Consider the following 217,536-nt stretch of genomic DNA (forward strand, 5'->3'; position numbering starts at 1 on the left):
TAGGCTTCACTAGATTGTAAAAGAAGGTCAGAATACAAAAACAGTTAAGGAACCCTGGTAGATTAGATGTTCTCATGAATCAAAATAAACAATTTAATCCAACCTCTTCTCCTTCTAGATGGGAAAACTGAGACCCAGATTGTAATGAGTTGCCCAAGATCCCTCAGATACTAAGGGTCAAGGTCAGGATTCAAAGTCTGGTCTTCTGACATCAGGTCTAGGTGTCTTTTTTTTTCCCCTTTAGAGGCAATTGGAGTTAAGTGATTTGCCCAGGGTTATGTGGCTAGTGAGTGTCAAGTGCCTCTCAAGAGGATTTGAACTCAAGTCTTACTGATTTCTGGACTGGTTCTCTATCTACTGTGCCATCCATCTGCCTCCCACCCCAGCCTCTTTCCATGGTTTCATGATGCCTTTCATGTAGGACAGGAGAGGACCCAGCCCATGAGGGGACTCAAAGGATATTTTCCCTGGTCCTTGATACTGTGGGAGGTCAAGCTGGGATTGTGACCAGGGATCTCTGCCCAGAAAATGAATCCCTGAATAGAGAACAGGAGTACTGAGGATAGAGAGGAGGAGGGGATGACAGTGACAGCTGGGTGATAAATCAGCTTCCACCCAAATGGGGAATAACAGCTGAAAGGAAATACCAGCCCCACCCTACTCTAAACCACTTGGGTAGCCACCCCTGCCCTAGATATTAGGCAATAGGATGGTGCCTTTGGGCACAAGCAACATTAAAAAAAAAAAAAGTAAAAATAGTTGTCCCATGGGATCACCAAATATTGGAGGGGGAGGTAGAGTTCATAGATTCAAAGATGTAAAAAACTTAGAGTCACCCAGTCAAATCACTTCATTTACTGATAGAGAAACTGAGGCACACAAAGTAGAAGTGATTTATCAAACCTCACCAACCAGGTGAGCCAAGGACCAGAATGCAAACCTTAGCTTACTGCCAATTCTTTTCCACTTATCAGCAACCCAACTTGGAGCTTCATCCCACAATCCTTCAATTAAGAATCTTTTGCCCCTTTGACCTAAAGATCCCACAGTTAGGAAAAAACCTGAAAAGAAATCAAAGACAGAGAGAAGAGCCCCATAAGTGACAAAATATTCATGGCTGTGCTTTTTTGTGGTGGCTGAGAACTTGGAACAAAGTATATACCCATCCACTGAGGATGGTCTAAATAAATTGTGTTACATGAATGTAATGGAATGTCACTGAGTTAAAAGAAATGAAGAATAGGAAGAATTCAGGAAAGGGAAAGATATGTTCCTCAAAGGACTTCAATAGAACATTTTAAATACACATAAGACATAGTAGTACATAAAGGGACCCCCAAATAAAGCTATTTTGTTAATATTTTTCATATATATGTACACACATACATACATATATATGATGATGTTTATACTTTGTTCTTAAAGGGAGGCGATGGCATGGCATGCCCCTGAATTAGATTTGAGTCAGAGAGTGTTGTGCTAAGTCATCAGCTTCACCTTCTCTTCTGGACCCAGAATCAGCTGGGTCCAGTGATCAGATATGAATCAGGTTTCGAGGCAATCAGGGTTAAGTGCCCAAGGTCACACAATAAGTTTCAAGTGTCTGAGGCTGGACTTGAACTCAGGTTCTCCTGACTTCAGGGCTGGTACTCTATCCACTGCACCACCTAGCTGCCTATATACATATACATATACATATACATATACATATACATATACATATACATATACATATATATATAGTTCAGTTGTATCTAACTTTTTATGACCTCATGAACCATACCATGCCTGTACAATGCATGGGATTTTCTTGGCAAAGATATTAGAATGGTTTGCCATTTCCTTCTTCAGTGGATTAAAGTAAATGGGTTAAGTGCCTTGCCAGGATCACACAGTTTGTTAAGTGTTAAGTGTCTGAAGTTGGATTTGTACTCCCATATTCCTGACTTCAGTCCCAGTGTTCTATTCCTAATCTAGATGCCTCTATATGTGTATATATATATATATATATATATATATACATGGGTGCAAACATAAGTATGTATATATACATGTATGGGTATATAGATACATACAATATTGCATTATATTGCATTACATTATCATTTTATATTAGCTTCATTTTACTCCTCCATTCACCTCCCCTATAGCATTCTCCTCCACAACTGCCTTGCTCATGAACCCTTCCCAATCCACTCCAATTCTGGAACCATGAACCACAATTGAATCAAATCTGCAATCACTTTTCTTGAATGGGATGTCAACCTATGCTCCAAAGGCCTCATTCACCATCCCTATGATTTTGCAGACCATTGTAATTATTCCTCCCTGGTAAATATTGCCCTATTTGGGTTGTCTTCCCATATCAGAAGTAAACTCATTTAGGGTAAGGATAATCTTTGCTCTTTTTATTCTAATTCCAAGATAGTACAGTGCTTGGTAGAGGCTAAGTGCTTAGACAATGAATACTTTCCATATACTTCTTAAAACCATATATACCAGAAATTCTATTTCCTAAGAAGGCTTAAATGTTTGTATTTGGTGTCGATGGTAAATTTCCACAATAAAAAAGGAAAACTTAATTTAAAAATAATGGGGTGGGGGTCGGCTAGGTGGTGCAGTGGATAGAGCACCAGCCCTAGAGTCAGGAGTACCTGAATTCAAATCTGACCTCAGACACTTAATAATGACCTAGCTGTGTGGCCTTGGGCAAGTCACTTAACCCCATTGCCTTGCAAAAACTAAAAAAAATAATAATAATTGAGGAGAGTAAGAAGTTACATACAATATGAAATGACCAGATCTAGGAAAACGCTATTCCCACTGCAACCATCCAAATGGAAAGAACAGAGAAACTGAAATAAATGCCGGGTAATTATAACCTTCAATGATGGCCTCAGATAGGAGCAAGAAAAAAAATCTTCCTCCCTTCTTTGCAGAGGTGGGGGCCTATGGGTATGAAACAATGCAAACATTGTCAGACTTCATTGATGTTTAGTTATGCTGAGCTGTTTTTATCCTCTTTCTTGATTTATTATAAGGGATGGCTCAATGGATAGGGAATGGGGTAAATACATATGTTGGATGTGAGGTTGACCTGGAAAGAAAATATATCAGTTCTTTAAAATGTAAATCTTTTTCTCTGCTGTCTGAACTGAGTTCAGACTCCTTGCTGTAGAACCCAGCCTAGAGCTAACAGTCTAAGAATGTGGCTTCTACAGGTTCTCCCTTCTTGGAGTCTGATGCTCTCCAGGTTCAAAAATGGGTGGGTAGGGAAGAGAGGTGAAATATTGCTTGTTTGAAGGATGGAGGAGGGAGTTAGTATCCTGTCTCCTAGTTTTCAGGAGAGGTGGGAGGGGATAAGTCTGGTCCACACAGTAAGATGAGCACCTGATACTTTACCCCATTTCCCACTTGGAAATAAGAGATCTGAAGTAAGGGACATGAGCTTAGGAGACAGAGGCTACCATGCATAATATAATCCTGAAAAACCAGGTAGAAGTCAGTCTATATCTCTGGCCCACTCCCAACCATGGGGGGCGGGGGAGGAGCCAACTAGACAGTCTACCCCTGTCCCTTTAAGAGAGAAGAGAGCTCCAGTCCCTCCTGACTACTGTGTTCTCCCCCTTTTGCTGACCAAATCTCAATCGGAAAAGCAAAATGAAAGATTGAAAGAGAAAATGAAAGACCAGAAAGGTCCCTACCTTCCACTGGGCTCCTGCTGTCCACTCCTCTGATCTCCTTAGCCCAAGAAGCTACAGCTGCCCGGTAAGCAAGAGTGGGGCAAGTAGGGTAGAGAGTTAGGTGGGGGAGACACACTGGATGAAAGACCAGGAAAATTCAATCTGAAAGGATGGGATGAACCCAGGGAAGGATAGAGAGGTAGATGATCTAGGTCTCCCCGGGCAAGGTGTTGGAGGAGTTAAGCTGGAGTTGTGAGAATCTGCGGGACTGAGAGAACACAAGATAACAAGGGGAAAGATCGAGATGACTAGAAAAGGGGACAATTTGAAGAGTGACCTGGTGTTGATGTCACCATTCTTAAGGTCATTGCCTCTTAATCCCTCCCCGCCAACTTTGGGCTGGATTCTTGTTCTGCACAGTTAGGTTGGGGAAAGGGAATAGGAAGAAAAAGATGCAAACCATCAAGAGAAAGGGATTCTGGGACAGGCTGGTCCACAACTCTGAGCCTTTTGCTGATGTCTAAGCCTAGAAACACCTCTAGTCTTTCTAGGCTGCAAGGAGAGGGCAGTTTGTAGTCTGTGCGATGGGGGTTGGGGGGACTGAGGGGGCTGGCTCTCCAGGCACTCTAACCAGACTCTCCTTTGGCTCTTCAGGGGGCCCAGAAGTGCCATGGGGGAATGGGCCTTTCTGGGCTCCCTCCTGGACTCAGTGCAACTGCAGTCTCCTTTGGTGGGCCGCCTGTGGCTGGTGGTCATGCTGATTTTCCGAATCCTGGTGTTGGCCACAGTGGGAGGTGCCGTGTTCGAGGATGAGCAAGAGGAGTTCGTGTGTAATACCTTGCAGCCGGGGTGCCGCCAGGCCTGCTACGACAGCGCCTTCCCCATTTCCCATTACCGCTTCTGGCTCTTCCACATCCTGCTGCTCTCGGCTCCTCCTGTACTGTTTGTCATCTACTCGATGCATCAGGCCAGCAAGGGCCCGGGACCCCAAGGGGATGGGGAGAGGGAGCAGGAGGAGGGGGAAGGCAGCCACCGCCAGCACCTGGCAGGGCCCCGGGCTCGCCACTGCTACCTGCTGAGCGTGGCATTGCGTCTGCTGGCTGAGCTGGGCTTCCTGGCAGGGCAGACATTGCTGTATGGCTTCCAGGTGGCACCTCATTTTCTCTGCACCCAGACCCCATGCCCCCACACTGTGGACTGCTTTGTTAGCCGGCCTACAGAAAAGACAGTCTTTGTGGTCTTTTACTTTGCAGTGGGGCTTCTCTCTACCCTCCTCAGCGTGGCTGAGCTACTCCATCTCTTCTGGAAGGGGCGACGAAACCAGGACAAAGATTTCCTGTGGCCAGTCAAGGGGGGCACGGGTGAGAAAGACAACCACTGCAACCAGGAGCAGGAAGAGGCCCAGAAATTTCTCCTGCCTCTCTCCCAACCCAGAAGGGGCCCTCCCTTGGGTCCTGCTCTGGATACCCCACCTGCCTATGCCCACAAGCTACACCAGGGTGGCAGTGAGGGCAGCACAAACAGAAGCAAGTCCTCACTGTCCACAGTCAGAGAGGATCTATCCATCTAAAGAAACAACCTGCCCTTAGCTCTGAGATGGGGGAATCTGTGGGGTAGGGGAATGAAGATGGGGTAACAGGTCAACTTCTACCTTGGAAAGTTTGGGGAAAAGGATCTTGGGTACAAATTCAGGAAATCAGCATTTAATCCAGATCTTTTCTCTGATATGCAGTGTGACCCTGAGTCATTTGTTTGCCATCCTGGGTCTGGGGTTCCTTCACTATAAAATGATGGGGAGCGATATTTAAGGGTCCTTCTAGCTCTACCGGTCTATGCTTCATATTATCCATCTTCCATCCACAGAGGACCATCACTTTGGGGCTTAGAGGGAAATATTCACATTTCTCTGGGTCCCCAGGCAGCTCCAGGGGCAGAATGCAAGAACTCTAGTGCATTGTGGACCAGTTGGCTTTTTATGTGGATGTGAGGCAATCAGGGTTAACTCACCTGTCCAGGGTCACACAACTAGTGTCAAATGTCTGAAGCTGGATTTGAACTCAGGTCTCCTTGACTCCAGGGCCAGTGTTCTATATAGACTGTATTATGGAGTGTGGGGTGGCTATAGGATATGGAAGTGTGGAGAAGGGGGAGAGACAGGGTGAACAGGCTGGTGTTATCTCGTAGACCACAGCCAACAATTGTGATTTGTGGTCAGTGTTACTCGATTCTGTATTTCATATTATGTGATCTTATTGTGTGGTCTTGGGTCTAGGATCTGAGATGACCGTATGCCTGTGTTTTTAATGTCACTCTCAGGGCCTCGAACAGAGCAAGAAGATATGACTGCTAGCTTTTGCTCAGCCCCAAAGACTCAAGGCTTTTATACATAAAATCATCCTTTCACTTTAATAAAATAGGTAAAGGCATGTCCCATCGCCAGCTGTATAGTGGCCTACTGACACTGCCCAAGAGGTTCATTATGACTCAGTTTCTCTGACATACTGGGGAAAAGAAACTCACGGTATGACTTTGCTTTGCAATCTGTCTACCCACTTGGTTCTCAGTGAAAATGCATTCATTGGTCTGTCTCTGTCTGGTTCTGTGTGTTTTCTTCTCCCTTCTGAATTATTGCAGTGAATGGAGTGCTATTATTTGGAGTCAGAGGTGTCTTCCGTCATATCTGACTCTTTGTGACCCCATTTGGGGTTTTTCTTGGCAGAAATGCTTAAGTGATTTGCCATTTCCTCTTCCAGTTCATTTGACAGATGAGGAAACTGAGACAAAGAGCAAGTGTCTGAGGCCACATTTGAACTCAGGAAAATGAGTCTATCTTCTTGTCTCTGGGCACTGTGGGGTCACTCAGCAGCCCACCAGCAGAGGACCTTGGTTCAAAGCTCAACTCTCCTCATTTTCTACCTATGTGAACCTGGACAAGTCACTTTAGGCATCAGGAAGGCAGGGTGGTATAATATGGGCACTAGACTGGGGAATCAGGAAAGCCTTATTAGCTGTATGACCCTTCACCTTTCTCACCCTCGAGTTTTCTTATATGCAAAATGAGGGTATGAAGGTGATGGTTTTTGAGATCTTTCCAGCTCTAAATCTATCTGTCTACACTTGCGTGTGTGTATGACATATGACCCAGATCCCAACCCCTCCTACCCATCCATGACCAAAATCAGGTTACCCAGTCACAGCAGGAAAGGGCTCCCTTGCCCGGCTGCCCTGTGCCGATAAGGGTCCAAACAGGAAGGGGAGGGGAGAGAAGGGGAGGAAGAATAACTGGGTGGGGGGGAGATGGGAGCGGGATGACTCTCCCTGGCTAACACTGACCTCAGGTGGGGAGGGTGAGCAACAGGAAATCATCTGTTCTCTCACCTTCTGGCCTAGTACAGTGGGCACAGAACCAAGCTCTTTCCTCTGAGTGAGGAGCAGTGGGAGGCAAGATGATAATAGGAACTGGTGGGAGAAAAAGCAGGGGACTCTGTTCTGGGGGCCTAGGTGGGGTCAGTGACTAGCTCAGGATAGCCATCACCTAGAGAGAGCAGGGAATAAACACTGGAGGCAAATCAGATGCTGGCTGGTTAACCATTGCTGCCATCCTGCGGCTAAGATAGGTAAAGGAGAGCCCCCATCCCAAGATCCTGCAGGCAGGCCTTGAACCCTAAAAGAAAGCCTGCCCTTCTCAACCCAGCCCCTATTCTATGGCAGTCTGGGAGTCACTGGGGTACCAGGTCACTCCGCCGCTGCTCGTTCCACTTTTCACCAGGAACCTATCAAACAGTGCACTTCCTTACCCCCCCCCCCCCAAGTCTGTCCCATACTGTCTCAAGTCCCATATGCCTCTAACCCATCCCTGATGCTGCAGTAAGGACAAACAACCTTTTTTTTAGTTGGGTTTTTTTTTTTTTTTGCAAGGCAATGGGGTTAAGTGGCTTGCCCAAGGCCACACAGCTAGGTAATTATTGTCTGAGGCCGCATTTGAACCCAGGTCCTCCTGACTCCAGGGCCGGTCCTCTATCCACTGCGCCACCTAGCCGCCCTGGACAAACAACCTTAAGGCCCCAAATCCCTAAGTGGTCTGGGTTACAATTCCTCCACTATTCACCTCTTATGACCTTGGACAAGTGACTTGGTCTTTTTTGACCTCAGTTTCCTCTGCAAAACGAGAGTAGACTTTGGTGGCTCCCAGTTCTAACATTCCAGGATCACACCCCCAATACATTCCCCAGAATGAATCCAGAAAATACTGCTTTAATAGACAGTAGTCCTTGTCTGAAACCTGCTGCTTCCCTCCACCGAACCCCTGGATGTCCCTATTCCCTAAAAACAACCCAAGGGACTGAATGAAGTTCAGACCTGGACCTTGGCCATCCAGGGTCAGGGCTGAAGGTGGAGGAAGATCAAAGGCTGGGAACAGGGCTACTTCTGCTGGGGGTGAGGAGGAGAAAGGCCATTCCTGCCTCTGAATCTCCCAATTGCGTTTCTTCCATCAGACCAAGCTTCATTTTTACCAGAACAGACTGAGTACCTATGAAAGGGAGAACAGCCTTCTTTTTGGGAGGTAATTCAGTGACCTGCCCAGGGTCACACAGCTAGTACTGGTGAAGAGGCTTAATCTGAACTCTGGTCCTCCTGACTCTGAAGCCTGTCTGCACTCTTTTTGTTACTCTATCCACTGTGCCACCCAGCTGCTCCTACTGAATCCTCCCTGTCCTTAGTTCAGGGTCTCAACCAAAGGGAAAAGTGGGGCAGGCTGAGAGGACCTATCTCTATCTCAGATTCTAGGCAAAGTACTTCCATCAGGACCTGGCTACATTGAATCAAAAACTCCCACAATCAGCCCAGAAACTTAATGGAAAACCAAGCATTCTGCACAGCCTGAACCAAAATTCTGGGGGCCCAGTCTCCAAAGAAACTTTGTGGATACAGGCTGGAGGGAGCAAGGCTCTGAGGCACGTATAGAATAAATATAATTTTATTCTTTATCCAGTAGATCTCAATGGAAAGTTCAACAGTAACAGCTGCACCAGGTTGGGCTCCCTAGGGGGAGAGGAGGGAGCCTGCCCGGAAGTGAGGGAAGCATTGGAGGGGTCCCCCTCCCCCCCAAACCATCCCCCAAACCCCTGTGGAGAGGCAGGCAGGGCCAGCTCCCCCAACCCTGGGAGGGAGAGGAAAGGACCCCCCAGCAGATGCCCGCCCTGCAGGGGGGACAGGAGAAAAGGAAGGAGATGCAAGTTGGAGGTGAGCAGAAGAGGCCAGGTTGTGAGAGTACTCGGGAACTTGGGTGTCTGTGTGGGTCTGCAGTGTGTGTGGGGGGTGTAAGGTGGCCACTGCCCCTGCCCATCAGTGGGATAAATGGAATTGCTGGTGACTGTGAGGCTGGAGTAGGAGGAACAGAGGTCTCTGAGTCCCTCACTCCCACTTTCCCCCAGTCACCACCCATTCACAGTGGGTACAGGACAAGATCCCCAAGGAAAAGAGTGGCCAGACCTGACAAGGTAGGCGAGGGGGAAGAAGGCCTCGACTCTGCCCTGTGGAGGAAGGGATGGAGACACTTACTTTGTAAGCCTGGGGGGGGTTGTGTGTGAAGAGGGCTCATCTTGCCCAGCTCCTCTCCCTTTCCTCCTAGTCTCTCAGACCAGAACCCTCCAACACTGGGTGGGAGAGGAAAGAGAGGAGCACCACACAACAGGAGCTAAGGGAGAGGAGAAACACTAAGACCCTTCCACTCCCCCTACCCCCTACCAAGAATCTCCTTTCTCCCCTGCTCTCTAGGAAAGCCCACCCCTCAGTGGTTAGGAGGAGAGAGAAGTGGTGGTGGGGGCCGGACCCCCTCTTCCCCAGTGATGGGGGTGTAGAGGGAGGGGTTGGCTTTAGAGCAGTATTTCACAGTTTTAGAGAGAAAACTGAGGAGAAAGGGGTTTGAGGGGGAGAGGAAGGAGTGGGTAAAGGAAATAAGAAGGGAGGGAGTGCCCCTGGGGTTAGGTATTCTTCTCTCCCCAGTTAATCTCCCCTCTCCCTCCTCCTCCTCCCCCTCCCCCAGGCTCTAAGCCCAGCTGCCCCCAGGGCAGCACCCCTCCCCCAATGCACAGCACAGATTCCTTCAGTACAAATGTGCTTAAAATGAAACTTCTTATTTAAAAAAATCAAAACAAAAAAATTAAAATAAAAACAAAACCAGCGGGGGAGGTGGTAATATCTGGGAGGAAAGGGAAGGGGGGCAGGGCGGGACTCAGCCGGAGTATGTACAGGGGAGAAGCCCTGCCCCCCCATCACCAACCTGAGGGGATTCCACAGCATGGGGGGACTCTCCCTCCCCAACCCCACCACAGCCCCCAGACTTTCCCCCAGCCCATGGAGGGGGCGGATGGCTTGCTAGTTTTGAGAATGGCGGGGCTGAAAGCCCCTGGAATTGCTGGTGATGAACATGAGGCTGGGGGTGCGGGCGGTGGAGTGGAGGGTAGGGGTGGTGAGCAAAGAGGCGCTTCCGAGAGCATGGCGGTCTCTCCACCCGCTCCCATGACATCCTGGCAGGGTCGCACTGCTCGGGTCCAGACCTGGGATCTGGGAAGAGGGTCCCCTTCAGCCCTTGGTCCCTCGGCCCGATCCCCACCATGTCACGGAGGTCCGTCATCCAGTTCAGGCTGCAGTTAAGTCCATTGAAGGGATGGAGGGGGCGCAGAATTGGCTCCTTCCTTCCCACCTCTTCCATCCTCCCGTCCAGGTCCCCATGAGATTCAAAGACCTCCTTCAATCCTGGGGTGGGAGGGTGAAGGGAGACGGGAGCCGTGTTTCATGGCGGTTTCTTTTTGAAGGCAGAGAAAGCCAGGCTGTGGGGTGAGGGCTGTGTCCGTGTTTCCGCAGGGGGACAGCTGGGGTTAGGTCAGGGAGAATGGGTGGCAGGGCTGCTTCTGTTGGAGCTGGGGGAGAGGCTGGGGCTGCAGCTGCCCGGTGGGGGGGCCAGGCTGCTCCCACCTCCTTCCCTCCCCCCACCCCCCGGTTGTCCACTCAGAGTATCCAGTCCCTCTGAATTCTCCAGCATCTCCTGGATGAGGGGTGGCATCGAGCCTGGGATCTCCATCTTCAGCGTGATCACTCGCTCGGCTCCTGGGAGTGGAGGAGAGAGGGAGGCAGGTCACCCATGGTGCCCCCCCCACCCCTGGCGTGAACGGAGTCTCCCTCCCCCCATTCTTGTTTGTATATCTGAATGTTTGTTTTGGTTGATGGTTACAATAAAATTTTTAAGGTTACAATAAATTTTTAAAAGGAGTCTCTCCACCTCCAGGGAACTCAGTGAGGGGGGAGGTGTCTGCCAGAATAGGAGGAGGAAACTTGTGGGGAGGTAGCAAGGCCCAGTCCTTCCTAGGTGCAGGCTAGGCAGGCACCTTCCCTTCTTGGGACCAAGGTCCAGGGCCCTGAGATTGTAGGGGGTCTCACCTGTGGTGAGGGCTCAGGTGAAGGGCTCTGGGCTCAGGTCCCCATGGGAGGGGGAAAGTCAGCTGCCCGACTTACCCTTGGCGCTAATGCTTCGAAGGTCTGTGATCTTCATCAGCATTTTGGGGAACATGTGAGGCCGACTGGGTCGCCGTTTTCTCACATAGACCTTGAGGGCCTCCAATAGTGGCTCCTGCAGCGTGTCCACTTTGTCTGGCTGCTCTAAGTCCTGACGGTCTAAGAAGGAAGAGGTGGAGGGGTCAGCAACCAGGATCCCTCCCCTCCCTTTTTCAGGTAAAAAGGAAAAAAAAAAAATTCTACCTGGTCATGCAGTTCTAGCCTTGACCACTGAGGGGCACTGCTGACCAGGTGTCTGAGCAGAGTCCGGGAGCAGGTGAGGAAAGAGGTCATCTCACCCATTGACAGTATCAGTTGTGTAAGCCACCTTATCTCTTGCTGCTTCAACTACAGCTTCCTCTCCCCTCTTTCTATATCCTTGACCTAGTATCTTCAGTTTTTTCTTCTGGACCTGTGACTTCACAGTGGGGACTCCAACAGACGGACAACTTTTCTGTGACTTAGCTTGGAGAGTGGCCTTGGGACACTGAGAATTGCTCATGGTCAGAGTTGAAGAGTTCTTTGGCTACATCCTGACTCCAAGGCTACACCAGTCCATCCTACCCTTAACAGGTGGACAGTGAAGTGGGAAGAGTAATGGTTTAGTGGAGGCAAAGACAGTAGAGGGGATATCCACCTCTCTTGGCTTAAATTTTTCCAGACCGGAGACTCCAGATCTTTTTTTGTGTCCTCTCTGGTACTCTAGTAAAGCCCATGGACTTCTTTGCAGAATAATGCATTGGTCTTACATTAGGGGTTCTCTCGACTTGGGTGGACAAACTTGTTTTCTTTAACATTCTGATTTTGATATAATTGGTTTCTTTTGGAAGACTATGTATTTTATGCATTTAAAAGCATTATTTTGAAAAAAGGGTCCATTAGATTCACCAGACTGCCAAGAAAGGGTCACAAAAAGGTTTAAGAACCCCTGAACTAGAGTGACCAAGAGGAAGTTACAAGGACCAAAGATCCACCCCTTCCTCTGGGAATCCCCAAGACTAGGAATTGAATGGCAGCATTCTACTAGAGTAGAAAGCTACATAAAAAAATCATCTTGTCTTCATCCAAAAAGCACAGGGTAGTAGTATCTCCCCTTCCTTGTTATCTTCTTCGTGATATTTTCCATTTTACAGTTTCACCTACTCCATCCTGATAGGAGACCCTAGGGGAGGACTTGGGGAGCTGTCACAAGACCTATCCACTCTGCTCTCGGCTCCGTGTCCATTCCACATTTCCCTCTGACTTTCTCAAACACACTCACCTCCACAGATGAGGCAGATGGCACTGAGGAGCCCGGTCTCAGCATCATCCATCTCCAATGGCAGCAGCTGGTTGGCGAAGGCAAAGACCAGGTCGGTGAGGGGTCCAAAACCAGCATTGTGCATCTGCGTCCGGTTCAGGGTCAGCCCATCTGAGAAGGTCATCGTGTCCTGTTCTGGAGTGTACCTTGTGCAAATCCGAAGAATCTGGGGGTGGTTCAAAGCAGGAAAAGGTCAGACTGGTTCAGTATCTTCCTAACATACCTAACCTATCATCAAGGGAGGTCATCTTGGTCATCCCCCTGTTTCCATATCAACCCAATCTCTCCAAGCTAAGTACTATTTCCCTGGGGAAGTTTCTGCCAGAGTCTAGGGTAATCTCTGCAAACAAAGTATTCTCTTTCAGTGGGAAAGGAGAACAAATGAAAAACTGCTTAGTGTTCTTCATCAACAACCTCTCTCCTTGTTGGGGAGCAGAGAAAATAGGTTTATGGCAAAGGTTGCAAATGGAAGACCAACAGGCAAGGAGGGAACACCAGGTTGAGCATTTCTAGGTCAGGCAGCACCCAGAACCCCTCACCAGGATGTCCAGGCAGGCAGCCTTGAGAAGAGTGATCTGATCAGCAATGGTAAGAGTGGTGAAGCCAGGAAGCTGCTTGGCAAACTCCACAGTCTTGATGATGCATTTGGTGGAGAGTTCACTGAACTTGTCCCAAAGGTCAATATCCAGGGAAACCCTCTGTTCCGAGCTGTTGTTCTATGGGAAGAGAAGGAAAGAATGCAGGCTTGTGACAGACATCAGCCAATTGTCCTCCACAGCTCACCTACTAATGACTATTCTCTTTCTGGCTTCAATCCCTCAATTTCCTTCAAGGTCCACCAACCCCTGCCCCTGCCCCAACACATATTACTGATGACTGCTGAGACTGGGGCAACAATGCGACATGGTCAGTGCCTGTATTATCATTCTAACAAAAATACTTTCCTCCAAATCCTTGAAGCAGGTAAGGTTCGTTAGCCATAAGAAATTTACTGATAGAAGTAGGAAAAATGTTGGACTTGGATTCAAAAAGACCCCAGTTTAAATCCTGTTTTAGATATAATATCAGTATGATCCTGAGTAATATCACTTAACCTTTCTCAGCCTCAGTTTCCTTATCTGTAAAATGGCGATAACAATAATCATCTCCCTCCCAGGGTTTGTGTGAGGATGAAATGAATTCCCATGTAATAAAGTGTTTTACAAACTTCAAATAAAGATGGAAATGTTTTTCCTATTATTATCACTACATGTGAGACTGAAGCTAAAAGTAAACATTTATTAAGTGTCAATGCTAAGTGATGGGGCTACAAAAAGAAGCAAAAGAGGGGGCGGCTAGGTGGTGCAGTGGATAAAGCACCAGCCCTGGAGTCAGGAGTACCTGGGTTCAAATCCGGTCTCAGACACTTAATAATTACCTAGCTGTGTGGCCTTGGGCAAGCCACTTAACCCCATTTGCCTTGCAAAAACCTAAAAAAACCAAAAGTATCCCTGCCTCAAAGAGCTTACAATCTAATGGGGGGGGGGGGAGAGACAATAAATAGATAAATATATACAAACAAGCTATATAAAAGAAAAATAGGAAATAATGAACAGAGGGAAAAGTATTAGAAATAATAATGTTTGTCCTTCATTCTTGTAGAAGACTGCGATATCAGGAGAGGTGATGACATGGAAAGCGCATAAATTGGATGAGTGAGGGGTTGCTGTGCTAAGTCACCAGCCTCACTTTCTCCCCCAGACCCATCTGGATCCAATGGCCAGATATGAATCAGGATGACTGGAGATGGCCCTGGATGCGAGGCAATCAGGGTTGTGTGACTTGCCCAAGGTCAGAAGCTGGATTCGGAACTCCTGTTCTCCTGATTCCCAGGCCAGCATTCTATGTCACTGAGCCATCTAGCTACCCTTACTAGAGGAGTTGGGAAAGATGTCCTGTAGTAGAAGGAAGCCAAGAGGCAGAGATGAGGAGAGTATCTGAGGAAAGGCAGACTGACACTCTGAGAAGTGCAGGTGACTTACCCAGGGTCTCAGAGCAGATGACAGCAATAACAGCCACATGGAGAAAGCATTCTAGGATTTGCAAAGGACTATAGATAGAGAAAGGAAGGGTGGTGCCTTGGGAAAAACAATGAATTTGGAAACAGGAGCTATCTGGGATTATAAAGCACCTTTGCCCCATCCTAACTAGATGACCTTGGACATGTCACTTAATACTGAGATGCCTGCTCCCCCCTCCCCTCAGACAGAATGCTGTAGATACTGTTAGATGTGGTCAGTGTGTCAGTTTAGCTTAACTGTTTTTCTTTACTACAAGGAAGGGCTCAGTGTTGGGAATGATATCACCAAATAACTGTAGTCAGGTACAAAGGTCATCAATCTTTAAAAATAATTTTAAATACCTCGAATACCAACTTCTCAGAGTTATCAAAAATCGAAGAAGATGATATCATGAGCAAAGTACTTTTCAGAATCTAAATAAATGTTATTCAGGGTATCCCTGAAATTTTAGTTCCAATTTGAAACAAGAACCAAAAGTTATAAAACCTCTGACCCAGTAATTCCATTGTTAGGTCTGTATTCCAAAGAGATCAAAGGATAAAGGAAGGACCTAACTGGACAAAAATATTTCTAGCAGCTCTTCTTGTGGTGGCAAAGAGCTGGAAACTGAGGAGGCACCCACCCATCAACAGGGGAATGGCTGAGCAAATTGTGGTCTATGATCGTAATGGAATACCATTGTGCTGTGGGAAATGAGGGGGGGGGATGGCTTTAGAAAAACATGGCAAAACCTACATGAACTGATGCAAAGTAAAGGGAGCAGAACAGGAGAATATATTACACAGGAACACCAATATTGTAACAATGATCAACTGTGAAAGACTGATTGATACAATGATCTACAACAATTCCAAAGGACCTGTGATGAAAAATGCTATCTACCTCCAGAGAGAACTGATCAACTGAGTGGATTAAAGGATATTTTTTCATTTTATTTTTCTTGCTTTTTTTTTTCAACATGGCTAATATGGAAATATGCTTTGCATGACTTCACATGTATAATTGATATCATATTGCTTGCCTTCTCACTGGGTGGGGGAAGGACTAGAGAGTGAGAAAGAATTTGGAACTCCAAAGTTTAAAAATGTTCAAAATTAATTTTGTGTGTGTGTGTGAAGTCTTAGTTCAATTTTATTAAAGTGACTAGGTGGAGCAGTTTTATTATAGCATAGGTGGAACACTGATAGCACTGGGCCTAGAATCAGGAAGATCTGAGTTCAAATACAGACTCAGACATTTTACTAGCTGTGTGACCCTGGCCAAGTTGCTTCACCTCCATCAACCTGTTTCCTTATTTGTAAAATAGGGATAATGATCTCATGCACCTCCCAAGATTGTAGGGATATCTATAAAGAGTTGAGTATTTAATAAAAGTTTGTTTGCTTTGGTTAAAGGTTAAAACTTCACTAAGATTTTTGGGACGCCCTATATGAATGTCAGTTTTTATTACTGGGTTTCTCCAGGCTTGCCTTGTGATTTCATCAACATAAAATTCTCCCAGAAAGAAAACTCCCTTCTGTCGATGCAGGTAAAACTTTGCTGTGGATGACCACATTTGATCTTCACCAGAAGTCTGTTACAGTTGAGGAAACTGAGGTTGACTACCTACATCCACACAAACTAGTAACAGTTGGGAGTGGGAATGTTTTGCCTCCAGGACCAGCACTCTTTGTTCTATGTCATCACCTCCAGAGGCATGGAAGGCAGGGGAGCAGAGAGAGAATTAGATCGATGCCTCATTCCTGAGCCTTGCCATGCCCCCCAAGTTGCCAACATCCAGTCCATTCACTTGCCCCTCTTCCCTAAATCCTTCCTGTCCAGTACTCCCAAAGTTTACATGCCACTATCTCTTCATGCTCCTCGCCCTGATCCCTAGGTTCCCATACCGTAGTGTATTTCCCAAGCTGGCAGAGTGCAGGGAAGGTTTCCTGATGGGCTTTTCGAACCTTCTCAATCAACTCCTCCACCTCAGGGGTCAGCGTGTAGCTCTCTGAACACTCTGCTTTGGGAGTCTCTTTCTTTTTCTTATTCCGATCGTTCCTCACAGCTGGAGGAGGGAGGGCAGAGGAGAGGGGAAATAGGGGAAGGGAGTCAGAAGCAATGTGATGGGTGAGGTCCTTTCATGAGGCCCTGGATCCCCACCCCAGGGGGCCCCTCATATCTTAAATGGGCGGGATTTCCTCCCTAGCCTAGCACATCTAGGCCAGGCAGAGCTGTTATCTCCATAGCAAAGTCATCTTTGTGAATACACACACACACACACACACACACACACACACACACAGACACCCATATCCCCCCATCTACAAAAGGTGAGAAAACTGGTTGTCTAGCCACAGTGCTCCCTCCCTCACCTGAGTCAGAAAGCAAGGTCCATATGTGCAAACACTGTATGTGGCAATGTTTTGACCAGTCTGTAGGTCCACAGCTCGTCTGGAAATAGGCCCCAGGCAATGCCAAGAGGTATGGGGATGTATGGGGTTTTGTGTCCCCATGATCTAGGTGTTTGGACACATTCATGCCACTTAAGTCTGTTCCCTCAAACTCATTTTCTTCCCCCAGGGCTCTCTTACTGAATGATGATGCAAAGGGTCTCTGTGGTACCAAATAAGATTAGAGAGCTCAGGAGAGCCTGGGAATATCGGGGAAAGCCTAAAGGAGTGGTGCTCTCAGGGTCCCCACAAAGGAAAGGGAGTTGGGTAGGAGGGTGGGAATGGGGGGGATCTCTCGGCCCATTAGCCAGGGAGCTGACAAATCACCGTGGGCGCTGAGCCGCACACACCACTCGCCTTTAAAGAAGCGATGGGGTCGTTACCAGCCGATTATCCCCGACACACAATCACTCACGGGGCAGGGACTCAGCCGAGGCTGGGTGGGGGAAGGGGGGGACGGCTGAGGAGGAGATCTTGGAGGGTGAGGGGGGATGGGGGTTGGCAGTAGAGGGGGGTAGGGAGAAGGGGAAGTGAGGAGGGAGGGAGGAAGGAGGGGAGAGAGAGGGAGAGAGAGAGAGAGAGAGAGAGAGAGAGAGAGAGAGAGAGAGAGAGAGAGAGGAGCTGGCATAATTTGGAGATCACTCATGTCGACTCTGCAAATTCAATAAAGTGCAGGAGAGAGAGAGAGAGAGGGCGAGGGTGAGGGAGAGGAAGAGAAAGCGGGGGGATAATTTGGGAAGAGAAAATTGCAGCTGTGACAAGACGTTTATCATTCGGAAGCTTTAATTCTATTGAAATGGCAGCTGCTCAGCTCGAGGGCACAGAGCTCTGGGAAGGCAGGGAGGGAGGGACAGGGGGAGGGGGTCCCCACGGCTGCCTGTCCCCAACCTACTCCTTTCTCTGAATACATATACACATGGAGGTGTAGTTGAGGAAATCTTGAAGGTGAGGCAGGATGGATTCAAAGGTGGATCCCTTTTAGGGGGTTCAAAGCTCCCTACTGCCTGGGAAAACTCTGTGTGTGTGTGTGTTTGTGTATGTGTGTGTGTGTGTGTGTGTGTGTGTGTATGGGGGTGGGAGGGGGCTAGATAATGAGAGCAAACCTCATCTTCTACCTCCATCAGTGATCTAGCACCAGCCCAGGCTGGGGGTGAAGGGGAGTGGGGGGGAGGGGGACAGGAGGGGTGGGGAGGGGAGACAGCGCATGCTCAGTCCCCGACAGAAGCCAACATAGTGTCTGTCACTAAGGCTGGGGCACATTGAAGCCTGGGAAACTCTGGGTTTCCCAAAGACTGTAGACTAAACCTGCTTATTCCCCCAGAATTCATGTACCTCCCACTAGGAATTGATGGGGCGCTCTATATTTGTGTGTCTCTATCTGCGTGTGTCTGAGGCTCTCTACACATGTGTACATGCATCTTTCTTCCACGCCCCCATGTTATATGGGGTTAGGGATTGGGGGCAGGGAAGGGGAGTCCTGCTGCCACTGCCCACCTCCCCCAAGTCTGAAGGTTCTGGCTCCATGACAACGGCCAACGCAGACGGAGGCTTCTGTCAGCGTCATTTATCTCTGACATCATCAATCATCGGTTGCCATAACAACACCCATGATTCAAACACAAGAGGGTCCCCCCCCCACCCCAGGCCCTGCCTCCTTTTAGCCTGCCCTCTGCTCAGCCCAAATTTTCAAAATACATGTTCATGACTCTGAAGAACAGATATGAGATGATGTGGAGTGGAGGGGGTGGGGGGAGTGAGGAACAGAAGAAATGGATTTTTCAATTCTCTTCCATTGCCCCCTCCCCTAGGAATTCCCCTAGAGCTCTTGATTCTCTGGGACCCCAAATCCTTGATATACCTACCTCTGAAGAGAACTGTGCTAAATGAAATTAGCCCCTCTCTCCCCCCACCACCACCAAGGACATAGGGAACCCAGGTGTCCCTCATCAGACACTAAACAGAGAATATAAACAAGTCACACACACACACACACACACACACACACACACCCACCCACCCACCCTTCCCCTTCACTGACAACTCCTTCACAGAAAACTGGACTTCTCACTCAGCTTCTCCCCATGTCCCCTCAGCCCTCACTTCCTCCTATTGCCCAAGGGCCAGAAGGAAAACCCAGGTCACAGATTTCCCATGCCCTCCCTGGTTTTGGTCACAGGATGGCCAGCTGTGGTGACTTAGGGTGGCAAGGGGTGGCACTCACACTCCTTGGACATGCCCACTTCAAAGCATTTCTGTAGCCGGCAGTACTGACAACGATTTCTCGTCACCTTATTGATGATACAGTTCTTATCCCGGTGACAGGTATACACCATGTTTTTCTGGATGCTTCGACGAAAGAAGCCCTAGAATTGGAAGAAGGGAGGGGAGGGGGTGTTTAGAGGTCAGAGATCAGCAACTACAGAGCAGAGTTGGGAAAGAGGGGCAGATCCCCATCTGTGGCCTAGGTGAAGACAAGACAGCATCTCTTCCCCACTCTGGGTTCTCATCACCTTCCTGGGCAGACAGGACCCAGGGTCAGGAGAATGTGATTCAGCAACAAGAAAGGGGACTCCCAGAGGAGAATCCCAATGGCTGCCTGCGAGGCTGCTGTTTCCGCCACTTCCCCTCCAGCCTCTGGCATCCTTAGTTTCTTTTCCTCTGAGGAACTAGCCCCAGGGCAACTAATGAGTCAAGGAGGGGTAAAGATGGGGGGAGAGGCAGAGCCCACAATCCCGGTGGCTAAGAACACACTGGCAAGCAGGCACAGGCACAGATTGACGCAGAGTAAGTAGATATACAGGCACAAAGGCCAGCAGGCAGAGACAAACCAGCAGGCTGGCAAGGAGACCAACAGAGGCAGACAGGAAGAGGGCCAGACGGGCAGAGGCAGGCAGGCAGAGAGATGGACGAAAGGAAAGAGAGATGGGCAGAGAGGTGGACAGAGAGGAGGGCAGATGGGCAGAATGGTGGACAGCCAGAGAGAAGGACAGATGAACAGAAAGATGGACAGATGGGCAGAGAGGTAGATAGTTGGGCAGAGGGGCAGAGAGATAGGCAGATGGGCAGAGAGATGGACAAATGGGCAGAGAAATGGGGAGATGGGCAGACAGGTGGGCAGGAGAAAAGAGGCAGACAGGAAGAGGAACAGACAAAGCAGAAAGATGGACAGTTGAAATATGGACTCAGGCAGGGATAACAGGCAGAGAGAGAGATGGGGGCAAAGAGAAAGGTGGGGACTAGAAGAGACTGGAAAGAAGGCAGAGAGGCCACACACACAAAGGAAATGGGCACACAAGTAGGACCCCCTCAACACGCACACACACGCACACTCGCTCTCACTCACGCACACCCACAAGCACAGGGAGGTCGTCTGAGGCCTTGGCCTTTGCCCTTGTTCTTTCTCCCCAAGTCCATAGACAACTTGCTCCAGGCCCAGAGTTAGAGAACTCAGCTATATAACTTCTCAGGTCTGACTCTTATGGGAGCTGGAGGCCCTGGGAAGTGGAAAACAGTAGAGAGGGTGTACCCTTCCATACTGGATATTGCTGACCTGTCCTCTCCCCATTCCAAGGGCCAAAACTAGAATAATGGGATAGGAACAGATCCTGTGTGAGTGGTTGGGAGGCTATAGGAAATCAAGATGTGCTGGCATTGGGGGAGGGGGATCCTGGGAAGCCACTAGCTTTGGCACTTTCTGAGAATGGGGCAGGCAACTCCCAAGGGGTAGCTCTACACCTCCTCTCACCGGGCACTCCTCCTGCCAGGTTATTCCAATAGGGTTCAGGCAGGGCTGCTGGGGGAGGCCTCTTGGGTCTCTTGCCAAGAGCAGGTCAGATGCCAGCTCACCATGGTAACCCCAGCAGCAGCAGTGGCGGGTTTTCAACCTGCCAGCCAGCGGCATCAGCCTTGGAAATGCAGCCTTTAGTAAGGAGAGAGACCCCCATACTTTGGACTCAGGAGTCCTTACACAGGGGAGGGCAGGAGGCAGTATAAGGAAGTGTTTGAGGGAAAGGGAAAACCCATAGACTCTCTGTAGTTTAACTATACATCCCTTCTCCTTAAAAATCAGAACACCCCTACTTGCTCCTCATCCCCTTATCCTCTCTCAAGAAATAATGACAGGACAAAGCCCAAAACAACCAACCCCCATCTCCTCACCTAAATTAAATTATTAAGGGCACAAACTGTGACCAAGAAGGAAGGGGGAAGTCTATTGCTATCTTCTGTATTTCAGTTATCTCTTCCCCTCATCTTTCAGCAGCAGAATGATACACCAACTCACCTTACAACCTTCACAGGCACTGACCCCATAGTGGTAGCCCGAGGACTTGTCCTGGCAGACAAAACACGGCTTGTAGATTCGGGGGAGAGGAGGTGGCGAGGGAGGACTGGGCACAATCTCCTCTGAGCTGCTGCTCTGAGTTTCAATGGCTGAAGAGTTTGGCAAGAGAAAATGAGAAAGCACAGGTAAGAAATCCTAGGTCTCAAACCTCATTCCACAACATCCAGATCATCTAAGACCCCACCACCATGACCACCATTTTCAAAAGCAATATGACAGACTAGAAAAAAGTATGGGGTTAGAAAGAAAAGGGTCAGAGTTCAAATCCTGATTCTTTCTCATATCTAGCTGAGACAAGTCTTTCCTACAGTGGGTCAGAACTTGTAGCTCAAAAATCTATAATTTATGAACCCCACCTTTCAAACTCTCCCTAGCCCCATCACACCTCGGTGACCATATAGTTCCAGGGGGCACGAGGCAGACCCTGAGCAGTCAAACAGACACTACCTTATATGATGTCATCACCGTTAGATAAAATTCTGTTTGTGGTAGGTTCTATCACTTATTGGGTCAGTGATCACCTGCTGCAACCCTTTCTCATTAATTCTTCTCTCCTTCCATAGAGCTAGGAAGGAGTTAAGGCAAGATGGGAAGAGGGGGAGGGCCTGAGTCTGGACCAGAGGAAACTGGGGTCAACAGGATGTTCAAAGGCAGTCCACTCCCCCTCCTTTCTCTGCTTCCGTTCTCTACCCCCCCAACCCTGAAGCAGTCATGGCCCCTCCCCCACCAAGCAATTCCCTCCCCCTCTTCTGGCCAGGAAACTAAGGGGTAGAGCAGGAGCTCAGAGACACTGCTAATCTTCCATCCTCTCTCTCAGCTCTTGGCTTGGACAGGGGTCCCTTCACATTGATTCTAGGAGGATCCCTTCCCAGGAGTCAAGAGATTTGGGACCCTGTTGGGTTCTCTACCAGTCGATCAGTCAGTAGTTCAGTCGTGTAGATTTGTGTTGCTGAAAAGATGTGTTAGGGTGTTGCCCCTAAGCCAAAGTGGGTGGTGGGGGGACAAAAAAGGCTTGTCTACTCAGCGGTCAGTCTCTCCTGGTCTTTTCACTGTTTAGGACTCATTCCATAACTCCTGCTAGCAAATGGGGAAGTGATGACCTGGTGGAAAGGTGGCCTGGTACACACAGAGGCTAGATTCTCTATAGTCTTATAGTGTGTTCTGAGGGGATGGGAAAGGGGAGAGAAAGAGTTTAAGAATATCTGAGGTTAGCTGATCCCTGGTGGAACTCTTGAAGTTGGGGGGAGGGGTTCAAACTACACCAGTGATAAAAAGGAAAAGGCACCGATCCCACCCTTTGGAATCACCTGCTCTCTAATCCAACATAGTTCTCAAACCACCACCATCCAATGGTCAGTGTCCAGCCTCCTTCCTCTGTGCCAATCCTGTCTCTGACCTTCCCCCCAGCCCCTCCCACCAAGTCAGACAGTAGAATAGAGGTGGTTTGCCAATATGATGATGTAAAGGGAATTCCAGCCCCTCAAAACTGATTCTTTAACACATCTAACCATTCCTCTATCTACCAAGGCACCCCCTTAACATGCTAACTGCCAAAAGTCTCTCTCTCTCTCTCTCTCTCACACACACACACACACACACACACACACACACACACACGGTCCTCCCTCCCATTCCCAAAGCTTTATACTTGATGACAAGGGAAGGGATTGGGTACTAGGAAACAGAAGACACTAGCCCATTCCCGTTCCCCTTCCCCCACCTCAACTTCATCAATGATAGACTGCTTTCTCTCTGGGGGCTAACAGAAGGATGGAAGAGAAGGGCATTGTGCCAGCCCAATTGGCTAGGGCCTACCATCATCTCAGAGAAAAGCATCAAGACCCCAGACACCATCCTACCCTAAACACCCCATTCTGGAATGTTAATGGTTGCAGAGTTCAGTCCCTTCATCTTGACCTCAGTTTCTCCAACAAATGAATTCAATGCAGAAAGCACACAAAACTTAGATTTCTTGGGGGCCCTCACCCCACAAAACTTTCCTACACCCTGCTTCCCTCATCATTTCCACTATCCCTTAGTTGTAGACAAGTAAATCAGACAGACTGGGAGGCCTGAGAACAGCTGCTGGGGGGGGGGGGAGTAACTAGAAAGGGGGGTGAGGGGCCAGGGGGAGGCTGGGGGGGAGGGGATCTGGACAAAGGAGTCCTTTGTTGTGCTAACTTTTTCCAAGACGCAAACCAGCAACAATAGACAATCCAGCCCAGAGAGGTTGGGGGGGGGAGAAGCGATATCAAGGACAAGGGGGTGTGGGTCCCCACTGTCTGACCAGGAGTCTACCATTCCAACAAGCTGGGGGACAAAGAAGATGACCCCTCCTCTACTACCCCACCTGGCCTTTGGCCTCCTAGCCCCACCTCCCCTAGGGGACCAGACCCCACCCCCAAGCCCCCAAGTGCCACTTTCTGTGGAGGATAGAAAACGGTTGCTTCTCTCCCGGGAGAAAAGGCAGAGAGAAAGAGAGAGAGAGAGAGAGAGAGACAGACAGACAGACAGACAGACAGACAGACAGACAGACAGACACCTTAGGGAGCAAAAGGAAGGAGATGGGAGATGGATGAAAGAGGATGATGTGACTGCAGGGAGAGTTGGAGGAAACGGAGAGGGAGGTGTAGGGATACAGAGGATGGGGAGGGAAACATGATGGGGGGGGAGAATGAGCAGAGGAAGAGAGACTTCAGAAGAGAAAAGTGATGGGGGGGAGGGGAAATGAGGAAAGCAAAGGCCAAACAGAAATATGCAGCAAAGGCAAAGTCCAGAGGGTGTTGGTGGAAAAGAAAAAATTGCTTTGGGGGAAGGAGGGGGAGGAGAGAAACAGACAGACTAGCAAGAGAAAGGGATAACTAAAGGGCCAAAGACTTGCTTCTACTTCATCCCACTTGCTGCTCCTCAATCTCTAGCAGTTTCTATACCCCTTAATTACCCTACTTCCCCATACACATAACACACATACACACACATATACACAGGACCTAGGGGAAGATATGTGGGTTGTGTAGGGAACTAAGGGGGCCCCTGCCTCTTCTCTCTCCAGTTGTATGAATGCAGGGAGAACCTGCATCCATCTGTCCTGATGGCCACTCTATTCTTAAATATACCTCCATCCACCCAGGAGACCACTTCCCTGCTAGAAACATCATAGAGCTGTCAGCCCCAGGGAAGAAACAGCTTACTATCTGACTCTCTCTCACTAAGCATCAAAGCTCGACCCCCCCCCCCCCCCAGAAGGGGAAGACAGAGATTAAAGGAGGAATAGAACCTAGATCAAAGTCCAGAACTCAACAGAGAACTAAGGTATCTTGATTCCTAGCCAAGAACAGGTTAGACTGTGGAGAAAGGGGGCATCTCCCCATTCAGGTTTGAAGGAAAGAATCTCCCTAGACTGGCCCCTCTTTCGACTACCTCCCTACCCACCCCTCCAAGGGGCCAGTTTCCTGAAGATCAGCAGGAAATCGGATGGGCCCTTGGCCAGGCCCTCTCTTTCGTTCTCCCACCCCAAGTCTGGCTCTCTCCTATTCTCCACCTTCAGCAATCCCCAAGGGGCAAGGAAGAGGGCTCCAGGGACCAGTTGCCTCCCCAGATTCCCTAGTCCAGTGACAGAGAGGGGAGTGGAGTGTGAAAATGTGCATTGGAGGGGAGCAAAGGGGGAGGAGGAGGACGGAAGAGGTCTGGCCTGGCTGGGCTAGGAGAGATAAGCATCTCTCCCCCCTCAACACTCTCCCCCTTCTCCCTGGGGCTCCCACGTGCTCCACATTCTTGGATGTCTGGGAGCAGGCAGAGGCATAAAACAGTCCTAAGTACTAAGGGAAGTGGGGGAGAAATATCCTGTCCCTCCAACATTTCTACCCATTTCTATCTCCATGCCATCTTTATCCCTCATCAAGGGTAAAATAAGTAAGGGGTCCCCAAGGGCTCTGACTACAACCAGCCCAATACACTTTGGCAAGGTAAAAATCCAGAAGTTTTCATCAGTCCCCCACCCCATTCTGAATAATTCCTCCCACTCCCCCATCTAAAGGAAAGGAGAACTCTCAGTTATCAAGGGGGAAGCAGGACAGTCTAATAACAGGAGTTACCCAGTCTTTTAAGCTTTGTGTCTGTTGTGGGCACAGCTTGTCCCCTTCCTTTGAAGGGCATCTGCCCCCATGTCCCTGGTCCTCTTGACTACAACTTTCTGCTCTTAGCTGACCACAGACATTCTTCCAACTGGGAAAGTGAAGGGGGAAGGGCACAGTGTGTCTAGGAAGACTAAGTTCAAGTCTCTTGTCCTCCTGATAACTGGCATACAACATGGGTCTGAAATCACAGGGACAGAGAATAACATTCTCAAGTTTGGGACAGCCAACAAATAAAGTTTTTCCATCCATTTGGGGACAATCTACCTCTATTTATGGGGTATGTCAAAGAGTAAGGAGAGAGAAGGAAACTGATATTGGGGTGGTCCAAGACCCAGCCTTAGCCAGGGGCTTTCAGTGAAGATGGATGACAATGAGAACACAGACACTCGGTCCCCAACAATTTTTTTTGGGGGGGAGGATACGATGGGAAAAGAGCCATTGGAGAAGAGTAACAATTTTAAACAGAGAACTCCAGTGATCACCTTCTTCTCTGAAGCTGGGATTGGGGGTGGTGAAGAAACTTCATCCTGAGTTCTCATTTCTTCCTCTGTGTGACCCCAGTCCCCACCCTACTACCATTAAACAGCTAAAGTCAATAAGCAATCTCCCCATCCCCAAAGCAAAGCCCTCTACTCCACTGGCCTCCTGGATAAGAATCAAAGGTCAGGGGCCTGAACAATGAGAAGAGATGGGTGGGGTGGGGGAGACCACAGTCTGGACCCAGAGATCAGGATGGCCAGTGTCAAGCCAAACTACATATCCAGACCTGGTAGGTCTCTAAGTCTGATATGGGTGGAAAGGACTTTCTCACTTCTTTCCAATTTGTATGGTCCTTCCCCCATCCAGGAATTTCTTCCTCCTGAGGAAGTCCATTCTCCAGACTAAAAAAGAAAGAAAGGAGGGGAGATGGGCAGGTAAGGCTGGAAGGGTGGATTGGAAGTGAGAGGCAGTCAGTCCTTCAGGGAAACCTAAGAAGCCCGAGGAGGGAGAAATCTGAACCCATCTAGCCAAAACCCCCAGGAGAGGTCCTTCACACCCAGGTACTCTGTACACAGAGACACACAGCTGGGCACAACACACACACACACACACACACACACACACACACACAGACAGGTGTATACATAATACACAGCCTGCACAGCACCCATCTCACCACCAAGAATGGTGGAAGACTTCCCCTCTAAATCAAGCTTTTGGTTGTTTTTTTGTGTCATATAGCCCCTTCAGCACTTGGGTGAAGCTTATGGACGTCCTCAGATTCTTTTCAAATGCACAAAACAAATACAATGGAAATAAGATCTATTGAAATAGTTATCAAAATGTTAAAAGTTCCAAGTTCATGTTGATCTGATAACTACCTGAGAATCCTAGATTAAGAACTCCTATTCTAAAGGGTCCCATAATATGGAAAAAATAGGGGGTTGGATGAGACGGCCTCTGAAGTCCAGGTCTAGACTACTTATGATCTTAAGAGAAAGGATAAATAACAGGTAGGAAGTGTTTTAGGCAGGAGATAATCAACCTTATAGTGTCACACTAACAAGCTGATTTTCCCCTTTGGAAAGAAAGGTAGAAGCACCACTCCCCCCAATGACAAAAGGATTAGTCATCTCCCTAACCTTCAAGACCTTCCCTAATCACTTTGCTTCCACATGCTGACCTGAGCCCCCCCCCACATTCCTGATATCCTGGGTGATTAGGGAGGTGGTCTAAGATAGAAGAGGGCCCTAAGAAAAATTCAAATTATTCCCCCAATTCTGTGCCTTACTCCCCTTCTGGGGTGAGGGGTTAGGGAAGAGATCCTCTCACCTTCCATTGGAAGGGAGGGAATAAGGATGCTCAAAAACAAAAAAAGGTAACAATCAAAGAAAAGGGGCTCCGTCTATCCCCACCAAGTCCAACTGGGTGCTGTGATTCATTGTGGATGTGGAAAGAGAAGAGAGGTTAAAATAAAGTTCTTTCTCATGCACACCCTCATCTTTCCAAACAATACATACACCAACATACTCCCCTGACACCCACATTAATGAAGTGTGAGCTATGAATTGGGAGCAGCAGCTGTCACCATGAAGGAGGAGGGGGTGCCAGTTTGGGGGTGGGGAGATCCTTCTCCTCTGGGCATGACAGCCCCCTGATAGTAAGCCTCTGCCCCCTCCCATGTTGATATCACCCTTTTAATTCTCGGCAAAATCATTGAAAGGCAATGTAAACCGGGAGGAGGGGAGGGTGCCTATACTCTCTCTGCAAGAGGCTGTACTGAGGAGGCAGGGGCAGAATTGTCCACTTAGGTGTCTAAGTTGAAGGAAAGGAAAGAAAAGACCAGAAAAGTGGAAGGTCCACCGCAAAGCTCAGCTTCCTATCCCAAGCCCCTAGAGGCAGCCGACAATAGGAAGAGGGAGGGCTGGTACCTACAGCGACTCGAGTTGTTCCAAATCGGAGTCCGGAGTGGGGTGGAGTAGGGGCCGGAGGCGGGAATCCCCTTCTCAGGGAGCAAACAGGCCCGGCTCTGATTATAAAAATCCACCACAAGGAAGGGGTTCGGGCTGGGGGTGAGCACCCCTACATCCACGCTCTCATACATCTTCCCCCCCCAGCGAGGAAAGAGAGAAGGAAGACCGAGGAGGCACTCCGAGGAGACCCCCCCCCCACTCACTCTCTTATTCCGCTGGCCAAGGCAGCATCGAGGACTGGGGCCAGGGAGCTGCCCTCCACCCCAAAGTCCCTGAGTTCAGATTCCACAGTGGCGGCGACAGCTACTCCAGTCCTGGGTGGGGAGCGGGAGTGGGGGGATCCCCAGCCAGGAGGGCCCCCCGTTCAGTCCAGCAATTTCACCTCAAGAGGGCCCCAGTCTCATGATGCCGAGTGGATTATTGGGGGGCAGTCGGAGCAGGGGCGGGGAGGGGGCCCTGGCGCTTCTTCCTGCTGGCTCGCGCCCTGCCCGGGGAGAGGGCAGGGTCCTCCTCCTCCTCCTCCTCCTCCTCCTCCTCCTCCTCCTCCCAGGCCGCTGCGCGGGCGGGCGGAGAGCCTGGCCCGGCTCCTCCCTCGGCAGGGCCCCAGTCCTCTCCTCGCAGCCGCTGGCCCGGGCTCCCCCTGGGCTTGTGGAGCCTCCTCGCAGGCCACCGGGGCCGGGCCCAGCCCGCCCCCTCCTCTCGGCCCGGCCCCGCCCCGTCCAGGTTCCGCCCCTTTAACCCCTTGGCTCTCAGGCGGGTGCCAGCGGGACCGAAGGGGAGCGGGAGGAGAGGGCAGGGCCCCGGGGCCGGGCCGGGGCTCCAGAGGGAGCGCGCTGGGAGAGAGGCCAGGGCCGGCAGAGTGGGGGCGCGGGTGCCGGAGGGCAGGGGGCACACGGCCCGCGGCCCTTTCCCATCGCCATCGGGGCCCGGGTCCCAGACTCATTTGCCTAATGCAATGCGGCTGAACTCTCCCTGAACTCGCCGGCGCTGGCTCCTCACGTCCCCGAGACCCGCCAGCCAGCACCCTAGTGATGCCCGAACACTACCCGACAAGCGTGCCCGGGCTGTCCCCATTCCCATCCTGGGGGGAGGGGGGGGAAGAGGAGGTGTACGGGAGGGGAGCGGCAGGTATGTGGCCTCCACGCAGGTGACACCGCACGCCCCTGTGACACGGCATGTGAAAATTGGTGGGTTGCTTTGACACCGTGAGACCTAAAAATATTTGTGGGAATGCTATTTGCATATGGGGAAAATGTCCCCTCCTCCCTACATGGTGATACCTGACAGAACAGAAATAAAGGACCCTTCCATTGTCCCCAGTCCTTCAGGCCCCTTGCTCTACCAGCTTCTCAGATAGGAAGCACCCTTCAGTATGGCAGAGGGGCACAGAACAGTTTCATTCTCCCCCTTCCCCTCCCCCTTCCCCACTCCCTTCATGGTCCTTAATCTTCTTAACCAAAATAAACGGGGTGATGAAAGGGAAACCTTGACCAATTTGGGTGACCCACCCCTCCCTCAAGAGGTTGACACTCCTCCCAGAGGACAAGGTTCTTCTGTGTCCTTATTCTATCCCTAGTCCCAATTCTGTCCCAAGAGACCACGGGCACAGGAAATCACATAAATACTATTCCAGATACCAAAAAGTCCTAGCACTGACTTGATATCTCAGGAGTCCTTGACCCAGCTCTATCCACCTATTGTATCCAATCAGACTCCCTCAAGAGTGCACTGGACATAGCTGACCATGGAACTGAATTTGGAGTTTGGATCAGAATTCATCCATTCCTCTCTTTCGACTTCCACTACCTCTGTTTGAACCCCATCACAAATCCCCTGGAATGAGGCCTAATTAGTTTCTTTACCCCCTGTCTCTTTTTAGTTGCTCCAATATAACTTTCATTAAACTCCAACCTAATCTTCCTAAATGTATCTTTAAGATGATTTAGCTTTTTTTTTTTTTTTTTTTTTTGCAAAGCATTGGGGTTAAGTGGCTTGCCCAAGGCCACACAGCTAGGTAATTATTAAGTGTCTGAGACCAGATTTGAAGCCAGGTACTCCTGACTCCAGGGCCAGTGCTTTATCCACTACGCCACCTAGCCACCCCTAGATGATTTACTCTTTTAGAAGAACTGGAAATTATTAAGAACAATTTGAATGAATGCTCCAGATCACTAATACAGAGAAATACAAATCCAAAATAGTATGAGATGTCACCTCAGATAGAAAATTGATAAAAATGGCAAAGATGATAATAATCAGTGGTTGGAGGGGTTATGGAAAGAAAGGCACACTTATACATTGTTGGTAAAACTGTGAATTAGTAATTTTAGAAAGCAACTTGGAATTATTTAAATAAAGACACTGAAGTGTCCATGCCCCTTGACCCAGAGATTTCACTGCTAGGCATACAGACCAAGCTTAACCACAAAAAGAAAGTTTCAGTGTACACCATAATACATATGGTAACACTTTCTGTAATAGCAAAAACTAGACACTCCCTACAACACAAATAATGCAGTATCACTGTTTTCTGAAATTAAGAATATGAAAGAGAAATTTGGGAAGAATTATATGAACTGATAAAAAGTCAGCAGAACTCAAAAAAACAATATGCTAAATGACTATTAAAATGTACACGGAAAGCATAACAAAACAATTAAAACTGAAAGCTATCAAAATATGTTGACCAATCTATCTCATACCCATTAGGCTGGCAAGATCAATAAAAAAAGAAAATGACAAATGCTGGAGGGACTATGGGAAAACAGCTACATTACTGTACTGTTGGTGGAGCTGTGAACTGGTCCAGCCACTCTGGAAAGCAAATTGGAACTCTGCCCAAACCGCTCTTAAACTGTACATACCCTTTGACCTAGCAATACTTCTATGAGGTCTATGATCCAAAGAGATCAAAGAAAGAGAAAAGGGTGCCATGTGTACATTTTAGCAACTCTTTTTGTTGACAAGTGGCAAAGAACTGGAAACTGAGGAGGTACTCACCCATCAGCTGAGTAATGCCTAAAAAATAATTATGATGGAATACTGCTGTGCTATAAGAAATAATGAAGAAATCTGGGAAGACTAGTATGAACTGATGCTGAGATGAGCAGAACAATTTATTAGACAACAATATTATAAAGATACACCACTCTGAAAGGCTTGTTGATTCTGATCAACACAATGACCAACCACAATTTCAAAAAACACATGACAAAACATGTCCACCTCTTGATAAAGAAGTGATCTCAAAGTGTATATTGAGATTTTTTTTGATGCAACCCAGAAATTTGTTTTGCTTGACTATATATATTTGTAACAAGGTTTTTTTTTTTTGCTTGTTTTCTTAGTGGGAGAGAGGAGAGGAGTCAAGGAGGAGGAGGACAAAGATAAAGCATCTTTTCACTTGAAAACAAAATTTACTTAGTGACTAAGTTTCACTCAAAAGGAAAAGAGCAGAGAAAGCACCTCCCCAGCCTCTTTGCTGAAGTGGCGGACCATGGTGCTGTATATTATATAGAATGTCAGAATATATTGATATGTTGGTTATTTTTGCTCAACTAAACTGTTATTTCTCTTTTTTAATTATTTCTTGTAAGGGATGGCTCTCTGGGAGGAACAAAATGACAGGATATATTGGGAAATGCAGATGATGTAAAAACAAAAGGCAGATGTTGTAAAAAAATGATTATGTGTTTCTTTATTCAAAAGGGGAGCTCCCAATACCCTAATATAAAAATTAAGATATCAATTATAAAGTTTATTTGAACAAAAAAAGATTACATATTTCTCTGGTCAATAGGGGCATCTCAAACACCTACTGAATAAAGTTCAAATTCCTTATCCTAGCATTTGAGGACACCCACACTCTGGCTTCATCCTAACTTTCCAATCTTGTTTTACATTCCTGCTCTACACTCCAGAACAGAAACTGGTTTCAAATCCCAATTCTAGCATTTGCTCCCTCAGAAAAGTAAATCTTGAGACCTCAGTTTTCATATCTGCAAAAAATAGGGAGAGGTTAGACTGGATAATCTCCAAGGTTGCTTCCGGCTCTAAAACCTATCCTGTAATTCTGAGACTCACTGTTCCATAGCTCATCCTGTCCCCTTGCCTAAAATAAGCTCTTTCCCCATATCCTTTGAAGTCCTTTCCCTCCCTGACCTTACAGATGGGTGCCTGATCCTTCCCCAAATCTCTCATACTCTCCACTTTCTCCTATGCATTTTAATCACAATCTCATTTGCATACAGAGCTCACACTGCTCCTGTAGAGTAAGGTCTTTGAAGGCAGGACTGTGTCAGAGATTGTGGTTTACTGAAAAGAGAACCGGATTTAGAAACAGAGGACAGGAGTTCAAGTCACAGAGCAAAATTGTGTGACCTTGGGCAAATCATTTAATGTCTCAGAGGTTCGATTTCCCCAGCTATAGAAAACCTACTTTACAAAGGGGCTGTGAAAACCATTTTTCTTCTTTGCATCTGCACCACTCCCACTGACACACAGTAGGAACTTACTAAATATCAATTTAAAAAAATAATGAATTTTAATCTAAGGATCTGCTTCAATTATACTCTGAGAAAATCCAGTTCTCACTAATTTCCAGTCTCAGAAAGTTTGAGAGAAGAGAAGGAAATGAAAAGATGTGGAGCAAACTGAGCATCCCCCCCACCTCCCAGAGAAACTTGAGGACGGAAAGTGAAGTTCTTCCTTTCCAGGAATGAGCTGGCTCCAGGTTTGGTTTCTCCCGCTCCTTAAGTGGCAGAGTAGGTCAGTTTTGCCCCCAGATGCAAGCTCCATTGACTTGGAGAGAACCTCAGAGTGGGAGCCATCCCAGCAGGGGAGTTTTCTTCTCCTCACACCACCCCCATTCCTCACCCCACTGGAGGGGGACCCTCCTCCCAACAGAGAAGGGGGGGAGGAAGGATGGGACCTAGATTCCAAGTCCCAACTCCCTTCCCTTCACTCCACCTAGGTTAATCAGTGCTAGGAAATGAAAGGTGAAGGGGTCTCCTCATTTAAAACCTTATTTTATAGCCTTCAGCTAACTTGGCGTTTTGGGCCCCAAGAATGGAAGGGCTCTCTAGGCCATCTTCCCTCTGTCCCCCCAAGCCTCAGTACTTACTCTCCTATTATCCTGGGAAAATGGAGAGAGGGTTAAGGGAGGACTGGGGAGGCAAGAAAAACGAATGTTGGAGGAATGGGGGGTGGGGGGTTAAGTCCAGCAGGGGCTGGTGAGGAGGAAGGAATGAGCAGACACACAATTTTAGTGTAACTGCTAATACTCAAGAGGCCTTCAAGTCATTCAAAACATTTTCTCCACAAACAGAAAGATACCCACCTATAAGGGGTATGGCAGAGAAAGACCTCAGACCTTGCCTCTCTAGTTCCTCTATACAGTCAATAAACATTTACTAAATAGCTACTTCCTTTCAGGCGCTATACTAAGTGTTGGGGATAAAAAGGCAACAAAAAAAGGGGTTTTCTCTGCCCTCAAGAAGCTTATACTCTACATTCTTGTTCATAATCTCATACTAGCACCACCACCCAAAGGAAAAGTCTATGATTTTCAAAGTCTTCTTCCTCTAAGGGGGTGGAAAGAGGGATGAGCTCCTCAATCTCCCAGTGGTGAAAAGGGGGCAGGTGTGGACAGATTTGGTGGCAGGGGAGTAGGTGTGGACAGATTTTATCTGCAGCTTTCAAAGCAGAAAGTAGATCTCCTCTCCTTCCCCTGGCCTCTTCAACTCTCCCTCCTGGGGTGGGGGCCTCCAGTCAAAAGAGAAGGGGGAGAGGGGTGGAGTCTGGGTTGTAAGTCCCCACTCCCTTCCCTTCTCCTTCACCTGGCAGAGAGGGGCCTCCCCTCCTCAGCATGCCAGGAGATCAAGGGAAGGGAGGAGCAGCAATCCATCAGAAAGAGGACCAGGACAATGGGAGAGGGTGGATGAATGTCTGAGTATTTCTTCCCCCTTGAATCTGAAGGGAAGAGAAAGGTAAATTCTCAACAATATTAATAATAATACTCTCTATCCAAAGGGTTAGCCCAGCAACAGATGTCCTAGACCCCTTGTTCACATTCACCTTAGCTACAGTCAGTTAACAAATGTCTTCTCCAATGGACAAAATGGGAAACTCGGGGCCTTGTCATTTTACATCTGAGGTTATTAGAGCACCAAGAGGTTAAATTGCTTGGCCATTTCATTTATATCAAAGACAGACTTGAACTCAGGTGCTCCTAAACTCGAGGTCAGTCTCTATCTACCTCCTAGACACAGCTAATATTTATAAAGTCACATTAAGATATACAAAGCTTTTTGCATAGATTATTTCATTTAATTCTCACAACAATCTTACAGAAAGGTACTAAATATATTAATCCCATTACATTGGTGAGACAACAAAGCCTTGAGTGGTCAAGTGAGGTGCCTAAACCTTTTCAGGTATGAACTAGAGGCATTATCCTTCATTTTTACATAAGATTAAACTAAGGCACAAAGAGAAGCAAAATGACTCACCTGTGGACACAAAACTGGTATGTGTAAGAGGTAGGATTTAAATCCAGGCCTCTCCTGATCACATATCCAGTTTTTTCTACACTAAACTATATGGCCTTTTTAGGGTCTAATAGAAGAAAAATGCTTTTTCTTCTCCTCCCAACACATATAAAAACTGGACAGGGGGTACAAGGATGTAACATGCTAACTCTTTCCCAAATACACAATCCACTGATATCTGTCCCCCTTCCCAATATTGAAATACCATGGAACCAGAGCAGACCTCAAAAAACAAAGCCCAAAATCCATTTGGCTGAGAAGTCTTGCACATCTAATTCCCCCTCCACCCTTTTGAGTTATCTCCTTTGGAAAATGACAAGGTAATCTCTAAAAATCCTTGATTCTCTGACCCAGTCCTGGATCTTCTACTCACTGTCCGTCCCCTGCTTCATCACTGGGGCATTGATTTGGAAAGAACACCTGCTTGAGCCCTTTGGAAGAAGCCAGTCCCAAGATGAAAGGAAGGCCACTCCTCTCCACCCCTTCCCCATCCCTACTTCCCCAACTCTTCCTTACAGAGGATCGGTCATGTTCAGGCTTTGTACATACCTGACCACTTCCTCTATCAGCTGTCCTCAACCCAATTCCACTCCTATCCTTTACCACTAAGAAAGAGAGAGAGTAAGAAAAATAAACAGATTGATCTACTTTCTGGAGTCTGCTCCACTCCAGGGGAAACTCTTGTCTAAAGAGGAGGCTAAACTGAGGACCACTCTGCTCTTGGGAAAGAGGGATTCTTATCTTATTCTCCAAAATCCCTATACCAGCAAGTGGCCAGAGGCTCAAGGGAAGGAGAGGTTGGCCTTATAGCTCCCCTAGGAAGTACCTGGCCTCCCAGGCCGAATAGGCAGGATCTGCTTGATTTGGAAAAGCTGCCTTCTAAGGAAGCATGAATCTTTTATCAGTCATGCTTGGATGCATCCAGCTAGAGAATTGCTATCACAATCACAAGGCAGGGTGGTGTGTGCGTGTGTGTGTGTGGTGTGAAGAGGAAAGGGTGCCATGTGGGGAGGAACAAGAAAGGTTGGCCCCTGCAAAGAAGATTCACACACCTCTCATCCAGGACCTTTACTCTGCTACCAGGGAGGAATCTACCTTTACAGTTCCCTGACAAAATACCACAAAATCCCCTCCCCATTACTGTGTGTGTGTGTGTGTGACAGAAATGCACAGCTGGGGGTTTGGGGGAATGAGAAGAGGAGAGAGGTTGGAAATGGTCATGGTATTATTGTTTATTGCAGAGGGAAGGGGAGGAAGAAAGCTCCTGGGGAAAAAAACAAGACCAGTTTGGGGGTGGGGGGTGGGGGGTAACAGGAAAAGGCATTGCCCAAGTATCGGTGAGGGGGCCCTACCAGGAAATTACGAACCCACACCTCTTTCTTCCCACTCATCCCCCTCCCCTGTACTGAGGAAATGGTTCCCAGGGTGGAGAGTAGATTGGGGATCCCGGAAGCTACCCCCCCAGTGCATATCAAGAAAGAGGAACCAGCTTGCAACATTCAAGGGTAAGGGGTGTATGAATTCCCAGGCTGGCATGAGAGTGTTCATGGGGTAAGGGAGGCAAAGGCTAGGCAGGATGCCCCTCTTAGCACCAGCTAAAGACCCACATTCCCTCATTGTGCAATGTCCAAGGGTTTGGGCCACTACTTTTCTGTCCACCCCAATCCAGAAAAAGGTGACACCCCCCCCAGACACTTGGGCACAGGTCCCACTGCCCAATGGAAGTGCCAATCTGGCAAGAAGGAAGAGTGTTACAACTTCAGTTCCTGGAATGGGGGCAGTGCCAACTTAAGGAAGGATCACTCTAGCTCCCCCTCCCAGCCTCACTTCCAAAGGTCCCAACTATTCAGGTCAGACATCAGATACCCAGATAACATATATGGGGTGCAGGGGTGTGGGTATGTAAAATAAAAGACCCCTCTCCCCAATAACCTCGGGCTTAAGGCAAGCTAGTCCTTTAAGCTTTAATAAGTGTACAAAGTGAGAAAAAGACAGGAAACATAGAGAACAGAGAAGGGACTGAAGCCAGGTGTTTGAGGGAAGACTTTAGCAGGAGGTCTGGGTGGTGGGGAGTTGTCCTGAATGACATTCAGGCAGTTCTGAAGGGTAGCACCCTCCTGAGCAGGGCTGGAATTATTACTCTGGATACCAAAAAGGGCACTAGAATGGCAGACACCTTTGTCCATTTCAATTTAAGTTAACAACAAACATTTATTAAATGCCTACTATGTAGATGTTACTTAAAAGTCCCCTGGCTGTGAGGGGCGGTCAGGCAGGAGGATGAGAGCGAGACAGAGGAGGAGCTCCAGGGAAGGTCAGATTCTGTGGGCAGCTGGCCAGAGTGAGTAGGGTGGCACCATTCCAGGGTCAACTCCAGGGACAATGAGACTCCCCTGGCCCTAGGAAAGAGGGTACTGCCCTGACCCAGGGCAGTGTTGCCAGGTGCTCCACTGGTGCCAGTAGGAGACACAGTGGGTGTCTGGGTGGTATTCATCCTGGGCAGGCCAGGGAAAGACATGGAAGATAGAGGGAGGAGGGAGAACAAGACATTTCCCAGGTCAACAGCTGCCCTGTCCATCCATCTCCCAGACTCTGTTCCTTCTTTTCCCCACCCGGCCAGGCCCCAGATCCCTCCTCCTCCTGACTTGGCACTGTGCCCAGCTCGGCCCTAGGGGCCAGAGTTACAGTAAGAGGCCTGGCAGGCCTCTGGTCTGAGCTATGCCAGCTGGCAACAACTACTGCCGCCTCCCACTACCTGGCTTCAGACAGACCAGGGTGGAAGGGACCCCCACCCAGCCGGTGCAAAACTCTCATGGGAAAGATACAGAGAAAGGGGAAAATGGGGGAAAAAATCAGAGACAGAGCAAAAGGGAAGAGGGAGGGGCCTCTGTCTTTTTCTTGCAGTCCAGCTCCCACCCATAACCAAGGCAGAATTTTTCTTCCCACCCCCTCTTGCCCCCAGAGTTCTTTCCCTCTGTTGCTGAGCTCACCCTAATTCTCATGAGGTTTACAGCAAGGCCTTCCTACCTTTACCTTCCACTCAAATAGGGGAATTAGCAGCAAGGTAAGTAGGTAGGGGGTGGGGGGTACAGTTGGTTTCCTCCACCCCCCTTTAGGCACCTGGTACAGGGGACCCGGAGGGTAAGGAGAAAGAAGGAAGAGGGCATGTGGTTGCCTCTCCAGGTCACGATGCTGTTCCCGCCAAATGTCGAGAGGTTTGTTTATCTACCAGGGGCCTTTGTCTGCTGCCAACCAAGCTATTTATAAGATCCTCAATGATGAGGTGGGGGGGGGAAGTGTGGGGGGGGGGGTCCAAGAATGCAACACAAATGTCCCTAACCTTTTTTCAGTCCTCTGGCCTAGCACACACTCAGGCAGAGTCTATCAACCCATAGCACAACAAGGGTTCCTATCACCCCCCCCAGGAGGTGGCCCTTGCAAACTACAAAGAGCGGGAACAAAGTAGCATTACCTGCAAAATAGATGATAATAATATTATTTATATAGTGCTTTAAGTTTGCAAAGCACTTTATCTTATCTCCTTAGAATCTCACAATAATCCAGTGAGGTAGATGCTATCCCCATTTTAAAAATGAAGAAACTGAGGCTGAGAGAAGCTACTTCCCTAGAGTCACACAGTTACTAAGTGCCTAAAGATGGATTTCAACTTGAGTTTTCCTGTAGTCAAATCCAGAACCCGATCCAGTATACCCTTTAGCCCCCTCAACAGCTGGGTACATTATTAACCACTCTTTCCTTGTCACCCCCTCATTGACTGACACCCTGCCTTTTCCAGTATTTATACATCACAAAGGCACCAAATACCATTCCCTCACAGAGCCCTGAGGATAGGTCACCAGATTCCCCTGTGATATCTGGGCCCTCAATCCCTATCCCCCCCATTCCCACTGTCCCCCAACTTACTGGCTGGTGATGGAGTGCTGTACCCACTGACAGGAAGCTGGTGCTGGATACTTGTCAAGGTGCCAGGTGGAGAAAGTCCGCCCAGCATGGGAGGGAAGAAGAAGGCATAGTGAGGCACCGGGTACCCGTTAAGGTGCCCACCCCCAGGCGTTGGGCATGAGCTGCTATTGCTGGCCATGCCCCGTTGAGAGTCAGAGATATAAACAGAGAGTCCAGCTGGGAGGGTTTGAGGGGCTTCTGGCTGCCCCTTCTCAGCTCATTGGGGCCTGATGTTGGGAGGGGATGTGGGTGATCAACCCACCCCCTCTTCCTGTCCTGCAGCTGAAGAGGGCAGTGCCCAACAGGGTGATCTTGGCCTTCTGGAGCCACCGCCCAAACCAGGGGCAAGGTGGGGAAGGGAGGGGGGGCGCTGCTCAGGTCGGCGGTGGCTATGATAAGCTGGAAGGAGGCTTGGAAAGCTCAGGCAGCTTCCTGAATGGCACCCACCACGGCTGGCTGCTGGGCAGAGTATCGAGTGAGGTATCCTCACCTAGATGAGCTCTAATGATGCTGGTGCTGCTGGGGAAGCCATGTCTTCTGAGGCTGAAAAGGAGAAGACAGACAGGTGAGTAGGCAGAGAGAAGAGGGCACAGGGGTTTTCTCCATGGGGCTCCCCCCACCTGGGCAGCTGGAGGTTTTCCCGTGACACTAGGCTAAGCAGACAGATGGCACAGTGCCTGCCTGGCACAGACAACTCGGGAGAAGGGCCCAGACGCTGCAGAGGAGGAGGAGGTGGGGGTGAGAATATTCCCACAAAGAGAAGAACCCAAGCCTTCAGGAGACACCTTTCACCCTAATGGAACCAAAGGGCCTATTGTGCCTCAAAGCAGGGGTCCCTGGAGATCAAGAGGGGAAACATGGAAACACAACCGGATCCAGAGATCTCTCCCAAGAAGGGTTACCTGAGGTCACAGATGCAGAGAAAGCTTGAGGATGGAGGAGGTATAAGGGAAGGAGGGGAAGGGGGAGACTGCTGCTTCCCTAAAGCATGGCACTTCTCAGAATCATGACGCAGCAACCCTGGAGGCCTCTTACACCACTTCCCGGCCCCCCAAATCCAAGGACCTAACACTCTGCATATTTATGTCCCAGGGGCCCTGGAGTGGAGGTGGGGATATTTAGCCAGGAGAAGAGGATGATTCAGGTGGGCCACAGAGTTGTGCTTAAGTCTAGGAAGGCTGGTGTGTGGCAGGGGTATGATAATTGTTCTCTCTTGCCCCAGAGGCCTGAACCAGGAGCAATGGATAGAAATTGCCAAGAAGCCAAAATAGATTTGATAAAAAAAAAAAATGCTAATAATTAGAGATGCCTAGAAGAATGGGCCACCTAGGGAATGGTAAGTATTTCTCACTGGAAGTCCTCAAGCAGGCTGGCTGAAGAGAACCAATTGATCTGACAGTATATTAAAGAAAGGATTCCTTTTGCATGGGGCTCTGGCTAAGGGACCACTGATATCCCTATGATTTTGGGATTGTTACCCATATTCCCTGCCCCAAACCTTGAGTATAATGAGAGCAGAGGATATCTGGGTCCTCAGCTGCACTCCTTCAGTTTACAGATGAGGAGACTGAAGTTTAAGGCTGGTAAATAACTTGCCCACAATCACACAACTTATAAATGGCAAAGCCAGAACTTGTACCCGGGTTTTCTGACTACAAGTCCAGTCTTTGCCCTTCTTCACACATTAGGGGCAGCTAGGAGGTGGAACAGAGCAGCAGAACTGGAGTCAGGAGGACTTGACTTTAAGTCCAGCCTCAGACACTTAGTAGCCATGTGACCCCAAGCAAGTCACTTATTCTAACTGCCTTCCCCACCAAAAAAAAATTAATAGTATGGCTATCAATTACCAATAAAAGGGGTCTTCAGCTCCTCAGTAAGCCAAAAAGCCCTGGGGGAGTTGGGATGGGAGGCAGAGGAGGGAAATGACTCTTGTACCCTCTACACCTCAAGGTAGTTTGCTTCCTTAGCCTATTAATTACCATGATTATGAATGTTGACTATAGAAACACACTTCCAGGTCTCCAGTAAAGGAGGGTGACATCAGAGGCACAGGGAGCCCCACCCAGGCAGCAGCCCATCTGCCACACCCAGGACCTTTATGGAACTTCTCCAGATGGGTAAACTTCAACAGTGACAAGAGACAGTGACCTAGAATCTCAGGCAGACAGACAGACAGTCATGGGTTTGGGTGGGAAAGATGAAATCATGTTCATACAGCCCCAATCACTGTTTTGTGTTCTTTTACTTAACTGTTTTCAGGGATTTTAGTTGTGGGGATTCAATTAGGAGAAAGCTGAATAAAATTTATACAAGGGATTGAGAGGGAGGGAGGAAGGAAGGGGGAAAGGGGGGAAAGAGGGAAAGAGAGAGAGATACACACACACACACACACACATACACACACGGAGATGTGTGTGTGTGTGTGTGTGTGTGTGTGTGTGTGTGTATGCACATGAGGGGGACAGGAGATAACTATCACTATGCCATACAATGAACACAATTCATTATTTTTTCCTATTATACCCATGAAATATAATCCTACATGGGCATGCATACACACACACACACATTTATTGCACTTCAAACTTCTAGATCTCCACCATCAGCTTAGCCTTTCCAACTGCCTCTTCTTCCAAGAGATGCTCTAAAAGCAGCACCCCCATAAGCTCAGCCATCCCACCCGACACATTCGTGATCAGCCAAACACAAGGCACTCATGCCCACCCTCCCCAAGGCATGGAAACTCTCACAACGCCTAAGCTCAGTCTCCACAGATAAGCTCAGGGTGAGACAGCTAAGGGAGTGGCTCTCTGACAAGGGGAACCCTAGTACACCCTGTCTTATCCAACTTAACTTATTTTAAGCTTATCACTTGCTGGCCGATCACCTGCCTGCCTACAGCCCCCCCCCATCCTAGTCCCCCATGTCTTAAGGGGACCAGCCTCCACTAAGTCCTAAGACCCAGGACACTCCAGAAACTAGGTACCACATGTATCCAACTAGACAGAGAGATCTCAGTTCTAGGGGCTCCCATTCAGAGATTCCACAACCCCCCCCCCAGAGTAGAGAAGCTGAGCCACTTGAACTTTACTATTAAGTACTGCCCAGATGCTAAGAAGCATCCCCCTTACTCTCACCTAGAAAGAATAGAGACTTTCTAGTCTACAGTTCCTCCCTCCCTCCAACCCAACCAACTCCATGATAGGGCTGAGGCTCTGTCTCCAATACAACTTGGCTAATGCTATAAAGTTTGGAGCAAAGTTACTTAAAGTTCTCAAGGGAGGGACTTCTAGCCAAGGGGAGGAGGAAGCAACAGAGGCAGGGGTAAAGGTCACAGAGATCCTGCCAAAGGCCTAGGCCATGCCAACTGAACAGGGCAGGGCAGAGGGGTGGAGATGGAGGTAGGAGGAATTGAAGAGGCATGGACACAGAGTCCTCTGAGAGCTCAGGATCTCTTATTTATTCCTCAAGAAAAGTTCTTCTCCAAAGGAAGGGCAAGAAAAATGTGTTCGCGCGTGTGTGTGTGTGTGTGTGTGTGTGTGTAAGAGAAAGGATCCAGGACCCTCCCTTGTATTCGCTACTTGGTCCTATAACTCCATCCCACCTCATCCTAGAAGCATGGCATCACCTCTTTTCTCATGGCTTATCCCAAGGGCACCTTCAGAGAATCAAGGCCCAACATAGGCAGAGAAGGGAAACAAGACACCCACATCCAACCCTCTCCTATACATCATGGGCTGCCCACAGGGTACCCTTCCCCCCCCCATGTGGGCAGCAGGGGCGGAAAAACCACAAGCCCACAGTGCCAGGATATCCTGAACCCTTCTTGTGCCCCACCTGGCAGTGGCAAATAAGAGGGAGGAGACACAAAGGGCAATGTCAAGGGGATTTCAGAGAAGGTAGCAAGCACAGACATAGTTTGCTATGTCATCTACTCCTGTAAAGTCTACCCCAAAGACTCTCCTTTTGACTTCCTTCTCATGCTTTAGCCCCATACTACCATACAACAGTTCCTTCACAGGATATTCATCTCCTCTAAGGGTGAGAGGAATGAACTGATTTGAACTGTATCCTTATTTCCACTCAAAAGTTCAGCTGACTCCTCTCTATACCACATCTTCCAAGACCCCCACCATTAGGTTTACTAGAATGATAGAAGCATTTTGTTCTCCAGCAGCTTCTCTCTCTCCCCCTGCTTCCCCAACATGAGGGGGATAAAAACAACAACAACAACAATAATAATAAAGATAAATTATAGAAACATCCCAAACCTAAACAAATACTCTTGGAATACGCCACCATCACTTTATTAAATAATACTGATGGCTGATAACAGGTACCTGCCATTGAATCAATTGAAAATAACCAAAAATGGTTTATCTCTGGACTAAGCCATTGAAATGACTAAGATACAAGAGTAGTATCAAAAGGTCTTCCATGGATAACAACTGTATCAACTGAGCAAAAAATATGCTGGAGATTCAAACAAATGGCTGAGTCATGTGGACTTGTTTGTGAAAATAGAAGGGTTTACGTAGCAATCGAGGACTGGGTCTTATCACCAGAAACAGCAGAAATTATATTATAAACTGATGTGTGTTCAGAGTAGCATGTAAGACATGCTACTCTGAACACACCTGAACTCAAAGGATCTGGAAAGTTATCCAGAACAAGATCTGGTTAGTTAGTTAGTTAAATGCTGGGTGCTGAAAGTTTAATTTTTTTTTTCCAATTCAATTGTTCCCATTTTCTAACCAGATGTCAAATTGATCTTCCTAAAGCACAGCTCTGACTCTGACAACCTGTCCCAATTCAATAAATCCCAGTGGTTCCCTATAACCTCCAAGATAAAATATAAAACGATCCATTTTGCTTTTAAAATCATTTATCACCTGGACCTTTCTACCTCTCTAGTCATTTTACCTTACCCTCCTACACATACTCTTATGATCTAGTGGTTCAGGTCTCTTTGTTGTTCTTCCCACACACCACTCCATCTCCAAACTGAGCATTCTCATTGGCTGTTGTCCATACCTAGAACTCTCTCCCTTCTCATCATCACCTTTCTACTCCCCTCACTTCCTAGAAGTCTCAGTTAAAGTCCCACCCTCTGCCAGAAGCCGTTCCCAGGTCTCCTTCATTTTGGAACCTTTCCACTGAGACTATCCCCAAATTACCTGAATGTGTGTGTGTGTGTGTATTTGTATTTTGTTTATACAAAGCTTTTGTGTGTTGTATCCTCCACTAGACTATGAGCTCGAGACCAGGGACTATTTTTTTTTTTTTTTGGTCTTTGTATTCACAGTGCTTAGCCCAAGGCCTGTTTAATAAATTCTAACTGACTGATTTAAGAAATCCAGATTTCGTGATCAGTTTAGACTATTCATAGAAACAGTGGACACTATATAACATAGTGCTGCAGGCTGTTACAGCAAAGTTTAACATCTACCAAATACCTAGCAAGATGCAGCCTGAATTAAACATCAGAAGCACTGGATTTTTCATGTTCTGACAAAACAATAAATCCCCAAACTATAAATATAGACTTGAAAATATCCTGAAAACTCAACCAATAAACTATTTGATCTAGAGAATTGACAGACTAAACTGTCACTTATCTCCTAGCTGTATCATTGTTTCATTAAAAACTTAAAAACAATGTTTTTAATAGATATTACGAGTCCAAAAACCCATCTCCCAAACTACATGGAATGAAAAATGTTCAAAGTATAGAGATCAGAAGTCAAAAGTTATATGGGAGCAAGATGAAGGGCATATCATCTCCAATATCCTGTCTGCTAATACATTTGAACCATGGTTGCTTTGAGTAAACCTACCAAGGATGGGTTTTTCCTAATCATTTTATCTGATTACATAAAGTATTTCAACAGTCATAGAATGATACATACAAGGAAATAATAACACGATAATGACTTGTGCTTGGACCATTTGTATCTGAACCCCTTTGAAAAAGAAAAGAATTTATCAATAGTAAAAAACAATAAGGATAGAACCTTGGGTTTCATTGGTATGGAAAACTTCTAGATGAAGAAACTCCCTCTACCTGCAGATTGTCATTGTCACTGTCTGTAACTTAAGGGACTTGCCATGGGTTGTACAGCCAGGATATAAAGGAGGTGGGACTTAAACCCAAGTCTTCCTGGCTTTGAAGTCAGCTGTCTAACCACTATACCATGCTGCCTCTATAATAATGACAACAGCAATAACAATTCATATTACTACAGAACTGGAAAAAAACATTTTCTTCAAAATAACCCAGTTAGTATAACTATTATTCCCCTAATTTTATACAACAGGAAACTGAAGTTGAGTGAAGTGGTCACATAACAAATCTCATAGCAGGGACTTGAGGCTAAATCTCCTGACTCCAAGTTGAAAATTCTTGCCATTATACCAGGTGTGGATAAGAGTGCTTGGGAGAATATACTATCTCTACCCCTCACATACTGACCTATGCCCCGCCCCCCAGTTCTATTTTCACAAACCAGAATAAACCTTTGGATTAGTAGCAGAGGGGTGTATGGAGAATAACCCTTCACCCTCCTACTCCAGTCCAGCTGAGGAAACCCTTAGGGAGAAGAGGAAATAAGACTCCTTTCCTTCTGCCTCTCTCTGCCTCTCTGCCTGTCTGTCTGTCTCTGTCTCTCTATCTCAAGAAAGGCTAGATGACCACTATGTAAGGACCACCGGTGAAAGAAATCCAGCTTAGATGAGAAGAACTATGATGGCTTTTGAGGTCCCCTCCAACTCCTGATATTCTATGACCCCTCCCAGGATTCCCTCTACCAGAAGTCTTGACCCTAGTCTTTCCCTTCATTTCTTCCTTCTTATCCACCAATTCTGATAATCTTTTAAAAAAGGAAAGCTGGTATTCAAGGGGTTAGAGAGAGGGAGACTCTAAAGGGGAAAAGTGGGGCCCCAATTCAGGGTCAGGGGATTCCCATGCATTTTGCCAATGATTCATAAACAAATGAGATACAAAACACAAATCTTGTTTGGGGAGGGGGAGGAAAGTAGCCTCAGTCACAGCCTAAGTGGGTGAAGTCAACAGCTGCCCCCCAGGATCCTGTCAGAGGAGCCAGGCTAAGCTGGGCTGGGTAGGGTGGGGCAGGCAGGGCAGATTTCAAACAAGGAATAGGGCTATTTATAAACTTTCCAAGAAAAAAAAAAGCCACAGCCTTTCTCTTCCCTTTACCCCATCAGCTTTAGAGAGTGGGGACTCTTTACTCCCTTCTACAATCAGCCTTGGCCACTGGACTCCAGAGAGAGAAACAGGGAGATAGAGTTAGCCTGGGCAACAGCTCCTTCCAGCTCCTTCCCACTCCAACCCCTCCACTAGGCAATCAGGCAGCCTCAGTCTCAGTATTTATCTTCCCTACTGCCAAGAGTTGGGTGGGCAGGAAGCCAGGCATCCAAGCCCAGGCCTTTGGCCAGCCCCCCCCCCCCAATTCAGGGGGGACAGGGCCTCACACTCCCTCAGGCCAGGGAGGATGGTTGGAGGGGGGGATATAGGAGGGCGGTGCTGAATAAAGTAAAAACAAGGGAGGGGGGTGGAGGAGAGGATGATAGGGTAACTAGAGACCCACAACTGGGCTTGGAAAAAACTGATTGATCCTCACTTCCAATTAATTTATGAGGAAACCCAAAATGCTCCCTTGTAGCCTCCTCTATGCTCAGGTGAAGTTATAACCCAGATTCTTTCCTCAAAAAAACTAAAATAAAACTAACTCCCACCATCATCATTAAATCCACTTTCTCAACATACCTGCCCCATCCTAGTCCAATTCAGGCTCAGAAATACTGGTCATAAGATCTAAAGCTTAAAGAGGCCTTAAAGATCAAGTCCAATCCCCTTAAGTTTCAGATATGGAAACAGAGGGCCAGCAAAGTCAAATGACTTGTTCAAAGTAACTCAGTTCTTAAGTAACAGACTCAGAATTCAAACCCAAGGTCTTTGGACAGACACTAAAATCAGAAAGTTCACCTTGTCAGTCCTTGTGGGAAAGAAAGAGCCCTAGTCTGTCAATCAATGGAGCTTCCCACTTCTGACTCCACACAAGGATCCAGGGACGTCTGCTATCTACCCTCCAATGCTCTGGTGGTAAATCTCGACAGATTCTGAGGAGGCCTTCAAGAACTTTACCACCTGGGGTCTCTTAAGTCCCTTTTCTTCCGTATTTCCAAAGGAATTGACTAGAGCCATCCCTATCAAGAGAGGCAAGAACAGACCTGCCCCAGATGTGAGGCCCAATTGGGTTATAGTGACCTGGATGCTCTTCCCCTTCCCCAAGGGGGGATAAAAACATGGAGTTCTGCCAGGGACAGCCTCTTCCCACTCACCTCAAACAGTCCCCATCCCCAGACTTTCCAGGACTGTACTACTCCAAACTTCAGACTGCTCTATGAGGGAATCAGGTTGGGAGAGGGGTGAGGGGGAAGAAGAGGATGGAAAATCTGCCCACAACTTGTCCCTAGGTTCCAGCTCTTTTCCCCTAAGACCACAGAGCAAAACCCAGGGTCTAAAGGATGCCAAATTGTCTTGTCTTTCAGAGTACATTATGGGTTAAAAAGTGTGGTAGTGGAATGAGGAGTAAAGACAGTGGAGAGTGGCAGTCCCTAAAGACTCAAGGAGAAGGACCAGGGAAGGTAGGGGAAGGAAGAAAACAGGAAGAGGAAGAGAAAGATGAAGCGGGCGAGGTCGGTGGCCTAGACCACAGGATTGTTTGGTCAATACAAAGGCAGCTTTGTCTGGGGGGGGGGGGGAGAGGGTATGTTGGGGCAATGCCCCTAAAGGGGACCCATCTCTCTCCCTTCTGCATGGAAACCACCACTCACCCCCTTCCCACCCAGATCCTGGCACAGGGCTTTCCCCACCCCCATACTGGCATATGCCCCTTCTCAGTACCCTTTCATTCTCTTACAGAGAAGGGGAGGAGGCCACAGAGAAAACCAGAGGGCAAGAGTAATAGTTCCTTTCTCCCCTTCCAGATTCTCCTAGCAGAGCTCATCCTGGGTCTGCACGAGAACCCACCCACCCTCAGATTTTCATTCCCACCAACCCACAACTTGTTCTAGTGAATCGTCATACTCTATGTCAAAAGCCAGATGCTCCACCACAGGGATTCTATGTAACCCACCCCTCTTTCACTGGAAGGCCCAATACTATTCCCTCCCCCTATGGTACACACACACACACACACAGACAGCCTTCCCCAGGGACCAAGGACGTGGGGAAGCCGGGAACGCCCCCTTCTCTCCCTCCTGCCTCAGGATATCCTCTTGGCACTGACCCCAGACCAGGCCTGACTCAGGCTGCCTCTCTCCCACCCCACCCCAGGACCCCCAGGAGTTTCCTGCTCCAGACACACCCCACCCAGTTAGGCCCAGATTCAGGGTCTCTCCCCACTCACTTTCTTCTATTAAACACAGAGAAAGATACAGAATCACACACATATACATATCAGTCTAGGGGCAGGATAGGGAAAGCAATGTATGCGTGAACTTTCTCACACAAATACAGACATCAGTCTAAGAGCAGGAGGGGAGTATATGTATAAGATCTATCTTCCTCTCCAAAAGATCTGACACTAAGACATATGGGGAGAGGGGAAGGTTGGAAATAAAGGTGGGACTAGGGGAGAGGTCAATTTAATTACACTAACCCCATCCCCATCAAACACACTTTGCATAGCCTGGGATATTAGCCAGTCCCCTTCCCAAGTGCTTCCCCCCAACCTAGCAATGCCAGGAAGACATGAAAACTTCCTGGAAAAAATGAGCATTTGCACAGGGTAGGAGGAGGAGCCCCCAATACAGTAAGGGTGGGGGTGGGAGAGTCCCCACAGAACCCAGCATCCTTATAAGAAACACTGGGAACTCTCACAAACACACAAACAACAGCCAGAACTCTGCCATTATCTATATGAATCCATCAACCAGAAGGGGACTGGACTTGTGCTTTCATGACAGAAAAAACTCCCTTGACCAATTCAAATCTTCACCTTCTTTAGTTTGCTAGAACTCTGAGAGGTTAAAAGAGTTTCTTAGAGTAGGACAGTTTGTTTCCAAGGTAGACCTTGAACCCAGTTCTTGCTGTTTCTCACTCTGGGTGACCCTGGGTAAATCACCTCCCCTGCCTGAGTTTTAGTTGTCTCGTCTGTAAAATAAACTAGAAAGTTCCTAAAGTCCTTCCCTTGCAGCTCTGATAATGTTTGTCCAGTCACCTGCACCTTCAAGATCATAAGTGGTCCCATACACATAAGTAAGGGGCAGAAGAAGGTGACAGTCAGCCATCCCATACCCCATCATCACTGCCATAACTATTCAGAACTACATAAAGGAAATTTAGGGTATGGGTCCCCCAAAGCTGCTCAGGCTCTCTCCCAGGGGCAGGCCTGCACACTGCTGAGAGGGTGGGGGAGAAAACATCTCCTGAGGGCCCCAGGGGTGGTGCCCACAGTGGCCATATCCATGGCAACCAACAACAAACATGGCCCTACCAGGAGCCCAGGGGTGAGACAGGAAGCGGTAGCCACGTGATTGGAAGTACTTTTTCTTATGGGGAGGGGATGGCACCCTTCTGAGAGTCAGCACCCCTCACCCAACCTGGATCAGGAGCATGGGAGGGGGCAAGAGAGGAAGATGTGGAAGTGACCGCTCTGCCCCTCCCCTTCCCTCCACACTGAGGTAGGTCAGGGCCCTTCCCTCTCTGCCACTCAAGGCCCCCCCACCACCACCACTACCCACCCCAGACCCCCTCCCTTCAGTTTCCTGCCGTGACTGTAGATCAGAGAACTCTTCACCACAGCTTCCCCTTCTCAAGTCTCGATTCCTAGGCCTGGAGGGTTTCATTTTGGACTAGAGAGATTCAGAGCTGAGGACGGGGACTCTGAGCGCGCGAGCGCATATGTGTGTGTGTGTGTGTGTGTGTATGTGTGTATATGGGAGGGGTAGAGGGGGTACACACATTGGGCTGAATGGAAGGAGAACAAGAATGTGGATACATTTTAAAACACACACACACACACACACAAACACACACACATACGAGTGGGTCACAGTGACAGTGACTCACACAAACACCTAAGTGACTGTCCTTAGGTGACTCTAGGATGGGGGGAAAGGGGAGTTGGGTTGGAAGTATAAAAAGCGTAGAGATGGAGTCCTTGACTCTCTCCTAACACTGCTCTAAACCTCTTTCCCTTTCCTATCTCAAACCCTTTCTAAATTCATCTCAGTCATCTCTTAAAGACATGCCATGCGCTCTCTGCCTGGGAAGACAAGCTCGAAGCTCTCTCTGTCCTATGCCTCAGACATGAGTGCCAAGGAATACCCCTCCCAGTTCCAAGGTGCCCGGTCAGAAGAGGGCACCTTGGCCCGAAGGAGGGAATGGAACCTCCCCCTTCTCTCCCCCTTCTCTGCAGATGTCCTGGACTATATTTAGCCCAGGCCGGGCGGCCAGCCAGACCCAGACGCCCCACTGGTCCTGAGCTAAGCTCCCAATTTTCATGCTATTAAAATATTAAGGGAGAAATACCCCCCAAACCTCCACAACCATCACCAGAAGAACAGCAGGAGCCCAGGAGGAAAATCAGGGGAGATCTGAGGATGTAAAAAAGAATAGAATCAGAGCTTCTCCTAGCCTATTCTCCTCCATTCTATTTGTGGTCTTTGTCCCGCTTTTCCCTCCAGGAAGAAATAGGGAGGGGTATTGGGATAGAGTAAACCCAAGTAGATATGGGAGAGTCTAAGTTTATAGGGAAGAAGGGGAGGAACACCTGCTGAGAGTGGTATGGAAGGAGGGGGATGTAAGGCACTAGAAATTCCACCTGTCACATTTCAACCCCCACCCCTATGAGCTCTGGTTACAGGACAAGACGGAGTGGGAGAGGTTGACAGGTGCAGGACCAAGCTGTGGCCATCAGCTTAATCCCTACTGGGACTGACAATGGGGTGGGGGCCCAGTTGTGCCTGTAGGGGCATCAACCAGGGGCTGTTACCTCCTCTCTGGCTGAGGGAGGACAGAGCAGAGTAAGTCTGTATATATGCTGCCTCTTTCCTAGTCTCCAACTCTGTGTAGTAACTCATTGGAGAGCAGGAGAGTAGTTGGAGGGGGGGAGGACTCTGGCAAGGCGCCTTTTTCCTACTATACCTATCTCTAGGGAAGGAGGGAACCCAACATGCCCCCTCTCTCCTCCCCTCCCCCTAAGATGCCAGGCAGGCGGGCCAGAGTGTGGGAGGTCTGTCTGCCTCCTCCTCCTCTCCAAATTCCAGAAACAAGCAAGAAGAGGCTCCAATTGCAGAAAGAGCAGCAGGCGGTCCAGGCTGTGGGGGCTGTGGGGAGGCTGAGACCCAGACTGAGTGGGAGAAACCCCCCCCAAGTTCTCTTGATCAAGCGTGCGCACACACGCACACACACAAACACACACACACACACACACACACACACACACACACACGCAAAAACCAAGTGCTCTCACCTCCCACAGAGACACCCAGACACCCAATCCATACAATTCCCAACACACACCCGGACACACACAGAGATCCAGGCACACTTTGAAAACAGCCTCTCCCTCCTTTTCCCTCAAACTGTGTGGGTTACAGACAACAGGGGTGGGCGGATGGGGGAGAAGGGGGGGCCTAAAGGTAGTAAAGGGATAAAGCAGTTTTCCATGCTAAAAAAGAGGGGGAACTAAGAAGGGAAGGAGAAAGAAGGCATTAGAAGGGAATGTGAAGCAAGGATCCCTGATGCTAGGAGGAGTCAGCCACACATTCTCACTCCCCAAACCCAATAGGTCTAGACACCACCTTAAAGACTCACACCCCAGTCATCAACTCCCAAAACCCCAAACTAGACTTTCTAGACAAGGTCAGAGCAGGTCCCCAAGTAGTGTGCAGGAAGATGATGTTGGACAGGAGAGATTAACCCCATTTATACTAAATCCATTTGTTATTGGCATGGGATTACAAGGGAGAAGGAGAATGGGGAGGGCTGAGGACCTGTGGCTAGGGCAAGGAGTAGATTCCAAACCAGGTTCCCTGGAGATCCAGCTGCTCTTAGCCTGCTGCCCTTACAGCTTCTCTGAAGACCATCTTGTCCTTTATGTGCCAGCCCATCATCCAAAAGGCAGAGAGCCAGAGCTTTGTGCTCATGTCAGTGGGTGCCAGGGGCATGGCTGGCAGGCCCTACCCTTTTTTTTTAGGTTTTTTGCAAAGCAAATGGGGTTAAGTGGCTTGCCCAAGGCCACACAACTAGGTGTCTGAGGCGGGATTTGAACTCAAGATACTCCTGACTCCAGGGCCTGTGCTCTATCCACTATACCACCTAGCCACCCCAGGCCCTACTCTTTTGGTTCCTCTCCACAAGGTCCTGGAAACCATCCCTGTCTAAGACTCTAGGCAGATAATAAGAGAGAAGGAAATGCCAAGAGCACAGGCCCAGTCCTTTAGGTAGGGGAGTTCAGGAAAAAGAAATGGTTCCAGACCCTTGCCCACCCCGCCCCACCCCCAGGGATCTTTGTCAAGACCTTTCATCAGTATCTCACAGATTAGGGGCCACCTCAGATAATGCCAATCCCCTATGAATGAGTAGCAGGAACTATGTTGTGGCACGTGTGGGTGACTGTGCCCAGCAAAAAAAATCAAAGTGGGGGCTGGGGTAGAGAAGGGACAATGAGCCAAGTGAGATGGGGCTCCCCACAGCCAACTTCCTGCTAGACTGATACATGAAGGAAGAGGCCTCCAGGGTAGTAAGATAGAGATGCCACAGTTATCCCAACCCCAGACTGGTGGGTAGGGGTTGTGGCTAGTCCTGGTTCCAACTTGGTACAAAAACTTAAATGGGGGGGGTAAGATGATCATCTAAAATCTACTAGGCTGGAGGTCATCTCACCCCTCCACCTGTATCCACAATTGGCTGCCCTCTCCCAGATCAGATAATGAGGCTATATAGAGAGACTCCCCATGGAAAAAAAAGGAAGCTGTCTCCATACACACTCCCTCTCCAAAGCTGGGATCTCTAGTTCCCGAAGGCTAGGGAGTCCTACTTTGTCTGACCTCAGTGACCTTTCTGGCTCAGGACGTGCAAGATTCCAGTCAACACTGATCTCACACTTTCCTCACCCAAACAAACTCTTTACTGCACTTTAAGCTCATTTGACTTCACCAAAACCTTGTCCCTTCAATTTGCAGGTGATAAAGAGGCAAGGTAATAGTCAACTACAAAATGTTAATTTCCGAAACCCTGGTTAGGCCTGGTGCTCACATCACAGAGATAGGACTAGGAAGCTAGACCCAGGTAGGAAGAGTGTTTCCAGACCCTTCCCCACCCCCGGGGAAGCCCCATGGCTCAGAACATCCCCCACATACTGGCTAGGGGGATTCCCCAAATCGCTACCCTCCCACAACACAGGAGATGAGTTTGGGGTTTGCACTGTGCTCTCCTCCCAGGAACAAAATGACTCCGGATTGGGAGGGTTACAAGTTACAAGTTCCCAACTTGAACGTCTGGCCGCTAAAGTTTAGGAAGAGACAAAAGGAGACTCTAGTTCACCTACCGAAGTTGTCCCAGGGAAAAAGGAATATGAGCTTGGATGGATAGAACTTGGAGGTGGGAAGCAAGAAGGAGGATGGTGGGAATTTCAGGGAAGGGTGAGGAAGTCAAGGAGATATAAGAAAGGGAGAGTCTCTCAGTTGATCGGGGTTCCACATGCACCCTTGTGACTAAATTACATATACACACACAAATACACCACTCACACAAAACAGGCCAATGGAAACAGACTCTGAAGTCTGAATACTCAACAGTCTGGGGGAGGGAAGTTGGAGAGAAGAAAAACTTGGCATAGCTGAGGGGGGCAGGGATACCAAGAACAGCTGGGGGTTCTTGTCTGGGGAGGGGGCATCCCTGAGATAAAGGGATCCTTCTGCTCAGATGTCTAAACTTCTTTGTTTAGGAAGATGAAGGAAGATTTCCCCCATTCTTTTTTCCCTGTCTCCCCCCCCCAGCATTAACTCCTCACCTAGGCCCAGGTAGAGGGTCTGTGCCCAGAGCAGATAAGGGGCAGTGGGTAGGAAGAAAAGAAAAACATTTCTCAGTGACCACCCTCCCCCATTCCCCCCACACACACATCTGGCCCACAGCTTCCCAGCCTCCGTGGGTGGTACTGGAGTCAGCAAGAATCAGGGTTGTACCAGGTCCCAGACGGTTCCCAGCAGAGCCAATCCTGGGCAGAACAGACAGCCATGTTCCTCCTCCCCTCCCTCCCCAAAGCCAATCCCCTCCTCAAGGAGGCGGCGAGGCGCTGCCCCGATGTCGCTCCGGTTCCCGGGGAGACGAGGCGGACAATGCCCCGAACCACCGACCCCGTCCGGCGGCGGCGGGGCCGGCCCAGCTCCGGGATGCCGCGCCGCGGAGCCCGCGCCCAGCTCCGGCCGGGCCCCCCGAGGCTCCCCCGAGAACTGTCCCCGGGCCGCAGGGGGCTCGGATGACAGGAGGGAGGGGGCCGGGCCGCCCCGGGGCATCTGATCTCTCCCCGAACAGGTTTCTCTCAAGTGGAGAAGCAAAGCTTCTCTGCGCCGCCCGGCCCGGGCGCCCACGGACGGGCTCACGTCGGCGGCCCCGGCCCCGGCCCCGGCCCCGGCCCCGGCCCCGGCCCCGGCCCCGGCCCCGGCCCCGGCCCCGGCCCCGGCCCCAGACGCACGTGCACACGCCGGCCCGGGCGGAGCGGGGACCCCGGGCGGAGCGGGGACCCCGGCGGAGGGGCGCGGCAGCGGGGCGCTGAGGCACTCCCGGAGGCGGCGCCCCCCCGCCGGGCGGCAGACACGCCCCCGCAGACAGCGCCCGGCCCAGACACACGCCCCCGACGCGGGCACCGGCGCCTCCCGCACGCGCCCCCCGACAGCCGGGCCTCACAAAGGCAGCCCCCCGTACAAAGGCAGCCAGACGCACGCCGGGGCGCCGCGCGCACCCCCCGCACGCAGCCGGAGCCCCCCCCGTGGGTTTCCCCGGCGCCCCCCGCGCCCCATCCCCCGCTCCCACGCCGGGCGCCCCGGGAGGCTGCGGGCGGCCGGGGCCGGGGGTGAGAACGGCGGGAGCTACCTGGCCGCCGGAGGAGCCGGGTCCGTCCTCAGTCCGTCCGCCCGCCCGCCGAGGGAGCGCGGCCCGCCCGGGCCCCTCCCTCCCTCCTCCTGGTCCCCCGCCCAGGGCTCGGCTCGGAGACCCGGGAGGAGGAGAGTCCGGGACTGGGGCCGCGCGGCTGGCCTCAGGGGCGCGGGGAGAGCGCAGCGGCCATGGCGAGTCACGTGCCGAGCATGAAACTTTACCCGGAGCCCGGGGCCGGGGGGGCGGGGCGCCGAGGGCCGGGGGGCGGCCTCCTCCCCGCGGGCCCGCCCCCGCCCGCCCGGCCCGCCAATCCCCGGCCAGGGGGCGGGGCCCGGAGCACTCCCCCGCCTAGGTGTGTGCCGGGGGCGGAGGGGGCGGCGGGGGTGGGGGAGCGTGGGAACCCCCGCACCCCCCAGCCCTTTCCGCACCGAGGCGCCCAACTGGGGTCGTAGGGAAGTGCCAGAGAACCAGGGGTGGAGACCAGCCCCGGGCGCCCCCGGATCCCCCCCAAGTGCCAACCTTCCCAGCGCAGGCAGGGCACCTGAAAGAGGGAGGAGAGGCTAGGGCCAAGTTATCCTGGCGACCGGCTCCCGCTCCCGCTCCCGCTCCCGGGGATTCCACTTGCCCTCATGTCCCTAAGGAAAGGGAAGGAGAATCCCTGGATTCTCAAGGAGAGGCAGGTACCAAAGCGCCAATCAGAATGGAGGGGCCCACTTCTAGATAAACCCTCAACTCCCCTTCTCTCATACAAGGCTAGAGGGCGTGAGACCCCCTTTCTTCACCATCACCCCTTTTTAAAAGGGAGCCCCGCCCCCTAATCCCCAAAGACAGGAGCTCTCTAAAGTTCCAGTAGGGGGAGCTTAAGAACCTTGTCCTGCCCCCCACCCCCTTTTCCGTACACCCCCCTCCCAGAAATGCAGACTGATTCACTTTCCTTTGGCTCTGCTGGGGGCAGGAGTAGAAAGGAGTAAGAGCCGGGTCCCAGGGCTGGAAAGGGCCATAGGGAGCACTGAGTCCCCCCCCCCAAGAGAAAAATGAAGCCTAAGTGAGGCAAGTGTTCAAAGTCACAAGGATAAGTGGCTTAATGTAGAGTCCAAACATCTTTCTGCTAGATCACAATTATCAACATTAGGATGCTCAGATTTATGGACTTAGGTGTGGAGACAGAAGTTATCTCCCTACGATCGAATCCCAACTCCCAGCTTCCCCAAAGACTTGTACTTATTCTTAGATGGGAAGAGGCTAAGACAGTAGGAAACCCATGGGGATATCAGAGGGAAGCACAGACAGACACGGGACTCTAAGCCACTGGTCCTCCTGAACGACTTTCTAACTTTGAAGGGGGTCAAAGGCCTGGAAGTAAAATGTAGGAGACAATCCTAGAATATTAATGATGGAAAAGTCCTTAGAACATAGAACTCCAGAAAGGGGTGGTACCTTAGACATGGCCTAGTCCAACCTTATTTTTCACAAGGAAGAAACTGATGCCCCAGGATTCACAGAAAGCTCTTTGGGGCATGGGTTTTTAACTTTGTATTCCCAGTCCCTAGCCCTCTACAGCAAAAAAAAAAAACAAAAACAAAAAAAAAAACCCAGTACTTATATTCCTTGATAAAGCAATCTAAGATGAGAAAACCAACTTCTTACACTTCCTACTTGGATTCTCAACTCCTTGCCAACCAGGGTAATTTAGGATGACCTGTTTTTATTTGGGGGGGGGAAGAAAGAAATGAACTGCTATGACCTGGCATCATGGTGATCTACCCAGCTGGCTCTAGAGAGAGAATCTCTCTTCCCACCCCCCTTTCCTGTGCTCTATCTCCTCCTCCCGCCTTGATTTCCGTCTGCCTTTTCAGCCTCCCATCCCCTCCCACCCCATCCAGGCCAGATCCATCCGCAAACATGTGCTCAGCGGGTAGGAATGCACCAATGGCTCCCAGATGTGGATGCTAATGCTTAACCCCTTCTCCCACCCACCCCCACCTCCCTACTGATTCAATTCAGCAACACAGGGTGCTGCTGGGGTGGGGGTGGAGGTGGAAGTGGAGATGGAAGCAGAGCAGATCAATCATCTGCCTGGACCCATCCATCCCCCCCCCCCCCAAGTCAGCCCCTCCACCCTCTCTTGAATACTATAGCTGAATTGAGTTTGTCTTGCCTGCAAGGAGCAAGGGTCTAATAGACACAGATATGCATAGAGCACAGACATGGAGACCAGACTGACAATTGAATCTTTTAGATCCTGCTACCCCCAGGAAATGAACTAGAATTTGATTCCCCTCAAGCCCTTTCAAGCTCATTGCCCAATGAGTATACCTCCCTAACCCCAGCCCCTAACCTTTGCCCTTTTATTTCCCACTCCAAAATTCATAGGGAAGGAAGTTTTCAGATTTAAGGGAGCTAAGACAGAAGGGAAGAAGCCTGAGTGTCCTATAGCCTACATGGGGCCTAGGAGAGGAGCAGGGAGCCCCAGGGACTGCCCCAAAGTCAGTTTTTTTTTTCCAGAAGCAGCTGAATTCCAGCTGTGTTGGACACACACACACACACACACACACACACACACACATGTCTGAGCCGGAGAAAGCTGCTTCTCCCCCCCCCCCCCCCATGACCTAGAAGCAGAATTCCAGACCAAAGAGCCAAGGAGGCTTCAGGGGAAATAGACACAAATGGTAGAAGATACTGAGAAATGAGTGGCTTTTCAAGGCACCCAGAATGAACAGAAAATAAGCTATTCTTTTAATTCCCCCCAAAAGATTCTTAAGTCTTTTCCAGTCCCAGCCCTTCCTTTCTCATACCCCCCCCACAGACACAGAGTGCAGAGATTCCAACCACAAAAAAAAATTATACTAGACTAGGCACAGTAGAGGTCAGAGGATTGGGGGAAGAGAATCATACAAATTAACACAAGATAAGATCAAAACCTGCATCTCCTTCCAATTCTGAGCTCTTTGCATTATACTACCCTATTTTACCAGGGGTTTAGGTGAAGGGTAAAGAGATGAGTTGAGGGTGTGGTGCTGGAATAACAGAGGGACTGTTTGGGGGGGGGGGAGAGGTCCCCTAATCTCCATTTAGCAAAAAGATATGTAAAGTGGCACATTTTAGGTCAAGAGAAGGGAAATTTTGGGGGTTTGTTTTTCTGTGTACATTTTAGTCAGTGTTTGACAGTGCCTTCTTCAGAACTTTCTACACCATTTCTCCCTTGTCCTTTGTTGGAATACTAGATAGGTTTCCTCTGCCTACAGCCTGCCAGTATAGGAAATGCCACCTTTACCTGACCACTTCTACAAAGGAAAAGCGAATTGGGATGGGCACAAATATGACTGAAGAGATTGGGGGAAAAGGAGTGGAAAGAGAACAGAAACATCTATTAGATTCAGGACAGACCAAGACATGATATATACTGTCAAAGGAATTGTCTGAAGATAGAATGTAACTCAAATCACAGGCCCTGGGACAAGTACCCACCACCTCATTGGACACAACTAGGGTGACTCAGCTGCATCCGGAAGAGATGCCAGGGCAATGACTCACCTACCGAGAAGAGCTGAAATTGGCATCATGCCAGCTTCTGGGACAGAAGTGACTTAGTCACTGGGGTTGCTGTGCCTGCTAGGCATTGCCAAGGGAATAATGGCTGTGGGAAGGTGATGGTAGCATGAAGAAAGTTGGAATCTCCAGGATATTGTGCATGACAGTGACACCCATTCCTATTCTCTGCCCCCCTCAAGTTGACCATCCTCCACCCTGCCAATGCCCAACCTCTAGTTCAAACAAGTTATCCAAGACCCCTGGGATGCCCTGCCCCCATGACAATCTGCCCTCGGCCTATCACTCACCACTCATATTACTGCCAGCTCCACCTCCTGCCACCCAAGTTGTACCCAGGCTCCACGTCTCTCTCAACATGCCCTGGCAGTACCCCCCCCTCCCTGCCCTTGTTACCCCCACCCCCACATCCCAGCAGCTGCTGAAGTTGTCAGGCAAGAGAACTGAGTGGGTGGGGGATTGGGTTACCGGTGGCTGGTGGGATGGGCTATCATCCAGTTCCTTTCCCTGGTTCTCCCCAATGGCATTCTTTCTTCCCACTGTCACCCTGGTGCCAGCCTGGCAGAAAATGTCTTAAAATTGGATTCCTCCACTCCCCTTCTTCACCACTAGGCAGCAAATGAAGGTTCAAGAATATTTGCCAGGCATTAAACCTATTTTTCCCCACCCAACTCCATTCCCCCAGCAAAATAATTTCCATATTCATCTGATCCCCCTTCCCCCAAGCTCTAATACTTTCCTCCAAATCCCTTACTCTTAGCCAATAGAGGGGTGGAAGGTTAGTCCTAATAGTTCAAACTCACTGGGATTAAATTCTCCCCCTGAATCCCACCCCATCCCCAATCCCCATGTTATCTGTAGTCTCTAGTCCCAGAAGATTGGGGGGAGGGGTGGGGAGCCCCAAGGGGAGCTAGCAGGCCAGACAGCCTCAATCCTCAATCCATTTGCACTATCGATTTCTCACACACTGTGGCAGAAAGCCCAGAGGTTGGGGGTAGAGGGATGACATAGCCCCCCCAGAGACTGAGACACAGACAGTGACTGAGAAGGAAGGAGGAGGGGCAGTATCTGACAAAGTCAACCGAAATCAGCTGAAGGTAAGGAAGACTAGAGCACATCTTTTAGTAAGACTGAATGTTGGTTTGAAAGTATGGCGATCAGCGATGGAATACTGAAGGAACAGTATCCTTGGGGAACTAGTTATTCTCACCTTCAACCCATCCAGTAACCTCCATCAGTTTTCTTTCTTCTTCCTTTTACATCCCATTCCTCATGTCTCTCTCTGCCTCAAGTCTCAAAAGTCAGTCTTTATTCCCTTTACTCCTCCCATTTCCAACTTGGGAGAAACCAGAAGCTGAGTAGAAAGAGCCTCAGAAACATGCCCACCTGTCCCAAACTAGAGGCAATGAAGTACAGTGAAAATAGTGCAGGGTTTGAAATCAGAATTAAAAAAAATCTATAGCTATGTGACCATGGGTCACTTTTTTTGAGAGTGGGGTCAGATGACCTTAGAAGGTCCCTTCCAGCTTTAAATCTTTTATTCCTTTGGGGGTAAAGACTAGATATAGGATCCAAGAAACAGCCAGGAACTCTTTCCAGAAGTATTAGGTTAGAAATATGGGGAATTCACATCATCTTCAACTTTTACTGATTCCCTCATATATATATATATATTGAAATGAGAGCTACATAATAATGGTGCAGAGGGTCTCAGTCCAGAAGCTAGGAAACAGTTTTGGGACCTAGTTTCTTCCTCTATGTGTGTTTAAAGAGAATGGATTAAATTAGGGGAGCAGATATTTAGAGCTAGAAAAAACCTTGGAGGTAATCCACTTTGTTTTTTGGCAAGGCAATGGGGTTAAGTGACTTGCCCAAGGCCACACAGCTAGGTAATTATTAAGTGTCTGAGGCCAGATTTGAACTCAGGTACTCCTGACTCCAGGGCTGCTCTATCCACTGTGCTACCTAGCTGCCCCTGAGGTAATCCACTTCTAATCCCTCATTTTACATATGAGGAAATTGGTCCAGAGAAGTTATGACAAGCAAGAGTCTAAATTTGAACACAAGTCCTCTGATGTCAAATCCAGCATTCTTTTCAATGCACTAAATTCTCTCTTAGGTTAACATTCCACAATCTCAATTCCCCCAGTCTTAGTCCAACTGTTCAAAATACTACCCAAACCTCAAACCTGTCTTCATTACAACTGCTGGGAAAACCTGTCTCCAGAAATCAGAGACCAATAAACAAAGCAGGGTAGGGCTCTGCATCAATAAAATGTGGCCTCAGCAGATACCAAAGAAACTAGGGCTGACAAAAGAGACCCTATTGCAATGTTATAAGCAAGTCGGCTAACTTTGGTAAATCAAAGACCCAGATCTAGCTGCCAGAAGAGCTTGGGATAAGGGAAAGGCTGGGGCTGCCTTTCCCTGCTCTGTTGACTTTTTCTTAGCTCCACTCCCTCAGACCACATTCCAGCCCCCGGCTCTGATGCTTATAATTCGGATCTGACTCCATGACCCAACCTCCCCTAACCACCCCAAGTTCAGTGCCCACCCCTACCACCCCTTATGCAGCTCCCTCTCCATTGCCAGCAGTTCCTCAGGTCCCTCCTCTCCAGTCCTCACCCACCTTGGCCAACAGTCCCCCCTCTGCCTGGCCGCCCCGTGCCTTTCTGCACGTCTCTCCTGCTAGGGGACAGGCCAACTAAAAATAGTCCCTGCTGCCTCTCGCCCACAGCTGCCCAAGGAGCAGGAAATGAGGGGGGAGGGAGAGAAGTGTGTGCCATCCTGCCCCCCTCCCCATCCTGGGCTCAGCAAGATGTCCAGCACTTCAGACTAGGGCAGGTGCCAGATTGGTCATCCTGAGAGCATCCTACTCTCTTGGGCAGTTCTAGATGTCTGTGTCCACACTCTCAGAGCCAGCTCCCACCACCACCACCAAGGAATAAAGGAGAGAGGGGGGCAGACTTGAGGACTCTTTTCAGTCCTCAGTCAGTCAAGGTCAACCACATTGTGGGCATAAAACAGGATGGTGACCAGCCCAAAAGATTGAGATACTGGAAGCAGAAGCAGGGGAGAGAATAAACTTGAAAATTGGGTGCGGAAATTCAGCTCCCTGGACCAATCTGAAGGACCTGGGAGGGAAGACTCCCTTTCCTCTTCCAACTCTCCTGGGCAGAGAGCCCTTTTCTCCCTATTAGCAGAAAAGGTCAGTGCTCTAAGAACAAGAAAAGGATCCAGAGAAGAAGACAGTTTAGTAATCATCTACCTATGTAAAAGGGCCAAGCAGGACATGGAGTGGCTTAAAAAAACAACACAAAAACAAAACCTCAGTTCCTTAAATGTAAAGCTAGTACACTCACTGGACCAACTATTAGGCTATTCATGACCCAGTTCCAATTAATTTGTAAGCCTAGGGGTTAGGTTGTGAATGGAGGTAGTGAAGACTACCTTAATGGTGCCTTGGGATTTTCAGTCACCTCCCAGCCCAGAGAGATGTTTCTCCCAACCCCATACAAAAGGAAACCAGCTCAACAACTCTCCACAGGCTGCCACAGAAGACATACACAGTGAAGAGGCAAACCCAGGAGTCCTGGATTCCAGCCCAGAGACTGAGTGAGAAATACCTTGAAGGTGAGGAAAAGCCACAGAAACACCCATATCTCTTGCAGAATCCAGACTGTAGGCTCAGTGGTAAGTTCCAGCAGATGGACTGAGAAGCACCTCCAATAGCATCAGGAAAGAACAAAGGGCTTTAGGAATCAGCAGCTGGGAAGATCTAAGGGTTTTAGGGATCCAATTCAATATTGATTAAATCTTTACCAAGATAGCTAAATGGCTAAAATTTCAGGTCTGGAATAAGGAAGATTCAGCTTCCTGAATTCAAAATTAGTCCCAGACACTGACTAGCTGTGTGACCCTGGGCAAGTCACTTAATCCTGTTTGCCTCAGTTGGAGACTGAGCTGGAGAAGGAAATGGCAAACCACTCCTGTATCTCTGCTAAGAAAACCCCAAATGGGGTCATGAACAAGGGGAACAACAAGCATTTCCTATGTTGTATTGGAGATAGGAAAAACCCAACAACCCTACAATTCTTTTTGTCAAGAAGCCTACATTTTATTGTAATGACAAGGAATATCACCTCTTTCCAGAAGACAGAAGCCCAAACTGTAAGAAGTCACTAGAAGCTCTATCCCACACTACCTAGGTCTTTGTGTCTTCACTCTTATCCCAGATGTGAAAAACATTAGCAAGAAGCAGATGCCAAGTATCCAGTGGTCACAGTCAATTCCCTGATCACCACTAGCATAGCCACCAACTTGCAGTCCCTCCAAGACTACTCATTTCTAGCATCCCTCTTCCCTCTAGTCAAGTTGAGGTATGGGTACAGCCAGGGTGATTGTGCCATTCCCTGATTATCCCTACACCCCCCCCCTCCCCACACTGCTTTCTCAGCCACCACACATCTCAGCTGTCCAATTGGATTAGTACTCCTGCCTACTGAGCTGGACAAGGAAGCTATGGGGTAGGGGAGAGACAAGGCCAAGGACAGCATTTGAAGGAAGGAAGAAAGAAGGGGGAGTAAGGGTTGGAGTAAGGAAATACAAATCCCAAGTGCAGAAGTTAAGAACAAACATCCAGGGACAAGTTTCATGCCAACAGGGGAGAAAGAATCATGAATGATGGGAGAAATCTCAATAGCAGCAGCACCCTCCCCCTACCACAAAAACTGATTATTTATTGATTCTCTCTCCCTATATCCCAAACTACCTGAATGACCTGAAGGCAGAGAATACTTTTTTGGTAGGGTAGGGGAAAGGTAAGATATAGAAGCTGCTAGGCAATTGAAGTAGACCATAAAACCTCATCTCCACTTCATATCTTTATTACAAAGGAAAAAAAGATCTTAAAAATCAGTCACTCACCTCCTATCCCCCAGGTCAAAGGCCAATGGCACTGTGTATCAACAGTCCATACCCCACCAGACCCAGCTTCATGTGTCCCCAAGGAAAAACAATTGCACCCAGGCTGCCCTTGGTCATTTCCAATTTCTTGTTCTGCCTCCCTTCCCCTCCCCAACCTACTTCCCCCTTCTAGAGGGGAGAGATACACATGAATACAGAATAACTGAGATTGTCACACACATTGACACAAAGTCACGCTCTAGAGCTGCTAAGGATAGGACCAGTTCATCTAGCTACTCCACACTGAAGGAAAAAATAACAAAGGGTAAACATGGGAAAGCTGAAAGGCCTCAGGGCCACCCAGCCCCAGGGTAACACCAGAAGCCCAAGGCTCTGGAAAGAGAGGAGCCCAGGGAGTTGGCAGGGCTGGGCGACTTCCCGGTGGCCTCCTCCATCTGGCCCACAACACCCCCCCCCCCAGCCATCTGGGTTCAGCCTGCCTCCTTCCTTTGCTGGGCCAGACTCTGGAATCCCTCTTCTGCTCATTCAGCCACCTCTAGGACAGTACAAGATCCTACAACCAGACACCCCAGGCAGGGACAAGGTCGAGTCTGTTTTGTTGTTGTGTGTGGTTTTTGTTTGTTTGTTGGGGGGGAGGAAAGAGGGAGACAAGGGAACAGGTGCTGAAGAAAGGAAAAGCTTAGAAAACTTACAAGAGGTTTGAAAGAAAGGGCCAGTTTGGGGTAGGGCCTCCACTCCAAGGCCCACCCATCAAACCTTAGAGCTGCCTAGGAAATTCCCTCATAAGCTATTCCCCCAATGTTTACCTGACCAACAGTGAGAACAAGGGCAGGGCCTGGGAGGAAGTATTTCAACTCTTGCGCTTCTAGTGTTTAACAAGCCCCCCACCCTCACTAAACTTTATATTCTTCCCCTCAGTGGCAAGAAGGGGCCAAGACAAGGATAACTACCTTATTCTCTTTAGGATGTTCTCCATCCCTCTATCCCCCTAGCCCCAGTTTACTATATTTTCTGCAAACACACATGTACATACAAACACACCCCTAAATACAAACACAGACACATACAACTTGCTGAGTCTTCTCTTTTCTTGGGGAGGAATAATCATTATTCTAGTACTGGATTTGATTGTAGGGCCTGAGCAGACCTCTCCTCTACTTTCTGCTTTTATCCAAGGTAAGGACAAGGAGCAAAAAAAAAAAAGAAATGCCAGGGAAGAAATATGGAAGGTTAGGTAGCCCAGAATTGGGAACTTTCTGGGGAACCCCACTGTTCTTGTTCCAATAGCCCTAGACTATGGTGGCTAGGGTTGGGGGAAGGGATGGGGATAACCTGAGATGGCAAAAGAGCTAAGGTTCAGGCAAGTGGCCAGCCCTGGGGACATGTGGGTGGGGGCAGGGGTACATAAACCTACCTGCTCAGGTGTGTGTTGGCAAAGGGGCGATGGGGCTCCCAGGAGATACGGGGAAGCCCTCGGCTCGATTCAGGATTCCCCCCTGCTTCTGGATAAGGCTGCTGCAAGAGGCGCCGATTCCCGTTGGGTCCTAAAGCCCATGCTCCAACTCACATTCTCCCCGCCCTCCTTTGCTAGCCCCGGCTGGATCAGTAGGGGCAAAAAGCTGGAGCCTGATTGTTTTTATGGTGGGGAAGAGTTGTCATAGGTGGGGCCAAAAACTAAGGGGCACCTCCACACACACACACACACACACAAACACACGGGGTAGAGTGACTTCCAAGCTCTTCTAAAGGCATTAGAATGAAGAAAGGCCTTTTCCTATTTTGATGTAAAAAGGACTTTGAAGGCAATAGAAATCTAGTCTAATCCTCCCACTTTACAGATGAGAAGAGACCCATAGTCCGGTGGCTTGTCAAAGATTATGGAGGTCCTGGAGTCAAGATGTGAATCCAGGTACTGACTCCAAAACCAAAGCTTCCTTAACCCTGGGCTAACTTTGGGTATTTTGGAGAGAAGAGAGGTAGAATTTAGGAGGAAGATTGTCTATCCTCCTATTATGGCACCACAGCAGACCTATGTAGATATCTGTTCCCTCCCAACCCTTTACCAACACTCTTCTGCCTTATCAATAACTAATATCTAGGAATCTTTGAGGCCACTGAGGGAAACAGGAACCTGATTTCTAATATGGGAAAAAGACAAGATGACTTCAGAGTTGTTGTTAGAAGCTAAGGATCTGTAATGAAAGCAAAGAAAGAAGGTATGGGTTAAGTAGAGATTTCTGTTATTTGGAAGAATACTGGGGCCTCAAGACAACAAACTTTATCCCCTCTAGGGAGAGCAACCTCACCCCAATAATAGTCTATATTGCCAGTGAGTTATATCTTTGGAAATGATTTTTTTGGGGGGGATGTTACATGACACTCATAGGAACCCTTTTAGAAAGGAGGGATGGGGATCACTTGGCAAATTAGATCAACACCAATGTTACTGACCTAATTTAGGATGGCCAATCTTCCTAAAGCATCTCAGAAAGTTCAGGCTGGGACAGGAGAGAAGGGCCAGCTAGGTAAGAGGCAGAGCAGGGTATGACAGCCCAGCTGGCTGTTTGGGAGCATTTTGTAAGTAGAGTTACATAGTTCTCTTCAGCTCAGAAAAGCTGGCAGAAGAACAGGGAAAGTGTCATGGGGTGGAGGGCCAGGGGAGCCCAGGGACAGATTTCAGTGAGAGAGAGGGCGTGGAACTTTCCTTGAGAGGAGAGCAACTTCAGTGAAGCCAGTAGGGTCCAGACACCTCCCACCATTTATAGGAGCCAACTGAAGAAAGAAGTAAAAGCAGGCAGGGTGCGGATGAAGACCCCAAGGGTGGAACCAGGCAGGGTGATCTGGGGCCAAACCTTTCACCCTGATGTACCTCAGTCCTCATGCTGTAAAACAAAGCTTATAGTCCTTCCCAGGAAGTTAATAAGTATTTACAAAAGGGCTTGAAGATCCTCAGATCTCAAAATGGGCCACCTCGGCTGTGAGTCCCGTAAAGGAGGTTGTGAATGTGTTTTGGAGTAGGGGTGGGGGAATGGACTTGTGCCCTGCAAAATAAGGACAAAGCCAAATGTAGGGAAAAGTACAACTCTCAGCCACAGGATATCCTTGTGCCCAGAAATGGAGGTCACCCCCCACTCCCCAGCAACCACCAGAGGCTGGCCCCAGCTGGTTATAGGCAGAGCCCAGACCAGCAGCTGGTCTGCGTTAACTCCAGCTTTTTTTCCACCCCCCCACTGGTAGCCCACAGCTTCTGCAGTCCTAGGTTGAGAGGGGGTTGCCTAAACCCAACCTTGCAGTTGACTCTAGAGTAGGGGTACTGTACTGAAGGCCAAGTGGTTGAGAGGATCAGCACAGAAGTCCATCTCTTTCATAAGGAATAGGAAGATGGGAAAGAAAGGAGTATGGGGGTGAAAGGGTGGAGGTGGGGGAATTTAGGGCAAACAGCAGGCAGTGAAGTCAGCTGGATTGAAGCCCAGAAACCCCCACACCCTGGGGCCAAGTCTTACTCTTTACTCTCAGCTCTAGTCTTGGCCAGGCACCAAACTGCAGGGAAGGCCCCGGCTGCCCCCTTCCGCCTCCTTGCCTCCCCCCCCCCTTATTAAATACACATTTTATCTCTCAGCATCTTCATTATCTTAACTGAAGGAGACAAGCAGTATATGGCGGCAGTAGAGAGCGTGGGGGGGGCACAGTGGCGCACCCTTGTTAGAAAGTGCTGATCTAGCTCTTTCAGGCTGTGTGGGAAACAGAGGCGAGATCAAAGGGATTGAGGCTGATTCAGAACTCAATTAGTGCTTTTTAAAAAGGGAGCTCTCTCCTGCTAGTAGTCAAACTGCCTTCACCCAGGCCCCCTGCATCCAATTAGCTTCTACAGCCAGAGCCTTGGGGCTAGGACTAAAAAAGTGGGGAGACAGCCACAGGAGGAGGCTCCCACCTCCACTCTTTTAGTATTTCCTGAAAATGCACAGAAATTGAGGACCATCTTGACTGGGGCATATTTTGCAGGGCAGAACTGGGTGGGTGGTATGGCAAGATATTTGATAACCTCCTCAAAAAGGTAAAAAAAGGAAAGGTAAGTTTAAGATTCTGATAATTGGCAATTTCCCCCCCTCTAGGTAAACCAGTCACAAGACTTCTGGCTCAACCCAACCCATGAAACCCTTTAACAGCAGAGACTTCGGAAAGAGAGCAACATGGAGGTCGCCTGAAGCAAAACACTAAATCAGAGAGAGGAAAGGAACGCATCTGTGAGGCCAATAAACGCCCCACAAACCATGCCAAGACACATTTTGAAAAACTGAGCACCCTCCTTGTGCAGGGGCCCAGGGGAAGCCAGTTCACTGCTATAATGCAAAGGTACCTGTTAACATTAACATTTCTCACCTACAAACTAGGTCTCTCCTCAAAAAAGGAGATGTACTTTTGATTGATTTAGAGATCTCTCATCTGCAATTAAGTTATGCCAGAAGAGAATGCCATCATAAGGAATGAAAATATACAATCTTTTCCTTCCTTGATTCTAACTGGTATTTTACAAGGGTACTCAAAGAAGAGAATTCATCAGCAAGAGAACAAGGCTCTGATAACTTTTGATCTCTGGATTCCCTAGACCTTAACAATTCTCTTGCCAGGTATCTGGCCACATTCAAATCACTACTGAGTGAGCCAGAAATGTTTTGGCTGAAACTGGTTTACATTAACACCACTGCATCTATATTCTCCAACCAGCAAAATCTAAGGGACAAAAACTGGAGGAAAGAAAAGATGGAAAATTCACCTGGTATAAATTAAACAGACAAACATTCTACTTACAGTGTAGGTCACCATCTTTGCCATCACCTTGTATAGTAACAAATCTTCATTCTGGCAAATACTGGCCATCACTAAAAATCCCACCACCTTCAATAGCTCCCATAACTACAGTTAGAAAAGCCAGCAAGGAAAGGGCCTTCTTCCTCTACTCAATTTGCTCACCGGCTGTCTGAGTTACACTTAAGACTTCTTTGACAAACACACATCAACTTCTGTTCCCACAAGAGCAGCTGAAGCCAAGCTGAGACTCTAAGTCTGCTTTATGCATCATTGACAGAACCAACCCTGTTCCAATTGCTGGATTCTTAAGAGCAGCAATGACCTAGAAATTGATTGGGATGATTGGGGTGGGGAAGTAGGATTAAAGGGAAGTTAAGTAACAAACCAATGCATATATATAGTTCAATATCTTAATTTTAGGGGAAAGGGGAAAAAAAGGGAGAAGCAGATTAGGAAATGTAGCCCTTTTTAATCTGCAAATGTGATCTTAGCGGGAAGTCACAGAGGATACATCGAAGTCCCACTGTGAGTCAAGCCATGTTCCTGACTTGAGCCCACAGTTAAGAGGAAGGCGCCAAGCCTCAAATACAACGTGGTAGGGAGGCTGCTCCTTTTTGGGCAGAATCCTACTGTGGACACAGAACAGACAGCAGCTGCCCACAGTGTGGAAACAAACTGTAAAGCAGTCATGTCTCTTAAGGCTGCAGCAACCAATAAAATGTAATTTAAATCAAGGCTCGCATCTGTTCCCAATCGCATTCAGTCTCTGCTTTCCATCAGCCCTCGGACAATCTTTGCAATTATTTCTGTTAACCCTTAGGAACCTGGATTGGATCCAATCTTTTAAGACTTGAAACTTGTATTCACCACTGCCATTTAGCTTCAGACAGAAAGCTTCAGCCCAGGTGTGGGGGGGAAGGGTATAGTATTTAAACCCCTATCTACAGAATAACTTCTGTGACACACACCATAGATATAGTGTTCGTTTCACAGAGGACTCTCTCTCTGGGCTCTTCTTCCATCCCATACCACCTGCTGTATCATGGATCACATTGCAGGGATAGACCAGGTAGGATGAATGAAACAGAGGCCAACAGATCATTTGTACCTGTATCAAATTCCCAGACTAGGTTCTCTGTCAAGAGGAAAGTGAGAGACAGAGCAGGAGTACCTAGGCATCGCCCAAGTAGGAATAAAAGTACTTTAGACTAAGTCCTGTCTTCAATCTATTGATACCACACACTCACATTTTATAAAAAATATTTGTTTGAAATACAAGAACATTTAAAAAAATCTCAATTAAACAAAACAAACTTGTAGAATACATTTACTCCCTCAAAAACCCACCTTTCAAGCCCTATCAGTGTTATAATGGCGCCCTCTGGTGTATAGACCATGCTTTGGCTCAGAGGTTCCAGTAATTAACTGGAAACCAAACCCAAAAGAAGGAAGAAACATCAACCTTATAGAAAGATTTCAGATGAGAGGAAAAGAGGTGGCTTAAGGAGAAATATAAATTCATAATAAGCCAACAAAAAGATAGTAGGTTTTGGTGCCAGGGAAGGGATTGAATAGTAGAATTTTAAGCTATTAGTCCAAGGAACAATAAACATATAAACTGCTTAAAAAAAACAAAAAAAAAATCCACACAACCAACATTATACAACTCAATAAATATATCTCTATATGTAGAGTTAAAACATTCTTTTCTCAACCTTGGAATGGAACAACAATATAAATGATATGAATGAGTCTTAAATAACACAAAGAATAACAGTCCCCATAATGTGAACAAAGCAGTACTTCAGAAAAAATTCCTCCAATTCAACATGAACATGTAGGTTTTCTGGATGGACTTCTGCTGTCCTGGTCATACAAGTTCCCATAGTTCTCATATAGCCCCCCTCAGCTGTTTGATGAATCTTCACTTTATAAGTTACATGGGACAAAGATACATATGAATTGGAGATAGCACCTCTCTTAGACACTGCCTTACCCCCACCCCAACCTAAAGACGTTCTAGTTCTACAGTCATGACTGCATATCTCTTATGAACATAAATTCATCTAGTTCAAGTAAAAACAGGTCACTTTTCTAGGACCTGAGGATAGAGTACAAAAGTTAGTATGTCACCACAGTTATGAGGTCCTGTAAAATGCCAGGACACAGAAGACCAGAAGGATTTAAGGCAATCCATTAGCTAAAATGGTCCCAATTAAGACTCTGTCCTTCAGTGCATGCTCCATCTCCTTTTCTTCAATCTTCAGAGACACCTGGGGAAAAAAATGGGATTCCTTGGTATAAAACTCACAAAAGCAAAGACAAGTAACAAGGGAGTAGCATAAATTATTACACAAAGTGAGATTTGTCATGTTAAGCTTCTTTCAAAGGAGAAAGGCAGACTACTAGCCCTGCTTCCCTTGATTTCCCCTGGTAGCTTTTGCTAGATGTCATCCCACCTCCAATTCTCAATCATCACAGTTCAGATCTAACATTTTAACACAACTGTGGACATCTTTTAAACTTTAATTTAAGCAAATGTAAGGTAGTCATAAAACCTTCTTAGAAAGGACAAGTAAAGGTTGGGGCGGCTAGGTGGCACAGTGGATAGAGCAACAGCCCTGGAGTCAGGAGTACCTGAGTTCAAATCCGGCCTCAGACACTTAATAATTACCTAGTTGTGTGGCCTTGGGCAAGCCACTTAACCCCACTGCCTTGCAAAAACTAAAAAGAAAGGACAACTAAGGCCATTGGCAACAAAGACAGCTCTCCAGAACAAATGGTACCTTTGTGAATCGGATTTCTTTGCTTTTCTTCAATCCTAAAATGCCTCTGGTCTCCAAAAGCCCTGAAAGTGACAAACACTCTGACTGATCCACTGCTGCCACCTGCTGTTTTCGACAGACTTTGCTATAGGCTTCATATAACTAGGAGGAAACAAGGAAAAAAAATTCTGCTTAAGTCATACTCTCAACAGTTTTGTTAAAGTGTCAATGTAGACTCATATAGAGAAAGCACTGCACACAATAGGATAAAAAAGGTACTTCAAGTACTCCAATGGTACTCAGGTATGGAAAAAAGGATTAGAAATGGAGTAAAGACCATTGAGAAGTCTCTTCCTTAAATCTCCAGGGGAACTAAGGTCAATAGCTTCAAACTATAGACAAAACATGGTTATCTATATAAAAACCAACAAATCTCTTATCCAGATATTTATATCTACCATGGAAGGACATATATTCAATTGTCTATTTTCACAGAAGTCTAAAAAGTAATCCCCATCCCATGCCCCCCTTATTGTGTACTTTCTAATTTACCTTCCCCAGGGTGACCTCTTTGGCTTTCAGTTGTCTAGTCAAGAGCAACAGGGAACAAACCAGAATCTTCTGCTGAAGAGGAACGCAATCCTGAGCTCCTTCTTGGCTCAAGACCATTCTGCTGCCATAAGTGTCTGAGATGACCTGGGATATATGAGTAAGACCAACCCGCTTAGGAACTGGAGATTGGGATGATGACTTAGCAAATTTACCTGAAAAGTAAATTAAATAATTCAGTTAAAATTCAACAAACATGTCATACACTGGAGATAGACAGATATACATAACACATACACAAGGAGTATATGGGGGAAGGGAGGGAATAAAAAATATATATGATGTAAAACAGCTATGTAAATACGAATGAATCTCAGGAGAGAAGGGGACCAGGAATGGAAATGCAGTCTAGACATAAGCAACCAGCAGTATTAAAGGAATGGAGATCAGGGATAGCATGTTGACTTCAGGAGAACACCTAGCAGGCAAGTTTGACTAGAATGAAAAAAGAATGATATGAAAGACAGGTTAGAAGCTAGATTATAGAGAATGTTAAATGCCAGACTGAGGAATCTGTATTATATCCTAAATAAGTCAGGAATATTAATTTAGCAGCTATATGGAACATTAAGAGAAGGGAAGAAACTAGAAGATCAATTAATAAGCTATAACAGTAGTCTAGGTAAGAGGTGTCAAAGGCTTGAATTGTTTTTGTAAAAGAAGTGGCCTTGTGAGTAGAGAGGAGACAAATTCAAGGAATGTGGGGAGACAGAACTGACAAGTGGCAACTTACTGAATATGAAGAATGAGAGAGAAAGAGAAGCCAAGGATGACTAAGAATGAGTTTAGATAATGAGAAGGATGTTGATATCCTCAACAGAAAGAGGAATGTTCATAGGAGGGTGAGCCTTGGGGAAAATGTAATAATGTCTGTTTTAGACTAGGTAAATTTGAAATGCCTATGGCAGATCCAGGTGGCGTGACTTGAGTTCAGGATAAAGATAAGGCTTAATATATAAATTGCAAATCATTTAATTAGAAATGAACTGAGAAATGAAATGAGAAAAGATAAGATGGATGATGATGATGATGATGATCCAGAAATGGAAACTGTAGGAGTGGTTAGTTAGGGTGAATGAAAACTAAGAAAGAATGGCAAAAGAGAAATTTTAAGGCATGGAATAAGGTCCCTCAAGACTGATGGTCTTGGGGCAACTAGGTGGCGCAGTAGATAAGAGCACTGGCCCTGGAGTCAGGAGTACCTGAGTTCAAATCTGGCCTCAGACACTTAATTACCTAGCTGTGTGGCCTTGGGAAAGCCACTTAACCCCATTGCCCTGCAAAAAAAAAAACAAAAAAAACCTAAAAACAATAAAAAAAAGGAAAAAAAGACTGATGGTCTGATGGTCTTTATTTTCTTAGTGAAACTAAAGGCAAGAAGCATGAGAGGGATAGGAAAGTTGCTATTGGAGGTCTAAGCAAACAGGTTTGGAAAAGCCACCATGAAAAAAGTCAAGACTCATAAGAGAAATAAAGAAAAAAGTGTTTAGGAAAGGGATCTGGCAGTCATATGTAAGAGTTTATGAAGGAAAATCAATCAGGGAACTGCTGTTTAGCAAGAGGCCCAAAATTAGCAAACAATTTTGCAGAGGACCTTGTCATTTTTGCAGTACTTTCCCCAGAAGTATGCTGATACAAGTGAAGACAGAAGGTGGTGACCCCAAGGTTGGGGTGTGACTAGAGATAGGACAAGAGAGCAAAGATTTTAAAAGGCAAAAGTATATGATCGAAATAGTTCACCAGATTCAAGAATGTGAAGAGGAAAATAAGAATACAGCAGGTAAAGCTTAAAGACTAGAACAGGGAAAGGTGCAGAGGAGTAGAAATGACAATGTGAAGAAATGGAAGTTAAAAGAGGCATTTCACATCTGGATCACATAGCATACGGTATGATCAAAGATAAGGCTGAAGTAGAGCATAGAGGTCATAAGAATGGAGGAAATACACTGGGAGGCCAGGACACCTGAAAGGTCATTGATGTGTATATGCCGAAATCTACTAGTATGAAGGTGGAAAATGAGGCAGATATTGAACACTGAGAAACGAGGGAGAACGACTTAGAGCTCAGTGTTACAACATGAATTTGGACTATTTAGACAGGTAGAGTACACCTCAAAGAAACTGCCAAGTGCTGATGGCAGAAGGGGATATTTTTTAAAAAAAGATTTAACAAATGGTAGTGGGCTACATTTATTGTGATCCAAGTAGATGTAGATAGTGACAGGATAGAGGTTTCACTATCCAGCTTAAGATCTGAGATTAGAGACAAACTATACTAAGTAGTAGGAGCCTGGGTGTGGACTTGACAGCACCCTTCTGGCCACAGTAGTGGTAATCATTTAGTGATAGAGGAACAAAGCTAGCTGAAAATGGGTAAGGAGTGGTCTGAGAACTGGCTAATAAAGAAAAGAAACAACTGCTCTGGGTGAAAAGAATTCCTGAGGCAAAGGTAGTCACTCTATTTGAGGGTAAGGAATGACAATGTGAATTCTTGCTCAGATAAGTATTGGCAATGTCCCCAGTACTTGGAAATGATTAAGTAGGTGAGTGTGAATGGCAAAGCTAAATCAATCCTACATCATTCCTTTCTTTCCATCTTACTTGAGGTGGCCTCCAATGAAGAAATAATTGTAAAAACATCACCATGAGTGCAGCTGAGTGGCACAATGGATAGAGTACTGGCCCTGGAGTCAGGAGGACCTGAGTTCAAATCAGGCCTCAGACACTCAATAATTACCTAGCTGTGTGGCCTGGAGCAAACCACTTAACCCTATTTGCCTTGCAAAAAAAAAAAATACCTTGTATTATGGGTAGATATCATCTTAAAATCAGAATTTGTTTAGAGAAATTATCAAAAAAACTGCTTCAGAATCATGGTAGTTGAGGGGGATCTAGCCCTCCTGTATCCTAGCAAGAATCAGGAAAAATTTGTTCTGTAACAGGAAAACCTGAAATCATTCAGTTAAGAGGATTCTCCACCTTTTTCCTTAAGTTCCTTTAATTCACTGTAGCAATTGGGATGGTAAAGACCTAATTCAGGGCAGGTGATAGAAATAAAGATCACATTTCAAATGGAACTATTGAAAATAAAATTTCACAGTTCCTAAAGGCCAAGAAAAAAGAATTAGGAGACCAAGACTATCCCCATCAGTGGTTTATTGTGCCACCTTGGATCTATTCAAATCTATTCAAAGATTCAACTACAAAATGAAAATTTTTCCAAAGCAAGAAAAAATGTAGATTAATGTTTACAACATGCATATGATCAAGTATCAAAAAAAGAAAGACAGTAACTAATTACAAGGAAATACATTAATAGTTTGGACCAGGAAATCAACAATCACCTTTGCAGTCTTAGAATGGGGGGGGGGGGGGGTCCCTGTCAACTCAAAGAAATAATCAGTGAGAAAAAAAAGAAAACTTGAAAAGAGAAAAAAATGTATAAAAACTGTAACTGTATTCATAGGGAATGTTGTAGAATACTAAACCCCTCAGATGACACTTTGTGGCACTAGTTTAACCCCCATGTTGCCTACAACTAGCCCAGGAACAAAAAGTTTAACAGAAATATTTCAGGAATATTATCTATTTCCCCCAATTACCAAGCAAAACGCATTGTTCTAAAGGGATGAATACAAAAGGAAAATTAAAAAGAAACAAGTAACTCAAATTGTTCTACTGACAGATTAACGACTTCAGAAACAAGGAACTGTGGTGTTCTTATTTTACCTGTGTCTGAGAAAGAAGGGAATGAAACAGTCAGAAAGGCATTCAGTATTATGATTTTGGTAACAAATTTGCTGTAGCCCTCATTTTTCTGGCCTAACATGATGATACATTACTGGACTTGTTTAGTTTAAGTTACCCTAAGTTGAACTTACTTCCCTTCCTAACTTTCTACTCCCCTTCAATTACTGATCCTTGCTCTCATACCTACATGGGGATTAAAAAAAAAATGCGCTCAGTTCAAGCCCAGAGAAAAGCAGAGCTGACCATAGTGTCTGCCATTTTCATTTCCAGAGTTTTGGAAGGCTATCCTAAGCATTTATGTAATACTCTGGGGGACTTACTTCCAGTAATGCATGAAATATAGTACTGGCAGGCAAGACTGAAATCAGGGTAGACAAAATTCACACACACACACACACACACACACACACACACACAGACCAAATAACCATGGTATACTTCACATCATAGCCTCCCTCCTTTCCACCTTTTTCCTCAGAAAAGTCAAGCTTTCAATGAAGAAGTTAGCAGAGAAGATAAGTCACTTACATTCAGACAGTGGTTTGAGGACCGTCTGGTTTCTGACATCTGATTCTACAATTTCAACAGCTCTCCTGTAGGACAGATATTTCTAAATTTAATTTTTGCTGAACCAAATCAATCACCAAATGTTTTAAAGTAAACTCTTTAAGTGAAAACAATTTTTTTTAAAAGACAAAAACTGGGTTATATCTTGGCTAACAGTCTTCACTAATATGAAATAATTCAAATGCCAAGGAACAAGATACTTCAACACTATGCAGTTCCCTTAAATGGCTGCCAAGTAGGTCATCATACACAAGGACAATGAGACAACACTACAGTTCCAGAAGCAAGTCAAAACAGAGAGAAAAGCAGCTCTCTTTTACCACCAAAACCCTACCACTGTAACCCAGGAAGTTTGCTGACTAGGACCATACAATTTAATACTATGAAGGGCTTACTATTTCAATGCTATCTACAAAGTACTTGGAACACAGGAAGTCATAAGCCAGACCTGTATCTCCTGCATGGCAGTGGGGGGAGCCTGGACCAGTGGGCCAGCTCAGCAAGTATCATTCTAATGGATCCAGTGTCCCTACTGGGAAGGAAGTAATTTCATCAGCCAGCACAGAGGATTTCCCCTGCAGGAGGGGATGGGGGATGGGAGATAAGAAGAGAGAGAAAGTGGTCTAGGGCACAAATGTGGGAGAGCACAAACTGGAGGAAAGGGGTACTCACAAAATCAAGGGAAGAAAAAAGTCTGAAGGCAAAGATGGTTCAGGTCCATAAATAAACCTGCTTGAGACCAGCTAATGGAAAAGTAAACTGGAGTCTTTTTTAATACAAATGTAATTAACCAATCTATAATCACCACAGGGAGTGCCAGCAACATCTCATTTGTTTCTCCCTCTGTAGGTAATGGACTGATAATGTTTCAGACATTAACACGGTCGAAATGCAGAGCTCCCCACTGAGAAACAAGTCCTCCTTTCCGAGCATAAAAAGCAGCAGAATGGAGCCTCTTAAGTCACATTCACTTGAGTTACAAGAGACAATTAACTGCATTTTTTCTTTCTTTTTTTTTTAATAAAAGCGGCCAACAGCGCTATAAATTACCTGCAAACATCTAGTGCTTTGCGAGCATCTCCTGACACAGCAGAGATTTTTCTAGCACAGAACTGAATTGCAGCATTGTCCAGGACCTGATCACTGGATACCTTTAAATAAGACAAAGCACAAATCAGGGTCATCTTTCAATTCCAGATCCCAGTTATACAAATATTTTCATATTAAAAATCTCAAACCAACAGGCCTTCCAGCACACTCTATGAAATATTTTTCTGTTCAAAAGGAATAAGGTTTCAAGAGAGCTAATTTTCAGACATTTAACTATTTTTCAGAAAGAAAGAATATAAAGTTTCATGAAATGAGCATAACAAAACATCTTTATAAACAAGAAAGTTTCCCACAGGTTCAATTTTTCAAGGTAGGAATATGAGGAAAACATCTGACCGAACCCAGTTTCCCCTCTCTAACTTATAAGCTCTTCTCACTATAACCCAGAGAATAATTTTTAGAAAGTAAAGAATACTAACAACTTTAAAAAAGAACTGTTTTATTAGAAGCCCCAATTTTTGTTAACCCCAAAGTATCCTAAATTTTGTCAAGGAAAATAATTTGCAAGAGACTGCTGCTCACCTCCTTAAGTCGATCGTGTAAGATAGTAGCTATCTGCTCTTTTGTGTAAGGTGGGAAGTTCACCAGCTGTGGCCTGCATTTTGCTCTAGCTTGAAGTCTAGGTAGAATTCTATCAGTAAGATCCAGGGAATTAGCAATACCTGCAAAAGTTATTAATGGTGCCAGTTAGCCAAGTAGTCATTTTCAAACCCCTGGAAAACCTCAAGCTTTCATGTTAAATGACATTACTGTCCCAACAAGGTATCCCAAGTGAAAATTTCCCACCTGGTCTCTTCTACTCTTTGGACAAGATGGGTACTTCATTAGCCTATAGGAAATTATTTACAGGCTAAAAGAAGACTACTAACATTCAATTACATGCATTCCTGGAAAAGATAATATAACAACCCCCCAAAATAATTTGTGTTATCCCTGGAATTCAGTTTTACATATCATTTTATGTAGATTTAGCTTCTGACAAAAGCTTGCCTAAGCTAATATTTGTATTAATTTGCCTTCTCAGAGTACCTTCTGGAAAGGAAGGAACAGGAAATCTAGAAACAAATTAGAAGCTACAGGGTCCTACCTCTTGGAATACTTATCTTCCTTTGAGGGTTCATTCAAATGCTATCTACTCTGGAAAGCCAGTCTTAATTCCATCAATTGTATGTGTTCTTTCTCTTCTACCCTGTGCTTGTTTTTCTGTGTATATATTGTACCTCTTTCCCTACTTACTGGAAGCTATTTGAGAGTTGGGATTCCTATATTCAGACAATACATACACATATATATATATATATATATATATATATATATATATATATATATATATATAAATATAAAAAAGAAATTTGTATGAATATATATATATATATATACATATATATATATATATATATATATATATATATATATATATGTAAGAAGTTTGATAGAGGACTCACAAATTCTTAAATTGAAAGTTAACACAATAAAGACTAACCAATCAACACCAGTCGGGAATTCTTCAGCCAAGGCCATTCAAACAGTGTGTACAATACATCCTGTCCTTTGCTGTCCAACTGATCCATCTCATCCAACACCAATAAACTACATATATAAAAAAAATCAGTGTCTATGTTAATCTTTGAACAGAAACTTTGAATTGAGTTAAATCTCAAGCTTTCTGCATCCATTCAAGGCTATACTGCTTGGAGATCACAATGCCCTTCAATCTAGTCACTTATGTAAAATTTGTTTTCCTCCCAAGAATCAGCAAAATCTATGTGTTAAACTAATTTAGTGATTTTTTTTAAGGTTTTTTGCAAGGCAATGGGGTTAAGGGGCTTGCCCAAGGCCACACAGCTAGGTAATTAAGTGTCTGAGGCCAGAATTGAACTCAGGTAACTCCTGACTCCAGGGCCGGTGCTCTATCCACTGCGCCACCTAGCCACCCCCCACTTAATGATTTTTTTAAGGCAATCATGATTAAATGACCTGTCTAGGGTCACACAGCTATTAAGCGTCTGAGGTCATATTCAAACTCAAATCCTCCCAAATCCAGTGCCCAGGCTCTCTATCCATTTTGCCATCCAGCTGCCCCAATTTTAGTGATTCTTGAAATTACTTTCCTACTTATACAAATATACATTGTATTTTATTTTCCTCCTCCCCACCTTGAGCTCCCATCCCCAAATTATTTCTTGTTCAATGTATGAATGAATCACTTATGAGGAAAAAGGATTTATAATTATAAACCTGTCATTACCATTCACTAAGACTTGGACACCATTCAAAGTTGAGCAACAGTAACCAGAATAATACCCTTCATGAAATATAGGATGTGGGTGTGCAGAGGGATCTCTAGATTTATGGAGAGCAACTCAAACCCAGGTGATACTTACATCATGGGGGCTTTCTCTAAAGTCATATGCTTTTCCACTTTCCTCATCAAGTCCTTCCCAGATGACTTGGATACTTTTTCCTGACATATCTCCTGAGCAATAGCTGGGAATACAGCCTGTGAGGTCCTCAAGGACATACAATTTAGCTTTACAACTTTAATGTCTTTCAGTTCTTCCTAGAAGTATGCAAATACAGGAGAAAATCTTTTAACTTTACTTAGGAAATCAAAGGAACCAAAAAATATCTGAGGTTCCAGCAGGACTCAAGATAAAAGAGAAATTTGATGTCCACTATTAATTTCCATTCCCTCCATCTGCAAAGTTTAAATCAATACAAGGTATTGATGACTTTGGCATGAAGGTTATACCTTAAGACCTACTAAATACCTTAAGGTCCTGCAGAATCCGGTTTAAGCATGCCGTTTTGCCTGTTCCAGGAGCACCAGAAACATAAAGGCTCCCAGTTTTTTTCCCACATATATGTTCCTTTAGAAAATGCCTGATGACATCCATCTCCTTCTCCCTGGCAGGCAGCCTATCTGGAACAGCTGTATTCAGGACCAGCTTTGTTTGTTGGTAACAAGTGCCTATTCCAGACGTAAAGGGACAATTAGACACAACAGAAGGTGACTGAGAAGACCCACTGGGTTTTATTCAGAGAAAGTCATCAGCCTTTTTTATGAGGCTGCACTAACAGCTGTCATATAGACACTAACCTTCTTGCTTGAATAGCCCAACACACACAGGTTCTTTCTCGAGTGGGCAACTGTGCTCAGAATTTCTTGATTTCCCTTGACCTTTCTGAACTGGAGAGAGTTCCTTTTCCTGATGGACTACTGCTGGATCTCTTTTGCTAGGGGAACTGATTTTCAGCTGATTGTCAAATATTAGTCCACGATTCTTAGAGGCAAGTGGAAGAACAGGACCATTCTCTTTCTTACTCTGCTTTGAAGGTGAAGAAGTTGGCATATGGGGAGTGTTGCACAGGTTATCATCTCCTGAAACATATTAAAACCAAAATTTGTTATGAAATCAAACTATAATTAGGCACTTCTAATACAAGATCAAAGAAAGAGGAAAAAAAGACTTGTATGGATAAAAATATTTATAGCAGTTCTTTTTATAGTGGCAAAGAGTTGAAAATTGAAAGGGTGGATGCCCATTGATTTACTAAACAAGTTATGTTTTGTGAATGTAATGGAATATTATGTTGAAAGGAATGATGAAGGGAATTATTTCAGTGATACTTGAAAAGAATCTGCATCAACAGTTGACAAGTGAGGTGAGTAGAACCAGAACAATTTATTAAATAGCAACAATATTGTAAAGATGAGCAATTTGGAATCTGGAATTCAAATCAACATAATGACCAATCACAGTTCCAGGGGACTCAAGATGAAACATGTTGGCCACCTCCCAACAGGGAAGTAATGGACTCAAGAGTGTGCACTGAGAATTTTTTTAACATGATCAGTACAGGAATTTATTTCTGCTTATAACCAGGATTTTGTTTTAACCAGGATTTCATTCTTCCTGTTTTTATCAATTGGGGGGGGGGGGGGGTCAAGTAGGGAAGGAAGAGAAGGCAGATCTGCATTCAAAAAATATCATTTCAAAATATTGAATCAAAAGAGTTCCATTACGGAATAGAACATATACACAAAAAAGTAAATATGAAAAAGCTTCATAAGAAGGATTGCACTAATAATGACGGGAAGCAGACTTTGCATGAAAAGACTTTACTACCCTAAAAAGTTAAAGATTCTAAAATGTAGAAGTATTGAAAATGGCTTTGCAAAAGCAGAGATAAAAGATAGAAAACAGAGTTTTGTCCAGTTTAATTGGAATACATGATGAAGACTATCACATGATAACTCTGGAAAGGTAGGATGGAGCCAGATTGTACTGGATTTCAAATGCTAGGCTGAGAGAGATGTATTTTATCTTAAAGGCAGTAGGGAGTTACAGTGAATGGTAAATAGACCTCCAAAGCAATTTAGGAGATGTTCTACCATCTGGCTCAACCCAGCAAGAGATAAAATTTTCTACTTCATTGTCAGGAGTTTCTAAAAAGCAGACTCAAAATCCATGGGAAAAAAAATGAGAAATCATTACTTGGGAAACAGATTGCTATCTCACCCTAAAGCTAAAAATATTTTTAAGCAAGGTAGCTTACCTACCCCACTAGAGGGCGTCAGTTCATCATCTTGTTTTAATATGCTGTAGCAACCACCACATAAAGTGTAAAAAAAAGTTATAATGAAGGGCTATTCTAAGACTCTACATACTCTTTTCTGTAATAATAACAATGGCTTATTATCCAAAAGGTTATTTAAAAGTAAAAAATAACCCCAACAGTTGGTAAGACACTAGGGAACCAGAAGTCAGGGTTCATTTGATTCAATAACAATATTGTAAAAAAATTAACAACTCTGAGCATCTAAATAATCCACCATTATTTCAGAAGACTCATGATGAAACATGCTTTCCACTTCTGAACAGAGGTGATTAGTTTCACTACACCCATAGTGAATTTTTTCTTCCTTTCTCACTTGAGTAGGAAAAGCTGGACAGAAAGAAGGTAGATTATGGTTAATTGGGGTAAAAATTAATTTAAAAAAATAAGCCATTAGTTCAGATTATAATCTTTTAATCTCTTCTGACAGTTTTGCACATACTTAAGGAAAACCATTTTAGAAACTGAGAATTTTTCTTCCCTCAATTGATAAAAACGGGAAGAGTGAAATCCTGGTTAAAACAAAAGCCTGGTTACAAGCAAAAATAAATTCCTGTACTGATCATGTTAAAAAAAAAATTTAGAAATTGCTGTAAGGACCTGGAAGTAAAAAATTAAGCAACAAAAACCACAAGTCAAAGAGCCGCATCCAAAATTACCTAGCCGTTTCCTAGGACTTAGAGGCAAGATTTTAACCTCGGGGGTGGGCAGCATTTTCGACGATCTAACATCTCCGCGGTTTTTTCCTTTGATTGATGTCTTGGAAGCTTTCTTCTTGGGAAAGTCAATGGTGGCTTGAGACTGGGATCTGGTGTTAGGCATGACAGCAGGACCCTCTGGGGCTAAAAAAGGAGGCAGATGAATCTGTAAGTATTGGGACTAAGACGATATGGATGCGAAGATGAAAGGGGAGAAGGGGTCCCCTCCCTGGGGGCTTCTGGTCCTCCAGGAGCAGGTCCTCAGGGGCGCCTCTGGGAGTCACCCCATCTATACTATTTTCAGAAAGGAACTCTGGGTTTTTATTTCTAAGAGGGTGAATACACAGACGTAAAAATCCACATATATAAGTTGTTGGGGGGGGGGGGATCCTCGGTAATTTTTCTGTGTATGAAAAAAGGATAGCGAGATCTAGAGTTGGGAAGCTCTGGATTAAAGACAGGCTAGCCTGAGCGCTTCAAGGTCGGCGAAGGGCTCTACTTCCACAAACGGTGGGCGTCAGCCGAGGGGCTCACACACATATGACTTTGGGGTCCGTCCCCTCCCGCAGGTTTAAGGGCTCTTCTTCACCCCGACTCCCCGGTGCGGCCGGCTCTCCCCTCGCACTCCCTCCAGGACTAGCCTCCTCCCCGCCGCCTCCGGCCCCGGCTGCCCGGCCTGCCAGCCCCCTCACCTCACTCCGGAGGAATTCAGCTCAGCTCAGCTCAGCTCTTCGCGCCACACGGCTCGGAAGCGATTTCCGCGGGTGGCGCCAACTCCTCTCAGCTGAGCGCTTCTCGTTTCCCGCCAGAGCCGGGACGCTCCGCTGATTGGCCAGCGTCCTGAAAGAGGCGGAGACTAGAGTGCTGGCTCCGACGCGCACTTCCCCCGCCGCAAGGCCAGTCGTAGAACCAATAGGAAAGCCCCAAGTTTCCGGCGCGCCGCGAAGCCGCGGCCCCTGGGCGTGACCACAACTACATCCGGCTTCTAAGCGGAAAGACGTGAACGCCGCAGGGTCAGCAGTCTACGGTGGCTGGGGAGGGGCCGCAAAGGCCCCTGGGAATTGTAGTCTGGCCACGATGAACCCTCTCACCCTCTAACATTAATTCACACCCGAGTATGCAAGGGTTTCCGCCTAGAGAAACAGGTCCCCAGTATGTGGTTGTCAGCTAACTTTCCTCACATTATGGACGGCATATGGGGGAGAATGCGTACCTAAGACTTCAGTTTGTCTTTTCTACTGCAAAACTCCTGAAAACCATAGGTTCTTAAGCAAAAGGTCTCTGTGCCTTAGGGCAGCTAAGACAGGTTTAGGAAGTGGACGAGGATCCCCCCCTTAAGCCTCTGTGACGAACATCAGGGTCGTTTGGCAACTTTTTAAATCAAGATTTTCTTTCATAAAGTATTAAGCTTGCAAGGGATTACCAATGAGTTATCACCAAGATCCACAGGTCAAATCTCAAATACCCAAGGAGCATCACAGATTCATGGATCCAGTAAGACCAGAACCCATAAGGTGTTAATCATGGACAGTTTAATCTGCTTGATTTTTCAACCCTTGATTTTAATGAATCTGAAAACTATTAAGAATCCAGATTGAAACCTTCAAGTGATTGTGACTAAGTACTGAGAATACAGAGGATCAATGCAGATCTCATTAAGTTGTCCCTCTAAAGAGGAGGTGGTTTTTACTTGCACACCCTCCCAAGAAGTCCGCCTTTAGTTTTGGTGAGGATGGGCATGCAACTATTCATATTTTTCATAAGGACTACACCAATCTGAACCCTTGAAAATTCTTGCTAAATAACACAACACCCTGGATATATCTGCTTTCCAGATGAGTTATTGGACATATGGATGGATATGCCTCAATAAGGGATCAAACAGAGCAATTATGGGTCAATATGTGTAATCGAAGGTCTCTGCAAACAATCTAAAGGATCACCACATGTTCAGCCTTGATGGACTTGCCCGTTCCATCAGTGCAACAACTTGGGACAATTTTGGGCTGTCTGCAATGGAGTACCATCTGTAAAGAGCCATGGAATTTGAACAAATTTCAAGGACTATTCCCTTTTAGGAAAAAAAAAAGATCTTACTGTCTGATCTTATCTCTTATACTTTTTGTTTCTTTCTTAAGGAAGTGATTTCTCTCTCATCACACTCAATTTGGATCAATGCACAACATGGGAACAAAATAAAGACTGACAGATTACTTTCCGTGGGGGGGGGGGGTGCAGGGAGGGAAGTAAGATTGGGGGGAAAATTGTAAAACTCAAATAAAATCTTTAAAAATAAGAAAAATTTAAAAAAAAGAATTGTAAAAAAAAAAAGGATCACCACAGAAATAGTCTGCCTGATTTTTTTTCCCAAGGGAATGGGGTTAAGTGGCTTGCCTAAGGTCACACAGCTAGGTAATTAGAAAGTGTCTGAGGCCACATTTGAACTCACTCCTGACTCCAGGGCAGATGCTCTTATTCACTGAGCCACCTAGCCACCCCTGTTCTGCCTGATTCTTAAAGCATCCCTATGCTCCTACCTCTAGCCCTCAAACCTAGGTAGGCCCAGATATGAGATCATCCAAACTGATCCTGACTACTAAAGGGTATTCCTTCACAACTTTTGTTTTGCGGAGTCAATCATGAAACAGGATGTTCAACTCTTACTGGGACTCACTGAAAAACCAATTCCTTCTCCAAATCAATGCTACAGAAAAGGAATTTATTTAAGGAAGGCATACCACAGTTAAGACTAACTGGACCAAAAAAAAAAAGCTATCTTTGGCTCCAAGCAGCTGTGCCCAGTCCTAATTACAGTAAGCAGACCTGTGATAGGTACATCGAATGCCTCCTGCATGATATGGGAGAATAAAACCATACAAGAAGGACATGTCTCCATTCTTTTGTTCCTTTGGGAAGGGCAGGGGGAGGAGAGTTAGGGGAGGCCCCATTTCCTCTGAATCAAGGAACTCCTAAAGTTAACAAGAGTATTTACAACAAGCCTCTTTGGTGAACTGTTTGAAATTGAATAGAGGGCATCAGAATCAGGAAATATGCTATCAAGTTACTTATTCACATTAATAGCTTTAATGAAGTAGGGATTTTGCCCAACAACCTCAGCAGGGGTCTTCTCAATTCCTCTCCCTCCACTCTTAAACAATAGATTTTTGTGAGCAATTTCATATACATAGCATACAATGAATTCATGAATTCATCCTCCAAATTTTAGCTTTTGTTTAAAAAATTATACTTTGGTAACTTTAGACCATTTGGCACAGAGATCTTGACTAAAATTTTTCACACCTTAGAGAACCAAGATGGTTATTAAGAGCTCATACCAGAATTAAGATTCCCCCCTAAGGAGGGGACAAATATGAAAGAACTAAAAAGACTCTGAAATCTAAAAAAGGCAAAGCTAGATGCAGACATAAATTAGCAAAGATCTCAAATATCAAGGCTACATTAACTGTGATTCTGTGTGTACAACTTTAGAATATGATTTAGCCAACAGGAGGAGAGGAAGGAGTAATAATACCATATATATCTCATATCAATTTTTGAGTTTTAATATTACAATATTTTTACATATTTGAGCTCTTTTGATTCTCAAAACTGTGAGGCAAGTAATGTACATCATCATATTCCATTTCACTTATGAGGTCAAAATTTTATTTGATCTGCCCAGGTCTAAAGGCTATGTGGAAGAGGTGGGACTCAAGTCCACTTCTTCTGACTAGTGTTCTTTTCACATTAGCATACCGACTTAAGGGAAGAGAAGATCTTTGGAGAGGTTAAAGTCTTTGTGGAGCCTATGGGCAAAATAGTAAATTCAAGAGGGGTCTTCCTCCCTACCATTCACCCTTCCATTGCCCTAGGTTGGGGCTCCAGAAACAGCACACAAATTTTCATTTTGATTTGGTTTGTAAAATGAGGTTTAATTAAATAGCTGCATGGCACCCAGAAGGGAGAAGTGTACCAAAGAATCCAACCTGAGACCGGACTGTACATCTTAATTGGGGGTGGGGAATCAACACAAGTAGGGAATCATGGATCAAAACATAGCATCCATATATTCATACAATAAATTATTTTTAAAAATCCATCTACATGCAGACCACACACACACACACACACACACACACACACACACCACTCACTCTTAAGCACACATGTGCACACACCCTCTCTCATCATCATTCTGGGTATATTTATACAGTGTTGATTACTGTGACATCCATGCTTGTCACTCTAGGTAAGGAAGAGGTAGGGAGAAAGAGAAGCTAGTCCTCTGACACTGGTGGAAGGACACTCACAAGGAAAAGATCAGAAGCCCACCTGGTATATAAAGATGTGCAGAGGAAGAAGGAAACAGTAATAGACATGGAAGATTTAAATTGTTTGAGTCCAAGAGGAATATGGAGCACAGAAGCCTGACATAGGGTAAAGGCACAATGAATGTGGAGCTGAATGGATCCAAACACTTCCTTCCATTAAACAGTTTTCTAATTTTTTGTTTTTGCACATTCTTGCTTTTGTTGTTTTAAAGTAGATGAATTTCAAAGGCAATGTTGCAGTGGGTCAACTCTCCCACATTCGCAATTCCAAGGAATGATTGGTGGGGAGCCACCTTGACCTTAGAGGCAGGGGTTGGGATGTTACTAGGAAAGAAAAGACCAAGACTGGAATGTGAGGAATTTAGTTTGCCACTGATCCCAGGTTGGGTTTCCAGGACAGACAACTCAATGTAGTGCCATTAAAAATAAAAAGAGCCTCAAAATATCCCTATATACCTCCCTTTATGCCCCTCAGGATAAGAAAACCATAGGGATACTTTCCCTCCCCCATTCCAAAATTCACTTAGTCTATGAGTTATTTCAAGTGATCAGGATAATTAAAATATACCCCAGCCCTGAGTTACTCTGTAGCAATGCTTAAGTCTATTTACACATTTTCTTCTCACCTCTCCCTAGAGATTCATTTGGGCTACAAGTTGGGAAACTAAGACAGGTCCTCCCTGACCCTTGCCAAAAAAAAAAAAAAAGAAAAAGAGGGCCAATCTATAATCCTAGGGAACTCTACAGCCACTCCAATGGTCCAAGAGTCCTGGTTTCAGGAAATTCAAAGATTTCAGGGTTGAGCAGCATTCCAACCCACAATACATAGAATCACATAAAATGTCAAAGTGCTTTGACCTGGGTAGATTGGCAGAAGTAGAGGGGCACTGCTCTCATTTAGGTTCAAGGCTACCCATCTGCTTTGCAGCCAGGGCAACAGGAAACAAATATTAAGTTTTTCCCATTAGGGAAAAAAAACCAAACCCAACAAGGGGGCTTTTAATTCAGTTTTCTGATGAGCAGAACTGGGCATTGTCTCTTCTTTCAGAGAGGGGACATAAGGATTCGTGAACCGGGAGTAGCCTCAACATGAGACTCACCCAATCTTCAACTAAGGAGGTAACAATATTCCCACAAGCAGAGAAAAGAGGAGTTCAAAGGTGAGAACTTTCAGTGCCCTTGCAGCCAGCCCACCTTAAACCTATATTACAAGTTTTTGTTTTTTTTAAACATACAAAATAGATCAGTAACTATGAGTCACATTCCCATTATTCAAGAGTAGGCTCTTAATAAATTTGCTGAATGAATTACTGTTCTTATTGTGTCATGATAGTAAATCTAGTACCACCAGTGGGATAGAGTAGTGTATAAGGCAAACATTCAAATATATAATGGATCATCAACACACTAGGGAGAAGAAAAATCCATTTGACTTGACTAGTCAACCATTTGGAGGCTAGACAGTGAAAGAACAATGGATATCAATGTAACACAATCCAAAATCCAAAGAAGCAAGTAATGGGAAGAAAGGTGCCAACCCCCATAAGAAAAGGTAGGGTTTAGCTTATGTGATAACAAGTATTTCTCGTTCTGTTCTGTTTGAATATTTTAAAGAAAAACACCATCACAGAACACTGTGTAAAAGTTGCCAGTTTCCATTTCAACAATAATCTGAAGACTTCACAGCCTCTTCTCCAGTCTAGGGCTCCTTGCCAGGGAAGCCTTTTTCATCTCCTACCAATTCCAGGTGTTGAGGACATCTCTGGGGGAATCACTGCTACCAGGTTTTAAAATCAGAATAGTTAGAAAAAGTTTCCCTACAACTGACCTAAAAACAGTACTTGGAAAAATAATGAAGGAAAACCAGCATGGGTTTGGTCTGGGGTATGAGAAGTTCTGGTCAAATACCCATATGCAATTCAGCTCCATTTTCTCCCACAGGGACCACCATGGACCTGCACTGGTAACAATTCCTTAGCATGTAATACAAGGGATTAGAAAGGTTCTTCAGTTGAGTCCACTTGGCCACCCAAGATAAATAGGTAAATCTTGGATAAATGAGGCAAGGGCCCCTGAGGTTTCAATCCTCTTTTGGTCCCTTTGATATAGAGGAATTGATTAGAGCTGAGAAGTCCTTAGCTTGAGCCCATTGTCCCATTTTAGTATATATGTGTTAAGTTTAACTGATTAGTATGTAGTATTTAATTTAAATGTAGTCTAAAACTTTAACCCTGTGTAAAAAAAAAAGATACCCCAAGAAGAAAACAGACCCCTTTCCTGTTCAGTTCTACTACTGTGAACTTTGAAACATACATCTCTGCATACTTCTTTCCTATTTTACTGAAGATGGCACTCTCCCACCAAGAACAGAGGTGGTAATAATTATGGCCAAGCTTCCTAATGGCTTGAAGTCCACATACACCCACATTTGCCTTCCCAGGGATGGGGAAAGGGAAAAGGATTTGATGTGGAAACAATAAGGATACACTGTCTTCACTCTGCTCTGATTAGTGAATTCATCAAAAGGCACCTTTCTCCAAAGAGAGAACAGGAGACAGAAGCTATTTCCTCACATAGCTAGCAGGGTTCACTAGATAAAGGGAAATGGAGGTACAGGGAACCCACTGTCAAAATAAGACAGTCCAATCAGTCCAGTGAGGAGATGCATAGATGAAGATGAGCTGAGAGGAATGCTGAATTCTTAGCAGTTGGTTGCACTGGAAGAACACAATGGGAGTTCTCATGCAGGTTTTGGGGAAGCAATTGGGACCATCTGAGAATTGGAGGAGGTCCATCCTTTTGCTGAGAAATAGAACTCACATGGGCTTCACCTAAGGACAGGTGGCAGGGGTGGAGCCCCACGGGAGGCTGGGGAAAAAAAACAACAGAAGTAAATGTCAATCAGTAAATCTTAAGTTATTTATATGCTGGATATCTTATAATCAGTCCTGAAATGAAAGGTAAGAAATAATGCCCATTTCAACTTTTACATTCTGTGCAAATTATAAAAATACTTTCCTCACCTCGGTTTGTTTTGCTAGGGTAAATTCTCTGAAAGTGTTTATATTCTTCTGGAGCAGGGAAGTCTTCTACTGGATGGAAGGAATATTTGGACTCAAAATCATCTGCAAGAGGAAAATAGGTAACTTTAAGTTGTTTATTTACATTTTCTCAAGAGAACTAAAAAAGATCACCAACAAAGTAGCCTGGTTTTGGTTTTCAATGCTATTCTATAGTAGGGAGTTCCAATACCAAGATTATCCTGGGTCTTCTAGGGTCCAGTTTGAGGACATTCAAAAATGGACATAAACTAACCTAAAAGAGGACTTCTGTCTTCAGCTACTGACTGTTTAAAAGCAGTAGGACTTCCTCTCCTGACCAGGAATCTTATCAATGAACTTGTGGGCAGCATATCAGAACTCTGCCCATACTACTTCCTGAGGTTTCCCTAGAAAGTAGTTCAAACTTTCGATAGGGCATAACTCAAGTGTTCCCAAGAAACCTACACAAAAGTGGTTGAAGGGAAATAGGACATCTGCTTTGGTTCTCATCAAACAATCATCTCCAAATCAAAGGAAGACATAATAGTCCACCAGGAAATAAATCTCAGAAAAGTAGGCAAAGAATGGGAAAAAGATGGGGTTTTTTTAGTCTCAACCCTTAACCAATAACCTGAGATCACAGACTATCTTGCTGGAAAAAGAACCAACTCATACTATGAAAAATCAATAAAAATTCACTATATTAAGTTCCTAAAAGTTGGAGGGAGGGGATGGAAAGAGAGAGATTATAATACACTATACTAAGATGCCAAAGGGTAACCAAAGAACCCTGTCTGAATGCCAAGCTTGGTATCTGTCTTGTTTGTGAATGATGCCTTCTCAAGAGTCCATTACATACCCAAGAAAGATCGGACAGTTGCAATGGAATCTCTGTGGCCATTCCTCAAGGGTGGTGGAGGTGGTGGAGGTGGCCCAGCTGGTGTCCTTGAAGGTGGAGGTGGGGGTTTTCCTCTGCTCAGGGGTTCTGAAGAGCCATGCATTCGGTATGGTGGAGGTGGAGGTGGAGCATCCCGGGCACCATTTCGAATTAAGGGTGGTGGGGGTGGAGGAGCTACAAGGATCCAGAGACATTTAAAAGTCTGAATTAGTATAAGTAAATTTGGGGACACAGTTTAATACTTCCTCAGATTCAAGACCTGAATTCCCCAAGGAAGCATCTCTGAAACAGTCAGTCAGAAAGCATTTATTAAATGTTTATTTTGTACCAGAGATCAGGCTAAGTGGGGGACACAATGAAAGGGAAAAATAAAACTATTGTCCCCAGCTAGATAGTCTGTCTACAGCCAGTTAACTCACATTCCAAGCTCTTCTATCTCACAACCTTGCTCCAACTTAATCTTTCCAAATTCACTGCACATTTCTTTCTGTTCATATGCTCCACAGTACAACTAAAACGTCCTCCTTGCTGTTCCTCACACAAGACACACCCTCCTCTCTTAACTCGTCTTGATATAGGCCATTCCCTCACACCAGGAATGTGCTACCATCTCGTTTCAAAAAGTCCCATTTCTCCCACAAAAATACTTGTATTTAAAAAAAAAAAGATACTTGTATTTTTGCATTTATTTTGTATGTATTACATAAATATTTAAATATCTGCATGTATAGCATAACTATATGTAAATAAGGACAAAGGTTGTTTCCTTTTTTGTCTTAGCATTCTCAGTATCTGGTAATAGAGGAGTAAATAGCATCACTAGTCTCTGGTCATTAAGGTTTACTCAAACCTCAGAGTCACAGCTTTCATCATTTCTGATATCTAATCACTCACCAAGTTCCAATGATTTTATTTCCAAAATTTCTTAATTTGTCTCTTTCCATTTTCACTTGGTACTAAAATTTAATAGAATCTGTTACTTTGTGCCTGAAATACTGCAGCTATCTCCTGATTCTTTTCCCTGCCTTTAGCCTCTTAAGTCCATCCCACACACCATTATCAGATTAACATTCCTAAAACATTTATGCCTATCACAGGATAACAGTCATAGATCACAAAAGGGAACTTAAGTGCACATGGAGGCCAAGACCCCATTTTATGGAGGAAGAAAATGATGCCTAGAATGGTAAAACAACTTAACCAGGGGCAGCTAGGTGGCGCAATGGATAAAGCACAGGCCCTGGAGTCATGAGTACCGGTTCAAATCCAGTCTCAGACACTTGATAAGTACCTAGCTGTGTATGTAGCCTTGGGCAAGCCACTTAACCCCATTTGTCTTGCAAAAATCTAAAAAAAAAAACAAAAAAAAACAAAAAAAAAACCTTAACCAAATCCATACATATATTAAATAGAAGAACCAGGATTCGAACCCAAGGGCTCTGTCTCACTTTTCCAAGTTATTCCCAATGCAATCAGATATAAAAATGATATGATTCTTAAAGTCATTCCCTAAGCAAACTGATATTTTAGGGGCTCCAAAATTCTGCCTTCAAAATTATCCAAAGTTTACTCTAAGATCCTGCCTCTTCCAACACATCCTCAATCTCCTGTTTCACATACACCACCCTAATTAAAGACATCACCACCTGATAACAAAACTTCTCAAATAGCCTCTAGTTTGATTTCTCAGTTCCAGTTCTCCAGCAAATTCATCTCCCCAAATGACAAATTTCATCATTTCTCTTTCAAAAATTCAAATTTTTAAATGGCTATTGCCTCTAGAAGGCAATACAAAATTTCAGTCTGGCTTCCACTATTTTTCCAATTCTTTTTACAATACTGCTCTTCACTCATTCTCTATCCTAATCACACCAGACTAAATATGAAGCTGTTCCTGTATTCCACATGCCAACTCTTGCCTCTGTACTTTTTTGTAAAGGGTTCCCCATCCTTTCATCATACTTCTACTTCATATTCATGACATTCTTCAAGGTTCAGTTCAACAGTCAACTTATCTGTCCAGCCTCTTTCCCCAAACTCTTCCACACTTGTCAGTGCCTTCTAACCTCCTAAAATTATTTCATATGTACCTTTTATACAGTTTGTATTCACTTCTCTTTGTACACACTATAGCCCTCAGAAGAATGCAAGCTTACTGGGCTGTTGGTTATGTTTTTTTTTTCTTTTCTGTATCTCCCAGTGTCTTCCAAATGGGAAATGATCAGCAAACATATATTGAACTGAACTAGAATTTCCTTCATAGCAAGTTAACAACACATGAGTCATTTCTTTAAAGTCAGTGGGTATTTTTAAGACTGTGTGTATATGTATATAACTGTCCTGAAGAATGAAGGATCAAAAAACCCATTAATTCCTCAATTTAATAAGCACATTTATTAGACTTGAATATTACTTTTAGCTATTTCTAAAAATGAAATCTACTCTAAAAAGTTTACAGTTTGACTCCACTTAAGATGCTCAAAAGAATATTCTGCAATCAGGGGAGGCTAGGTGGCGTAGTGGATAAAGCACTGGCCTTGGAGTCAGGAGTACCTGGGTTCAAATCCGGTCTCACACACTTAATAATTACCTAGCTGTGTGGGCCTTGGGCAAGCCACTTAACCCCATTTGCCTTGCAAAAATCTAAAAAAAAAAAAAAAAAGAATATTCTGCAATCTTGAAAAGTCATCCCAAATGTTTTAAGAAAGGGCAGACCTGGGGCAGTTAGTGGTGCTGTAGTAGGAACACTAAAACTGGAGTCAGGAGGACCTGAGTTCAAATCTGACATCAGACACTTACTTAATAGTAGTCTAGCTGCGTGACCCTAGGCATATCACTTAACCCAACTGCCTTAAATGAACAAAAATTAAAAAAAAAAAAAAAGAAAAAAGAACTGACAGACTCAATGGAAAAAATGATAGATCCTCATCAGGATGTAGGAGGCTCTGGTATACAATCTTTTTAAAAATCAGTCACATGACTTTCATATTTCATTGCATTTTTTTCTTAAGTTCATATAAATGTGCTTTTACTTCCTAAATGTATAGTCAGTCCTACATGGCAAAAAATTTCTTTTACAAATCTTAGTACAGAGCTATGGATAAAGTAGAAATTCTGTAAATATTTGTAGTAGACTGAAAAAGAGGCAAGAGAGACAAAACTATTCCTATCTGCTGACCTGACAATTTACTCAGAAAATTCTATCAAATCAACAAAACAGTAACAACAAAAACAATAACAAAATTCTTACTGAAATAATTTCAGAATAGTAGCAGGATAAAAAAGTAAACTGACAAAAATCAAACACTACAAAATTTGTAAAATATGTGGGAAATGATGTATATATTAAGGCATACTCAAGACATGTTTTGATACAATTAAATATTTTTTCTTGAAAATTAAAAAACTGAAGAAATGAACACTGCTCATGGATTGATTATGTCAACATACTAACAATTACTATACTGCCTAAATTAATTTAGAGATTTAGTGCTATACTAAAGGAATATAGAATAAGAAATAATATAATTTCAACCTTGATGGACTTGTTCATTCCATCAGTGCAATAGTCAGGGACAATTTGGGGCTGTCTGTGATGGAGAATACCATCTGTATACAGAGAAAGAACTGTGGAGTTTGAACAAAGACCAAGGACTATTACCTTTAATTTAGGGGGGAAAAAAAGTGATATCTTATTGTCTGATCTTGCTATCTCTTTTACTTTATGATTCTTCCTTAAGGATAAGATTTCTCTCTCATCACATTCAATTTGAATCAATGTATACCAATGTATACAATGTATACAACCAAACAATGTAAAGATTGGCAAATTGCCCTTCCATGGGGGGTAGAGGGAGGGAAGTAAGATTGGGGGAAAATTGTAAAACTCAAAATAAAGTCATTAAAAAGAAAAAAATTCATTTAAAGGAATAAAAGAGCATGTACTTTTCTACCTTAATTTATTAAAATTCAAAATCATCAAAACTATCTGGTAATGGTTAAAAAACAGAAAAGCAGGTTAATGTATGGATGTACACTGAAAATTTTAAATAATACAATATGATGATAAAATGTGGTAATAGTCAATGTTGGAAGGGTTGAGGAAAACAGGCATATTAATGAATATAGGTAGAGCTGTTACAGAACTAAAGTGTCTAAAAGATTTACAACTAACAATGCAGATACACATGACTACAACAATGTAAATGGAAAGAATCAGCACAAAACAACAAAAAAATTAATGTTGTGAAGAAGAGGACCCAAAGTGACAGAATAGAAACCCAGCTGAACTTTCTCAACATCCCGTCCCCATATAATTTTAACACCAAATGAAATTTTGGAGCAGCAGAGTCAACAAAGATCAGGGCAGAACATGTTTATGGACCAGGAAAACTTAGGAGAGTAGAACTTTGTGATACTAGCGTGGAAACCTATCTGGAGTTCACATATACAGCAGAAGCAACAGTGGCTGCAAAAGCAGAATCAGAAAATTTCAGTTCAAAGCTAGCATAGGGGGTCATAAAACTGATCAGAAAGCAATTACAGGGCACACTTTACTGAAACTGAGTACAGCTGGCACTGATTAGCAATTTTATTGCCCATACACAGTTCTGGGTCACATTTTCAAGGGAGAGAGGAACACTGGTAGTTGAGGCACAAGGGAGCAGAGGTTCTGGTCTCAGTTCTAAGGCAAAGGAAGTCTAGTGCTTATGATTTCGGGGGCCCTTCCCAGGTAAAGACCACAGCTAGATCATTTCTTTCAAGGAATTATCAAGAAAACTGCCCTAATATCTTTGAGCCAGACAATAAAAATATAAATAGAAAGAATCTACTGATCACTTCCTGAAAGTGAACCCAAATAGAAAAGTCCCAGTAATATTTATAGTCACAATCCAGAGCAACCAGGTCAAAGAGAAAATATCAAGAAGCTAGAAAGAAACAATTCAAATAATATGGAGCCATGATCAGCATTTACACAAGATTTAGCAGTTTCTACAATAAAGCAAAGGGCCTGGAATATGATAAATCAGAAGGCAAAAAGGCAAGGATGACAACCAAGAATAATCTACGCAGCAAAACTGAGTATAATCCTCCAAGGGAAAAAATGTTCATTTAATGAAATAAGGGACTTTAAAGTATTTCTGATGAAAAGACCAGAACTGAATAGAAAATCTGACATTCAAAAAAAAGACACAAGAATAAAAAGATAAACAAAATCATAATGGCCTCAATTAAGTTAAATTCTGCATTCCTATATGGGAACATAATATATGTAGCTCCTAAGAACTTTATCATTATTATAAAGGCAAAGGGAAAGGATGTGAATTTATTATGTTAGAATGATCTAATAAAAAAAATATAGTGAGAAAAAGGGGTGCACTGGGAAAGGGGAGAAGGGAAAGGAAGAATGGAGAAAACACATAGAAAAAAGGCATGGGGGGGGGCAGAGCCAAGATGGCACCAGGAGAAGAGCCCCTCTTAGGTGCTCTCTCTATAATATTTCAAAAATCATAAAATTATAACTCTAACTAAATTTTCAAGAGACAGAACCCACAGAAAGATCCAGTGAGGCAGTTCTCCAGACCAAGGTAACTTGGAAAATAGCAGAAAGGCTTAGCTCCATAGGGTTAGAGGAGCAGCCCACCAGAGTGAAGGAACTTCAGCCTCTTGGAGGCAGCCCCAGAACACCTGGGAGCTGCAGCTCACGGCAGCAAAGGCAGTTTCCTGACCTAAACCCAGGGAACACTGGGCACAACTTGGAAGATCAGTGGGGGGACCTCTGCCAATGGGAGCATGTGAAGCCCAGCCCTCAGGGCACTCAGTGAACAGCAGTGGCAGCCCAGAACCAGGAACCTGAAGAAGGAGCCCCCAGGCAACTGCATCTCGAGTGCTCAGCCTAAAATTAAGGAAGTGGAGAAAGACTTCCAAGGTCTGTCCTCTGTCCCTGGAACAGGACTCTGGGGCTCTGACCACATTCAGATCCTGATCACAGACTAGGCCCCCCCATAGAACAGCAGGGACCCCCCCACCTCAGCCCCATGACAAAAGGGTGCACTTGTGGTCATTCACAGACCAGGAGGGAAGACAGAGCTTCACACACTGAAATCCTTGTGTGTGTGTGGGGGGGGGTCCCAATAATACTCAAAAGCTCAGGAAGCACCCCAAAACCAGACACAAGCTGGGGAAATGAGTAAACAGATAACAAAGAGGTGCACCATTGAGAAATATATTGTCTATGATCCCAAGAAGGAGCCAAACACTCAATCTGAAGATATGGAAGTACAAGTTCCTGCATCTAAAGACTGCAAGAAAAATAGAAACTGGGCTCAGGCTATGACAGAGCTCAAAAAAGATTTTGAAAATCAAGTGAGGGAGAAAGAAGAAAAATTGGGAAAAGAAATGAGAGAGATGCAGGAAAAACATGAAAAAGAAGTCAGCAGCTTAGCCAGGGAGATCCAAAAAAAAGCTGAAGAAAATAACATGTTAAAAACAAGCATAGGTCAAATGGATAAAACAGTTCAAAAAGTCATTGAGGAGAAGAATGCTTTAAAAAGTAGAAATGGCCTGATGGAAAAAGAAATAAGAAAGCTTTCTGAGGAAAATAAATCCTTTAGATGTAGAATGGAACTGAGGGAAGCTGCTGACTTACTTCAAAAATGAAAAATTAGAAGAAAATGTGAAACATCTCATCAAAAAAAGATCTGGAAAACAGATTCAGAAAATATAATTAAAAAATTATTGGAATACAGGAAAGTCATGATCAGGCAAAGAGCCTTGACCTCATTTTTAAAGAATTCCTACAGAAAAACTAGAAGCAGAGGGAAAAATAGAGAGAATCCACCGATCTCCCCCCAGAAAGAGATCCCCAAAAAACCAACCCTCCAGGCATATTACAGAAAAGTTCCAGAACTCCCAAGTCAAAGAGAAAATATTACAAACAGCCAGAAGGACACAATTCAAATATCGTGGAACTGCAGTCAGGCTCACACAGGACTTAGCAGCAACTACATTAAAAGCTCTTAGGGACTGGAATATAATATATCCGGAAGGCAAAAGAGCTCAGAATGCAACTGAGAATCAACTACCCAGCAAAAGTAAATGTCCTCTTCCAGGAAAAAATATGCAGCTTTCAATGAACCAGGGGAATTTCAAATGTTCCTGCTGAAATGGCCAGAGCTGAACAAGAAAGTTTGATCTTCAAATACAGGACTCAGATGAAGCATAGAGAGTGGAGGAGAAGGGGAAAATATGAGGGACTTAATGATGATGATGAACTACATGTATTTCTGTATAGAAAAATGTTACTGATAATACTCTTGAGAAACTTCTCATTTAATAGAGCAGGCAGAAAGAGCTTTTACAGATGAAGCACAGGAAAGAGGTGAATTTGAAGATAAATAATATACTGTAAAAATGGAGTCAAATGGCTAAAAGGGAAATGTAATGGAAGAGAAAGGAGAGATGGAATAGGCTAAGATATTTCATATAATAAGATTATTTTTTATTACAATGAGCTATTGCAATGATATGGAAGAGGGAAGGCGAGGGGGAATGAAGGAACCTTCTCTCTCATCAGAGGTGGCTTGGAGAGGAAACAGCATATATACTCAATGGGGTATAGATATCTGTAGTAAGAAGGAGAGAAGGGGGCCAGGGGGAAGGGGGGGATGTAAGTGATGGAGTAGAGAGTGGACCATGGTGGGAGAGTGGTCAGATATAACACATTTTCTTTTTTACTTCTTGCAAGGGGCTAGGATTGGATGGCCTGTCTGGGACCATAGGGCCAGGTAGATGCTGGGCCTAAAGGGGTGGTATGTGGGCTAGGGGTCTCCTGGCCCCAGGGTCAGTGATCTGTCTGCTGCTCCACTCAGCTACCCTACAGAACATATAAGAAGAGGGACAGAGTGAAAGGAGAGAGAAAATATAGTATATGGTAGTGGGGAAGTACGAATGGAGGGAGTTGCAATCAGCAATGGCAATGGTGGAAAAATATGGAAGTAGCTTTTGTGATGGACTTATGATAAAGAATGTGATCCACCCGTGACAGAAAAGGTGGTAAAACACAGACTGAAGCACATTTATTATTATTATTATTATTATTATTATTATTATTATTATTATTATTATTATTATTATTACTGGGGGGTGTTGCAGGGCAAATGGGGTTGGGTGACTTGCCTGGGGCCACACAGAATTGGTTCAAAGAGGGAGGAAAATACACACACACACACACAAATGCGCGTGCTCTCTCAGTTGTGCATAGAAATATAAAAAATCCAGGAGCAGCTAGGTGGTGCAGAGGATAGAGCACGAGTCCTGGATCAGGAGGACCTGAGTTCAAATCCGGCCCCAGACACTTAATAATAACCTAGCTGAGTAACCTTGGGCAATTCACTTAACTCCAATGCCTTGAAAAAAATAAAAGAAATATAACTAATCCAAAAGGGAATGAGGGGGAAAGGTACAAGAAAAAGGGAGGGAATGATTAAAAGGAAAACAGTAATTATAAACCAAAAAAAAATACTTTTGAAGAACAGTTGAAGTTGTGTTATGAGTTGGTTTTAGTTTAGTTTAGTTTAGTTTAGTTTTTTGCAAGGCAAATGGGGTTAAGAGGATTGCCCAAGGCCACACAGCTAGGTAATTATTAAGTGTCTGAGGACATATTTGAACTCAGGTACTCCTGACTCCCGGCCCGAACTCTATCCACTCTACCACCTAGCCACCCCCAAGTTGGTTTTATTTTTTCCCAACTTTTTATTAGTTTTATATAAAATATTTTTATTATAAGGAATGATTCTCAGTCATTAATAAATGAGAAATTGAGGCGATACAAAATCAAAATGTACAAACTTTTTTTAAATATGAAAGAATGTTCCAAATTATTAATAAGAGAAAAACAACCCAAACTCTAAAGGTTCACCTCACACTAAGGCAATGATGAAAAAAACATGGGAGGGGCAGCTACGTGGCACAGTGGATAGAGCACTGGCCCTGGAGTCAGGAGGATCTGAGTTCAAATCTAATCTCAGTCACATTAAATTAATTCATCCCTAAAAAGCTCCTAGATTTATTAAATTGAGTCCTGCCAGACTTATTTGCCTTATTTGGCCTAAGGATTAGACAGCCTTCACCCCTGCTGTAGAAGGAGGGACTTTACAGAACCAGTAGAACATTGTATACTCTTAACAGCTACATGGGGGTTAATGATCAAGCTTAATGGATTTGCTCATTCCATCAATGCAATAATCAGAAACAATTTTAGAGCACCGGCAACAGAGAATACCATTTATACCCAGAGAAATTACTGTGGAATTTAAACAAAGACCAAAGTCTATTACCGTCATTTTCTTTTTACAAATTGTCTTATGTACTACATAATTTTGCTATCTCTAATATTTTATTTTCTCCTCAAGGATATGGTTTCTCTCAAAATATTCAATTTTGATCAATGTATATAGCATGGAAACAATGCAAAGATCATCAGACTGTCTTCTGGGGGGGGATTGTAAAATTCAAAACTTTACAGAAAATGATAGGTAGAAACTACTATAGTGTATAATTGGAAAACAAATAATAATAAAACAATAATTTGGAAAAAAAGATGGGACTTTAGCTGATTGAAAGATAACAGGAAAGGTACTGAGAAAAAAGGAGGAATGAAGGACAGTGTTCCAGATATGAGAGAAAGAGAAAATGCCTGGAATTGAAAGATGGGATTATTTTGTTTGTGAAACAGGAAAAAGGACAGTGTCGCTGGATTCTGCCTGCTAGAAAGTTTGGTGTAAGACTAGAAAGGTAGGAGGGGGTCTGGTTATAAAGTGCTCTGAAAGTCAAATAGAACATTCAGCATCAGCTCCTGAAGGCAATAAGGCCTAAGTTTAGATTTTATGTATATAGAATCACACTGATAGCTGAATGAAGGATGAATTAGAAGGGCAAAAAGACTCAAGGCAATAGACTATTGAAACAGTCCATGTAGTGATAAGGGCCTGCACCATAATAATTCAGTAGCAGAGAGGAGGGCACATATTCAAGAGATGTCACAGACAGGCTGTGGCAATAGGTAGAATGGGAATATGGATGACATCTAGGTTATGTCAGAGGAACTGGGAGACTGGAGAATACAGGAGATGGGGAAAGTTTAGGAAAAAGGATAATGTGGGGGCGGCTAGGTGGCATAGTGGATAGAGCACCGGCCCTGGAGTCAGGAGTACCTGGGTTCAAATCTGGACACTTAATAATTACCTAGCTCTGTGGCCTTGGGCAAGACACTTAACCCTATTTGCCTTGCAAAAAAAAAAAAAACGAAAAGGATAACATGTTCAGTTTTGGACATATTGAGATTAAGGTCTGAAAGACAGTTGAAGATATGACTGAAAGTCATCAGAGAGGTTAGGGAAAAATTTGAGAATCATCAGCATAAAGATAGTATTCATGGAAGCCAATGAGATTACAAAGTATTAGTAATATAGAAGGATAAAAGATGAGGACCCAGGACAAAATTCAGTGTTAAAGAGAACCAAGAAAAACAATACACATAACAGCAATGTAATGAGAAAAAACTGCAAAAAAATATATAAACCATATGCTGTGAAATTATAATGACTAGTTTTGGCACGAGAAGGAACTTCCTTTTTCCTTTTGCAAAGGTGTGGAACTAGGAGTGTGGAATACCTATAATGTCAGACTTTGTTAATGTGTTGATAAGTTTTGTTGAACTCCCCCCCCCCCCATTAAATAGTCCTGCTCTCTGGGAGAAGGGGAGAGAGAGAGAAATATACTGGGAAATGTAGATGATGTAAAACCAAAGCATATCAATAAAAATTTTAATGCCATGACCTATATTTAAGTATAGAACAGATTTGTAGAATCTATTTGTTGGCACTTGCAGAATAGATTCTGCAGAAGAAACAAACTTAATATGAGAGAAGCAAAAACAGATAGCAATACATCACTGAAGAAAAATTATCATTTCCTTTCCTCAGGCTGCAGTTAAATAACAATCAAATGAACCAAAAACCCCCTTTTTCTTCTCCCAATAGCAAAATCTGAGCACAACTTCCCTCTAAAGCAGCCCATACACTAACATTCTTTTTAAATCATCTTTCTTCATCATAAAAAAGGTAAAATTCCCATATGTTCCAAAAAATTCTTTTTGAAGTAGCAAAGAAATGGAAATTGAGGATGGATGCCCATCAAATGGGAAAGGGCTGAAAAAGTTATGGTGCATGAATGGTACAGAGTATTGTTGTTCTATAAGAAACCATGAATGGTCAGAAGCACAGAAGGAATGATATGAAGTGTTTGCTGAGCAAAGAGAGCAGAAACAAGAGAACAATATCCACATTCATAACATTGTGAGTTGATCAACCTTGATGGATGCAGCTCCTCTCAGCAGTTCAGGGAGCTAGAACATCTCTGGAAGCTCTGTTATGGACAATGCTATCAACATCCAGAGGAAGAAAAACAAAACAAAACAGAAAAACCTAAAGAATCTGAATGAACACTACATTTACTTTTTAAAAATTTCTCTTAATAACTTATAAATATGCGTGCATACACATGTGGATAAATGTTGAAAAATTTTCATAACATATAATTGGAAAAATAAAGTAAAAAGATGTCTTGGGGATGCACAGAAGCTTAAAACAAACTTTCCTGCTATCCCTCTAACATCTGCCTTTGCTGACACTAATAACTTGATGTATTGTTTTTTCAATCCAATGTTTGGGGGGGAATCGGGGGAGGGGAGGAAAGTAAGATGGGAAAAATTGTAAAACTCATAATATCTTAATAAAAAAATAAAAATGTCTTATGTACTACATAATTTAGCAATCTCTAATATTAGATTTTCTCAAGAATATGATCTCTCTCAACACATTCAATTTTGATCAATGTATAGCATGGAAACAATGTAAAGATTATCAGACTGCCTTCTGTGGGGGGAAGGGAAGGAAGGGTGGGGGAAAAACAGTAAAATTCAAAATCTTACAGAAGATGATAGGTAGAAGCTATGTTGTATATATAATTGGAAAACAAAATATTAATTAGAAATAAAGAATGGGTGCATAGGGTAGTTAGGTGGTACAATGGATAGAGCACTGGCCCTGGAGTCAGGAGGACCTGAGTTCAAAACTGATCTCATACACTTATTATTTGCCTTGCTGTGTGACCTTGGGCAAGTCACTTAATCCTATTGCCTTGCAAAAAAAAATTTGATATATGGATAATTCTAAATACAAATCCAATAGTAATATGTGGGGATTTATATTAAACCAGAGAGCATCAGGAAGTTATTCTGTCCAGGTATCTCTCAACTTCTAACCTGCTTAGAGGTTATCCTTAGAAGCAGGTTAAATTCTGGTTAAATTCATCTCTACAGAGTACTCTCAGTAAATTGTCAAAAAAATTTTCCCCAAAGCTGAGGTAGATAGCTTCAATTTTTCAGGCACTGGAAAAACATTCTGAATAAACAATAATATTATGAGAAAGGAGCTTTAAAAAGCACTTACCTGTTCCTCGACTGGGAGGCTCTCGGGTAGGGGGAGGTGGTCTACTACTCTGTAAAGAAGGTGAAACTGAGGTGGGTGGAGGAGGTGCCAGACCTCTAACAAGCCCTGGTGTCTTCCTATGTAAAGAATTGTGTCTCTGTGGCAGCTCAGGAGCTGACTCATTAGTAGGGCTTGAGGGACCATTGGGAACACCAGGAGGCTGGCGGTAAGGTGGTGGAGGGGGAGCCAAAGACTGGTTATGTCCACTTGGTCCTGTCCTAAGATTCACAGGGGAAGGAGGTGGCTTAATTGGAGGTGGAGCAGGAGGCCCCTCTCGACCAAGGGGAGGCCTTTGTCCAGGGGTTGGTGGCAAAGGTTTCTCTCTGTTATAGGCTGGGGCTTTGTTGCTGTGCATAGACAAAGGTGCAGGGGGAGCATTGGCACGCCGCCCTGGGGGTGGTGGTGGGGGAGCTGAAGAGCTATGTTTCATGCCCGTGCTGCTGGTGGAATTGGGCCGGGAAAGGTCCGGTAAAGAGGGTCTCTGCATCCGTGGCAACTCTGGGGGGGAAGCCCGGCTACTGTCTGAATCATCTTGGGGTCGATTAGTGCCTGTGGACATTGGGGGCCTTGGGGCAGTAGCTCGAGAACCAGAGACCTGTAAAACTGTCTTGCCAGCTAAGTTCTCTGCAAAGAAATCAAAAAAGTGGAATCAGTAAAAACAGGTTCGTGGCTAATTACCAGCCCCTTATAATTGGTATTGCTTTATACATGGAAAAAGAAAGAAAATTTTAATTAATGGTTCTTATTCAGTCTAATTGGAAATATTAACAAATTTACTACATAATTTTGTCTTTTGTTACTTTCAAATCCCACCCCTTCCTCTCCTTCCTTCCCCCCTCCCCCCATGTTTTGTTTAGGAGAGGAAAAGAAAAAAAAACTAACCAGATACCTGAAATGTCTTTTGTTCCAACAGGTCTGAGCTTTGGCACTCCTCCTTGGAAGAGACCTCCCTTGGGTTGCAAGGCATTTGCTCCAGAACCATAACCCCCACTTCCTCCTTTCGGTTCTGCAAGACATACAACCATTTCCAAGTTATTACTTAATATCCAGGTGTAGTCCATAGAAAGAATTCCATTTCCTTAATTCTAAACACAATAACCAAACATCATAGCAAGAGATAGAATATATCCATTTTGCTCATTCAAGGAACAAAGGGCACGTTCCACAGCTTTTAAAAGGGAGCAAAACCATTCCTGACTATGGCTAGAAGCTCCTCACAAAGCTCAAGAACATCAAAAAGATTCTCCTCTAATCTTGCTCAAAATAACATTACTCTAAAAAGTCCCTAATATCAAAGAGTACAACAAACAGGAGATTCAGGACTGGAAGACCTGCCCCACATGCCTACAGTAGAGATCCACTGAAACATTTGTGAAATCTGAGATGTTTATGGGGATTCAGGGATCTTGTCTAGAAGATAAAAATTCATCCCTAACATGTACAGTTAACGTAAGAACTATGACAGATGAGAGTCTGACCAAAAAAAAAATCTTTCCTAAAGATTGGCAGAAAACCTGTCAGTTCAAGAAAACACTGATGAAAAGAACTCAAATTCTCAGACTTGGCCAAAAAGAGCTACTCCAAGACATTTGACACTGACCAGGCTGAGAAAATAACAGGCAATTTCAGAACCAGACTGGGGAGATTAGGAGTTTAGAGATGGGAAGATATAATTTCTCACTTACTCTCAAGGACTGGAGCACTCCGATCATTGATATGAGTTACTTTTTTTAACCGAGTCCCTTTGCAGATGTCCTGTAATAGGGCACCTCGACCCCGCTGTTCATCCCTACTCAGCTTGGGTGGTTCTGTGTTTGCCTGGAAGAGTTCATAGCAGAAAGTTAACATCACCATAAATAAAGACTAAATGTCCCCCTACAGGTTATACTCACCTACATATTAAGGAACAGATTCTAATCTTTAATTTCAAAGACCATACACCCACCTAAGGGAAGATCTCAGTCTTTATCAGTCTCTTAATTGTCCCTGATACTGACAATCTTTCCTTACTTTTTCCTACTAAAACCTAGCCTAAATTTAACTCACTTCTACTCCAATTTATTTCCTCTAAGACTGTCCTCTAGAGAGGGGGAGAAAGCTAACTTCATCTTTGGAAACTTCTAATGAACTAATGGAAAGAAACCTTGCCCTAATAAACACATTTCTCCTCTATTTGATCTAGTCAAGACATCACTGTAGGTCATCACTTCAAATCAAAATTTAGGGGTACCAGAGGAAGGAAAGGGAAGAAAAGGAAGAAAAAGGACCACATGCAGAAGAATTCTATACTACTGCTTTGAAGCCCTCATTGCCTTGGCAATAGCCAAACCCAAGTTTCAGACAGAAGCTGGGTCAAGGCCATGCAACTGGGTAGGGACAAAAAATTTCAGTGCCTGACACAAATATAACTTGCCTGGTATACAGCAATATGACATGGTAAATACTCGAGAGTGCTAGACTTGTGTCAGCAAGATTAGTTCTCAAACTCCACCTCAGGCCTATAGTCATGGGCAAGTCACTTAACCTTGATGAAACTCAGTTTCCTCATAACTAAAACAGGAATAATATCATCTGCCTTGCAGGATGGTGAAGATCAAATGAAGTAATATATTTAAGGTATGCTAACTTTAAAGCACTGAACAGGGTGCTTAGCACTCTTTTAAGTTTTTACAGCTTAAACCTTTTGGGAAATATTAGCTAGAGTAGTATGGAAAGAATAATGAAGTCCAAGGTAGAAGCCTTAGATTTTGATCTTTCTACTAGTTAACTATGTAACTTTAAGGAAATTATTTAACTTCTCTAGATTTACTCATTTGTCAAATGAGATTTGGATTAGATGTCTCCCAACTGTAATTTTCCATAATGTGACTAATAAAAGCCAGGGTCTTGGAACCTTTAAAAGCTTACAACCTAAACCTTTTTGCCTCTATTTCCAAGGCTGTGGATGCCTTTTACCAATAAGCTTCCTACCCATTTCTTCAAATCTAGGTAATGGCAGCTTTGGTCTGCTCTACGTTTGACAGAAATAGACTTAAGGGAACAAGAAGAAAGAAGAGGTACACTGAACAATTACCAAGAAGTAGGAATACCCATTTCCTTTCTCATGAAGAGCAGGAAAATACTTAAGTAATAGCTGTACAAGCAGATTAAATGAGTGGTACTTAAAAACAGCATTTTGATTTTGAAGCTAATACTCTAGTGAATAGAATGCTACCTGGTTAAAAGTGGGAGGTGGAGGTGGACCAGGTGGAGGTGGAGGAGGAGGCGGAATTGGCATTCTTGCCCTGCTCCCAGTTGGTGCTGTCTTTTAACGATTAGAAGCGTTGGGCCACTCATATACCTGCAAAAAAAAAATTAAAATATGAATAAAAAACATTTTTTCACTTTAGAATTAAGTAGCTAAAAAAATTTTTTATTATGTTAAATATCACTTCGGTTGAAGCATTGCACACAACATATCCTCTTCTTTGAAATTTGACCATAGCATTAATATTACTTTTTTCCATATTAGTCAATAAGCTCTCAAAGAACTTTAGGAAAAATCTCCACTTGGTCATCATTTTATAGATTCAGAGAAAAAGGAAAACTGATTTATGCAAAGTTGTATGGCCCAGATAGACCCAAAAACTACTTAATACTCAGTTAAAAAAAAACAAATACGCTATCATGAATCTGATACCCTCATTGATGACCAAAGGGAAAAAAAATGAAACCGCACAGGTATCAGAGATTAACCTAGCTAAAAATTATTAGAGTTCAGTGTTTAATATGATTAGGATTTAAGAAAAGACAGAATTATTACACAATCAGGATTAGAAGATCATATGTATTAAAGACAAAATCCAAAACAGTAAAAAAAGTCCCAGAGACAACAGAAAGGAAGAATTAGGTTTGCTAGTCTACTTAGAAAAAATGATCACAACTTCTGTGTGGTGAAATATACATAAGTTATTTAATTTTTGAGATCTAAAATTCTGTCTATGTACACTGTAAATAGTTAAGGGAAAAGTCTTAATATATACAACTGAAATGGCCCACCCAAGTCAAACCCCTTCCAGTAAGGGGCTGTGTGTCAAACAGTACTGTTTCCCCCGGTCTTATAAAGAAAATGACTTATGTGTCCAAACTCATCTCTAGAGAACAGTCAACTCATTTCCAAGAGAAGAACTTTTCTGTTTCTGGGTTTAAAGCCAAGTACCAGTTTTTGCCAGATGACATACAACAATGGGACTAAAAAAAAAATTGAACCCAGCAAATTCTTATAAGAAAAGCACCTTTCAGCAGAGAAAAATGTTTAAAAAAAAAATTTCTTGGGGACAGCTAGGTGGTGTAGTGGATAAAGCACCGGCCCTGGAGTCAGGAGTACCTGTGTTCAAATCCGGTCTCAGATACTTAATAATTGCCTAGCTGTGTGGCCTTGGGCAAGCCACTTAACCCCATTTGCCTTGCAAAATCCTAAAAAAAAAAATTTCTTTTCAAAAGGGAAGGAGAAAAACTCTCCTCTATATTCTCAGCTAATAAAGTGCTTCAAGGTCATTTATATCCTGTTATTTTTCACTTCTAACCTCAAAGTGGCTCAGGCTTTCTCCTATTAGAAGACTGAGTTGAAAAATTTTATTTGAAGTTCATCTAGGGGCGGCTAAGGTAGTGCAGTAGATAGAGCACCGGCCCTGGAGTCAGGAGTATCTGAGTTCAAATCTGGCCTCAGACACTTAATAATCACCTCCTCTGTGTGTCCTTGGGCAAGCCACTTAACCCCATTGCCTTGCAAAAAAATAAAAGTTCATCTAAATTGTCAAAGGATATGCAAAGGCAATTTACAAATGAGGAAATCAAAGCAATCCAGTCAAATGAAAAACTGCTCTAAATCATTACTTATTAGAGAAATGCAATGAGATACCACTGGCCAATATGACCAGAAAGGACAATGATCAATATTGGAAGGGTTGTGGGAAATCTGGGGCACTAATACATCCTTGGTGAAGCTGTGAACTCATCCAACCTTTCTGGAGGGAAATTTGGAATTATGCCCAAAGGGCAACAAAAATAAGCATACCCTTTGATACAGCAATACCACTACTGGGCCTATACCCTAAAGAGATGATGGAAAAAGGGTAAAAACATCACTTCTACAAAAATATTCATAGCAGCCCTGTTTGTGGTAGGTAGCAAAGAATTGGAAATTAAGTGAATGTCCTTCAATTGGGGAATGGTTTAGCAAACTGTGGTATATGGATGTCATGGAACACTACTGTTCTATTAGAAACCAGGAGGGATAGGAATTCAAAGAAGCTTGGAAGGATTTGCATGAACTGATGCTGGGCAAGATGAGCAGAATCAGAAAAACATTGTACACCCCAACAGCAACATGGGGGTAATGATCACTTTGATGGACTTGCTCATTCCATCAGTGCAACAATCAGGAGAATACTATCTGTATCCAGAGAAAGAATTGTGGACTTTGAATACAAAGACCAAAGACTATTACTTTCAATTTAGAGGAAAAAAAAAACACCCATTATCTTATTTAATTTTGCTCTTATACTTTCTCTTCCTTAAGGATATGATTTCTCTCTCATCACACTCAACTGAGATTAATGCATACCATGGAAACAATGTAAAGACTAATAGAATGCCTTCTGTGGGGGGTGGGGGGGAGGGAAGCAAGAATGGGGTAAATATTGTAAAACTCAAAATAAATAAAATCTTTCTTTAAAAAAGAGGGGCGGCTAGGTGGTGCAGTGGATAAAGCACTGGCCCTGGAGTCAGGAGTACCTGGGTTCAAATCCAGTCAGACACTTAATAATTACCTAGCCGTGTGGCCTTGGGAAAGTCACTTAACCCCATTTGCCTTGCAAAAACCTAAAAAAAAAATCATGAGCGGAAAGATTTCAGAAAAACCTGAAAAAAAAAAATTCGTCTACCTAGATAATATTTCTAACAAGCTTAGTTAGTACTCAGGAATTCTGCTACTAGTCCACCCTACAGCTACTGTACTATCTGTAGAGGCTGAACTAGAATGACTACCAGAATGCTTTGAATACTGGGAAAGAGATCCGGACAGGTGTCTAATGACTTCTAACAGCAAATAAGGACAAGTAACCCTACACCACACAGTAGGTACGTATCCAACAAAATTTATTTCACTCCAAGACCACATAATCACACAAGAATGGATTATCAGCTAGCAATAGCATTTTTTAAATCGTTTATGCTGATGACTTTAGTAAAAAATAGCAGAATATAGTCATTAGGTTGATTTTCTTTGGCTAATTTTGTCAAATTGCTGGAGTTTTCTTTTTAAATACTGTTGTGTAGGATTATATATTAATAAATGATATCATAAAATAAGACATTAATTATAAAAATATTATAAAATGTGTGACCAGTTGGGGACCTAACGTGTGATAAACAACCCAAGAGTGAGTCACCAGAGTCAAGATTTGTCATTGTAATTACAGTTTACAATTTCAACATCTTTTAATTCTTTCCATTTGCATTGTTATAATTTTGTGCATAATGTTTTTCTAATTCTTTTTTTACTGTTTCAACTCAAATTTTAAGTCTTCCCTGAATTATTTAGTCTTAGAGCACAATAATATTTAAGTTAACTCATGTATACTTTTGGCCATCCCCAATGCATCTGCATTTATTTCCACTTCTTTGCTATCATAGAAATTGTTGCTCTGAACATTTTGATGAACAGAGGACCTTTTGTTTGTTTTGGATTGTATATTTAGATTGAATTACATGGTTAGGAGTGGGATCTTTGAGTCAAATAGTACAGATAATTTGTTCTCTTTTTTCACAATTCCAAATTGTTTTCCAAAATGGCCAGAACAATTCTTAGGTCTACCAAAAATATTTATTATGTGTCTATTGTATTATTCTATAAGTAGGAAGACAAGTTTGCATTCCCTAAATCTTGCGAACTATTTACATATTTTGCCATCATTATTGTGAGGCAAAGCTTGTTTTAACTTGCATTTCTCTTTGCAGTAATTCCAACAATCTTTTTTTTTTGCAATGCAAATGGCATTAAGTAGCTTGCCCAAGGCCACAGGGCTAGGTAATTATTAAGTGTCTGGGGCCGAATTTGAACCCAGGTACTCCTGACTCCAAGGCTGATGCTTCATCCACTGGGCCCCTCCAACAATCCTTAATAGGGTTAAGTTACAATTCATTAAAGAACTTTCTCTTCTCATCATCTTAGACTTTTCTTCCTTCAGAGCTCAGCTCAAGTACCTGCTCTAACATGAAGCCTTTCCTGCTTCCTTATTTTTAAGTGCCTCCCTTGACATTTCTTACATTTATTTTATGAGTGCATAAAATATAGATAAATAAAAATAATTACAAAAATTTATTATTTCCCTAGAGAATTTAAGCTACTTAAATACAGCAACTGTTTTCACTTTTTACCCCCAGCACCTTTACAGATACCATAGAAGACATTTAATAAATCCTTATCAATTAAAATATTTGTTCCTGTCCTCTGACCACTTATCCAATGAGAAAGATTTTGCATAGTTCTGTTAATTAGTCACATATTCTTGATAATGGGGAGGGACTTGATTAGAAATATTACATTAGACAAAGATTTTCTCCCAATCAATTACTGCTTTGAAATAATTGAGAACTCTTATCAATGTCGGGGTCTAAAGGACCTCTAATGAAACATGTTATCTACCCTCCTGACAAGGTGATGGATACAAGGGCAGGGCCTTTATTTTTGGTTAAAGCCACAGTAAAGACTTGTTTTTCCTGACTTTCTTGGAGGCAAGGGTTCCCCCCTCCCTTCTTTTTTCTGGTTTTTTGTTTTTGTTTTTTAGGTTTTTGCAAGGCAATGGGGTTAATTCCCCTCCTCCTTTTTTCTTTTTCTTTTCTTTTTTTAGGTTTTTGCAAGGTGATGGGTTAAGTGGCTTGCCCAAAGCCACACAGCTAGGTAATTATTAAGTGTCTGAGGCTTCATTTGAACTCAGGTCCTCCTGACTCCAGGGCCGGTGCTCTATCCACTGCACCACCTAGCTGCCCCTGCATGCTATATTCTTTAAAAATCACAGGGGATTCAGGGCTGAATGAGGAAACTTTTCAACAGATTCTAAACAGATTGATCAAAGAATTCACCTGATCTTTATTTTCCTAAGTTATCAAGGCTCCCAACTCTAGTTTGTTTTTTTTTGCAAGGCAAATGGGGTTAAGTGGCTTGCCCAAGGCCACACAGCTAAGTAATTAAGTGTCTGAGACTGTATTTGAACCCAGGTACTCCAGACTCCAAGGCCAGTGCTTTATCCACTACTCCACCTAGCAGCCCCCTTTTCTCAGTTCTTAAATGGGAGGACAAGGGTAGTCAGCAATCTTGTAGGGAAAAAAAAAGGTCCTCATTAACATTTTTAAAATGCTTCACAAAAGAAAAAAGAAAGCACAGAGAAGCAAATTAAGTTTTAAAGTAACAAGTAGAAATCGTATACCTTTTAGAAGTGTTTTAAAAATGGGAGATTTTTAGTGTCATAAAAAATCTTTTTATGTTCTGCTGTTTTTAGAGCTATGTCCAGAACAATTTTTTTTCCCTAAAGAAGAAACAGAGGACCTATAAGCATGGATCTCATTGACAACAAAATTTTGTAATCAACAAAAAATAAACACAATGAGATTTTATATTCACTACATTTTCAAAAGTTTTTTATTTTTTATTTAAGGCAATAGGGTTTAAGTGACTTGTGCAAGGTCACACAGCCAGGCAATTATTAAGTAACTTGAGGCCGAGTTTGAACTCCTCACTCTAGGGCCAAAGCTCTATCTACTCTGCCACCTAGCTGCCCATATTCACTATATCTTTCACTTAAATTGTGAGGTGACAAAAATATAATTCATTTTTAAAAAAGATGGTTCATTTTGTCAGCTTTAATTGTTTTACTTAAATTTAGACAAGTTTTAAAAACAGAAAAAGAAAAAAAAAAAGAAAAGAAAAAGATTTCCAGTAAGAAGTCAAAACATTTTATGGAGATTTTATGCAAACATGGCTTCCTGATTAGGACAGCAGAGCAAAGTATGATTCACCAAGTAAAAGAGGTCTGAGGTTTCAGGTCCTAGGCAAAGGGCTTGTCAGACTATGCCTGGCATAAAACTTCATTTCAAAATAGAAACCTACTGATAACTGAGGATTCCAGTTCTAGACATTGAAGATTCAAGATAGTAAATTTAAAGCAGATTCACAACTGGTCACAAGTTCTCCGTAATATGGTCAGAAGTAGTCTTGTTTTCCAAACAAAAATATTGATGGCAAGCGAAAATTAACAATACTGGCTTTCTTTTAGATGGGGCTATTAAAATTGAGCGGAGGGAAAAACTGGTACCATGAAAGTAGATTAATTCTCTTGGATTCTTAACTACATTCAGAAAATAATTTTCATCTGGAATACCAAGATCTTATTTTTCTTCAAATTTGAAGGAAGGGGAGGCTAGATGGTCTAGTGGCTAGAGCACAGGTCCTAGAGTCAGAAGGATCTGAGTTCACATCCTGCCTCAGACACTTAATAATTACCTAGCTGTATGACCTTGGGCAAGTCACTTAACCCCGCTGCCTTGCCAAAAAAGAGAGAATTTGAAAGAATATTTGGGGGTGAAGGGGCAACTAGGTGGCGCAGTGGATAAAGCACCAGCTCTGGAGAGAGGAGTACGTGGGTTCAGATCTGGTCTCATAACACTTAATAATTACCTAGCTGTGTCGCCTTGGGCAAGCCACTTAACCCCATTTGCCTTGCAAAAAGCAAAACAAAAAAAGAATATTTGGGGGTGAAAGGATCAACAAATGTTGATTCAAGAATGAAATTGTACAGTCACAATACTGCACTACATGCCACTGTCAGTTCTGTTTTTGCTGACATGTCTTCTGCATTTATCACAATAATTTCCTTACTCCCTTTGGCTGAGTCTTCTTTAAGGGTTTCTTCTACCCAAACCATTTCCTGTTACAAATAATAATTCATCTGACAGTGGCATTGGTCAGATACAGTCTTCATCAATGTGGTCTGTTGTTAAATATTGCTTGCAAGGGAGCAGCTAGGTGGCGCAGTGGATATAGTACCAGCCCTGGAGTCAGGAGTACCTGAGTTCAAATCTGATCTCAGACACTTAATAATTACCTGGCTGTGTGGCCTTGGGCAAATCACTTAACCCCATTGCCTTGCAAATATATATATATATATATATATATATACATACACACATATATATTGTTTGCAAAAGGCCTGTCAATTAGGGTGGCAATCATGACCTCAGACAAAGAAAAAGCAAAAACAGAATAGAATGAAAGAGATAAATCAGGGAAACTAAGAAAATCCTCTGATAAAAGACCTCACACTCAAATATATACTGAGTACAGACTGAGTCAAATATATAAAAATAAGAGCCATTCCCAAATGAGAAATGGTCTGAAGGATATTAACAGGCAATTTTCAGAAAAAGAAATCAGTTATCTGTAGTCTATTTGAAAATCAAAATCACTACAGAATAGAGAAAGGCAAATTAAACAACTGAAGTACCATCTCACACCTATCAGATATGACAAATTTTGGAAGGGATAAGGGAAAATAGGTGCATTAATGAATCACTGGTGCAGTAATGGACCGGTTCACTGTTCTCTCATTCTGGAGAACAATCTAGAACTAGGTGAAAGGGCTATAAAACTGGGCATACCCTTTGACCTTCAATACCATTACCATCCTAAAGAAATCAAAGAAGGAGGAAAAGAACCTATATGTACAAATATAGTCATAGTAGCTCTTTTTGTAGTGTTAAAGAACTGAAAACTAAGGGGATGTTTGTCAATTGGGGAAAAAGTGAACAAGTAATATATGATTGTGATGGAATACTCTTGTGCTGTGGAAATGATAAAAAGGCAGTGATTTCAGAAAAAAAAAACACAAAACTGAACTGATACAAAAAAAAGTGATAAAAATTAGGAGATCATAGTACATATTAACAAATGTTGTAATTATGATCAACCGTGAAAGGCCTGACTACTTTGATCGATATAATGATTCAAGACAATTCTGAAGGACTCAGACTCACATTGAAAAAAAATGTTCTCTACCTCCAGAGAGAGAACTAGTGAATTCTGCAAACTAAAATGAATTTTTTCTCAAAATGTTTTCCTTCTTTTTGTGATATGGATAATATAGAAATACACTTTGCATAATTTCATAAATAACTGAAAGCATATTTTTTGCTTTCTTTGAGGATGGAGAAGGGATAGGGAAACAATCTATAACTCAAAATTCAAAATGTAACTTAAAAATAAATAATAATTATTAAGAAAAAAGTCTGCCCTTGATTATATGGATGACTCACAAAGATTTTGTGTGTGTGTGTGTGTATATATACACACACACACACACAATATGTAAAAAAGAGGCAAATAGTAGTTAATGATTTTCTATCCCTTTTTCTTCAATGGCCCTCTGATAATGTATATCATTCAAGCAAAGTATAAAATAAGGGATGTATGCTCACCACTATATAGGGAGGAGGAGAGAAATAGAGGGGAAACCAGCATAAAGTCTCCAGGTTACAAAGTGATTCCCTGTTGCTGAAGTGGCATATCCATATTTGCTACTAAGACAGTATTGATTGCAGAAGACTCCAGAACCACAAAGTCATTTATAAGAATCTAAAAATTACTCAAGAGTTTGGTCAGTCCAAATATATAGGGAAAAAAACAAGTAGATGAAGATGTTCTATTGCCTGGATTCTAAGATGAATTTGGAAAGACACCCTGTAAAGCCTGTTCAACAATATGGTGATCAGAAGGAAACAGTACAGATGAACAATGAACTGAGCCCAGAGTTGAATAGCTGTAGAAAAGCAAATTATATAGCTTTCAAGGAAATGACAAAGTTCTTTCAGGAACCCCAAGTTTCCCATTAAAGAAAAGGTCACTTTTTCAATAGTAACATTTATTTAATGGTATTGCTACAAAGAAGTCAGATTACAACTGTCACTGAAAAATTCAAGACTATCACATAGAAAACAATGGAAGGGCATATGGCAGATGTGAGTAGGTTCCACATAGAAGAAGAGGCATAAAGAACATCATCAAGGAACTATATAACATGGGATAAGAACAAAGGATGACAGGAAAATTGCCAGACTGATTCACTGGAAACCTTGTGATGTCAAAGGCAATAGAGAACACCTTGAATTCACTGGATGGACCAACTCCCTGTAATCCAGAGAAAATATGAATGAATCACAGGACAGGTGGACAAAGATTGTGATATGAATCATTAGAGGAAACTATCAAATCAATCAGGCTCAAATTTTATTTGCAAATACTTGATATTAACTAAAAGTTTAATATGAAAAAGGGAGAAACTGTTGTTTTTATGATGCATTTCCTCATCCAACTAGAAAAAGAAGAGAACTAAACTCTCTTGGCAGGTAGGTGGCATTAAGAGAACTGGGGCTGGTGTAAAAGTCTTAAATTCACATTTTTCCCTCAAACTCTTACTAGCTGTGTGGCCTTAGGCAAATTACTTAGTCTGATTGCCTCAGTTTCCTCAAGTGTAAAATATGTTAAATTAACAAATAGTTGAACTGTTAGATCTATGAAATGGGATAAGAATTTATAATCAAAGGGATAAAGAACATCATAAAATGCAAAATTGATCATTTTGATCACAAAATTTAAAAAGTTAGCACAAACAAAATCAATGCAACCAAAACTGGAAGGAACTCAGAAGACTAGAAAACAATTTTTACAGCCAATCTTTCCAATAAAGGCCTCATCTCTAAAATAGAGAACTGAATCAAATTTATAAGAATACAAGTCATTCACCAACTGGTAAATGGTCAAAAGATATGAACAGTTTTCAGAGGAAGAAATTAAAGCTATCTAAAGTCATCATATGAAAAATGCTCCAAATCAATATCAATTAGAGAAATGGAAAATAAAGCAACTTCTGAGGTAAAACTTCACACATCAGACTGGTTAATATGACAGAAAAATGATAAATGTTGAAGGGGATAGGGGAAAATTGGAACACTAATGCCTATTGGTGAAGTTGTGAACTGATTCAACTATTCTGAATAGAGGGCTATAAAAGTTTAAATTCTTCAATCTATCAATACCATTACTAGGTCTGTATACCAAAAAAATAAATAAAAAGGGGGGGGGGGAAGATCTGCATATATACAAATACTTATAGAAGCTCTTTTTGTAATGGCAAAGAATTGGAAACTGAGAGGATGACCAACAGTTAAGGAATGGCTGAACAAACTTGGTATATGAATATGATGAATTATTATTGTCCCATAATCACGAACAGGTGCAAAGACTTACATGAATTGGAACTGAGTGAAAGTGAGCAGAACCAGGAGAACATTCACAGAAATAGCAAACATTATGTGATGATCAACACTTGATAGACTTAGCCCTTTTCTTAACAATATAAATATCAAGAGATAATTCCAAAGTTTGGTGATGGAAAATACCATCCCCATCCAAGAAAGAACTGGAGTCTGAATGCAGACTAAAACATACTATTTTCAGGGTGGCTAGGTGGCGCAATGGATAGAGCACTGGCCCTGGAGTCAGGAGTAATTGACTTCAAATCCAGCCTCAGACACTTAATAATTACCTAGCTGTGTGGCCTTGGGCAAGCCACTTAACCCCATTTGCCTTGCAAAAACCTAAAAAAACAAAAACAAAAAAGAAAACAAAATAAAATATACTATTTTCACTTAAAAAAATTTTTTTCTCATAATTTTTTTCCATTTTGTTCTGCTTCTTTCATAATTTGACTAATATGGAAATATTTATGTGTAACATGACTGTGTAAATTATCATCTCTATCCGATTACTGCTGTCTTGGGGAGGGGAAGGCAAGGGAAGAAGGAGAAAAATGTGGAACAAAAAAATTTATAAAAAATAAATGTTTTTTCTCTCTCTCACTATTCTTGAGGATTCTTATCTTTTGGGGGGGGGGTGGTAAGGGAGGTTTAGGTTTACTCTCCCAGCAAGATTACTGTAATAATATAAAAGAAATAAATAAGCCTCCATCTCTATCTCTATCAGAACCCAAGATGAAAACAATAAAGGCATGGATAAAATAGACAAGCAGGAAGAAACTAAGTGTTTTATTTTGGCAGTAAAGAGAGGAAGGCCCATCCAGATCCTTCTAATAATCCTGGAGGGAAGTACTGAATTTATAGCCCCCATTTCATAGCTGAGTTCTCAAAACCTCAAAAGTAATCAGGGACTTGCCATGTTCATCACATGGCTACTAAGAGATAGAATATTTTAAAAGGTCACTGGACTTGGCAATAATGAGGTCAGTCAATTCTAAATTCTGCTCCTTCTGCAAGAACTGGCTCTTCAAGAAGATGGGTGGAGAGAGAATATCTTATTTTTCAGGCTATTTTTTAATATCATTCTTGAATGACAAGTTCATGACAATGAGACTGTCATTTCCAGGGAAAAGGCCATGCCATCATCATTAATACCTATGCTTCCACAATGATGATCACTGATTAAGTTAAAGAAAGATTTTATTAAGACCTGAACACCCTTCTCTTCAATGTACCAAAAGGGGACAAGGTTATGATTCTGGGTGACTTTAATGCTAGAGGTACGCTCAGATTACCAGCCATGGCAGGGAGTCTTTGGGAGGAATGGAGTTGGAAACAGCAAGAGCAATGGTCACCTAATACTGAAAATTTGTACATGACCCCAAATACTGTCTTCCTGGATGCACCCTCATAGCAAACATTGGCATCTAACAGACTATGTGATCAGAAGAAGAGAAAAACAGAATATGAGAGGGACAAAGGCAATGTGTGATTCAGAGTGCTAGACTGATCACAGACTCATCCTTTCTAAGCTAAATATTTACATTCAACCAGAGCAGCAGTCCCAAGGCAAAATGAATACTAGAAAAATTACTGTCAAAGAGATTAGAATATCTCCCTGAGTGGGAAGTTTGTTGCTAACTTGAAAGGAAAACTGAGCCAATACACAGTTGGCAAAGAATGGGCAGCTTTCAGAGATCTGGGTCAGAATACTCACAAACTTCAAGACTGGTGTGATGAAAATAATGGGGAAATACAGAAGTTGCTGAATGAAAAATGAGAACTCCACAGGGTTTACCAGCAGATTAGTTCATCCATTTCTTAGAAGGCAGCATTTAAGTCCATCAAAAGTAAAGTCCAAGCAAAGCTTAAAAAGATGCAGGACTTTTGGCTCAGTAAGAAGGCAGATGAAATTCAATTTTATGCAAGCAGTAACAAGCCAAAATGCTTTTATGATGCCCTGAAGGCTATTTATGGGTCAAAGACTTATGTGCATCTCAACTAATCAGTGTTGATGGATCCACGATGATTTTTTTTTTTAGGTTTTTGCAAGGCAAATGGAGTTAAGTGGCTTGCCCAAGGCCACACAGCTAGGTAATTATTAAGTGTCCGAGACCAGATTTGAACCCAGGTACTCCTGACTCCAAGGCCAGTGCTTTATCCACTAAGCCACCTAGCCACCCCAATCCACAATGATTAAAGATAGGGACAAGATCCTAGAGAGATGGGCTGAAGTCAATCAGTCCCTAGCTGAAGTTCCAACTGAAGAAGAGGGTTTTGGATGTCATTAGGCTCCTTTCAAGTGACAAAATACTTGGTGCTAATTCTATTCCAGTTGAGATCCAGGGTGGGGGTGGGGGGTGTCATCATCCAAAAACTAACGGATATTTTCCAGGTTATATGGCATGAAGAGGTTTTCCCCCCAAGCCTCCATCGTCCATCTTTATAAAGGTAAAGGGAATAGATTATCCTGTGACAATCACAGAGGTATTTCTCTTTTAATCATTTCCAGAGTCCTTCTCAATAGGCTGATCCTTCACCTAGAAAACAGTCACTTCCCAAGAGCTGGTGTGGCTTCAGAAAACAGTCAGTATGGTATTTGTTGTCTGACAATGCCAGGAACAGAATAGAGATCTGTGTACAACATTTGTACATCTGATCAAGGCCTTTGGTACTATCAGGCACAAAGAATTATGGAAAATTATGTCAAAATTTGGTTTACCAGAGAAGTTCATCAGTATTGGATGTCAATTTCATGATGGCCTGCATGCCTGGGTTCTGGATAGTTGGATGATGCTCTCAAGATTTCCCACTCACCAATGGAGTAAAAACAAGGATGTGTCCTTACTCTCATACTTTTTTTAGCATGATGTTTTCAGCCACTTCATCAAAAATGCCTTCAGTACGGATGAACATGGTCTCAAGATCAGGTACTTACTTCACTGCTGGCAAATTATTCAACTAGAAAAGGTTATAAGCCAAGACCAAAGTGGATGGAGTACTAGTGCATGATCTTCTATTTGCAGATGACTGTCCACTTAATGCAGCCTCTGAAGCTGAGATGCAACAAAGTACAGTTGGATTCTCTACTACTTGTGCTGATTTTGGTCTAACAATGAACACCAAAGAAAACACAGGTACTCCATCAGTCAGGACCACACCATTCATATGTGGAACCATGATTACAGCAAATGGAGAAGTTTTGGGGGTTTTTTTAGGGTTGTTTTTTTTTTGCAAGGCAAATGGGTTAAGTGGCTTGCCCAGGGCCACACAGCTAGGTGATTATTAAGTGTCTGAGGCCGGATTTGAACTCAGGTACTCCTGACTCCATGGCCAGTGCTCTATCCACTGCGCCACCTAGCCGCCCCTAAATGGAGAAGTTCTGAGTACTGTTCACTTATCTTGGCAGTATCCTTTCCAAGGAGGCACACATTGCAAATGAGGTTGACATTCACATTGCTAGAGCTAGCTCAATATTTGGGAGGCTCCAAAAGAAAGTACGAGAAAGAAAAGGTATTAGACTAATCTACAGAGCCACTGTGTTGACCTATATGCTATATGCCTGTGAAACCTGGACAGTCTACTAGTACCATGTCAGGAAACTGAATAGCTTCCATTTAAATTGTCTTGGGAAGATCATCTGAGGGGCGGCTAGGTGGCATAGTGGATAGAGCACCGGCTCTTGAGTCAGGAGTACCTGGGTTCAAATGCGGTCTCAGACACTTAATAATCACCTAGCTGTGTGGCCTTGGGCAAGCCACTTAACCCAGATTGCCTTGCAAAAACCTAAAAAAAAAAAAAGATCATCTGGCAGGAGAAGATATTGGACACTGAGGTTCCTTTCTCAAGCTAAATTGCCTAGCATTGCAACATTACTACTGAGAGAGAAACTATGTTGTTAGAATGCCAGATGTACACTTGCCAAAAAAACTATTTTATGGAGAACTCATTCAGGGTAAATATCCACGGGGGGGGGGGGGGGGGGGGGGGGGGGGGGGGGGGGGGGTCAGAAGAAATGATCCTGAGACAACCTGAAGATCTTACGGAAGAACTTTAGAGTTGATTGTACAGCATGGGAAACACTGGCACAAGATTGCTGAGCATAGTATGCCCTCATCAGTGAGTGTGCAGCACTCTACGAGGAAGGCAGAATTGAAGCAAATCAAAGGAACCATGATATACCTAAATTTAGAGTACCCATCCCAGGTGTTCATATGGAGTACTGTGCCCAACCTGTGGTAGAGCATTCTGAGTTCATTTTGGTCTGATCAGCCACAGGTGGACACACTGTAATTTGTCTCAAACATAGTGATGTCATTTTGGTCTTCTTCAATAACAAAAGACAAGAACTAACAAGTCAGTGAGTGGTTATCAGAAAGTAAATCAGAAAACTCAAAAGCTAAAGTGCAATCAGAAGCAAAGTATTCATCCACAATAGCATAACTGAGTAAGCAGAGTGCCCAAGGAAAGATACCAAGACTATAAGAAGTGAAATATTCACATAAGAAGTAAAAATTCAATTCCCCCAGTTAATTCTATTCCAAGCACAATAAAAATTTAAATAGAGAATCGAATTACATATTGGAATGAAATTTAATTCTTTTTTTTTTTTGTTAAGGTTTTTGCAAGGCAAATGGAGTTAAGCGGCTTGCCCAAGGCCATACAGCTAGGTAATTATTAAGTGTCTGAGGCCTCATTTGAACTCAGGTACTTCTGACTCCAGGGCTCACTTCCGCCACCTAGCTGCCTGAAATTTCATTCTTTATCAGAGAAAATATGCAAGAAAATTCAGTTATCTTGTATATAGATAATTCAGGTACCATTAATAACAATTTTAAATCTCTTCTCAAGCTAGGGGACTACTTTTTAATTCATTTTTAAAAAATAAATTTTACTTTCTATTAAAATAAACCTAATATCAATATGAACAATTAATCATATAAAAAACTAAAAAAAGTGACAACATATAAGAAATATGTCTCCCCCTAAGTAGAGTTTGTTTTTACATTCTTGAAATTGATATGGTATTTCCACCACTGCCCTGTCTATCTGTGCTCCCTGTTCATTTCTATTTATTAACCTATTTCTTTTTTTTTTTTTTTGGTTATCACTACCAGTACCTTCTCCTATGTCTCCCTGTTACCTCATTTCCTAACAAAAAATAAAAATCCTCTCATAATGACCCAAATAAGTATATTGGTGTGGTTATGGAGAATTGAGGTTATGTAAGGATATAAAATCCTTAACAGTTTCTACTGCCCTTGAAGCTGTGAGGCTTTGTATCTAAAGAGACAGATATTCTCCCTAATCTCAGGAGGGAAGAAGTCAAGAATAAAGTAAGAAATATGTTTGGGAGGGATTAATTTATAAATCTTTTGGAGTTACGATGAGTCTTAAGTATTAAGTATTAAGATGAGTTCTTAAGTATTTCAAAATTGTCTTCCTTTATCATGTTAGTTATCACATAAATTCTTCTGGTTCTTCTCACTTCAACCTGCATCAGTTCACATAAATCCTCCAAGGTTTCTTTGACTTTATCCTTTCAACATTTTCTACAGCACAATAATACTCCATTACAATTCCTACTATATGCCAAACATTGTTATAAACACTGGAAATATACTTGTCCTCAAAGAGATAATATTCTTACATAAAGTTCACCATAATGGATTTAACCCAATGTCCAAAGTCTTTGAAAATCTTTATAGATCTTACAATCAAATTCATTTTTATCTACAAATCTGATTGGAAGGTCCAGGATCCTAAGGACACTCCACTTCAAACTCTGTGACTTCTTCCTCTGACTGATTGTTCTCAGGACCTACATTTTTAAGAAGATATATGCATGTCAGTTAAGTCTTCATTTCTCTTTAGTTATTCTCTTCTGAGCTTATTTTGATCTGATCAGCCACTGCTGGACACACTGTAATTTGTCTCAAACACAGTGATGTCATTTTGGTCTTCAATAACAAATGACAAGAACTAACCAGTCAGTGAGTGGCAAATGTAGAGGGTCTCCCCTAGTCTTTCTCCTTTCTCTACTTTGCAGCTTCCTTTTATTGCAGCTTCCTCATTAGAACAGAAATTTCTGGAGGACAGAGTTATCTTTCTGCTTGTATTTTTATTCTAAGTGCATGTTGATTTGACATGGTAATCTCTTGTCATTGAATCATTAATGAATAGTCTGAGTGCAGCTATCTAATCAGAACTGAATCCCTCTAATTATAATACAATCTACATCTCTCCTACAAGAATGAGGTATTTTGCTAAAAGCTAGGTATAGTTGAAAGCTTTAAAAATGCCAATAAATGTAATATTCTAATACAACTTTGGAGAATTGATGGGGAAACCTAACTCTAGATTTCTAAAAAGGAGGCTGTGATCCACAAATATGAAATGAAACTTTTTATTTGGTCAAAGTAAAGATGTTTTGTTTGACTATTCTTATTTGTTACAAGAAGATTATATTGGGGGGGGAAGATGTCAGGATGAAAGTGAAAGTGATGGAAAAAAAGGAAACCCAAATGGGTTTTTTTTATCAAATCAAATCTAGCTAAGTTATCTACAGCATTCCTCTGGACTAAGTTGTTTTGTCAAAAAAAAAAGGAATGAGATTGATCAGAGCCAAGTAAGCATTCTATATTAACCATTTTCCCCTTTCTAGATATTTATAAACATTATATAATTTCCCAGAATAGACTTCTCTGCCATGCACCAGAAGCCTGCTCCTTCAATTGCTGAGTTTCTCGCATTAACAATTTTAAGAAGGCACCTGGGCTAGTCATGCTAATTCTTCAATCCTTTCCTAGATTTGCTGGACTTTTCTAACTTGTCTTCTATGCTTTCTGGAGGGCACCTTCTCTCTTTCCCATTCTGTTCTGTTATGATATTCCTCAATTAGAGCATAAGCTCCTAATACAATTGTATTACAAGAAATGACAAGCAGGATGCTTTCAGAAAAACCTGGGAAGACTTACACAAACTGATGCAAAGTGAAATGAGTAGCACCAGAAAAACACTATATAAAGCAACAAAACTGTGTGATGATCAACTGTGAAATGATTTAGCTATTCTAAGCAATACAATAATCTAAAACAATTCCAAAGGGCTCAGGATGAGAAATGCTTTCCACTTCCAGAGAAAGAAATGATGGAATCTGAAAGTAAATTAAAGCATACTTTTTAAAACTTCATTTCATTTGTTTGTGATTGTTTTTTTATCTATGTTTTCTTTCACAACATATTCAATATGGAAATAGGGCAGATGGGATAATAACATGTATAATCTATTAAAATAAAAAAAATTTTTTAAAGATTAGAGACTGGTTGGCTAGGTGGTGCAGTGGATAAAGCAGTCTCAGACACTTAATAATTACCTAGCTGTGTGGCCTTGGGCAAGCCACTTAACCCCACTGCCTGGCAAAAAAAAAAAAAAAAAAAAAAGATTAGAGACTGTCAAGTTAGTTAAGTATTCATTAAGTACTTACTAAGTACCATGCAATTGATAAACAATGGGGATACAAATAAAAGTAAAAAGGCAGGCAGTCCCAGCCCTCAATAACAGAAAGAAAAATACATAAAAGGAGTTGAAAAAAGGAGAAGAGGAAAGGTATCTGGAAGTCAGGCAAGGGGATTAAATGTAATCTGGAAAATTCAGGATAGATGAACCCAATTCTTTCTTAAAATGGAAGTCCAGGAGGAACTTACAAATAAGTAGAAGAAAAGGGCTGCAGAAGCAAAGAAAGAAAGCAGCTGAGGCACACTGATAAAGAAAATGAAGGATGACTGGACTGTCTTTCTTTTCATTTGATTTTGTATTCCCAGTATTTAGTGTTATGACGTTCAGAGTTAAGCACTTAAATGCCTGTTGAACTGAAACTCAGAAACTATAGTTTACAGACTGTTCTCTTTCTTCTGAAAGTTGGGGGATGTACCCTTCTTCAGGACTGTGGTACCTCTCAAATTCTTCATCCTTCCAAATATTACTGACTGTAGGTCAGTAATCACATCTATAAATTCTATCAATACCCAAAGGATGTAATTCATTTGAGACAATTCATCAAGAGCAATTAGATCAGGACTTCTTAATCAAAGAATTCCACGTATACATTTCAGGATGCTTAAGAGCATGGGACAGGAAAAATATTTTATCTTTATTTTAACTAATCTCTAATTGAAATACAGTATTTCCTTCAATTATAAAGATAGGGTCTAAGAAGGGTCTAGAGGCTTTTTGCCCAGCTAGTAAAAGAGCCTATGACACAAAAAAAGTTAATAAACCCTAAACAGATGCTCTCTAATCATTTCCTTATTTATCCTGGGTATCACCTCCCTATGGTCATTTTTTATCTGGCATTAACAGTCAAAAAAGAACATTCTCCTTGGCACAGAAAACAAGTAAAATAAGATCAGTTTTCTTTTTTCTCTGTGATCAGCTATCATCCCAACTGCACTAAATCCTATCTTTTTACACTGATTCATCCTTATTTTACTTGAGTTCTACCCTCCTACACCCCACAACATAGCTTTAAAAAAAAACACTTTTCCATTACTTTTAGCTCATTTTTGCCTGCCTCAACTCTCATCTTTAGCACTCAATACAATTTTTGTCCTCTGTTCTTGCTTCCAACTTAGCAAAATCTAAATTGGAAGTGTAGGTATGGATTCCCCTGCATATCTTCAGTGTCTGCAGACAATTCCCATTTTTCTTTCTTATCCAAATGTTTCCTTTGTGATTTCAGAATTTCATTCTTAAGTTTCCCCAGTTAAATTTCATTCTTAAGACTTCCCTGGCAGAATTTTAATTCACAGGATCCTCTCTATCATTCCTCAGAATTCTTTGAAATGTGCTTTTCAAAAATAAAGGACACATGGGGCGGCTAGGTGGAGCAGAGGCTAGAGCACTGGCCCTGGAGTCAGGAGTACCTGGGTTCAAATCCAGTCTCAGACACTTAATAATTACCTAGCTGTGTGGCCTTGGGCAAGCCACTTAACCCCACTGCCTTACAAAAACCTAAAAAAAAAAATTAAAATTAAAATAAAGGACACAGGCAACACTATGTTTGACTTTCCTCTCCTCTATGACAGATTCTCAGAGGGAGGTTTCCTATCATTTTAGGCAACTAGTAAAAGAGAATCAGATCCAAGATAAAATTTCCCTTTGTTGATCCTCTGTCTTTGGAAGGATCAAATAATCATTAAGACAACAAGTGATGGCATAGAAAGAAAGTATCATTAGATGTCTGTGTAATTGAAGTCTCCTATTACCACTAAATCAAGCATCACTGCCAGGGTGTGATCTATTTCCTGGACACAACTATTTCCTTTATCATTTACCATTCAGAGGTCTACAGCATATTCTGACCACAAAATAATTTTTGATCTTCAAATAAATATTTGCTCTGTGCTATTCTTCCCTACTGGTTCTTGGGTTTACTCACTTGAATAAACTTCCTTAATATACAATGCTGTTATAGGGAACAGGAATACGAAAGTGAGAGTCTTCTAAAGAATTTTAAAATGATACTTTCTGTCCTTTCAAATCTAATTGGCAAAATTCAGTAGCTTTGTCCTTTGGATGTCTTACTATACCATTCAGATAGAATCTGAAGATCATTCTCCTTCAGTTCAACAATACTATTGCTTTCACTGCCCTACATATGTATGCCACCTTAAAGTAAGCTATAAACTTTTTCTAAAGTTGAGAATTTTATTTTGAAATGAAAATCAACAATTATTATACAAAAATTCTTCTAATATAGTCAGAATATAGGCATGTATCTTTTTTTTTAAAAAGTCTTGCTTCAGACAGCTAGGTGGCACAGTGGATAGAGCACCAGCCCTGGAGTCAGGAGGACCTGAGTTCAAATTTGACCTCAGACATTTATTAACTACATTGAAAAATAAATAAAGTCTTGCTTCATTTCTTCTAGGAAATACACCTGATATTACAGATAAGATAGGTTTTTCTCTGAAGCTTTGATGAAGGTGTTGTAGACTTAGCCTCTTTTTTTTTTAGTCGTTTCTATGCTGGGCATCCCTAGCATCAACAATTCTTTATCTTTTTTTTTGTTGTTGTTCATTCTTCCAGTCTTACTTTCCAAATTAGGGTTTTGTATTAGGTATAGGTTTTACTTACACACACACACAAACACACACACACAACCTACCTGCTAGGACTTCTACATACTTCCTTGGTTCTAGCCTGTCCTATTGATATCTTTTCACTGCAAGCTATATATATATATATATATATATATAAATATATATATATATACACATATATATATAGTTTTTTGTCCACTGAAATTGCCTTTATTTGTTCCCACCCCAGCTCACACCTTCCAGCTTAGCTACCTTTTTACCTGTATTCCCAGAACCAACCTACCACCTGTAGCTCTTCTCCCTTCTAATTTCTCTTGACAACCCTAAACTTCCAGCCCACCTTTATGCCTAACTTTTACAGATCTTTAAACCAACTCATATAACAGCCTGAGTTTTGATATTGCTTCCAGTTCCATGAATGCCCCTCCCATTCCATTGACAAGTAGTCTTTTTTTTTAAGGTTTTTGCAAGGCAATGGGGTTAAGTGGCTTGCCCAAGGCCACACAGCTAGGTAATTATTAAGTGTCTGAGGCTGCATTTGAACTCAGGTCCTCCTGACTCCAGGGCCGGTGCTCTATCCACTGCACCACCTAGCCACCCCTGCATGCTATATTCTTTAAAAATCACAGGGGATTCAGGCCTGAATGAGGAAACTTTTCAACAGATTCTAAACAGACTGATCTTTCACCTGATCTTTATTTTCCTAAGCTTTCAAGGCTCCCAACTCTAGTTCTTAGAGCCAGCATGGTATACACTGAAGACAAAAATTATTTCATTAGATTCTGAAACAGATTTTAGTCTGAAATCTCAACCTTCCAATCTACCTGGATGACCTAGAACAAGTCACTTTATCTAGACTTCAATTTTCTCACCTATAAAATGAGAAGGTTAAAACTAGATGTCTAACAGTTTTCTGTAGCTCTAAATCGAGGTGTTTCTCTGCACCACAGAAGATCAAATGTCCTAATAGAATATAAGCTCTTTAAAGACAGGACTATTCATATTTTTCTTTGTATTCCCAGTACCTGGCAGTGTCTAGTACATATCCAGTCATTTTGGTTATGTCCAACTCTTTGTGATTCCATTTGAGGTTTTCTTGACAAAGATACTAGAGTGGTTTGCCATAACTAGGATAATCAAGGTTGAGTGATATGACCAGTCATACAGTTTCTAAATGTCTAAGGCCAGACTTGAATAAAGGAAGATGGAGTCCTCCTGTCTCCATATATAGCACTCTGTGAACTGTGCCATCTAGCTGTCCCAGTCCCTAGTAGGTGCTTAATGCTTCCAGATTATGAAATGTTTCTTCAATTCAACTTCCTAATATTTTGCTCCAAATATTCCTAACACAAATTCATTTCTCAGAATATAGTTAGGTTTTTTCCCTATGCTTCTCAAGCACAGAAGACTTCTCAATGCAAAGACACTAACCTGAAAATATATTTAAGAAACTGAGAATCTGATTTATTTTAAATCAACTAAAATAGATTGGAGTACTTTAAATGCCATAATCAATTCTGAGTTTGTAATCAAGTAACATGTCTTTAAAACAATAGTCTAAGGCTTATGAATTTAATTAAAAGATAAAATTCAGATAAATTCAAAGTACTAACATCCCTAGAACCATTTTATACTTACTTGGGAGTCCTTAGTTCAACTATGTTTGTTTTGATCTCTGCTTTGTTAATTCACAAGAGGCCTTTAAAAAAAAAAAACACGCCCTGACCAGAATTAGGTTCCTGAAGTATAAAGGGAGAGGGAAACTGACCTCAAAAACTAGGAGTTCTGATTTCAAAACCTTAGGAATGAGTTTCCTAAGTTTTGCAACAAGCAAATTTTGAAGCACAGGAATTCTGGAAAACTGACCTACTACATTTCAGCTCTCTTAATTAACACATACCAAATTATTTCTTGTCCTATTCAACTTTTTTTCAAAGATAAGAAAAGCAAAAGAGTACAACAAGTACCTATTAATCTTTTTACCCATCACTGAAATATCTAGTGTATACAAAGTAAATCTAAGAGTAGAACAGAATTGTTCCTTCAAAGAAAAAAGAGCGCTAAACATTTCCCAGATGAAAATCTGATCGCAAAATCCAAACCAAACCTTTAACAGTGTCCAGTGACTGGGAGATGTTTAGTTGAAAAAAAAAAGAAGGAAAAAAAGCCAGTTGCTCCTAGAGAGAGAAAGTGACACAATGAAGAATGAGCTTTTTGTTTAGTGTTTGAATTCAGCCCTGTAAGTAGCTGAAGGTCTTCCTGGCATGGCTTCATTAACCCACTTAAATAGAGATGGCAAGATTTACCAACCATGGGGCATAAAACAATTCATTGACAAGTATGTCCACTGATTAGCTTACTAATAAACACTATCCCAAGCATTTCCCATGTGATTGGTAGGAGATGGTCACTTTTAGTTCCCACCCAGAAACATTTATTTCAGTTGATTGTGCAAGAAATTAAGTGTCACTACAACAAAATAATAAGTGAAAATTGATTCATTAGGATGCTAAAAATTTAATTTAAAATTCAAAATAAATACTACCATATCAACTCAGTTGAATTACTGCCTCTTTTTTTTTAATCCCCTAGACACTAGTTCACATTTAATAGTCCTTTAATGGTTGCACTTCACATATTCTTAATTACTATCATCATCTCATTTGCTCCATGTCCAGAGAGGAGCTATAACCACCCCAGAATATCCTGTGCATCTCTAAGCGATTTGATATGGACATGGGTTTCTATTTCCTCTGCCTGTCTAGAGCTGTGATTAGCAACAGAACTACCTATAAAAATTTTGTGCACCATGAACAAATACCAATTCCACTGTCCTACATAAAATTAATAAGCACATTATAGAAGGCAATTTGAAATTATGCAAATAAACTGGCTATAAAGTCATCCATACTCTCTGACCCAGAAATCCCTCTGTTAAGTATACATCCCCCCAAAAGTGAATGAAAACCTAAAGGTTCTATTTATACCAAAATATTTATAGTAGCATGTTTTTGTGGTAGCAAAAACCTGGTAACAAAGTAAATGTCCATCAAATGAGGAATGGATAAGCAAATTGTGATATTAATGTAACAGAATATTATTCTGCTATAAGAAATGACAAATAGAACATAGATTTTCACAAACTGGTGCAAGAGGAAACAAGCAGAGTCATAGGAAAAATACACATAATGACTCTGATAATATTTTATATAAAACAATTTTTAAAAAATTATGAAATTATAAAGGTCAAAGATTGGTCCTGAGGAATAGGTGTTCCCTACTTTGCAGAGGCAGGAATTTTAATTGTGCAGAAAACTGCATATAACATCAGATTTTCAACATATTAGTTTTGATAATATTTTTCCTCTTCCGAGGCTATAATCTAATCATAGAACTTTGGTGGGAAAAAAATCTCTATTTCATAGGTGAGATAGGTTTAATTCAAGCACTAAAACTATGTGATGAAAGAAAAACCATAATTTTCTTAAATAAATGACATTTTGTTTCATGAAAACAATAATATGAAAATGTGAATTATTAGCCTATAAAAGGAGATAGTGTTCATGACAATATAAACTTTTAAAAGTTTTACATAATTAATGAAAATTTAATGAAACTGGAGTTGGAACTTCTTTGCATTAAATATCACCAATAAAAAAGTAATATCTGTGATTTCTCTGTCATCATATTCAACTGAGATCAATGTATAACATGGAACCAATGTTAAGACCAACAGAATGCCTTCTGTGGGGGGGGGGGAGCAAGAATGGGGGAAAATTGTAAAACTCAAAAATGAATAAAATCTTTCTTTAAAAAAAAAAAGTAGGGGGCCGGCTAGGTGGCGCAGTGGATAGAGCACCGGCCCTGGAGTCAAGAGTACCTGAGTTCAAATCCGGCCTCAGACACTTAATAATTACCTAGCTGTGTGGCCTTGGGCAAGCCATGTAACCCCATTGCCTTGCAAAAACCTAAAAAAAAAAAAAAAAAGTATACTGAACAGATTAATTGGCATCTTAAAAGATCCTGTTTGTGTTCCAAGATGATAAATATTATCCAATTTTTATGGTCAAAAAAAGTAATATCTAAGAAACTTATATAAGAATATACATAAAAAAACCCAAGAATCATTCTCTAAAATATAAATGGTCAAAGGATATAAAATGAAGTTTTCAAAAAAAATTGCAAATTTAAATAACTGTATGAAAACATGTTCCACTACACTAACAGAATAAATAAAATGTTAATGAAAACAATTCTGAGGTTTCATTTATTAAAGCAAGTTAGCAAAGATGACAAAAATAGGAATAGTCAATGCTAAAGGAACAAATAGAAGGCAGGAACACTAATACACTATTGTAACTGTGAAACTGTTAAGTGCCGGCGGAATCACTCTGGATATTGATTTAAATTATTCATGAAAATGAGTAATTGAGCTGTCCCTTTGACCTTTGCCTCAATGACCCCACCACACAATACATACATCAAGGAAATCAAAGAAACAAAGAAGGAATATCTGAAAAAAGTATATAGTATGTAAATTTAATGAAATATTACTGTGTAGTAAATTAGAAAATCAGAGAAATGTATGAATATTGCTCTGAACCAATGAAGTCCTGGAGAATGAAGCCTACCCAATTTCCTTCACAGAAGTAAAAGAGGTAAAGGAAAGATGCAGAAGAGCTTAACCTGGGGGGGAGGTGTAGATTAAAGAGTATATTTGGAGGGAATTCCAATAAAATTGGATGGGGAAAAATTTTATTTTTATTTTTTTCTAACCTTTATCTGAAATTTAGCATTTTCTTCAATTATGATTTTTTTTTAAAAGCCTGATTCTGAGATGAGAGTCTAAGGCTTGACCAAAGTAAAATAGGGATTTTTGACACAAAAAAGGTTAGGAATTTCTGGTCTCTTTAGAATGAACATCAATCCTATATACTGTAAGATGCAGTAACCATCTGATTCTTTTTCTTTTTCTTAATTGCTCTTCTTTGACCATAAGGAAGTGAAGTGGAATGGGAGGTTTAATCCCAGAAATGCCAACAATATAAAGACAAAAGGTAGTTAAGAGAACTTTTTTTTTATTTTTAGGGGGGGTTTTTGCAAGGCAATGGGGTTAAGTGACTTGCCCAAGGTCACACAACTAGGTTAAGTATTCTGTGCCTGAGGTCGAATTTGAACTCAGGTCCTCCTGACTCCAAGGCCAGTGCTCTCTATCCACTATGCCATCTAGCTGCCCCTTGTAAGAAAACTTAAAAAAAAAGTATCATGGGAATTTTGGTTGCTCTTACAGGAATAAATATATAAATATAATTCTCATTATGAGTATTTAGATTTAAAATCCTTAGAAGAGAGAGGGAGGAGGAAATCCTGCCGGTTCTATCTCCAGGAAACATTCAAAATGCTAGATCCTTAATTCAAACTGTCATGACCTCTGATCTGGATTATTTCAACCTCCAAATTGATCTCCCCACCGCAAGTGTCTCACAACTCTAGCTCAGCCTAAACACTGTTACTAAAATAATTTTCCACAGCTCAAAGTGATTCAAGTCCATCTAATTCAGTGGTCTCCTGTCTCTAAGATAAAATATAAACTTCAATGTTTGATTTTTAAAGTCTTTTACAACCTTGTCCCAACCATCCTCACCAACCTCAGTAAACATTCCTCCTCCCACACATTGCGTGGGAGCTACAACAGCCTCTGTTCCTCACACAGGAGATGTTTCCCATCTCTGGGTTTTTGAACTGGCCATCCCACAGGCTTGAAATACAAGTCAGCTCCTTATCTCCATTCTGCATTTATTTATTTATTTGTTTATTTTTTTCTTGCAAGGCAAATGGGGTTAAGTCAAGGCAAATGGGGTTAAGTGGCTTGCCCAAGGCCACACAACTAGGTAATTATAAAGTGTCTGAGGCCACATTTGAACCCAGGTACTCCTGACTCCAGGGCTGATGCTCTATCCACTGGGTCACCTAGCTGCCTCTATACACCATGTATTTAAGATGATGCTTATCTTCTGCAGTTTTTCCTAATCCCCTCTCCATCCCTGGCAACAAGTAGTGCTCTACCTCTCAAACTATCTTGTGCTTAACTACTTTACAATTATATTGCATATACCTATTTATATAGTTGTCTTTTCATTACAATGTAAACTAATATTAAGGAAGTATTGTTTTACTTTTTGGTACTTGTGGCTGATTGAGAGAGAAGGAAACAGAAAGAATAAAAATATTATAACAAATTTACGAAAGTATATTCGGGCAGCTAGGTGACCCAGTGGATAGAGCACCAGCCTTGGGTACCTGAGTTCAAATCCGGCATCAGACACTTAATTACCTAGCTGTGTGGCCTTGGGCAAGCCTTTAACCCCATTGCCTTGCAAAAACCTAAATATATATATATACTCTAATAAAAAAGTTGCAGAATATAGAATAAGAATGCAAGAATGCCTGAGAAATCATTGTCACTTTCATCATTTTTGTTCTGCAGGAAAACCTTAAGGTAAATGAATGTGCCAGAAATAAATGAGGTCACCCATTCATGGCATTCTTATGAAAGCATTCACTTTAGATTGTCTATATTGATGATGTTTTTCTTCATTCTTGAGAAAGACATGACATCAAGAAGGTGACAAGTACATGAAATGAATGGGGGGGGGGGGGGGGGGGCTGTGCTAACCAGTCCCACTTTCTCCTCCAGAACAATCTGGATCCAGTGGCCAGATATGAATCAGGATTACTGAAAACTGGATAGGGGCAATCAGAGTTAAGTGATTTGGCCAAGGTTACACAGTAAGTGTTAAGTGTCTGAGAATGGATTCAAACTCCTATCCCCTTGCCAGCGCTCTATCCACTGTTTCACCTAGCCAACTACAGAATGTTCTCATTTTAAAACATCTTAAAATGTCCTCATTTAAAATAATTATAAATCAGTGAGAGGTTCATCCACAGGTTCAATTAGATAAAACCACAGCTGGAAGGGGTGGTCTCAAGAAGGGCAGGACTAGAAGTAACTACTGCAAATGTAATTTGAAAATTAAATCTTTTCTGATTATCATTCAGCATAATATCCACTGGCCCCAGGACCTCACCTTTGCAGTTTAAGCAAAGAGAAAAGCCAGATGACACAGTAACCACACAATGGAACCAAAGGAACTTACTAGTAGTATCAGCTACACTAATCAAGAAAGATTAGTATGCCCAATGTCAAAGTCAATGATCAATTAATAATCAAAGGAGACAATAAAGTTTCTGGCTAAGAATTTTACGGCACTAGCTAAAACTATTTCCATGGAATTGGATAATTAGCACAAACATAGCATGTCCCAGGTCAATCAGCCTTATGCCAAAGCATAGACACAGGGGCTATCTAGGTGGCACAGTGGATAGGGCACCAGTCTTGGAGTCAGGAAGATCTGAGTTCAAATCCAGTCTCAGACACAAACTAACCTAGCTGTGTAATCTTTGGCAAATCACTTAACCCCATTGCCTTGCAAAAACTTTAAAAAAAAAAGAATAAACACAATTCTAAACCAGTGATTCTTAAGATTTCAAGAGTCTATAAATTTGGATAGGGAAAATTACAACTTCATTTTAATATAATTAGTGAATCTTTGTAATGTGATGTATTTTACTTTATACATTTAAAAACATCATTCTGAGAAAAGAACTACAGACTTCACTGGATTACCAAAAAGGTACCTGATACAAATAAAAAAAACTTAAGAACCTTGCCTTATATATTCCTTAGAACAGAAAAGGGTTATCATTTTCAGCTACTGACTACAGAAGAAAAAACAAACTACCTATACTAGTAACTGTAATAATCTGATACCACAGAAGCAGAAGAGGCCTAGGGGCCAATAGGAACAACTTCCTTAAAGACAGGACAATAAAACTAACAAGCCTCTTCCTTTACTCAACCTTAGATTCTACAGCTTTGACAAAAAACAATATCATTCTAAATCTCTAGTAGAGATAAAATACATTTATTTAAACCAAGCTTCCATCATCTCATACAAAGATCCTGCCTAAATACAAAGCAGTTATTTAAATATCTGTCTGCAAAGGCTGGATCCAATTTTTCTCATCAAAACACTCAAAATTCTTGACAGTGGAATGAATTAAAATGTGCTACTTTTTAATATACTCACTATCTAAACTTCTCCATCTATACACTCCAAAAAATAGTAACTTAAGAGGGAAAGCTAACATTTAATAAGGATGCTTATTGAAATCAAGAGGAGAGAGAGGAAAAAAAACCTATTGCCTAATCCAAATTAGGCATACACTCCAGAGATGGATAATTATCATGTGACCTGGACCCAGGTCACTTAGAGATAGAACTAAAGTGGTATTAAATGGCTTTGAAAAGCTTTTTCCAGAAGTTAATACTTGGGTATAATCATGAAGATTATTTTTGCAGACCTAAGTTTTAAAAAGATCAAAGTTTAAAAATTACAGTTTTGTCAGCTGAGACACAAAGGGCAGCAAAGACTCCAAAGAAATCAGAAACAAGAAAAGGACACAACTCAGTCCTCATGACACCATCTGAAATTCAAATGTAATAGAAGTAAGCAGTGAGGTAGAAGATTGATTTTGTTAGCTAATATGAGGAATGGATTAGAATGGGAAAGAAGTGGGTGGCTAGGTGGCTCAATGGATAGAGCACCAGCTCTGGAATCTGAAGTCAGGAATACCTGAGTTCAAATCCGACCTCAGACACTTAATTACTACCTAGCTGTGGGGCCTTGGGCAAGCCACTTAACCCCACTGCTTTGCCAAAAAAAAAAAAGATTGGTAAAGAAGTACTTGCCCTGCCCTCCTGGTACTTAAATTCATTAAAGAATGTGATCTCCCTCAGACAAGATAGTGCTAAGCATAATAAAATTCTCAAAACTATAATCCTGGTAAAAAGAATGATTTCTTTATTGAGAACTCAGCCTTCATATCAGTCACCTTGGTGACTTAGAATTTAGGACTCTGGAATATCTCCCCCCTAGGTTAATTACAAACTCAGAAGGACAATGATCAGGATGTTGGGAGACTTGTCCTTTCAGGAAATGATAATAAGAGATCAGATAGGATTTATTGTACAATGATGACAGTCTTTGAGGAGCAGTTTGGGCAACTTAATATTATTCAATTTCATGGTCAGGCCACAAAGGTTATTTTTCCTTATACTCTTATAGATTTGATTTCTAATAGAACAATAGTGTTCCATCAAATACATATACTATTATTTGTTCAGTCATTCCCCAATTGATAGGCATCCCCTCAATTTACAATTCTTTGCCACTACAAAAAGAGCTGCTATTAATATTTTTGTACACGTGATAAATCAAGTTCATCCATCAATGCAATAATCAAGGACAATTTTAGGGGACTTGTGATGGAGAATATCACCTATATCTAGAGAAGGAACTATGAAGTTTATTTTTTTTTTACTTAAAGGGAACTGTGGAGTTTAAAATCAGACTTATTATCAGCTTAAAATCAGCTTCTTATCTTCAATATTTAAAAGTTGTATTATGTATTATGCAATTTTGTTATCTCTGATTTTTTTTCTTCCTCATAACACATTCAGTTTTGATCTATGTTTATCATGATTGTAAATTGGGGGGAGGGGGAGGGGGAGGGAAGGAGAAAAATTGTAAAAGCTCAAAACCTCATAAAAAAATGATTGGTAAAAACTACCACTGTCTGTAATTGAAAAAACAAATAAAATATTTATATAATAAAATTTTTTAATCTTTTAAAAAAGAAAGCTTACTACATTCACAGGAAAAAGAAAATAAAATTTTTCCCAGTTCCTGTCACTCTTACCTCTGATTCCTCCCTCACACTCTTATCCCAAAGTCCTCTCTCATCTTCTCCTGCCCTTCCCTCATATTTCCAAATATCCCCTTCCCAGACCCTGATGATAACTGGTTCATTGATGGAAGTTCCTCAAAGGTAAATGGGAAGCAAATAGCAGGGTATTGGCTCTCTCATTGAACCAAGCCTTCTTCCTCCACAGATGTCCTCCCAGAGAGCAGAACTCATTGCCTTCATTCAAGCTCTCACTTTAGCAAAAGGGAAACTCTAACATCTACATAGATTCTTAATATGCTTTTCACATTATACATTCTCATGTCTCTATCTGAGCAGAAAGGGATTTCCTTACCTCTAAAGGCTCTCCTATAACTAATACTGACCTAATCCTTAAATTCCTCTCTTGCAGCATCCTCCTACTCTCCTTTGGCAGTGATCCACTGTAAGGGCCATACCATCAGGTCATTGTCCACCTCTGTTCTGTGGCAATTGGAAATGAGAAGGTTGACCAGGCAGCCAAACAAGCTACGTGCCAACCCTATACACATCTTCAATTACTTATCTTGCCTCACCTGAATCCAGAATACACACTGGATGAAAAACAAGCCCACTTCTCTAAAGGAGCCATATGGCAGGGGCCCTGGCTAGCCCTTTCTCCTTCCCCAAAAGCAAGCAGGCACCTTTCTTTCTCACTTTCAAAATTCCCTTCATGTAGGACATAAAGCCCTCCTACAGCTCCTATACTCATTGATTAGTACTCTTGTACACTCTCTCTCTCTGTCCCCTGCTCAGGAAACTTACCAAGACTGTCATATCTATCTATCTTATCTATCTATCTATATCCATACCTCTCACCTAAAGGGGGCCTTTTGTATCACCCCTTCTTTCCCAATTCACCAAGCCCATGGGTATGTCCCCAGTCAAGACCCATGACAGGCCTAGCCCTTTGCAGTTTGCTCTCACTTTGGCACAGGGAGAGGAATGAGTTTGCTCACCTCTTCGCTCTCTACCTTAGTATGAGCTTGAAAGGAGATAGGATCTTCTTCCTCTGTGCAAATGCTGCATACCAGTTTTCTCACCTACTGGTCAGGTATTTGTTCCCTGGTCTCACCCCACACTGATGTAGCCCCTAGCAACCAGTCCTTTCTTGTAACCCTCAAGGCAAGGTACTGAAGGGCCCCCACTCTCATTTCTTTCTTCATAGCTATAGGCATCCTTTCTGGAGAGGGTATGGTGTAGAGGGGGGGGTTGGAGACATCACAACTTCTAGGTATTACTTTCAATAACTATCACAAGACCTTCAAGAAAAGTCTTGATGATATAGCCAAAATTCTCCTACAAATTCAAGGTCATGTGGATTCCCTAGCCACTCTAACCTTACAAAACAGACAGGGCCTGGACCTACTGACCACTGAGAAGGGCAAAGATTACTGCTTCTTTGTTAATCAGTCCTGGATTGTTTTGGAATGCTGCTAGAAAACTAACTGATAGTGCCTCAGGTATTAGGGAAAAAAATCAACTGATACCTGGTCCAGTTGGTTTCAATCTTCCCACATTCTCCCTTGTCCTCTTTTCATTTTAACCTAACTAATCAGTCTTTTTGGCATTCCTCTTAGGTGCTCCTTTGTTCTGGATGCTTACATCCTTCTTCCAAAAAATAATGAATGCTGCAACATCTCCAATGTCCAGATCCAAGATGCTACTTCAGGCCCAAGAATACCAATCGTTCCACCCTTTACTACCTTTACTGAACCTGATGATGTTATAGCTCCTACTCAGCTGAAAATAGTTCCAAAAGAACGGCACTCGAACCTCAATCCCCCTGAGTAAATTAAAAAAAAGGCTGGAATGTCCAGGTCTAAGTTTTACTTTTGCTCAGTAGAGCCCCATCAATTATCTATTCCATAGAAATTCTAAACAATGTCTAATGACACTTTGGTAACCCCCCCCCAAAATACATTCTCTATGTAGACCCCCAACAGCTTCCAATCCCTATAGAAACCATACCACCTTGCCTCCTATATATCCATACCCTATAAAAAGACGTGCTCTCCCCATTGCTGGGTCTACTCAGATCCAGTCCTTCTTTCAGAAAGAACTTTGCATTCACTTCCATTTATAGTGCTATTTTCCTTTTAACCAAGGGTCCATCTTTTGACCTTTCAACATGTAAACAGGCTAAGGGTAAATCCCAGAGAATAAAATTTCCTATCTAATCTGTATTTCTATCATTTTATTTTAAGGTTTTCAATTTTTAGGATTCAGTTTTTGTGCCATGATTCAGCTATAAAAAGAATTTTGAGAAGGGACAAGTTCTCATTGTCCACTCAGACATGCTCCTTGGAAAGACAAAGATCTGTAACTTTTCAAATCCCAGCTCTAATCCCAACAAATGTTTTTGGTTGACAGATGTGAGATTAGACCATTTTGACTTGCAAAGGGGTAGATCATCTTTTAACAATGTTGGAAATGGGATCCCTATAAAAGCTGGTTTAAGATTTCTGAGCATTCCTAATTACTGAAATTCTTGCTTTTGGTGAAAATTTCCACGAGTTTGGGCTCAGGGTACTTCTCTTGGTTTTCCAATACCTGACAGTGTGAGAAACTTGGTACAGGTGCCCCATCCTGTTTGTATGGTTCTATAAGTTGTGCCTTTGGCCCCGCTATATGTGAGACAGGTAACCCTCTTATTTGTTTGTGTGTATGTCTGTTCAAGTAGCTGGGTTTATTTGTTGCTCTGCTTAAACTGTTATCCTTGCTATTAACTAGTACTAGAGTTTCCTGTGCAGTTCAGTTTTGATCTTTTTTTCAGCTGTAAAAGAGGGTAGAAATTAGAATTTCCCTCTTAAAATTCACAATTCAGGAACCATGGATTATTAATACAGAAATTGCAATTTTGAGGAGGGCAAGTCTCTTTTTTCCTTAGACCTAGCTTAGCTAAAATGGCCATTTTTAAATCATCTTTACACAGTTTTCCCTTATCTCATTCACTTGGAAACTGTCCTTCCCCCTCCTCTCCAGCTCTATAAAGCAATGCTTGTTTTAAGAAAATAGTACTTAAAATAATAATGAGGGATTTAAGTTGATTATTTTAAAGATTACAAATTAAGAATTATTTTATGTAAAATGGTCTGTTGATTTGAAACATAGGTGGTGAAAATTTAGAATCTGATTGCAAATTATATATGAAATTTTGTGATATTTTTATTAGGTGTTTTTCTTCTCTGGCTTACAAAGCTGAGTCACTTTAAACCTTAGCCTCCTTATTTTGACCAAGGGAAAGTGATGCTTGGAAACTTTGTGATAAAAGCTTGTAAATGTCCCTTTAGGTAAAATTTTTCACATGTAAATTAATTAACAATTGTGTTCAACTTACTTTAATTAATGAAATCAGGGACAGAGAACCCAATATATTTTTTTCACTGTGTGGCTGTTTTGATGAAGATTTTTGTTTTGACTTAGCTGAAGTGAATTGTTAACAATCCAGCTCTTAGAGAACAGCATTCAAAACAACTATGAAATTCCTTTTGATCTCAACTACTGTAATGAAGTGAGACCGTGAAGTTTCATTTTCCTTGCTCTTGTCCACCTAATTAAGCTATGCTCAGCTAATAGCCTTTATAGGAAAATTCCTATTTTTCAAGGTATTAAAAAAAGCAGGAATTTACTGTTGGTGAAACATCCTGTCATTAAATAGAAGCAACTAAATTACAGTCAGTGTAAAGAAATGGTTTTGCCATTTTTAAAAATTTGTTGTCATTTTCATGACACAGGTAAAATTTGTGTTAATGTGTTGAATTTATCACAAATATATAATTCAAAGTTCTGAATAATCTCATTTCCTTTTTGAGAATGACATTTAATAATTATAATATTTGGATAGAAGTAAATTTATAAAACAAATAATATTAAGGCACATTAATAAGGTTAAAATTAAGAAAACTTCAGTACTGATTTGACTGTTCTAAGTAAAATTTGAGTATAAAAACATGTTTAGTGAATAATTCATGTTTACCCTATTTGGAAATAGGGTACCCTATTTGTAAATAGGAAATGTAAAACAATAATAACAAAAATAATAATTACTGTAAGTTTTTATAACTTATTCCTAGTCAAAGGTTGATTTTCTTTGCTATTGTGAGGAATGGAGCGTGTCCTCCTTTAGACTTTGTCCTGTCCTCCTTAATCCAGAAAGAATTGTTTCCTCCTTTAAGACTTGAAGAAGGGATACTTGCCCTGTCTTCCCAATACTTAAATTCATAAAAAAAAGTTAACTCCCTCAGGCAAAATAGCATTGTAGAAGGATGGTTCTCTTTGATATCAAATAATAGATATAAAAGGATTCTAAAAGCCATGATTTGTATTTGCCTATTTCTTAAACAGAGTCAATAACTGAACATATTCTACTATTAAATTTTTTTTAAAAACCTGCTTTAAGAGGCAATTGGGATTATTGATTTTTTAAATCCCAAATTCATATTTCATTTTTAAGCAGTCCTTATGTGCAACAGCAGAATAAGTTGTGAGGTTTTTTTTTATTGTTAGCATTGTAGGATACTAGTCATCCTCTGGCATATTAAACTATAAAATTTGGAATTAAATCTGTTTATAGTAATTTGCTACTAAAGACCTTATGAAACTGAAATTTCATCTTCTATCCTGAGGATGAAATCCATGTATTAAGGAAATTTCCATTGGCCCATGCTTATGGAGTTGGCAGCTCTGTCATAGATATTTGTAGGTGACAGGTTCATTGAGAAAGATTTAGGGAAGTGATTTTTCAACAAGTTCTGAGGTTGGACTTTCCTATGTCGGTTTCTCAAACATGAAATTTAGAAATGTCTAAATTTTAGCAGTTTTAAAATCTAGCTGAAGGCCTTTGATCATCCACACAGTCTTACCTGGAAACTGACAACTAAATGAAAAAGGAAGATTTTCTTTTCCTATTGTCCTTAGTCCTTGTAGTAAATTCCTATAATCATATCAGGTGATCAGTAGTTTAAAAAAATAATAATTAGCTTACAACTATCTAATTCTAATAATCAGTTAGGTTAATATATCACCTTGATATCTGTGGTCAGCTAAATGTTCCCAATATCATGGTCTTCTTCGAGAATGAAGACAAGATTTTTTAGCTTTTTCAAAATACTAAGGAGATATTTAAGCAAGTAAAACAGATTTTGTGTCCTTAGGATATTATTCTCTATCATAACTAACTCAAGTATTATTTTAGGAATGGAATGTTAGTCAACTAAATATATTCAAAGAAGTATGACTTGTGGTCCATTTTTAAAATTTTTTCATTTTTTTCTTATTCTTTTTAAACATGGGCAAAAGGTTAAAACTTTTTATATATCACCTACTAGATATATACTGATCCAAAATGATTAGAAAATGTGTATGTTCTTTATTATTATGGAAGTTATTTTTGTGAGTGAAACAGCATCTTTCAGTTCGGGAAATAAAATAATGCCAAATATTTTTAAATGAGTCTATGTGTAATAATTAGCAAACCATAGGTTTTGGACCTGATAAAATTTGTGTTGAGATATTTTCTTTACTAGAAAAGAAAATAGCTAAAGTAACATAAATGTGCTTGAAAAAGCCTGGTCATTGACTAGACCCTGGAGATAGAGAACAACATTAGATATCTCCCAAAGAAGAAATGGACCAGAAGATAGTTAATCAAAGGGAACTGCCCACTTTTGATCTCTGTAACCTGCCCCTTGATTCTTCAAATGTGTCATGCTCTGCTACCCTTTCATAGATCTTGTTTGTTGCTTGCCCATTCTTCAAGGAACCCATAGGCCTCCAAGAGATGCTATCTTTCCCTCCAATATGCCCTTAATTTTTTTCTTCTACATCTCTTTTGTTGATCTTTAGCTGATGTAATGACATCTTTGATAAAAATGAAGGAATGACTAAGTGAAATAATAGTAATTACAATAATTTTTTCACAATTATATTCTGGGTCAAAGGTTGGCTTCCTTAGCTATTGTAAGGAATGGAAGTGTTCCCCTTTAAACTTGGAAAGGAGTACTTGTCCTAACCTCCTGGCACTTAAACTGGTGAAAGAATATGACCTCTTCTCAGGCAATAGAACACAGCAGAAGAATGATTTCCTTTGATATCAAATAACAGAACGGTTTCAGGGAAGTTTAAGATTTTGTCTACTCATATATTCTCTGTCTTCCTCCCCTGGGTGTGGTTTTTAGCAAAATAGCCCTCCAACTAGAGAAGTTAATGATAAATCAGAGAATAAAACTTCAGGTTAAATCTATATTTTCTGTCATTTTATTATGAATTAGAGTATTTTTTCCATGCGACTATTAGTAGCTTTGATATCTCCCTTTGAAAACTGCCTGTTTATATCCTCTACCCATTTATCAAGTGTGCTTTTATTTTTCTAAATTTGGCTTAATTTCCTATATATAAGATGAAACCTTAACAGAGAAACTTGCTAAAAATTCTTCCCTAGGGCAGCTAGGTAGTACAGTGGATAGAGCAAAGCCCTGAAGTCAGGAGGATCTCAGTTCAAATCCAGCCTCAGGCACTTAATAATTACCTAGCTGTGTGAACTTGGGCTTAACTTAACCCCGTTGCCTTGAAAAATTAAAAAAAAAAAATTCACTATCCATAGATGTGACAGATAATTTGGATAATTTCTTTTACTCCCCTAATTTGCTTCTATCACACTTAATGTCTAAATGATATACCCATTTTGAGCTTCTCTTGCTATTCAGTGTGAAATACTGGCCTATGCCTAATTTCTACTAGACTACTTTCTAATTTTCCCCAGCAGTTTTTGCCAAATAATGAGTTCCTATCCCTATAGCTGGAATCTTTGAGTTTGTAAGACACCAGTTTTCTGTGCTCATTCACTTTTATATATTGTTACCAATAGTCAGCATCTTTAGAAGATACAAAATTTATGTTGATTGAGTAGAAAAGTGCTATTATGGGGCAGCTAGGTGGTGCAGTGGATAGAGCACCAACCCTGGAGTCAGGAGAATCTGAGTTCAAATTTGACCTCAGACACCTAATAATTGCCTATCTGTGTGACCCTGGGCAAGTCACTTAACCCCATTGCCTTAAATAAAAAAAATTTTGTAAAGTGCTATTACAAAACAGGTGAATCCCAAATCACTATTTATAAAGGACTGTTATGATTCCAATCTAGAAGTATTTTGACTCCTCAACTCCCCAAATAAATGTTTCTTCTTTGTTACATCCAAAGATCAGTTAATAATGCCTATGAAATGAATGATATGTTAATGTATTCAACATGATTGTACATAAAAAAACTTCTTTCAGATTACTCATTGCCATGAGAAGGGGAGGGAAAAGAGACAAAAATATGTGCAACTCACTATCTTTACATGTAATTAAAAAAAAATTAATTTAATGAAAAAATGCCAATGAAAGTCAGTTAGATGTGCATGCAAACTACTTAATGACAGCCTTCTTTATAAGGTCCGACCAAAAAAAAGCTACAATATATGTTGAGAAGGAAGATGTCTCAAATCTGACACAGAATGAATTGTTGCATATCATACCAGTATTAAGACCTAAACCAGTTAGAACAGAAAAATCAAAAAGAGCTGTGCCTCTCCTTGTCTCCTAGTCTCTAATACCCTGAAGTCACTAGCATCACAAATACTTTCTACTATGGAAGTGCTAGGAAAATTAATACATACTCATTACAAGACAGTTAGCAATTGGCTACTAAACTCAGCAGACTGAATTATTGGGGGGGGGAGCAAAATGACACAATTTTGAAAAAAAAAGGGTAGGAAATCAAGCCAATCCATCAGAACTTTGAAAAACAAAAGGCAATACAGAAAAAGTGCTTTTATGCATTTTGAATAATGTTCCTTGAGTTGTTTGCTCATTCTCTTGAATGTCCAACATGTAGTTAAAACATATGTTAATAGATACTTGGCCTATGATAAAATACTGTATCCACCAATTCATGATATGAACATCTGTGATCTCTTACTATCCTGGTGAGGAACATAAAAAAAAACAACAAATATTCCCTAGAAGCAAGTAGATTGTTCCTTAACGAGTAGATGACAAATTAGAAGTCCCCAAATCCCAGGAAAAAAAAAAAGTGCTTCTTAAGTCTCATTGATCCTAAATCAAATTCCCAGGCCCTTAATTTTCATGGTCTAATGTTATTAATATTATGCAATATAATATTATGCAATGCAATGTTAATAATATTAAAGGACTGAAAGAAGTCAGAGCATGATTAAAAATAAAAGACTCTTCATAAGGGGGATTTTGAAAATAAAACCCCCAGAAAATACAATATTTTTTCAAAACGTTTTATTAAAAACTTTGGCAACAAAATTCAATTTAATTCATTTCAATGCATAAAATATTATATCACTATTTTAGTTACACCAATTCACCATTAGAATTCTTTGTCCTAATGAATGTTGAAAACCATCTTTGCATGTAGTTGAATAATTTTTTAAAAAGAATTCTTTGTCCATTCATTCTCAATTTCCTCACATGAACTTGATGTGCAACTGCATTTTTCTACTTCTGACTTTTTATTTTCCCTCTTTATATCATTTCATTATAATAAGCTCTTCAGTCTAATAGATAAAGCACTGGCTGGCTTTGGAGTCAGTAGATTTATGTATTCAATTCCAGCTTCTGACATATACTGAACAATATGACCTCTGGATGAATAATTTAATCTCTCAGTGTCCTAGGCATCTCTCTAAGAATACAAGCTACAAAAGTTATTCATCTACATTGGTAGAATTTCCCTAAACCAATGAAATCAGCACTCCAGGCCAACAAGTTTTATTTTAATAAAAATCTTTCTAGATTTCTCCATATTCCCCATATTCTTAATTTCAGCATTCTATTACATCAAGTTACTACATTTGTTGCCCATTAACATTATTTCAAGTTTTTTTTCAATTACACATCATACTGATAGATCTCCTGCTGCCATATTTCTTTTGCACCAATCCCAAGATAAACTGCAAAAACACATTAAGAAAATATTAAAATCTGTAAAATTCCTGAGGAAGCATATTAAAAAACCTCATTTTTATAAAACTTTTAATATTTCTTCAGTCTAAAACTTTCTAGAGTTTCCCCTCCAGGAAAGTGGGTAAAATAAAAATCAAAGTCTTTCTCTCAGGGGTGGCTAGGTGGCGCAGTGGATAAAGCCCCGGCCCTGGAGTCAGGAGTACCTGGGTTCAAATCCGGTCTCAGACAGTTAATAATTACCTAGCTGTGTGGCCTTGGGCAAGCCACTTAACCCCATTTGCCTTGCAAAAAAACTAAAAAACAAAGAAAAAAAAAGTCTTTCTCTCATCTAGGGTGGTTCCTAACCTTTTAAAAAAAAAGTAAGTTTAATTTATTTACATGACTGCCTTTCCCTATGCCAGAAACATTGAGTTATAGACCCATTTAAGGTCAGTCTCCTCTCCTCCATGGAGAAGGATTGAGAGATCCCTCAAAGGAAGAAGATCCCTGAATTTAAAGAAGTTAAAATTAGATCCCAGCCCTTAAAAAATACATCCTAGAATGACAAACATGAATGATTTTAATAACCCCCCCCAAAAAAAACTACTAGATAAATACACCAAGAAAGTGCAAAAAAAAAAAAAAAAAAAGGTGAGGTTTGGGGAAGAGAGAGGACTTCTGTAAGAGATGGTAATAGAAGTGAGGCATCTGAGCTGGATTTTGAAGACTAAGGAAGAACTCAACTCAACCATGTGCCTACTTTTTTATTCTCTATAAAGTCTTATGAGGGATGATGGACAAAAATATCCAGAATATCCTTGCTGTAAACAAAAAGAAACAGGCAAGGTCTTCCAACAATTCTCTACAGCAAGTCACACCTTCACAGACTAAAAATACAAAGGACATAAGATCTTATTGTATTCCTTAATTATAAATAAACATAAATTAGTAGAGCAAAATACAACTTTTAAGGTTCTCCTCCAAACCATCTCCAATGTATACATTTTCCATTTGGACTCTATCAATAAATATTGTCCAATTTAGTGCCAAATAACTTTCTGTTTTATATCTTGATATTAATAGAGAAATCCCTTCAAAAGTTATCTTGAAGAGAGAAGGGGTTCTCTATTAATGAAAGACATATACAAGAAGGTAGCACTGACTAAACTGAGCAATACTTACTGGACAGAGTCCAAATAGAAAATGAATTTTCTATATATGGGAAGGCCCTCCAAACACTCCAGTTTGTAGATGATATGGTGCTAATTACCTCAAAGTGACAAGGTAGAAAAGAATCCTGGGCCTAGAATCAGGAGATCTGAGTTCAAATTCAACCACAGGCACTAGTTGTATGATCCTGAGCAAGGTTACTTGCTTACTTCAGTTTCTTCAAATGTAAAATATAACAATTAGCACTTACATGGAAGAGCTGCTATAAGAATCACATGAGATATCTGTAAAGCCCTTAGGAGACATGTAATAAATGCCTGTTTCTTTCTTCCTTAATAATATCCACAATGACACAAAAGAGCTCAATCCAACAATCCACAAAGGAACAATCAAGTGGATGAAAAAAGCCTATTGTTCAAACTATGATTTTCATTTGGATTGCCAACCCACCAATTCGGTCCAACTCTAATACATATATACATACATACATACATACATACATACATACACACATACATATACACACATGCATATATACACATACATACAAACATACATACATACATGTGTGTATGTGTGTATAAATGTTACAGATATAAATTATGGAACACTACAAAATCCAAAGAACCAAAATTTCTGGTGACCCAATGGTCAATAATGAAAAAAAACAAATGGTAAGTAAAAAATAGGCATATCACTAACAATGATTGGAAACAGTATAAAGGAGCATCCGGGAGATGTAAGTTCAGAAAAAGTGGTCCAGTCCTTTATAGACATCATGGGACAGTCTGAATCCTATACTAGTACCTAACTAATGCTGGGTAGCTAGGCAGTGCAATAGATAAGATCACTGGACTTGGAATCAGAAAGACTCAACCTCATTCAAACACCACTTGATTATGTGACCCTGGGCAAGTCATCTAATCCTGTGTACTTCAGTATCCTCATCTGTGAAATAAGCTGGAGAAGGAAATGGCAAACCACTCCAGTGGTTTTGGCCAAGAAAATGCCAAATGGGGTCACAAAAACTCAGACATGACTGAAATGACAACAACAAACTCAAACAGGCCAACAGCCCACTGGCTGAAGTCAAATGGTGGATACATAGATTACCAAAAATCACACACAATAAGAAGGCATAGATGAAAAAGAATCTGAGTTGTTTTGCAAAGAGCAACCATAACAGTAAGATCATAGAACCAAAGAATAGAAATAAATATATGTAAAATGCAAAGTAAAGCCTGGAACTATGTAACTAGAACTAGTCCCCAAAAATATTCATACTGAAGGGAAATGAAATAACAGGAAATATCACTGAGAAAATGGAGAACATGCTCACTTTTTAAAAACTGTAATAACTCAGAATTTTTCATAATTTTAAAATAAATTATTTTAGCTAAAGAAAACACATCATAAATTGATTTTAATTTGTCTACATTTTGAAACAAAGGCAAAAGAAATTTCAATGTAATGAATTTAGATCTCAGAACATCCCCCTAAACAATGAAGTACAGAGTAAGAAGAAGCAGTACAGGATTCTTTCGTTGCATCCTGGGGAAAAAGAAACCTTTCACTTAGCTATAAATCTTCATTTATTTTGTTCTATATTAGTTTGCATAATTACAGAAGGAAATCATATCAATTTAAATGAACTACTTCAATCTGAGTAACCTGAAGCCCTGTTTCACATTAAGACAGCTAGATTCAGTCACTGCTACAAAGACAGAAATTAGGTTAACAAATTTGTTTACCTAACTGTTATCACCAGAAGTGTGAAAACAGAGATTTTCATTGAAGAGCCTCAAAATTCAAAGGGGCTTAATTTGTACTAGATCTGACACAACACATTCTGAAGTAAGAGACAAAAACAGCCAGCCAGCTTTGAGAATTGGTTACTGAAAATTAACCAGAAAATCCAGTTATATACCTTAGTTACAAGATTGAGTAAAGACAGACATTCAAAATAGATAATAGAAAGAATATTGTTTTATACACCGAAGTTACTATCACATTAACCTCATTAACCTATATGCATCTTACTAAAGTCAGTTTGAGTAGAACCTCAGATTCTTAAAAGAGGGAGAAAGAGGTGACAAGTCATTCTAGACTTCACCAAACAGGAGATATTTGAAGCTAAGTTTATTAACTGTTATAAAGAGAGCAAAGACCTCAACATCGGAAAACACTAAAATTCAAGACTCCTAGAAATTAAATTTTTGATATAACCACTCCAGAATCTTTAGGAATCTTTTTAAGAAAGAAAAATCTGAATAGGACAAATTGTTATATTATTTGAGAAAAAAATTTGAATGGAACAACAAACTGCTACATAACTGCTGTCAGTTCAATCTTTTTGCTGAGATACGTCACTACATAAATGACAAAGGAGAAGCCAACTTCAAGATTTCTCTGTTTTACAATCTGCCATTCTAAACACAAATCCTAAATATTGGTAGATATATAGCTTCCACACCAAGAATAACACATGTACATATCCCCCACCAAATTGTTTCCTATTAACCCTGGGTTTTCTAGAATAAGGTCCTTTTCAATATCACTTTTCTAAAATCTGGAACTTGTGATTACTCAAAACAGCTCCCAGTTTTGCCAGTCTTCTTCCAAAATACTTCTCTATTAAATTCAAGGTATTGAATCTGTACTTAAACCATTAAATAAATTAGGTCATCTTTGAGGAAAGAAGTCAAGGATCCCAGGACAAGACAATGACTCCCTTCCTTCAAAGCAGCACTCAGAGCTGAGAACAGTCTCACTTTTGACATCAAACTACTCTTCCTGCTACTCCTGTAGTTCTAGACTTCCCCCTTCAAAAAGCAGGCAATTCATCCATTCAAATTTAGCCAAGTTCTACTGGAAAGTTGTGTTGAAGAACAGCAGCAACAAGAGTCTACTTTGGGGAGATCACTAGTCATAACAGGAGATGAAAAGAAATTATTTGGCCAAGGGATACAAGGTGCCAAACTGTTAGTTCCTGCTTTGAGGTCTCTGCTTGTATGTCAGCAACAATTCTTTCCTTTTGACAACACCCATTCTCCAAACTGAAGGAAACCAGCTCAGTTTGTTTCCATCCATTTGGGGTAGTCAAGGTTCTTTTCAACCTTGTGGTATCAAACCAAATCACAGAGGTGTCCCCAAACAGACTAAAATACAGAAGACCACTACAATGTAATTTGCTGCCACAGTTGTTCCTCCTCTGCACAGAAACAGGACAGGGATAAGGTAAACTGACCCTATCAGAGCTTGACTGGAATATTCTAAGCTTATTCCTAACAAAGAGAAGGAGAAAGATTAGCTACAGGTGAAATGAAAAGTATTGAAGAATAGAAATGATTTTACCTCCAAATTACTGTGTCCTCTCTTCATAACCTCCAGTTCTCCAGGGGGTCAATGAAGTCTGGGGTTGCTGAAACACCTAGAAATTCCAATCCATCAAGTTCAGAATGGCTTCAGAATACTAGGAAAATAGACCCCCAAGTACACCAGGTCAGTCTGCCAACCAAACACAAAGGACAAACAAAAGGAAAATTAAAAAGGTCTATCTTGCCTCTATGGATTAGCTCATGTGGAATATTCAAGCAAATGTGAAGGAAGACTGCCTTAAGCCAAGAGGATACAGTCTCCTGGAAACTGAGAACAATAATGTCACATTTTCCAACTCTTCAACTCATATAATATAATCTTGATAATTTCATTGTTCTGGTTCTTTCTGTGGTCACCACATTCTTTATCAGGGTCGCATAATCGCTGAGGTAAACAGTGGTCTGACACTACCCAAAAATATAAGTATGCTTAAAGGGGCAGAGAGGGTTTTCAAAAATGTATCTCCTTAGGTTCACCAATGGGATAGTGTTCCAATTGGAAAAGACAAAAGAAAAGCCAGAAAGTCAAGGTTTCTAAAAGAGAAAAATCAAGAAGTCAAATTTGTCTATCAGTTACCAAAAAACCCATCAGAAGGCAGGTATGTCAATTTTATGTTTCTGGACAATAGGTCCAATAGCATCATTTCTTTTTTAACTATCTCCCAAAGAAGTCAAGAGGAAATTATTAAACAACTATAGATATTAAAATATTTTAAATGGCTAAGAGCAAGACTTCTGATGGGTAAATAATGTAAAGAAGTCAGCATCCTTCTAAGTCAAAACTATAAACTGAACTTAGTTGTCCCTAAATTCCACAGCTGACAATGTTGCCTGATGTCAACCAACATCAATAACACCAAAATTAGAACACTGAATATTGAAACTAGGAAGTTAAAAAACCCATATGCATATCAACAGATTCTTCCCTAGAATGTGAAGGAGCATGAATGCAGAGAAGGGCTGCTTTAGTTTTATCATGAAGCTGTCTATCTCCTGAAGCAAATCAATTAATGTCCTAAATACTTCATAGACTGAATGAAGGGCCCTATAGAAAAATCAAGAATGAGGAGTTCTGTGCCTTGCCTCAAAGTCAATGGTGAATTGCTAATAGAAACCTAGCTTGAAACTAATCTGGAACTGCACAAACCCTTTTGTGGGTCTCCAGAAACAGGTATTCCCCAAACCTTTATAGGCAGGTCAAAAAAGCAGCTCTGAAAGAAGTGGGGGAAGGACCTCTCAGAAACACACCTCAGGTTTGAGTTATAGAGCTGGTAGTGCTTTGAATTTGGAATTCAGTTTAACATGCCTTAAGTTGTTTAGAGTTGTATTGGGAGAACACAACAGAGATGCCACCTCTGCCATTTCATGATCTTTGTGTTTAGGGACAAATTACTTAATTAGTATCTATTAACTGCCAACCTTTTATGTCCCAGGTACCGGAGACAAAAGGACAAAAATAAGTTGATTCTTGCCCTGAGATTCCCTGGGTAGACATGTACATAAATTTATTTAATCTCTTGGAATGTTATATTTCTTATCTGTAAAATGGGGCTGATATTTGTTGAACCAACCTCTCGAGGTTGTTATTATGAAGCTCCAATGAGAAAATGCACTTACACCTCTAGATAAAACATTAATGACGATTCCTACTAATTCCCAAGAGTGTTGTATTCCTTCATGCCTCAAGAAGTCCTTTTCCCTTAAGGTCATCTCCCAACTACCGAGTAAGTGTATGCCTGGCTACTCGTTAGGACGGGGGCTCCTCACAGGCGTGGGCTGCCTCTGCCCTTGTTTATACTCCCACAGAAGCCCCTCCAGGAACTTCACAAACCTGCCCTGACGGGCCATCTCGCCCTAACCCCCGGCCTGGAAAGACCCAAGGGGGTCTTCCACTTGTGTGGAGTTCACCCACGCTGCAGGGGGGCGCGGGACCCCCGTGTCGGGTCCTCCTTTTTCAGGGCTTGCAGGACTTGCCCGGCAACTCGGGCTGAGTGTATCAGTGCCGGTGGACGGTCCGGTTGGGCTGACCCTTCGGCTCCTCCTCGCCCTCCCGCTCCCCATCAGGCCCCAAGCTCCAGGCAGCGGTGGCCGCCCCCTGCCCCGCACCCCGTTCTCCGAGCGGCCAACTCAAGCGTCTCCCGGCCGCCGGGCACCCCGCGGCCCTGGCAGAGCAGGGGGAGCGTCTGGAAGGGGAGAGGGAGGAGGGACGAGCCCCGAGGGCCCCCGCCCCCGCCCCGGCTCCGCAGCCGCCCCCCATCACAGAGCCCTCGGGAAGGAGGCCTCAGGCCCCGCCCCCGCCCGCGTCTCCTCAAGCCCCTCCCCCACGACCCCTTCCCTTCCCCCCGCTGCCAGCGCCGCGGGTCACCTCAGTTCCGGGGCCTGGGCGCCGGGCTGCTCCGCGCTCCGAGAGCTTCCCCTCGCCGCCGCCGCTCCGGCCCCGTCTCGTCCTCTCAGCGCCCAGCTCGCGCGCGCTCTCTCTCTCTCTCTCTCTCTCTCTCTCTCTCTCTCTCTCTCTCTCTCTCTCTCTCTCTCTCTCTCTCTCACACCCTTTCTCGCCGCCACCGCCCCTTTTGCCAACCCGGAAATGGATGAGCTCCCACCGTCCACAGCGTCCGCGAACAAAATGGAGCTGGGGGGGAAAGGAGGAAGGAGTGGAGCCGAGAGAGGCCGGACGCATGCGCACCTCGGGAGCCACGCCTCCTTGCGGAATGACGGAGGCGGAGGGGACGCGGACGCCATCTTGGGGAGGTCGCCGGATCCCTCTCTCAAGAAGAGGAAGTGGGAGGCAGAAGCGGAGGCTGGGGGAGGATGCCCTTCCCTCGCTCACCTACCTCCCGATCCTCCTCGCCCCAGCCAACACCATCCAATTAACCTCGGGAACAAAAGGGAAAAAAAAGAACCGGGCTTCCACCTAACCCTGCAGTCACCCGCGGGTGGCCAAGCTGCAGTTGTCATGACAACAGAGAGACGCCTGGTTCCTGCCAAGATCATGATGTCCCAGAGAATCGGAGCCTCTGGGAGTTGGAGGGAAGCCAGAGGCCGTGCAGTGGGCTCAGACCTGAGTAGGAATCCTTGCCACAGTATCCCCAAAAGGTCATCATCCACCCTCGGCCTGAAGGTTTTCAGCAAAGGGAAACTTACTGTCTTTCTTGGATGCCAATTCCACTTTCAAGATGGTGTTTTGGTGAAGTTTTCCTAACTTTTTTACTTTAAATCTTCCTCTCCACCACTCCCATCCACTGCTTTATGTTGTAAAACTGGAGCTAAGCGATTTAAGTCTAATCCTTTTTCTCCTTAATTGTCTTATTTTTAAATTCAGATGTATAGGGGAAAATCAATCAAGTCACCAACCCCTATTAAGCAGCTATTATTTGACAGACCCTGGAACGTAGAGACCCACTACCAAGACAGATGGGCAACAGTACCTTTTGGTCTTAGAAAATTACCTAGAGCATTGAGAAATGAAGTGACTTAAATTCCAGTGAAGTCTCATTTGGTGTCATTATGTGTCAGAAGCAGGAGATGAATCCAGATCTTCTGACTCAAAGGATTCCTCCCTTCCACATGACAGCTCTTTACAAATACTTGAAAATAGCTATCATGTTATTCCTGCCCCCACACACATAAACCACCCCTCCCCAAAGCATTCTCTTCTCCAATGACATCTCAACTTCCTCCAATTAAACTTAGGTAGCATGGTTTCCTGTCCTTTCACCTTCCTGATGAACTTCTTCTGGTCTCTCCATTTTATCAATATCCTTTCTAAAATATGGAGCCCATTCAGAGTTGAACACGATATTCAAGATGTTTACCAAATTGATAATATATCCAGGCTCTCAATGCTGCCTAATGTTGTATTAAGTGGTTAGTTGGTTTTTTTTATTTCCATGACACATAATGGATTCATACTGAGCTTTTTCATTATAATAACTCTCAGATCTTTTTGTTGTCTAACTATGAGTTCTTGAATCTTTCTCATTTCTCACCTGCTTTGGGACTGGTGTAACTTCTCCTTAACACTCCCAGGATACTCATTGGGAAAATCTTATCAGCCTGCAAGATCCCATCAACCTTAGTACTCTATTTCATCACTACCCCCTCCCCACTCTGACTAGTGAGTTCATACCTGAGTTCTACTTGATACTTACTAGCTATGTGACCATGCCCCACAAAAACAAACAAATAAAAACTTTACTGAAAAAAGAGAGAAGAGTTACTAATCACCTTGACAAAGTACAGGACCTTAGAAATTGTTTCAACCACCCCCACCAAAGTCCTTTATCTTGAATGATTTTTTTAAAAGGAAAAAAACAAAGAAAAACTGAGTGTTAGTAATTTAATTTCCTTTTGTTGATAGTTAAACTCCTAGTACAGTTTGGGAAATGAAATCCTCCAATAATCCATAACAGTTCCCCATGTCCTTCAACCCCTTCCCTTACCCCAGGATGCCCTAGGCAGTTGACCAAAGTTACTTTAATAAGAACAGTAGTAATGCCACCTAGTGGATTTGATGTGTACAACCCGAAAATTCCTTCCCTTGACTGTCTCCTCTTCCTACCTGAAATGAGGCTGCTCATGGTTTCCAATTAGGAAATACACAGGGTTTCAGGACAAATCTACTTCACTTTTTCATGTACTTTGAGATTAACAAAGACCTTTCCTTACAACAACCCTGTGAGATAGAAGTATTTCATTTTACAGTTGAAGAGCATCACATTCTCTGTACTAGAAGTCACAACTAGACTTTTTCCAAATAGAACAAAAATAATAGAAGTGAGGCTAGGATAAGAAAATGAACTAGCAATAGTCACATTGGGAAGCAACAGGACTCTGAGAATACCTAAGTAAAGACTTCTAAGTTCTGCAAAGTGAGACATAGTACCAGTGGTCCTTGGAAAATAAGGGTCTCCCCACCCCCATATTGGCACCCTGAGGTTAAAAAAAATTGCCTCAAATCTAAAGTCAAGGCAAGATTGAAAATCTGGGAGTCTGAGAGAACAAAGTTTGATAGAGAAGTAGATTTGGAGGGGAATGGAGGGAAGGATAATGTACAAATAATTAGCTCTGTTTTGGATATGTTGAATTTAAGATGTCCCCAGGACATCCAGTTTGAAATGTCCAAATTAATCATTGGTTCTTATAAGGGAACACCTCTGCAAGGAATCGATGGTCTCTGAAGCTACATCCAAGCAGCCTCTGATATTTATAACCCTGAGATTCTAACAACTTTAATACATTATTCTCCTTTTCTTAAACTTCTTTGCCATTTTGAGAGGAAAAGTTGCCCCTCAGAAAGAAAAGCAAAAAAGACAACAGAAAAAGTTTTCTGAGAAGGTGAAGAGCTACAACATTAGCCACCTGAACCCCTAAATCCTCTGTCTGAACTGTGCTCTAATATCCTGAACTTTTGTTCTGAAAGCTTTGACAGTGCCCAAAAACTGGTAAAGGCTCTCTAAAACTTCTGTTTGTCTTGTTCTGTTTGTCAACTCAAAATTCTGTGTTTGCCTTGGTGATTTCTTTGAGAAGTATAGGGCCTGGACTTGGTGTTTAAGAAAAATGAATAAGAATGATCATTTCTCTTACCCTCTCCTTTAGGTCTTTGAGACCTGAATAGGTTCAAATTTTTTGATCTCATGGCAACCTTGGATGTTACAAATGGGTAATGTAGGGGAAAAGGATAAGGTATTTTAAATTTTTTTTTTCCTATGGAGGTCTTTCCCTTCCACACTTATACCTCCATCTGAAATTTCTACTTATCATTCACTTTAAATACTACCTCTTCCAACAAGATTTCGCTGATCACAACACCCAGAAATATTCCCTCTCTGCTCCTAAATTCCTATACCCCTTTTGAAGCCTTTATCTCATACTTTTTAATAATGTCATCATCTGGGGAGATAGCTTACCTCACCTGCTTTTTTGTATACTGCTTCCTGACAGGAATTTGACATTATGTATTTCTCATTGTTCTTTTGCACACAGTAGGAATCCAGTAAAGGTACTGAACTGAATCTTCACTTTTTCAAAACCCCAGTTTTTGTCCCATGCATGGCCACTCCTAGACTGGTCTTCAATTACCAAATCAGCTCCTAAGAGAGTTCCTTGGGATACACAGCACTGGCTCCCTTCCTGCCCACCCCCATTTTCTCCTCAGACTCAATTAAAATAAAAAAAGATAAATGCAAAAAAGGAGATCAGCAGATATGCTAGTTCAGAGACTTTATTGGCCTTTTTTCTGCCCAACAACCAAAATTGCACAGTACACACCATTCATTCTGTTAAAGCTATCTTGCAAGGGGAAAGGGTCCAGGGGAGATGGGAATAGAGGCAGGCAGGAGGTTCATGGGTAAGAATAAGAAAGTGGGAGTGAGGAAGATGGAGGGAAACCAGTGTAAACAAAAGAGAATGTGTTTATGAGTATGCTAAGATGCTCACACACATTAGGCAAGTGTACATAAGAGTAGGGAAGGGCCAGAAGATGCCACAGCAGGTAAGGGAGAGTTTGGAGGTGTAAGGCCAACAAGCTAGATGATTTTTTTGAGCATTGGGGAGAGGAGATAAGGGAGTTAAGGAAATTGCACAGACGGGATGGGATAAGGAGATGAGTTGGGAACAGTGGGAGTGTATGGTAGTGTCTGAGTGTGGGTGTAGGGACATTTTGTAGCAAGAACAAGACAGATGGGCCATATAAAAGGGACTGTACAATGTTACGTATGATACAGCATTACATATTATACAAGGCTCTTTCCCTCTTTTCGTTTTAAAAAATAAATTTACAATTAAAGAGCATTTGGTAAAAAATATATACATTCTCAAAGGAAAAGAAGCAGCAACCGCTGCCACAAAAAAGGGAGAGGAGGAGCCAGATAGGAGGGCAGGGTAGTGCCAAGAAACCATGCCCAGTAGCTGCCAGGGGCCCCTATACCCTCACCCCCTCGACTCCCAAACTGGGAGGCCCATAGTAGGAGAGACAGAGAAGTAGCAAAGGCATTGCCACACAAGATCCATTCTCTGCCTTCAGAGACTCCCTGTCTGGATGGAGGGGTAGGAGGGAAGGGAGGGTCCCTGCCCAAGGAAGGAGAAGCCAGATCCACCCTAACCCTGACTGGGAGAAAGGAAAGAATAGAAACAGAGGGAGAGGCACAGACATCCATCTTCCCATCTTCTATAAGCCAGGTTCTGGGAACAGAAGGAGATTTGGGGGCGGAGTGTGGAGTGGAACAGGGAAAGAGAAAATTCCCATTTCAGTGACTATAGATACCCCAGAGCAAACAAAATAAGATAAAGGTGGTATTTGTCAGTAAGGACCCTTAAATTCCTGATTCTGTGCCTTATTTTCCTCTTCTGTACCTCCCAGAGAAGAGGGAGGAGGACACTAGGCAGCTTAAGTCTATGTTTCCCTGAGCATCTGCTGCCCTCTCACCCCTCCCCAGGGATATTTTGGAAATGGGGAGAGGGAAGGACTGAAGGAGCTGCGCAGGGTCTTATGGGTACACCTCCCACCCGCTGCTGCTCCCTGCCCTACGGGAGAGCTTCACCCACAAGCCTGGGCATGCAGGGCAGCACCTGGGGAGCAGAGTGGGAGTAGAAACAGGGAAGGGGATGGTGGGGAAGAGAGAAGGAAGAAAACACCCAGGTCCCTCCCAGGGCCAAGGCAAGCAAGGCTAGCACCAAACAGTAGAGATCACCTTGTTCAATGCACCCTCATTTTGCTAACTGGAGATCCTATTTCTTTCTAACAACAATACCACCCCCACCTCCAACTAACCCTGGGAAAAGGAGAACTGCCCAAAGGGATAAAGTTTTGTAAGGGGAGTCCCTCTTTCTTCATAGCAAAGGGGGGTCCCAGGGCTGCCAGAGAAGAAGTTGGAGCTATGACACATATGGAGTCTGCTATTTTCCCTCCACAGTTCCTTTCCTAGCCTACCCTGCAGTGTTTCTTCCTACCTGAGGAGGTGGGGGTTCCCCCAGAGTGGTCCTGCTACAGGAGGACAGAGGAGGAGAGGCAGAAGGAGAGGAGGAATCTAGAAAATCAAAATTCAGGTAGCCTAGAAGGGACAGGCATAAGATCTCAGTGCAACAAAGCTGATTTCTATCCAACCCTCCAGGGAGGAGGGAGATCTGTCAGGGCAAGGAGGAGATGGGAAGAGGATGCGAACGCATGGGCAAAGTGCTTGAGTGCCAGATGTGGATACCAGGAGCTCTGGAGAGATAACTGGGCTGGTACCCCCAACATCACCACCACCCTCACTGACTATTGGCCTCCAGCTTGTAGGAGAGCTCAAAAAGCAGGTTCTGGTTGTCAATGACCTGGAACTGGCGCACATAGGCCTTGGTCTGCAGGTGGTGAGGTGATGCTTCCATCTCCAGGCCTATGGGGACATCAAGTGGCAAGTCACTCCTGTCCCAATCACCATCATCCCCATAACACACACACACACACACACACACACACACACACACAAACACACACACACACACAGAATACACACCTTCCTCCCCACCCCACCTGGGGAGGAGAAAAGCAAGGGCAAATATTTGGAAGATAAAATTCCTTGAGGGTCAAGAGCAGAAAGTAGGTCGGGAAGAGGGTTTGGTGTTGTTTCCACAGAGATAGCACTCTCACCGACATTTAACACATAGCCAAATACCCATTCAACCCTCTTGTTACCATACTCACAGAGGGGCCGACTCCTGTATTTTCTGATTGTTCTCACTTTTTCTGCCACTGAATGCTAAATAGGCAAGGAAAACGAGAAGGAAACATAATGGGGGGAAAGCAATACAATTGCCCTTCTTCCCGTTTTTATCTTCTTCACTCCCCTACCTCCAAGACCTGAGATCCCTCCAGTCAGAGCTCAACCTATCCCACATTTCCAGTGCTCAAGAAAGGATGCAGGATCCTTGACTTTAGAATGAAAAGATACCTTAGAGATAACAGCTCCAACTTCCTCATTTTACAAAGGAGGAAACTGAAGCCAATCGAAGGGAAATGATATGACTCTGGTCACTAAAACCCATAGGATCAAATTTAAACTTTGTTTGGAACTGAAAGCCCTTCACATTGCCTTCCCAAGCACACTGATCACTGTCTTCTCCTTCACACACCCTACAACCCATCTTCTTACTATCTGTCCATGTACAGCATTTCATTTCCTATGCAAGACTTGGCATAGACAGTTATCTCCTAACCCCGAAATGCACTCCCTCCTTAGAATCCTTAATAGCCTCCTCCAAGCTCAGACTGGCCTTGCACTAACCAGCATATCTCTCCCCTCTAATTTTTATTTGAATTTATTTTGTATATATTTTGTATCCACATATATTCATTCATATTGTTCACCCCTCAAAAAAATAAGCTTACTGAGGCTAGGGACTTTTTTTTTTTGTCTTTCTATCTGTAGTATCTAACACAGTGCTTCAGAATAGTGGATAATTAAAAATGTGTGTTGATTGGTCAATTATTAGCAGCCAGCAGAGCCATGTTCTCTTAACTATAAATCCCACTATCCCATCTTACTCAATTCTCCCACATGAGAATGGGCACTTGGTGAATGGCAGACAGCTAGTCCAGGCTTCATTGCCCAGTTACCCTGAGAATCCTAGTAACTTGGTGTCTGTTCTGTCACGTGGGGGAGGGTTGCCACGGTAATGCTGCCTTAGAGATGGGCTTGGAATCTGCCTGACAAGCTTGGGAACTGCAGGGAAGGCTGTTGTCTGAGCATGGAGGATAAGGCACAGTTGACTGAACTAGGCAGGGAAGGTGAAAGCCCAACCTCAGGTCCATCAGGAAGGATACATGGATGGATAGTTCACTTACCAGCTTCTCAATATTGACTAATCCATCCAGGAGAGTCTTGCTGCCTTCATGCAGGAAAGTCAAGTCTATGGGGGGAGGAGGAAGAGAGAGAAGCAGGTATGGATGGGGAGTCAAAGAAACCCTTTGGAAAATCACTGTAGTGGAGGGTTTAAGCACACAGGGTTTCTCTACACAACCATTCAAAATTCTGTGGTCCTCTCTTGCCTGGAGGACTTCAGATTTGAGATTTAGAATTAGAATTTAAGGCAAGACTCCTTTAACTGGCAATCTGGTTGGGCATCCATGGGTAGATTCTTGAATGGTAAAAAACTTACATGGTAAATGAATGGTAAAAAATATAGATAGCTATAAAGATAGATATTTGATTTCTTTTGTTGTCCTTTGTATTTTATTTTGTTCATTTTAAACATTTTTTTGGAGAAGGGGTCCACAGACTTAACCAGATGCCAAAGGAATCTATGACACACACAAAAAGTTTCAGAAACCTTGATTTCAGGTTCAGAAGATAACCTTAGGGATTGATGAAAGGTCATGAAGGGTCATGTTTTTAAGGTTAGGGCTCTTCACCTTTGAGGATCAGAGGCACAAAGGGGATCACTGGTGGCTTCATTTTAGATACAACCTCTCTGTAACTTTTGTGGTTCCTGCAGGGGTCCTGGAAAATAAGAATAATGACTTGTATTTATATAAGACTTTCAAGTTTGTAAACTATTCTGAATATTATCTCATTTGAGCCTCACAGCAGTCCTTGGGAGATATTGTTGACCATTCCTGTGATTTCATCAGTGTAGAGGGCTCAAAGAGAGAAATTTCCTTTTCAATTAACATATTCTTTTCAATTTAAGATATTAGAGATTTGCCTCATGGTCACACAGCCAACAATTATCAGAAGTAAGACTTGAATACAGGTCTTCCTGAATCTGAGACCATATCTCTATCCCTTATAATGTTGGAAATGAGGAAAGTGAGGTTCATTGAAAATAACCAGTCGGGGTGGATAGGTGGTGCAGAGCACCGGCCCTGGAGTCAGGAGTACCTGGGTTCAAATCTAGTCTCAAACACTTAATAATTACCTAGCTGTGTGGCCTTGGGCAAGCCACTTAACCCCATTTGCCTTGCAAAAACCTAAAAATAAAACAAACAAACAAAAAAAAGAAAGTAACCAGTCCTCCATTGAACAAAGACCAAAGACTATCTACCATCAAATTAGAAAAAAAAAAACCCATTATCTTATTATGTAATTTTACTATCTCATACTTTATTTTTCTTCCTTAAGGATATGATTTCTCTCTCATCACATTCAACTGAGATCAATATATAACAAGGAACCGATGTAAAGACTAACAGAATGCCTTCTGTGGAGGGTTGGGGGAGGGAAGCAAGAATGGGGGAAAAATTGTAAAACTCAAAATAAAATCTTTCTTAAAAAAAAAAAAAGGAAAGTAACCAGTCCTTGGTCACAAGTTAAGTCAATGTAAGGAGCAGAATCTGTGCCCTGGTTCCAAGTCCATTTCTGTAATTAGCCTACTATCTGTAGGCTAGGGATCTGACATTATCCCTAGTGAGGGCTCCCATTCCCATTCTACCTTACCTCAGTCAGTTCCATCCCTGATCATGTGGCTACTTTTGGGCAAGGGAAATGGGCACATTTGGACCCAGTAACTGCACTTCCAGCTCCTCACAAGTACACACCTTCCTTACATCCTTTTCCATCTGCTAAAAGCCTGGATTGATCAAGTAGCAAGAGGGTCCCTGGAATCCTAGGGAGGTGAGTATATTTGGATGTATGTGTAGGAGGAGAAAAGAAAAAGCAACAATACTCACTGTCAAATTCTCAAATTTTCGGAACAAGTTCTTGAATTTTCCTGGAAGTTTCTGAAGAAAAAGTTTAAGGAAAGGAAATGTTTGTAGAGAACTCTGGTTTCACAATAGCTTTAACTAATCTCCTAATGCCTGGGGGAGGCAATGGGTAGAGGCGGATGACCAGCTTGCCCAGGGTGTAGGCAAAAAAGGTGGCAAACAAAGGGACATAAGCTTCACATTAAGAGTTAATAATGGCATAAGGAGAATTGTTGAGAATAAGGAAGCTAGAACCTTGAGATGAACAAAAAGGCTAGAATCAAAGGTAGGAGGGAGTCAGGAAAAGAGTAAGAATCCTAGAGGGCAGGGGATATACTCTCACCTCCCAGGTAAGCCGAAGTCGGCTGACAGCAGCATTATCAAGCCCCATGATCACAGCATAGAAAGACAACAGGTCCTGATTCTGTTTACAACTGTTTAAAGTAAGGGTTGGAAGAATGGTGAGTAGGTTTCAGGGACCCAGACCTTTCCAAACTAGTGCCCCTCCTTTTCCCTGCTCTCCCTGTCAGATTTGGGACTCACATGGCTGCAATCTTGATGAACTTCTTAAGTAGCTGTGCTCGCTTCCCAAGAGGCTCACAGAGTAGAACCTCTGTGGCCACCCAGTGGGTCACCTCACTGCATCGCTGAAGCAAAAGCTCCAGGTTGGCTGTTTCCCGTCGACCCCGTTCTCCATGGAACACGTAGTCCACGAACTCCAGCTAAGCCACCAGTCAATTCACAGGTGAGGAGAGCAAGTAACATGGAGAAAAGTGTAGAAAAAAAAACAGATGAGACAACAGAGATAGGGAGACAAAGGTTAGGGATGGGTATTGATAGAGGACAGTAGAAAGGGACATCCAAGGGAAAGAAAGGATGAAAGCAGAGACATGGAGTTGAGAAGAAAGGGGAGTCAATATAAAAGGGTTGGGGGAAGACAAAGATAACATTGGTAAGAGATCCACCAGTCCTCTCCCACTGATGTCCCAGTCTCGGTCCCATCAGTCATTTCTTCCATGTAGCCCTCTTCCCTTTCCCTGATTTCCACCACCCATCCCACCTCATGGACGCATCTGAACAGCTCCCAGTGGAAGGCAGTGAGGTGATTGGCAATATCCTCTGGCTCCACTCGGTGAATCTCTGTGTCCCCAGGGGATACTTGGATCTCCTCAGGAAGGGGCACCTGGGGGTAAGGAGTGTAAAGGTGTTTTCAGGTGAGTGAGGCAGGGTCATGATCTCTCCTCACTCTGAAGCTGGGCTTAGGGGTGAGGAAGCATTACCAGTGCTTCATAGCAGTCTCGGGGACAGGCGAACAAGTGACTGTTGATGCCCAGGGTAGTAAAGACACAATCTTCACTGGGCTGGAGCAGGACTTTCTCTGTAGACAAAACCAAAACACAGCCCTTCACTCCATGGTCTGGGATTTGGGGAATCCTGCTTCCTCTTGCTCACTCCCCACCCCCTGTCAACCCTACTCCACTCTAAGTACCTTAGGCAACAGTTCCTGTCAGACTGGAGCAACAACTTGAGGTCAGGGACTGTTGGGGGGGGGAAGGGTCAAGACTGATTTTGAAGATCCAGCACTGCTTCTGGCAGAGTTACCTGGGAAAGGCTTGTTCATTTGTTTGAATTTTTTTTTAATATCTTTTGTTTTTTAGAGAAGGAGCTAGGTGACACAATGCATAGAGCACTAAACCTGGAGCTGAGAAGACTTGAGTTCAAATCCGGTATCAAACAATAGTGGTGTGACCTTGGGCAAGTCATTTAACCTCTATCAACCTCAAGTTTTCTCATCTATAAAATGGAAATAATACAAACCTTCTAATGTTATTGTGATGTTAAAACAAGATAACTTATGTAAAGTGCTGTGCCAACTTTACTATATAAATACTAGCTATTTTTTTACATTGTTCAAACTTTCCCCCATAGTCCTTCCCTCAGAGCGAAATCCCATGTTAATGCTTAGTCAAATGGATTGAATTGAATTCACACTGACTCAAAATCATCCTCTGTAAGAGGACAAGGGTGGGGGTATGTTGAACTAAATTACATCTTGATACTTAGCTACTTTTAAATCCTAAAATGACTTACTCAAATGTCCTTTGGAGGTAAGGATTTATCATGTTTCAGTAGCAAAAATTACATCAGACCTTCTAGACCCCTGTCATATTACTAAAGGATCCCCAACTCAAGTCAGTGTCATCAAGGCTCAAATAAAATTGGGAGCCACTAAACCATCTTAAGGATTCTTGTTGCTATATATGACTTAGAAAACCACAGATTGCTTGCTGTCTTGGGAGGGGGAAGACAAGGGAGAAAGGAAGAAAAATTTGGAACTCATAATCTTATAAAAAAAATGAATGTTAGAAAAATCAATGTTAGGGACAGCATGATGGTGTAGTGGATAGAGCACCAGCCCTGGAATCAGGAGGACCTGAGTTCAAATCCAACCTCAGACACTTAATAATTACCTAGTTATGTGACCTTGGGCAATTCACTTAACCCCATTGCCTTGCAAAAAACAAGAGTGAATGTGGAAAACTATCTTTACATGTAATTGGAAAAAAGTAAAATATTATTTACCTTTTAAAAAAGATCACATGATAGCATTATCTATATTCTATATATTTTATATATTTTCAAATTACATTTCTATCCAGTTTGAGGGTACTCAGGAATGTTGTGATCACCAAGTACACCTGGCCTGGGATGTGTTAGGATTATGGGTTTATGTCAGATTTATCTGAGTTTCTGAAATAATAATCTCTTTTGCATTTGTAGTATTCTTTCCTTTACTCTCCACCCCCCAAAGCAGTTTTTCTATTTTTATACTTTGAACACCTCTTTAAGGAAGTGTATATGTGTGGAAAAGTGTGAAGGTTATTGTCCCTAAATTACAGATAGAAAAATTGAGATTATGTGTTGTTACTATCCTGGACATATGACTTCAGCCTCAAAGACAAAGAACTCCCTAGACACCCAAACAGATAAAGCAACCTGCCTAAGGTAACTTAGAAAATGAGATGGAACTGGACCCCAGGTCTCCTTATTCTAATAAGCCTTATTTATTTACTTGTATTCCTGAGAGCCAAATCCAATCCTGTATTTTCCCTATCTAGAATCCCATTACATTCCTGTAAAACACTTCCACACTCATGCCTCACTTACCTCCTGAGGATGCCACAGCCACAAGGATGAGTGAGTCCTCACGCCCCGCTGACTCCTCTGAATACTGCAACTTCTCTGACACTGACCCCAGGATGTCTTGCACTGAGGCTGATAGGCGACTTCGGATTGTCACATATGAGTGGTCAGGCATGTAGACCCTGCAGAAGACTGAGAGGAGGAAGGAAAGAAGGGTGAGTGGTTTTTTTGGAGACTGCAGTGACCATATACAACTCTCACCATCTCACCTTTCACCAGTTGGACATTCCATCTTTGGCAGCTATGGGAAGGTACCATGATATTATGGCAAAAGGCAAGCCCATTTTATGACCTTCCATTAGGAACCATGTATGAGGTAAACTGAGGTATGATATGAGGATAGATCCATGAAGAGAGTAGCTAGAACAATGGGAAAATTCCCCTAAAGAATTATTGGGCCCAAAGAAATCCCAAGAGTAGATTATAGTGACTCTTCAGAAAGACCTCAGAGAAACTCAATGGTGGACATCTTAGGCATTCTAGGGATCCCTAGTCTTCCCAACCCCACCCCCACATGTACCCATAGCACTTACTCTCATCTGAACCCCGGAAAGCCACCCGAGTTTGAAGACAGGAGTCTATTCGGCGGAAGTGACGAAAGAGTGGCTTTACTTGCTTGCTGGGTGGTTGACTTTCTTCGGGGATCCTGGCATCAGATATATCAGGCATCAATGGGCACTGTCCCAGAAGAGGGTGCACCAAGCATCAACCAGCAGAGATATCAGTCTAGGGGTTTGTGGCCAAATGGGCACTGGGTCTGAAACTGCTTTGAGGAAGAAGACTACCCTCTTCTAAATGGGGTGAGGGGGTAAAGGAGGTAATGCTGGTAAAACTGATAATACCAGGCAAATTGGATCCCTATTTCATATAAATATTGAGCTATTATTTGAGGACCAAGTTAAATGCTATCTCCTCCAGGAAGTCTTCTCTGATTGTGCTAATTTCTGAAATTCTGTAGCTCCTGGACTGGAGAAGTATTGTCTTCATCTCTCTCTCTCTCTCTCTCTCTCTCTCTCTCTCTCTCTCTCTCTCTCTCTCTCACACACACACACACACACACACACACACACACATATATATACACCCATCAACATGCACAGGTCCTAGCACCTGAGTATTCAGTAAGAATCTGTTTAGTAAACAGTAATCATGTCCAAAGTTAACATATATATGGAGGATAGGAAGGCAATAATACTGGATATAGGAAACCCAACCTGGGGGTGCCCATTTTATTCCTCCCCACCCCACTCCAACCCTCACTTAAGTTCTACTGTCTCCACCAGCTGGTGTAGTCTTAGGGTATCCTCTCGGAGATCCTGGTAGAGGGATTCATCTTTCATGATCAGAAGATACAGATCCTGGGGGGAAGGGGAATGAAATAAGTCAGAAATGAGGCTAGGACCATCATGCCTGAGCCCAACCCATTTTCCTAAAATGGACCAACCCTATCTCACACAGAAGTGGCCAGGGAGGAAGAGGACTGTGGAACCACTTAGAGTGAAAGACTTTGACAGGGTGTGAGTATCAGATGTGTTTGTCTCAGGATGAGGGGTTTCTGCATCTTCTCAAGTTTCATGACTATTCCAAGCTCATGTATATGAACATTTTTCCTCCCCGCTACCCCTCCCAAGTATTTTATCAATAGTAATAGTCCCCCTTCCTCAGAGACCTTGAATCTTCTAATATCAGTCTCCCTTTACCATACTTCCAAGTGGAATGGCACCTACCTTAATGATTCGACCAGCACACTCTTCCTCTTGCAATAATCCTTGGTATGTCTCCAGAAAGTGTAGGAGCACAGCCAAGCATGCTTGTTTCCGGCCTAGCCCCTCAGCCCCCTCAATACCTTCTGACTGAACAAAGCTGACCCTGAAGTTAAGGAAAATGGTTCTACAAGACCAGACCCGGGGTGGGTAGGGGGGGAGTCACCCTTTTCCTTAGATTATTTGCCCACCCTTCAATAAACTGGAGATTGGAGAGAAGTCAAATAATAACTTCATAGTCATCTTACCCCTTGCCTGGGGTCTTGGTAGGTGGGAGAGGAAGGGGTTTGGAAGAAGTCTCCAGTCACTATCTGTCAATATTTTCTACCTTACTTAGCCTCAGGAACTTGCTCAGGTTAGGGAGGAGACATTCCCAGTTTTTCTACTATCTAGTCACTGGCAATTTGAGTTCCACTGCAGGCTGCCCAACCCCACCCATCCCATTTAGGAATTAGGACTGTTTTATGGCATAGACCCCTTTGGAAGTCTAGTGAAGTCTTTGGTCCTTTCTCAGAATACCGATTTTCAATAACTGAGGGAAATGCTAGATCTCAGATGTTAGTTCAAAATAAGTCATTTTTTCAGGGAGCTCTAACTCTGGAGATCTAGGGATGCCTCTGGGAGATTCCCTGAAGCTCAGCTCCTGGTGACAAAAATCTCCAACAGGCTAGCTGACCTTAAAAATGGTATATCAGGTGGTCCCATATTTATAGCAATCCCAATAATATCCCAGCAGGTGTCTTGATCTTAACTGTAGTGACTAGTGTTGGGGAAGTGCCCCAAGATATGCAGCATGCCTACTTCTGGCTGGTTGGAAACTGCTTCCAGACCCTCCCCAAAACTCCCAAAGAAAGGATATTACTGGTACAACTCCTGCAGGAAGCGCTCAGTAGGGAGGAAGAGCGAGTGAGTGAGGACAAAATCATCCAGCAGAATGTCTGTACAGAGATTGGCAGGGCAGGTGTCAGAAAGGCACCGCCTGGCCCAGGAATGTCCAAGACTAAGAATGCCACCAGCTCGGGGCTGTCCCACCTGCCAGGGGACCAAGTTCTCTCTCTCTACCACCCTTCACTCTAGGTCAGAGCCCCAGCCACCTGCCTGAACATGTTAGGCACACCAAGTCACTTGTGTGAACACTACTGCCTGCTGCTTCCAGGGGAGGATTAGTAATCACTTCAGTGACTGGAGGAGGGAAGAGGAAGCAGGTTATGGCTCCTTCATTTATTTTTTCTATAGAGTATTCCCAACTAAGTCTTCCACTTATTATTCATTACGCTTAAGAAGGGAACAAGAAGTCAGAGAGGTCCTGAGAATGAGACATAATCTAATCTTTAAACCATAGAAACCCTCATTGAGACCAAGAAATCTCTGAACCAGAGAGACCTCTCATGGATGGAACTTAAGTGAAAAGGGGGGTAACAAAATAACTATTACAGTTATATAGTGTGCTCTTTATATATATTCTCTTACTGGTTCCTTCAACTCTACTATCTCCATTTTACAGCTGGGGAAACTGAGGCAGAGAAAGATGAAGTGACCTGTTTGAGGTCATACAGATAATATGTGTCTGATGCAGAATTTGAACTCAGGTCTTCCTGACTTGAAGTATAGCATTCCATTCATTATATCAGCTAGCTTCTTTAAATATATCAACTCATTGTCTTTCTCTTCTACCTCTTTCCATCCTTCCTCCCCCCCACACACACACCTCAAAAACATCTTCCAGTTACAGACAGGCAGGCCAGGACCAGCCCTGTACAAGAGGCAGAAGCAGGAGCCTGCCTGGCCTCTTTGATCCCAAAGCTCTAAGGAGAAGTCCCATTGCCTCTGGGTGCCACAGGATGGAAGGGTTAATGAGGGAGGGGAGGAGGAGTGGCCCTTTTTCCTCCCCATCCTAGGCCTGGCTCAGCCAGTCAACCAGGTACAAGGTCGCCCTGACTTGCAGCCAGTTTAGAGGTAGGGCAGGGCCACTTGGCACCCAGACAGGAAGCAGGGAGGGAGCCAAATGTCCTAGCTGGGGCAGGTTCAGGGTGGGTCTTCAGACACTGCTCCAGGGAGAAATCAACCCATAAGCTGGCTCCTGGAATATCATCCAGTAGCCCTTGGTCCTAGCTGCTGGGCTAAGCAGCTAGAACAAGTAGAGTCATACACTCAAAGCTGTAAGGGCCTGTAAAGAGCTAGTCTAATGTCCTCATTTTAATTCAAGAAACATTTATTAAATTCCTACTGTGTTTCTGGTGCTGTGCTGGCTTCTGAGGATAGAGAGCCTAAAGCTCCCCCCACCCCCGCCTCCTTTTTTGTTTTTTTAAACTGCCTAAAGCCCCACAGCTAGTTAGTAAGAGATCCAGGAATGAAATGAGGTCTCTTAACTCCTCAGAATAATGTTTTCCACTTCACTTCCAGAATTTCATTGAATTGGATAAGTCCCCTTCAACAAGCCTAAGGACTAGGAAATTTCTGTTGATTCACAGGCGTGCCCACCTCATTGTTGCCCCCAAAAATCACATAGGATGGGCACAGCACTAGGGACTAAAGAATCTAAAAGAGTTGTACATCAGCTTGGAGATCCTCTATACCTCTGCTTTCCCTCACTATGTTAAGATTGTAACAGCAGCCACCCCTCCATGGCATACTGGTTCATCTTTCCCCAACTCCCTCCCTCATATAAATCTGCAGAGCTCAAAGCTTGGATGCCACTATTCCCTGCTGTTTTGCTGTCTTCTCACCTCCATCACAAATATACTCTGAGGAATTAGCCTGACCAGAGGCCCAGAGTCAAAAGCATATCTGCTGGCCAAGCTCAGGTGTTAAAAAAAAAAAAAAGTCACCATCTCCTCCCTTTCCTACCTTGGTGGCCCCAAGTTATCCTGGGAGAAAACTAAGGCAAATGGAGTTCCTAATGCTTCCCTAGGATAGATACTAGGAACAACATAACATTGCATCCAGACTGTTCAATGGATAAGGGAAACGGAGATAGAAATAGAAAACAGCTTATTCATGAGGGTAGGGGCTATAGCTTGCTGTCTGCCTGCAAAAGGGAATGTGCCATATACAGGGATACAGGGTATGTGGCGTAGGCGAGAAGTTGCAGTTAGGGGAACTGTGTGTCTCTCTGATATTTTCCTAATTAAATCAAAAAGGTGTCAGATCCCCAGGGCATCTACAATAGAAGCCAAAAGGAGGGGGACCTAGGTGTCCAGGAAATCTAGGAAAAGAATTACACTCCCCCTACTCCAGAGCCCTTGGGAAAGAATGAGGGGAGGGAGGAGTCTGATGCTTCTTCACTCCTTTTCCCATATTCTTGATTCATTTCCTCATTTTCTGGACTTCCTTTTACCTGCCAGAGGTTTCTTTACTTAACCCAGTGCCACCCAAGGTTTTACACTCAAGCGACCCAGTGAACTATTCTGGGGCCTCAGTTTCCTAACCTATTATTAGAGACAGAGGTGGCAGGAATAGCTCTATGATTAAATAGAAACATCTTTGAGTATATTTATATTAATGAGGCTTTATACAGAGACCTGGGACTTGGGGAGAGTAGAATCGACTGATGCGGTTCTTTTGGCACCCTTACATATCTGACTCCACTTACAAATCACCTATGTTCACAAGCAAGTTCATCCCCAGGCCTTCTTATCTGCATCAATGAGGATACCTTTCTCTACCAGGGACCTTTCAGTCAGCTTGGTCACTACTTATGACCATCATCAGACAGTGACCATCCAAAGGCACAGCCCCACTAGGCAGCAGTTTTTGCTAGACTGAGCTATGAATTCCTCTGTGAAGTTCTTTTCCAGAGGGTCTTCTTTTTCTCTGTGGGTCACATTGATCTGATTCCCTCTTGTCAAATCCCACCCTAAATGGCCTTTTTAGCTGCCAGGCCCAGCGCCGCCCAGGGTGGAGGTGACTTAAAATCAAGGATTTCTAAGGCTCTGCAGATGGAATGTCTTCATGGAAGAGGGAGGCTAGATCCTGAATGGCGCTGAGGTCCTTATCTTAAATAACCTGAGTAGGCCGTGAGTGAAGGGATAGGGGCAGAGGCATGCCAACTACTCTTGTCCAGGAACACACCATACACACTTTCGATCAGCCTCTCCCTGCAGTGCCCCCCCCCCCACAGATACAATGTGTCCATGGTAACTGATACCCTCATGTCCCCACGCATTGAGACTTCGGTCCTCCTGGGGATGCTGCCCTCCCCTGAGCCGAAGGATGAAGAAGGGGACACAGGCTCCCCGGTCCTTCCCAGCCTTAGGACTGACGCGGCGGCCCCAGCCGGTGGCTTACCTGAGGCCCCACAGTCCCTGGGAGCCCCTCCGGCCAGCCGCTCCAGGATCCGGTTCAGGAGATGCTCGGGCTGGTCCAGGGCTCCCAGAGGGAGCCAGGGAGGTGGGGTGAGGGGCTCTCCCGGGGACAGCTCGTCCGAGGAGTAGGAGGAGGGGGAGCGAAGGGGTCCCCCTACTCCAAGCGGGCCGGGGCCCGGCGCTTCGTCCAGCTGCAACCAGCAGGGCGCCCCTCCGCCCGGCTCCCCGGAGGTCCGGCCGGGCTCTCCCTCCTCTTCCTCCGCGGGGGGCTCCAGCCCGGGCTCGGCCGGGGGCTCCCGGAGGAAAGAAGGGAGCAGCAAGCGAGACACGCTCTGGCGCCTCTGCAGCTGCCGGGGGCCCCCCGCCGGGCCGCCGCCCCCCGCAGGCCCTCCCCCCCCGGTGCCCCCGCCGGGCCCGCCACACCCCCCGGTGCCCCCCGCGGGTCCTGTGCCCACCGCCCTCCCGGCCAGCTGCGACGTCTGCTTCTTGAGAAATTTTTCCAGCGGCTTCATGCCCGCGCCCCCCCCGCCCCGCCGGGCCCGCCGGGAGGACCCAGGTGTCCGGGCCGCGGGCGGGGGGGGGCGCGCGGGCGCCGGGAGCCGGAGCGGGGCAGACCCGAGGCTCGGGCCAGGCGCGGGGCCAGGGCGCGGAGGCTCCCCGCGGCCAAGGCCCGCTGCCCCGCGACGCCGGAGGGAGGGCGCGGGCTCTCAGCGGCTCCCCATGCCGCTCCGGACGGAGCTGGGCCCGGCGGCCGGCCCCCCAGCCCACGGGCCCCGGCCCGGCTGCCGCAGCGGAGGAGGCGGCGGGCGGAGAGCGAGAGCCGAGGACACGGCGGCGGCGGCGGCGGCGGCTGCGCTGGGGGCCGGGCCCCGCCCCTCGGCCCCGCCCCCCGGCCGGCCCCGCCCCCGGGCCGCGCGGGGTGCCCGTGCCCACCCTCGGGGGCGCCCGCCCCGGACCCAGGGCATTCAGAAACCAACGGAGGTGGGGGCGGCCCGGGCCCGCGGGTCCGGCAGGTGGTCTCCCTGTGCCCTAGAGGATGCCCTTCGGGACGCACATGGGCAGCTCCTCCCACAGGCCCGCACCCTCCTGAGACCTCGGCCGTGGCGGCCCTGTCCAGCCCAGGGAAGGCTATGGTGGGGGGTACCCGCCTGCTCCACCTCCCAGAAGCCTGACGGGACACAATGAGGGGTGCCCGGTCGCCCTCTCTAGGGCGGGCACGAGCGGATGAGCAAGTTTTGGCAGGTCAGGCGGGTTAAAGGAGAAGCAGTAGCAGCCTGACGGAAGAGGCTCAAAGGCACCTGGGCCCAGCTGCTAAGAGGAACTGGAATCCTGAATACCTGTGGAGTGCTCAAGGGCTACCTATCTGCGGGATCGGGAACACCCATTAGTTAGAGGGCCGAGAGGGCTGCTGTGGACACCGCAGTTTTGCATTCTAATTGGTTCCATGAGTCCTCTCCACACTAGAGACCTGATGCCCAAAGTAAAATTCTGCCCCTAAGGTAATTATGAAGGGCAGACAAGCTGTGTATAGGGCAGCGTGGGGTTGGGCATTCCTAGGTCGTGCTCTGTGGGAGGGGTGTAGTACCAGCCCTGGGCAATGCCCCACCCCTGTTTACTGTGCCATGGTCTAGGGTGGGGCTGGGGAAAGTAGGGAGTGGTGGCAGAGTTGAACTAGATGCATATACATGTCTTTGCATGTGCATGCCAGGGGGTACATGTATGCTAGAATGTGTTCACAAATATAGCCATGTATAAACCATGTGTTAGTGGATTGTTGAGTTAAGTTTAAGTGAAGTGTGGTCAAGGAGCTGGTCTAGCAGGAAAACTGGAGGTTGATCTCCTGGATCCCTTCCGTAGGACACCAGAATCCCCAAGGACAATGGCTGCAGTGGGGCAGTAGAAGTGGGCTGAAGCTCTCTGGAGGCAGCAGCTGTGTGTGCAAAGTGAGAGCTCCTCCCTCCACATGAGGCTGCTACCAGATTAATCTAGTTGCCTTGGCAACCTCCCTGGGCAGGATTTGGGGCTGTCAGCTAGGGAGGGCAATGGATTGGGATGGAGATTGGTTTAGGAAGGGTGGGGAGCCTGCAGAGTACGTTTCTGCAACCTGTAGAGAAAATGGATCCCCCCTACCTCTAACTCTAAAAGGAGAGCCTGCCTCTCACTTGACAGGGTAAGGTCAATAGTTTCAAGGAAGGACATTCCTAGGATAGATCAAATCCCCAAATTACCATGCCAAAAGCCTTGGCCTTTAGCTTTCCCAAAGGAGCGTAGTCATGATTACCTAGGACTAGCAGACCATTCAGAAATCCCCTCAATTCTTACTGCTAAGACACCAAGCTGGGAGGGTACTGAAAGCTAGGGGCTTTGCTGAGCTTGGGTTTCTTAACAAGCTGGTTACCAGGGCAACAGAGACATGGGATCTAACTAAAAAGGCCAGGAAAGCATAGGAGGGGTGTGGAAGCACCTCACAGTCATCCTCACTTAAGCCTGACTGTTCCAAAATTCATTCCCTACCCCCTAATAGGACAAATGGTTCATCCCAGTGAGCTAGAATGGAAAAGATGGACTTCAAGGAGTGAAGCTTGTGGGGGAGCGGCGGGGGGGGGGGGGGGGGAGTGTTAAATAACTTGATTTTTACTGGGAGAAATTGTGGGAAAGTTTCAATTTGGGATGTAGCACACATGGCTGAGTCCAGGAGATGCCAGCTCCATAAGCTCTAAGGTGCCCACTCTAAAGCATCCTACTCTACCCACACAGAATTTTCTATAGGAACTCTGTGAGCTGCCCCAGATGACTTGGTTACCCATTTCAGTATGCATAAAAAATATAGCTAGCATAAAGCAGATACCTTGCTCTTTTACTTTTGAAGGTGAGATTACCCCAACTCGACTTGGGCGAAGGCAGCAGCTATACTGCCACCTGGTGACCAATCTCCTAAAGCAGCATTTAGGACATTGGCCACATGTGCTGGGTTATCTCCTAGCATCTATAGCCTTATCCCATTTCTACACAATTCTGGTATCCTAGGAGGTCAGGGGATATGCTGATTCAGGAATTTGACATAGTGTAAACATACTGCCTCACCTCTGCATATCTTGATTTCCCTCAGGCTTATGGAAAACAATGCTTATTTCCCTCCCCACATTCAAAAAAATGTCATTTGGAAGTTGCTTTAAGAACATTGCCCACTTAGTTCTGGAGTTAAAGGACCTGGATTCAAATCCCCATCTCGGACACTACCTGGGACTTTGGACAAGTCATAAATCTCTGAGCCCTTATTTCATTTCTAATTAAAAAAGGGAGATCCCTGAAAACTCACTCTATGTATGAATCCCTTTGAATTCCCAGTTAAGACTAATGCAAAATAATCAAGGTAGTCAGATTTCCCATCTAAAATTTATCATGAGGAAGTCACAATGTAGATCACAAATAAACACACCTCTAAACAACAACAACAAAAAAAAGAAAACCCCGGAGAAAAACACATGGTTCAAAAGACAAAACCATCACAGTGTTATTAGGTCTGGGAGACTGGGCATGTGGCCCCTGGGCTCAAGGCAGCAAAAAACCCCAGACTATTAAAGGTGCAACCACCAGTTAGCTTCTAACAGTTTTTCTCAACCACATCAAGTAGTAAAGAAATGGTCAAGTTCCACCCCCATCCCCACACATACTTTTTGATTGAGCCTACGACCAAGATGACCCACAGTGACCAAGTCAGCTGCTGGAAAGCTGAATAGACTAGATAAAATGACTATGCTTGGGTTTTGTCGCAGGTTGGGGGTAGCAGCCCAGTGGCCCCTGACAAGTGCAGCCATTAGAAGCAGTTGGGTTGTTGCCCTGAGCCCAAGAAGCACCTGATTACCTTTTGGCCTTGTGAGACTAGCTGCTATGCCACGCTTATTTTTTTTTTAAGTGTGAAATTCTTGCTGGGAGCATTGCATACAGCTTTCAGGGCCAAGTGGATGGTAGCTACTTGAGAATGGGACCCTCTGAAGCCATAACCTGGAGGGAGGCATTGGTCTGCAGCCAATGGGGGTGGGAGGAAAGAAGCCATCCATTCCTCCATTCCTCCTGCATTGCTGCATTGATTTGCCCTAGGCACTATGAAAAGCTAGCCCTAAGAATGGTTATAGGAGAAGGGGGAGGATACCACTGCTTTACCCTCCCCACTCCCAAGAGCACCTGATCTATAGCCTCTCTCCAAACAGGGAGAAATTGCACCTATCTAAATGAAAACCTGTCACAGCAGAGAATGGGATCCAAAAGTGGAAGGCTGGGCACTTTTTTGACCCTGGGCCTTTCCAAATGCTATACTCTGCTGAAAGTTCTGAGTTAGAATTTAAAAACATACAAGAGGAACCAAAAAAAAAAAAAAAACAAAACAACAAAACCAAAGAAATGTTAGCTCCTATGAGGTGCCTGGGTGAGGAAAGAGCTGGTTGGTACATTCATGTTCATCTGGAAGGGACATGGTGGGGAATTTAAAGGGAACCCAAAAGAGTTGGTAAACTGAGTAAAATTGAGTTCATTTCATTTTTTTTTAAGGAAAAAGAATATTAAACAGCAAGCAAAGGTTTTTTTCATTCAACATCTTAAACAAGGAAAGGACAAGAAGGTACCCACCATGGGAGGGAAGGGAATTTCAATCCCAGGGCAGGATGGAAAGGGGGGAAGATGAGCAGCAGAGACATGAGCTTCTAGGTCTAGAGACAAGGTTACATGAGCTAGCTGGCTGGCTGACTGGGGCCTTCCCTGCTCTAACTTCAGACAGTCACTCCCACTGGAAGAGAAAGGTGTCATTTTCCCAGTAAAGCCTATTCCCAAGAAAAGGTAAGGCTGCTTTTCATTCTGGGTATATAACAAGTCTGTTTGCTGAAGGGGGTCTCAATATCATCAAAGCACTCCCAGCAGCAGGTGGCCTGATGTATCTTTCATCTTCTGAGTTCTCACTTCTGCTGTTCTGAAAGGAGTAGGGAAAAAAAGGGAAGAATCACCACAGCATTAATTTTCAGAGAGCCAGACAGACCCCTAAAAATCATATTCCAGAATGATGAGAATCCTGACACTAAACTCCTAGGACTGGATCTGCTGCACTTTTATAAGGCTCAGATTTCCTCCTTTATGTATCTAGATCTTTCCCACTTCCCACATCATTTCCCCACTCCACCAGATTTTGTCATGTTAATAATGACCTCTCCTTCCTCAACTCCACCCCAGGGATAATCTAAGTAACAAAGTTGAAGTTTATTCAATACTTGTGGATTTAAGATCCCTTTTGGGTTTTCTCTAGATTTACCAGCTAGTTAATGAAACTGACCATAAAAGGGAAGCTTGAAAAGCCCATTTTCATTTAAAAAAAAAAAGGCAAAAAGGTATAAGATTTTTGTTTTTTAAGCAATAGCAAACAGCATTTCATCAAGTCAAGGTTTGTACTTACTTTTTATGTGGTGTTAGATTTACAGTATTTAGAAATTCAAATTAACTGGAACCCCTGCTTACAACCTGAAATAAAAAGCTAGTTTGGTATCAGATGAAATACATCAAGAACTTCCCACTAGACTCCCACCCAAGGACAAGGAAAAGTACATTAGGGAAAGGAGGGGCAAAGTGATGTTGGTTGGAATACTAAGTCAGACTAGAAGCTACTATACCTCAGGTGGGGGGGGCTTGATGGTGACTGGCTGGGATGTCCGCCTGGGTGGAGAAGGTTTCGGCTGCACCTGTTGCTGGACTGGGTTATAATAGGTTACTCCTCCATACACCTGAGACTGAGCCTAAGATCCAACAAGGCAAGGAAATGAAAGGTTAATTTAAGTCAGAATAAAAGTAAAAGTTCACATACAACAGAATTCAAATAAAGTCTTCAGGAATTATAGCGTTTTCTAAACAATCCCTTAAAAATGACTTAATTTTTGTCCCCTCAGGCTGTCTCCTATATTTGGGATGTCCTCCTACTCCATTAAGATTATGTGATTACCACTTACTTTAATTAAGATTCACTAAGCCACTGGCCAGGAATCTCAAGGGTTGTAAAACTTTGGGCCATCTGATCCAACTGGTACCTGCACAAGACCTCCGACAGCAGTAAACTTGTTAGGAGTGGTCATTGCTGCTTTACCTTGAAGAACTCCTCTAAGAGAGAAGTCATGACCTCCCAAAGCAGTCTATTCTAACTCAAGATAGCTTAGAGAAGTTTTTTCTTATAATAAACCTAAATTCACCTCTTTGAAACTTCCGCCCACTGCTCTTAATTCTGCCTTTGAAGGCCAAAGAAAGTCTCTTCTTTTCCTAATTATAGCCCTTTAAATACTTGAAGACAGTTATCATGGTCCTTTTCCCTATCAGTTGCTTAAGTCAGTCCTCAAATGGCATGACCTTGGGCTTGAAATAACCTGATCACAGTCTTCAGGAGACTCTTCAGCTTATTACCATTCCCCACAATTGTGGTAGCCAATCAGTGGTCTGATGCTAGAGCATATATCAAGCAGTCATTTCTTTTTCTGAAATTTCAAAAATCTTTGCTCCTTGTTCCAATTTTATCACCATCCTGCTCTATTCAATAGCTTTGAAGTGTTATCTTCCCAACTTGACTAAGTTGCAACTGATTCTTAATTCTTCATATCCATGACAATACCACTTGGGACATCTTGGCACTGGTGTTGATAAATGTATTGAATGAATATAAGAAAACACCATATAGTTCAACAGCAAATATTATGGATTGTGTGAAAGGCATTCTGGTCCTTAGTGGATCCTGCCACTAACCTAAAAGTTTAAACAGAAAAACACTAAAAGAAACTGAACAGGGAGGGACTAACAGACAGGAAATACAATGAGGAGTCTGGACTATCACAGGGCATCTTAGAATCTTACAAAGTTCCTGATAAATCAAAGATGATGCATCTCCTGATCATTGTGGATGATGTAACAAATTAGTTACAATTAGCTAGTCACCTTACCTGGGTATTAGGGTACAGGTGAGGAGGTGGGGGAGGGGGCAATGCCCCTGGGGCATAGGGGTAGCTGGGACTGCCGAAGTTCATGACACCTGGAGCGGAGAAGTAGGTAGGGGCAAGCAGCTGCTGGGGTGGTGGCTGTCCTGGGGACATGGACACTGGTGGGGGGTACAGACCCGGGTTAGGCAGAGGTGCTGGCGTCTGATGGGGATGTAAACCTGGATGGAGAGAATCGAACAAATACTGAATTAAAGGAAAAGAATACTGTTCCTGTGATAGTTCATCTGCAGGCCACAAATGGGTCAGAAAGGATTTCATTTAGAACTGTTCAAAGAGGTGAGATTTTGTTCTCAACAAGTGAGAAAGGCTTAGGTCACAAAAAGTAGTCTCCAGGATGTATCCTGTAGTCTACTCCTATACCCCAACTTGCTAAAAGAGTAATCTAGAGGCATAAACTTACCAGGGTGGGGGAGGTGCATTTCTGGTTGTACAATCATGCCCTGAGGAGGCATCGGGGTTGGGCTGTCACTGTGGGTATAGATTGGTCCCTGGAACTGCACTGTAAGATATCATAGGAGAATTCACTAATAGGGAGTCTCACTCTCAATGTCACATGAGTAAATCCCCTTGCCCTTCAAATATCAAAGACTCTTGTGAATATTTTCCCAATGTTCTATCTAGGAAAATTGAACAGGCAACTTCCTGATGCCCATATTCAGGTGTTGGGAGGGAAAAAGTTATGTAAGAATCTACTCTCAATTTAGAATCAGCATTCTGAGAAGTCTAGCTCTAAGAGACTTACATGGGTCATAGTAGTGACCTTCCATGATACTGATATGCACAGGGGGTGCAGGGGGTTCAGGAACTGGTCTCTGACGTTGGGATGAATAACGTTTGGCTCGACTACCCTGAACACTCTGAAACAGAATTACAAAGGTTAAGTGAAGATTGTCTCTCATAGGTTGTCCTATCTCTACTCCCGTTTCCTGATCCCAGCCCAGTAAAAATTGTACCAAAACGAAGGCCTTTCCTGGACATCCCTGAGACAGTAGCTAAGAGTGAAAGACTAGGGAAAAACTAACTCCAGGATCACTTCCTTGGTGCTAGCAAAGCTAGAGTTTGGGTTAAAAGTGTGACTAACTGCAACCAAAACTTGTTCCCCCTCTGATTTCCCATCCCTGTTCTTTACCATTTCTTCCATACGGTTAAATTGAGGTGGAGGGCCTGCTCCCAGGTGCATGTGGTTGGGAATACCTGAAACACACACACACAAAACCAGTTCATAGGGGAGAAGAAAAACACAAATACAGCATTCCAGAATGATACCTGGTAAGGGAGGGTAGAGGTGGGGATTGGTTGTAGACTCCAGCCCTGGCAAAAATTCTTTCCCTTTGAACTGATCCTAGAGAAAATTCCTTTAAGTAATTTCTGCTTTTTGTTAACACCAGTACTAACAACTTTACCACCATCTCCTTCTAATTAGGACAAGGCAATGAGGACCTTTAAAAAAAAAAAAAACACGAAATCTGTGTCCTGGCCAATTCTGGAATGTTTTATTTTACTATACCTATTTTAATATTTTCTTTTCCTTGTTCCTTCTCAATGGGAGATGAAAGGGGCAAAGAAAAGATGAGAGAATGAAAACCAAATAATATGCTATTTTTTTTTAAATCAGGAAAAAAAGAATTCAGTAAGGAAGCACATAAACTTTTCTTACAAATATTTCACTGCACAAATCCTTAGGCTACAACAGTTAAAATCATTACAACATGGGGTGGCTAGGTGGTGCAGTGGATAGAGCACTGGCCTTGGAGTCAGGAGCACCTGAGTTCAAATCCAACCTCAGACGCTTAATAATTACCTAGCCGTGTGGCCTTGGGCAAGCCACTTAACCCCATTTCCTTGAAAAATAAAAAAAAATCATTACAACAAACAGGCAAACTCTCAAGACTATCAGTTTAGGGGTAACAACTGTAAAGAGGGCAACATGGTTGGTCAATCCATATATCCTGACCACATCTAGAGCTAGAGGCTTTGGTAGGAGTTCTGTAGTCATTTCCATGTGGGAGAAAACATTAAGTCAATGTAAGAAAAGATTCTATTTAGCTCCTGACTTGGCAAGACAAGAACATATGAAGATGAACTTTACTCCTTTGCCAATCTTCTAGTCCCAATCCTGTTTGGGGTGGGAGCTGCTACAATCTCATCTAAAAGGTGACAAGATGAGGATTCCTAGACTCTAAACTGTAGTGAACCACTTTTAGGGATCAAAAAAGTCACTCACATTCAGCCATCCAGTGACCAAAGGAAGGTCTAAAGTGACCACTGGAGGGCACAGTTTAGCAGTGGGGAAGGCCTGATTTGTTCCTAAGCATGAAGATTGTCAGGGAAAAGACAGAATGCCTTTCTTCCAAAGGAAATGAAAAGATACTAATTTAAACTTGAGAGTAGTTTCTGCCTTAAAGTTCAACCTCTAATCATTAGTTTGAAAGAGCATAGACTCTTTCCCTTTATCCACAGTATCTGAATACTGTAAATCAATACTTTCTTGTTTTTTTTTGTTTTGGGTTTTTTTTTGCAAGGCAAATGAGGTTAAGTGGCTTGCCCAAGGCCACACGGCTAGGTAATTATTAAGTGTCTGAGGTAGGATTTGAAGTCAGGTGGCTCCTGACTCCAAGGCCAGTGCTTTATCCACTGCACCACCTAGCCACCCCAATAAATACTTTCTTAAAATAAAGATGCCATAGTGCTTTAGACCAGGTTAAAAATGATTTTCGAGAAGACTTCTTTCATAGTAGCCCAGACACATCTTTCTTTTTTTCAATTTTTATTTTTTTTAAACATTTTATTTCTTCTGATTGCTTTATTGTGTTGACCTCAAAGATCAACAGTGAGGACATAGTCTTTTTTTTTTTTTAGTTTTTGCAAGGCAAAAGAGTTAAGTGGCTTGCCCAAGGCCACACGGCTAGGTAATTTATTAAGTGTCTGAGGCCGGATTTGAACTCAGGTACTCCTGACTCCAAGGCCAGTGCTCTATCCACTGTGACACCTAGCTGCCCCCCAGACACCTCTTTCAAGATTTCCATGTCCCATCATCTAATTTTCCTGAGGCAAAGGAAAAAGTTGACCATCCATTCTTGAGTTATTTACCTCGAAGCTCCCTTGGTTGAAGGAATTGAGGCTGCCCTGGGCTCCAATTTTGTTCAGTCAGATTCAGTTGGGTCATGTCCTGCTCAAGTCCTCCTGTGCTGGAATCTACTGGAGTTTCCCAGTTCCCAGTCTTTGAGGGTGGTGGTGGTGGTGGTGTTGGAGGTGGTGGTGGTGGTGGTGTTGGAGGTGGTGGTGGTGGTGGTGGTGTAGTTGGGGGTGGAAGTGCAGGGACCAGCCCCTCTAAAGGAGGTGGCACTTCCTCTGCCAACTTGCTCGCATCTCCAGCTTTATTTCTGGATCTTCTTGCTCGAGAGTAGGACTTCTTCTCAACTGGTCTGTCTGGGGGTGGTGGTACAGTTTCAGGGGCTGGGGGAGGAGGCTCCTCTTTTTCAGGGCTGCCAAACCCATAGAAAGGCTCCATTTCGGGGGATGGGTCCCTAGCTGGGGTGTACTCCAGGCGCCGAGAACGATAACCATTTTCATGTTTGACAGAGTCATTAGAACGTATAGTATGCGGTCCATCATTTTCTGCAGACCTAAACCCAGTCCTTCCTTCCTTGTAGCCTCCACCTCGAGAGAAGTTCCGAGATGTAGACATTCTGCCTGTACCAGCAGCATTACGATTGATGAATGTTCTCGGTGGCAAGGAGGATCCCCCTGAACCCTGGTGCCGGGGAGGCTTGTTTGGCCGGTCATTGCCCCAGTTTGGCTCTCTCTGTGGAGAGCTTCCAAACCTGGAAGAGTAGAAACAAAAAAAAAAGCCATTAACACCTAGTAATGGAAGGGACTACCTCCTAGGAACTATGGGATCATGTCTTCTTCAATGGTACTATAATTTTTGGGGACAGCATGAATGGTGGCAGTAAAAAAGAGAAAGACCCCTGAAAATTTTAAATAATCATTACTTTGAGCCATTTCTCACCTAGGTTTACGGATTCTCCGGGGTTTGATATCATCAGGATTGTGAGCTGATCGAATATCATAACCATAAAGGGCTATCAGCTCCTGTCGAGACTTGGGTGCTTGTTCATCCTCTCTGAATTTGTCATGTTCCCACCGGCCCTCATCCTTCCACAATTTTCGTTGACGTCCTTTAGGTCTAGACAAAAAGGAGAGTATCTCTGGCTTGTAGGATCTACCAAGCTGAAAGACACTTTGAAGAAGCATGGTGCTTCCCTTGAGAAGAGTTAAAGCATTTATGGGGAAAACAACTATCATCTGGCTCAGTCTTCCAGGCAAAGCAGGTAGATTTTCCAGAAATCAGGGCAATATCAAAGACAAGTTCCTTTATAAGACTATAAATTCTACAAAGGGAAGGACTGTATCTTATCTAAACTTTGCAACTTCTTCAGGCACTTAAGAAGTCTTTATTGCATAAAAAGTCCTTTGGAATATAGCCTGCTAGTTCAGCTGAGACATTTTAAAAAATGCAATCTGTACCGCCATGGCAAGTCTATGTATTTCTTCCAAAGTAGAGAAGCAACTAGATCTAAGCAAACCCTTTTTGAAAAGCTCCCTCCTACCTGACTTCTTCTTCTTGAGTTTGGCCTCGGAGGTCATGCTCAAAGAAGAGTCCTTTCCTGGGAATATAGGCAGGGTTCTTCCGATCTTCATCATCATCCAAATGCTTTGAGACCTTTTTACCCACCTTGTTTTCTACAGGTTCTGTGCTCTCCTAAAGGGGAAGCAAAAGGGCTTTTTTTTCCCCCTCCAAGCTAGGGATAATTCATCTGGCCCTAAAGTGAAATGTCCCCTGGTGGGTACTTACTTGCCCATCTCCACTTTGTCTCTCGCCAGTCACAGTGCCTTTTGGGTCAGGCTTTTCTTCTCCCTTCTCTTCTTTCGCCAAAGAACTAGCAGCATCATTAGCTTCTGATTTCAGCTCCACCTTGGAACTTTCCTCTTCACTATATTCTTCCTCTCCCTGAAAAGACATTCTTTGTTACTTCCTAAAGGGAAATCTGGAAGAACTTGTACCTTGGAAAGCCAATCCCTTTGATAAGTACCAACAGAATTATTATTTAATTATCCCTCTAGATTAGTTTGGTTTCCTTTTGATGCAAGTGGGATTAAGTGACTTGCTCAAGGTAACACACAGCTAGTGTTTGAGGTTATATTTGAACTCAGGTTCTCCTGATTCTAGGGTCAATGCTCTATCCATTGTACCACCCAGCTGGCCCCAGATCACGTGTTCTCAATCTGGAGTCTGTGAACTGCCAATGAGGGCCACAACTTAATAAAGATTAAGAATCTGTGGTCCAGGGGCAGCTAGGTGGCATAGTGGATAAAGCACTGGCCCTGGAGTCAGGAGTACCTGGGTTCAAATCAGGTCTCAGACACTTAATAATTGCCTACCTGTGTGGCCTAGGGCAAGCCACTTAACCCCATTTGCCTTGCAAAAACAACAACAAAAAGACAAACAAACAAAAAAAAAATCTGTGGTCCAGATCAATTAACTAGTGTTTATACAACTATTTTACACTAATATCAGACATAAAGTATGAATTATCCTTCATGAAATAGTCTAGAACATTTTAGTTGGAAATATATACTAAAGATGTCCACATGATATAGATGTCCACATGAGTAAATATTCACTATCCAATATATGAGTCTAATAGCCTTTTTGAACAAGACCCATAGCTTCACAGAACATTTCTTCCTACATAGAACTAACAAAAAATCAGCTCTCCAATCCCTCAATGGATGGTTAGCACTTTTCTGCCTGGTCCTACCAATTCTCAACATAACATGTATTTTTTTTTTTAGGTTTTTGCAAGGCAAATGGGGTTAAGTGGTTTGCCCAAGGCCACACAATTAGTAATTATTAAGTGTCTGAGGCCGTATTTGAACCCAGGTACTCCTGACTCCAGGGCCAGTGCTTTATCCACTAAGCCACCTAGCAGCCCCTCAACATGTATTCTTGAAATTCCTGCTTGGTGTACATGTGACTTTCTTAACTGTTCTTCAAATAGAGGGCATAGAATTTTGCTTTGATTAGAATCAAACTCTAAAATAGTTACCTGCAGAATTAATAAGACAAATTTGTTTTAAATTCTGTCTCCAGTCTGTAGCGGGAATATCAAATGACATGTCTCTTTTATTCAGGATTCAGAAACTAATTTTGTTTTCAAAATACAAAGGAAGAACACAAATAGTACAGTGTTGAACAGAGTCCAAATTATACCATTAAACTGAAACCTAACTGAAGACAAAATGTTGCCCCTGGGCTTCATCTTTCCTGTTTGTCAGTACATCCAACACCAATGGCCAGTTCAGGTTTTCACATTTATAAATAAGTATCCTTTATTGCAAAGGCTTACATTCAATGTACACACAAGAATTCCAGGAAATAAATAATAATGAAAGCTGCATCTTTAGGGTCATAATTAAGACACATTATGTGGAAAAAGCAATGGAATGCATCAGAAAAGACAGGTTCAAATCTTATCTCTGACACCTATTTGATACCTGATCAAGAATAAGTCACTTAACTCTCTAAATCTATCCTTTCCTATCTCTGTCAAATGGGGAAGATACCTACTTTAGGAAATGAAATGCAAATACATCTCACCATGTCACACTTACATTTTTTTTTGCAAGGCAATGGGGTTAAGTGGTTTGCCCAAGGCCGCACAGCTGGGTAATTAAGTGTCTGAGGCCCTATTTGAACTCAGGTTCTCCTGACTCTAGGGCCAGTGCTCTAAGTACTGCACCACCTAGCTGCCCCCTAAAATGCAAATACATCTCAAGTTGTCCCACAATTCTTAAAAGTATAACAGCAAAGGGAAGGAGAATTTGGAACTTAAAAATTTGCTAAGTTATTTTTAATGAATAATTGGGAAAAAATAAAATATTAAAATTTTAAAAAGCCTAACAGTAACACTTATTATTTTAAGCAAAGTTATGTTCCGAGAGGTCAGACAAGCTTATGAAAGTCAATGGATACTTTTAATTAACCTGGAATTCCTAATTATATTGAAGATCTGCCCATGACTGATCTCTGCTGCTTTGAGGGAACAACACTCTGATAGTCAGTATCACTCACATCATGCCATTGTCAAAAGTTCAAAGAAACTCTGAATCCTACTGCTTTCAAGGTGACTAAGTTTGACTGGCATAAGTTGGAATTGATATCAACAATAAGACAGCTCTCTTTATAGCAGATTAAAATGAACTTCCTATCTGCCATAAAGAAACTCTGAAAACAGGGAAATTTGATGGTACAAGGGTTTGAGGCATGACTGTAACATCTAGGGAGATGCTTTCATCATTTCATTTATATCTTTTTTTTTAAAAAGATCCCAATGGGGCAGCTAGGTGGAGCAGTGGTTACAGCATGGCCCTGGAGTCAGGAGGACCTGAGTTCAAATATGCCCCCAGACACTTAATAATTACCTACCTGTGCGGCCTTGGGCAAGCCACTTAACCCCATTGCCTTGCAAAACAAACAAACAAACCCTAGAAAAGATCCTATTCATGGAGAATGAGGGGGACTCAGGTCAAAGTTCCCGGTATAAGGCCAAGTCAATTTCTGATGATAAAAGTTTTTTTTCTGGAGCACAAATGAAAATGGAACAGAAAGGCAACAGCAGTATTATGACAGTAATTTAGTATGTAGTGGATAACTGCTTAACCTGCAAGGTTGTACTAGAGTTGTGTGTATATTCCAAAATGTGTTTCTGTAATACAGAAGAAAAATATTGCACTCACTTCTGAATCCTCTGCACTTTCATAATCCGAGAGAACAGCTGAAAGGAAAAAAGAAATCAGAAGTCAAACAAATCATCTGGACAAAGTGGCTCTAAGTACACAATCTGGATTACCTAATAAAATACAGGTTTTGTGGGAACAAACCCTCTTTACCATTACAGTTAAGTTTAGAGATATATAAAATAGAAGATGCACTGCCATTCGAGTTAAGTTCAGAGCTTTATAAAACCGAGGATGCAAGGAGCTTAAAATGGAGAAATAACCATATCCAACTATAACCGGCAGTCTCAGGAAAGGTAGGTTGTTAGGGGCAGATAAACTGGAGAACAAGTTTGTATGGGGTGGGTGAGGCTGGTATCAATCAGCTGCCCACTGAGGGTAGAGTAGCTCCTACTCACCATCGCCTTCTATGCAATCTTCACTTTCCTGGACAAAAGAAGACACAGGATGACTTTTGGTCACCGTTCCGTACTGAAATCCACTCTTCCTACATTGTCTCCACCCCCCCACAGACTTTCCCGGGTGACAAAATGAGATACTTGTAAAGCATCCCAGTTGCTGAGGGGTGTGCGGCGCTCCCGGACTCCGGGCCCGGCTCTGGCCGCTTCTAGCCCCAGCTGGCCGGTAGGAGCGGCCGCTATCAAGGTTGACTCCTGCGACTCCAGGCCCCGAGGCCGGGCCGCAGGCCGGGGCCGAGGAGGGGAGCCTAGGTCAGCCGCGGTGCCCCCGGGCTGGGAGGAGGGCAGAGCGCGTGGGCCGCCCCTCCCCGCAGGCCCCGCCTCCCGGCCCTCCCGGCCCTCCCGGCCCTCCCGGCCGGCCGGCCCTCGGCCCCCGCCCGCCGCTGCTGGCCGGCCCGGCCCGGCCCCGGGCCCCGCGCACTCACACACTCCGACTCCTCCGGGCTCCTGAGGCCGCCCCCCTCCGCCCGCCGCGAGTGGAGGCCCCCGGCTCGGCCGCCACGCAGCGAGGACGAGGCGCCCCCGCCGGGCCCGCCGCCTCCGCCGCCTCCGCCCCGGGAGCCGGCGCTGTCCGAGCCCGAGGCCCCGGACTCCTCGTCCTCCGTGTCTTGCGAGGCGCGCTGCCGCCGGCGGTCCGCCATCTTGCGGAGAACCGACCCCCGTCCGGGCTTCCGCGCTCCCTCGCTCGATCGCGAGTTACCCGATTCCCCCCTGCCGCCCGCCAGCCTGTCTGCCGCGCCCGTTCGCAGGGGCCGCTGGGAGACCGAAGCTCGGCGGAGGGGAGAGCGGGCGACTACAAAACCCAGCCTGCCCTGCGCCGAGAGCCCCTCTCACCGTCTCGCTTCCGGTCGGGCGGGGGCGCTCGGCCACTTGGAAAAGCCAGTGTTTCTAGAGGCTGCGGAAGGGATCACGGTGCAGTGGCGGGGCAGGAAGCGGGGGAAGCCGCTCCTCTCGAGGAGAGCGCCTGCGCGCACGGGGCTCGGCCTTCCCGGGCGGCTTTTCCGCCTGACCGGCCTCCCTCCATGCCGGCCTCCCCGCCCCGCTCCGGCCATCTTCTAAGCCCGACCGCCTGGGCCGGAAAGCTTGGGCGAGCGCTCCGAGGGCTTTGAGAACCATGCTGATGGTGGTTTTCACTTTCCATGACTCTGCTCGGTCTGTAATAATGCTCCAGCCTCGCCCCCTGAACCCCCCCCCAGGGCGACGCCAAGGCTTTAGAGCGGAGCCAAGGGCCAGGGTCCGAGGAAGCCCTGTTATTTCTGAAGAGCCTTAGTCCGGAGACTGAATCTGTGGATGCACGTGGGGTGGATGCCTTGGGGCCCCCCATATCTTCCTCCACACTTCTCTCCTCTGGGTCTCCACAAAAGCTATCTGACAAACAAGGTGGAGGACATTACTTTTACGTTCTTGGTGGGTGGCTTTGCCCGGCCCAGCCTGGGTCTATCCAGACTAATCCAATTTTCCCTTTCTCCTAAGGACCATTATTTACTGCATAGTCTTTATGCCTCTTCTTTAGGTCATAGTTGGAGATAATGTGTACAGAGGATAGAAGACCAATCTTGGAGTCTGGAAGACCTGCATTCAGATCCTCCACACTTTTTTTTCCCCGACAGTTGACTAGAAGTTGCCGATTACAGCACTTAACAAGTTTTCACATGATTTGATCCTGATGATCAGTGGAGGGAGTTTTGTCTACAAGTTTGTTCCAAACTGCAACAGGGTCTGAGTCAAAACAAATGTTTCTTTGCCATTTGAATCACCTCCAATTTATCTTTTGGGGAATAGCGTCCCTAGATTTAGAATCATAAAGCATCACTGGAAAAACATTCATATTTTTTAAATAATATGCTTTTTGCACTGGGTATAAATTTGGGATCGATTATTTAAAGCCCCCAAACACAACACAGATCCTCCTGGGAACTGGCCAGTTATAATGTGGACAAAGGGCATTTTTCCAGCCATCTTAGTTTCCATATGTATAATAGGCCCAACTCTTGAGGATTTGTAAATCTCAATTATTGAGACTAAAATATTCTTGAGTCTCACTATTGAGACTGAAATATTCTGAGTCTTAATACAGTCAACTCATCATCTGCAAATAGGAGCCTCTAGAAGTCAGGTCTATCCCATTTAGACCTTATACCAGAGTGAACATCTTTAAGGAACATACCTAAATGGTCTCAAATGGCAACATTAATAATCAGAAGGTCACCAAACAGTGGTTTATTGTGGTTGCATCTGTCAAGGAATCTGATGTGATCTTAAACATAAATACATGAGACTCATATACAAAGGAACACAAGACAAGGAAGATGAAACATAAGCTGCCTCCCAAGCAGCCAGTAGAAGTCGTACTCTTGTACAAACAGGGAAAAACAATGGCTGTTTTTTCTATTTTATTGTAAAAAAATGATTTTTTTCAATTTTTTAAAACATACAGGCAGAAATGTTTAATACTCCCCATTAACACTGTTAAATCTAACAAACTGAAGCAGAAATTCAAAAAAATTAACAGCCACAATAGTTTATTTACAATTGAATTTTTATAAGATATTTACAAGACAACCAATTTTACACATCAGAAATGGTATCAAAAGTATGAATTACAACACAGACAACAATGTGTGAAATGAGTGTAAAACAAAAAAAAAGCTTAAGTGGACAGACAAGTTGCTTTACTTTTAATTTATTAACACTAGCTTAAACTTGGTTAAAGCAAGATATTAAGAACAAAGAACTATGTTATAGGAAAGAATTGCAGGGCCTTCAGTTGAAGATTGAATTTCACAGTGTTGTATCCCATATAGGGAGAAATAAGACTATTTTTTCCCCACACTCTAATAACACCCACTGTCAATTTAACTTTTGGTACTCTGCTAGCCTACTCTGACCCTTTTCTCAGGAAACCTGGATGTGTGAAAATGAAAACAACTGCAGAAGTCTGCCAGTGGGGCAAGACACAACAAGGGCTCTGCAGGGCAGGGAGAAGCATGGGAGCAGGAACAGCTTCTGCCTGGTCAGATAGCACCTCAGGGATTCCTCTTATACTAGCTAGAATTCAGAATTCTGACAAATCCCCTGGGTAGGACACAAGCTGAAGGTCCAACTTGCTTCAAGCCAGCAATTGAAGCAGGCCCCAAAGTAGGAGTCTCAGCAAAAATAACAATGACAGAAGCCAGGGAGAAACAACAAAGAAAAGCAGAGGGGGCTTTGGCTAGTCTTCCTTTTTCAATGTCAGAAAACAATGAAGGAGAAGCCAAACCACCTGGGAAACAGGGATTGAAAATGAGCAAAGAAAAAGTACATAAAAAGAATCTGGACTGGTTTTTCTGGAGATCTCCTCCTCCTCTTGAATCTGAAGACTGAGGGCAGCTAGGAGAAGGAGTCCTATTTTCCTTCTATAACCTTGCTGCATTAAACTATTAGGGTCAGTTGTAGATCATTCTTTCTCCTTAGCAGGAGGAGTTAATGAGGAAAAACCATAGTTCACTCCAACCCACCAAAAGGAGAATAAAAGTTGTAAGATCTTCCATGAATACTGTATGTGCTGCTGGGAGAATCATTTAAAAAAAAAAAATCAAACCCAAGGAATGCAGACCAACACCTCACAAGATAAACAGTGTAAAGAAGCTTTTCTCCTCTTCCAACACTGGTGTCCTATTCTATTTTCCTCTAAGGGGTTAGCCACATACCTTCTATTTTGACTTCTCCCCAAAAAGTGCTTATGGTTTTAGGTACAGCAAATATCCTTTAAGGATCCATGTCCTTCCCTCTTCACTGCATAGAGACTAGAAACTCAATTCTCACAAGAGTCCTGAAGGCTAAAACAAAATGCAATTCCTATAAGCTGAAGCCTTGACTCTACCTCCCCTCCAGCTAGTACAGGTCTCTTATACAGTTGCCTGGGAGTGCTACCCTGAAACACTTAAACAAAATGGAAAAAAGGAACCAATATTGTGCGTGTAGAATTCTATTTTCACAAAGAATATTCTATCAAGTACATCAATATGCGGACATATCTGTCTGCCAAATGAAGTACATAGAAGCATCTCCTCTTTCCCCCCACCCCCCCAAGATCTTAACCCGCCACCAAGAACTAAAAGGACAGAGTCTCAATAAGGAATACTTCAGAAGTGATTTGACACACGGACATCTCAAATGCCATGTTATTCAGGCTACCGGGTTTTATCAGATTACACCATGAGGGTCAGGAGGGCAAGTAAATGAAATTAAGAGCCCATTCTCTTTACCACTCACAAGACACAAAGGCTTTTGAGGAGGACTGAGAGGAGGGGGAGGAAGAGGGAAATGGAATGGGACTCAATTTATTTACTAAACCAAGAAAAGAACCCTAGCTAAACTTCCCCTTGTCCACTGCTGTGAGGATAAATCACAGAATACTTTAAGAGGATCCTCGTCTAATAAGGCCACTAGCTCCTCAGACCTCTTTCTACTCAGTGAGCAGGGCCTACTATCATCTTACTGTCCATTCTTCATTTGGCTGTTAAGATAACATTGAGCCATTTTTGAGTGGATCAAGACCACCTTGCCCAATGCCACTGAACTCTAATATACATCTTTTCTAGGCAAAGTTTAGCTCACCAAGAATATCTAGTGACCACTTTAAGTCAAATACAGGACCCTTTGAAGCTTCCAGCCAGAAAGGGCCTTGTGGATTTGACTCAAGAACTCATTCCCAAAAATAAAATGGGAAAGAACAAAACCCCATCCCCAAAATTAGCCCAACGAAGGAGTTTTTGTGAAAACAGAATGACAAAACAAAAACAAAAACACCCAAACTCAAAGGAAGCACGTAAGGGCATTTTCAGTGAGTGATAATAGATAGGAGAACACAGGGTTCGGGTAATCAGGTCACATATACAGGTCTCGGCCATTCTCTGAGAATGGCAGGCTACAACCATCTGAAGAGAAAGGTCTCTCGCCAGCACAGCTATTTCCTACACGTCCTGTGAGGTGTCTGCTTTTTCTGGATCTCCAGCCTGCAGCGGCTGCGCTCATCCAACCAGGGCAGCTCAAAATTCCTAGCAAAAATAGCAAAAATCAACTGACAGCACTGAGAAAGAGATTCAGGACAGGACTTGAGCCACACCAAGCCCTGACTTCTGCTTCCCAGGCATGGTGTAGCAAAGTAAATGGAGTTTCTATTTCTAATTCAATTCTTCTAATGCTCATTCTCAGGAATTCTACCATTCTAATGGACAATTTCTAAGAGAAGATTCATGGCTCTTTGACCTACCTTGTATCTCATTAGGATTTTGAGAAGAATATAGGAAAGCTGGGCTATCTAAGCTGAAAAAAAAGGGAAACTTGGATCCCTTTTCCAGGATAGCAAAAAACTGGAAATAAAGTAGGTGTCCATCAAGTGAGGAGTGGGAGGACATACTGTGCTTCATGTTGATGAAACTGAATATTACTGCACCATGGGATGAATGTGAAGAAACATGGGAAAATTTGTATGAACTAGAACAGAACAGAGAAGGTAGAAAGAGCCCTGAACCCCTAAATAAAATAATCACACCAACATAAAACAACACAAAAAGTAAGCAAATAAGTGACCACAATAAACACTCATGATCTAGGAGGACAGATGGTAGAAATATACTTCCTTCCTCTTGGTAAGGATGCAAAGGGTCACAATATGGAATGCTACATAGAGTGTCAAGATTATTATTATTCTGCTAGGTTTTTTGCTTAATTATTTTGCATTGTTATAAGGAAATGTGAGAGTGGGGAGTAGTGGAAGGTGGGGGGGGATATAAAATAACTGTGATATACAAGAGGAATCAGTAAAACTTTAAAAGAGGAAAGAAAACAAAGTCTGGTACTTACTGTGGGGTCAATTTTGGTAAAGGTCGTCCAAATGCTACAACAGGCAAGAAGGGGGTAATCAGCAAACTTTCAACTATGGGGGGAAAAAAAATGGAACCTTCTTAGTTAGCACTATGACATCTCTAGTTTTTCCACAGACCCAGGCATGCTGTAACCCCAGAGTTCTTTAAGCCTGTTCTTAATGCAAGACATGCCATTGAGTAGATAGAACTTACCATCATCTGGCTCAGGGAAAAATGAGGTAACCTCAGGCTCAGATTCCTGAATTCCTTTCTTTTTATACATTCTGAGCTGCAGTCGCTGTAAAATTCTTTGTTCCCTGATCCTCTGAATATCCCATCTAGAAAAAAAAACAAACAAATCTGCTACTGAAAACCAGAGCTGGCTCAAGGCATCTGTATGCCCTAGGCAAGAAAGTCTGAAAATTCCATCCCTATGCATAAAAATGTGGGGCCCTCTCCACACAGGAGAGTGAAACACAGTGGGGGGAAAGAGGGGGTGAGAGTTCAGGGAAGTCATCAAGATTTGAGCTTAACTGCTGGCTCCTGCACTGACTATTAGGAGTAAGTCACTCAACCTTTCCCAACCTCAGTTTCCTTACTTGTGAAATAGGGGAGGAATGCCTGTAGTTCTCACAGAGTTCTAGTGAAGCTCAAGGAAAAGAACATATTCAAAAATGCTTTACAAATTTTTGAGCACTATATAAATGTCACATGTTCTAAAACTACACTACTTTTTGCCAAAAGGTTATTGGGAGATTTCACTGTAACACATATGAAGAGACATCACAAAATAAATATCTAAGAGCCATAAAGACCACAATTTTCTGGCTTTGACTTATGTGTTTATTAAAATTATATAAAAGTGTCATCCCCCCACAAATTAAATAAGTGTCCCTCACTATGCCCATCTGTCATTGCCATTTTTTTCCCCCCACTATATCCTTGCCTGAAGAGTCGAATAAGGAAAGAACTGAGGAAAGGAAGAAGCTAACCTAGGTTGACCTAGGTTTCAAAATCAGGCTTCCAACTCATGGAAAACTGGTAGGTAGGATAGCTTAATTGTGTGAGTGACTGTTCAGAATGAAAGAGGCAACTCAGGATCCCAGGGTTGGCCTATCCCCAGATTGGCTGTCATGGGCCTTACCTTTTCCTTCTCTTCTCATCCAGCTCCAGTTTTGCATGCCGCTTTGAAAACACACTGTCATCTAGGTTCTGTGTAGACAAAGTAAGCATTAAGCTCTCTCCTAACAGGTGATGTCCATTTCCTCTCCCCATCATCAGGGTATGATCTTCTTGATGATGGAATAAAGCTCATTCCTTCCACACGTTAAGTCTCTCCCACACATAGGCATTCCCATTTGGAAAGAGACTCCTATTAACTGAAATAGTCCATAAGCCATTTCTCTGAAAGGCACATAAAATATTATTTGGACTAAAGTAGATATCATTGTTCAAGTCTGAGGGCTGTAATAGGATGAGGAGGAACTAGATGGGCTAACACACCTACATCCAATATAGGGAAGTAATGGTTAATTGTAATCTAAGTTTTGTACCTATTTCTGCCTGGGCTTTTAGATTCTAGATTTTCTCAGCTGCTGTTGCTACTCTGAGCTAGCTACCATGGAGGGTTAAGGAGGAAGCCCAATACTCTTACTATAAAACAGATATGGAAACTCCAATAATCAAACTTGCTCATAGCAATCCTAAATTCTGTTAAGTGGTGGAAAGTCAACTTCTCTGCTAGCAATGATGCCTGCCTTTGCCATGAGGTTCCATTTCAAACTACTAACTAGCTATGTGTCCTCAGAAGTCAGTCACTTTCCCCCTTAAGGGCTTCAGCTTCCTCCTCTGCATAAGGGGTTTGAATCCTAAGGAATGAATGATGAAATATGCCCTCTCTCCTCTCAGGAATAAGGCAGGGGGAACCACTGCAGAGTGCTGCAGAAGAAATCACTCTGTATACTATTATGACTTTACCATCTGTGTTAGTTCTGGCAAGATGAAGGGTGCGCAAACAAAAGCCCTTGAGAATATGAGTGTAGTGAAAGGGCTCAAAAGCTCTCCTTGAAGCTAGAAAGACCTGGGTTCAAATCCTTTCTCTAACATTCACTGATCTGGTCACGCCACCCTGAGAAGTCACACTCTCAGGAGTGCTCTAGGCAACAATGACCACAAGTGGTAAATAAAATGCCCACTTGCACTGCCAGAGGGAGCTTCGTCTGAGGCCCGTCTCTTTCCCTATTTCTAAGAAAATTAAACAGAATGAGTTGTGCTAGATGATCTCTTAGATTTCTTCCAAGCATAATACTCTAACCCATTGGAAAACCACATGGACCATGAAAATTAATCAACATATATACCCACATTTTCTCCCCACTCTTCCTACATCAATTGCTTCTTGATACCTACCTCCAAGAGCTCTGAAGGATTTGGATCTCTCAGAGGCTCTACAGTGTGGTCCCTCCAAGAAGGAACTGGGGGGAAAAAAAAGGAGGGAAAAGAAAGATCCATAAATTCAGAGTCATATAAAAACCACCTTTTATTTGCTATGAAAAGCCACCTCAACAAAACAGTTAGCAGGCGATACCAGGTAGACTTTCCTAGAGGCAAAATCAGTGCTTGCTATGATATATAAGAACCTAAAAATTTGGTTGTCTGACCAACTAAGAATCTCACAAAAAAACTAAGCCCACAACTATCTCCTCATAAAATAGAATTGTGGTTCCTGAAAAAGAACTGAAATTTTGAAACTTTTTCCATTAAAGAGCCTTACTATCCCAAAGTGAAAGGATGAGGAATACAGCTCCCTTACATCTCCCAGCTTGCCAGCATCCCCCCAAAGCCCCAGCCAGCAAAATTCCTATTCTACTCACCAGCCAAGACTGAAGTTTCTCCTGCAACACTTGATGGCATCAGACATCCTAAATAATGCAGGAAAGAAGAAGAATCTCAGTGTAAAAGGAAAAAAAAAAGCCCACACCCAAAATGGAGGAAAGAAATAAACAGTAAAGAGATTTGGAAGTTTTTTCTAATAAGTTTTTTTTTAGGAAGGGTGGGGAGGTGGGTGGGGAAAAATTCTCTCTTTCTTAAGAAGGGGGGGGGAGAAGAAAAAGAGGGAAAATAAGCCCACCACCATTTACACTGAGATTTCTTCTTTCTCTTCATTATTTAGGGTGGTTTCTTTGCAACAGTTGATGGCCAAGGATATAAAACCCTAAACTCAGAACATGGCAGGTGAGTAAGAGTTGACCCTATTTTCAAATACAAGACTGGTATTCTTAAAACTTAAAGATTTTTTGTTTTTTTTTAATAATAATAACTTAATAATAACCCACCCTTCCCCTTCACATAGACTACACCTTGACTGATCTAGCCTGAACAACAGGCACAGAAACCCTGGAAGAAACCACTGAGATTTTCACCTGAAATAGGATCATCAAGAATAAGGATTCACATATATATATATATATATATATACATATATATATATATATGTATATTCTCACAGTTTTCTCTTCAATGGATTCAGGTGTCCCCAAATCAAGCTTTCAGTTCCTTCTTCCCCCCCATAATCTCAAGGAAATGGTTTAGAATTTAAGTCTGGTTTTCAAAAGCAGTCAAGAAGAAAGAAAAGCTCCTCCAGCACATCCAGACTGGATAGGGAACTGCTCCCTCATTTTTCTTTAATTTGTTATATGGTGTTGCTACAGCAGCAAAGTAAAGCAAAAAAAGGATGAACCTGTTCATTTGATTGAACCAACAAGGACCTAATTCAGGATTCTGGCCTAGCCTTCCCCCATCCACTTAAATTCAGAGACCCAGTGAAATTCGAGAGCAATCTCTCTCCACCATTTCAATTTCACCACTAAGGCAAAGTCTGGAGACTGCACTTTCCTTTCTGTAATGTTCTCATCCCCATCACTGCCAGGAACAAAGCCCAACAGCATACTCAAGGCTGCCACTCTATTCCACAAGGTTTCCCCACAAACCTGGAGCACCCACAGTGACTAAGAGTCTCAAATGACATGACTGAAGGGGCATTCAAGTTTCGGATTGGCATGGGTGGTATGAAAGCATCTCTGCAGGGAAATCCATGCAGAAGGGAGAGATGATCAAGGTACTGCTCCTCCCACCCTCCCAATATCTCAGATACCCCCAAGAGTCCTTATTGTTTCATTTTTATTTAAATATATCAACAACCAATAGGCTACCTGAAATCAAATTAAGTTCTTCACATTTTAGACCTTTTATAAAATATATTAAGAAAAAGTGGAGCTGCTGGTCTTTAGGGGATACCTCTTGTCCCCTCAGACCGAGAGTGAGATACAAGTGTTTTTATAGTCAAAGTGGGAAAACCCAATTGTGAACCTCCCCACCCAAATTGTCTCCCCACCCTTAAAATACTCTTTAGTCCCTGAGAGCACCCAAAGGCCAGCCTCCGAGGCTTTACATAAATATCAATTGCAGAAACAGTTATGCAAGGCAAAATCTAAATTCTATGCATTTCAGAGCACAGAAAACCCCACATTTCTCAGAGAGCATGCAAGTTTCTGGAGACTACATCCCCAAGTCAGGTGCTCATGTGAGAAGCAACTTACAGGCAAACACATCTCCCAGGGTTGTAAGCAGGCAAATACATTGAGTACATTTGTCAGTAATTCCACCTATTTGCAATGCCTGCACAGTGTCTGTCTCTGGCTGTTAATTTACACATTCTTGACAGAACGCTGCTTTATTGATTGTACCTTTGAAAAAATGCCAATGGCACTTTCACACGAGTTAGCTTGACCGCCACCACTAGGGTATAAGAGCAAGTGTTCGCTATGCCTTACTTGCTACAGTCTCCTCCTTCTTTGGAGAGGGTTCCCGTAATGGTAATGGCGATGGGGGAGGCTGGTGCCAACGACACAAGTACATTTCTGTGGTGGAAAGGTACGGCAATTCTTCTAGTTCGCTTGTGAAGGCTTTCTCCTTGGGGTGAGTGCTGGGGGCCTTCTGGGAGACAGAGAGTTTTGGGGGGTTGTCCACTGAAGACCGGGGTTTTTCTGGAGTCTCTTGGCTCCTCAGTTCACGTCTACACACAGTTTCAGCTAAGGAGCCACAGGGTTCCTCTTTAACAGGAGAGTGCTTAGGAGTTTTTGTTTTGACTTTTGAAAATTCAGCAGCCAGCTTTTTGACAGGGGTCTTTCTCTCTGTACTTCCAAATGAGGATTTCCTATTGAAAAAAAGGAAAGATATAAACCCAATGTAATGATTTCTGAATGAAATTTGACCAAAGGGATGAGAACTTTAGCCCCATTTGTCTCCCAAATGAACAGAGTTTAGACGCTTATCTTCCCAACGCAGATATTGGTATCAATTCTTAAAACCATTTGTAGAATCCAAGAATGACAAGCAACCACAGACTCCTCCCTTAGTTTTATTCAAATCTTAGATTTAAAACAAGAATGGGTCATCTAGTGCAAGGCCTGCATTTCGGGTAGGAAAACTGAGGTCTAGAAAGATTATTTACCCAGAGTAACACCGCTAGTTAACTGTCTCTGAGGAAGAAAAAGAGCCCAGTTGAAGAACAGATCCCTCAAGTCTAGCACTTTATTCGCTAAGTTCCACTGCCTTAACTTAGAATAGCTCTGTCCTACTTAATAGATCCAAACTCGATAGCCTGACAGTCAGCTCTCCCTAATATCCAGCCCCATGATTCAGAGTCCCCACTCCTCTCCAACATAGACTTCCACTGTTATGCTCCTGAGACACTTACAGGCTCATTCTCTTCCTCATCCTTTTCTGTATGCCTCAATCTAATTCTCAACACTTCCTCCAAAGACTATCCAGTCACCAGGCCTCTGCTCACCGCAACAAGTGGCAGAGCCGCAACCCCAGGGCATCTGGACTGGAGGGAACTCAGGGAGTCTTTGGTGTCCCCCCCCTTCTGATTTCAGAGATCTTGGCATTACTAGAGGACTGAGGCTCTGCCCCACCCTTTCTAGCACTTGGAGATAACTGAACTGGCCTCTCCTGTGTGTGAGATAATGGTAATTAAATAGCACCATCCAGGAGCCAGGCCCTGTGCTCAGCACTTCCCAATTATTAGCCCACTTGATCCTCACAGCAGACCTGGGAGGTAGGGACTATTTTTGTCCTCCTTTTACAGATAAGTAAACTGATATAGAAAGGGAAAGTGACTTGACGTGAGTCACCCAGCAGGTGACTCTCTGAGACCACATCTGACCCCAGGGCTCTGTTCTGTCATGTTTGTCTCTGGGGCTTCTGTTAATATCCCCACATGCTTGGCAGAGCTCAGGTGCACAAAAGACAACTCCAACCCTGGCTGACCTGACTGTTGGGATGTGCTGAAGGAGTATCTCAAGTGAGCCCCCTCCAAAACCTGTTTGAGAGTCTCCTCCCCATAGGGGCAGGTCTCCCGGAAGGCAGAAGCCCTTGTCCCAGGCCTGCAGTCCTGGGAAAGACTGCTGGGTTACCTTTTGTGTCCCTTCCCACTCCGTCCACATGAGAAAGGTTTCGGTGGCAGGGCCTGGGATGTCTCTGAGAGTTCAGTCTGGCACTCCAGCTCAATCTTCTCAGATAGTTCAGGCTCCTCCCGGTCTTCAGTCTCATAGCCTTGAAGCAACCTGTGCCTCTCTTTCTCGTTATCCTTCTTCACCAGCTGCATTCGTCTTTCCATACGTTCAATCCGAGCAAGGAGCTGAAAATGCAAAGTTACAAACCATAGACTTAATATAAAGACTAAGCACAGGTCCACAGCCCTATTTGGAAGGGAAAATAATTTATTCTCCCTTCCCTTTCAGATTCAACTAATTTTTCATTAGCAGACAAACATCAGTTTGGAGAATTCTCCTCGAAAGACATGATATAGAAGAGAAGGTACACCATTAACCGGAGGTTAAATAGGATGCACAATGAATATAGGATACACCTCATGGTTCTGATAGAAGATGCCTCCCAAAGACATACCTTTTCCTTCAATGTTCTGATCTCGTGTTGCCAATAAAACAGCCCCAACTCATCAATGGAGTTTTCAGAACTCATCTTTTGGCAGGTCCCAAATTTCCCCAGACCCCACCCCTTACACCTTCATTGTTCTAAATTGTACCTTCCCAAAACCTCAGATGTAAAGCCAAGGTCCAAATGGCATGCTATGCATGAACTAAGAGCTCACAACAGAAGGTGCCACTCTGTGGACCTCACTGCTACTGAAAAACTATCTGGAAAACAAGGAGTCCTCCATTTGAAGGATCTGGGAAAGAAATCAGGTCCTTAAAATCCCAATGATCATGTGAGGGAAATCCTGCATGTAACCTCTGCATTTGAGGTCAATTGTCATAAATGACTTTTATGTAGGATAAGAATCAGGATAATTCCCACCCCCATCCAAAAAAGAAGGAAAAATATAAAGGAGTAAGAAAAATGAAACAATCAAAATAAAAAAAAAAAGGATGGAGGCCTTGACTACCATTCCAATACTTCAAAATTAAAATCTTTGGAGAAAAGATGTCAACCATTCAATTCATAACCTGAAACAAGAATTTCCTTTTCGTTAGACAGTAATCAGTGCTACCTCCATTATACCCATTCAGCTGCAAAGATTGCAGTTCAGAGGCCAACAAAAATGGAATAAGAGAAAGAAGCTTAAGCAACGCTAAGACTGCAATACACAACAGAAGCAGTGAACGCCAAGTTAAGACTGACACTCTTTTATCCTCAACTCACCCCACTCTTTCTGCCTAGGAGAGCAGTTCGTAGGGACCATTACCTCAGGAACTGAGCAGAGACCTCGACAATCAGCAGAAAGGGCCCCCCAGTGTCAGCCATAACTCTCAATTCATCTCCTGGTATCTGTTTTGAGTCACAGCCTTAACGTTACTTAACCACGGTTTGTGGGTGACATTTCCTTGATTTCTCCTCTTCCCCCCTCCTCCCGTCCAGCCCCCCTCCCCTCCAAGTCCCTCACGTAAGGATAGGATGTGTTGTAATTACAGTACCATCACACCCTTTGACTGCAGTACAGTAGCAGAGCAGGGCCACCTCCATGTTGGGTAACTTCCACAAATCAACACCATGAAATGTTTTGAGGAGACCTGTCCCAGCTCCCATCCCACCTTGCAGACTGCACCCTCGAATAAAAGGTTTGACTGCCGCCTGATCCGAATCATTTGGAAAGCAAACAAAACGGCAATGCCACTCTGCTCCCCTTGCTCATCCCCTGGCGCACACAAAGCCAAAAAAAAAAAAAAAAAAAAAAAAAAAGGTCCACTGCAGCCCGAACACGACAAGTGTAGAAATAGGGAACAGGTTTATTTTTAGGCAGCTGCAACGCCTCAGGTTATGGGGAGTAGACCATGGTACCCCACTGCTTTTGCGACATTTCAAGGTGATGGAATAGTCTTTAAAATGGATGCATCTTCAATTACCAATTATTAAAATAGCGCTGGATATTCTTTTCCTCCAAGAAAAAGACAACATATTAAACCATTTAAAAATTATTCTAAAATTCCTAAAAGGAGAATTTTGCTTTTTTTTTTCCTGATACATTCAACATGCTCTCTTCTAACAGTGTCCTACGGAGACCCCCTCCTGTCTCGAGCAGCCACTACTCCAGCTCCAAAGAGGGGGTCTTCTGTGTGGGTGTGTTTTTCTCATAGCTTGGGTTCCCACTACAGACCCCCCCCACCCCGGAACCCAAGGCAAGGAATGCGCTCCCTAGCATTCCCTTTCCTCTCTAAAGTGGGGTTCGGCTGCATGTCACCCCTAGTGCTCCTGCCACAAAAGAGCCAGTTCCCCCTCCTGCCTAGGGATGTTGCTGCAGTGGTTGGAGCAGCAGCTGCCGCCTCCCTCCCCCACAAGGAGCCCTTTAAGTTAACCCCTTCCTCGCAAGCCCCGCATCAGGCACCCCCCGGCGCCTTTCTGCGCGTGCCCCCCGGCGAGGGCTTCACCTCCGGGCGGCCCGGGACCCCTTTTTCTCCCCGGCATCTCCGGCCCCCGGAGCTACCGTTTTAACCCCTTAATGCGCAAAGCTTCGCTTCCCGCTACACCGTGCCCCTGCCCTTTCACCCCGGAGACACATGCGCATCGCCCCCGCCGCCGCGGCCCCGCCGCCCCCCAAAGTGGACTCCGGCCGGCCCGCGGCCCCCCGCCGCCCCTAACCATGCCATGCCCTCTGACCCGCGCCCACCCCCCTCCTCCGGGGAGCATGCGCAGCGCTCCCCGGCGGCCCCGCCGCGCTTAACCCGTCCCGTACCGAATCCTTCTCGGCCTTGAGCTCCTCGATCTCCTTCTCCTTGGCCTGCAGCTGCTGCTGCTGCTGCTCGATGAGGTCCAGCTGCAGCAGGAGGATCTGCTTCAGGCAGGCGGCCTGGCTGCTGGCGCCCGAGCCGCCGCCGCCCCCGAGGGGGCTCTTCCTCACGCTCTTCCATCGCCCCTCCGAGGCCGCCAGGGTCCCGGCGGCAGCGGCGGCGGCGGCGGCGGCGGCGGGCGGCAGGGGCGGCGGCCCGGCCGGGGGCAGCGGCGGGGGTCCCGCCGAGTCCGAGGCCGTGGCGGCCGGGGGGGCGGCCCCGCCCTTGTCCGCGGCCGCCGCCGCCGCCGCCTGCGAGCCGGTCTGGCCCGGCAGCACCGCCTGGTACTTGGGCCGCGGGCTGCAGCCCGCCCCGGCCGCGGCCGGCTCCCCGCCGACGCCCGCCTGCTTGGTGGCGGGGGGCGGGCACGGCAGCGGCACGGAGCCGCCCCAGCTCTCTTCCTGCTGGCCCGGGGCCGCCCCGGCCGGGAGCACCAAGCCGCGGCCCTTGCCGCCGCCGCCGCCCGGGGAGGGCACCGGGCTCCCCCCCTGGGAGGAGGCGACGGGCGGCCCGGGCTCCTTGAGCTTACGGTGGCGGGCCACAAGCTGGGCCTCGGGCGGCCCGGGCTCGTCCTCGGGCCCGCCCAGCGCCGCCGCCCGCTCGTAGTCCAGCCGCGGCTGCTGCTGCTGCTGCTCGGGGGTGGCGCCGGCGGGCGCCGCGGCCGCCTTGAACACGGCGGATCTCATGGTCATGGTGGCCCGGGGCGCAGGGCGCGGGCAGGGCTGGGCCGGGCCGGGGGGCGAGGGCAGGCGGGCGCGGGCGCGCTGGGCCGGGCGGGCGCGGCGCGGAGCTCAGCGGCGCGGCCCCGGGCCTCGGCTGGCGCTGCTGCCCCCGGGCCGGGGCGCCATCCCGCCCCCGAGACGAGAGGAGGCCGCGGCTGGGGCGCGCCGCCCGCCCATGGGGGCCCCGCCGCCGCTGCTGTGCCGCCGCCGCCGCCGCTGCCGCCGCCTCCGCCAGCGCCCGGGAGGCGGGAGCCCGCACCCGGCCGCCCCCGGGCTCATCCCCAGAGTCCGCCGCCGCCGCCGCCCGGCCCCGGCCCCCCGCCCTGGGGCTCGCCTCAGCCGCCCCGCGCCTCCATGCCCCCCCCCTCTCGGGAGGGGGGTGCGGGCCGGGCCCGCCGCTCAGGGGGGGGGTTGGTCGTCGCCGCCGCCCCTCCCCCCCGAGGGTCTCCGCTGCCTGGGGGTCCCCACCCCCTCCGCCGCCGCCCCCCCCTCCCCCCGGTGCCTTCGCGTTTCCCTTTAAAAAAAACGGAGTCTCCTGGAGCCGGAGCCGCCGCCGCCGCCGCCGAGCGCAGGGCGCATGCGCCCGGGAGGGCCGCGGGAGGGAGGGAAGAGGGAGGCGAGAGGAGGGGGCGCTATTGTGAAAGGGGCCGGAGCCGCCATTCGGGGCGCGCAGGGGAGGGGGCGAGCGGGCAGGGGCGGGACAAAGCTCCACGGAGGGGGCCGCGGCGCCGAGGATTAGGCTTGGAGGGGGGCCCTGGGGAAAGGGGAGGCGGGGAAGAAAGGAGCGGGGGTCCGAGGCCGGGGAGGGGGCGCGGCCAGGCCGCTCCGCCCGTGGGGCCCGAGCGCCCGCCCGCCCGGTGCAGAGTGGGCCGGGGGCAGCCCGGCGGGCCCCCCCCCCCCCCCCCCCCCCCCCCCCGCTCCTGCCGCGGCCGGCGGGGGCCGCTCCGGCCCGGGGCCATTTGTTCCCAAAACAAGGTGGGGCGGGGGGAGGGAGTCCGATGGAGGCTTCTCCCACAGGAAGACCCAGGCTCTCCTGGGGGTGGGGGTGGCAGTTGTCATCCCAGTCTCCCAGCGGGATGCTCCCAACTCCCAACTGCCCATCCTCAACTGCCATTTCTAACAGCCACCCCCAGCCTCTTCGGAAAGGCTCTTAAAGCGCTCAAGGTGTCCTAGAAATGCCCACACAGGATTTGGGGAGGGGTTGGTGTTTTTAAAAAAATTTGCCATCTTGGACTTTTTTTTTTGGTTGGATAGGAGTCCTACTCCCATTATCTTCCCGATTCAATCATGTCCCTACCAAGCAAGTTCTCTAGCCTCTCCTTTTCTTTTTTAACCGTCCTTGGGAACTCTGTTCCCCCTTTTCCTATTTCTCACAGGATTCCTATCTCCCTGGGGGTGGGAGAAGGGGGTGGGCGAATCATCCAGAGATTGCACTAGAATGTTTTTCTCCCTTGTTTCCTGAGCCCCACCTGAGGTGTGTGTGTGGGGGGGGGGGGATAAGAACCTTTGCTACATCTTAAAATCTTCTAATTAAAGCCCTTCCCCCATCTCGCAGGCATGAAACACTCGGAAGGTTTAAGCCGCTGGATCTAAACAAGGAGCCCTCCCAGTGACCAGCACTCCCCCAGAAGGCTCCCTGCGATTGAAAATTTAACTCTATATTAGCTCAGGACTCTTCTTCCCCAAAGTATTCTCGAGTCATGGGTCCTCGTCAAGGTATTAACTCAGACAATCCTGTTTCCATTTAGGTTTCCTTCCTGTAAACCAACATGCATCTCCTCTAAAAATCCCCCAGCTGGAAATTTTTTGGCTCTGAAAAGTCTTACACTCAGGACACTGCAGGAGCAGGATGAACCAGCAGGGGCCTTGAAGTAGGTATTCTGTAGTCAGACAATCCCTGAAGTCAAACCACTGAGTTCTGTGCAATGGCTGACCCTGGAGACCAAAAGAAGTGGGTACCCGAAGATCTTTCCAGGGGGAGAAAAATGGGGCTGACAGCAGAAAAACTCAAGAAAAATAGTTTAAGGACCCTGTAAAATTAGCTCCCCAAGACCTCTTTTTTTTTTAAGGAAACAATGGGCATTCTCATCTAATCTCACCTATTCATTCATTAAATACAAATTCTTAAGACCATTTTAAAGCTCTAAATCCTATTCCCCTTGGCTTTTTGATGGACAAGTTTACTGCTAACATGCTTTTGTTCTTTGTATTAGAGAAGAAAGTGCCTCTGAGCCTAGGATAGGGAGTCAATAGTGCTCCACCCCAGGTCTGGCACTAATTTCTCTGGACTTGGTTTCCCCTTGGCTTCCTGGAGCAAGGCTGGGCTTAATCAGGAGAGGAGACATTTTGGCTGCTCACCAGGACAGGGGATTCATCAATGTGGGTTTCCTGAGGCTCTTGGAAAGATAAATAAAGACTACAGTGAAGTGGTTGGCATCTGACCAATACCACCTTTGCCACATGGCAGAAAAATCAAATGTTAGTGGAGGATATTTCTCCCTACCCCCATCCCTCAACCTGGACCTTAGGGATGAGGTTAGGTTGATGAAGTTCTAATCTGCAGGGTGCTTTCATGCAGAAATCCTGCCCAGCATTCCAAGTGTCTACAACCTATGGATGGATGTATGAGTTAAGGAGCCTCCCCCCTATCCCTTTCCCCTTTTTTCCCCTGTAGGGGCCTCTTTACTGTAACCAGGAGGCCCTCCTCCCTACTGCTTTTCTTTCTTTTTTTTTTCCTGAACAGCTCAAGTTTGGATATTTTCTACTGCTGGCAACCCCGCCAAAGCCTTCCCTTGGCTCTGCCCACCCCACGTGGGCCTCCCTTCCCTGTCCCAGCAGCCCTTTCGGGCACCCCCCCTCAAACACGTGACTGTTGTTTTGTTAACCAGCCTCCCCAGGATTGTTGGCACCACCCAATGGCTGGGCACAACTGCCCTCTTCAGGGTGAATGTGGGAAAGCTCAGGAGGTTCTGTTCAGGGGCTGAGGTGCAATATAGGATGAAGCAGCTTCTATGTTTCTTCAGTGGTTTCAGGCCAACATAGCTTTCCAATTAGTCACTTAAAGAATTGCACAACCCAAATGGGAGGATTCAGGGTAGCATCAGAAACAGCCATTCTGGGAAAAAAGAAACTGTAAAGAAGCTTTGGCTCCTCCCTCCAGATATCACAGGGTGTTAGTAGAGTACTGGGCCATCTTCAGGAACCAGCTAAGAGCCCAGTTCCCTAGTTATGAAGAGGATCCTTGGAATAAAGCATTCATCCTCTCCTATCACACCAGGAGGGAAAAAACTCTAGAAATGATTCTTCTCATATTAGCTTAGAAACCAAGACTTCACTGTTAACAGTCCTGCTTCCTTCCCTTTCTAACTCTAGGAAACTGAGATTGATCCTGAGGGGAGGGGAAAGGATAGACTGAAGGACAAATAACTGCATAATAGGTTTGTCAAGACAGAAAGACCCCAGTGGGAGGAGAGACAGAGCAGGGGGATTGGGGACTTCCTCCAGGAACTCCTAAATGGGGCTTTCCCCCACTATCCCCATTGTGAATGTACAGGGAAGACTATACAGGGAGAGAAAGGCAAGATTTTGATAGTGAGCTTGGAACTGAGAAATTGTGAATTGGAGTGTGGTGGAAAAGAGACTGAGGTAAGCACCCCAGACTGTGATATAGGTCATGTGTGTGTAACTGTTAAGGCTTTTAAAAACCACTGTATATAACTTCATTTGGGTCTCGGATAAGGAAAGTGAGGCTCAGAATCTAAATTATTTGTTTATGGCAATTTATAGGTAATAAATTTAAGAGACAATTTGAGTTGAAGTTTCTTCTGATTCCAAGTTTAAGCATTCTTTCCATGTGGGTTTGAAGTTGATGAAAACTGGGGTTGGGGAAAACACAGGCTAATCTGGTTTCAGGGTAATACTGGGGAAGAAAGGTAGTAACTGAATAATGGAGATAAGAGAAGGGAATTAAGGAGGGGCATTTATAAACTAGTTTGCAGTGCAGTTATCTCAAACCCATTTTATTTCTCTGCCCACCCACCCTGGAGTCAGGAGGATCTGAGTTCAAATCCAGCCTCAGACACTCAATAATGACCTAGCTGTGTGACTTTGGGCAAGCCACTTAACCCCAATGCCTTGCAAAAAAAAAAAATCAAAGTCATCCCTGTCATGATATCCTAAAGAACGAGAAAAGTAGCTGAGGCTAAGAGCCATAGACTTGGGAAACCTAGGGAAAGAGACCTAGAGGCCAAGTGGAAAAGCCCTCCCCAGGAAGGTCGGGGAGCACGACACTGGCCAGAAGTGGGGGGCTGGGCAGGGTTACTTGGTCTCCTCTAACGGCACCTGTCAGCACTCCCGTTACCAGGTGCTATTTCCAGAGACCCCAAGCAACTTGGGGGGGGGGGGAGTGGACTGGCTCCTCCCAGGATGCTGCAGTATCCTCCTTCGGCCACTCGGGGGCTCCAGAGCTCAAGCGCAGTCCCCGAGTAAGAGAGGCAGTGGGCGGAGCATAGGCTCGCGGGGATATCCAGGGTGACCCAGAGCCGGCGGAGGCGGTCAGTCCTCTGGCCTTGGGTCAGCCTGAAACCTTGCAGCCTTCCCCCGCGCTGCCCGTTTCCTTAGACGGCCAACGAGGAGGAAATTTGGCTCCCCATTTCCCTCATCTCGCTGCACATTTCCTTTGCAATCCTGCCTTCCCACTGGTAAAGTCGATGCCTCCCTCTAGAACCCAAGGATTCCTAGAGAATTCCCTCATTCTGGCAGCCTGTCCAGCTGCAGGCACTCTAGGCTGTGGGGTGGGACTAGGAAAAGGGGCAGTCCCTAGGATGGGGAAGCCTCCCAAGCTAACATTGCCCTCCCTCCCAGGGAGGCCAGCTCCCCACCCTAGGAATTTTCTTTCCGTGTGTCCTCTGAGTTTTAAGGATATGCATCACAGCCTAGAGGCCATGGGCATCTCCAGTGTGACTTGGAATAGGAAGTAGAAGAAAGGGTAAAATACTTTATGTGCCTTCGAAGACATGGGGTGGGGGGAGTTGGACCTGGCTCAGCTCCTTTCCAGTTCTGGTTGGTGATTTGACTGTAATAGTGGAAAAATAGTAGCAATCAGTGTCCATCCCATCCCCTCCCCTCATCTGAAATTTGGTGAGCAGTAATATGCTGGGTTAGGTGGTGTCCTAAGGAGAGATCAGTCTGTTGTAATTGGCCCCAGAATCTTCAGGTTCTGATATTCTTCCTGTTTCACTGAAAAAGCTCAGCAGGATAAGGGCTAGCAAGGGAGAGAAGACAGGTTTCCTCTCCATTATTCCTAATGGGATATATACTAGCTCACATATTCTAGCCTGAACTGGGGGCCAAGACTCTGAGGGAGTTACCTGGCAGAGACCTCAGGATCCTGTCCAAAGAGCTGACTGCCCAGAAATGGTTCACCATGGGGGGAGGGGTGACTTCTATTCTTGGCACCAGAAGGCCCCTAATCAGGCCCCAGACTGAGGGAACTACTTTGGAAACAGAATGGTTTGGGGATTAGCTCTGTGTGCTCCCCTAAACCATTCTTGCAACTCTGCTAGGGCTCACTCAGTCTGTTGTCCTCTCTGTCTAAGCTGAAACTCCAAACCTCTGCCCTGAAGCTTCAATTCCCTATGTCCCAGCTCAGTAAGAGAATCAATGTAGGTCACAGCTCGACCTACAATGAACTAACTTCTTTAACTCGGTCCTTTTCAAATCTGGTAAAGAAACACTGGGAAGAGGTAGAGAGATGATTCAATTCAACAAATATTTTTAAAAGCATTTTTAAGCACCTAAAAATGTGACTGGAACTGAAATCAAAAGAAAGATTTCTCAGGGAAGGGAGAGAGGAGTAAAACTGGGAGAGGTACCAGAAAAAGGAATCAACTGGCTCAATCCAGTCAGGGAAAGGATAGAGACTAGGCCTAAGTGAGGTTGCTATTGGTAGAAGGAAGTCACTAAATGAAAAGAGGGCAGAGGCCACTGGTTGTTTTTCTCCCCTCCACCCCCATGCTTCCCATCAACTCTTCTAGTCCAAGAGAATTTGAAGTCAGAGGACCAGGGTCTGAATCCTTTTATTTAATAGCTACTAGTGATATTGCATTTTAAGGATGTACAAAATGTTTTGGGTTACATTCATTATATAAATATTCACAATAATCTTGCGAGAAGCTATTTCCTTTTCACATTTGAGTAAACTGAGTCCTGGAAAGGTTGTGGTTTATTTTATTTAGTCCATAACTAGTATGTATTCGTATTTGAGGTTTGAACTCCTCTCAACTTCAAGTTCATTTTTTTCCCATTGTGTCATGCTAGGAAAATAAATTCCAATCTCTGGACTTCTCTTTTCACATTTTTAAAGTGAGTGAGTTTTGTTGGATAATTATTTTGGAAATAATCACTTCCACTCTCTGTATATTTCATTTTCTTTATCTGTAAAACTAGGGGATTAAGCTAGATGAACTCTAGAGAGTCCAGAAATTAAATCAGAATTATATGAAATATTAAAATAGATTTAGGGGGTGATCTCAACCCTCCCAAGTCCCTTCTTCAAGCTCTAAAATGAAGATCTTATGATGCCATAAAGCTCATCCATACTCACTCCCAGTTTCAGTTCTCAGGAATCTCAGGCTCTAGCTCTTGAGTTACTCTGTTCTCCTCTGGCTGACATTTCTTGATCTTAAGAAGCTGGAATAAATAGAGGGGTGTCCACCCTCCTCCAGTAAGACACTTTCCCATTTGGTATCTGCAAACCCCCAATCCACTGAGATCTCATAGCTCTACGCCACTTTCCTGAGTTTATACCCCTGAGACTTGTAGGGGAGGAGAGAACTGGGGAAAATATTGTAACTTTATTTTGGTGGGGGGGGGTGGCTGAGATGTGCCTGGGTTTGGAGTTTAGGGTAGCCCAGGGACCTGCTACCAACTTCAGATAGCCTGAAAACCACAAAGAGCTGCTTCTCCACATGGAATTCCCGACAGGCAGAGGAGATAACATGGAGTAAAGACATATGATTATAATCCTGGCTTTCGCTTCCTCCTCTTCCATCATCCATCGTCCTCCCTTTATGAGGAATTCGGTGGGGCATTTTGAAGAAAGCTGTCCTGCTCTCTTGGAACCCTCACAGATTTAAGAGACCACATAGGAAAGACTCCGGTACCGCAGAAGAAATCATGATCTTCTGCATTGTCTAATAAAATATAGACCCATAGGGGTGGCTAGGTGGCGCAGCAGCCCTGAAGTCAAGAGGACCTGGGTTCAAATCCCACCTCAGACACTTAATAATTACCTAGCTGTGTGGCCTTGGGCAAGCCACTTAACCCCCATCGCCTTGCAAAAAAAAAAATCATAGAATAAAAATATAGCCCCATCCAGGAAAGGGGTTCTTGGGGGAGGGAGTCCGTGGTTTGACCACTTCTGGCCGTGACAGGCCCCCTCTCCCCAAGCGATGCTCCACGGGCGGCCCTGGCTGCTCGGGGAGGGGGGTCTGAGCCCGGCCACCCCCAAAGCCGCTCCCGCCTGAATGCTTACAGGGGGCGCATGCTGGGGCCGAGAAGCCCAGGCTGGCCCGGGCGCTGCCTCCTTAAAGGGCCACTTTCGCTAAACATGCTCCGCGGCAGGAGCCCGGGCCGGGCCGGGGCGGGGGAGGCCGAGGGGGCCCGGGCCGCCCGGGAGCCGCGGCCTTGGCGGAGCCCGGGCCACGTGCCCCGCCCCCGCCCCGCCGCACATGGCTCTGCAGCAGCGGCGGCGGCGGGGCTGTTTATGAGCGCGCTGGTGGCAAAAATGGAGCAGCCCGCACATGCCCGGGCCATGTGATGCGGGCCTCCCGCGTGAGCAAGCACAAGCACACTGCTGCACGCACACTCCGAGGCCCGGCGGCCCCCTCCCCGGCCCCGGGGGGATGGAGGGCCCGGGGGGGGGGGGGGATGGAGGGGATGGAGGACCCGGGGGGGATGGAGGGCCGGGGGGGGGGGGGGGGATAGAGGGGATGGAGGACCCGGGCGGGATGGAGGGCCGGGGGGGGATGGAGGGGATGGAGGGCCCGGGGGGGGGGGGGGGGGCGAGGGGCCCGGGGGGGGGATGGAGGGGATGGAGGGCCGGGGGGGGGGCGAGGGGCCCGGGAGGGGGATGGAAGGGATGGAGGGCCCGGGGGGGGGATGGAGGGCCGGGGGGGGGGGATGGAGGGGATGGAGGGCCCGGGGGGGGGGATGGAGGGCCCGGGGGGGGGAATGGAGGGGATGGAGGGCCGGGGGGGGGTGAGGGGCCCGGGAGGGGGATGGAGGGGATGGAGGGCCCCGGGAGGGGATGGAGGGCCCGGGGGGGGGGGGGATGGAGGGGATGGAGGGCCCGGGGGGGGGGGGTGAGGGGGCCCGGGGGGGATGGGGGGCCCCGGGAGGGGATGAAGGCCCCCCGGGAGGGGGGATGGTGGGGATGGAGGGTCCCCGGGAGGGGATGGAGGGGCCCCGGAGGCCCGGCGTTCTGAGCCTCGTTTGCCTTCAAAGGGAGAGAGAGCAGGATTTGGAGACGGGGGCCCTGCGCCCTCTGGGCCTCATTTCCCCCCAGGATAAGGGGGGGCCTGGCCCAGATGACCTCCGGCTCCTTCCCAGCCTCCGGACAAGTGTCGCCCAGGCCACCGAAGAGGACCAGTCGGACGGCTGGCCGCTCTCCTCGACCTCAGCTTCTAATTTTTCTTTGGGAAAAATGCCACTCGGTGCTCAGGAATCTGCAGGGGAGCTGGGGAGAGGCTCCGGTGGGTGTAGGTTCAGTCATGGCACCCCAGATTTAGACTGAGAAGGGACTGGAAACCTCCCCCCGCCCCTGAAGGAACGCCTCGGAGGGGCTGGGTGACCCACCAAGGTCACCCCCAGAGCCACGCAGCCACAGCCTTCTGCCAGGTTTTTCTGGGGGGGGGGGGCTAGGATTGAAATTTACACCAATGAAAAAGGTCCGAGATGGGGTTCCTGGGAGTCTATCTCCGTCCTCCTTTCCTTCCCTAAACCAGAGAATAAAACGTAGGGATGGGGTGGGAAATGACCACTAAAGACCGGGACCGGATGGAAAGAAGCCCAGGCAGGCATCCCGCTAGACCCCTACCCCACCCCCACCCTCCCCTCCCTGCCAAGGCTTTTCTCCAGTCTCTTTACCCCTCTCTTGTCCTGGAACCCCCTTTGGGTATGACAATGCCTCTTAGTGGAATGTGGGGCTGTGCCGGAGTCAGGCGGACAGTAGGTTAGCAGGAACAAGCAAGCAAAAGGAGCCCGACCTACATTTCCTCCTCATCACACCCAAACTTCCCAGATCCTGCAATGCAGAGCTGGAGTTTTTTTTTTTTAATCACTACTGGGTCCCTACACTTGCGGTTGGCATTTTTCCCCCCTAAACAACAGATTTTTTCCCCCCAGGGTGCAGACTGTGCATCCTAATGAGTGAAAGCTCACTTAGGAATTGTTTTTGGAAAAAAAATGTCCCCCACCCCCTGCTAGTGGAAAGGGAAGACATCGGGATTCGCAAAGTTGCAGTCCCAGGCTCCCCTACTCCCTTTCCCAACGTTTCTGACAGCTGCAGGCCTAGGCTGTTTGGTGTTTGGAAGATGAGCTTGTCTCTTTTGTTGCTAACTGAAGCCATGGAGGCTTGGAAGGCAATGGAGAAGGGGGGAGGGGAAGGGGAGGAGGGAGAGGGTATTTTACAATGTCCTTGCATTTCTCCTCCTTCCTACATTCCTTCCCCTTTCCCTCATAGCCCCTGCTGCCTGCCAAGCAGACAGATCAATAGGGATGGCTTCCTCCCCCCCTCAAGAGGACTATTATGAACTGTGGGTTTCTCCAAGCAGCTTTGTTAGACAGGGTGATGGTAAGAAAGCAGCATGGATGCGATAGGCAAAGGATGACGTTTATAAGTTGGAAGTGGTTTCTCTGGTAGGGGGCGGGATGGGGGAGGTTCAGGAGTTTCCCACATGCCCTTAGGGAGGTATCTTTGTAACCCGGACTGTCAACAGAAAACTGGCCTTAGAGATCTCGAGGGTCACCTCTCTAGGAAGTGTTCCTCAATTCTGCCTGTCCATCCTCTTTACAAAGTCTTTGTTAATATTCTGTCTCCTCAAATTACTTATTATTTATCTTTCCACAAGCTGTATCTTTTCACTGGAATGTAAACTTCTTGTGGGGGAGGGATGCTCATTTATTTATCTTTGTATTAAATAATGCCTAGAATAGTGCCTTCCACAAAGTACATTCCTTTTTTTAGGGTTTGTTTTTTTTTGAAAGGCAATGGAGTTAAGTGACTTGCCCAAGCTCACACAGCGAGGCAATTATGTGTCTGAAGCCAGGTTTGAACTCAGGTACTCCTGATTCCAGGGCTGGTGCTCTATCCACTATGCCATCTAGCTGCCCCCAGTGCATTCTTAATAGTTGTTAAATAGAATAAAAGCTGAAATAAAAATTGGCAAAGAATTTTACATACATTCTCTCATTTTATCCTCACAGAAACCCTGTGAGTGAAACACACTATTATAATCTACATGTTATAGATGAGGAAACTGAGATTTGGAGAGATTAAGTTATTCACTTACTCAGATCCAGGCAGCTAGGTAGCTCAGTGAACAAAGCCTCCAACACTTCCTAGCTATAAGAGACCCTGTCATATCACTTAATCTCTGTCTGCCTCAGTTTTCTCAAACGGGAAATGGGGATGATAGCTCATTCTATCTTTCAGAGTTGTGGTGAGGAATCAAACAAGGTATTTGTAAAGCACAGTATCTGAACATTTTAGATGATTAATAAATGCTTATTTCCTCTTCCCTCCCCCTCAAGTTCATACAGCTAATGAGTATTAGAGGCAGGATCTGACTGTAAGTCCTATCCTCTCTGTCATCTTAGACCATATTGCCTCCTCAAACTACATGTTGAGCAGAAGGCTTAGAAGCCTTTGGCAAACACCTTGGTAGACACCCTTCCAACAAACAGCTCATCTTAACCATCAGTGAATCCTATTTGGGAGGAAATTTCCATGCAAGCCAAAGCCTATACTCTGAAAGCTGGATCCCCTTTGTCTCATTATTTTCTCCCATTCCTTTACTGTGGGCTTCTGTACCTCCTCAGCTGTTGGCAAAAGTGGTTGTCTGTACCTGTGGTGCAGTAGAAGAGTTCTGGATTTGTGGTCAGAGAACCTGAGCTTGAATCTGGGCTGTTACTTACAACCTGTGTGACTTCCAGTAAATCACATTCTAGTGTCTACATCTGTAAAAGTTAAAAATAAAAATGAGGGGATTCACCTAGGTGAAGTCCCTTCCAGTGGGAATCAACTATCTTTAACTAAAACTAAGACAACCTCTCTTCTTTTAACAAAGCATCTCTAAAAATCTGTTCTTCTGGCTGGACCATTGGAACTGCTCATAAAAATAGCAGCCATCAGGAGTGCCTTGTTTTAACACTGCATTTTGCACAGGAAGGTTGTTGTTCATTCTCAAAGAGGACCAATGATATCACAAGGATGATTGACCTGAGTGAGCAGAGTCTGGGGATCTGAACTAATATTCTAGCTCTTCCTCCTACTAGCTGTGTGAACTGAGACAGGTTATTTAATCACAAAGGGTCTCATTCTCTTCTTTAAAATAAGTGTTGCCCTGAATCCAGAGGACTGACCATGAAACAAGCTACCCACCTCCTAAAAAAGGTGATGGATTCAGGGTATAGGAGATGTACATTTGGAGGTGGTCAATGTGAGAATTTGTTTTCCAAGGGATCATGAATTTGAAACAAGGGTTTGATTTTCTTTTTCTCAGTGGGAAGGGAGAGGGGAAAAAAATGCTTATTAACTGGAAAAAAAGACTGGAATAAAATATTTCTAAGATCTTCTTGGCTACTGAAAATCAGTGCCTGGGAAAATGTGACAATACTAGAAAATCCAGCTATGAATCCAGGCCTTAAGTTCTGGAACATAAAAGTTGGAATTGGATTGCTTCTCCATCTGATCAAGAAATTCTTCACCTTTTTGTCCCTTTGCCTAGGAGCAGTGGGGGTCTTAAAGTGTGATCTAGGGCATCTGAGAGTTCAAAATTATTTTCATAATTATACTATAAACATAAAATATGTCATTTCAACTTCTAATTAAATATAAAGTTATACCCACATAAAGTTCTTTCAGGAATTCTCAATAATTTTTCATAGTATAAAAGAGTCATAAGACCAAAAAGTGTGAAAACACTGTTTTGGGAGGATATGGAGAAGATAAGTTTATGTGAAAAGAAAATATGGTTGAAGATGGTCGCTGAGGCCAGGGGGAATTATAGGAAGTGTTCAAGGGGATCATTTGGAGACTTTTGTCTAAATCACTTAACCTTTCTCAGTCTTCAGTTTCCTCAATTGTAAAATGGAGATAATAACAGCACCTACTTCCTAAAGTTATTGTGAGGATCAAATTGTTGTTGGTAGTTCATTTGAAAAAGGACCAATATAAAGCTTGCAAAACAGGGCTTGGCACATAGTAAGTATTTAATAAATCCTTCTTTGTAGTTATACAAACCTATAGTAGATTATTCATTGTCAGGGGGAGAGGGGATGGAAGGGAGAGGAGAAAAAGGAGGAACTCAAAACCTTACCAAAAAATGGATGTTGAAAACTGGGTTTGCATGTAGTTGGAAAAATAAATTTATTAAAATAAATGCCTGTTTGCTTCTTTGTAAGAATCTAGTCAGCTGGGAGTGGGGTGTGTGTGTCTGTATGTATGTGAATATGTGTGGCCAACCAGGCAAGCCACCATAAGGTCACTAAGGGAGAAACTGAGTTGAGACCAAGATAGTCCTGTCAAAAATTTGTTTGATATAAACACAATTGATTTCAAAAGAATGTTTTCTCTGGGGAAGAGTGAGGAAAGGGAGCTGGGAGACCCAGAGGAGATAGAAAAGTTTTTTTTTTGAAACAGCCCTAGACAAATGTCATCTCCCCTCCCCCACTCCTGATCAGACCATACGGGTCAGACTTTGCCCCTGCCAGTGTGGCTGATCCTCAGCCTGGGGAGATCAGGAGGATACCCTGGCTGCCTGCAGGAGGGAGAGGATAGTTTGCTTTTGGTGTAATAAAGCCAGGCTTCTTCCAGAGGGAAACAGGAACAAATGTGCAAAGGGAAGAAGATCCCTCTAGGACAGACCTAGCAGCCTGCTCCTCCACTACCATCACCCCACCCCCTTTCCCTCATTCTCCTTCCCCTGTGAGTTGCAACACAGAGTTTGGCAGGTTTTTTCACAGGGCAGTGGTTCACCTGGTGAGGGGAGGAGGGGTTGGGAGAGACAGACTGTAATCTGACCTGGTTTTCAACTGGGACCCACCCGCAGTTGGTAAGTCTGCCGGGGATCTAGGCCATTCACTGGGCGTTACCCCCAAATACTGACAGGAAGACTGCTGAGCCTCTGGGGTCTCCCATCCCAAAACCCTAACCAAGGCCCCAGGCTCCTAGATTCTTTTCAGCTTAAAACCCCCAATTCCTGGGCCTTTTAACAATTGATCAAGGAAATTAAGAAAACATGGGGAATGAAATTAGAAAGAATTTCTACTTGGTACAAATGTCAACTTAAACAATAAGACCAACCTTCAATCCCTGAACCCTAGATATCAGTGATGGCAGCAGAAGGGAAAAGAACCACTCCCCCAAATCAGGAAAACAGCTAGTGTCCACAGTGCCACTGGATATTTAGTGATTTCCTATTAATCCTGGTTTAACATTTTATTAGGAAGCCAGACCTTTCCTAGGATAGATTTAGCAATGGAAGAAAGGTTAGGGGAAGGTTAGAAATCTCACGCTGACCTGAAGGTGGGGGGTGGGCAGAACTGAGATGCACCTGCTGTATGGCAGTCACAGAGATGCCTCAAGGTCGATGAAAGGCTGAGAGGAAGGAGAAATGAGAATAGACATCTTTGGCTCCCCAAAAGACCAGAAACCTAGTCCTTCCCCCCTTCCCTTTTTTTGGGGGTGGATATTTACTCCATCTTCTTCTTCCTAGATTTAGGGTTCTGTAATTTAGTAAAGCAGAAATTTTCTCTAATCTTCCTATCCCAACAGTAGTTTAAGGAACACAATGTACAGAAGGGAGGACCAAGGTTGCTATTGGCAGCCCTAAAATGGAACTTTCTTCACTTTTCTCCTAAATCTCTCCTTCCCATGTTGCCTGGGAGCCTCCCCAATTTTTTTCCTATAACATGAGTAAAAGAAAGAACTCCATAGAAAGCAGTTCCCATTCCCAACACTCTTAGTGACTGTCTTCACAAACAATTCAATCTCTTGCCAGTAATGAGTTTTATTGATGGGAAACCTGGTCTTGGTGTCAATCTAACTCCCTACAAAGTCTACTCACACCAACCACCCCACCAAATCTCGAAGATCTGTCCCCTGGAGTGTGTGTGTATGAACATGTGTGTGCACATGTGTGTGTGTTCATGTATCTCAGAATGATAAATGGATAAACCATAATAAAAAATGAGAAGAGGTTAGAGTTCAGCAATAACAATAACCATCTGGTTCCAGAAATGACCCTGATGTGATATTGGGAGAGTCTGGGGAGAGGAGGGTTGGAATCTCTCAAATATCTGAGGGGGAATGGTTCTCATGTTGCTGTTTCCATTCTGGGCTCTGGAACTAGCCAGAAAGCAGCAACGGATAAGTGACTAACTGGTTCTACTGTAGAGGTAGCATAAAGTAGGCAAAACAGGGCATGAGAACTTGCCTCTCCTTTTCCTTCTCTCCCTGGTAGGGAAGGGGGGGGGTAGTGGTAAGGAGTGGGAGGAGTCTGAATTATGAACCAAGTTTTCCTGAAAAGTCTCTTTGCTGGTGTAGTTTGGTCCCTCCCAGACCGAGCTGCAACTTCACTGCTCTGGGCAAAAAGGCTGGAATATACTTGAGTAGGAGGGAGAAACGGTACATTTTTTCCCCTCCTCCTTAACTCCCTAAAGATCCCTTTTACCAGCAGAAGACCAATAAGTAGTGAGGGAAGGTTAAGGCCCACCCCATCCAAGGCAGTTTACAGTCTTCCTAGAAATATTCAGCAGCCCCCCCCCCTTTTTCCTCCCCTCTTAAAGTGTTTTCCTAACCACTCCATTAAACTTCCCACATCCCTTCCAGAAGCCTCTCCCTGGAGATGGGGATTATTGTTGTTCCTCAGGTCCCCAGCAGACACTGTCCCCAGGGCTAGAGTCTGAGTAAGTGGAGGTCCTAAGTAGGAGACTGAAAGCTAAATGAAGAAAGCCTTCCTAGAAGCACTGTGAGACTGGAAAAGAGGCAGCTGGGCATGGGAAGGGCTAATAATAATAACTGACATTTGTATTTCTATTTTTAAGCATTTTTACATACATTACTTTATTGGAGCTTCATAACAGCCCTGTGAGGTAGCTATTATTGCAGGTATTACTAGTGGCATTTTGTAGCCAAGGAAGTTAAGTCTCAGAGAAGTTAAGCAGAAACTCACCTGTGACTTAAGAGTAAGTAACTATCAGAAGTGAGAATTAACCTTAGGCTCCCAGTCCAAGTCCAGCATTCTCTCCCCAACCCCAACGGGTTGCTCACCTGCCCCCCATCACCCCTTTCTATCTGCCAGCTCAGGCTCCTCTGGTTTCACTGTCACAATAGCTGACTCAGGCCCTAGCATTTTAGGGAGGTGCGGGGGGGGGTGGTGGAGCGGGTGAGACGCACCCCTCCTTCCACCACCCCGAAGAATTTGGGTTTGCCCGGCCTCACTCCAGGAAGATCTCAAAGCACTTTCACTAGGTTGTTCCCTTCCCCCTTATTTCTTC

General features: G+C 43.9%; 7 protein-coding genes and 2 long non-coding RNA genes across 25 annotated transcripts; 3 read left to right on the top strand and 6 right to left on the bottom strand.

Annotated features, from left to right (window-relative positions):
* Positions 1 to 3,549: 3,549 nt before the first annotated feature.
* On the top strand, positions 3,550 to 6,320 carry GJD3 (gap junction protein delta 3). Its single transcript, XM_074223983.1, has 2 exons — positions 3,550 to 3,768; positions 4,338 to 6,320. The coding sequence occupies exon 2, from the start codon at positions 4,354 to 4,356 to the stop codon at positions 5,251 to 5,253; it is 900 nt and encodes a 299-aa protein (XP_074080084.1). The 5' UTR covers positions 3,550 to 3,768; positions 4,338 to 4,353; the 3' UTR covers positions 5,254 to 6,320.
* Positions 6,321 to 9,748: 3,428 nt separating this feature from the next.
* On the bottom strand, positions 9,749 to 64,600 carry RARA (retinoic acid receptor alpha). 6 transcript variants are annotated; one of them, XM_074223978.1, is made up of 9 exons: positions 64,490 to 64,600; positions 38,433 to 39,014; positions 21,312 to 21,460; positions 19,251 to 19,392; positions 16,484 to 16,644; positions 13,077 to 13,253; positions 12,499 to 12,703; positions 11,199 to 11,357; positions 9,749 to 10,793 (listed from the first exon to the last, which is right to left on the bottom strand). In XM_074223978.1, exons 2-9 carry the CDS (start codon positions 38,608 to 38,610, stop codon positions 10,570 to 10,572), a joined length of 1,395 nt encoding a protein of 464 aa, XP_074080079.1. In that variant the 5' UTR covers positions 38,611 to 39,014; positions 64,490 to 64,600; the 3' UTR covers positions 9,749 to 10,569. The 6 variants fall into 6 exon arrangements, with proteins under 6 accessions (XP_074080079.1, XP_074080078.1, XP_074080080.1 ...); XM_074223977.1 differs by lacking the exon at positions 64,490 to 64,600 and adding an exon at positions 54,595 to 54,800; XM_074223979.1 differs by lacking the exon at positions 64,490 to 64,600 and adding an exon at positions 53,624 to 53,642.
* LOC141513808 (uncharacterized) lies at positions 38,043 to 40,780 on the top strand. 2 transcript variants are annotated; one of them, XR_012475885.1, is made up of 3 exons: positions 38,043 to 39,036; positions 39,299 to 39,413; positions 40,489 to 40,780. It is a non-coding gene; the product is annotated as an uncharacterized LOC141513808 (long non-coding RNA). The 2 variants fall into 2 exon arrangements; XR_012475884.1 differs by having other exon boundaries at positions 38,050 to 39,036; positions 39,302 to 39,413.
* Positions 64,601 to 67,938: 3,338 nt separating the features above from the next.
* Positions 67,939 to 82,799, bottom strand: CDC6 (cell division cycle 6). Of its 2 annotated transcripts, XM_074223975.1 has the most exons (13): positions 82,696 to 82,799; positions 81,965 to 82,147; positions 79,786 to 80,067; positions 79,457 to 79,656; positions 79,070 to 79,245; positions 78,169 to 78,275; positions 77,208 to 77,347; positions 76,626 to 76,726; positions 76,024 to 76,107; positions 75,537 to 75,601; positions 71,202 to 71,413; positions 70,671 to 70,811; positions 67,939 to 70,157 (listed from the first exon to the last, which is right to left on the bottom strand). In XM_074223975.1, the coding sequence occupies exons 2-13, from the start codon at positions 82,125 to 82,127 to the stop codon at positions 70,068 to 70,070; spliced, it is 1,761 nt and encodes a 586-aa protein (XP_074080076.1). In that variant the 5' UTR covers positions 82,128 to 82,147; positions 82,696 to 82,799; the 3' UTR covers positions 67,939 to 70,067. The 2 variants fall into 2 exon arrangements, with proteins under 2 accessions (XP_074080076.1, XP_074080077.1); XM_074223976.1 differs by lacking the exon at positions 76,024 to 76,107 and having other exon boundaries at positions 67,940 to 70,157.
* Positions 82,800 to 84,245: 1,446 nt separating this feature from the next.
* Positions 84,246 to 152,252, bottom strand: WIPF2 (WAS/WASL interacting protein family member 2). Of its 5 annotated transcripts, none has more exons than XM_074223988.1 (9): positions 151,991 to 152,252; positions 149,603 to 149,678; positions 106,039 to 106,164; positions 104,510 to 104,642; positions 103,714 to 103,830; positions 102,786 to 103,448; positions 90,235 to 90,447; positions 89,358 to 89,459; positions 84,246 to 89,202 (listed from the first exon to the last, which is right to left on the bottom strand). In XM_074223988.1, exons 3-9 carry the CDS (start codon positions 106,099 to 106,101, stop codon positions 89,162 to 89,164), a joined length of 1,332 nt encoding a protein of 443 aa, XP_074080089.1. In that variant the 5' UTR covers positions 106,102 to 106,164; positions 149,603 to 149,678; positions 151,991 to 152,252; the 3' UTR covers positions 84,246 to 89,161. The 5 variants fall into 5 exon arrangements, with proteins under 5 accessions (XP_074080089.1, XP_074080087.1, XP_074080088.1 ...); XM_074223986.1 differs by having other exon boundaries at positions 149,603 to 149,755; XM_074223987.1 differs by lacking the exon at positions 151,991 to 152,252 and adding an exon at positions 151,457 to 151,789 and having other exon boundaries at positions 149,603 to 149,755.
* A 3,540-nt stretch (positions 152,253 to 155,792) lies between these two features.
* Positions 155,793 to 171,158, bottom strand: RAPGEFL1 (Rap guanine nucleotide exchange factor like 1). The gene is made up of 15 exons (XM_074223984.1): positions 170,539 to 171,158; positions 167,111 to 167,189; positions 166,216 to 166,351; positions 165,749 to 165,846; positions 165,022 to 165,134; positions 164,453 to 164,620; positions 162,565 to 162,662; positions 162,345 to 162,467; positions 161,828 to 162,006; positions 161,628 to 161,718; positions 161,270 to 161,320; positions 160,013 to 160,100; positions 159,446 to 159,510; positions 158,306 to 158,360; positions 155,793 to 157,997 (listed from the first exon to the last, which is right to left on the bottom strand). Exons 1-15 carry the CDS (start codon positions 171,065 to 171,067, stop codon positions 157,873 to 157,875), a joined length of 1,998 nt encoding a protein of 665 aa, XP_074080085.1. The 5' UTR covers positions 171,068 to 171,158; the 3' UTR covers positions 155,793 to 157,872.
* A 578-nt stretch (positions 171,159 to 171,736) lies between these two features.
* On the bottom strand, positions 171,737 to 186,639 carry CASC3 (CASC3 exon junction complex subunit). 3 transcript variants are annotated; one of them, XM_074223990.1, is made up of 14 exons: positions 186,261 to 186,638; positions 185,776 to 185,803; positions 185,378 to 185,415; positions 182,433 to 182,588; positions 182,188 to 182,339; positions 181,587 to 181,763; positions 180,665 to 181,398; positions 178,704 to 178,768; positions 178,317 to 178,431; positions 177,975 to 178,073; positions 177,518 to 177,732; positions 176,210 to 176,332; positions 175,996 to 176,060; positions 171,737 to 175,518 (listed from the first exon to the last, which is right to left on the bottom strand). In XM_074223990.1, the coding sequence occupies exons 1-13, from the start codon at positions 186,474 to 186,476 to the stop codon at positions 176,037 to 176,039; spliced, it is 2,142 nt and encodes a 713-aa protein (XP_074080091.1). In that variant the 5' UTR covers positions 186,477 to 186,638; the 3' UTR covers positions 171,737 to 175,518; positions 175,996 to 176,036. The 3 variants fall into 3 exon arrangements, 1 of the variants encoding a protein (XP_074080091.1); XR_012475886.1 differs by lacking the exons at positions 171,737 to 175,518; positions 175,996 to 176,060 and having other exon boundaries at positions 176,243 to 176,332; positions 176,543 to 177,732; positions 186,261 to 186,639; XR_012475887.1 differs by lacking the exons at positions 171,737 to 175,518; positions 175,996 to 176,060 and having other exon boundaries at positions 176,248 to 176,332; positions 176,780 to 177,732; positions 186,261 to 186,639.
* A 1,416-nt stretch (positions 186,640 to 188,055) lies between these two features.
* MSL1 (MSL complex subunit 1) lies at positions 188,056 to 201,791 on the bottom strand. 4 transcript variants are annotated; one of them, XM_074223995.1, is made up of 10 exons: positions 199,685 to 199,852; positions 199,456 to 199,538; positions 198,164 to 198,387; positions 196,517 to 196,899; positions 194,558 to 194,605; positions 194,094 to 194,158; positions 192,829 to 192,896; positions 191,898 to 192,022; positions 191,683 to 191,755; positions 188,063 to 190,874 (listed from the first exon to the last, which is right to left on the bottom strand). In XM_074223995.1, exons 3-10 carry the CDS (start codon positions 198,364 to 198,366, stop codon positions 190,784 to 190,786), a joined length of 1,056 nt encoding a protein of 351 aa, XP_074080096.1. In that variant the 5' UTR covers positions 198,367 to 198,387; positions 199,456 to 199,538; positions 199,685 to 199,852; the 3' UTR covers positions 188,063 to 190,783. The 4 variants fall into 4 exon arrangements, with proteins under 4 accessions (XP_074080092.1, XP_074080093.1, XP_074080096.1 ...); XM_074223994.1 differs by having other exon boundaries at positions 199,413 to 199,538; XM_074223991.1 differs by lacking the exons at positions 199,456 to 199,538; positions 199,685 to 199,852 and adding an exon at positions 200,941 to 201,791 and having other exon boundaries at positions 188,056 to 190,874.
* A 946-nt stretch (positions 201,792 to 202,737) lies between these two features.
* Positions 202,738 to 205,567, top strand: LOC141513814 (uncharacterized). Its single transcript, XR_012475888.1, has 2 exons — positions 202,738 to 203,627; positions 204,500 to 205,567. It is a non-coding gene; the product is annotated as an uncharacterized LOC141513814 (long non-coding RNA).
* Positions 205,568 to 217,536: the final 11,969 nt, after the last annotated feature.

Source organism: Macrotis lagotis, chromosome 2, assembly GCF_037893015.1.
Source record: "Macrotis lagotis isolate mMagLag1 chromosome 2, bilby.v1.9.chrom.fasta, whole genome shotgun sequence".
In the NCBI taxonomy this organism is placed as follows: domain Eukaryota; kingdom Metazoa; phylum Chordata; class Mammalia; order Peramelemorphia; family Peramelidae; genus Macrotis; species Macrotis lagotis.

Coding starts and splice junctions, on each gene's coding strand:
- CDC6 (XM_074223975.1), bottom strand. CDS start 82,127: ATGCCTAACACCAGATCCCAGTCTCAAGCCACCATTGACTTTCCCAAG. Junction 78,276..79,069: donor TTAGAGAAAGCCCCCATGAT/GTAAGTATCACC, acceptor TTATATATGTAG/TTTATTGGTGTTGGATGAGA. Junction 71,414..75,536: donor CCTCAAACCACTGTCTGAAT/GTAAGTGACTTA, acceptor TTTACTTTTCAG/GTAAATTTGCTAAGTCATCA.
- GJD3 (XM_074223983.1), top strand. CDS start 4,354: ATGGGGGAATGGGCCTTTCTGGGCTCCCTCCTGGACTCAGTGCAACTG.
- CASC3 (XM_074223990.1), bottom strand. CDS start 186,476: ATGGCGGACCGCCGGCGGCAGCGCGCCTCGCAAGACACGGAGGACGAG. Junction 182,340..182,432: donor GACAAAGTGGAGATGGGCAA/GTAAGTACCCAC, acceptor CTTCCCCTTTAG/GAGAGCACAGAACCTGTAGA. Junction 176,061..176,209: donor TCAAGCCCCCCCCACCTGAG/GTATAGTAGCTT, acceptor TTTTTATTTCAG/GTTGTAAGCAGGGGTTCCAG.
- WIPF2 (XM_074223989.1), bottom strand. CDS start 106,101: ATGCCAATTCCGCCTCCTCCTCCACCTCCACCTGGTCCACCTCCACCT. Junction 103,449..103,713: donor TGGAACAAAAGACATTTCAG/GTATCTGGTTAG, acceptor ATTTCTTTGCAG/AGAACTTAGCTGGCAAGACA. Junction 89,203..89,357: donor CCCTAGCAAAACAAACCGAG/GTGAGGAAAGTA, acceptor TTTTTTCCCCAG/CCTCCCGTGGGGCTCCACCC.
- RAPGEFL1 (XM_074223984.1), bottom strand. CDS start 171,067: ATGAAGCCGCTGGAAAAATTTCTCAAGAAGCAGACGTCGCAGCTGGCC. Junction 165,135..165,748: donor GTGGAGACAGTAGAACTTAA/GTGAGGGTTGGA, acceptor ATCTGATGCCAG/GATCCCCGAAGAAAGTCAAC. Junction 157,998..158,305: donor ATACAGGAGTCGGCCCCTCT/GTGAGTATGGTA, acceptor ATGTCCCCATAG/GCCTGGAGATGGAAGCATCA.
- MSL1 (XM_074223991.1), bottom strand. CDS start 201,726: ATGACCATGAGATCCGCCGTGTTCAAGGCGGCCGCGGCGCCCGCCGGC. Junction 198,388..200,940: donor TCAAGGCCGAGAAGGATTCG/GTACGGGACGGG, acceptor TTGCATTTTCAG/CTCCTTGCTCGGATTGAACG. Junction 196,900..198,163: donor AGTGGGAAGGGACACAAAAG/GTAACCCAGCAG, acceptor TTTTTTCAATAG/GAAATCCTCATTTGGAAGTA.
- RARA (XM_074223978.1), bottom strand. CDS start 38,610: ATGGCCAGCAATAGCAGCTCATGCCCAACGCCTGGGGGTGGGCACCTT. Junction 19,393..21,311: donor GTGCCTGTGAAGGTTGTAAG/GTGAGTTGGTGT, acceptor TTCCAATTCTAG/GGCTTCTTTCGTCGAAGCAT. Junction 13,254..16,483: donor AGCTTGGGAAATACACTACG/GTATGGGAACCT, acceptor CTCTTCCCATAG/AACAACAGCTCGGAACAGAG.